At 50.6% G+C, this 216,119-nt stretch overlaps 1 protein-coding gene across 15 annotated transcripts; it reads left to right on the top strand.

The window, feature by feature from the left end:
- The first annotated feature begins 7,958 nt into the window (after positions 1–7,958).
- Positions 7,959–213,124, top strand: DYSF (dysferlin). 15 transcript variants are annotated; one of them, XM_088026195.1, is made up of 58 exons: positions 16,374–16,464; positions 29,516–29,571; positions 30,518–30,609; positions 46,339–46,444; positions 56,304–56,418; positions 57,661–57,753; positions 58,107–58,318; positions 60,198–60,326; positions 60,746–60,808; positions 61,568–61,618; positions 63,410–63,440; positions 64,024–64,139; positions 68,837–68,963; positions 71,430–71,533; positions 78,715–78,783; positions 78,914–78,957; positions 82,392–82,474; positions 89,576–89,617; positions 91,149–91,264; positions 91,760–91,873; positions 93,144–93,321; positions 93,912–94,036; positions 96,016–96,122; positions 101,207–101,399; positions 103,486–103,641; positions 107,055–107,186; positions 107,276–107,442; positions 108,282–108,396; positions 108,686–108,791; positions 109,061–109,203; positions 111,050–111,223; positions 125,770–125,863; positions 126,398–126,475; positions 134,416–134,597; positions 137,492–137,632; positions 138,482–138,511; positions 139,906–139,935; positions 145,931–145,972; positions 148,547–148,648; positions 148,781–148,942; positions 149,955–150,120; positions 150,579–150,655; positions 156,899–156,961; positions 180,192–180,290; positions 187,629–187,757; positions 188,058–188,213; positions 189,762–189,853; positions 192,336–192,506; positions 193,155–193,297; positions 195,019–195,158; positions 196,371–196,459; positions 196,725–196,820; positions 197,310–197,451; positions 201,590–201,689; positions 206,218–206,396; positions 207,810–207,919; positions 209,241–209,388; positions 213,045–213,124. In XM_088026195.1, the coding sequence occupies exons 1-58, from the start codon at positions 16,374–16,376 to the stop codon at positions 213,081–213,083; spliced, it is 6,450 nt and encodes a 2,149-aa protein (XP_087882321.1). In that variant the 3' UTR covers positions 213,084–213,124. The 15 variants fall into 15 exon arrangements, with proteins under 15 accessions (XP_027972055.1, XP_027972050.1, XP_027972053.1 ...); XM_028116254.2 differs by lacking the exons at positions 16,374–16,464; positions 57,661–57,753; positions 145,931–145,972 and adding an exon at positions 7,959–8,046; XM_028116249.2 differs by lacking the exons at positions 16,374–16,464; positions 89,576–89,617; positions 145,931–145,972 and adding an exon at positions 7,959–8,046.
- Positions 213,125–216,119: the final 2,995 nt, after the last annotated feature.

The raw sequence follows: 216,119 nt of genomic DNA, 5'->3' as shown, positions 1-216,119 counted from the left end.
CAACTATCAGAATGGATAAAATGAAAAATAGTGATAACACCAAATGCTGACAAGGGTGCAGAGAAACTGAGTTACTCAAATGTTGCTGATGGGAATGTAAAATGGCACAACCACTTTAGGAAACTGGTTGACAGATTCTTTCAAAAGTAAAAATGGACTTAACCCTATGACCCGACACTTGCACTCGGACATTTATCCCAGAGAAATGAAGACTGATTTTTAAACAAGAATTGTACATGAATATTCATAGCAGCTTTATTTATAGTAGTCCCAAACTGGAAACTATCCAAATATCCTTCAATGGGTGAATGGTTAAACAAACTGTGGTACATACATACTATGAAATACTACTCAGCAATAAAAAAGAAACTACTAATTCACACAATAATTTAGATGAAACTTGAAGAAATTATGCTAAGCAAAAAAAAAAAGCCTATCAAAAAGATATGCGTGCCGCATGATTCCATTTATGTAACAGTCATGAAATAACAGTTACAAAGATGGAGAACCAATTAGTTATTGACAGGGATTGAGAATGGGAGAGAGGATGGGTGTAGGTATAAACGGGTTAACAGGAAGGAGTCTTGTGATAGCATGGCTGAGTATCTTGATCACGGTGTTGGTTAAGCAAGGCTACACAACAACATTACATAGTGTGTATACATTCATAAATGAAGGTACAGATCACTGGTGAAACTTTAAAAGCTTTATAGGTTATACCAATGCTATTTGTTGATTTTGATATAATTTTATAGTTGTTTAAAATACTAACATGGGGGAATTAAGGGAAGGGTGTACAGGACTTCCCTATACATTCTTTGCAACTTCCTGTGGATCTGTAACTATTTCAAAATCAATAGTTTTAAAAATTAGATTCTGGGGTTGCATATGAATTTTGGGGTCCCTTCTTTCTCAGTTCATCTCCTGAGAGATGGAATTGTCCCTAAAATAAGACATTACCAGATGCGTATCTGAGTTAGTGTAACTTCCCCAAATATTCGGAGAGTGGAAGTCTCTCCCTTAGCACCTCAGCTTGTCCTTGCACTAGAATCATCATCTCTATTAATCATGTTCTCCCCTCTCCTTTAATCCTCACCTAGAGCCTTTCTTGCATGAATGTTGGTGAGGATTTCCATGCAGGGGTACATCTTCTTGATCTGCAGGACTCTCTCTCGCCTTCTGGTATTTAGGCTTCTTTGAACTAAGAGTATCTTACATGCCTTTGTTGGGTTTATGTAAGTACCTCTACTGTTAAAACCTCAAATGCTTCTGCTGTGGTCTGAATGTTTGTGCCCCCCAAATTCATATGTTGAAATCCTAACCCTTAAAGGTTAGGGATTGGTAGGAGGGGCCTTTGGGAAGTGCTTAAATCATGCATGTGAAACCCTCATGAATGGGATTAATGCCTAAAAAGAGGCCCCAGGGAGATGCCTAGCCCTCTGCCTCTATGTGAAGATACAATGAGAAGTCTGCAACCTGGAAAAGAGTCCTCCCCTGACCATGCTGGCACCCTGCTCTCTACTTCTGGCCTCCAGCATTGTGAGAAATACGTTTCTGTTGTTTATAAACCATCCAGTCTATGGTATTTTGTTATAGCAGCCCAAATGGACTAAGAGAGCTTACATTTTTATAGATGTCTGAGGCCATAAATATTGACTTCATTTCCAAAGTTTTTTTTTAAGATCTTATCTTTAAGTAATCTCTACGCCCAATGTAGGACTCAAACTTACAACCCTGGCCTCAAGAGCCAAGTGCTCTATCAACTGAGCCAGCCAGGCGCCCCACATTTCTAAAGTTTTAATCTTATGAAATACTAGTTACACATTCCAATAATAATAAGAGCTAACATTTATTGAATGTTCACTATGCACCAGGCAATGCAAAGCACTGTATTAGAATTCTCCAGAGAAACAGAGCCAATAATATATATAAAGAGATTTTGTATATTAATATATAAAGAAATTTATTATGAAGGATTGGCTCCTGTGGTTTTGGTGGCTGAGAAGTCCCATGATATGCTGTCTATAAGCTGGAGGCCCAGAAAAGCCGGTGGTGTAGTATGGGTCCCAACCCAAAGGCCTGAGAACTAGGGGAGCCAATGGTGTAAGTCCCAGACCAAGTCAAAGGTGGGAGACCAGGAGGGCCAGCCGATGTCTGAGGACAGAAAAAGGTGGATGTCCCAGCTCAGGTAGAGAGCCCTTCCTTTGCCTTTCTTCTATTCAGTCTATTCAGGCCCTTACTGGATTGGATGATGTCCCCCCACATTCGTGGGGACGATCTTTTCTCAGTGTACTGATTCAAATGCTAATGTCTTACGGGAACAGCCTCAACAGACACAACCAGAAATAATGGTTTACCAGCTATCCCGGCATCCCTCAGCCCAGTCAAGCTGACACATAAAATTAACCATCACAAGCACTTATCCCATGAGGCAGATATTCTTAGCGTTCCCATGTTATAGATAAAGAAACCAAGGTTCAGGAAAGTAAGGTAACTTGCCTAAGAGCATCAGTTAGTAAGGAGAGCTAATATTTGAGTCCAGGTAGTCTGACCCCAGAGTCATCCTTTGACTCTGCTGCCATTGTTCTTTTTCTTGTCCTCCTGGTTTTGCAGTTTTTAGCTGCATATTATCTCCCTCACCTACCTCCTCTTCCCAATGCTCTCTTTTTCCACTTAAAGCCAATCTCCAAACATAGGCTTCTCAGTGCTTGTGAAAATCTGGATTCGAGAGGGCATTCTTCTGGCATTTTAGGTTATGATCCAAAGAGCCAAAGCCTTTTCTTTGATCCTACCCAGGTCAGTGGTTCCAGGGCTTTGGTCTGCAAAAGAGTAAGTGGAGAGCTTTTAAAAGCCCAAATCCTTGGCCATTTGCAGAGCTTTTGACGCAATAGATCTAGGAGTACAGAGGGACCCAGGTGTCTCCATTTTTTACAAGAAGATTCTGATACGGGAGACCTTCAGAGTGACCACACTTGAAACAGCGACAAGTCAGATACTCACTTCTCTTGGTGTCCTTTCTTTCCCCAAAGTCCCAACCTTCAGCCAAGGAAGAAACACTGAGAATGCAACCAGTTTGTTGCCCTCTTAACTCCTAGGAGTGTTCTTTAGGCCTTGTGGTGCATCTCTCCATGAATGAATAGGAATTCTTTGTCGTGGAGCTTCAGAAATGGCTAATCTCTGCCCTGAGACACACAGCACGGGCCCTTCGCACTTGCTCCCCCTCATCTGCATCAGCTCTGCGTGTGCCCTCATTCTGCACCTTAGCAGGGAACCAGCCATCACCAGCACCTGACTCTTCCCCCTGCTGGGGCCTGGAACAAGTTTCTTCACATTTGCTGAGGCTGGTGCATCCTGGGATGTTGTGGCCTCTTCCACAAGAGGAGATAACCTCACTCTAGAAAAAGTTTAATTCCTATTCCATCCCACAACCGCTTCCTCAGAAGCTCTCTCTGTCTCTCCTTCCCTCACCCTTTCCCTCCCTCCCTCTATCCCAGTGTGTGTGTGTGTGTGTGTGTGTGTGTGTGTGTGTGTGTGTGTGTGTGTGTGTAGGCTTTCTTTCATCCAGTCTAGAGACTCCTCACCCTCTGAAGTAAATTCAAAAGGAGGGCTGTGCACACAGATGGACCTACTCACGCAGTCCCAGAGCTGTGTTCTGTACACTTCAGCAGACAAGCTGCTTTCTACTCCCTGCCCGAGGGGAGAGCTTTCAGGGGGAATTTCAGACCAGATGAACCCTACCATTCTTTCTGAATACACTCCTTTCAGGCTAGACCAGCACCCACGCCTGAATGGATAATAATAGTTTCTATTTATCGAGTGTTTACTAAGTGTTTATTATGGGAGATTCTCAGGAAGGTCCCTCTCATGGGAGATTGAAACGCTCTGAAACTACCATGAGTTTTTCTTCTCAGATAAAATGACCAGAGTGTGACCAGGGTCTGTGGTTCTCAGGGAGCTTTGCAAAGATCTGAGTGGCAGAGAACATAGAAATCATGTACATTTTCCAAATTACCTCTTTGGTTAAAAATCTGCTTTTTTTCGTTCCATTTTCTACTGGGAAAGAATATCAAACTTGCTCCTTGGTTTCTCAGGGAGGGTGGGGGATTGACCTTCCTTTATTTGCCCCAAAACAATAAGCAGTGGAAGTGCTCTGAATGCCTGTCCTTTTCAACAATGATTGGATTGCCTTGTCAGAAGCTCCACGTACTCATGTCCGGTGGCTGCTGCTCTTACCAGTTGTCACAACTGTGGTGGTTTCAACAGCAAATTTATTCTTTCATAGTTCTAGGGGCCAGAAGTCCAAGTTCAAGCTCTGTCTTTTTTTCCCAGCTGCAGATTTTTCTCCACTTTTCCATGCATGTGGCTTCTTCTGAGACTCCAGTTTTATTCAGCTCGATTCCAGCCGCACATAGAGGCTAGCATCTCTCAGTCTCAATTACAAATTCTTGGGAAGAGATCATCCGATCGGTTCAGCGTTGAATCAGGTGTCTTTCTCTTTGCCAGGGGATGGTCTCAAAGAATGTGGCTCTTTGAAATACAGAAGATACCGCAAACATGTCCTACACATTGAAAAATAAAGTTGAGGTGCGTTCTTACTAGGAATTTCTTTCTGTACAGACTGGCCTGTACATGACAAGTTTGAAGAGAGGGGTGGCTGGCTGGCTCAGTCAGTAAAGCATTCAAGTCTTGATCTCAGGGTCACGAGTTTGAGCCCCACGCTGGGGGGAGAGTTTACTTAAAAAGTTTGAAGAGAACCTGCTGCATGAATAAATAATGTAGAGAAGTTGCAAGGGAGATGTTTAACCCATAAAGAAAACTGGTTCTGGTCAAATCACTTTAGTCACACCATATTTGCAAGCAGCTAGGTGCTTCTGAGATCCAATTTTAGCTCTGCCTTAGAGCAGCTTCATGTTACTTTCTACATCTGAATAGAGCCAAACTGTACTTCTTTAAAAATAGATCCTAATTTGGGCTTTCCCTATATCAACAGGGCCTCTTGCCCTTCTTCCCAATGAAATTAAATTTTATTCCCTACTTAGTACCCTTCTCTAAAACCTGAATCTGGCAAATTCCTGCCACATGCAAGGCACCCTATAAATAAATGTTGGTTAAAGGAATGAATGAACGAGTCAATTACTTCATCCAAGCCAAGGTTTTTTTTCTCCAGCAACATATAACGGCCAAGGTTAGCAGCAAGAAATCTGATCTACTCCACTTGCTTTACTTCCTCCTACTTCCTCCCAGCTTCGCTTTAATTCTTTCCAACCCCACTTTCTCCACCTTGGGCCAAGTCACCATCATCTCTCACCTTGACCCTCTGCTGAAGCTTCTAACTGATCTCTTTGCCTTCAGTCTGGCCCCTTGCACTTTGTTCTCCAAAAAAACAATCAGAGGGTGCTTTTGAAAAGTAAATCAGATCCTATCATTCCTCTGGACTTCCGCAGGCCCTGTGTGGTTCTCTCAGCCTCACCTTCTCCATGCCTCCCCACCCCCCACCCCCTGCTCTCCAGTCGCAGTAATCTTTCTCCCCACCCTCTTGCCCCCTCCCCAGGGCCTTGACCAAGAGCATCCCTTACTGCTCTCTAGAACACCCTTTTCCTCTTCCCTGACCTCAGTCTTGTCCAGTGAACTCCTAATTGGCCTTCAGATCTCATCCCAGATAGCTCTCATTGTCCCTAGGATTACATGAGGGCCCCATTTTCTGTCCTATTTTGCACTAACAGATTTGTAGTAGTGTATGATTGGCTTGATTATTTCATAAGTGTCAGTTGCCTCCACTACGGCGGAAAGAAACTCTTTGAAGAGAGAGAGGGAGAAGTAGGCTCCCAGGGAGCCCGATGCGGGGCTCAATCCCAGGACCCTGGGATCATGACCTGAGCAGAAGGCAGACGCTTAACCTACTGAGCCACCCAAGTGTCCCAAGTGTCTCAGACTGGGTGTCTTAATAGAAATTTATTTTCTCACAGTTCTAGAGGCTAGAAATCCAAGATCAAGTTATTGATTGGCAAATTTGGTTTCTTCTGAGGCCTTTCTCCTTGGCTTTCAGAGGGCCACCTTCTCACCGGGTGCTCGTGTGGTCTTTCCTCTGTGTGCATACATCCCTGGTGTCTCTGCGTCCAGATTTCCTCTTGTCAGATTGGATTAGAACTCACCCACAGTCTTGTTTTATTTTTTTTTAAGATTTTATTTATTTGAGAGAGAGAATGAGAGAGAGAGAGAGAGCATGAGGGGGGGAGGGTCAGAGGGAGAAGCAGACTCCCTGCTGAACAGGGAGCCCAATGCGGGACTCGATCCCGGGACTTCAGGATCATGACCTGAGCCGAAGGCAGTCACTTAACCAACTGAGCCACCCAGGCGCCCCTAGAACCCACCCACAGTCTTGTTTTAACTTAATCACCTCTGTAAAGGCCCTAACTCCAAATACAGTCACATTCCTAACTGGGGGGTTAGGTCATATGGATTAACGTATGGGTTTTCAACTTACGGATTTGGGGGGATGGGACACAATTCAGCCCATAACAGGAACCAAGCCACTTCTGCTCATCATTGTGTCCCCATCACCCAGGACAGTATTGGCATGTTGTAGGACTTGATACATGCCTGTTAAATGAACAACTGGGAGTCTTGTTCCCACCTAGTTTGGGCTATGGGACAAAATAGCTTCCTATTCTGGCCGTGGGTGTGTGTGCTACCTCCATGCGTTGCTGGGGAAGAAGTTTGGCTGATGACTGCACACCCATCCAAGTTGCCCTCTTTAGAAGGTGAGTCACCCAACTTCTGGGAGTGTGGATCTATACAGCTCCCAGAAAGCAATTTAGCAATAGGTACTAGGACCTAAAAAAAGGCATGTCCTGCAACTTTATCATTCCAAGGCTGAGAATCCAACCTAAGGAACTAGCAGAAGGGGCCCAAGATGGGCCTATATCCCAGTTTTTATATAAAAAAGTATGTCTCACTATTATAATAGTGATGTTTAACAATGGGAAAAAGCTTGGTAAGTCTAGTACATTCATATGATACAAAATGATGTAGTTATTGAAAAATTTATAATGATGCAAGAAAATATTACATAAAAACGCAGGACTCAGAACTGCATATACTTTGATCTCAGAAATGTGATAAATAGTGTAATTTACACACACAGACACACACTCAGAGGAAAAAGCCTGGATTGGTAAATATCCAAATGTTAATACTATTTTTTTTCAGACTGAGATTTCTTTCCTTTATGCTTTTTGTGTTAAAAGTAACAGGTACTGCTTTTACAGCAGAAAAAAGGGGGACAGAGTTTTTAAGGCAGCCAGACGAGGCCGGTCAATGAGATTCCTTAGCTCCGGGCTTCTCGGGAAAGCGCGGTCCGTGCGCCCGCCCCCCACCTGGTCCTCAGAGCAGCCGGCAGACGCCTGACTCCGACCGAGAGTGCTCGAATCCTCGCGGCGGGAGGAGGTGACCGGCTTGGCGAGGCACGCGGCCGGGGTGGGTGGAAGGTCGGGGGAGGGACTGAGCCTTTCTCCTGTCGGGAGCGAGATCTGGACTGCGCTGGGCGTCCGGAGCCCTGGGCCAGCCCCCCGCCATCGCGGCCGCCGCCCGGTCCGGCGTTCGCCGGCCAGGTGCAAAACGCCTTGTCATTGGGAGAGTCTGCGGCCGGAGCATTGAATTACAGCTCAGCCGAGCCCGGGTAGGGCGGCGGGGGTGGAAGATGAGCAGAAGCCCCTGTGTTCTGAGCGCCTGCTGACACGCTGGGTAAACGCGGCTGGGGCGGGGACCGAGTGCAGCCCACTGGAGCAGCCCGGGGCTGGCCTGTTTCTCTTCAACAGCAGAAGATCTGAGCCAGGAGCCAGTGATCCCAGCCGGCTTCCCTCGTCCAGCCTTCTCCATTGAGGAGACTCGCTCCTCCCCGACCTTCCCTAGCCCTCTCCGCGCGCCCTGGGCGCACGGGGCCCTAACTCGTGCCAGTCATGCTGAGGGTCTTCATCCTCTATGCCGAGAATGTCCACACCCCGGACACCGACATCAGCGATGCCTACTGCTCTGCGGTGTTTGCAGGTAGGAGGGGCCGGCATCTCCGCAGGGCGGGGAGGGTGCGGGTCGGAGAAGGGGACTCCTGGACCTCCACACACAGAGCTCCGGGGTGGGAGAGAAGAGACTCCACGACCCGGGCCAGACTGACTTTGGGTGTCGCAGAGACCCGCATACTCGGAAAGGGACGACCCAGAGGGAAACAGGCAAGGAGAGAGGTGGCTGAACTGCACTGCTCTGGGGCCTGGAAGCTGAGTCCAGGTTGGAGCTATGGGCGGGGAGGCCGGGGCCAGCATCTCTCCTCTCACTCTTCTGGACCTCTTAAAAGAGGTCTTTCCACACTGTACTGCAGGCATCCCGGAGGGCTGGGTCTCAGGCCTATGTATAGCCCAGCTCTCTCCCCGGGCCTGGGCCTGGCGGCTCTCCTAGGCCCCAGCTCTCTATCACACGCTGGGTTGGCAGGCCCCGGCCACTGGGGGCAGAGGCGCCGAGGTCCTACTCCTGCTTTGGGCACAGGATGGAAGAAATTTAGTAGCTGGCACAGCTGACACCAGCACCAACCTCCAGGAACGTTCCCCCTCTCCTCTCCCCTCCCCTCCCCACCAGAGGGAACTTGTAGGGGAGTGGTATCTGGGAAGTGCTATCTTCATCATCCTCGAACAAAGGAGCCTGCTCCCCTATCCCATTGGGACCTCCCACAGTACAGTTTTCCTATGGTCATGAGTGGACTTTTGCTCCAGGAGGTGAGGGCCAGCACCGGTCTATTTACCTGGAACCCCCGCAGGGCCAAGTCACAGCTGTGGTCTACCCAGCTGGGTCTTTGGGTTTGGAGCCATACTGGGGGAGAAGGACCAGAGTATGAGAGTCCACTCCCCACCAGCCCAGTGGGTTTGCTCTTTGTCTCCATGACTTGTCACTTTCCTTCTCTTCAAAGACCTGGCTTCATGCCAGGCCCCCAGAAATCGTAGCAATGACTGGTCCCTGGCCATTCAGCAGAGCTGTGTTTTCGAGCTCTTGGATCTTCCTGTTCCCAGCCGCCCATGTGCACATGTACTCCCAGACACATATCCACCCAGGAGCGCATGTGACATCCCCGGTGTTTCAAGGGGTAGAGGTTCAGAGAACCAAGGCATGTGTCCACAATAGCACACACAGATGTGTTCTACCAGGGACATAGGCACACACACTCCTGGATGTGAAATTTGGGGTTTCTCGGGGCCCTGTGGCCTGGGAAACAGCCTGAGCCAAGAGGAGAGACAGAGGGGGGAGTGGGAGGTGACACGCCAGCTGGGCTTTCCTGCTAACATTCTGCTTTGACCTGTTCTCGACCAGTTTCCCACAGTTGCCTCCGGAAATGAACTTTATCCAGGTGTTTCCAGGGGGAAGACAAAGGCATGAATGGGGGGCCTCCACACTTCCACTACATCCTCGGCACTGGGCAGGCCAGGCCAGCAGCCTCACGGAGGGCCCTGGGCTCCTCGTCTCAACTCTGGGGAGCGCCATTCCCACTGTGAATATCCCCCTGGCTGAGGGGAAGGAGGGTCGTGTCACCTGGGAGGGAGGGGAAAACCCTGTGCTTTGAATATTTGCCTCTTGCCCCAGCACCCCTTCCCCGGCGAAATGCCCTAGCCCAAGGGCTGAGCGGGCTTTGTGAATGGCACCCTCTAGACCTGTCCAGTGCATAAAAGAACCTGAAGGAGGGTAGGGCACTGTGTAACCCTGCCTGTGTTCTCAGGGCTCTTGTCTCCTCTGGTGCCCATTCAGTCTGAACCAGATTTTCCTTCCCTGATCACAACCCCCATCTCCCAACCCCCCCACCCAATACCCACAGATTTGCTTCATGCTATGAAGTCCCTCTACCCAGGCCAGGCTCTGAACCCTAGCAGGAGAAAGGAAAGAATGAATAATGTATGGGGAAGCACTTTCTAACCCCTCAAGTGCTTTGCCCACAGGAGTGTGGCTGGTGTGACAGCCCCTGCCCCCATCTCCCTGATGTCAGTCCGCACTTTTGCCCTTTGCCTGCAGCCTGACTTCTCTGGGTGGGCTCCCACTTCCCCAGGGAGAAAGGAAGTAGTTGTCTGTGCTGCCTGTGAGTGCTCCCCAGAGGGGGCTGGCTGGAGCCCCCCACTCCCAGTCAGTCGTGGCTGTCACTGCCAGGCAGTCACGGGGAATGCAGTCCCTCCCTTCCCCAGCCCTGGACACATTCCACCTCCGGCACTGGCCAAGCTCTTAACCCATGTCCAAATTTGGCCTCCCCACAGCATTCAGGCCTGCTCAGCCTCCTCTCAGCCAGGGCCAGATTGGTGAATGATTACACAGAAGAGATTACACAGAAAGATTACACAGGGAGCCCGGCTCTGGCCTTCCCTGGCCCTTAGGTTTGTGGTTGTGATCAGGTTGTGATCCTTTGGCTGCCTGAATATAATATCCCATAAGGACACCCACTCTGTGCATGCACAAATTCATTCCATGCTCACAGCAGCTTTATGAGGCCAAAGGGCAGGGATAGTATTCCCCCTGAGAGATGAGCAAATAGGCCCAGAGAAGTGCAGGAGCCTGGCCAAGGTCACACAGGGGTCAAAGTACCTCCCCTCCTCACCACACCTCCCTCTTCACTGCCCTCTGTTGTTCTCAGCACCCATGGCTCATGAAGAAGAAAGTGCTTTGGAAAGCATACCATGTGCTTCCCACAGCCAGGGCGACCTGGACCTGAGCCAGCAACTGGGAGTGGGGGGCAGTGTTTGGGGTATCCAGCATGGGGCTGAGTCAAAGTGGGGGGGGAATACAAGGCTGCAGGGAGTGCACTATAAGACAAATGACCAAAACATGGGGGATTCTGATTTTAAAAATGTGTATTCATCCCAAGAAGAGAGAATGGGCATTCATTAAGCACAAACAATGTGCCATTTTCTGATGCTGTTTCTTTAAAACCCCACAACAACCCTTTGAAAGAGACATATTTAACTGATACCCAGCTTACTAGGTGCTAGGCACTGTTCTACATAGAACTCATTTACCATGAGCTATTTCAAGTTCCAGCTATAATTTGTACCAGGCACTTGTATGTAGACATTTAACCCTCCTCGTAACCGTATATGATAGCAACTATTATCACCCCCACTTTATAGACGAGAAAACTGTGGCACAAAGAGGTTAAGTTATACACTTGTAAGTCATGGAGTTGGGAATCAAGTGCATGTGATCTGGCTGCGGAGCCCCGTCTTTAACCACTTCACGATCTCCTTTGGGTCTTAGCTTTGATTTTCAAGAGACAAGCAGTAAAATGGAGGGGCAGGATTTGAACCCAGGTCTGCTCACACCCTGGAGCCCCATCTCTTTGAATACTGCTTGGCACTCAATTATATATAATTATTATTATATATGATTATGCATATATTTATTCTAATTATTATTATAGTTGATATGTATTGTACAGGTACTAAGAAATCACTTCACACACCCAAGTAGACTATCACTACCTCTTTTACCTGGTCATTCCACTCATCAGTTGTTTGTCCAGCTACGGTCCTTCCAGACTGGGCACAATGGGCTCAGTGGCGAGCAGCCATCTCCTCTGCCTCAAGGGACCCTGGTCTTGTCTCCTCTGGCTGACCCTCCTGGAGCAGCCCCTTCGGAGCTGGAAGGCCATGTCACATGCTTCAGGGCACACAGCTACCAAAGTGGGGGCTGGGATGGAAGCCCAGGGCCGCCTGATTCTTCCCACTGCAAGATGGGTCATCCCAGGTAGTCCCACCATCATGGCCGTAGCCAGAGTCACTACTCCCTGTGCTTTCTACACCCTTGGTGGACACACACGTGCCCCTTTGATCCCAGCTTTGGATTGGGATACCCATGGAACACAGACTCTTCAATGAATGTGAGGGGAAGGGGCACAAGGATGCCTTGGACCAGTCATACTCTTGGAAGTTTTGGGGCTTTGGCACATGTGCCCCTAAAGGAGTCCTATAAACTCACAGGCAGAGCATTCCTCTCAAGGTTGATGTCATTGAGCAGAGAGGCAAGGTTTGTTTGCTTCCTGGTCACCCCCTCATCAGGCCTTGGTAAAAACAGAGACCCGAGCTAGAGGAGGCCAGCTGGCCCAACTCCAGCAGCGAGAAGAGGCCGTGTAAGAAGCACCTCTTCTCCCACGGGGGCAGGGAGGTAGGATCCCTAATAGGTGACAGAAGAGGGCAGGGGTCAAACACTCCCAGGCCAGTGGGAGCCAGAGGGAAAAGCACGCGCATGTCGGGTGAGTGGTGGTGAGTAGGGTGAGCTGAGAGTGTGCATGCCCTGGTCACCGGGGCCAGATAATCAGTGTCAGGCAGAGATTTGGAGCCCATGTGCCAGGTACTCGGAGTTTTCAGGAGAAGCTATCCATCCAGATTCGCATGAGAAATCTCCTAACATTGAATTAAGGTATGATTTTGTTATAAAACATTGTGTTGCTCAAAGATAATAAGTCTCTAGGCCGGATGCATCCCCAGGGGACACCAGTGACAGCATCTGAAGCACAGTGTTTTATTCTGTCTTGGAGAATTTAGTCCTGGGCTCTTGGGACAACAGACAGGCAGTCTCCTCTCACTTGGGATTCTCAGTAAGCACCTATCCCTGACTACACCGATGGGGTGATGGGGCAAATTGGAGAGCGCTCCCCCTATCCTCTATCAGCCCTGAAATGTTGTTGCAGTTAACACATCTTAAGTAAAGATGCCGTGAACACGAGAGTCTCTCTCACTCACCTAACGGTTGATGTGTGGGGAGTCCTGGCCCATACGGTTCTGACCCACAAGGCTGTCCGGGACCCCAGATCCTTCTGTTTTATTGCTCTGCTATCCCCAGGGGTCCCCTTGACAACATGGTTGGTGATGGCTCACCAGCTAACCCTAACCATAACCCTAACTTGGTCTCATGACCGTATCTAGCTGTGAGGGAGGCTGGGAAATGTAGCCTTTCTGTTTGGCTGGCCCTGTGTCCAGGTAAAATGATGCAAAATTTCCGTGGAAGAAGGGGAGAACACAGAAGGAGGGGGACAAGTTGAGGTCCCAGCATACTGTCCATGAGAACTGCTTTCCTGATACAAGTCCCCTTGGGAGGAAGCCCCCTTTAGGCCTTGGCTGCGCTAGGGCGTCTCCAAGGAACAGTCAGCCATCTCATCAGGGAGAAGTGAACGGAAGCCAGCCTGGGAGGCTGGAGATTGGGGATGGCAAAGAGGCCTCAGGAAGTGTCCCGGGCTCAGGCCACCAGCTGCTGATTTTCTGGTTTACAGAGCAGACGTGTGGAGCCCCTGTTCCTTGGACACAAGCCAAATGTTTGTACAAGTCCCTTGGAATATTCCTCTGGAAATATTAGATATGCTCCCTACAGATTTCCTGTGCTGCCCCTGACAGATCAGAGCAGGAGGTGGTGGCAGGGCTGGGGGGCTGGGGGGAAGGGACACAGCCTGGAATCACTGTGACAGCAAAAAAAAAAAAAAAAATATCCCAAATCATCATATCCAGAAATCCCCCAGGGGGCAGTACTGCCCTCCTGGAGAACCATCGGCTTAGCCTCATCATGGGACCGAAGGGCCACTGGGGAGCCAAGTCCATGGTCCGCTTCCCAAGCCGGCGCTTAATGTGCACAGGGAGCACCTGGCCAACTGAAACAGCCTTGGTCTTTCCCCTCATTGACTCCGCCATCTAGCTAGACCTCAAACAGGTGATTATAGCTAGTGATTCCTTACAATTGCTGTGAGTGCCAAGAAGGAAAAGTGCGGCTGTCCGATTGTTTGCCAGATGGACCCAGTCTAGACCCAATCTAGACCAGGATGTCAGACACGGCTTCCCCAGAGAAGCGATCTGTAAGCTGAGGCCCAAGGATGAATGGGGGTGGCTCTGGAAAGAGAGCGGGGAAGGCATTTGTGTGCAGAGGGGACAGCAGAGCTCCCAAGTTGGAAGAGAGCTCAGCATGTTCCCCAAACTGAGAAGCCACTGAAGCGGGGACTCCGAGCGAGGGGTGGAGTGGTCTTTCCCAGCGGGTGGAGGTAAGGGGTCTGGGCTCTATCCCAAGAACAAGGGAGGCCTTTGAGCCTAATCATATTTGTTTTAGGATCAATAATGGGCCAGAAGTGACCAGCTAGAAGGCCCCTGCCGTGGCGCAGGCGGGAGAGGGTAGTAGAGGAAATGCCTCAGGGGAGGCATCTGGATGCTGTGGGTACACCGATGCTACCGAAGTCAGGGGTATCAGCATGGAAGATTGAGGCTTCTAGTAAGTGAAGTCTTGCCTCAAGTAGACTTTAATAATAAACAGCCTTAAAGTGATCTTCATTCCCAATACTTGCCCCCTTGGGAAGGAACTCCCATTGAGTACTGGGCCCCGGCATGATCCAGAGACGTGATCCAGAGACATGGCGGGCTCTGAGCATATATAGCATACAGTTCCACAGTCACCCTGGACCCATTTTTCTCTCTGGTCTGCTGTCATTGGCATCTGCTCCATCCTAGAGCTCATGGGCAACTGGATCCACATGCTTCCTTATTCTCAAGAGGATAAGCCCGTCCCTACTGGAGAAGACTCAGGACATTAGCAATAGCTATTGTGAGGAGATGGGCTCTGATAGAGCAGGATCTACTTGGAGCAGGTAGAAGGAGGTCTGAATGTTGGAGAGGAAGCAAGTGTCCACCTCATTATGAGGATAGGTGGGGTCACCCAGAGAGAGTGGGAGAGTCAGGAGGCCGAGGTCCCCAGCCAGCGAGAAAAAGTATAGCCTTTAAGTTTGGGGAGAAGACAGCCTCAGACTTGTCACTGAAGGAATGAGAAGGGTAGGGTCTAGTGCCCACATGGCCAGCTGGTCTTAGGAGTATAGATGCTTCATTCATAAAAATGGGAGAGAAGGCAAAGGATTTTGGGCGCAGATGCTGATGGGGGTTAGGAGGCTGGGAACCGGGGGCAGTTCTCTACTCATTAAATAGGAAGCAAACAGAGTAAGGATGGCAATAGCATGTTGTAGGTTTGGGGAGAGAAACGTATGAAACGGTGGTTTCTAAAGAGATTGTGGAAAGATTGCTTGCTGGGCAGCAGGAAGGGTCCACCTGACCACTGAGTCACGGGTCATGAAGATCAAGTGTCGGGGACAGGTTAGCTGTGTGATTCTCCAACACCTCTAGTCATTAGGGTGGCGTAGGCCGAGTCGGGTTTCACCAGGTCATGGTTTAGCTGCATGAAAATGCTGGATCCTCTAAATAAGGGAGGGGACAGCGAGTCGAAAGGTTACAAAGCAAAATGATGACTAATCGTTGAGTTTAGGCTAAGGACTAGTGCGGAGGTGGAGAAGGGACAGGGCCCTGCCCCGTGCTAGGTGCCGGTGATGTAGGGGTATAGAGAGGAGAAGCCCAGGCTCCTGTGGTCCAGAAGTCCATCAGCTGGAAAGGAGCCTGACAGAACACGGAAAACGTGCTCGGGGCTGTCTCCACTCCAGGCTAAACGCAATTCCTCCCCCTGTGGGGGTGCGGGGCCTGGAGGGTGCTGTCGGGATTGTGGCAGGGGACCGAGTGCTCCAGAGAACGCAGTATCCTTTAGACAGAGACCTCCGCGGTCTCTGTCGGACAACGAACGACAACGACCCCAGACTGCTTGGGGAAGTTGAGAGGCGAGTTCGCGAGGGCTCGGGCCCGGGAGTCTTTCCAGAACTGCCGCCTGAGCACCGAGGGCAGGTAATGGGGCTCAGGGTGCAGCGTGTCGCATCGCCCCTCCGCACGCTCCTCCAGCGCTTGCTCCAACTAGTCGTTTGCCACAGACAGACACTCGCGTTCCTGCGGCCGGATGTCCCCTCCTCCGGCCTTCGCTCATTCCTCCTTCGCCCCAGTGTCGCAGCGCCCCGGGAGTGCGGGACCCGGCTGGGCGCAGCGGGGGTCAGAGCCGCGGCCGCCCGCCAGGTCCGCACTGGTGCGCTCGGGGCTCGGGCGAGCGGGGCGGCGGGCGCCGAGTCGCCGCGTCCTGGCCCAGCCGTGCGCCCCACGTCAGCGGCGCTTCCGTTCCCGGCCCCGGGCGGGGAGCCGCCGAGGGGGACCGGCGCCCCAACCCGCGCGCTTCTGACCCCGGCCGGGTCCTGCCCACCAGCCGCAGGGCGGGGCGGGGCGGGGCGGGGTCCGTCGGTGTTGGGGGGGGTAGGGTCCGCCCAGCGGGTGTCCGGTGTCCTCCCCGCGGCCGCGGCCAGGCGCGGGGACTTCTCCGCGGAAGCACAGCGAAGGCGACAGCTCCCCTCTGGCACCGGCGCCGCGGAGCCGGGCGCTCGCTCGCTGGCTTCTGGGCCCTCTGCTCCCGCTCCCGCTCGCGTCCTGCCCGCGCGCCCCTGCGCGCCCCTGCGCGCCCGAACCATGCTGTGCTGCCTGCTGGTGAGGGCCAGCAACCTCCCCAGTGTGAAGAAGGACCGGCGCAGTGACCCGGTCGCCAGCCTGACTTTCCGAGGTGAGAGCCCCGTGGCCGCCGCGCCCGCGCCACCCGACTCTTGGCGCGCGCGGCCGGGTCTGCGGCCACCGCTCCGGCACTAACCCTAGCCCCACGGCACAGGGACAGAAATCTCAGCCCTGCTGGGAGGACGAGGAGGATGAAACCGAGCGTGATGAATACCATAGTGCTCTGAAATTTTGGAAAACGGAAAGGGCCATAGTTTGTCAACAGTTACTACTTTTTTTAAGACCTATACCGAGAGGTAATAAAGTTCAAGCCCTTACCGGGCAGTGGGGATAGAAGTGGGAAAAGAAAGATAGGTGCACAGTAGAGGGAGGAATCAGGATCACTTAGAAACTGGGCGTGTAGATGGTGTGTTTTTGAAACTGTGTCTTGATTTCATTCATTCACTCATTCATTCGCCCATCTTTATTGAACACTGGCCATATTGAACCCGCCATGTCTCAAATGAGGTGCTTAGACAAGGGAGGGTCTCTCTCTCTCTCTCTGGAGCAACAAAGGACTCGAAACTCCCCTTCTCACCGGGCATCTCTAACCCATCCTCTTTGAGGGAAACATTCCCATGGGGGGAAGTGTCTCAGGAGGGGCAAAGGGAAGAGGAAGGATATGTTAAAATTAAGAGAAGGAACAATGGCTGTGAGTCAGGAGCCCAGTGCTGCAAAGAATGATACATAAGGAGCGGAGAAGGGGTTTCTCTCTTACCAGGAGTCATATCCTGTGGTTTTGTGGAATTAAAAAATACGTGCATCACAAAGGATGGTCAAAAGTAGAGGGAAAAGTGGCTGGTGTTTTCATGAGATTTGAAAACAGTGAGGGCAATAGGGGGCTCTTTAGCTCTGACCCATGATCTCCATCTCGTCCCCAAGCTCCCCAGGTTAATAATGATCATAGATGGTAGACACAATTTGGCAAAATGAGAACTACTTGCTTTTATTCTCTGTAATGGGACAATTTACATTTTATCTCTCTTTTGAAAAGTGTGAGTCAAAACATTTTAGAAAACATTGCTATTTGCATTAACTGGTGACAGTCCTGGGTGCCTATTATGAAATGCCACTTCATGACAAGGTCGCTAGCTCATCTGCCTAAGCCATTCATTCCCTTATAGAAACTGTGGGTCCACCCTTGGCGGGAAAAGAAGTTCTGTAAGGATCTTGAGACCAGGGGCTTACAGCAGCCTAGGTCTCTTGGATGCTTTGGGATCTGTTCACAGCTCTCTTGCCCTGGTTCTGGAATAGTCTTGTGGTAGCTCCCAGTCTCTCCATTCTGCAGATAAGGAAATGGAAACCTGGACAAGTTATATGTGTCCAGGTCAGTGGACACGGCAGGGAGTGCTTGGAGTGAGCAATGCCCTTGAGTCTGGAAGGTGGCCAAATCTGTTGAGACCCCTCTTAGCTGTTGCCCTGGCCCGGGTACCCCATGCAGCTGCTGTCCACCCAGTGTCTGCGTTCCCCACCCTTTATTATTTTTTGGTAATTGATAAGCTCCTAGCAAAACTGAAACACATGGAATGTAACATCTCCAACCATTCAAAGTCTGTTGTTTTTCAAGGTTGGGCTGCAATGCCACCTTCTCCGAGAAGGCACTCAGGATTCCTCTGACATTCCTTAGTCTCTTCTCTCTCTATGTACAACACATTGCTCGGCCTGCTGGAGCACTCACCACAGCCAGCCCGTGCTCAGCGCTCAGATCCCCGCTCAAGGCGCCTGACTCCTCAGGAGCAGCATGAGCTCTGTGCTCTGCAGTGTTTGCGTTCTTTCTGGCCCAGGCTCTGGCCATCCTTCAGAGGTACCTGGAAGCCTTATGCAGTCCGGGGTGATAGTCCTCATACATTCCTGTGCCTGAGCATCCTCTGGAGAGTGTGCTTGCAAGACAGATTCCTGGCTTCTGATCCAGCAGGTCCAAGTGACCTGAGACTCAGCACTTCACATCTACTCCATGCAGAACATTTTGGAACCACACCTTGAGAGAAATTGACGTGAGAGTTGGTGAAATGTGAAATTAATGCCATTCCTTCCTCCACTCCCACCCCAGAGGCTGTTCATGCTGCAGTCTGGGGCTGAGCTGATGGTTAGGGAGAGAGGCCATTAGAATCAGACCCAGAACTTATGGATCATTTCAGCTGGGGTGCTCAGCCCTGGCTGCACATCAGAATCTTGGGGAGAGCTTTAAAAAAGACCATGGCCAACCTCCTTAGCCCTCCTCTCTTGAATCGCTGGAGGGGTTTCTAAAAATTCTCCAACGTTTCAGATGTGCAGTCAGGGGCGAGAAGTCTTGAGCCCCATCGCGTCCTGGCACGGAGGGGCTGTGGCCTGCTTGCAGAGAAACCAGCCTGTGCTGTGTGCTTGGCTTCCACCTGCAGCCCGAAATGCATGTGCCCAGGCGGCCTCACTTTCCCTGCAGTTGGTCCCAGGGCATTCCAGGCGCGGATGTAATTTCAGGACCCACCTCCCAAAATAGACTATGAGCTCTGGGAGCTGGACTCCGAGGGCACTTTCTGGATTCCCTCTCTCAAGTGTTCGGGGTGGGGGCTATTAATGAATACTTATCATTCCTCTGTTCTTGTATTAATTAAATAACTAGTTAACTAGAACTCCTATGAGTACCTGGGCTGTGGCAGATAGTTTTGACCGATTATCTACGTGAACGAGCAGCTTCATTTCCTATAGCATTTAACCATCTGTACCTCTCTTCTGCCCTGCCCGTTTTCCACCAGCTAATGTGATTATTTATGTCCCTCCATTCATGCATTTAGTTCACCGAACAAATATTTATTGAGCACCTACTATGTGCTGAATGCTGTTTGAGGTGCTGGGGATCCATGCAAGAATAAAACCAGATCCTCCTTCCCTTGGAGCTCAGACATCTTATTTCTTTGAGGGTGCGATCTCCTGTGAGCTGGCTTGGTGAATTTCTACAGAACCTGCTTCATCCAGGCTCACCAGCGAGAAAATGGACTCGTTACTGCTCCTTCCCTTCCCTCAACCTGTCGGGGTCTCTCTTCCTCCCCCTGTCTCTCTAGTTGGCCCCTCCCTCTTAGCCCTCCTCCCCTCCCTTCTGTCTCTTGGGGGATCTCGAGGCTTCGGGCAGGAGCCTGAGGGGTCTTATAGAACCCTCGGAAGGTGAAAGCACTCCTGAGGGGCAGATGTGACTCACCTGTAGAGGGAAGGTGGGCTGCAGGGCACTGTACCCTCTGAATCTGGCCTTTTAAACATTGAAAGTGACTTTAAAGCATTGAAAATAACATTCTACTTTCTTTTTTGTGAACATAATACGTACTCAATGTGAAAAGGGGTCTATTACAGAAAGGTATGATGTAAAGAGTAAAGAATGGCCCCAAATCCTGGTACTTCGAATTAACTTAGCGGTTTGATATATTTCCTCCAAGATTCTTTTTTTCTCTTTTTCAAAAAGACAATTTTAGTCGTGAAATTTAACACCCGAGTAAAGTACACCCTATATAAATATATGCTTTACTGCACTGACTCTCAGCCATTTTGGGGTGTTGCCACTGGGTGGGGTAGGGGTCGGGGTCTGCTATGGGCGTCTAGTGGGTGGGGGCCAGAAATGCCTCTAGACATCAACAGCGAACAGGACTGCCCTGCAACACCCACAACAAAGGATTATCCAGCCTCAAGTGTTCACAGTGCCAGGGTTGAGACACCAGCTCTAATGAGTAAATGAAGAGGGGGCTATCCATGTATGTTACCCAGGACAAGGACTGGAACCTGACCAGTCTCACCCTTCCACCAGAAGTCCCAGACTCCTTGCCTTCCTCCGTAGAGATAATCCCATCCCAGATACCTTTTTTCAAATGTTTGAATATTTACATTTTCACTCAACAATAAACCAGGGGCATCTTTCTATGTTGATATATATTCTTTTACATACCTTTTAAAATGTCTGCATAGTATTTTAATATATGGCTGCACCCAAATTCAGTGGACCAATCCCCTACTAATGTATACTTAGATTATATCAAATTTTTTATACTTATGGCCATCGCTCAAGTGATACTCTCACCGTAAGAAATATCCTGGTGATGAAGTCTTTATCTGCATATTTAACAATTTTCTTTGGGTAAATACTGAAAGTGGCATTGCCGTGTCACAGGTTAAAGATGTGTGTAAGGATTTGCTGCATTTCCCAAATTGCTTTCCTGAAAATCTGTACCAGCTTTACCCTCTCATTTGCAGAGTATGAAGGTTTATTTTCCTATAATCCTGCTAACATAAAACATGATCATACTTTAACAATCTTCTTTAACAATATCTTAGGTTCAAGTAGTATTTGTGATATTTCAAATGTCATTATCTACTTGCATTTATTTCTTACTGAATTGCTTTTTAATTTGCCGTTTTTGGGGGGTTGTCTTTTTCTTAATTAGTTGTGCTCTTTATATATTAAGGATGTTAACATTTTGTCATAGATATTTCAAATCTCTTCCCCAGTTCTAATTGGCCTTTTGAGTTCAAAGACTACCCCTCTCGGGGCACCTGGGTGGCTCAGTCGTTAAGTGTCTGCCTTCGGCTCAGGTTATGATCCCGGGGTCCTGGGATCGAGCCCTGCATCGGGCTCCCTGCTCCGCGGGAAGCCTGCTTCTCCCTCTTCCACTCCCCCTGCTTGTGTTCCCTCTCTCACTGTCTCTCTGTCTGTCAAATAAATAAATAAAATCTTTAAAGACTACCCCTCTCAGAGTAGATTCCATCACATCTGGTCTATCCAGCTGCCACCACACCTTCCTGGCTAGCTGTTTCCTGGAAAGGGTGGTTTCAGTTAGGATTTAGAAAGATGAATATTAGGGTGAGGGTGAGAAGAACAGGAGGGTGAGGTTCTTGAAGTGAGAAGAGCAGGACTCTGCTGGGGATGTCGGGGGGAGAGACAGTTGCCCAGTTCTTGGGGTGTGCAGGCTTGAGTCAGGGTGCAGATGGTGGGCAAGGATCAGAGTCTCCCGCTCCTTTTTGTTGCAGGGTGTCTGTGCCGAGAATTACAGCAGACCTTCCTTCAGCAGAAGCCATGGACATATTCCTCTTTCGGTTGCCATTGCCTTTTAGTTTTGTGCTGATACTTCGAATTTTTATCATATTCTTTGTCCGGTGGCTATTCTAATGAAGTGTCAACAGAATGCCCCAAACAGAGCAATCCCTCAGCCCATATTTGTGGAGTTAATCAAGGCTGTCTGCAGGATCTTTTTTATTTTTCTTAAGATTTTATTTATTTATTTGACAGAGAGAGACACAGCGAGAGAGGGAACACAAGCAGGGGGAGTGGGAGAGGGAGAAGCCGACTCCCCGCCGAGCAGGGAGCCCGATGGGGGGCTCGATCCCAGGACCCTGGGATCATGACCTGAGCCGAATGCAGACGCTTAACGACTGAGCCACCCAGGCGTCCCAGGCCTGCAGGATCTTAAGGTGCCGCACACTTCTTACAGTAGGTCTTGTCTCCTGACTTGTGGGCAGAAACAACCTTTCTCTCTCTCTGGGAGTCCGGAACACCCCATCTCCTCTCCTCTCTGCTCCGTCTTGAAGTGAATGGCACCACCAGCCACGCCTGCATCCCTGTCAGAACCTGAGACATGTTCTGCTCTCTCCTCCCTTCCCTCTTCCCCACCCAGGCTGGTCAGCGTGCCCCAGACCCACAGTCTGTGTCCTCACCATCTCACACCTGGGCTTCTAACGAAAATGTGGTAAAATACACATAACACAAAATTTGCCATCGTAGTCATCTTTAAGTGTACACTTCGGTGGTATTGAGTACATTCATAGTATCATGTAACCATCACCACCATCCGTCCCCAGAACTCTTTCATCGTCCGCAGCTGAAATCTCTACCCGTTAAATAACTCCCTATGTCTCTGGGAACTGGCCACTTTCACTTAGTGTAATGTCCTCGAGGTTCATGCATGATGTAGTCTGGTCAGAACTCCCTTCCCTTTTAAGGCTGAATCATATTCTGTTGTATGTGTACCCCACATTTTGCTTGTCCATGTATCTGTCAGTGGACATTTCGGCTGCCTACCCATTTTAACTACTGTGAGTCATGCTGCTATGCATATGGGTGTACACATACCTCTCTGAGACCCTCTCGAACTTTTATGAGAGCTTGTGACTGTCACCGTCTTTACTCCTGCTACCCGCCAGCCGGGGTGCTGGGACTCTTGGGCTTCTCTTTCTCTCTGTGTAGCCTCGGGACCTTCCCCCTTCACAAAGCCTCTAGCGTGATCCCTCCCGTAGAGTGGCTGGACTTCTTACGTGGCCACTCAGGGCTCCCAAAGGCACGAAAGCAGAAACTGCAGGTCCTACTTTGAGCCACAGGGCCAGCTCAGGTCAGTGTGGAGGGGCCCCATACAAGGACGTGAGCGCTGGGATGCTGGTTCATGGGACCATCTTTGAAGGCTACCACACCAGACCATCTTCCCTGCATCTTTAGTTCCAGGAAGCAGTTACTGCTTCTTTCTCCATTTGACCATGACAACAGTATGGCTGTGGTTTACTGCAACCCCTTTAATTGATCCTGTTCCCGACACAGTGCCAGGCACATGACAGGTATCGGTAAATATCTAGACACCTTTGTTTCTATCATTCCCCTACATGGGAGTCAATGTTCCCCGTGTAATAGGGATAGCAACTGACTCTTAGTGTTGAGATGTTTCACTTTTTTGTGATTAAATTTTTTTCTTATTCTGATAAAATATATATAACGTGACATTTACCATTTAAACCATTTGTAGATGTACAGTTCAGTGACATTAACACATTCACATTGTTGTGCAACCATCACCACCATCCCTCCCCAAACTGAAGCTCCTTGCCCATTAAACAGTACCTGCCCATTCCTCCTCCCCTCGGCACCTGGAAACCTCGGTTCCACTTTCTGTCTCTATGAATTTGACTATTCTAGGTACCTCATGTAAGTGGTATCATATAATATTGTCCTTTTGTGTCTGCCTTATTTCATTTAGCATAATGTTTTCAAGGTTCTTTTATGTTGTAGCACGTGTCAGAATTTCGTTCCTTTTTAAGGCTGAGTCATGTCTCATTGTTTGTATATCCCACATTTTGTTTATCCATTCATCTGTTGATGGACATGTGGGCCTTGGTGTCTGTGAGGTGTGTTGGGAAATGAATCAGCATCCCTCAGCTTTTCTTTGAACCCTCCTTGGACAGGCATAAAAAGGGCCCACGTTACAGACTGAGTGCGCACCTCAGTGAAAACCCCTGCTTTACAGCTTGTCTTCTCTATGATCCCACCAGCCCCAAAGATTCCATTGTCATCAAGTGTCGTGAAAACAAGCATTCCGTCTGCTTCCTGTGACCTTGTAACTGTGTTGTGGGGACGTGGGGCTACTGGGGGGTTGCCAGGTGGCTCTACCAGAGCTCAGGGTGCTCCCTTCCACACTGTAAGCACTGTGGGTGTGCACGGCCCTGGGGCTACCCAGCATCCTGGGCCACTGAAAGGAGCCTCTCCCTACAAGAAGGGGCTGGAGGTATGCGTGAGGCCTGGGGCCCAGACAGCACCCTGGAGAAACAGCACTCTGGCCATTGACAGGTGAGCTTCACCAGGTGATGAGCAGAAGGGTAGGGATGGGGCTCCTCACGTGAGGCTGTGGTTATGTCTGACGCTGGGGTGTCAGCAGATGTGGGGCTCCCCTCAGGGGACCCTGCTTAGCCAGGTGGCCCCAGGGGCTGGATGGGGCAGGATGGGCTGTCTTCTTACCTTTGTTCTGCTCCTGTCTCTGAGGCCCCTCCTCAGCCTCCTGCCCACAGCCGTGGTCTTCATCAGAGTTGGCCCAGTGGGGGACCAGGACCAGGATGGTGTGCTCCATCATTCTTGTCACATCCCTTGGCTGTCGGCGCTCAAGGGCCAAGATGGTGATTTCTTTGTTCTTCAGTTCTTCTCTGACAACTTTCATTTAAGGCATGATTGTCAAACATTTTGGATTGTTATCCACCACAAGAAATATATTCTATATCAAGACATCGTGCACACATGAATATGTATATGAAAATACAACCTAAAGTTTCAACTAATGGTAATTTTGCAGTGAAAGACATACTCTGATACTTTCTTCTTTATTCTGTCTTTAAAAAGACATATTGGTCATCTCACTCAGTTGATGTCATGGCCTACTAATGGGTCCCAGTGGGCAGTTTGAAAAACACCACCATCCAGCAATGAGAGACTCTGGTCTGGGGTAGAGTCAGGGTAGGTCAGCCTGGGGAAACAAGTGAAGGATTTCTATGGGGGACAGAAGAGTCCTTGCATGGTAGGTTCATTCTTCCTCCCTGAGTCATTCAGTCTGGAGGAACACCCCGGGGGCTACAGCATGATTCTCACGGAGGCCTGCTGGCCCCTAATTCTTCAGAGCAATCTGGGGAGAGGACATGGTCCTCTGTCCCCAACCCCAGCATGACCTGTGGGCTCTCCTGTATCTTTAACTATTGAGTCTGTTAAATTATACACATCAAGCCACATCTCTCAAGGCCAAAATTAATGATCAAGGACAGGACAGGTCTAAACCCATGACAAGGAAGGAACTGTTTTCTTAACTGTTTCCTAATTAGCAGCATGCCTTCCCTTTCCTTGGCGTCTGTAGGTCATGTGATGTGCCAGGTTAATGTTTCACTTCTTTCCTGCACCTCTTTGGGGCTGTAGCACCCCTCAGTGACCCCTCCCTTAATGTCACTCAGAGGGTCTCAGAGTCGGTCCTTCTAGCCAGACTTAGTGAAATCTCCCTGAGGGCCTTTGTTCGCCTCATCTTTAAGAAAGGCAGAAAGTGGGAAATGCTTGAAAGACACTTTGTATAGGGCTTGGCCCCCACTGTTCAATTCATACCCTCCAGGAGCACCAGGAATGCTTCCCAGGGGTCACCTCAAGAGCCAGTGCAGATGGGATTTTCCACGTTACTCTTGTAGGTCATGGGGAGTTGATAGGGGAGGGGAAGTTGACACTTAGACTGAATCTTGTATCTCCTCAAAACCCTATGACATAAGAATTTTCTTATTATCCATTTACCACCAAGGGAGCTAAGGCCTAGAGAGATGATAAGCCCTCCCTAAGGTCACACAGCAGGAGCTATTATTTGAACGACTCCAACACTGTGTCTGTCTCCACTGCTGGAGACACACCATCATGGCCCACAAGAATGGTTCAGCCAGGGCAGGCCTGGACCAACTTTGAGAAGATGACTTTTGCCCCTCCCAGAACATCTCCTTCTCATTGTGACTCCTCTCATTCCCTCTGTCCACCAACACACTCCCCTACTGTTAATGCAGTGTGATGGCATTCCTTGAGAAGAGTGGTTCTATCCCCCTGGTGACAAAGTGACCTTGTAGCCAACTTGGGAAAGGAAAGACCCATTCACTGAGCATTCCATTACTGGGCACCTTGCTATATGTTATGGTTACTGATATGAGTAAGGCATGGTGTCTGCCCTCTGAAGACCATAGTCCAGTTGTGGAGAAAGACACAGAAGCACATAGTTATCCTGCGTTCTGATATGTGGTCAACCACCTCTGTCTGGGAGAGGCAGGGGAGGCTTATCAGAGTGGAGACAATTGAGCCGGGTATTGACGAATCTGTAGGAGTTCTCTAGATGCATCTGAGTGGTGCGGGGCGGGGAGGGGAAGTAAAATGAACTCACATTTCATGAGTCAGACTATCTTGTTTAATTTTCACAAAACCCCATGTAGAGGTATCATTAGGACCTTATAGATGAGGAACCAGAGGCTGAGATGTGCAGTGAATTTCCCGAGAGTTTTGTCAGGTGTGTCACGGGGACTCCTGGGGGGAATCCCCAAGACTCTTTGAGCCAGTCAGCAAGGTTATAACGATTTTCAGAATAACCTCAAGATGCTATGTGCCTTTTCAGTGTGTCAACGTTTGCACTGATGGTACAACAGTGATGGAAGGTAAAACTGCTGACATCTTAGTACTAGGGAGGCCTTGGTGCCAAGTTGTACTTGGCATCCTATTCTTCACACTCATGTATTTGCAGTTTAAAAAAAACCAGCCGGTTTAGTTGAGGAATGTCCTTGATAAAGCGGTACAATGATTAATTTTATTAATCTTTTTTTAAAAAAAGATTTTACTTATTTGAGAGAGAGAGAGCACGCACAAGCAGGGGGCAGGAGCCGAGGAAGAAGCAGGCTCCCCACTGAGCAGGGAGCCTGATGCAGGACTCGATCCCAGGACCCTGGGATCACGACCTGAGCCGAAGGCAGATGCTTAACTCACTGAGCCACCCAGACACTCTAATTTTATTAATCTTGATTCTCAAGTACATGTGTTATTGATATTTTGAGTGTTGGGACAGAAGTTTGCATAGAGCACGTCTGCTCCACACTGAAAAATGCTGATGGTTGCAAGAAGAAGCACATGTATGGCTGCTTGAGTTGCAAGCTGAACCAGCCAATTTTTTTTTTCATGGAATATTGTTTTTACTTGAGAGAATGACTGACAAACTGAGCCTATTCAAACTTGGGCATTTGACTGACATTTTCTTGGAAATGAAAGAGTGAGCGTTCCACCTCAAGCAGACATTTATTATTTGTTGCCAATTATAAAATTTGAGCTTTCAAACCAGAATTGGAATTGTAGAAAATTGTATCTTTCAGCTTTTCCGTATTTAATGACTTTGCTGATGAGATTGATGGTAATATTAATGAATGTGATTTTTTTGCATTATGCAATCAAATGTGTCAACCTTTGGAAGGTCTACATAACTCAATTAGTAAAAACTTTCCCAGTAACAAGAATTATGTCTGGGTAAGATATTCATTCAAAGTGCAAGACAGAGCCATGGACTTGAATGTAACAGAGTACAAAATGTTCATCTACCTGCTTTCAGGAAATACTACTTGTTGAGTTTTTTGGTGTAGTATCAAAGAAGGATGTCCACAGTTACCTGCAAATTTATTAAAATATGCCTCTCTTTCCAGGTATATATCTCATTGGTTTTTGCTTCCTTGAAGTCACCCAGAACAAGACGGCTCAATAGACTGAATATAGAAGTAGATATGATAATCCAGCTAGGCATGAAAGAGATTTGCAAAATATAAACCGTGGTACTTTTCTTTTTCCTTCATTTCGGAAGTTATAGTTACTTTTCAGAAAAATATGTCACTTATGTTAACATGGATGTGGTTTATACTGATTTAATTACTAAATAAATATTTTTAACTTTTAAAACATTTTACTTATTTTAAGTAAGCTCCACATCCAATGTGGGGCTTGAACTCATGACCCTGAGATCAAGAGTCCCAGGCTCTACCCACTGAGCCAGCCAGACGCCCCTAAATAAATATTTGTAAATGCCTCAGTTGTTATTTCCAATCTGGTAAAGGTCATTAGATACAAGCCATCTAAATAAAGGCTCTTTGGGCTCCTTCGTAAATTTGAAGAGTTATGTCCTGTGATCAAAATGTTTGAGAACCTCTGCCCTGAGGCTTCATGGGAAATAAGTGTTCTGTGGTGGTCTGTGATTTGCAGCCGGCCATGAGAGGGGGTTGGGAGTTCACCCTGCCCCACTTCAGGGGAGTTTTATCCAAATCTCCGAAAGGACCCCCCTCCCCGGGGGCTGGGAACATAATTGCCTTGGCGTCTACCAAGCTCTGCTCTGCCTCTCTCCCTCAGATGTCTCTTTCTCCACAATTTTCCTTTGCTTTCTCTTTCTCTCCTGTTTCTCTCCTTCAAATCTTCCCCCAAGCCCTGCTTACATCCTTAACCCCACTCTGCTTTTCTTTTCTTCCTGCTCTGAAACTGGCCAGAGGGGGGCTGAGCCCGCAGGAGGTCCTTGGCAGTGCTCAGCTTTGGAGGAGGACTTGGAGGTCCTGGGAGATGTTTCCAGGGGCTTGCGGGGCTTTCATGGTCCAGACTCTGTAAAAGTTGAGTGGTCCAGGTGAGACCAGAGGCTTCTCACTAAAGAGTCTTGCACAGGTGGGGTGGAACCGGGTGATCTTTAGGATCCAAGCCAAATGTAAGTTCTGTGTCTGACGGAGCACTTTTAATCATCCACTGGACACTGAATCATTTCTGTTCTGATGCTTAGCGGGAGGGTGGAACATGGTTAGGCTTTTCTGTGCCTCACATCCACTCCTCCATTGCCCAAGGCGCCAGAGGAGGTGCTCTGGCTGGCTGTCGTCTGGGGCATGGTGGGTCCCACCTCAGCCATGACTCTGTCAGTTCTTCTTCTTGTCTACCCCAAACCATTCTGCCTTCCACTGGCCCAGCCATTGCGAGCCTTGGGACAGCCTGCTTCAGACAGACCCCTACAAGGCAAACGTGTGTGTGTGTGTGTGGGGGGGGGGGGGCTGTTCTTTAATTGAGGTAAAATTCACATACCCTAAAATTCATCATTTTAACCATTTAAAAGCACACAATTTTGATGGTTTTTAGTATACTCACCAGGATGTGCAATCATCATCATTGTAATTCCAGAACACGTCATCACCTCAAAAAGAAACCTCCATGCAGCATCGCTCCCCATTCCCATCTTCCCCCCAGCCGCTGGAAACTACCAATCTATTTCTGTCTCTGAAATAGACTCTTCTGGCGGGGTGTCGTAGAAATGGAATCATAGGATAGGTGCAGGTACATATTTTTAAAAAGAAAAACATTTTCCAAGAAGATCATTCATTCTTAGAGTCAGAAAATTTACAGTTAAACAACTTTATTTAGAAAGTCCTAACTTCCTAACAACCGAATTTGTTATTGTTATGTTGTATAATAACATTATCATAACAGTAACAAAGTCATTAAGCAGAGACAGGCTGGGGATTTTCCTTTAAAAACATGCTTGTGGGGGTGCTGCTCTTTCTCAGTCCCAGCGCTGAGAGAGAGAAGTCTGGTGACTGGCATCAGCCCCTCCTTGCCGCCCGGTGGGAGCCTCAGGAATCCCTTGGTTTGGCGAGGTGTCCTCTGGCCGGTGGGTGTCCTCTGGCCGGTGAGGGGCTTTGGTGAGGCTCTCAGCTCTCAGAAGCCGACCCTCAGTCGGTGGGAGGTGCAGGGTGGCAAACGTCTCTCCACTCTCCCTTTGTGTCTCTCGCAGGAGTGAAGAAGAGAACCAAAGTCATCAAGAACAGCGTGAACCCCGTGTGGAATGAGGTAGGCAAGCTCTCCTTTCTCCCTCCTTTTCGCTCTGCTGCCGCTGTCTCTGCAGGGACAAGTCAGGGGCTGGTGCAGGAGGTGGCTTTCGCAGTGGCGTTGTCAAGGAGGCGGGAGGGGCTGCTGGTCCAGTGTGTCAGCTGAGTCCGCCTGGTGCTGGGAACCTGGGAGCAGGGGTGGGGTGGTGGCCTGGCCTGCCTGGTAAACAGAAGCATGTCCTCTGATGTGGGTGTGGCTCGGGGAGGAGTGAGATATCTTTTGTTCTCTTCCTCTCAGCTCTCCTCAGCCGGGTAGAACTACCAGCCAGGTCATTTAGGGGCTCTCTGGCCTGCCCGGACTCTCTTACACAGGCTGTTCTTCCTGCCCAAAGCCCACCTCCTCCGCTCAGTCCTCCCTGATTAACCAGATCCTCAGCCAGCTCCCTGCATATGGCCCCCTGGTGGTCCGTGGAAGCTCAGGATGCCTTGTGCGGATACGGTTGGGATGCACAGGATTACCTTTGCTCTGAGGAGAGTGGCAGGGCCTCTGGATAGGCATACCTAGTGTGGCACTGATTCACGCTGCCCACCACGGGCCTGGCTTCTGCACGAGCACATTGGTCTCCGTCCCTGAGGACCCTGTGGGATCACCATGCGTTTTCCCCAGCTGTGCTCCTGGCCTGGCTTCCCAGTGATCGGTGGAATTGAGTTAGGGGGAGGGGGCCATGGGAGCCTGACCTCCTTCTTTCTTCTGCTGCCTTTGGTTTTACTGTCTCTTCTGAGGCTCTGGAACCCTGCTAGTCTTGTATTCATTCATTCATTCATTCACTCACTCGTTCATCCATCCACCCACCAGCATTGTTCGTGGATAGCGGTTCAGTGCCCTGAGGGAGACCAAGGTGAACCAGACACAGTTTCCTCTCCTAGGGGGCCACCAGTTAAGATGTGTTTTCTCTTTTTTCTTCCAGGGCTTTGAGTGGGACCTCAAGGGCATCCCCTTGGACCAGAGCTCCGAGCTCCATGTGGTGGTCAAAGACCATGAGACAATGGGGAGGAACAGGTGAGGTGGACGAGGGGGGCTCCGAGGCCTGAAGGTACATGGAGGGTCGTGGTGGACATAGACTCCAGCATCTGAGCCCTGGAGAGCTGGTGTTTCAACTCAGTGTTTTTTGGAGACTTGCCTCTCGTGGGCCTGGCCTAGTGGTAGATGTTGGGGAGCGGCCTGCCTGTAGCTTCAAGAACTCAGCCACGGGTAAATCTGAGAGCTTTCCAGGCTGCAGGGAAGGGAGATGGGCTCGAATCAGGTGTGCACGTGTTCGCATGGACAGACCGTGCCCCGGGGAGCAGGGAGGAAAAGGCTCCCTGTGTCCTGCTCCAGCCCAGGGGAGCCTGGGCGCGGCCACCTCTCCCCACCCGGTCCAGGCTGGTGAGGGCAGCGGCACAGTCCAGAAGCGGGCTGGCAAAATGAAGCTGCAACTAGCAGGGAGCTCTTGAGGAAGGCTTCACGGGAGGGGAGGGACTTGAGGTAAGATTCGTGGTTTAGCAGTGGGAAGGTAATCAAGGGTTGCAGTGACTGCCCACGTCCCTGTGGCAGGCCTTTCTCTTGTTTCATGTATGAAGTGCAGAAGGTTTCCAGGCAGGGGCAAAAGCAGGCTCTTTATAGGCAGGCAGTGGGTCCTTTCTCCTGTCATTGAGCTGCGGGCCTTGTATGTGCCGGTGGTAGTGTGGGGGGTGGTGGGCAGGACCAACCAGGCTTGCAGATTGATGGCCCTGCTTGTTGTGGGGTCAGGTGGTCTGGGAGAACAGCCTGGGAGGCCCCGGGGCCTTGAACATGAGGGCAGGGTCCAGCCTCCCTGCTGGGCATGGCAGGGTAGGGCTGTGTTAGGTGCCGCTGGGGGTGGGTTCCTGCTCTTGGTGCCATTTACTGAGGCATGGGCTTGCTGTTTTGTGATCTACTCACAGGGGTGCCTTTGTCTGGGAACTGGGTCAGCCAGCGTCTGAGGACCGGCAGGCCTGGCTGTGCTACCCTGGGGTGGGAGAGGAGAGAGAGGGAAGAAGGGAGGAGTCAAAGGCCTAGAGAAGGCCAACAGGGGTCTCAGGCTGTGGAACACCTGGAGAGTTTGAAATCCCAAAAGGCTTGGAAGAAAATTCCAACTGCCACGGTCTCTCTGTGACTCTGCTGGTCATGGGTGCAGGGCAGGGTGTGTGTGGGGAGGGTGGGGGCACTTTCACTGGGACCTCCGCCCCACCTGCACAGGGGGCAGGGGCTGGAATCCCTTCACACTAATCTACCCCAACACAGACATCTTGTGGAAAAAAGGCAGCCTCTAATAAGCATGAATGGTGGAGCCGCAGGTGAGGGAGGGAGCGACGATGGGCACAGGACAGTCCTGGCAGGCTTCCTGGAGGAGGGCCACACCGACTGACTCCAAGGCTTTGGAGGGTGAGGAAGGAAGGGCATTCCAGCATTCGGGTGTGGTGTGCAGCAGAGCTAAGGCCCTACAGGTGGGACTCACACATGTAGCCCAGTGAGGAGGGAGCCGTGGGACCAGATTGGGAGGGGTTCTCTGATAACAGGCTGAGGATAATAATAGCAAAACCGCAACAGCTGATGTTGACCAAGGGCTTAGCTGAGTGTCTGGCGCTGTGCTGAGTCTTTATAATACAAGATCTTTTTTAATCAGCTGGGTACTGCTGTTATAGTCGTTCATCCTTTTGGGTTCTGAGAGATGGGGTGCTTTTTTCAGAGGTTGGTGATGGCAGAGTTATCCTTGAAGGCAGGTCTGTAGCACACTCATAATCACCGAGTCCCTGTGCCTCTCAGAGGCTCCTGGAAGGCCCGGGGGGTGCTGGACCCTTCAGGAGAGTTCTGTTCCCTTATGATGCTGGACTTGAGAGGGCTTCAGGAAGTAAAGGTGGGACAGTCTGGTTGCTGCAAGGCACATGGGCTTCATTTTCATTATCATATTCAGCATTTCACAGGCCCTGTGGGGAGATTTCTAAAATCATGAAGGAGACCTGAGAGCAGGGGCTGGGAAGATATTTTTGATCAATTCAAGGGCCAGGCTGGTCCTCAGGGTGACAGCAGGTCAGTGCCACACATGGGGGCTGGGCTGCCCTGTACCTTGGGGCCTTCTCGTTGGCCCCTGTGGGTGTCCTCTAGCTCCTGGGGGGAAGCCATCTCCCTGAACACCAGTTCACTGCAGCGTCAGCGCTGGAAATCAGTTCCTCAAACTTCAATTTACAGAGTTGCTAATTCTTAAAACTCCCCAATTTACTAGAAACTTCTTTCTTATAACTACTTGCATGTAGGTTTTGAGTTTTCCAAACATTTCTTAATTTTGCATTTCTAGTGGGGCACCTGGGTGGCTCAGTCAGTTAAGCGTCTGCCTTCCACTCAGGTCACGACCCCGGGGTCCTGGGATGGAGTCCCCACATCGGACTCCCTGCTCCAAGAGGGGCCTGCTTCTCCCTCTCCCACTCCCCCTGCTTGTGTTCCCTCTCTCACTGTGTCTCTGTCAAACAAATAAATAAATTCTTAAATTTTTTTTTGCATTTCTAGCAATTAAAAATTAAATTTGCATTAAACTAAATTTAAATTTAAACTTATAGTCATAAATATCTGAAGAATTTCCGAGGTTGCCCAGACCACGCTGGCATGTGTGGGAATAATGGAGTTGTGGCTTCATTATGGCAGCCCGTGGGGTATGCAGCCTCCGAGGCAGTTTGCTTGACTGTAGGGGCCTGAGGGGGAAGCTGCTGGAGCGAGGGTGGGGAGGCAGGTTACGCAAGGCCACGCCGTGTGCCCCCACGGTCAGACCTCGTGGGACTTCCATCCTACACATGATGGTGAGAAGAGAATCCGAGATTAAAAGTGCTAACAATTCCAAAGCGGTAAAAGTAAGAAATATACCAGGAAGTGACATTTTACATTTTGAAAGAGAAAGGGGAAAAAATTCAGTGATTTCAGTTTAACGAAAAATTTAAATAGGACATCTACTCTCTGGGGGCACCTGGGTGGCACAGTCGGTTGAGCATCCAACTCTTGGTTTCTGCTCAGGTCGTGAGCTCAGGGTCATGAGATCGAGCCCCGCGCTCAGCGTGGAGTCTGCTTAAGACTCTCTCCCTCTCCCTCTATCCCTCCCCCACCCAAATAAATAAATAAATCTTAAAAAAAAAAAAAGGGAAGAACACCTACTTTCTGCTTTCACATTGTCACTGTGGTCAGGAAGCCGAGAAGGAAAATGACAGGTGTGACAGTGACTGGTGTCGTCTGACCTCAGGATTTCAGTGAGGACCTACAGGGTCATCACGAAGCCCTCCGTCCTTTCTGGGGCTCCTGGGCCTGTGTGCTGTGAGCTCACAAAGGGTCCTCCTTGGGCTTCTTCCAACTGAGGTGGACCAGAGCCTCCACTGCCGTTAGTTCTTGGTCTAGCTCTGTCTTGCCTCCTCTCCCTCCACCTAACCTCCTCGCTCTGCCTCCATCTGTTTCTCCAGGTCCCCAGAGCTCCCTCGTTCCTCACCGCTCCTCCCTCAGCACCTCTGTCTCATAAGTCTGGCACTTTGCTTCTCCTCCCTCCTCCCTCCCTTCTTTGTCCCCTCCAGCTCTTCTCTACCCCCACTCTCCTCTCTGTCCCCAAGGCCTCTGTGGCATTTGACTCTGCTGGTGTTTCCCCTGATGACCATTGGCAGTTTGGAGCGGCCTCAGTGTACCATACTGGTCTGCTGGCCCTGAGTGGGAGCTTGGGGAGCCCTCCATGCCAGAGGAGGGGAACAGGGGCTGGGGACTGCCTCCTGGCCGCTTAGCACCCACCCACCCTAAGCCCGAGGGACCCCAGAGCCAACTGCCGGGCTGGGCCAACTTTGTGTGGACAAAACCAGGTTTGAAATGCACGGAATAAGGAAACTCCACTCCTATGGGTGGGAGACACTGTGGAAAGCCCGGCGGGAGGTCCTGGACTCCTGTCTCAGGCCGCACGGAACAACTCCCTGTTTACTCTGGGCTGCTCAGAGCAAGGCTGCAGGGGTGCTGATGCTGACCCCTTACCAGCTGTTTCGACCACTGGGACATTCCACCGAGAGGTTCCTCATCCAGGCCACACGACAGCATCACCTGCAGCTTTTACCAATCCCAGTGACTGGCGGGTGTCCTGACAAACTCCTGGTTATTAGGGATTTCTACTGGGCAGCCCAGGGTGAGAGCCACTCATCTCGGTCCAGACCTGGGCCTCCAGATAGAACTTTCTGAGATGACGGAAATGTTGTGTGTTGGCTGGTATAACTGAGGAGCTGAATCTTAAATTTTATTTAATTTTAATCAATTTAAATTTAAATAGCTAACGTGCCTAGTGGCTACTGTGTTGGAAAGCATAGCTCTAGATTTTACAACGGTGTTCCAACCCTGGCTGCATATTAGAATGACGTGGGAGCTGTTTTCTCTCTCTCTCTTTTTTTAAGATTTTATTTATTTATTTGAGAGAGAGGAAGAGAGCACGAGTGGGGTGTAGGGGCAGAGGGAGAGAAAGAAGACTCTCCACTGAGCAGGAAGCCCGACGCAGGGCTCAATCCCAGGACCCTGAGATCACGACCTGAGCTGAAGTCAGACGCTTAACTGACTGAGACACCCAGGCGCCTCCCACTTTTATTTAAAGATTTATTTATTTATTTTAGAGAGAGAGAGAGAGAGAGAGAAAGAGAGAGAGAGAGTGAGCGGGGAGGGCCAGAGGGAAAGGGAGCGAATCCTCAAGCGGACTCCCCGATGAGCAGGGAGCCCGATGAAGGCTCCCTTCCAGGACCCTGAGATCATGACCTGAACTGAAACCAAGAGCCTGAACCACCCAGGTGCCCCCTGATGTGGGAGCTTTAAAAGAGATCAGTGTCTGGGTTGCACAGCAAATTGATTAAACAAGAAACTCTGGAGTGGGGTGCAGACATCACTGGGGGTGGCCAGTGTGCACCCAAGGTCGAACACACCCACTGCAAGGAAGTGCTCTCAATTTTTTTCATGGATTAGCTAGGAGATAAATATAAACTGTCACTCTTGTAATAGTGCACATGTGTGATTCCTCGTGGACATGACCACCACGAAATAATCATGGCTAAAACCTCACATGGTAGAATCATGAAGGAAATGAAAAAGGGAATGAGGAATCTTGTTGGTAATTGTAAACACTGACCTAGGGAAAATTGGACTTAATAGAAATAATTCCATAAGAGAAAACTCAAAATTGAAAGGAGCTATATTTGCTAGAGCTGATAGGAACCAAAACCAGGGAGAAAAAAAAAAATCTTTGAGCCAAATCTGTGTTGGGAAATTTAAACAGAAAATAGTTGTTACCAATGACAGTAATTTCTGTCAAATACAAATGAAGACTGAAGAAAAAAGAAATAGTTAATTGCACTGTATAGAAAGTATGTCAACAAATTAAATGTGGTTAATTTAATTTGTTCCAGAGAATGCCTTTTCCATGGGAATTAATTAATGTAGGTGTATTTTTTATTTAAATATTTGGTAAACATACACATGGAAGCAAAAATCTCCATCGAGTCAGAAAATCTACCTGTCCAAAAAACACCAGGGTCAAAATGTTCCTCCCTGGCTCCAGGCCAGGCCTGGGGTAGGGTGGCCAGATTCAACAAAGAAACATTCGGGACACCCAGTTAAGTTTGTCCCAAATATTGCATGGGACATGCTCATAATAAAAAATTATTCGTTGTTTATCTGAAATGTAAACCTAATAGGGGATTCTGTATTTGATCTCTCTAAGGGTGACCGTGCACCCCATCTCCCTTTAATTTATTTATTATTTTTATTTATTTTAAAGATTTTATTTATTTGTCAGAGACAGAGAGAGCGCACAAGCAGGGGGAGAGGCAGAGGGAGAGGGAGAAGGAGGCTCCCTGCTGAGCAAGGAGCCCGATGTGGGACTCGATCCCAGGACCCTGGGGTCATGACCCGAGCTGAAGGCAGATGCTTAACCGACTGAGCCACCCAGGCGTCCCCCCATCTCCCTTTAAACAAGAAGTATAGAAGGACCCCGAACTTTACACCAGGAATTGGTCAGGAGGCATGTTGCCTTAAAAAAGCCTGTTCACAGTAGTTCATGTTTGTGGTGGTGATTTCTTTGGAATACTTGGAACCTCTTAGTGACCTGGTGACTCTCTAAGGTGCAGCATTAAGGAGTCCCTCAACCTCACCCAGAGTCCTGCCTGCCCTTGCTTTCCTGTGATGCGGGTCATTCATCATGGTACCTACAACTGGCTGGGGGCCCAGGAGGCAGTTTGGGAAACTCTCTGAATGCCTGCTCCTTCTTCTTCCTCTTTTTTTTTTTTAAGTTTTATTTACTTATTTATTTTAAAGAGGGAGAGCCCATGCTAGTTGAGGGAGGGGTTGAGGGAGAGAATCTCAAGCAGATGGATGGCGGGGGGGCTCGATCCCACAACCCCGAAATCATGATCCAAGATCACAACCCGAGCCGAACGCTCATTCCACTGAGCCATCCAGGCGTCTCCTCCTTCCTCTTGCAGCTGTCACACAGGGCTTGACAACCTGCCCCCGTGGAATGAGTGTGGACTTCGGGGGGCACCGGGGCCTAGTCTCAGCGAAGCTCCCTGAGCCTCTGTTTCTTCCTCCTCGGGGGAGCGTTGCATCAGTTGCACAAGGGCATCTCAGGGAACTGCCATGGAGAGGCTGCTCCGTGAATGGCAGTTCCTTTTGGTACATTCTCTTTCCAGATCTCTCTTGGGCTGCTCTCCTGCGGCTCCACTTGCTTCGTTTCCCACTGACTCAGCCTTTTCCCAGCACAGCCCTCTCTCAGCCAGCGATGGTTTGAAAAGGGACTAATTCATACTGAAGTGTTGATGGCAGCCGATGGCTTAATATTTTGCCCTTCTAGGAGCCTGGGGGACCATGCTGTCGATGCCAGACTCTGTTTAGACCACCAAGGGAATGTGAATGGTGAGCGGCAGACACCATGATAGGCTTTGAGGAGATATTTTGGGGATGGTGGTCTTCCTTTCCTGACTTCAGTGAGGATCGCTTGTAGGGCTGCCTCTGAGCTGGGAGTAGGCATTGGTGCCCTCAGGGTGGGGGTGGGGGTATCCTGGTGCCTCCTGGGACAACAGGCTTAATGTATTGAGGAATGTGGGGCTTTCTCAGAAGGAGCTGAGCCAGAGTCTTCGTCCTTAACAAGGGGAGCCCTGCGCAGGAATGCACAGGCCCAGGCAGAGGTGCCTAGGGGAGGGGCCTGGCCGGATGGTGTTGGGGGTATGTTGGTGTGGTCCAGGGGTTCCATCCCGGCGGGAGCGGGTGGCCTCAGTTCTCCAGCTGTCTACAGAGCCGAGAGGGCAGGGATGGTGGCACGGGAATGAGGGTCAAAGGCTGCTTTCAGGGATCCCCCCTCTCAGAAGTGAGCCTCATCCTGATGCTGCAACCTGGATTTCTCTGAACCCGTTTCCCCATCTGGATAATGGCCATAACAGAACCTACGTTGCATGGTTGTCATGAAGCTTGTGTGAGATAATGTGTGGGTGTCAGACGCCTACTCAGTGCTTGGCACATTGAAGGTGTTTAGTACGTAGGGACTGTTGGATCCATAGAGACACACATACACAAATCACACCAACTGTGAGCATAGCACCACACGCCCCATGTGGGCACATGACCGTACTGGAATGTGCAACAACAAGCCGCACACCTATGTGCACACACATTCTTTTATTTAAAAAACTAAAAAAAAAAAAACAAAAACAAACCATAAGAATATACAAGTTATAAGTGTTTTTTTAACAAGGAAAAGTAACCTCCATTCTTAAAAAGTTATAAAGGAGGAAGTGCAGGTTTTCCCACCCTTTCCTCATCTGCTGCTTCCTTTCCTTTCCCTCCAGTGTGTCCATTGTTGACAATTTGGTGCGTATCTTTCTCAAGTTTTCCTCAGTCTGTGCATGCAAGCATCTGCTTACAAAATGTGTATGCGTGCACTTAAGCAAAACTGGAATCGTGCTGTACATAGTCTATACCATCATGGACCCTTTCTGAGGTTAGTGTGGATTGATCAGCCCCCCTATTAATTAATTAATTAATTAATGGTTTAATTTTTTTTTTTATTTGCGAGAGAGAGAGAGGACACAAGCAGGGGGAGAGGCAGAGGGAGAAGCATACTCCCCGCTGAGCAGGGAACCTGATGAGGGATTCGATCCCTGGACCCCGAAATCATGACCTGAGCCAAACATAGACACTTAACTGAGGCACCCAGGCGCCTGGATCAACCCCATTTTAAATGGTTGTGCGGTATTTCACAGGGTGGGTGCCCCATAATTTATCCCAACTTGCCCCTACTGACTGGGATTCAATTTCTATCTAATTTCTTTTTGGCCCCTTCAGCGAATATCTTTTTTTTTTTTTTAAAGATTTTACTTATTTATTTGACAGAGAGACACAGCGAGAGCAGGAACACAAGCAGGGGGAGAGGGAGAGGGAGAAGCAGGTCTCCAGCTGAGCAGGGAGCCTGATGTGGGACTCGATCCCAGGACCCTGGGATCATGACCTAAGCCGAAGGCAGACGCTTAACGACTGAGCCACCCAGGCGCCCTCAGCGAATATCTTTATCCAAATGTTTTCATGTCCTTATACTATTTTTTTTCTTTAAAATAGGTCCATAGAAGTGTGATTATTAGATCAAAGGATATGAGCATATAACATTTTCATAGATTCTGCCAAATTACTTTTCAGAAACGTGTCCTAATATTTGTCCACCAACAGTGTAAAAAGGTGCCTGTCAATTTTTTATTTTTCTTAGTGTCATGGTGGGGGGAGAAGAGTATCTTATAAACCATGTTTTCTTTTTTCAAAAGATTTTATTTTTATTTATTTGAGACAGTGAGTGAGAGAGAGCCTGAGTGGAGGGAGGGGCAGAGGGAGAGGGAGAAGCAGGTTCCCCTCTGAGCAGGGAGCCCGATGCGGGGCTCGATCCCAGGACCCTGGGATCATTGCCTGAGCCGAAGGCAGACGCTTAACGACTGAGCCACCCAGGTTGCCCCTTTAAGATTTTATTTTTAAGTAATCTCTCCACCCAACGTGGGGCTCAGACTTACAACCCGGAGATCAGGAATGCGTGCTCTACTGACCGGGCCAGTCAGGTGCCCCTCAACTGTGTTTTCTTGACTACTTGTGAAGTTGGGCATCTTTTTGTGTGTTTTATTGCGCATTTGTATTTCTTCTTTTGTCAATTGCCTATCCCTATATTTTGAGTTGCTTGTTTTTTTCTTACTAATTCATAGCAGTTTGTATGTTTGGTTCTTTTTTTTTTTTAAGATTTTATTTATTTATTTGACAGAGAGAGGCACAGCGAGAGAGGGAACACAAGCAGGGGGAGTGGGGGAGGGAGAAGCAGGCTTCCCGCCGAGCAGGGAGCCCGATGTGGGGCTTGATCCCAGGACCCTGGGACCGTGACCTGAGCCGAAGGCAGACGCTTAACGACTGAGCCACCCAGGCGCCCCAGTTTGTGTGTTTGGGATCCTATCAGGAATATGAACTCTCAGTCTGTTTTATGTGTGAAGGATATTTTCTCTCTGCTGACAAATGTTATTCCCACATAGGAATAGACACTCACCCAGCTGTGTGTGTGTGCACTTAGACATTTAAAAAGACAGAGTGGGAGCACCTGGGTGGCTCAGTCGTTAAGCGTCTGCCTTTGGCTCAGGTCATGATCCCAGGGTCCTGGGATCGAGACCCGCATTGGGCTCCCTGCCCCGCGGGAAGCCTGCTTCTCCTTCTTCCACTCCCCCTGCTCGTGTTCCCTCTCTTGCTGTCTCTTTCTCTGTCAAAAAATAAATAAAATCTTTAAAAAGGCAGAGTGATTGTTTGCTGTTGCTAGAAGTTGGGGCAAGTAGGCCTAAGTTCAGCTTCTGGGTTTCAGTAGGCCAGTTTGCAGGCCCCCCCCCCCCTTTCTGGAATATTTGGGAGGCAGGAATATTTACAGTTCACCATCTCATTGTTCTCAGCATGCGCGGAAGTGTTGACCGTACCCTGATTTTCCAAGGATTTTTCTATTTTGTCCTGAATTCTCTCCAGGACACCCCTGGGTTTCAGAATAGTTTTTCTTTTGTCTTTCTCTGGATTGAAGTGGAAAACTGTTTAGTTACCCTTGGGCAGCCCCTGGGGAATCAGATACGGGCCCGGGAAGGCTGCCAGAGGCCAGGCGGGCTCAGGGGGTGGGAATGTCCGGCTGTCCCTCATTTCCTGCCCCTCACTGCCAGGCACACATGGCTGAGGGCTTGGGGGTGCCACAGCTCATGGCTGTCTCCTCCCAGGGATCTTAAATCTTCCCTGAGTGCACACAAGTGTGTGTGTGTGTGTGTGTGTGTGTGTGTGTGTGTGTGTCCTGCCAGCCAGGGGCTCGCTGACTTTCCCATCATGCCTGATTCATTGACTCGAGTGAGGGGAAGGTACTGCTGAGTCAGTGATGAATGGGTTTGCGTTGTCATATACGTATTTTTAGTTGACATGTCCTTGTCTTAGTTTAGAAGGTAAAGAAGGAGAAACTGACGCATGGAAATACTTCTGGAGCTTTTTAAAGAAATAATTTCGAACTTACAGAAAAGTTGCCAAAATAGAACAAAGAACATTCCTTACACTCTTTACTCACAATCACTGATTAACATTCTACCACATTTGCTTTATATTAGTTCCTCTCCTCTCCCTCCTTCCCCTTTTCTTCCTTCTTTCCCCCTCTCTCCTATTTGAGGGTAAGTTATAGTTGTCATGGCCTTTTATCCCTAAATACTTATTTAGGAAAAATCCCTAAATATTTCCTAAGAATAGGGATAGTCTTTTGCATAATCACAGTGTCATTATCAACTTCAGTAAACTTAACACGGCTGCCAGACTTCCACCTAATTCACCATTCGTATTCTGTCCTATCAAGTTGACCAAATAGTATCTTTTTTAAAAGATTTTATTTATTTATTTAGAGAGCAAGTGAGCACTCTTTTTTTTTTTTTAAGATTTTATTTATTTTTTTGAAAGAGACAGAGAGAGAGGAGAGAGCACAAGCAGGGGGAGTAGCAGGCAGAGGGAGAGGGAGAAACAGACTCCCCACTGAGGGACACGGGGCTCGATCCCAGGACCCTGGGATCATGACCTGAGCCGAAGGCAGACATTTACCCGACTGAGCCACCAGGGCGAGGGCGCCTGTGTATACACTCTTGTACTCTGTTTTATCACTGCACAGCGTATCTTGAAGCTTTTCCATATATAAGTCTAGGGTGTACTCCCCATTATTTGCATAGTTGTGCACTATTCCATCATATGGCTGTTCTGTCCGTTATTCACGCACCTTCTAGGGTGGACATTTGGGTTTGCCTCCTGTATTTTGTTCTTATAAACAATATTGTAAAAAAGTCCCAATGTTTTGAAATAAAATTGTTTAGATTTCTTTGTGCTTCATTAAAATAAACTTCCTTGGCCACTTTCATTTATAGCCTCCCACTTATGGCTCAGATTTGGAGGCCGCTACCCCAGAGCATTTCTCCCATCTCTGAAAGGACAGTAGCCCTACTGGGTGATGAGTCTGGGAGCCAGATCTTTATCCCTGGAGGAAAAATGTGTGCCTTGTCAATGTGTGAACTGGACCTCTCTTCCCTCCTCCACACCAACTCCTGACCTCCCTCTCAGTCTGTGGGATGGCAGCTGGGATTTCAGCTTCAACATTTCCCCTGCGCCCACGTTCCAGTGGTCCAGAACACAACGCTGCCGATAGGGGTGGCTGGTCTGGGAAGGCTGGGGAAGCAGTGACATTTTCCTACTGTAGGCTGCAGGGGGTGGGGCCAAGGCCCACGTGGGGGGGGGCGGTTCCTTCTCGCCTGCCAGGCTCTGCAAACACTCAGAGCCAGCGCTGACCCGGCCTGTGCAGGACCCCCAGGCCCCTCCTTTGACCCTTACTGAATCCTGCCTGCCACAAGTGGCCACTGGTTGGTGCCACCCACTGCCACTGAGCGTGGGGCATCGCTGGTTCGTGTAGGCCCCTGGGCCCTAGGGTCTGTGCCTTCCTCTTGATCTCTGGATGCGGTGGGTCTCCCTGAATGTCTGGGCCCTCCCCCTCCGAGGCTGCCTGAATAACGCCACCTCTCCTCCATCCACCCTGAAAGAATGAATGAAGAGTGGCCATGGGGTTTCCTGTAATCAAGCGTCAGGCCCATCCCACCTCCCCAGAGAGCCGGGCCAACCCAGTCTAGCCTCCCAGAGCAATTCTGTGGGCCCACTCTGGGGCTGCCTGCTCCTTAGGCTTCGGGACAGCCAGCCTGCTGTGCGGCCTCCAGCCTCTCCCCTAGGGGCGTGGGGGCTTGTGACGGCCACCCAGCTCCTCCAAAGGACTGGTCCCAAGGCCTGTGGCAGGGGTGGGAGGTAGGGGCATTTCAAGGTCCCGCAAGGCAAGACGTTAAGGGAGGAAATAACAAGCGGTCCCTCCTGGCCCAGGTCTCCCAGCCTCCGGAGGTGCCTGGGCTGACAGGGGTGGGGCCGACCTTCCCGCTGCATTTCCTCCCATTGTTCCCGCCCCACTTCCGGGAATTCTCCGGGGGCGAAGGGCCCGCGGCCCTGGGCCAGAAAGCGGGGCCGCAGAGGGCAGCGTCCCTGCTCCCGAGCTGGAGCGCCAGCAGTATGACTGCACCACCCCCCCCCCGTCTCAGCTCCTACTGCCCGCTCTGCCTTCCGCTCCCCCGGGGAATAGGAGTCCCCGAGTTCGAGGGCAGGAGGGCAGGCTCTGTCGTCCGCCTGCTGGAGCCAGTCCCTCTGCTTTGCCGCCCCACTTTTCCCCTTAAGGACGGGGGACTCCGATTGTCAATGTCGCACGGATTCACGGGTCTTTTACACCGACGGTCTTGTCTTTTTGGCGATGCCTGGGTCCTGATGTAACCCCAACTCACTAACATGAGTTTGCTCCTCGGTGAGTCACAGATAGAAACTACCCCAGCTGGAGCTGTTACACGAAGGAAACTTTATTTGCCGCAAGTAAGATCGCGGGGAATAACTTCCAAAGCCGTGACTCCCCTAGCAAGGGGTGAATGGGTTCCTTTTATTTAAAATATTTAGGTAGGGGAGGCTTGTCATCTATGTGGAGAGGGGCATGAGGTCGGTCGTGCGCCTTAAGGAAACATGCCTAACATTGTATGTTAGGTAGATGAGGCTTGTGTTCCGACTTGGGCGGGGATTTAATATTAGCGTGAGGTAAAGGTAACTGTCCGTCACTCCATGGGTCCCTCCGTGGTCCGTCTGCGCAGGTGTCAATGGGAGTGAAGCTCGAACTGCACCGCGGGGTCTGGATGGTCTGGGCTGCCAGAGCTCTTCACCAGGGCAGTCATTAGGGTTTGAGGGGCAGTTTTGGTTTCCCTCTGGAGATGCTATGCTAGTGGGGTCTTTTTCCTGAGTGAAGAGATAAGCTGGAAAGAAGAGCTAATGGGAAAACATGGAACAAAGGTCGGTGGGTACAAGCAGCTGAGCAGTAAAGGTCAGGTCTTGGGAGCTACCTGGTGACACTGAGGACACTTCAGTCAACACACTGGTGGCAGGTGCCTTCCCCACGCTGGCCCTGGGACGGAGATCCTCCAGGAGCCCCTGCTTAGTAAGCTGTGCTACAAGCCTGCTCCATGCCGCAAAGGAATATAGCACACACCAGTCCAAATTCTAGAAGATGTGGAATTTTCTAGCATCATGAGGCATGAATGTGAGTGAAAGTCTCTCGCTTTAGCCCTTTCTTTAAAGAAATGTTAGAAAAATGTTACGAAATTCAGCACACACCAGGCTACTGCCTCGCTAGCAAGGGAACCTGTAAGGTGACCAAGAGTCCACCGGTTCCAAGAAGAATGGAGCTCAAGTGATTTTACTGAGTGGCTATTAATAATTAATTAATAATTAATAAGCAGCTATTAATTGGTTGTTTTTATCGTGGTAAAATATACATAACAAAACTTACCATTTCAACTATTCTAAATGTACAGCTCAGTGGCATTAAGCACATTCACACTGTTGTGCAACCATCACCACCGTCCATCCCCAGAACTTTTTCATCTTCCCAAACTGAAACTCTGTACCTACTAAATAATAACTCCCCATTTCCCCTACCCCCAGACCCTGGTAACCTCTGTTTTACTTTCTTCATGAACTTGCTTATTTTAGGAACCTCATATACATGGAATCATACAGTATTCGTCCTTTTGTGTCTGTCTTATTTCACTCAGCATCATGTCTCCAAGGTTCATCCATGTTGTAGCATGTGTCAGAACTTCATTCTTTTTTAAGGCTAAGTAATATTTCATTGTATGCATGTTTTTATTTAATTTATTTTAATTAATTTTTATTTTAATTTTTTATTGCATTTTATTTATCCATTCATTTGTTTATTATCCATTCATCTGTTGATAGACACTTGTGTTGCTTTTATTTTTTGGTGATTGTGAATAATGCTGTTATGAACGGGGGTGTACAAATATCTCTTCAAGTCTCTGGTTTCAATTCTTTTTTTTTTTTTTTTAAGGTTGTATTTATTTATTTGACAGAGAGAGACACAGCGAGAGAGGGAACACAAGCAGGGGGAGTGGGAGAGGGAGAAGCAGGCTTCCCGCAGAGCAGGGAGCCCCATGAGGGGCTCAATCCCAGGGCCCTGGGATCATGACCTGAGCTGAAGGCAGACGCTTAATGACTGAGCCACCCAGGTGCCCCAGTTCTTTTGAGTATATACCCAGAAGTGGAACTGCTAGATTATATGGTTTGATCCATTTTTGCATTCCCTTTTTTCCATGCCCGTCAACAGAGCACAAGGATTCCAATTTCTCCACATCCTTAACCAACTTTTTTGTTTTCTGTTTTTTGGCTAGTAGCCATCCTCACGAATGTGAGGTGATCTCTCATTGTGAGCAGCCAGTGTTAAAATCAGCTATTTAGGGGCACATCTGGGTGGCTCAGTTGGTTAACTGTTCGACTCTTGGTTTCGGCTCAGGTAGTGATCATGAGATCATGCTCCACATCGGATGCAATTTGCCCATTTCTTAGCAGGGACCACAAACTTTTTCCTTGGCACTCTTTGGAAGGGTCCCTTAACTGGTCATCACTCAGTGACCTACTCTTCCCTAAGAGCCCGTTCGTTTATGGGGCCCCACTCCTCACTCGGAGATTCTGCCTTATGTGTATGTGCTGTGATAGTCCCTGACCTCTCTTGGGAGTGGGGCATGTCTGCCCTTCCCCAGTTTGCTTTTTTCCCTGTCCCTGAAGACAAGAAAGACTGTTTTTTATTTATGACCATTGCTGGCCGAGCCTTGGGAACCCAGGATAGACGGCCTGTGTCGACGTGGGTCAGATGGGTTACTGCAGCTGCAGAGCAAGCAGATGTGGTGGTGGGGTCCCCCTGCAGGGGTCCCCCTGCTTTCAGGAGACCAGTGGATTGCTGAGGTCTGATGGGCAAGGCAGGCCTTCTATGGGAGTATCCAGGCGGATGGGGGTGGTGGGGCTGGGCCTCTGGGGAGAGGCAGAAATCTGACCTTGGGAGAAGGGAAGGTGTCTCTCATCCTTGTGCAGGGAGGGGGGAGCCTGGCCCTCCAGGGATGATGCATGGGGTGACTGGGGGCAGGGGGCTAGGGAGCCTTGAGAGGTTCTAAGGGACTGTGGTGTTCGAGGCGGATCAGTTTTGTCTGCAGGGTGTTTGTATGGTAAGTTGGTGGTGGTGGGGGGGTGGTATGTTGGAAGAAGAGCCAGGCACATTAGGCTAGTTCTCTACATTCTACTTTTCTCTCCACTTAGGTTCTTGGGGGAAGCCCAAGTCCCACTCCGGGAGGTTCTTGCCACCCCCAGTCTGTCTGCCAGCTTCAATGCCCCCCTGCTGGACACCAAGAAGCAGCCCACGGGGGTAAGTGCCCACTGGGCCTTTGCATCAGGCTAGTGTCTGGTCTGAGGCCTTGCCTTTCTGATGCCAGTGGCGTGTCATAGTCCATCTGCCAGCGACCAGGCCTGGCCCCCCGTGGCCAGAGCTCAGGGTGCCAGGGAGAGGGATTGGCATGAAAGGGACGGGAAGGGGACAGGAGGGAGCCCTGGCCCTTCTTGTGGGGCTCAAGTCAGCCTTGCCTCTCACACCAGCTTGGCCTGCCGCTGGGTCCCCTCCTGCCCTGGAGGGAGGCATGGTCACCTCCAGGGATTGGTTCTTTTTTTTTTTTTTTTTTTAAGATTTTATTTATTTATTTGACAGAGAGAGACAGCGAGAGAGGGAACACAAGCAGGGGGAGTGGGAGAGGCAGAAGCAGGCTTCCCGCAGAGCAGGGAGCCCGATGCGGGGCTCGATCCCAGGACCCCGGGATCATGACCTGAGCCGAAGGCAGACGCTTAACGACTGAGCCACCCAGGCGCCCCCAGGGATTGGTTCTTTACTGGAAACCTGATGACTCCCCAAGCTTCCTGGGCAGCTTTGGTGATGGCTCCCCCAATCTCCTCGGTAGCCCTCCCTTACCTCCCCGCCCCATCTCCAGATCTGGAATATCTGAGTCATCTGGGTGGCAGATCACAAGGGAAGGGAGACAGACATCCCCCTCCCCTGCCCACCAGAACATGTCAGACCCTCTTCCTTTCCTCCATTGTCCTTCCTGCCCCTCCCCCAGCCTTTCCAGTGCTCTTCCAGTCCTCGCAGACAATTCCCAGCCCTCATCTCTGGCTTCCCGTTATTTTTAGGGAGCTAAATATACCCTGCAGGGTTCTTTCTTCCTGGTCAGTAGAACTCCTGATGTTCCCTCTGGGTCAGCTCCACCTCCCAGGAGGCACTGGGGGACTATCCATTTGGAAATACTTCCTCCTGGTGGGGCCCTGGGGATTCTGGGCTGGGGTCTCTTTGAGTGGGGCTACCTTGTGTGTGTGTATGTGTGTGTGAGGGTGTACAACCTTGGCTGGCTTGATGAGTCAGGAAGTGGCAAATCTGGCAGAACTCTGAAAGGAACCATGACTGGGTACTGAGAGCTGGAGAAAGAGAGTGACTGACTGAAGTCACACAGTGAATCCATGTCCAAATGGGGACAAGTCGGAGGGTGGCACATCTCCTAAACTCTCAGTGGTGGGAGTGACTTGGACTCCTGGTCCACTGCCTTTCTCATGCTGGAATTTCCTCCTGAGGCATCTTAGGCTAGTGGTGGCTGGATGCTTCCCTGATGGAGAGAGGTTACTTCCCAGGAGAATCCATCCCTTTCTCAGACGGTGCTCACTGGCAGAACATTCTGGTTTAGTGTGGTGATCACTTGTGAGTTTGTAAGTTCTTCAGGGGCTTCCCAGGTGAAATCTGGAACCAGTGCCCTGACATGGAAGGCAGGGAGAGACCCAAGAAAGAGGCAAGCCACTCCAGACTGGGAGGTGGCAGGGTTAGTAAGCTAGGGGACTTACTTATGAGGCATGTCTGGGGTGGCAGCAAGATGAGTAGATCTCTGCACCCATCTACCACATCTTAAAAGTTTATATAGAGCGCTTAACTGGGTTCAGTCACGTATACCATCCAGATAGTCTCAACACCATGTCACTAGCTCAAGACTCTGCCTGGAGCAACCTCTGGGAGCAAGGAGGCCAAGCAGAACTTACATTCCTTGGAGAGTGGAGGGGATGAAGAGCCTCTGATTGCCTGGGTTTATCATGGGTCAGCTGGTGGGCGGGTCCTCTCCGTGACCTCCAGCATCCCTGAGCCTGTCTCCATCACCTTCTGAACCCCCCTTGTCCTCCCCCTCAGTTCTCCAGCCTACTCATGCAATCTAAGGGTTCTAGCACCAATTTCCAATTTTGCCCCCCACACCACCAAGCAATTCTCTGACCCCAGCTGGGCATCCTATAACTCAACTCAATTCTGACACTGCCTATCCAGGGACAGCTCTGGGTTAAGGGCTCAGTCCTACAAGACCAAATATAGTTTGGTCACCTGAATGACCAAATATGTGTTTCTTATAGATCATTAAATCACAGCCCCCTCCCCTTCCTCTTCCCCTTCCGATGCCAGTCCCAAGTCCAGGTTCTCCTGTGCTTCTGACCAACCGGCTCTAGATCGGATGTTCCTGTGACCCCCTCCTTGGGTTTGATTAACTTGCTAGAGTGGCTCACAGGACTCAGAAAAACATTCTACTTACCAGATTACTGGTTATTATCCAACGCGGAAGCTCTCCAATCCCTGTCCTTTGGGGATTTATGGAGGCTTCATTGGCAATTGAACTCCATCTCCAGCCCGGATCTCCTCCCTGGAGGTGGTGGGGGCTGAAAGTTCTACAACCCTTTAACCTCAAGGTTGGCTCCACTAGCAACCAGATGCCATCCTTAGGTGATTTCCGAAGTCACCTCATTAGCACAACAAAAGACACCTTGATAGCTCTTACCACTTAGGAGATACTTTGTCAGGGATCTGAGAAACACTTACTAACATTTACCAGTTTATTAAAAAGATATAATAAAGCATATGAATCAACAGCCAGAGGAAGAGATACATAGGGCAAGGTCCTGAACAAAGGAACTTCTGTCCTTGTGGAGCTTGGGGCCCTGTTCAGTGGCACATGGAAGCATTCTAGTTCCCTCAGCATGGAAACTCTCTGAAAAAAGAGACCCAAAAACATGAGTTTTTAATGGAGACTTCATTATAGTCATGATTGACTAAGTCATTGGCCATTGGCTGATGCAACCTCCAGCCCCTCTCTCTTCCCCAGAGGTTGGGAGGGATGGGATTGAAAGTTCCAACCCTCTAATCACATGGTTGGTCCTCCTGGCAACCAGCTCCTACCCTTCCGTGGGGTCCAAGAGTCACCTTCGTTAATAACAAGACACCCATTTTACCTTTATGGCACTGAAGTGTTTTCAGGAACTGTGGAAGAAGACCCAATATTTCTGAGAAATATAGTTTGGTCACCTGAATGACCAAATATGTGTTTCTTATAAATCATTAAATCACAGCCCCCAGTGCCTTCGACCAGGGTTTCTAGCTTCTGGCTTAGCTGCACAAACATCTCTCCACTCTTTTTTTTAATTTAATTTATTTTTTTTATTATGTTATGTTAATCACCATACATTACGTCATTAGTTTTTGATGTAGTGTTCCATGATTCATTGTTTACATATAACACCCAGTGCCCCATGCAGTACGTGCCCTCTTTAATACCCATCACCAGGCTAACCCATCCCCCACCCCCCCTCCCCTCTAGAACCCTCAGTTTGTTTCTCAGTGTCCATAGTCTCTCTTGGTTCGTCTCCGCCTCTGATTCCCCCCCTTCGTTCTTCCCCTCCTGCTATCTTCTTCTTCTTCTTCTTTTTTTTTTTAACATATAATGTATTATTTGTTTTAGAGGTACAGATCTGTGATTCAAGAGTCTTGCACAATTCACAGTGCTCACCAAAGCACATACCCTCCCCAATGTCTATCACCCAGCCACCCCATCCCTCCCACCCCACCCCCACTCCAGCAACCCTCAGTTTGTTTCCTGAGATTAAGAATTCCTCATACCAGTGCATCTCTCCACTCTTGCCCTCTGGGCATCCATGACTGGTGTTTCTTGCAAGTTCTCCTGCACTTGGGCCCCTCCAAGCTCAGATGCCTGTCCAGCCCCTGAGACACAGCTTTTCACACCTGGTCCCTGTCCACGTGGTTGAGCCAGGTTGGTGACCATCCCTGAATGCCTCACCTTTCCTCCTCTGGCTCCTTGTTCCCACACTCTGTGCTTCATGCTCACCAGCTGGGAACCTGCTACCTTCTCCTTTCTGGGCTAGGACCCCTGCCTGTCTGCAGAGATTGCCAATCCTTCACAGACCATGTCTCCAAGAAGGGGGTATAAAAGCCAGAAGGGATGGATGGGAGAGGAGGGCTAAGCCCTGCTTGGGTGAGCCCCCAGCTGAGCACAGCCTGCGGGAGGTGAGGCTGGGATACAGCTCCGGCCTGTGGAGAGTGTCTGGGTCCATCTTCTAGTGCCTGTGATAGCACCGAGTCACAGAGCAGCCCCAGGTCCCAAGGCCCCCTGAGCCCTCTGAGCTGGGGCTTCCCACCTGGGACCTGGGGCTGATTGCTCTGGAGTGGGGGGCACAGAGAACTGAGGTTGTACCAGAAGGAACAGAGTGCTTGTCTGAAGTGCAGGATCCTCACTGGCTGTTCACTGAGGCCGACTTCCGGGCTGGGCCCTATGGGCAGAGCATGCCAGGCGTACCCAACTGAGTTTAGCTCAGACTGTCAAAGAAGACAGGGCCTGTGGGATCCTTGGAAAACCCTGGAAGGACTGAGAGGAGGAAGAAGGCTGGGGGAGGCCATGCTGTACGAGTCCTGCTGTAGGCTGGCCTGTGGACTCCATTGGCCTGGCCCTGAGTATTCTCACCCACGTCCCTTTAGAGCTCTGTACCACGAGAAGATGCCAAATCCATCCTCAGATTCTAGACTGAAGGGGACAGTGCTGTCCCTGTCCCCGGGGGAGCCTCCAGGCCTGTGGGGGTGCTGGACACCCATGGAGGAGAGAAGCCACATACTCCCAAATGTATCTGGAGAGCAGCTGGTTCGTGACGGTGTGGACAGCAAGCAAACTGTCCGTACGACCTCAGTCCTAACAGCCAGAGGCAGATCAGAAGTGAGACCTGCCGGGTCACAAGAAAACATGAGCCCCCGTGGTGTGGTGGGTTGGGGAGCTAGCAGGGCACTGTGTGTTGGGAGCAGGGACTGGTGGAGGGCAGACCCAGAGCTCTGGTGAATCCCTGAGTTTCTCTCAAGCGGTTTGCAGGTGCGGCCAACCACCCCTGCCTCAACTCAGGGCCACATCTCACCCTCCTCCAGCTTCTTGGTGTTGTCGGGGGGCAGGGTAATGAAGAAGACTCAGATTCATGTGGGGCTTCCCTGTCCACTCATGCCGTGTCTGTCGGGGGAGTGGGGAGTGGGCTGGTCGGGGGTTTGGTCATGCTAGGCTCAGTGTTGGAGAGCTGTGGCCGAGGAAGCAGGTAGTAAGCGATGGGGCTGAGCATGGTGGGGTGGGTGAAGGACCCCAGAGCTTGGCCCCATGACCTGTAGGAGGATCTGATGAGGTTGTCCTCTGTCTCTCTCTTTGGTTTCTTAGGCCCTTCTAGCCTGGGGGCCAGAGAGGACCCTCCAGAGTTCTGTGCTATTGTTGACTGTGGGCCCCAAGATGGCAGACACGGGTGACAGGCTCCCTGCTCCAGGGCAGCGTGTCCTGGTGGACACATGACTGACTGATAATGGTCATGGGACAGGATGACTGCATGGCGGTGCCAGGGCTGGAGACTTGAGGAATGGGGCTCTCAGGTGGCGCACCTTGATGTGGTTGGCCTCAGAGGGACTCTAGGCCAAGGTCATGTGGTTTGGGAGAACATGGAGCTCACAGATGTCCCATAGGAAGAAAATCTCAGCTTTGGTTATGTCTGGAGAAGGGGACAGGCACTGAGGTATGACATCATGGTGAAGGTGGCAGATCCTGACCCTGGGTGGGGTCAGGACCATAGACACGCCCCCCCTAGAGATCCCCGGGAGAGCTAAAGGCCTCTAGTATTAATCACCTGTGGTCCCGAAGCAGTGGTCCCCAGAGCCTGTTCTAGGCCCCGGGCTTTAGATCTTCTGAAGCTACCAGGGATGTCCCTGTGGCTCCTTGATGGGTAAATAAAAGATGGAGCTGGCTCTGTGCCGGAAGTCTCATTCAAGTGCCTGGACCCACCAGGATGTCGCCATTTCCTCAGGAGGTTGGTGTGGGGCTCTCAGTATGGGGGTAGCTGATACTCAGGAAACCCTGGGAAGGGCTGCCTGGGTGGTCTTCAGATTCTGGGGTGGTAGCTCCTTCCTGCTTCTCCTGCAGGGCTGCTCCTGAGCTCCCAAGCTAAGGTGCTGGCCCCCAGGCCATGGAGGGGAGCGGTCATTCTCCTGTGGGTCCACGTCTGCACTGAGTGCAGAGATGGTGTGCAAAGTCCCTGAGGCTGTGGAGGGGCTGGGTGGGCAGGGCACGCTGCGAGAAATAAGAAGGGGTGTTCTCCAAGGGGATCTGGTCCTAGGGCCAGGGGACCTCAGGCACCAAGGGTTAGAAGAACGGGGAGGGGTGAAAGGCAGCCAAGCTGTGTCCCCTCCAAGGTTTGGCTGCTCTCTCCTCACCTCAGTGGGGTCCACTCAGACCCCTGGATTTAACACTGCCACCCCTCCTGCTCCCTTTGCTCTGGTCGACTTTTCTTTCTTTAAATTTTTTTATTGTTATGTTAATCACCATACATTACATCATTAGTTTTTGATGTAGCGACTTTTCTTTCTAACGTAACGTACTTTAGTAAGTTAAGTTATCTATTTCATTTTTTATTTATTGTCTGTCCCCTCTGCCAGGATGTCAGCTCCATGGGGACGGGAGGTTTCACTTTGTTCATGGAAGTATCCCACGATCTTGAAGTGCTTGGCCCTTGGCAGGTGCTCCATATATATTTGTACAGGGAATGAATAAGCAAATTAATGAGTGAATGGGTCCGGCCAGATATGTCAGGTGGGGCGCTGTCCGACTTTTCAGATGCCTGCCCAGCTCAGGCTGAGCCAAGCAATCAGCCCACAGAGGGCTGGCCTTATGGGCAGCTAGGCCCTGCACTTGGTTTAATTCTTTGCTGTTGCCATCTTTTTAAAATGCCATACATTTTTAACAAGGGACCATATTTTCATTTTGCACTTTGCCTCACGCTACTTCTGGAGAGTGGGAATCAGCATGAATGGGGCAGGGGCTTTATTTGTCTCTCTGAGTGAGATTCCTATGATTATAGCAGAAGCAGTTTTCTCAGATTTTTAACCTCTTATTTTAAAATAATAAAGTTTTAGAGAGAAATTGCAAGAATAGTACAAAGTACTGTTTAGAACAAAATACTTTGTATTTTGAGACTAAGTCACCAACCTCCTGGCCCATCACCCTGAATTTAGTGTGTGTTTTCTCCGATTAAGGACCTTTTCCTATGGAGCCTACAACCTTCAGAAACTGAGGGAATGAGTGTTGATACAGTGCTACCATCCAGACCACAGACCCCCCCCATTCGAGTTCATCAGTTTTTTCAGCAGTGTCCTTTGTAGCAAAAAGATCCAATTCAGGATTATATGTTGTGTTAGTTGTTTGTCTTCAGTCTCCTTCCGTCTGGGAGAATTCCTCAGTCTTTCTTTGACTTTTACAACCTTGGGACCTTGACGCTTTGGGGAATGCAGGCCAGTTCTCCCGTAGAATGTCTCCCAGTTTGGGTCAGTCTGAGGCTTCCTTGTGCTTAGATTTAGGCTGAGCATCTTTGGCAGGAAGACGGCACAGTGAACATGTGCTGCTGTCATTGTATCCAGATGACTGCGTTCTTAACCCTGAGCATTTGATGAATGTCGCCTTTGCTGGCTTTCTCCACGGATCACCAATTCATCCCCTTTTCTAATAGGTAGGAACCTTGTGACTCTAAATACTCTGTTCCTCATCCAACTTTTACCCAGCAGTTTTCACATCCACTGTTGTTTCCTTGGTTGGATTAATTCTTGTTTTGATGGTTGTCAAGTGGTGATGTCCTAAGCCAATTATTTTTTTCTGCCTTCATCAGTTGGTATTTCACTGTAAGGAGAAGCTTTCTTCTGTTCTATTTATTTATGTGTAGATTAATGTATTCCTATTTTATTCAGTGGTTTAATCTGCTACTATATTTATTTTCATATTTAAATTGTCCCAGATTTGGCCAGTGGGAGTCCGTGAAAATAGGTTTCTGTGTCCTTTGGACATGTTTCTATCATTCTTTGGGTATTGCCTTGCTTTCTGGCACAAAAGGGTCCAGGGTCATCTTCTTTCGCTGGACTAGCCCTAGAATTAGTTATTTTTCCAAAGAGCCCAACTTGCCTTTTGATGAAGTGGGGGAAAGCCCCAGGACGGTTGTTAAAAGTACAGATGCCCAGGTCCACCCCAGACCTGCTGTCTGGAATCTCCAGGAGTTCAGGGTGGTGATGAGCGTGTCTGGGCATCGCGGTGGGGCCCCAGAAGCTGTTCTTTCCTCTTTGGGCTGCAGGAGCTTAGGGTGCAGGGCTCGCGGCCTGCTCAAGTGGCGACACCTGCTGGTGATTCTCAAACCTGCATGGCAGGCAGCGAGGGCAGAGCCTTGGTTCCAGGACAGAAAGGGTCTCATTGCCTACCTGGCCTTTCCCTGGGTCTCTTGGGACGCTGAGCTGGCGCTGGCTTCCTTCCTTGGCGCTCTGAGCCCCACCCTTCCACGGGTCCTGCCCTCCCTTAGCCTGGCTGCCCCTGCCCAGGCCCCAGTCTGGGGGTTCAAGCCCCAGACCTGGAGCCATCCAGTACCTATGGCCCTTTCTGTCTCAGGACCAGGATTCGCCCCAGGAGTTTTTGGAATCCTTAATATTACTCAGTAGAGGTGTCTAGTGAATTATGCTGAGCTGCTCAGGGGATATTATGCATTCTTAACAATTATGTTTATACAGGATTTGTCAAAGCCTGGGAAATGCTTACTGTCTAACATAAGGAAAAAAGAAAAGCATTTTATATACAATAGGGCTGTTCAGTATTTGTTTAAAAAGATTGGAGAGAATTAGATCAAAATGTGAATAAAGGTGGACTTAAGGCAGTTTGTTTTCTCTTGCATTTTCTTTTCTTTTTTCTCTTTCTTTTTTAAGATTTATTTATTTGAGAGAGAGAGGGAGAGTGGGAGCGTGAATGGGAGGAGGGAAGAGGGAGAGAATCTCAAGCAGACTCCCCGCTGAGTGTTGACCCCCCCCCTTGCCCCCCAGTGCGGGGCTTGATCTCAAGACCCATGAGATCATGACCTGAGCTGAAACCAGGAGTTGGATGCTTGACCAACCAACTGTGCCACCCAGGTGCCCCACATTATTTTTTTTTCTTTAAGGTTTCTGTACTCTCTAAACTTTCTTCCATAGAGCATTTATTATTTTGATCCACAAAAAGGCTGCCCCAGGAGGCCTGCTGGACCTATGGTACCAGGGAAGGCTGGGCCAGGCCCCCACTGGCCTAGGGAGCTGTAAGGCTGGAGAGCCTGCTGAGGCTGTTTCTTTGAACAGTGCAGGTCTTGTTTCAGGGGAGACACAGTGTGTCCGTGGGGTGAAAACACAGGGCAGGCTTTCCTGGCCCATGAGAATGGGGTGACTAGTCCCTCTCCCCTCAGCTGGTCAAAGCTGGAATAGCTAAGGTCGAGTTGAGGGACAGGGGTGCTTCTTGGAGGGAAGAGGGCTCAGAAAGGTGAGCAGCACCCTGAGACTCTCAGAGCCAGCTGGGGCCTGAGCAGAGCGAGGCTGAGCCACCTGTGGAGAAACAGGGGAGGGCCCTCAGTTAAGCAGAGTGGCCAAGGGGGCTTTTTCCTGAAGATGGGCCTAGGCTGAGAATTGAAAAATCCTGCAGGAGAGGTTGACTTGCTGATTCATTTATAGAAGCTTATGACGTGCTCTGTCAGCTCATTTCATCCCCATTTGACCCTACAAGGAAGGTACGATTGTTGGTAGTACCCTCATTTTACAGATGAGGGAAGTGAGGTTCTAGATCTTGACCAAGACCGCACAGCTTCTGAGTGGTAGAAGCTGACTCTGGATTCTGTGCTTGGGACCACTTGACCATGCCAATGGGCCCCTGAGGTGGCTTTGCCCCAGCCTCCTGCAAACCTGACCCCCATCAGAGCCATTATCCTTGGCGAAGGGGTAAAAGGAACAGGAAGGATGCTGGCTGGTGGTGGTCCGAGGCCAATGCACTAACCTGCTGCTCTCCTACCCCCATCTCTTCCAGGCCTCACTGGTCCTGCAGGTGTCCTACACGCCACTCCCTGGAGCCGCGCCCCTGTTCCCACCCTCTGCGTCTCTGGAACCCTCCCCGACTCTGCCTGACGTGGATATGGTAGCTGGTGAGGAGCCCACCCTGGCAGGGCCCCTGGGAAGAAGCCTCGCAGCAGTGCTGGAGCCTGGGGGTGGGAGGCCAGAGTGAGGCTTCAGCCAGCCTCTGCGGCCTTCCCCAAGTTGGGGGCAGCCCAGGTCCAGAGAAGAGAGGACACCAGCAGGTGGGGAGTTCTGAGAGCTGCCTTCTGCCACGCAGAGAAAGTGCCACTAGGATTAGTGTGAGGAAGCCCTCTTGGGGAGGGGCTGTGCCTGGGCAGCTCTCAGCTGGGTGGGAGCATGGGAGGGCATGCCTGTGCTAGGATGGGGTCTGCCCCAGATGGTACCCGGGGCCACACCCGCTCCCCAGAGGGGAATGCTTCCCTGCTCTGGCACTTCATAGGCCTTTGGCAATGGCGTCGTAATGACAGAGCTGGGGTTTCCTTGAAAGAGCCCTGGGCTGATGTCAGGGGACATGAGTTCCTTTCTTGACTTTGGCACCAAGTAGCTGTGTGACTTTGGGCTGGCCACTCTCCCTCTCTGGGCCTATGGTTTATCATTTATGAAACGAGCAGACTGAGTTGGCAAGTTCTGAGGTTGCCTCAGGTCTCTTCACTTGCCTCTGTGAGCCTTGTCACAGGAGGATCCAGCCCAGGGTGCTTGGCTTGCCTGCGCGGGGCTGGTGAGGCCTCCATGTGGCCTACCCTGCTGGAATGTGCAGGAAGCTACACCGATGGGCCAGGTGGGGACTTGGCCATGGGAAAGAGCCTGCAGTTTCTCTCCTGGTGAAGGGGGCTCGAGGCACACGTGGCATTAAAACCCGAGCAGCCTCTGGTGGGGGTGTGCCCTAAGCCTGTCCTGCCCAGCCACGTTGTTGGAGCTCCACACCATCTGAGCTTGGAGATAGGGACATCAATCTGGACTGGGGCATAGGTTGCTGGGGAGGGTGGGCGGTGGGCAGGAAGAAGGGGTGCTCCTGGTGACAGAGTGGGGAGGGTGAAGGGCTCGAGTGTTCTGGGACCACCTTGGAGGTGGGTCTGACAGAGTTAGGGTTCGGGCCACTTAGGGAAAGTTCCCAAAGGTGACAAATTCCCAGTCCTGCCTGGAAGGTGGTGAGAAGGGACAGTGTCCAGAAGACATGGGAACTGTTTCTGAGCTTTGTGCCAGGCTGGGGCAGCCAGGGAGATTGGGCTTGGGGTGGGGGTGCCCTAGGTTGGCTCCCCTCACCCAGCTCCCTCCTCACCTCCTGGGGCTGTGCCTTGCCCCTATGCCAGGTGGGGGACAGAGCCGGGCTGAGACTTGGTCCCTGCTCAGTGACAGCACCGTGGACACGAGATACTCTGGAAAGAAGTGGCTGGCCCCCACGGGTGAGACTCGGGTCAGGCTATCCCGATCCTGATCCTACCACCCGTAACCAGCTCTTTGCTGCCACCTGTCAGCTCACCAGAGTGGGACGTGGGACGAGGTGGTCAGAGGGGCTGACCCTGCAGGACATGGTGGGGAGGGCTAGGGCCATTCTGTTTCCTTCCTGTTGACTAACTGGCCTGACTGCCCTCACGTTTCCGCTGTTGGAAGCACTCCTTCTGTCTCCCTCATCCATCCTGGCTCACTGACAGGAGGGGAGGTGGTTGGTGGGTCTTCGCGCCCAAGCCCTTTGGCTCCTCCATTGGCTGGACGGGGTCAGAGGGGACCAGCCCTTATTAGCACCCTCTCCGCCCAGACACAGGAGGAGAGGAGGACACCGAGGACCAGGGGCTCACGGGAGATGAGGCAGAGCCTTTACTGGATCAGAGCAGCGCCCCAGGCCCCGGGGCCCCCACCACCCCGAGGAAGCCACCCCCCCATCCACCCACCTACCACCTTGGGAGCAAGAGGAAAAGAAGTGCTCCCACGGCCAGAAAGCTGCTGTCGGACAAACCGCAGGACTTCCAGGTAATGGGCTGACTCTCTGACCACAGTCTCCTTTTCTCGCTAATGTCTGTCCAGCCTGGGGCAGGTCCTAAGGGCTCTCCTAGGCAGGAGTCTGGGGTTTCCCCGGGTCCCTGGCAGGTGCGGAATGAACAGTTCATGTGTTATTGTGGCCTCAGAACACAGCCTCTGGTTTTGTTCTTTGAAAAAGAGGGTGGGGAGCACGGCAGAGATTCAGCCTATCTTTACATTTTTATGTGTTTTCCAACCAGGGTTCATCTGGCTAGCTAGCTTTTGGCTCCTTATAGTGTGGTCCTTGGGCTGCAGCAGGGGCAGCAGGTGGAAGCTGGCTGGAAATGCAGACCGCCAGCCCTGCTGAATCAGAATCTGCATTTTAACAAGATCCCCAAACTAAGAAGCTCTGTCTAGTGCTCTGTTTTCTCTCTTGATCCATGCCCTTCCTTATAGCCATGGATTCTTTGGAAGGCCATGCAGAATTTGAGCTTGTTCAAGCTCTTCACAGAATAAAACTATTAATATTAACTCGGGCATATTTAATTTTATTTATTTTTTTAAAACATTTATTTGTTTATTAGAGAGAGAGTGCGTGCACACAAACACACACACACACACGCACACACACACAAGCACGTGAAGCAGGGGGAGGGACAGAGGGAGAGGAGAGACAGAATCTCAAGCAGATGCCACGCTGAGCGTGGAGCTCGACTCGGGGCTCGATTGCATGACCCCGAGATCATGACCTGAGCCAAAACCGATAGTCAGATGCTTAGCCCACCCAGGTGCCCCAACCCTTTGGCATATTTTAATCCAAAAATCCACCCCATCTTATTTGCATTTTAATTTTGGTCCCTTGCTTATTCTTTTTCTTTTGTACGAAATTTCCCATATTGATATAGTTGCATTTAGTGATACTGAGCTCTTCAGAACTACTTTTAAAGTGAAAAACAGGAAACTTAGCTCTTTGCTAAGTGCAACAAATTGTAAAAATACATTTTACTTCTAAATCGTGGTAATTTAAGCGAAAGTACTAGCTGTAACCTCTGTGTATTTGCCTGAGAGACAAAATTCTGACATTATTATTATTTTTATTCCCAAGTCATGTACTTATTGCCTTTTTCTCCTTCGAAAATTAATGTATGTTTATTGTAGAAAATTTAGAAGATACAGGAAAATGAAGAGAATAAAAATCATGGATCCACCTTCCCATTGTTATTAATAATATATTCTTCTATAGTACGGCTTAAAATCCAAAAGCGTTGGTCAATCCATCGATAAATAACTGCTGATTAAAACTTAAAACCAGTAAACATCTTGTTCTTCCATGAAAATTTGTTCTAGTATTTTAAAAGTTCATCTTTTCAAATATTTTGCCTAAATTTGGAAGCACAGATATTCCTGAAACCTTTCTTTACTTAAAATTCAATGGAGAAAACTCTTAAATAATTTCTCAGAACATGAGAAAATGTTGTATCTTATAAAGAATAAAGTGGGGTCACTTCACTGTGTCAGCTCAGCCTCCCGAGGGAGCTGTTAGTGAAGAATGTTCAGGCCACTTAGATGCGCCGGCGTCAAGGGGTCTGAGGAAGGGCTGTGCCGACGGCTGTGTGAAATGAGCTGGGGTCTGGGTCCTTGGCCCGGCCCTGGAATTTAGTGCTGGGAGCTTTCTTGGGGGCAGCTTGGCAGCTCTTGTGCAGAACTATGGGATTTTATAGATGCAAGGGACCTTGGTAGGAAAATACGACTGTTCTTATAATGCTCTTCCTGATACCTTTTAATACCCTTCCCGAGAAGCCTGCAGTGAGAACGGTCCCAGAGATTTCGACTCTCTTGGGGCCTGAGTACTTCCGTCTTCCTCCTGCTCATGCCTCCTCTTGGCTTTCAGATCAGGGTGCAAGTGATCGAGGGTCGCCAGCTGCCAGGGATGAATATCAAGCCTGTGGTCAAGGTCACGGCTGCCGGGCAGACCAAGAGGACACGGATCCACAAGGGAAACAGCCCACTCTTCAACGAGGTGGGAGATGCTGGATATCAGGATGAAAACCACAGTAGCCCTTCCGAATTGGGAATGCATAGCAGACACCTGACAATCCATTCGGTTTTTGTATCGAGAGATATGCCGGGTCCCCAGTAGGTTATTGGATAAACTGGAGGGAGGGTTCTGGCTCTTATTCCCGCCTTGGGCTCCCAGTGCTCCATGTCTCTGACACGCTGTAGGGCTGGCCCCCGCCCTGTCCCTGAGATGACAACCTCTATGAGGTCAAGGGTGAGATACCCCAGAACTTGTGGGATCCCCAGAGCTCGTTGTTGGGCTGAGCTCAGTCCACACTTCTAGGTGGACCAGACCTGAAGGCTGTGGGCAGTGGCCGACCCTATCCTCAGCCCCCCGGGTCAGCAGGCACTCATTTGTTTTCCTTTTGCCCCGAACCTCAGACTCTCTTCTTCAATGTGTTTGACTCTCCCTCGGAGCTGTTTGATGAGCCCATCTTTATCACGGTACGTCCCAGCAATCAGTGTTTCTCTGTGGGTTACGTGTACACTCGCGGGCACACCATCATGCACGTGTGTATGTGTGGATCAGCGTGCATGTGTGTGTGTGCCTGTTGGTGTGAGTGTGAGCTAGTGTGAGGAAGAAGCATGTGGCCCAGGGCACGGGTGAGGGGAGCGACTCACTGCCAAGCTCTGCTGGTCACAGAAATGCCTTCGGCAGCTCAGATGGAGGCAGCAGCTGAGTGGGGAACCCCCACTGCCCAGCACCCCCACAGGGGTGGCAGGTCAGGGTTCTGAAATCATTCTCGCAGTGGACCCTGATTCTCATTTTATTTTGTTTGCCCATGTGCCTGTTTCTGGCCAGGATCTTCTTTCTTTGGGTCTTGGCTTTTTTTTTTTTTCCCCCTTTTTTGGGGGTTTTCTTCTGAAAGGCCGGGTAGTTTAGTTGTTGAAGGTGTGGGCTCTGGAGCCACCATCTGGGTTCTGGTCCTGACTCTGCCGTTTAGGGGTTGTGTGATGCTCTACAAGTCCTGTAGTCTCTCTGTGCCTCTGTTCCTTCATCTGTAAAATGGGCATAATAATAGTACCTACTCAGGGGGTTCACGTGAGTGTTAAACATTGCTCAGAACAGTCTCTGGAACAGAGCAAGTGCTCTACCTAATTGGCTGTTACTGTTTGGGAGGGAAGAGCTGTTGTGTTGGGTCCTGTGTGAGCCAACGTTTTACTTGTAAATAAGAGTTTTAATTTATCTTCCCCCCCCACCAGGTGGTAGATTCCCGTTCTCTCCGGACAGATGCTCTCATTGGGGAATTCCGGGTAATTATGTATTTTCTTTGAAAGCAGTTAGTTGTCACTAGTTCACATTAGTGGAGGCTCTGTACATAATGTGCAGAGGCTGGTGCCTCGGGGGTCCTGTTCCTCTCAGTCTGTGTTGGGGAAATACAGTTAAAAACAAAACAAAACAAAACAAAATCTTCTTCAAACTCAGAAATCCTCTCCACAAAGGTCGTAGAGAAAGAATAGACTTTTATTATTGAAAAAGTATCAATCCAGAAGGTGATGCGCATGACAGGCAATCCACTAGGAGATGGTAAAGGCAGCAAGAAATCCTTTACACCGCTGAGCAGATACAGCCCATCCGGTACTTATTCTCAGCATAACTAGTCCTCAAGGCAAACGACTGACAGCGCCCTCGGCGACACACAGTTCATCCTCACCACCTGGTAATTGGGTTGACCATCTGTGTTGGCTAACTGACTTTCTCCAGAGGAAAAAAACAGAAAAACTTGCATTTTTGTGATGAGAGTTGTTTTACAACTTGGACCCAGGCCTGTGTCGAAGGCAGGCCCCTCCCTTCCCACAGAAAAAGCGGAGAAAATACTTACATTTACAAGGTTTCTAAGGTAAATTATCTGACAGAAAGGGCGGAGAGGGAAATCTCTTCCCTTATGTCCAACAGGGGGAATTTGGCTTCTTGCTTCTGATTCATATTTGTCCTTACATCTGGGAAGGCAGCTTGAAATTGGTGGTTAGACGACCCTCCTCCTAATTTTGACTTGGGCCAGTGTGACACCGGTGCTCTGTGCCCTGCGTGCACCCTTGCTCTGGCTTAGGAGTGGGGCCCAGATGTGGAGTCCAGGGGGAACAGGGTGGGACACAGGAGCGACGGGGGAGCCTGCCCCCCCTCCCCATTTGTCCCAGACAGTGCAGAAATGAGGAGTACACTGTGGAGAACCAAGGACTGACTAGGACTCAGCTCACAGGGAGGCATCAACAGGTCTCAGAAAGCAAAGGCAACTAGCAATGGAGACCTTCACGAATGGTGTTTTAAGGCAGTTCTCACTGATTTTCTCATTTTCAAATCTTCAGGCATTTATCAAATGGAAAGAAGGCATACAGACTTCTTTTAACCTCCCCTTGCTATCCAAATAAAATATGGCCTCTTCTCTGGGAAGTAGTCACAAGATAGAAAACAAAGCCAATTTTCCTGGAGAAGGCAGTTTTAAAAAGAACAGGATCGAACCTGGGTCATTCTGTAATAAATGGGGTTCTATGTCTATGTCTCTAATCTTTGAAGCATATTCTTGGTCTGAGAACCCAGAGTTTAAGGTAAACAAGTATTTTCTTTTTTTCTGATTATAAAAGTAATCCATGATCAGAAAAATTTTTAGAGCAGTTTTAGGTTCATAGCCAACTAGAGTGGAAAGTACAGAGTTCTCATGTCCCTCCGGCTGCCCCCAGGCACAACCTGCCTGACCATCAGTGTCCCACTGATCTATGAATTTTTATAGAAAATTATAAAATATAGGAAAGGAAAAAATAAAAAAATGAAATAAATCTACCACCTAAATCTACCAGCCAGAGACAGCACAGTTACCATTTTGTTGTGTTTCTTTTGCTTTCTTTCCCGTGCATAGATAAACCTTACCAAACTTTGATCAACATGTATTCTGCTCTTTTTTCCATGTAATGTCAGCTGATGAACATTTCCCTATGTCTCCAAATGATCTTCAAAGCATGATTTTTAATGTGATGGCATAATGTGCCATATTTCATTTAATGCTCCAAGGGCAAGAGTTTGACTTGTGTTTCTTGGTTTGATTTCAGATGGATGTGGGTACCATCTACAGAGAGCCCCGTGAGTCACGTCCTCAACACCTTGACCATATATATCCTTGCATTTTGGTTCTGGAGGCTGTTGGGGACAGCCATTTGGGACAATCACCTTTTTTCGTTGGGGGTTTTAGAATTCAGAGGTAGCGTCTGACTGCGGAGATGAGAGCTGCAGGAATGAAGAGAAGGCAGGCTTCCATCTTCCAAGAAAACCAGGCCCTCAGGGAGATCAAACCTTCATGTGGGTCTTGGCTGGCCCAGTCAGGGATGCTAAATCTGGAAGGCCCCAAGCAAGGCTTGTTGGAGACGAGGTCCCCTCTGACAGGGACGGGCCATTTTGATAACAAGTCTAGCATTTCTCCACACCTTGGCTTCTGTTCTGGTCTGGTCACTTTCTGAGAGGGAGGCAAATGGCCAGGGGTCTGGCTTTGCCAACCTCTTCTAGGTGTTTCTGTTGACATTTCTGACTTGGACCCACGTGAATACTCAAAGTCTGGCCCCCATGTCCCTGTGAATAAATCTCTCACCCAAATGTTGGCCCCAGGCTCCTGGTTGCAGACTTGGGTCCTTCCAATTCTGCCATCACTGATGGATGTTGTCTCTCTTAGGACATGCCTATCTGAGGAAGTGGTTGCTCCTCTCGGACCCTGATGATTTCTCTGCTGGGGCCAGAGGTTACCTGAAAGCAAGCCTTTGTGTGCTGGGGCCTGGAGATGAAGCGCCCGTGAGTATAGTGCCTGCCTCCTTCTCACAGCTCCTCCACCTGGCAGGAGAGGTACCGAACAAACAAACAAAAACACAACTTTAGTTTTTCTGATTTTAAAAAATACGTGATAAGTTTAAGAAATGGAGAACGCATGCAAAAGTATTAATAAAAAGTGAATCACTCATAATTCTACCACTCAGAGACAGCTGTGATTCATATTTTGTTGCATATCCTGCCAGAAGGATGTACACGTGCATTTTTCTATTTTTAAAAAAAAAATATTTATTTATTTTAGAGTGAAAGAGAGCGGACACACGAGTGGGAGGGGCAGGGGGAAGGGAGAAAGAGTCTCAAGCAGACTTGGCGTGAGCACGGAGCCCGATGCAGGGCTCGGTCTCAAAACCCTGAGATCACGACCTGAGCCAAAACCAAGAGTCAGACGCATAACCACCTGAGCCACCCAGGCGCCCCATCTATTTTTTTTATTGCTTTTTAAAATTGAGATATAATTGACATATAACATTATATTAGTTTCAGGCATAAAACATAACGATTCATCATTTGTATACATTGTGAAATGATCATCACAGTAAGTCTAGTTAACATGTAGTTTAACAAGTCTAGTTATGTAGTTCCAAACGTTTACGATCTATTCTCTCAGTAACTTTCAAACATGCAATAGAGTATTATTAACTAGAGTCTCCGTGCTGTGCATTACATCCTCGTGACTTACTTATCTGATCACTGGAAGTTTGTACATGTTCACCCCCTTCCTCTGCCCCCCTCTCCCCCACCTCTGGCAACTGCAGATCTGTTGTATATTTTTCTTTTTTTGCAAAAGTGAGATCATTCTCTATATTCTACTTCAGCCTGAATTTTATCCCTGAGAATATACCATTATTATCATCTTTACACACCAGTAAGTCAAGTTCAAGTTGGAGGTGGGAAGAATGAGAAAGGCGTGCAGACCTGGGGAGGTATCAGCATCTTTGTATGTTTGGCAAGAAGAGAGAAGGTTGGGAATAGCCGTGGGAGAGGAATGAAGGGTTAATTCCAGGTAAGCGGAAGGATTTCTGAGCAGACACAAGAGTGCCTACTCTGGGTTGGCAGCTTTGTGGTAGAGTCTCATTATACCCAGTGGCCTGGAAGCAGACTGGTGGATAGCAGAGGTGTTGGGCATGGGGAGGGCAGGACTAGCGGAAGCACAGGGCTGAGGTAGCCTGGGCATCGGGACATGGCTGGTGGTGCTGGGTGGGGAGGGTGCAAGAGTGCAAGGCTTAGAGCTGGTGAAGGGGATAGAGAATAGGGAAGGGCTAGGGAATGCACATTTATTGAGCTCCTGCTGTGTGCCAGGCTATGTTGGGAGCCCCGCTCTGTGTGAGTGGGAGGTTGGAGGAGGCAGATAGATTGCAAGCTGTCTTTGGAGAAGGGTTTCAACGGTCAAGGTTCTGCTAGAGGAATGGTTCTGAATGGCTGGAGCTTCCAGATGTGGCCATGCCTCTAGCAGCTGAAGGGGAGGGGAGATTAAGGAGCTGATGGTGGAGGAAGGGAACCGTGCTGGCGAATGACTTGACCACATGGATGTTGATTATCTTATGGGAGAATTGGAAATCAAACAGGCAAGTGGTGAGGCAGGTGCTGAAGTCATGAAGGAAGGGTGAGCATGTGCCCTCGGCTTGGTGGATGGTATCAGTGAGAACCAGGGGAGAGAGTGGCACATATGGGTGATGGGGACTAACAGATAAAAGACATGGTGGAGTGATGGTGGGTGCAGGTGCAAGGTGTGGCCTTCTCTTCCCAGCCTGAGATGGCCAGGAGAGGGAGAGGCAAAAGTAGGGAAACTGAGGGGGAAGAGCGGTGGGAGGCAGAGGGCAAGTTCTGTGATGGTGACGGGAATAGGAGTTGGCTGATGACAAGGGCCCGGGAAGCCACAGTGGAGAGCGTTAGGGGATGGAGAGCCCAGGGTTCTGTGTTGTGCAGGGGGCTGATGGAGCGCCACTAGACAAGCCCCACCCAAAGGCACCTGTCCCTCTCTCCCGTCCCGTGTAGTCCTGTCCCGTCCTTCTGTAGCATGTCTTTCCAGACATGGCGCCATCTTGCTCCTTCTCGTGGCATCTCTGAGTCTATTACCCTTTTCTAAAACATTTCTTCCTCTTCTTCCTCTTAATTGGAACATTGCTTTTTCCTGACGAAGCCACTTCTTTTGAAACCAACTGAGACAGAAGCCCCTACTTTCTTCCCCGACTCCCCGTGGGTTCTGGAATGGGAGGAGCAGCTTCCCACTGCAGCCTCCTGGCCGTCAGCTCTTCCCAACTTCAGCGCTGCCTCCTTTAAAGGCCGCTTTGCTGGTTGTTTCTCCCTCTTCTGGGCTGTTGTTACCTACCCCTGCCTCAGGCGGAGCTGGTCCAGGGGCGGCCCTGCTTGCAGATTCTGATCTTCGCCATTGTCCTGAGATGTGACCCATCAGCCACCGACATCTGATTTCATTTCCTTTGAGACCCTGAGCTCAGAAATCCCTCTCTCTACCACTCTCTGCCTTTTTCCTCCCTCGCCCCTGCTGAATGACAGTCCTTCCTCCCTGGCATTACAGCCCCCCCCACCCCCCGTTGGTTTCCGCGATCCAGTAGTGCCCTCCTGCCATGCTCTCCCCTCCTCCAGCCTAGACCCCATCCTCCATCACAGCTCTCACCATGTGCTTACTGGTTCCATAGCAGGCGTCTCCTGCCACACCTCATGACCCCCCCACCCCCACCCCCACTGTCTACACTGCTCCTTGGTCAGTTTCGGAGGCAGAAGTCACCTGGAGGTGCTGGCTAGATGAACATGGGTGCTATCAACCTCTTCTTTTCCTTGGGTGTGGTTTACTCCTTTTCCCATTCACCACAGTGGCTGTTTCCAGACTTTGCTGTCTTTCCTAAGCCTCAACCTCTGCCGCCTGAGACAGGCAGAGCTGCACAGTGGTGAACGATGTGAGCTCCTGAAGCTCCTTTGGTCCTCATTCCTGACTTCGTCTGTCTTCCCTCCCTTCCCCATCTTCCTGCCTCCTTTGCCTTGTGCTCCAGTCCTCCACCATCTTGTTCTCCCTGCTCTTCCTGGTGTCTTCTCTTCGGCCCTTAAGTCTGTACCAGGCTCAAGATTTCCCTACCTTCAAATACCCTCACCCACTTTACTCATTCCTCCCCACTCCTCTTCTCCAAGCTACTTGCAGCTTGCTCCCGGGCATGACCAACTTTGTCAGGGAGCACATCGGGTTGCCCTTCTCTACTCCTCTACTGGCTGCTCATTCCTCCTCTTCACGAGGATTCCTGCCACCTTCCTTCCCTGGAACCACGTGCTGGAGGGTCACCATTGCCAACCTCCAGGGGCTCTTCTGTCTTCTCCATCCTCTCTGTTCCTCCACAGCCTTTGATTCCAGAGCCCATGGCTTATTTCAAACTCTCTTCTCCCTTAGCTTTGGTGATTCTCCTGATTCTTTCTCCTTTTTTAAAAAATATGGATCCTTCAAATTCAGTGGCTCAATAAAATTCCCTTGCTTGCCTCTATGCTGCATCCTTGACCCTCACTTTCGAGGAGCCCATCTCTGTCCACCTGAGACTCCTAAATTGCTCATCTCCAGCTTGGATTGTCAGGGCTCCAGACACTCAGTTTCAGTTGCTTTGTAATAAAGCCACATGAACATGTCCCTTAGGCCCCTCTAACTTAACATATGAAAACCTAGGATCATCCGCTGCCCGCTCCTCACAGCTTCTCCCATCTTGTGGTAGGTGACATCTTAGGAAATGACACTGTCATCCACTCAATCTCCCGAGCAAGAGGCCTAATTTCATTCCTCATCCCTCAGTCCCACATCTCTCAGTCCACATGCAAGTGGTTGGTCAGTCTTGTTGGCATGACCACCTCAGAGCATGCTTCTGTCTCTATCCCAAGATCAGAGTTCGAGGTCGCTCTCCCCTCACATCTCCCTTGGGCCCCTGTGTGAATTAAGATATAGGTTCAGCTGCTCTAACAAAGATGCCCTGAATAATAAGCGTTAAGGAGGATAGAAGTATGTTTCTCTCCCTCATAAATCCCTGGGGAGGCAGTCCAGAGCCTGCACCATTCTCCCACAATGACCAGAGACCCAGGCTCCTGGTCTTCGCCCCTCTGTCTTCATCATGCGGCTTCCATCTCATGGGTCAAGATGGTTGCTGCCGTAACTACCTTCGGGTCTGTGTTGCAGCCAGTGGAATGGCAGAATACGAGCTTGCTTAAAGGTGGGCTTTCGCTGTGAGACAGTGAGCTCTGTGGGGGCAGGACGTCTGTCTACCTTGTTCACTGCTGCATCCCTCCCCCTTCAGCATAACCCAGTCGCCACTCACTGACACTGAACACTTGTCGAGTGAATGAACACATGTTATTGAAGACATGTCACTTCTGCACGCTTGTTAATGGGGGAGCAGGGAGAAGACCAGGATTCTTGAATGCCTGCCATATGCATTTGTACATTATTGAAGTTGATTTGCCCAGCAGTCTGCAAGGTTGGTGTTACTCTTTCCATTGTCCAGATCAGGAAGCAGAGTCTCAGGGAGAGGGACCTGCCTGAGATCACACCTTAGTAAGCAGCAGGGCGAGATCTACCTTTCTTCAAAATGCACCATTTAAGGGGTCTTGGTTGAAGAAGGGAAGATAATTGTGCTAATGAACTCTTTAAGGAATCATATTTGGTTGCATTGTAGCTGGAGAGAAAGGACCCCTCTGAAGACAAGGAGGACATTGAGAACAATCTGCTCAGGCCAACTGGCGTGGCACTTCGGGGAGCCCACTTCTGCCTGAAGGTCTTCAGAGCTGAGGATCTACCGCAGAGTGAGTCTGGTGTCCTCCCTGGGTTGGAGGCCCAAGATTGAGCTTGGGAGCGGGGCCCCTGGGCTGGGAAATAAGTCACTAGATGGTGGAAGGGCTCAGTGTCTCCACAGATGAAAAACATCCATCCGCTTGGTGAGCCATCATGCCAGTTTGCCTGGGACTGTCCCGGTTTCAACACCACAAGCCCCCCATCCTGGGAGACCCCTCCATCCCTGACCAGCTGGGGCAGTGGGTCACTCTTGCTGTGGCCATGTCCTCATTTTCCCAAGAGAGACAGGGTGGCCCCTGCCTGGTTTCTCCCAGTGACTGGCCCTGCACTGGCCCCATCCTGTGGGTTCAGTAAATGCTGGAGGAATTATGCTGAATATTTTAGAGCTGTGGGTCTCAATCTGGGCTGCACATTAGAACCACCTGGGGACCTTTAAAGGTGTACAGATGCCGGGGCCCCTCCCCCAGTGTTTCACATTTGACTGGGTTTGGAATAGGGCTCATACACGTTTTTAAAGGGTGAGCCCCTGTTTTGAAGCACGTATTAGCTTAATCAAGTGTTTCTGTTCATAGCAGAGTCAGTGAGAGCATTTGCAACTTAGGTCCCTGTTTATAAGTTTTGCATAAGGCTAATTATTTGAGGTTTTGCTCACCCCTTTGACTAATGACTCAAAAAGAAATGCCTTCCTTCTGTGCAAGCTTAATTGTACCCAAATCATGGGGGAAAACCCTTGAGAAAGTAATGGTTATTAAATGGACATTAAAATACATGCTTAATAACATTCTTAATTTATTGGTTGAAACTATGCAGAAGGGAGGTTGGTGAGCTCCCACAGGGGGCTGGGGAAATAGAAATGTTTGCTTTGTTCAAGGTGAATGTGCTTGATATTTAATTCTCTACAATAAATGAAATAGGTGGGTAAATAGGACACAAATATTTGCTAATTGTTGTTATCTTTGTATTCATGGGGGCAGCAGCTGGTATATAATCTGTAACTGTCCCCTCCCCTCTTTCATATACACACAGGTATCTATACGTGCCATAAATACACGTATGCACACATCCATCTGTCTGTATATACATTTACACATAATATGGCTAATTCAGGAAGATATTGATTTGGAGCAGCATAGGCTAAAAATTCTTTTTTTAAAAAAAGATTTTATTTATTCATTTGACAGAGAGAGAGAGAGAGAGAGAGAGAGAGAGCATAAGCAGGGGGACTGGGAGAGGGAGAAGCAGGCTCCCTGCTGGACAGGGAGCCCGATGCGGGGCTGGATCCCAGGACCCTGGGATCATGACCTGAGCCGAAGGCAGACGTTTAACCAACTGAGTCACCCAGCTGCCCCTAAAAATAAAAAAAAAAAACAACCAAACAAACAAGTGGAGGAGGGTGGGAGGGATGGGGTGGCTGGGTGATGGACATTGGGGAGAGTATGTACGATGGTGAGCGCTGTGAATTGTCTAAGACTGATGAATCACAGACCTGGACCCCTGAAACAAATAATAAACATTATATGTTAATAAAAAAATTAAAAAAAATTTTTTCACAGGGCACCTGGCTGGCTCAGTCAGTAGAGCACGTGACTCTTGATCTTAGGGTTGGGAGTTCGAGTCCCATGTTGGGTGTGGAGATTGCTTAAAAATAGAATATTTAAAAAATATATATATACTTTTTCCTCAAAGTTTCTCATTTTATTTTTGACTTATCTTGGGATTTTAATGAATGTACTAACTGTAACTGGCATCCTATATATATATATATTTTTTTTTTAATTTTTTTAAGCTCCACCAGTCATGTGCCCTACTGACTGAGCCAGCCAGGTGTCCCCGAACCTATATATTTTACATTTATGTAAAATGCCAACTTAAATGCAACACAAAGAATTGTAAAATCATACTTGAAAGCCAAATCAAAATTTATATCATAATATTTTTTACTCTAATATTATACATCTGGGATATATTGGACTATTGGTTTTTTTTCCCCTAGATTTCTAAATATCTAATCCTAATATATATATTTTTTGTAGAAAAAAATAAAACAAAAACAAAAACCCAAACAAACCAGAATTGACTTATTGGTTTACATCAGGTCAGTCACTGTGCTAATGGACATAAAGGAAATGTCAAATAGGCATCAATAATGGGATATTATTATAACACCTTCCAATCCTTTCCTGGATTGTTAACTGCCCTTAGTGATGTAGATTGCTAATCAAATCCATCAATCCGTCAGTCATCTGGTGGATCTGTTCTGAAACCCATTGAGAGCAGGGGTCAGTGAACAAAGCTGTTTGGGCAGGGCAAAGGAGCAGGGCATGCCCTCAGGGGCTCTGTTCTGGGAGTCCCCAGGCTGAGGGGATGCCACAGCGTCTCTCTCAGGGAGTCCCAAGACTCTCTGGAGACAGGTAGGTGGAAAGTGAGGTTTTGGAGGTTGGACAGCCGGCGAGCACTGACCAGCGTGTTCTCCCTAGTGGATGATGCCGTGATGGACAATGTGAAGCAGATCTTTGGCTTTGACAGTAACAAGAAGAACTTGGTGGATCCCTTCATGGAAGTCAGCTTTGCAGGGAAAATGGTAAGGAGTAAGGAAGCAGGAGGATTCTCTCGGGAGGGTGACTGCTGGGTGTCCCCGTGGATGGGTGCTGAGCGGAGTAAAGGACAATGTGAGGCGCACACAGGCTACCCTTGGTGCGGCCTATCAGAAGGTGCACGGGGTGGGGGCTGGTTGGGGGACGCACAGTGAGACACTCACCCAGGCCTGGCTATCCAGGTCGGCTTGGGGTATCTGGGACAGACACATAGGTGAGAGACACAGGGAGGACAGACAGACAGTGGATAGAAAGAAGAGTGGGGGAAAATTAAGCACTAGCATGGAAACCAGATGTGAAGGCATAAAGATAGGGAAACTTAAAAAAAGCGATAGAAACATAATGATTATTTTTAAAAAAGTTGTGGCAGGAGTTGAGTGGGGAAAGTCCACTCCGTGGGAGCCCTGGGGATGACTCATACCTCTCTTCCTTGCAGCCCCCCTTTCTGCCCAGAGGGAGGGCTGTTGCTGTGGCTTCTGTGGGCCCCCTCCCTCCAGCCCCCCAGGCAGGCAGGCCCTCCCCAGCCTCCTCTGCCTGCCCAACAGGCTCTCTCTGGCTTCAGGCTTCAGCCTTACCTCTTCGCAGAGGACTCCCACAGCTGTTTCACTCCCAACCCCCTTCAGCCCCAGACCTCCCCCCCCCCCCCCCCCCCCGCCTCCGTGCATCTGTCTGCTGCCCCTTGGGCCCCGTAGTAGACTCATCTGCCCCACTGCCCCACTTCCAGGAACCTCCATCCTAACCAGGTGCCACAGTCAAAGGCAGAAAACGCGGGCCTGCTTCGATTCTTCCCTCTTTTTACCTCCTTACATCAAACATGCCACCTCTGCTTTTGATTTCAAGCATGTCCCAAGGCCCTCCCCTCCCCTCTGCCCACTGTCATCTCTTCCCAAGAGCACACAGCAGCCTTGGGTTCATTCTCTTCTCTGGGTTGTCCCCATAAAAGGTCCCAGAATAATTAGCCTAAAACAACTCTGTACAATGAAGTTCAAACCACATAATCCGGCCGAAGTCAGCGCTTAGGAATTTGTGCGAGAAAATGGCGCCCCCTGCCTGGGACACGCAGCTCTGCAGCCCCGGCTCGGAGCGCTGGGTTGGGCGGGGTTTCAGCCGCGGGGGCTCCCTCCCCGCACCCCTGTGTGCGTAGAAACTGCACAGCTCACAGGGCAGCCTTGTGTCCTCTCGTCTGCCCTGCCTCTTCTTTCCCTTCGCGGTCACCCCTCCAGCCTTTGCCCGTGCCTGTGCCCTTCCTGCCCCCTCCCCGAAGAGTCCAGCATCTTTCGGTGTCCAGCTTGCCTATCCCCGCGGGCCTGAGGCACTAGTGTAGTCCTCGGCCCTCCACCGTGACCTAGGCCCTCTTTTAGCCGGTTTTCCATTCCATTCCGGTACTTGTTAGCATCTGTTTCTCCGACTTGTGGGCAAGAACCCCGTCTTATTTAGTCCATAACCTCAAAGCAGAGACTGTGGTGGAAATGGTGGGAAAATGACAGATCAGGTGGGCGCAGACTGGCCCCCCTTCCTGCCGCTCCCAGAACCCCCTGGGGAGGGGGTGCCTCTTAGATGTGTCTGACCGCAGGGAGTTGCCAAAGGTGGGGTCAGGGCCCCCTGAGGTTGTGCCAACCTTGCGGAGAGTGCCACCTGCCACAGAACCGGGGCTGGGAGAGTTGAGTCAGATGGCTTGGAGGTTGACAGGAAAATTGGAACTGGGCAGGGCAGAAGGGCTGAGAATCTGAGCTGGGTGGCCGGAGGGTGGGCGTCCCCGGCTCCCCCTTCGCTCCCCAGGCAGAGGTAGGGAGGGGGAAGACAACCCACAGGTGTTACAGGACAACTGGAGAGAAGTTTTAAAAATTTGCAATAAACACTAAAAGCTGAGGGTGTGGTGGAGGTGGTGTGGGTTCCCATTCATATAGCTTTTTGCAATTTTCCTTTCACTTAATCTTTTCTTAGATTCATTTTGAAAAGGAGGGGCGTCTACCAGCCCATCCCACCAAGGGAGGTAGGCCCAGGGTTGGGGGTGGGGTAGGGGGAGAGCGGGGTATCCTCTCTGATGCCCAGACTCACTCCCCACCTTTTTTTTTTTTTTTTTTGCTTCTTTTATTACTGATGCACATCAGTATGGCAAAATGGCTTTTACTAAGCCATTTTGAAAATTACAGAAAAAAGTAAATAAAATTACCCGTAAAGCATCATACCAAGTTCGTTTTTTGGTGCCTGTCTTTCCAGTTTTTCCCCGATGTACAGGTAATAGACATTTTTTATGACTCTTCATTTTGAATATTTTAAAATATCAAGAAAAGTTAGAAGAGTTTTTCAATGAACACCCCACCCACTGGTATGACCTCCACTTAGATGAAGTGCAACTGCTAACATTTTATTGCATTTACTTTCTATATATAGATACTTTTTTTTTCCTGCCTGAATCATTTGAAACCTAGTTGCAGACTTTATTCCTAAAGGCTTCAACAAAAATCCCAAGAAGAAGAAAATTCTTTGCAACTGCAGTAACATTATCACATCTATGAGATTAACAGTCATTCCCTAATATTAGCAGATTCTGGCTCATATAAATTTTCTCTGACTATCCCCAAAATGTCCTTTGGAGATGGCTTAATTTTGTGCTGATCTAAGACCCAACTAGAATTCATGCTGTGCATTTGGTCCTTAGGCCTCTTTAGTCTCTTCTGTAACAGCCCCTCCTGACCTTCCCCACCCACCCCAACAATTGTTCTCACCCCTTGACTTTTTGAAGAGCCCAGACCATTTGTCCATGTTCTGGATTTGTTGGATTCCTTCTGGTGTTGTTTACCTTGCTTCTCTAGTCCCCGCATTTCCTATAAACTGGAAATTAGTTCTTGAGACTAGATTCCCTTCAGATTCAGTATTTCAGCAAGAATGTGTTGTATGTGATGTTGTGTGCGCCATATTTGCATCACAACAGGAAACGGAGTGAGATTGTCCCATCACTGGTGATGACTATCTGATCATTTGCTTAAGATGGTGTCTCCAGATCTCTCTCTTGTCAAACTGCATGCTCCCTTTTGTACTTTGCAAGGCATCTGTGGGCAATACCTTGGCACTGTGTGTATATCCTATTATATACACTGTGTGTATATCAACAACTTCTTAACCTAATGGTCTATGCAGCCAGTGACCTCCTTGCCTGAATAAATCATTTACTTGGGGTTGCAAGGTGGTGATTTTCTCATTATCATTCCTTCTCTCTTTATAAGTTGGTGTTTTTCTGGAAAGAAGAGCTTTCCTCTCCCTTAGTGCCTTTGAGTATTACTATGGAACTCAATACTTTTTATTAATTCCATGTGTTAAAAATCAGTCATTACTGTGTTGGCTGTATGAACTGTCCCGACGTTGGCCATTGGGAGCCTCTTCAAGCTGGCTCCTCCCTCCCAGGGTCTCAGTGAAAATGTATGTGGTAGAGGTAACTTGGATCTTAAACTCTCTCACACTGAGGTGTAAATGCTCACTGTGGGTCCTCACCCAAGTGCAGGTCCTCACCCACATGTGAGGTCCTTACCCAAGTGCAGTGTTAGTTTGGGCTTGGGCTTGGGGTCTGATGCCCTGTATCTAGCCTCAGGAGGGATTGTAACGAAGGAATGAAGGTAAGAAGGATGTGGGAAGGTGTGGCTGGACAGGCTTATGGGACACTTCCTCCAAAGACTGGGATTAATTTCCCAATTTGACAGGTAGGGAAAGTCATGTCTCAAGATTGTTTTCATTTTTTTATTGCACATTCCCCAAAATGGTAGGGTGCTTTGATGGTGGGGAGAACCAACACGGACCTGCCTTCAAATTTAATGGCTTTTCTGGGAGCCGAGTTTCAGAGCTCCGGCACTGCTGGCTGCTCCTGGGTCCTTGAAGGCACCTTGATCTCCCAAGGTCTTCTGTTCTGAGCTGCCCTTGGCTGGCCCCAGGGGTTTTTCTAGGTAGGTCAAAATGTCTGTGGGAGGTGATGGAGTTAGGGGACCTGGCCAAAGCAAAGGACTATATAAAGCTGATTGGTGACTGGGCTTCTGCAAGAAGCTACACCCCCCTACTTTCCCTTCTGAAAGCTTCAGCCTGTTGGACTTCCCTGATGGTCCCCGGATCTTTGTGTCACGCTCTCTCTCCTCCAGCTACCCTTACTGCCTGTCTCATTCTGCCTCTCCCTCTCCCTCAGCCTGCCCGCGTGTCACTTTTTCTCATTACAACCTAATCTGGAGTCCTGGGGTTTTGTCCTCTGTGTTCCCATTCACACTAGCCTGGCCCTCATTGCACTTCCTCCCATGGACACTTGGTGGCACTGTTATCCAAGATGTGAACCATACGTGATTTTACACACACACACACACACACACACACACACACACACACACACCCACCCACCCACCTTGGTGAGAAGGAAAGGAGAGGTGCTTGGGGAGCAGGGTGAGAGACTTTGAAACAACTTTCTTTCTGAATGAAAGAAGGAAACCTATTGATTATAAAAAAATAGAAAAAAGAGAAAATCAAGGAAAATTAAAAAAAAACTAACCGTATTTCTGTACCCCACATCACTCTGGAGATAACCACTGTTAACATTTGTGTGTATTTCTTAGTAGTGTGTTTTTCTCTCTACTGCTTTCACTTCCAACCCTTCCTTCTCCCCCACTGGAAAAAAAATTAGATTCAGATTAAGTTGGTTTTCATTATTCGTGGATTCCATATTTGCAAATTCACCTACTCGCTAAAATTTATTTGTAATCCTAAAATTAATGCCCATGGGGCTTTCATGATGATTTGCGGACTGTGCGGAATGACTGACGCACGTTGCCACTGAGTTGGAATAGCGTGAATCTGCCTTTTTGTTTCAGTTGTCATCCTGTAAAGATGTGTCCTTTTCTTGGTCTACCTGGTGTCATGTTCGTCACATTTTGGTGCTTTTTATGTGATATTGTTGTTCAAAATGCCCCCCTAGAGTGTGCTAAAGGGCTGTCCGGTGTTCCTCTGTGCAAAAAGGCTGGGTTGTGCCTTAGGAGAAGATATGTTAGATAAGCTTCACTCAGGCATGAGTTATAGTACTGCTAACCAAGAGTTCAGTGTTAGTGAATCAACAGTATATATTAAATAAGATATCCTTGAAGAGAAACACACATGACACAAGGTTATGTGTTGATTAGTTGATGAAAATGTTGTGACAGAGGCTGGTAGGAACCTAACCCTGAAATTCCCCCAGAGCAATGGTTTAATATTCAGGAATTCAGTGTTCTTGGTGATTTATAGAATGTGTAACTACCATCAAGAATCAACTGTACCTCTTCAGCTTGGTAAACCGTTTTTATAGGCCCATATTTTCATAGGTTATTGAGCAGCCTTTGAAATAAATTTTTGAGGTACAGCATGATGACTTGACTTACAGATTGCCAAATGATTATAAGTTTAGTTAACATTCATCATCTCATATAGATAAAAAAAGGAAGAAAAAATGTTTTGTCCTTGTGATGAGAACTCTTAGGAGCTACTGTCTTAACAGCCTTCAAATATACCTTACATACTCTACCATATAGTCATCATGTGTACATTTCATCCCCAGGACTTACCTTTTTCAATTAATAATATAACTCGGAAACTGTTTCCTATCCTAGAGCAGTCCTCATTCTTTTTAGAGCTGCATTGTGTGGATGGACCATCATTTATTCAATCTGTCCTCCATTGGTGGACACGTGGGTTGTTCCATAGCCTTGATAGTTCAAGCTGCGCTGCATGTTACATGTCATTCTGCACAGATGAGAGTATTTCTGTAGGATAAATGTCTAGAGGTGGAACTGGTGGGCCAAAGGGTTTTTGCATTTGCAATTTGGAGAGAGAGTGGCCAGTTGCTGTCTGGAGGGTCGAGCTATTTTTTTCTCCCACCAGCAAAATATGAGCATGCAGTTTTGCCCTAGTCTTGCCAGCAGAGGGCTGTCAGATTTTAGAGAATTTTATGAATCTGATGGGTGAGAAATGGTATCTTGGTTTTATTTGTGTTTCTTTTCTTATGAGGGAGGTTGAGCATCTTTTTATGTGCCTTCAACCCTTTGAATTTTCATTCACTCTCTGCCCATTGTCCCTCTCTTCTGTCCTTACTTCTTTCTTTGCTGGCACAAGGAGCAAATCCTGGCATCCTTCCTTGCCCCCAGGCTTTGCCTGGGCTCTTCTCACAGGGAGGTGGGGAGGGTGGGGACAGGGGCTGGCATTGGGTGGACCAGGGATGGAGACAAAGTCCTGGCCCTCCATGGAGCCTGCACCCTCATTTGATGGAGTAACTGAAGTCCCTGATCAGATGCTCATTAAATGAGATAATGCACGTAAATGCTGAGCACAATGCAGGACTCATAGTACATGCTCTGAAAAAGGCTGCAGGATGTGCAAACCTACCATCTATGAATCTGAAATAGAGTCTTTACCTGCTGTTCCTGTGAGGGTACAGGATGCCCTGGAGCTGGCTAAGGGGCATGGTGCCTCCCTGGGGATTCCGAGCATAGGTAGGGCACATAAGCCACTGGTTTAGATCTAGTTTCCACCTCTGCTGGGTTTCTTGATTGTGGAAAGCCCAGTCTTAAGAGCAGGGCTGATCTGAGGCAGACTGTGATGGGGTTTGTATATTCACTGAGTTCCCCTCTCATTCTCAGATGCTGGTGGCTAGCCTCCAAGCCCTGGCCCTCCCGCTACCATTTCCCCTTCTCCTCCCCCCACCTCTAATCTCCTAGGGCTCACAGTCTTCCAAAGGGGCAGGTGGTCTGGGCTGACTTGTAGAGGTTAGTGCCTCAGGCTGTAGGACCCCTGGGAAAGCCAGTCTGGACTCAGGGCCCCCACACTAAAGTCTGTCCATATGGGAGGTGAAGGGGGAGGATTTCCAGCCAGAGGTAGGAGATAAGGGTAGAAGGGCTGTGGAATTCAGGCAGTCTATCCTCCCCCACACCCCCCATTCCCCCCCCCCTTGCTGCCCCACCCCATACCCTCCAGCTCTGGGTCTGATTTACCATTGAGCTTTGTCTCTGCAGTCCCCTGTGTCTGAGCCTTCAAGGCCCCCAGGCTCTTCTGCCCAGCCAGAAGGGTGGCCAACATGGCAGAGAACAGCCTCCAGCTGGTGAGGTGGTCCCCAAGGGAGTCCATAGTCCGCTCGGAGCTCCATCCACCTGTCCCTTGTGTCTTCTAGCTCTGCAGCAAGATCCTGGAGAAGACAGCCAACCCTCAGTGGAACCAGAGCATCACGCTGCCTGCCATGGTGAGCCTTGCCCCCTTGGGCCCATTCCAGGAGGCCCTGGGCTCCTGGCTTCCCCAGCATCCTGCCCATTTCCTGGACTTCCCCTTCTTTGAAAGGACCCTACCCCAACATGTCTCTCTTCCCTCTTCAGTTTCCCTCCATGTGTGAGAAAATGAGGATTCGCGTCATGGACTGGTGAGTGCTGAGTCTTGGAGTCTTTGGAGGCGGCTATCTTTAGGGGTCACTGGGTTCTTCAGTTCTCCTCAGTTCAGAGCATGTAGTGGGAGAGTCTGTTTCAGGTGAGGGAGTATCCTCTGCTGGGAGGCCAGAGAAAGAGAGGGCGTGGGCCATTCTTGGGAAGCTTACTCACAGCCCTGCTCCAAGGCACAGGAGGGCAGCCAGCTGGGTACCTGAGATACCTTAGGGCGGGGGGTGCCAGGAAGGCTTCCTGGAGGAGGTGGGGTTTTGATAAGTCCAGGGTGAGGCCACTCCAGTGAGGAGAGGCTCATAAGCAAAGGCAAGGAAGCTGGAAAGAGTAGAGCTTCTGGGAGAATGGGCTGTGACCGCCCGTTGGGTTGCTAGCATGAAATGGTGTGGGGCCACTGCAGGCTTGCAACAGGTGAGGGCAAGAGCCACATGGACATCTTAGAAAAGTGTTCTAACACTTGCTGAGCACCTACTGTGTGCCAGGCCCCGTGCCCAGAAAGTATTTCACAAGTGTGACGTCACGTGACCCTCAACGTGACTCCTGGCTACTTTATAGATGAGGGAGTGATCTGTCTGAGGGGGCAACTGGGAAGCAGCTGAGGCCAGGATCGAACCCAAGCCTGCTGCTCCCAGAGCCTGTGTTCTTCACCACTGGGCTGTCCGCTTCCCACTACGTGAACGTGTGTGATCTCTCTCACACCTGGAGGGCTGTTAGGGCTCCCACGCATGAGCTCTAGGACCTTCCATACATCAGGCTTTCCAAAAAGAGAGTTGTCCTTTCTCTGCCCCCAAAAAGTCTTGGCCTTGCGGTTCCCAGCGTGTTCTCCTTTGGTCTCTGGCCATGGCACCCCCAGCCAGGAGGGTAATGAGAGACCAGGGAAAACCCCCAGGCCACAGAGCCATTAAAGTGTGCGCCAGCTCCCCCGGCCGAGAGAAAACAGATTGTGGGAATTAGAGAGGAAAGCTGCAGCCAGGAGGGAGAGGCCTCTAGGGCCCTGACCGCAGGTATGCTCCGTGGGCCAGTGGGCTGGGGGAGAGCCTGCGTCCCCAGAACCCCTCTGCATCTCAGCTCTCAGGGTGTGTGTGCACCTGAGTGCGCCGCGTGGATGGGGGCTGATTGGCTGTCGGCGAGTCTGTGTCCGTGTGTGTGGACTCCTGGGTGTGCACGTGCACACGGGTGCAGTTGTCTTGCGTGTGGTGGCTGGGCCTTGCCCGGGGCCGTGTGAGCTGTGTCAAAGGCATCAGCATACTGTACAATCCGAACACATTACGGAATCTGGTGGTTGCCTCTCTGGTTTGGGTTGAAGTGGCATTTTTATTGTGAGTCTATTTTCAGACTTGCTGTATTTTCCAAAAGCAACCCCAAGCCCCAAAACCCAACTCTTGGCCAAAAAAGCGTTCTGCTGCTGCAAATGCCCATCCAGAAAAGTGCTTTCCCCGCCCCCCCCCCCAAGAAAACTCAGATAAACGTTTGTTATTACCTGAATCCTGGAAATACGATATGGTCCACATGGCCTTTTCCCTGTAACTTAATCTTCCCTTCGATTCTTTAATACTTGCTTTTTTGTTAAAAAACAGAAACCCAAAAAGCTACTCCCACCCGCATGAAAACAGAATCTCTCTCCTCCCTTTTTCTTGCCTTTCTCACAAGGTTCAGATGAGACCAGAGGTGAGAAGTTCCATTCTTTTCCAAGTGCCACTCTTTTCTGGAGGTGGGGCGTAAAGGTAGCTTCCCAGTGCCGTCAGCTGCCAGTTATCTGGTGTTGATGAGCTCACTGTTGAGTGTTTCAGGAAATTTTTATTTTCCAGAGCTTCTTAACATCATTCAACAGGAAAATGGATGAAAATCTCTGCTGACAATGCACTCTTCCTAGTTAGTCCCTGCCCCGATGAAACACTTTAAAATCAGAGCTTAATCACCTCCCTGGGAAGTACAGACAGGAAGGGAGGAAGCTGCAGAGATCAGGCATCTAATGGGTATAGGATTGAAGAGGAAAACAAAGCAACCTTGCCCAAGTGTGTCTTTCACAATGGGGCTTGGGTGTGTTGTCGCCCGAAGCATGCCTGTGACCAGGGTACTCAGAGGAGGGACAGAGAGCCTACAGGGCTCCGAGGAAGATGGACCTGGGGAAATTTCAAGGAAGGAGATGGGTCTGGCCCAGTCCAGCGTTTCTCAGCTTAGCCCTATGACATTTTGGGCCAGAGAATTCTTTGCTGGGGGTGACTGTCCTGTTCATTGTAGGATGTTTAGTAGCAACCGTGGCTTCTCTCAACTGCCCCCCACCCCCCCTTCAAAACTGTCTCCAGACATTGCCAAAAGTCCCTGGGGGTCGAAATCGCTGGATTGAGAACTTCTGCTCTAGCCTGACAGGAAGCAGCGATTGAAGCTGTTTCCCGTGTCAGGCGTAGCTGGCTCAAACCCTGGTTTTGCCATCTCATCATTTGAAATGAGGCCAATGGTAGTACCTGCCTCACAGGGCCGAAGGAGGGTTAGAGCTAATTCATGTGATGATCTTAGCACATCGCTTGGCTTTCAGTAGGTGCTCAATAAATGCCAGCTATTCTCTTTATTATTGACACAGAGGGAGGGGCTGCGTGGGACACTGTTGGCTAATGGGCTCATCAATGATAGTCAGTCTGCTCGAACTCCTACCCACAGTCCCCTATGCTGGTTGGGGAGAGGAGAAGCCTTCCTCCTGGGAAGCCTGACGGGGACAGGCCCCTGTGTCGTATACAGGAACAGCACGTGCCATGGCAGGAGCACTGGACCAGGAGTCAGGACACCAGAGTTTCAGTTCTGGCTCTGCCTTGGGCAAGGACCTTCCATTTCTGAGCCTCAACTTGCTCATTTGTGGAATGGAGAGGTTAATAAAAGTGACCATTCCTCAAGGCTCCTGAGAGGGTCCTTGGAGATAAAGGAGGTTACAAGTGCTTCGTCACATACAAAGTCAGATACAAGGCATAATTTTGCGTTAGCTAATATAAGCTAATTTAAGACTGTGGCCTTAGACATAGTTTCTTCCCGGTTGCCTTGTTTTCTCCTGGTCTGGATATTTCTTGAGATTCTGGAACTTGGCTCTGCGTGGGTCTGGGAGTCTGGCTCTCTGAGCAGCCTCCTGTTCCCTCACCCGGCCTCCTGCCCCTGGCCTCTTTCCTTTCAACCTGCCGATGTCTCCCCAGACATCCAGGCTGGCAGCCCCATGTTGGTTGGCTGATGGGATGCTGGTGGTTGGCCAGATGGATGAGTTCCCTCTAGAGGAGTCTTGGGCAATGCTTTTTTTCCAGTCTCTTCTTCCCTCAGTAACATACCCAGTGTGAAGAGCGGCACCCCTAAAGATGTATAACTGAGGCCCTCTCCTTCCTGAGTGGGCTGTGGCCTGCAGTCCTTCTGTGTTCAGGCCCCCTCTGCCCCCTTATTCTAGGGACCGCCTCACCCACAATGACATCGTGGCCACCACCTACCTGAGTATGTCAAAAATCTCTGCCCCTGGAGGAGAAATAGAAGGTAAGTTTCCCCCCTTTGTTCTGTCCTCTGGTCCTCCCCCCCACCCCGTGCTCTCCCCTGACGCACCCCTACCTGTCTTTCATCCCTAGTTTTGAGAGTTCAGAAAAGGGAATATTAATTATAAGGCCTTTGCAGCCCATTTTCCATGAAGAAGGGCTATGGCCAATTTGAAAAATGGGCTTACAGACATTTCGGATTCTCTACACCTTGGCTGGGGGGATACACCACTGACTGGTATAGAGAGGATCATTCAGTCCTGCAGATAACATCAGTGGCTCTACCAGGTTCTATGCTATGGTCAACTGTGCTCCAGCAGCTTCTATTTTGAAATAGCTTTCATTGGTCAGTTAAAAAGTAGGCCATGAGCATTTTGTAAAATTTTAAAGATACTGAAGAAGAATATAAAACTTACCCATAAAAAATTCCTCATCTGCTTACCCCCCCAGACAAGAGCTGATAATTAATATTCCGGGAGTTTTTTGTGTGTATGTATGTATATGTACGCTTACACATGTGTGTGCATTAAAAAGTATTCTGAAACAATTGTTTTGAAAATTGCTTTTTGTCAGTCGGCGATACAACAGAGAGGTTCATTCATGTTATTGAATATTCTTCTACAATATAATTTTAAATGAATACACATATTCCATTGTGTGAATGTACCATAATCCACGTTAGCCAGTTAATGATGAATACTTGGGTGCTTTCTAATTTTTCTACGTTATACAGAACTAACTTTTAAGGACTATTTTTGTAGCTGAATCTTTATACAATTCATGATTTTTTTTGAATGAATACTTAGAAGTGGAATTGCTGTATCAAAGGATTTGTACATTTTAAAGCGATTTGTATATATCAAAATCACCCTTTGAAAAGATTGGACTAATGTACACTCTGGTCACTCACATGAGCTTCTTTTGCTGTACCTTCACCAACACAGGGTAAAATAATATTAAAAAGAACTTTGTTAATTTCATGGGTGAATTTCATTGTTGCCTTAATTTTCATTTCATCAGTAGCTGCTAAAGTTGATGAATGCAAGTTTAAAAATATTTTAAGAATTAATTTATATTTACATATTATATATTTATATACTTTATACTTATTCTGTTATAAATTGCCTGTTCATTGTCTTGGCCCATATTTCTGATCATATGTTTGTCTTTTTCTCATTGTTTTGCAAGAGTTCTGTGTATATATATGGATGTTAACTTTCCCCCGTCATATAAGTGGTAAATAATTCTTGTCTGTTTTATTTTACCATTTAATAGAATTTGGTGTATAGAAATTTAAAATTTTTATGTAGCCAAATCTGTTAACCTTTTCCTTAGCCAATAAGGCAAGGATCTAACATTACTTTATTCACAGTTGTTCTTTGTGAATAACACCAACAGTGTATATTGAATGATCTTTCCCCTATATTTTGAAATGCCACCTTTATCCCCTACTGAATTCCTAAATGTGTTCTTGGGCCTGTTTCTTGATTTTCTATTATCTTTAATTGGTATGTCTGGTTGCTATTTCTTAGGTTTTGGTATTTGGGTAATGCTGGCTCTGTAAAATTAATTGGAAAGATTTAAAGTCTTTTCTAACATCTGGAGCAGTTTATATAACATAAGAACATAGTCTTTTGAGGGTTTGAAAGAATTCACCCATAAAACCAGATGGGCTGGGTGCCCTTTTTAGTGGGTATAGCACTAACTCTTTAAAAACTTTTCAGTTTCTCCTGTGATCACTGTTATTTTTAGTTTGTTACTTTTATGAATAGTCAATTTTAATAATTTATATCTTCCTAGAAGAGTATTCACTATGCTGAGCTCCTCTAATTTATTTACATAGTTGTTGTAGAGAGCTGTCTTTTATAATTTAAACAATTCTCTCTACCTGTGGTATTTTCCCCCTTTCTTATTTTTAATGGTATGTGTTTGAGTTTTCTTTCTTTTTTCTCTTGATTAGCCTTGTTACAAGCCCCCCCACCCCCCAGCGCCACCACACACACACTTTGTTGGACTTTTCAAAGAATCAACTTTTGGATTTATTTATCAATTCCAATATTTTTTTCTTAATTTTCTAATTTTTTCTTTTCTTATTTTTTGTTCTGTCATCTTTTTACTCCTATCTTTAACTCTTTTCAACTTATTTTGTTGTCTCCTTATAAGAGTTTCTAATTAACTTCTTGTGCTTATTTTCAAAATCTCTTATCTAAACAATGATATGGTTTCTGCCCTATAGGTCAGGCTTTTGGCCTTCAGCAAACCCCAGGGTTATATTTAACTCTCTTTTTAATTTTTTTTTACATTTAAATATTTAGTCTATTTTGAATTTATGTAGGTGCACTTTCCTAAAGCAGATTTGATTTTTTTGTACGTAGTCTACCTTTTTCTAACTAGATGCTGCTTGTAGGAATGCATTTCTTTTTTTCTTATGGTTAAATTACTTTGATGTATCTAGGGGCAGGACTCTTTTCATTGAATTTTGAGACATGGCGAATTCTTTAAATCTGAGTTGAGGAATAGTTTATTCTAACATGGGAACATGAACAGCTGAAGGCAGGGTGGGGTAGGGATAAGAGGAGCTCTGGAAGCAGGCAGCTTGGGTCCCAATTCTGCTTCTTTGTAGCTGAGTGAGTCACTTCTCTCCTCTCACCAGTCCTGGGGCCTCATAAGGTTGTTGTAAAGATCCAGTGAGATTTTAAATGTAACATTCTTAGAGTGTCTGGTACGCATGAAACCCTAAAGTAAAGTAATGTTTGCTGTGTAGTATCATTATTATTGGCTTTCTGCATCACTAATCTGATTTTTTTTCCTGTACTAGTTCTCCTGACTGCTTTCCATGTGGTTTAAAATTGGCCATTGCATTTTTAGTTTCTCGTCCTGTCTTCTTTTCCCTCTGTCATTCCTTTGATACTTCCATTTTCTTTCTTGTCTGTTCTCTCCCAGAAGTTTTACTTTGTTCCACAAAAGCTATGTCTTCTTGCACTCTGTTGAGAATTCCAAATCACTTCCTGAGACTTTCAGGTAAATGTTCTCTGGAGTCGTACAGATGCTGCTACACCATTTTGGTTGGCACTCTGTGAATCTTCCTTTCTCCTTTATTCACTCTCTAGCGAGGCCTGGTCGGTGTTGGTGTCTTTCTACAGACAGGTGCATTGTTCTCTGTCCATCCATCTTGACAAATCTTTACCTGCAGCACAGGGGAATGTGCCCAGTTTCTGGAAAACTCCACCTCGTGCTCTTGAAGTTGAGCAATCCCTTCTTCTAGGTTCTCTGAAACATTAAAAAACCCCGCCTTTTAATTATAGAAAATTGAGACACACATGAAAATACAGAATTGTGCAGGGGAATTCCAGGTGTCCTCACTCAGCTTTAATATCTCGCTGCGCTCGGCTGTTCTGACTTCATCATTGATACTTTTAATTGGTGGAATACACAGAAACTGCCTTCCGTAGGGCACTGCTAGGAGGGCCCCTCCTGCCCCTGCCCCTCCCCCCCCAACTGGGAACAATTGTCCCAGGATGCAGTCCCCCGTCTCTGGTGCTGTTCAGATAATTTCTGGGAATGGCTATTTTGGATGGACAGGGAGAAAGATTTGAGGTGGGGGGCAGTGCGTCATGAGGATGGGGTGGGAGAGAGGGCATTCTGGACCCCTTGCAGATCAAAACTCCTGGTATGGAAGGAACCGTCTCCAGTTTTCCCATTGGTGCTGTCCCCCACCCTTAGAATCCAGGGGCGGACCCTGGTAGAAGCACAGAGTGCCCTTCTGACTGTTCTCCGACGGCTGCTATTTCATGAGGCTACCACTGTGCCTGCCATCAGCGGTCAGAGGGAGAGTTTAGATCCCTGTCTCCCCATCAGTCTTCATTACTGTTGGTGATGTTGGCCTGCATCTTTTTCAGGATCCCTGTGAAGGTTTTAATGGGAATGTGAGGAAGATGTTTATTTGGCCACTAGATGGCGCTCAGGTCATGGGCAACCCCGCATGGTTCAGGGAGGCCTTGGAAGGTGGCTTCCTCCTCTCCCACAGATTGTTTCGGGAATAAAGGAGAATCTTCTTGCAGCTGTGGCCAGTCAATTTTAAATGTGTTGTTAAATAGCTTGATCTCTGAAACAATACAAGAGTGTAACTTCTTGCTCAAAATAGAGCCGGGCTTCATGACGCCTCTGACATGCATCCCCTTCTGAGACGCTGCAGGGTAGTGTTTGCCTCGCTCCCTGCTCAGCTTCTCCCATTTGTCCCAAGGCCATCTCAGGACGGGTCACTCCGACTTTCCTTTCAACTGTTAGCATTTTTGCTTCACATGAGGGGGATCCAGCCCACCTGGGCAACGCATGACACTGTTTTCCCACGGCTCCCAAAAGCCCCAACTCGACCAAACTGTGAAAATCAGTTGTTTTTCTATATTCCCCCCACCTTCTGGTCCACCAGAATATTTGGCCCAACCAGGAGTTTTTGTTTTCATGTTTTTGTTTTTCTTTCCAGCGAGGACGGGACCTAACAGTAGCCTCTTAAGCATGTCTGCCCACAAGTTTGCCTGGGCACACTTAAGTATTCCTTGGACCCTGTACCCCAAAGCATTTAGTAAAAATTTTGTTTTCTAAAAAGGAGTGATTTCCTTAGAAGCTGCAGTTCTTTCAAAAGGTAACGGGCACAATGAGACCCATGAAATGACACAGATTCTTTTATAACTCTATACATATGGAAATCATACTGCAAAGATGGCACTGGTAGCCTACGGTTTCTTCTAAGAAACCCAAAGTTTTTTGTTTTTGTGTATGTGTGTGTGATTTCCCAGCAGTTCTCGGCCTCTCCTCCTGCCTGGCACCAGCTTGTGTCAGGCCGCCAAGCTGTGAGCATGGGAGATGTGCCGAGGGAGGGAGCTGGTGGAGCTGATGGCAGGTAACGGCCTCAGCTTCTCCAGGAAGAGACGCGGGTGTCTGTGGACACTGCAGGGCTGTGATGTGTGGCTCACGGGGCCGGGAGACCCTGCTCCTGGTCTTCTCTGGCTTTCCCCCAGGGGAGGGAGTTAGGTTTGTTGGCTCAGGCCACAAAACTGGGAATATTCCTCCATGTTCTGGGGCTTCTACAGCCATGGTTCTCTGGGCTTGGGGAAAACACAGCAGGACACTTGCGTTTTGGCAGAGGGTGATGAGGACTGAATGGTGGCTTTGTGTGAGGTGGCTTCACCGGTCACTTTGCCCTTGACTTTATGAGCTGTCTGCAGACGCAGAGGAGAGAACCTGGGATGATCCTTAGTACCCCGGAGACCTGTGACCCTGTCCCCAAATTAGGAATCATTGGTCAAAGCTGTCAGCAGGTCCATGTCTTACTCAGTGCCCAGCACTGTGCCTGAAGGAGCAAACAGATGAATGAAGAAATGAAGGAATTCATGAGAGGCGTCCCTGGGAAGTAGGCCAGTCAGCAGCCACCCGCTCGGTCCTCCTGGACCCCAGAGGCATGTGTTGGTCAGATGGCTGGCGGGGTTCGGGGGACATCTGTGTCTAGGCTGGGCACCGGTTTACAGCCAGGATTCGGAGTTGGGCTCTGCAAGAAGCACATGGTGGTCAGAGCTGTGACCTTGGCCTCATTAGCCTGCGATAACTGGCCAGGTCTGTTTGTAATCATTTGGAAGGAGCTTAAAATGGAATCTGTTTCCTTCCGGTGGGCCCTGGTTGCTGCTCTCCTCGGCACTGCAGCTGTGCCCGTCGGTCCTCTCCCTATGGCTAAAAGCTCCCCTGTGACCAGAGGCCTGGCTCCCCGACTGATGAAAACCTAGTCCTGTGGATATGAAAACGGCCATGAATTATGGTTTCTGCAGCTCTGACTTCTGCTAGCCGCATTCCTCCCTGAGGCCTGGCTGCGGAGAGCTGTGGGGCTGGGTCCCAGGGCCTGGGCCCCCTGCAGCTGGGCCTTTGCCCTCCTGCTGCCTCCTGAACTAGTGGGGTCAGCCCTGGCCTCGTATCTGGACTTCCACATTTCCCTTCTCTCTCGTCTTCATTCTCTCTCTGTGTCTCTTACTCAGTCTTCCTTCACACTGTTTTGCTCAACTCTTGGCTCTTAATTATAGTCATGGAGCTATGGGGAAATAGGCATAGATATATATTTTTGGGGATGAGACAAGTAGATAAAGATGACCAATGAATGAAAAGAATCAAAGATTTTACCAGCCATATTGACAGGCTGGGTCATGATCCCAGACCTGGGTACACTCAGCTGGTTGGAGGAGGAGACAGGGAGGGTCAGAATGCAGGAAGAGGCTGAAATCAGAGAGGACCATGAAGGAGAGTGAAGGGTGCCCACTCCCTGCGGGCTCTTTTAGATCTGCCTGGAAGTGAGGGATGGATTCCAAGAACCCAGAAGGGTGCTAGAGCATCTCCTTCCTTGCTTCTCTCATTTCCAGACATCCCTTACCAGCATTTAGGGGCACGTCCAAGGGTGTAGAATCTTCAGCTAATGGGCAGTGTCTGGCACTGTGCTTCCCTTGAAGTGGCAGCTGCCTGAAGCCAGATCCCAGTGCCTGCCGTTGTGAAAATGCAACATGGTGTCCTCAGGGGCAATCCTGAAAGTAGCCACTAGATGGAGATGTTGTACCTTGCAGTGCCCTTGCTCTGTGAGCTTGGTCCCAAGTGTCAACCTGCTTGTTGGGTGGAGTGCTGGGTGTGCCTCGCTGCATGTTCCTGTTTCCCCCACCCTTTCTTTGTGTCTGTTCGCCTCACTTATTTGGCTATACTATAGAAAAGAAAGCACAATTTCTTTTCTGCGTTATTACTTGAATGCACTGAGTCAAGTTTCAGGTCCCATTTTCAGTTGGCAAGCAGAGCACAGACGTAGGTGGGCAGACAGCGGTGGGGAGGGGCCTCAGGGCTCACCTGGCGCGAAGGGCTGTGTCTGGCTGGGGGGGGGAGGTGGCACGGTGGTAACTTTGTGATAAATTCACAGCTGGGCTGGGGGTGGGGCCTCGGGCCACATCTGTTTCCCCCATGGGGGCTGTCTGTCTTTCCATCTGTCTGTCTGCCAGTTCTCCGTCCACATGCCTGTTCACGTAACCAGTCCTCTTGTCAGTCATGTCCATCCTAACCCCTTTTCCATTTCTTTACGCTTCAGAGGAGCCTGCAGGTGTGGCCAAGCCTTCTCCCGCCATGGACCGTATGTGCTTTCCCCCCAGGGATGGCAAGGGGGGGCGGGCCTTGGGCTTTTTGCCAGAGGGGAGAGGGTGCTCGTTTCTGGGAAGTTTTTGATTTGGTCCGAGGTGGGGCTGAGATTCACCACCTCGGTCCCTGAGCTTACCTTTGGCTGTTACCTCTCCATGCAGGTTGAATATGAAAGTCTCTTGGAATGCTTTAAAGACAGTTCCCCTCCCGGCCCCCCCTCCCTGCCCCTTCCCTCCCCCCAACCCTTTCCTGAACCTGCTGGGCTCCAGCTCAGGCTCAAATGAGTCCACTCTCTCCGGGAGGGAGCGGTGGTGGGGTGGGGGCCTGGGCAAGGCATCTTGGGGATCAGGAGGAGGCCAGGGTGAGTGGAAAACTCTTGAAGGTCACAAGGTAAATCATAATGGAGATGATTGGTACAAATAATTAGTAAAGCCCATGTTAGTTTCCTCTGCCTGGGCCTCCCACCTCTGTCCCAAATGCCAGAGCCCTGTGTGTGCTGCGGACTAGGGGGAGAGCCTGGACGGTGGCTGGGCGGCCGGCCCCGTGGGGAGGCATGCTCCTAGGCTCTGGTTGGCAGTATCTATTTCTCCAGCCCTGTCCCTGCCCACCCCGCATCACCCCAGGGTCTTGGCACGCGGCGGGTCTCGGGGTCCACAGCTCCTGTCCTGAGGTCTGGCTCAAGCATTTCCTTGCCAAGGCCATTTATTCTGTGCCTACCTTGCCCCATCCTTGGTCCTATGGATTGGATCATCCCAGATGATTTCTGCTCGTGGGCCCACTTCCTATTTGTGGCATTCTGGAAACAGCCTCTCCCCCTACTTCCTCTGGAAGAGACACCCTGGCTTTTTGGGGTTCTCGGTGTATGTCCAGTGAAGTCCTGTCCTAGGAAACTTGGCCATTGGCTGGAAAATCATGACATAACAACAGAGGGCCTCTGAAAAGGAGGGAAGTAATGTAGAGAGAAGATGTCCCTCATCATTGGTGGGGTTCTCCTTTCCACTCTCCTCCAACCTGTTCCACTGAAAGGTGGTTCTTTGTACAATGTGGGGAGGGAGACAGAATGTTGGCATGAGTCAGGGCTGTTAGGTAACTTGTCTCGACTTCATAACGACATGGGGGAAGGGGGACATGTGTCCAGGGGGTGGGGGGTTTGCCTTGTGGGTTGGGACATCTAACCAGGTCCCTGCCCTGGCTCCCCGGGGGGTGGCTTTGAGGTCAGAGCATTTTGGGTGATGCCACTTTGTAGTGAGGTGTTCCTTTGCATCTCTGAGCCTCAGTTTTCTCATCTGTAAAATGAGAGAATAAAAGTAATAAGCATCTCCATGTCCCGGCAGAGTGGTGAGGATTACGGGGCCTATGGGAGACAATGGTCAGTGTCACCATTCTTTATGCCCTTGCGGGCGCTGCATCCCATGCACGTTCAGGGAACTGAGGGTCAGTGATGGGCTCAGGCCTGAAGCTGGCTGGGTTGAGCACTAGAAGGCTCCACGGAGCTGGCTCCTCTGACCCCCACCTGTGTCTCCCAGTGGACGACCACCTGGGCTTCCTCCCCACCTTCGGGCCCTGCTATGTCAACCTCTACGGCAGCCCCAGGGAGTTCACCGGCTTCCCGGACCCCTACGCGGAACTCAACACAGGCAAGGTGAGCCCACCAGCATCCCCACACACCCAGATCCCCGGGCCTGTGCGCAGGGGCCCTTCCAGCCTGGGCAGCATCTGCTCCGGTCCAGACTCCAAGGGCCTGATGGAGCTTGAGTGGTCCCAGGGCCAGATAGCCCCCACCTCAGAGAAACCCTCCTTCCGCCTGCCCCTCTCCTGGCCCCTTCTTCCTTTCTCACTCCCCTCCCCTTTGCTTCTCCTTCAGGGCCAGCCTGACCCCCTTGCCCCCTCATTTTCCCCAGGCCTCATCTGTGTCAGGTTTCATCTCTTCTCTGGCTGGGTTGGAGTCTGATATTGATCATCTGGGTGGCTTGTCATGTCCCCCGAACTCTCTGGGCCACTGTCCTTATCTGCTGAGTGATGGGGGTAGACCAGGGCCCTCCTGGTTGCCTGGGGGAGGAGCAACTTCAGGACCAGATCAGGTCCCTTTCCTCCCCTCCATTCCCTCTGCTCCTGGTGACCCAACCTCCCCTCTTAGGGAGAAGGCGTGGCCTACCGAGGTCGGCTTCTGCTCTCCCTCGAGACCAAGCTGGTGGAGCACAGTGAGCAAAAGGTGGAGGACCTTCCTGCGGATGACATCCTTCGGGTGGAGGTGAGGGGTGTGGCTCTGGAAGGGGTGAAGGAGGTAGCAGCCAAACGGGGCTGGTTCCTAGTGTCATGGTGGAGGAGGGCTCAGCTCCCCCCATGGTCTGTGCCTTCACCCTTCTGGGCCTCAGTGCCTCGGCTGTGACATACCAGTAACCCCACAGCTGTCCTGTCTCCCTGAGGAATGTTCAGAGGCTCAAAGAAAATAAATGAAATTATTTTACAAGCCTAGAACTTGATGCAGAGTAAGAGGTCTATTTAATAACAATAATGTAGGAACAGTTCACACTTATCAATCACTCACCATATGTCAGATGCCGTGCTAGTGACACTTGATGTCATGGAGTCCTTCCAGCACCTGTGAGGTGGTTGCTTTTAGTATCTCCTTTTTACAGATGAGGACACTGAGGCTCAAATGTACCAGAGCAGCAAGCGGGAGAGCCGAGCCTTGTGCCCAGGAGGTGGCTGGATGGGGTCTGTGTGGTGGGTTAAGCTCTCAGACTCTAGCCAGAAAGTGCTGGTTTGAATCCTGGCTTGACCACTTACCAGCTCTAGCACTTTCCTTATCAATGAAGCAGGGGTAGTAAGTATACTTACCTCCTAGGGTTGTTGTGAGAGTTACATTAATTCAAAGCTTATGCAATGAGCAGTCAATAAGCGCTAGCTGTTATTACTATTTTACATCATTCCACAACCCGGTCGTGTAACCCTTTTCTCTCTGCCTTCCATGAAGGGGATCGCAAAGTCATCTCGATTCAGACCCGGCTGTGTGATTGAGAGCCTGCCATGTCCTCAGCTGTGTGCCCGATGCCCAGAGGGGACATTCCTCCCCCCGCACGTGGCAGCCTGTGTCTACCGCAGAGCTGGGTGGCGTGCTGGGGACCCCGAGTGGCACGGGGTGGGAACTCTGGGCAGCGGCATGGCCGTTTAGAGCCTTCGGCTCCCTTTGAATGGCAGATGCAGGAGACCAGGCTTCCCTGGGGGGGGTGGGGGGGGCGGTGCCATGGCTGCTGGTTTGGATTAAGGAGCAGCATGACCTTGGAGGAGCAGACCTTATTAGAGGAACATGGCCAAACACACAGGCCTGGAATGAGTTTGCTCAGTTAGTAACCAAATCTGGGCACTGTTGCTTCGCTGGACCATTCACCACCCATCCGTCCAGCCAGGATTTACTGGGCGCCAGTCACGGCCGGGGCCTGCCAGACATGTGACCCCTCCCCACCCCAGTGTCTTCCTTCCTCCTCCCGTGACCCAGCAGCTGCCCTTTCTGCCCCCAGAAGTATCTCCGGAGGCGCAAGTACTCCCTCTTTGCCGCCTTCTACTCGGCCTCCATGCTCCAGGATGTGGACGATGCCATCCAGTTCGAGGTCAGCATTGGGAACTACGGCAACAAGTTCGACACGACGTGCCTGCCGCTGGCTTCCACCACCCAGTACAGCCGGGCAGTCTTTGATGGTGAGGCTGGGGGCTGTGCGCCTGGCTGGGACCCGGACCACAGAGCAGGGGCCTGACCTGGAATCCTGCTACTCTTGCAGAGCTAGCTGCCGGAGGCCCACCCGAAGGCCCTCCTGGCCCAGGAAAACCTGTTTGGCCTGACTCCCTGCTCTGTGCCCCCCTCCCCCTGCCCCTGTGCCGCCCCCCACTCCCCGCTCCCCTCCAGATGGGTCTCTGCTTCCAGGACCACAGATTGGGCTCCCCAGATGGGCTGTGGTCGGGTCTGATCCTGACCTAGGGCCATAGTTGATTTCATGGTGGCTATTTGGAGTCGCGTAGAGATTTTGGAGAGCTGGGTTTCCCAGGGTCCTTCTAGCAATCCCCCTGTTTGCATGTGCTCAGGAGCCCTCATGAGAGCACCAGCTGTTCTTTCAACAGACGGAGGGAGCTCGGGCACCCTGTTTGGACACTGGGGAATATGGGCCGTTCGTGTATGTCCCAGGGGGTTCTTAGCGGGAGGGAGCAGGTGCCTGGATCTGTCCCGCCCTTGGTCCCCTTCCCACCCACCCCTGCACTCCTGGCTCAGGACCAGGCCCTTCGTGTCCTTTCAGGGTGCCACTACTATTACTTGCCCTGGGGCAACGTGAAGCCCGTGGTGGTACTGTCATCCTACTGGGAGGACATCAGCCACAGAGTTGAGGCTCAGAACCAGCTGCTCAGGATCGCAGACCGGCTGGTGAGTGGAAGCTGCCTCACCCCTGCACACCCCCTGTGCCGCACCCTGCCCCCAGAGGTGTCCGTGGACCAGGCCCCCAGGAGTGCACGCACTTACACATAGCTATGCCTGAAGATTCTCACGGTGCCTGGGGTCCTTTGTGTCCTGACTGTGGCTTGCTGGGCTGGCGATCTTGTCCTGCTAGCGGGACGGGAGGAGAGGGAGTGCGAATGATCTGGGGGCCCAGTGAGGCCGGAGATAGTGCAGAGAAGGAGCTGCAAGGAACCACGCTGGAGCTGCGGGACAGAGCCTTGCACCCATTCATGCATGCATGCGTTCGTTCATCAGATGCCTTTGCCTCCTACCACATGCCAGGGTTTGTGCTGGAGCCTTATAGCCCCAAGGGAGACTTGGACAAGGAGCTGCCCTGCCTTTAGGAGTCAGTTTAGTGAAGGCAAACGCAGGTTCACCCACACCTCTCACACAGGGGTTCCAAACCCGAGTGCAGGTGACACTCCCGGAGTGCCACGAGGAAGGATGGGCACTCAGAGGAGGGAGAGGGCCAAGGAGCGTCAGGAGGGCATCGTGGAGGCAGCGAGGAGATGGGAGGCAGGAGCCCTGTTAGGGTGCCATGGCAGTGGTCTGGGAGCAGTGACAAGCCCTGGGCAGGAGGGGACCTCAGGGACAAAGCTGCAGGGCTGGGGCTAGGAGGACTTGGTGGCTGAGGAGTTGGGAAGGCAGGGAGAAGCAGAGTGTATGAGGTCCCCCAGGCAGGGAGTTGTGCTTTGGAGGTGACCAGGGGGTCCCCTGGGGGTTCCCCATGGATGCTGAGAGCTGGGGGCCTGGCGCTCAGCCAGAGAGTGGAGGAGAACAAAGTGGACAGGGGTGTAGAGACCAAGGGTGGGTAGCTGGTGATCCTCGGGGTGACCCCGGGCTGTGTCTGTGTGTTTCTGACACGGAACCTGGGGGAGGCAGGTGTGGCCGTGCTGTGGGAGCAAGCCAGGAGCAGTGGGGTGGCAGGAAGATGTTGCGGAGGCTCAGGTGTGTGTTGGTGCGTGCGGAGGTGAGCACAGCCAGCAGCACGGGGGAGGGGAAGGGGAGGACAGTGGTTTTGGAGGGGCGGGGAGGGGATGCCGGCCTGTGCGAAGGCGTGGTGGACAGCCTTCCTGAGACTGGCAGCTCTTGGGGAGAGCAGCCAGCACCCAGGTTCTGGAGGACTTGGAGTCCTTGCTGTGCAAGTCCAGACTCGGGCTTCTGGGGTGACCATTCTCTGACAGGATGCTCCCTGAGGGCCGGGAACTGTGTGTTCTTCCCAAGGCCTGTCATCAGAATGGCACATGCTCAGGGGGGGCCGATGGGTGGGGAGGGGACCTGAGGGGCCTGAGCCGGCAAGCCCTTGACCGGACAGGTTTTCTGTGAGGGCTCCCCCCCAGCTCAGGGCTGAGCTCAGGAGATGGCTTCTGAGGAGCTCCAGCAGGAGACAGATGTGACCTGGGAGTGACTGGGCCATGAGCTTGGAGAGGGAACTCTCTGTTATTGGAGATGGTCTGAGTATTCCTGAAGGAAGGAGGGGATCGAGCCTGCTTGGGCAGGATGATTTGGGAGGTATAGAACATTCCAGGTGGGGACTGGTGTGGGCTCAGATGGTCCCTCACCTGTGAGATGGCAGACGTGTTGGAGGGGCCCTGGGAGGAGTGCAGAATGCAACAGAGTTGTGTAGGAGCCTGCACACAGCATCACGTCCTTGTGACTAGGCCTGCGGTTGGAGTCCCAGGCTTGGGAATTTGGATCTGTTTGGGGTGGGGAGCCCTGGAAGGTTCTCAAGGTGAGACAGATCTTGGTCTGTTGCATCTGGGCTCTGCCTTCTCTGTTCTCACTGTTCTCTCCTTTGGTTCAGGGCGTCAGGTTCAGATTTCGGTGACAGGGCCTAGGGGTTGGGAGTCTGGCGTATGCCTTCAACCCCGCAGGGATGGTCCAACCCTTGCCTGCCTGTTCCACAGGAAGCTGGCCTGGAGCAAGTCCACTTGGCCATGAAGGCCCAGTGCAACCCCGAGGACGTGGACTCCCTGGTGGCTCAGCTGATGGATGAGCTCATCTCAGACTGCAGGTAGGGGGTGCCTGGCACCCACATGCCCTCCGCTCCTGGCTCGGCGAGGCCCTTTCCCTGGGAGTGTTTGTGTGTGGCAGTGAGCGGCGGCACGTCTCCCCAGCCACGCTTGGCCAGCAGTCCAGCCCGTGCTGAGTCCAAAGGTGGTGGAGCCAGCGAGGGGAGTTGAAAAGGTGACATTTAGAGCAGGTCATAAATCTCCCTGCAGCAGCGGCAGCTGTGGGCCTGGGGCGGCCCGGCTCACCTGAATGGGGAGCATTGTGTCTCTGATCCCCAACCTCTTAGTTCCCTGATGGAATCTCCAGGAGGGGCTGGCTGGTGGGGGTGACGGTGCCCCTCCTCCCCAAGGCCATGTCGGGGACCATGGCTTCCACTTAGCCTTCTATCAACTTCAGGAAAAGAGGGCTCTGGGGGTGATGGGGAATGGGGGTGCTCAGAGGCCCAGTGGAAGGGGAGGCATCTCGGCATCTCCTCGCCTGCTGGGCGATTTGGGGCTCACCACCCACCTGCTCTGAGCCTTGCTTTCCTCATCTTCAACCTCACGTTAAGAATAACTGCTTCTGATAGTTAGCACATGAGCGAAATGCTTGGCCCTTTAGGAAGTATGTAATAGAGGGTGACTATAATTACTATTAGGAAGAAATGTCAGGAGACTTAGGTTCTTGTCCCTTCAGCCAGCATTGTGGCTTTGGGCAGCTTCCCTTCTCTGGATCTCAGTTTTCTCAGCTGTGAAATGGAATAGTTGCTTTTCTCCTGTCTGTGGATTAAGGGTAAAGGTATGAACGCGTGCTCTAGGCTGCCCCCAGTCTTACATCCCACCTTCTGCTGAGTGTCCGAGAAGTGCCTTCACACTCCGCCTGATGCAGAGCCCCTTCTTGTCCTTTGTCCCCCAGCTGGGAAGTGCATCTTTATCAAACAAAACATTACCCCAAAGAGCCCTACCCTCAGGGGTGGAATTCCAGGCAGGTCATTCACACATTCCCCAAACCTTCCTGGAGATTAAAGCATATTGACAAGGCTGCAGCTTCAGCCCCTCTAGAGGTGACAGACGCAAAAGTGAGCAAGGTGTGTTGGGGAGTTAGAGGGGTGTGCTGCAGGAGCTCAGAGCAGATGCATCACGCTCAGACTCGATTCAGGGGAGCTTCCTGGAGTGGGGGATGCTTCCTATGTGAACTCTGAAGGAGGAGTAGGAACCAGCCTTTGTAGAGGGGACTGCCCAGGCAGAGGTGCGAAGCCTGAAATGGCTGCCACCTCTGTGGGTTGGCAGGGGAAGAGGAAGCCCAAATGGGACAGATAGGCCTGAGGGGTCCGCTAAGGTGAGCTCTGCCCTGGGAGGCTTGGCGGGGGGCATGGGGATCCCCATGGTTCGGATGCTTGTCCTGGTTGCAGAGTGAGGGAGGGGTTGGTGGTGCTGGTGGTGAGGGGATTTTGACAAAGGTGTCACCTAAGCCAGGGACATGGGGAGGGCTGGGGGCCGAGAGAGGCAGAGGGCAGTCAGGACTCTTTAGGGGGCATCATAATGACCACAGTCTCATAACGAACACTTCCTGTGTGAGATGCTACTTATGAGCACTTTACATGTATGAACTAATCATAAGCACCTTATGAGCTAGGAAATAGAGAGATCCACATTTTATAGATGAGAAAACCGAGGCACGGAGAGGTTAATGAACTTGCTCAGATTCACTCTTCTATAAGTGGCTGAGTCCATTGGCTGTATCACTCTCTAATGAACAGGACTGGCTGGTGGGTTGGATGGGGGCACCCAAGGAAGGTACAGAATGATCCTCCAGTTCTGGCAGGAGCAGCTGGGTGGCTAGCAGGGCCATTCTCAGGGGATCAGAGGGAGAAGAGCAGCTTTGGGGGAAGACGAGGAGCTTAGGACTGGCCGTGTTGGTGGGAGGTACCTGAGGGCATCTGTGGTCTGGAGGCTGGAGGACAGAGTGAGGCTGGAGGGGCACACAGGGGTGCAGTCAACGTGGGGAGGGCCTCAGAGTGACTTGCCATGTACCACTGGCCTGGCCTGAAAGCCCGGGTATGGAGGGTGGGTTATAACCACAGCACCGCTCATGACTCATGTGTTGTGTGGACCTTGGCAGGTAGTCAGGTGCCTGAAGCATCTGAGACGGGTGGGACCCAAGTCCTGGGCTGCCCTCACGGCCCCTCTCAGGGCTCTGTTCTCAGAGGATTCAGCTAAACACACTTCTGCTAAAGCCTGGTCCCCTTTGAGTCACTCTGCTGGGGATAGAAGGTGCCTGGGGTGGTCCCAGGTCAAGTGGGGGGGTGGGGAGGGAAGCTTCCCATCTTCTTGGAAGGCACAAATGGCTCTCCAGGGAGGAATACCAAACATCAGGACCGATTCCTTCAGGCACCACTTGAGGCCCCCAGTAGCCCTGGGGCAGCAGTGAGAGGGCTGCCCTCACCTCCAGCTCTGGGCTGTCAAGCAGGGCAGCCAGGCATTGAGGCCCCAAGCCAGTGGGTCACAGCTGACCACTAGCTGTTCCCCATTCCTTCAGCCAGCCCCCGTCCCACCTCCCAAATCAGTGTCTTTCCTTCTACAGCCTCTCTTTTCCTGGCTTCTCTCCTTCCTAGCCCCTCTCCCCCTGCCAGGGGCCCCCTCTGCTCCTCCAGCCCAGCCTTCTCCTCTCATCCTTAGACCTGCAGACCCATCTGCCCACTATACCTCTCTACCTGGATGTCTGCCAGCATGTCCCGTTCCTTCTCTGGGGTCTTCTTCCTAAAACCGGGCCATGCCGCCTCGGCTTCAGCCCTCAGCGCCTCCCACCACCTTCAAGGAAAAGTCCCAGCTCTCATCCAGGTAGACGGGCCTCTTGGGCCCCACTCCCTCGCTGCCTCACGGACCCCAGCAGTCCTACCCTCTGGCCCTTTGGAGCCTCTGTGCTGGCTTGTCCAGCTCTCGGGACCCCACGCGTGCTCCCTCCTGCCTCTGAGCCTTTGTCTTATGCACATTCTGTTCCTTCGGCCAGAACACCATCTGGCTCTTCTTGGCCCGACTCGCTTCCTCCAGGAAGTACTGCTGACTCTGAGGCTGCTCAGTGGGGATCTAACCTGTTTGCCTCTCTGTTCTGGGTGCTCCGGATCCAGCGCTATTGGGACCCACAGAGCTGTTGTTCATGAGGAATGAAATAAGTGACCCCTGGACCGGTTCATCTTTCAGGCTGGACACTGCGCCTTTTGGGCGGCTGTCCCTGATAAAGACACCCATGTCCCCGCAGGGGTTGGCAGCAACTTTGTGAGCCATCCAGCTCCACTCTCAGCCTGCGCTGAGCTGCCCCGGGCCTGTCCACCTTTTCCAAGTCGGCCAGGGTTGGCAGGGTGACCGCCCGTGTTTGGGGTGGGGCTAACAGTGTCATCTGACCTCTTCCCAGTCTCCCTTTCGTTCAGTCCCCGCTGCCTTGGGCTTTCCTGGGGCAGGAAAGGGCCAAGACATCTTGTTGGTGGCAGTCACGGGTCCCGGCTGGTTCGGGGGAGTCTTGGCTGGGCTGGTGGCCTCCATGAAAATCTCCCTTTGGTGGTCTGTATGGCAGTCCCTCCCAGCTCCCGACCCAGGCTGGGAACATAAATCACCCCGGTTGGCTCAGCTCTGCAGATCCAACTCCAGATCTGCCTGCCCCCGCCCTCAGGCCCACTCAGGCCTCCTTCCCAGGCAGGCCCCAGCCCAAGACTCTGGCCCAGGCCCCCCTTTACCCACCCGGCATGCCCCTCCGCCACGAATCGAGTGGGCTGGGGATGGAGGCCGCCCTTCTCCTGGCCTGGGGCAGCCCCATCCGCGGCACCCTCGGGGCAGTAAATATTATATTACTACAGGGTGTGCAGTACGTGACCTGAGACAGGCCCCGGGGCTTAAGTTTCCCGAGATGGAGTTTGCGTACTGCTCCCCCCACCCTAAAAATTCAATTAAAAAAAATAACAGGAAAAATGTAGTGCGCCGAGGGCCTGCCAGAGTGGTGTATCTGGCGGCGGCGGTGCCGCTCCGCTCCGGCGGTAATTGGTTCTGCATAGCTCGGGGAAATTGGCAGAAAAATAAATCAGCCGGGAGCCGGAGTCGAGACACTGCAGGGAGGGGAGTGTGAGGTGGGGGGGCTGCAAGTGGTGGGGGCAGAACTGGTGGAGCGGGTTTGACTGATGTCCTGTTTGGGAGTCAAGGGCTCAGTGGGGGTGGGGCGTGGGGCCTGGAGCAGCCCCCCCACTCTGGCCCCCCCCAGCAGGGATCATCTAGAGGGCTCCTGCATGCTGAGGGAGAGCACAGACGCCCCCCCCCAAACCTCCCCGCCTGACCTTGCCTGTGTATTGACTGACCCCAGAGGCTCGGTATGGTGAGGAAGAGCCATATGAAGGAGGACATCTGGGGAGCCAGTGGGATTGGGGGGGAGTCAGAGTTCTGTGCCTCCAGAACGGGATGGAGTTTAAACCCAACCCCCCACATGGGGCCTAGGGCTGGATTTCTGGGACGATATGTACCCCCTACCTCCTCTCCAAAGGCTTCCCAAACAGAGGGTTCTGGGAGGGGTGTCCCGGGGCTGCCCCAGGTCGACACATCTGTATTGCTGGCTGCCGGCCTCCCCACAGCGTCTGCAGTGGCTTGTCAGGGGTCCATAAATTTCCTTCCTGAAGAACGTGTGCGTACAACAGAACGGATTCATTTCAGCCCAGGGCAACTTAGCACTCCGGCCTCTGCTCTAGGAGGATACAGGGAGCACAGAGGGACCTGTTGGGCCCTCGGAGGGCTTGCGGTCGTTTGGGCAGAGGGGGACACATGTGCAAAAGAACTCCTAAGTTCCAAACAGGCAGCTCCAGAATAGAGGGCTGAGGGACTTCAGAGCAGGAGGCACGTGCACCAGTGTAGTTAGGGAGGGCTTCCTGGAGGAGATGAGGATGGAGCAGGTCACATGGAGATGGGTCAGGCTGGAGAAGGCACCTAGGGCACATGGGGCACCTGGCAGGCAGGCTGAGGGTGTAGGGTTTGTTGGAGGGGGTGTCTATGCACAGGCGTGTGTACAGCATGTGTGCCTGGACCTGGGTGTGTGAGTGCCAGGCTCATCCCATATGTCCGTCCCTCGCAGCCAGCCCCTAGGCAACGTCCACGAGATACCCTCTGCTACTCACCTGGACCAGTACCTGTACAGGCTGCGCAGCCGTCACCTAAGCCAGATTACTGAGGCAGCGCTGGCCCTGAAGCTTGGGCACAGCGGGCTCCCGGCCGCCCTGGAGCAGGCTGAAGACTGGCTCCTACGTCTCCGTGCCCTGGCTGAGGAGGTAGGAAACCCTGGAAGGTGTCTTCCGTCCTGCCTGCAGACACCAGAACTGGGAGGGACATGGGGACTGTCTGGGCCATGATCCAACTCTGGCTTCATTGCTGGGTGAGCTTGGACAGATGACTCAATTTTTCTGAGCCTCAGTGTCCCCTATTTGCAGCAGGAAGAGACAGGATGCAACTGGACACTGGGTGTTATGGGGCCTAGCTGAGAGCCTGGTGTGCAGTAGATGTTCAGTCAATGCCCCCAAATATGTTCAAGACGTGTGCTCCATCAGTGTCCCCAAAGTATGTCAGAGACGGAGCTCGGACCAGCATCCCGAGGCACTGGGCTCCGAGTGAGGTGCTGGGGCCTGCTTCCCCAGGGACCCGACTCCTCCCTACCAACCAGGACCTGTCCGCCCCTGGCCTCAAACCTGCCTCTCCGGGGGCCCTGTATTTCTTGCTCTCCTGGTTGCCTCCTAGCCCCAGGCCTGAGGAGGCTGTGTTTGCAGGAACTGTGAACTTTGTAGTATCTAATCAGAGAGAAGTGGCTGCTGTTTGTCCCCACCTGCATACCACCCCCCTCCTTGCCCCAGGTCAGATGTACCCCCACACTCACCCCAGTTCCCAGGGCAAGCAAGCAGTCCACAGATTTGTCCAGAACGAGGACAAGGTTCTGCTCATATGTCACGGGCAGACCAGCTGCTGCCCACTCCGACCAGAGGTGTGTGGTCCGCCTACAGAGGCGGTGGGGCTGGTGAGGAAGGATCTCCCCAGAAGGAGTGTGGAAAAGGGCAGGGCCTGAGAGGGGCTTCTGAAGGAGCGAGTCATTGAAGAGGAGAGAGGGGTCCGGGAGGTGGGAGGCTGCTCAGAAGGGGAACACAGCCTAAAAAGTTGGTCCCTGAGAGTCAGCCTTGGACTCATCCCTGAGCAGGGCTTTGGGAATGTGGCCGGCTACCTGGGGGAAACACTGTGTTGCCCAGCCACAGGCTGATCCCATGCAGTGGCTACAGACCGTCCTCTTGGGCTGGAAGGGCTGCCTTCCATCATCTTGGACCAGATGGCCGCTGGAACTCTCAGCACAGATTGTGCCACAGCTGGGAGGGGTGAAGGTCAAATGGAGGCTCCTGACTGCAAGGGACCCCAGAGAGAGTCTTTCTCAAATTTGAATGCGCATCAGAATCCCCTGAAGGGCTTGTTAAAACAGGTTACAAGCCCTGGCTGACCCTGCATGTCTCAGGTAGAGCCTGAGAATTTGCATTTCTAGCGTGTTCCCAGGAGCTGCTGCTCGGGGGACCACACTGGTATCATGGTTAGGAACCACTATCTGGAGGCAGAAAAACCTGGTTGGCTCCTTACCCTCTTTGAGCTTAAGTTTCCTCACTGGCAAATGGGGCTGCCTGTCCTTGCTGCAGGGAGTAAGTGAAACCATGACATGCTCTCAGCCGTGGCCCTGGTTTGAGACCTAGTGCGCCACCTCACTGAGTACACTTTGCTCACCGACCTTGGAAGCAGGTGGGCTGTACCCAACAGTTCTCACTCAGAGTTACTGGCTCCGAGGGGCTCAGGCCTTGCGGTTTTGTTCTGGGCTGGTCACCATCTTCAGAGCCCAATGTCACTACGCCTGGAAAAGGACCAGACCCCACAAGTCCCTGCTATTGGGGGGTGGGGAGTGTCCTTTGGGAAAGGGCACATCTGGGGATTCGCTGCTACTCTCAGGGGTGAGGAAGAAGGGTAGCATCTGAAGTGTGATGTCATCTCTCGGGTCAAATCAAATCCTCCAATCTCTGTGCCCCCGGGAGCATCTCTCTGCCCAGTGGAGGGGATCTAAGAAGATAAGCTCTGGGCTCCAGGCCGGAGTGTCTCTTCCCAGAAAATGTGAACTCAGCTCAGTGAATTTTTGGCAGGCTCCTCATGTGAGCGGAGGCAGCCTCATGCCCCGTGCTTGGGGGCTCCTAGCCGCGGAAGACAGAGGTGCCCAGCCAGCCGGAGGGGGGGTCAAGGAGGCTCTTGGGGGTGGGCGGCGGGGGAGCTGGAAGTGGGAGGAGAGGTGGCTCATGGTGGGGCTGTGGGCCTTCCCCGCCCTGACCGCCACCCTCTCTCCAGCCCCAGAACAGCCTGCCTGACATCATCATCTGGATGCTGCAGGGAGACAAGCGAGTGGCGTACCAGCGGCTGCCCGCGCAGGAGGTCCTCTTCTCCCGCCGGGGCACCAGCTACTGTGGCAAGAATTGTGGGAAGCTGCAGACCATCTTTCTCAAAGTGGGTTCCTTTTCCTCAAGTCATGGTCATATTTTCTCCTAGGTAGTTCCCTCCCCCTTTCTTGTCTCCTCCCGGTCTCCATCCCACTGAGAGTCTGTAGGCTCTCAGAAGGGGTGGCGGGCTTTGTGTAAAACCATTTCCCTTCTCCCCTGCCAAGTTCCTAGACCCCACACACCTGGGCTAGAAAGTTGGCAGGTGAGAGCTGAAATCACGGGGTGCTGGAAATGAACGGGGCAGGGTCTATGTCCCCTGCTCCCCACCTCCTCCTGCCCCCCAGGCTGTCTGGGAGGGACTGACTGCTGAGGCTGTTCTCGACCTCATAGCCAGGTCTCTGGTAGGGGGGTTCAGCGCTCAGCCCCCACCCCAGCCTCTACGAGCCCTGGTACGGACCTCCTTGCCCTGCCCGCGTGCTTTTACTCTAGCTGGAGTCATGCTCAGGTTCAGGTTCTTCCCTGTGGGAGGGCTGGTGTTTGGGCACTGAGGGTGCCTGAGGGTGTCTGGCCCATCCGGGAGCTGGGGGCAAGTAATCCAGGGCCCCTCATGTTGTCCTGCCCACATCTCTTCTCCCCTTTCTCCTCCAACCCCCACCCTTGCTCTCCGTCCATCTTCTTTCATGGTACTGGCCAGCCTCAGTCTGGGTGACAGGGATGTGAGCCGGTGCTTGAGCACCCCCTCTCCTCCTCTCTGGGTTAATGTGGGGACATAGAGCCAAGGCTGTTTTGGTGGGGGTACTGTGGCCTGGTGGCCAGGACACGATTCAGCAAAACCCCTTCCTGGGCTGTGACCACCCGGGACCCTAGGGGAGGGTCCCTGTTTGGAGGGCTGTCGCTGAAGCTGTCCTGCTGGAGGAGGAGTGGCCCTGGGAGGCAGGCCGGCCCCTTGCCACTCACCGCTGACTCCAGATGGCTCTGTTGGCGTTATAAGCCGCTGGCCTTCAGCCTAGCTGGCCCGTCTGCCCCCGCCCCTTGCTCTCAGCCTTCCCTTCCTGGCCCCTCCTTCCATCCACACCAGGGACCAGCACCGGCCTCTCCTCTTCCAGGAAGTCATTGTTGGCTAGCCCTAGCCTCGAACCCCTGAGTGCCTGTCGGTCAACCCATTCATATATTGGCCAGTCTTTCTTGTTGTGTCCTGGGCTGGGTGGAGAGGGCAGATTTCAACAGTACAGTGTGTGTGGACAGGTGGCAGGGTTGGCTGGAAGCCTGTGTGGCCTTGAGTTGGTTGCCTAACCTCTCTGAACTGCTGGCTGTCTTCTCACCTATAACATGAGCATCAGGCTGCCCACTTCACAGGTTTTGAGGGTTGAACTAGGTGACACAGGTCATGGATCTTGCCTAAACGAGGTGATCAATGAATATCAGTTTCTCTCCCTTCTTGTTCCCTTTTTCTTTTGGGGTGCTCCCTTGCTCCCTGGGGAGAGGAGGCTCCATCAGCACAACTAGAGGCAGAGGTGAGCAGATACCCAGACTCAGGGTCATTGGACAGGCCAGCTTTGCTTAGAAAGAGGGTGGGGATGTGTCAGGCAGTGGGCTGCCCCCCGCCTGCCTACATGCCACCTGGGGCATGTCCCCTGTGCTTTCCTCACCTCCTAGCATCCTGCCTTTCTATCTCCTCAGCCAGCTCCTCGCCAAGCAGGGCAGAAGGGAAAGGAAGTCAAGGAGCTACCACATCACAGTGGGGTTCACCAGTGAAGGCTGGCTGGCTAGAGCACAGGTGGGGATGCACTTGAGTGGGATGAGCTTCAGACTCTGACCCCTAGGCCCTGCATCCTTGGGGAAACACAAACTGAAAATTTTTCCCCGATTCCAAGCAAAAAAAAAAAGATATTGAATTGTTTCTCGAAGTCTTGCCCACTGAGTTTATGAGCCCCGCCAGTAGCTCCTGAGCAAGCTCTACAAAAATGTTGGCAGCAAGCAGAGACCAAGAAAACATTGGTGTTTCTTAACTTAAACCAAAGTTGGAAAAAATGAGCACCAGTAGAGAGGGAGAGGAGCCCCAAACTAGACATTTCTTTATTTGCTGTTGCTATTTTGGGTCCGGCAGGCTGGCCCCGTCTGGGGGAGGGCAGGGGAGAGACTGGGGGTGGAGGGGGAAAGGGGGGTCAGGCATTCCTGCCATCTCCCTGGGGCTGGTGGTTTGGAGGGAAAAGGCCACTCACCACCCCAGGGAGGGGACAGCTGAAGTGAACAGTCATGGGAGCTTGCCAGGGGATGACATGCAGGGTCAGGGCCTCCTCCAGGCTTCACCGAGGATGAACCAAAAGCAGAGAGGCTGGGTGCAGGGGGAGACTGCCATTGCCTTGGTAGACCCCATACCCCTTCCTTTTCCCCTTACCTGGCCTGGGCTCTCCTTCCAGGGATCCGGGCCTCCCCAGCCTGTTGGCAACCTCTTACTTCAGTCCCCCCTTTCCGCTTCTGAAGCCATCAGAGTTCCTTTCTCCTCTCATTCAGCCCCCTGTTGCAAAGGAGGTGCCCCTCTAGGCCCGTGCTCACAAAACCTAGAGGCTTAATGTGCTACTTCCTTGAAGGGACAGTGTGTTGTTCTGAGAGTGAGGAGCTCCTGCTCCTCAGGCCACATCCGACCATTGATTTCAATCCAACGGTGAAGTAGTTGTGGAGAATAAATGTTTTATGTTGGGTTGTTGTGGTTATTGCATTTTGGCAGAGCTTCTGAAAGTTTCAAGGTAATAAGCAATGGAGGACCAGTGACTAGTGGTTAACATGCTGATAAGTTCTTGAAAGGATAGCGATATCAGATGGCACACTAACATCTAGCCAAGACAAAAATAACAAAAACACCCCCCCCAAAACAAACCAAACTGAAAATTAAGGAAGAGGCCTTAACCTCTTCCCCTTCCAGACCTGGATCATTGTATCTCCTTCAGAGATATGTTCTAGAACTGCACTGTCCAATATGGCCACCATAAGGGGCTATTTAAATTTAAATTCACTAAAATGAAATAAAACTAAAAATTCAGTTCCTTAGTCACTCTAGCTGCATTTCAAGTGCTCAATCACCACATGGGGCTAGCGCTACCAGATTGGACTGTGCGGTGTTAAACCGTTTTGTAGCAGAAAATTCCACTGGGCAGGGTCATTCTAGAAGAGAACAGAAATGGGGATGTGGTGGGAGAGGGGAGAATGGGGGACTCTGGTCTAGGCCTGGCGCGGCTTCGCAGCGAGCACCTAGGTGGGGATGATGCAGTCTTTGGAGAGAAGGAATCTTGGCAGGTGTGGAGAAGCCTTCTTGATTATACATTCCCGTTCCGTGAAATTCTGGTAAGTCCTCCAACAGGACACATATCTAAGGGTGTCAGGCTGCTATGCCCAGGCCCTGGAGGACCCCCCGGCCCGCCTCAGTGGGGACATCCTGATCTTAAAGGGGACTGTTGGTTTCTGTCTTTCTCTGGTGCCCAGTATCCCATGGAGGGGGTACCCGGAGCCCGGATGCCAGTGCAGATACGGGTGAAGCTCTGGTTTGGGCTTTCTGTGGATGAGAAGGAGTTCAACCAGTTTGCTGAGGGAAAGCTGTCCGTCTTTGCTGAAACCGTGAGTGCCTGCTAGCCTGCCCTTGCCTGCCCCCTGCCCCCTAAGCTGCGTTGGGCCCTACTCACTTCTCTTTATTGCTTGCTCTCCAGTATGAGAACCAGACCAAACTGGCCCTTGTTGGGAACTGGGGCACGACAGGCCTCACCTACCCCAAGTTTTCTGATGTCACGGGCAAGATCAAGCTCCCCAAGGATAGCTTCCGCCCCTCGGCCGGCTGGACCTGGGCTGGAGACTGGTTCGTGTGTCCAGAGAAGACGTGAGTCCTGGGCAGGGAGGCTGGGGGTCCCCCTCTGCCCCGGGCCTTTCTCTGAAAGACCACAGTCCTATTAATCGCTCTCCTTGCTCCTCCTGCCCCTGGGCTGGTCACAGGGGCTCCCATTTGAACTTTTCCAGGGCTGGGGGCTTGCTAAGTGGCATTGTTTCTGGAAGGGCTCTAACAATGGGAAAGTCCTTTACTATTAAACTAAAGTTGGCCTTCATTTGACTTGCATCCTTTCGTTGCCACCTTCTTCTCCCAGAGACCATAGCCTGGTTCCTCCTCTCCGTGTTAACCCTTCCTGTGCCTGAGGCTTCTCTCTCTCTGTACCTCTCAGAACAAGGCCGTCCAGCTGCAGCACTGTCCCTACCCCTTTCTCCTCTCTCATTTCCTGTTTGGTTGACATTCAACTGGGTTTCTTTCCTTTTCTTTGTTTAAATTGAAGTATAACATATATCAAGTACGCAGATCTTAAGTGTACAAGCTTGATCACATTTTACATTTCAACAACTGTCCACCTGTTGAGCTTCAGTGACCCACCGGGCTTTTGGTGTCTTCGGTTTCCTTTCTCTTTTTGGTGTCTTTCTCTTTCTTTATCTTGGGTGCTGGTATATTCTTCTGTCTGGGAGTGTCTCTAGGTCCCCCTGGGTCTCCTTTCACTCTCCACCCTTGACCCTCTGCCCCTCCTTTCCCTCTCCTCTCCACCCTCTTGTTGTTGGTGGGGGTGAGGCTGATGCTGGAAGCTTGGCTGAGGCCCCGGGGTGCTCTGCTGGAGGCGGTGGGTGTGGGGGGGATCTCTTCAGCAGAGGTTCTGGCCCCCCTACCCCCTCCACCTCCAGGCTGCTCCATGACACTGACGCGGGCCACCTGAGTTTTGTGGAGGAGGTGTTTGAGAACCAGACCCGGCTCCCTGGAGGCCAGTGGATCTATATGAGTGACAACTACACGGATGTGGTAAGTGGGTGCTCCAGTGACAGTTGGGCTTTGCTTTCCTGGGGTCCTGGACCTTGGGGCTCAGGAGGGGCCCGTGCCTCAGAGAAGATGGGATGTTTTCTCCCCTGCTCCCATGTTCCCATCTTCATGCTCTGGTTTCCAGAGGGATGTGTAAGGTCCAGGGCAGATAGGACACTGATCTGGAGTCCCACCTGGGGCTTCCAGGATGTAGTTTGTCAAGTTGCATCTTTTCTGCTTCCCTGATGACATCTGTCTCTTCTCAACGCTTGCCTGTCCTGTGTTGCCCTAGAATGGGGAGAAGGTGCTTCCCAAGGATGACATTGAGTGCCCACTGGGCTGGAAGTGGGAAGACGAAGAGTGGTCCACGGACCTCAATCGGGCTGTTGATGAGCAAGGTGGGCAGCACATGGAGCCTGGTGAGACCCACCCCCAGCAAGCTCAAGAGGCGTGCTGGTGGGACAGCTGAGTGCAGGCCTCGTGCCCTGGGGCACTGGCCTTCACTGGGCTTCTTCCTCTGGGGGACTTTCTGGATTGGCCCTCACTTACAGCTACAAATTAAGTCAATTATCACTCATGAGCCTGTGACTGTGCCTGGGAAGGAGAGATAGCCTCTGGAGAGAAGGGGAATGGCTTGGGCAGTGACCGACAGGCACCCTTCCCCCAGGCTGGGAGTACAGTATCACCATCCCCCCGGATCGGAAGCCAAAGCACTGGGTTCCTGCTGAGAAGATGTATTACACTCACCGCCGGCGGCGCTGGGTCCGCCTGCGCAGGAGGGACCTGAGCCAGATGGAGGCCCTGAAGAGGGTGAGTCCAGCAGATGGTAGTGGGGGGGGTGAGGCGCTGGTTGGGGGAGGCCAGCTGGGCACAGGTGCACACCTGTGTGCACAGACACATGCATGTGTGCTCAGGACGTGTAAGGCACGTGGGCTCCCTCGAGATGCTCACACATCACACCCAGCACATGCACAGCTGCTCACAGGTCACAGCACCCATGCAGATCATACCAGTACACATCCGGATGCCCACGCCCAGATGCCCGTGACTGTGCAAGGAGACAGTACTTGGGATCACATACAGACCCGGAAGGTGCCAAGACACATGGATGACTGAGTCTGTGGCCTGGGGTCCTGGAGGCAGAGTCCGAGACAGGGGTTTGGCTGCATGGAGCTTATTGAAGCAGGGTGCTTGGGAGTGCGGGGAGCCAGGATTGGGGCTCAGGCCAAGTCAGTTACAGCCTGAGCTGTGGCTTGGGGAGGGGTGCACCCTGGAGACCACAGAATCATCCTCACCTGGAGGCAAGGGACCTGGGGTTTGTACCCTCTTGGTTGTGTCATTGGCTGCGGTTACTGGGAGTAGGCTGAGGCCCGTCTCCTCCCCATGGAGCCTGCTCCCTTCAGCCTGGGCAAGTCCCTGCTGGAGCTAGCAGGAGAAGATGTAGGCACCAGGCTGCTGAGGATGTATGCGCCATGTTGCCGGCTGGTGCCTCGGTGGCCTCCGTCAGCATTTACCAGAGGATGTGTCCGCAGTGCAAGCACACATGCCCACGGGCATGCCCAGATACCTACAGGACAGAGGCGTGGAGTGGGCACATATGAGTGAACACAACGCACGCACCTGCTCTTGGAGTCCCTCAGATGCCCATGTCCTGCACAGCCTCAGTGCCTGCCTCCCCAGTCCCTCTTGTGTCCTGTTCTTCCTTCCTAAGGAGGCATTTGAATTTTGGTCCAAGAGCCAGGCCTCCCCCAATCCAGGAGTAGCCTTTGGCATGACCCAAATTTCTTCCTTTCTCTTTGGGCACAGATAATCTAGAGAGGGATGTCACTGGGTCCAAGGAGAAGCAAGGTTTTGGGGCAACAGACTGTTCGTGGTGCCTTGAACCGGACAGACTCCACTTTCCTTGTAAGGGCACCCAGGGGATGGAAGCGGACCTTGTCAGACAGGGGGCCTCGCCCACTCCATCACCCCTGACACCCCTCCCAGAGAGAGATGTGGCTGCCCTCCAGGACTGGCTCTTGTTGCTTAGTTCATGGCTGGAGCCCGAGGGGCACCTGAGGACTGTCAGGTCATCAGCTGGATAGGAAGGGGTTTCCAGGCCTCACTCCAGGCCTGGGAAAGGGTCCCCTCGAGGAAATACCGGGGGTGGGGGGTGGGTGGGGGTGGGGCGCGCCCTCCATAGCTGACCTAGGCCTAGCCTCAGGGAGAAATAGCCTGGGGTCGGGAAACAGAATCTTCATTGACCCACTTCTATTTTTATAAGCTGGGATGTGAAGAAGAAAAGGGAAATGACAAGAAAACCTTGGATTCATGAAATCCACCCATAATCCAAGTAAACAAACAAACCCAAAGCCCAGGGTTTTCATTGCTGCTTTAGTCTACCTGCCCTCTCTGGCTCCTCGGATCCCCACAGCCCAGGGAGCCTCTTCTCCCCCTGATTTTCCGACCTGGACTCCTGTCATTGCAGAAGCGGCTCAGGGACCCCTCCTCCAGGTGGCCTTCCCAGCTGTTCCCACCTGGAGGGTGCTGGTGTGGAGTGGGTGGGGAATCGTGGAGGGCAGGCCAGAGAGGGGAGAGGTGCCGCAGGAGCCCAGCCGGGGGTCTCCCCGCGGGGCCACCAAGCAGGGACTGAGTCTGTCCTGTTGTCTTCATGCAGCACAGGCAGGCGGAGGCCGAGGGCGAGGGCTGGGAGTACGCCTCGCTCTTCGGCTGGAAATTCCACCTGGAGTACCGCAAGACGGATGCGTTCCGCCGTCGCCGTTGGCGCCGCCGCATGGAGCCGCTGGAGAAGACTGGGCCTGCCGCCGTGTTTGCCCTCGAGGGGGCTCTGGTATGTCCCTGGGCCTGTGGTGGGTCAGTGAGGTGCAGCTTGCTTCCCCAGGGCTCTTCACGGCTGAAGCGGGAGGCCCCAGGGTAGGACTTTGGAGGGAACATCGGCTGGTCACCTTGGCTTTAGTTCCTTTGGGGTTGCCTGTGGGGAAAGTGGATGGTAGTCTGGGTGTCCTCCCAATATAAAACAGCTCCTTCTTGGCACTGGGAGACCTGCTGCTTCTTTGTGTGGCCAAGAGGGAAGCAGGCAGAGAGGGTCTTGGTCAGACCGAGGTCACAGGTCTGACCTCTGACTGGAGCCAAGGGACCTGGTTCTCCTCGAAGAGGCTGGCTGCCACAGGGTGGGTCTGAGAGGCTTTGGCCTAGCCCCTGGGAGTAGCCAGAGAGGTCTGACAACCCCTGAAATGTCCTTGGTTGGACATGAGTCCTCCTTGGTTGGACTGAAGCTATCTCATGGCATCCCTGAGATTTTGGGGGAGAGATGTACCTCAGAAACTGAACCTCAGGCTGGTGGTCTTGACTTAGAGTACACTTTCTGGAGCCAGTAAAGTTGGGGTCAGCTCCAGGTTACCAGGGTCTGGCTGATGTGTTCCCCCAAAAGATGAGCAGGCCCTTCCTGGACAGTCTTAGTAGGGTCATTCTCTACTCTGTTTTGGTCTGGGGATTCCTGGAGGTGGGAGAGATGCCCAGCATGAGGCCCTTCCTCTGAAATCCAGCCAGGACTGCCCAGCCCCTGGGGTTTTGGACTGTGACTCAGAGAGCAGGTTCCACCAGCTTTGATAGCTGATGGGATCTGAGTGTGTCCATGTGCACCAGTTTTGTGTGTGTGTGTGTGTGTGTGCGTGTGTGTGCGTGTGTGTGAGGATTTGGTCGGAGGGAGGAGCCGTGGGGCTTTGCCCTGAGCCAGGGGTACAGAGGACAGGCCCAGGATCTGACAGGATGGATATGGGGAAGGGAGTTGAGACTGGCGGTGGTCTGAGGGCCTTGATGGTGGACCAGGTCCAGGGGTGGCAGTATGGGAGAGGAAACCCCCTGGGGGCCAGATAATGCCAGATGTCTGATGATGTCTTGGGGCCAAGTTGTGAGGTGGCTGGAAGGAGATGGCAGAGCTCCAGGCTGCTGGGCTTGTGCTCAGGCTAAGGCGGGAGGAAGTTGCTGTCCCGGCTGGAGCAGCCCCAGCTGGAGGTCTCATGGGGCAAGGCTGGTATGTGTTGACCCCCTTTGTCCTGTCAGAAAGGGCCTGGCCTGGGTACAAGGCAGGGCCTGGGGGTGGGCTTGTGGCTCCAGCTGAGGGGTGGGGGGGTAAAGGCCTTGGCAGACCTCAGAGTCAGGGTCTGAGAAGCCTGGCTAGGTACCCTAAGGAATAGAAACTCAGTGAAATGGGCTACAGAGAGAAAGGAGTTTAAGGGCTCAGATGGACAGGAGAGCCCAAGGGGCGAAGCAGGCATTAAGTCTGGCAGGAAATGGGTGTTCGCAAAGTATCCCTGGGACTCTGCCTCTGACTCGCTCCTCTGTCTTGGCCTCATTCTCACACTGGCTCACTCTGGGTGGTAACAAAAATGGCGCCGACATCAACTTTGCAGACAGTAAAGCCCTGCTAGGTGAAATAGCACAGCCCACCTGGCATCCTCTGTTTCCCTCACAGCTGGAGACCACAGAGGGGAGAGTGCTGTTTTCTCCATAATGCTGTTACAGTCTTGGGTGTGACTGACTGGCTCTCGTGGCCATGTGCCCATGCCAGCCTGAGGGTGAGGAATGGAATGTTCTGATTGGCCATGCCGGGTCATGCCCCTTTTCTGTAGTTGACAGCACCATCAGGATGTGGAGGAGAGTGTCTGGAAAGGAAAAAAAACCAAAAAACCCTGCAAACAGTGCTGGGCAAAGAGCTACTGATGATGGCCACAGGACTCTGTTCAATGAACAATAGGGAGCCAGTGTGGGTTGTTGAGCAGAGGAGTGCTCTGGTCAGAGCCGGGCTTCAGGGCTGTTGGTCAACTAGCCATGGAGGCTGGTTAGGGTGGAGGAGTGGAAACCATCAGGAGACCATCAGGAATCTTGGTTAGTGATCTGGGATGAGGTGACCATCTGGGGTGCGAGCTGGGGGCTGGAGTATAGGGAAGTACAGAGTTTGGGGAGGGTCAGATGGGCCCAGAGGCTCTGCTGGGTGCATGGTAGGGCTTCTCCCATCGCCGGGCCACAGGGTGGGTGGGGTGGGCCTGGGGCCGTGATGAGTTCATGGTTGGCTCTGGCAAGTCTGACACACATGGTTAAGTGCTGTGTGAAGGAGGCGGATCTGGCAGTTGCTTGCCAGGCCGCCCAGGGCAGGGAGGCCAGGGCCGTGGGAGAGAGGACGCGAGGCCAGAGGTAGCCAGAGACACATGGACAGCAGTGTGGATGGGTTCTGGGGCTGGCCAGGATCTGGGGGAAGAAGATGAGCAAGGCTGGGGCTCCACTGCCAAGCTTTCATGCCTCGGTGACCGGGAGAATGAAGGGGGGCACTTCCCAGAAACAGAAACCAATTCGTTTATTCTTTATGTGGGAGAAAATGTCGTGAGGGAGCATTGAAATCAAATGTCAAGTCAACAGACATGGGGAGGTGGTTGATTGTGAAGCAGATGTGCCTCGCCTGTGATATGCAGCAGAAACCAACATGGTGAAGCCCTCTGAGTCCTGGGGGAACTTGGCTGACATAGAGAACCAGGGGCAGACAGTGGTTGGAGAGGCTGGATCCCACAGACCTGGGGTTGGAGGACACAGTTTTGGAAAGTCTTTAGGTGTGGCCAGCATTTGGATAGGGCCACTGGCCCATTTGACAGTAAATGTCTGGACCACTCTGTACTTCAGTGACTCGAACCTCCATCAGCACCAACATACACACACACACACATACACACACACCCTCTCCTTCATGGTCACCTAGATGTGCTCCTGTCCCTGAATCTGCTGTCCTTCATCCTGGGAGGTACTGATGGAACTGAGGCTAATGTCCAGCCTGCATCATGGGAGCAGATGGTAGGGTTCTCTGGGTGCCCGGACCCCGCTACTGTCTTGGGTGCTGGCCTTGTCCACTGGTCACTGACGTCTGCTGATTCTCTTGGCTGGAGCATGGTGGGATAGGCAAGGCTTCAGAGTAGAGCAGGTTTGGTCTGAATTCTGCTTCCTTTCTTTCCTAGCTGCGGACAGGTCACTTACTCTTTTAGCAACTCTGTTACCTTGTCTGTGAAAGTCACCGCATCCTAGAGTCATTGTAAGGGGGACCCACGTGACTCATGGAAGGAAGTGCTTCTCAGGCTGAGTGAACGTAGGAGCGATATGGGGGTCTTGTTAAAATGTGCACTCGGGATTCTGTATCTGGGTGAACCCTAGAGTTTGCATTTCTAAGAGGACTCCAGTGATGTCAATGCTGCTAGTCCAAGGACCACCTTCGAGCGGTGAGGATGTGAGGCACGTCGGGCATGAGGAAGATGAGGGAGGTGGTCACATTGCCCTGCTCCCCCCGACTTGGATGCCTTTCTGAGAGAGGTGGGGCATATCCATGACTGGGTGAAGGTGTGTGGCCAGGGTCCTAGAGAGGGGAGCAGGGAACAATGACGTGTTCTCCTTGCTTCCTGGTAAGAGAACAATGATCTTTGCTTCTAATGATCCCCTGATCTGATGGTGGAGGCCTGGCCTGTGGGGAACTGTTGTCTGATGAGGAAGAGAGGCATTCCCATGTGAGGACAAATGAACCCAGTAGGATCTGCATCTTTGAGGTGCTGGAGGGCAGAATAAGGATCTGCCATGAATGCTCCGGCCAAGAATGACGGTGTCTAATGAGGGAGGCTTCTTGGAGGAGGACGTTGGGAGGCAGACCTTGAAGGAGTCTAGGGAAGCACCGTGGGTGGTGACCAGGTGGTCTTCCTGGTAATCTGACATTTCTGGATGTCTGGACCCGAGGACCAGGCCTATGGTAACCCTTGCCTCCTTCCACCCCACTTCTGGCCTTCGGGTCCACCAGCAGGCTGCGCCTTGCTTGCCAGTTTCCCTCCTGAAGACATCTTGCTGGAAGGCAGGCCCTGTCTGCTCATTAGCACGGGCAGTCTTTCCCTGAAACCTTCTGCTGGGGCCAAGCCTGGCTCCCTCTGTGGAGCAGGAGGCCCTGGCTCCGTCTGCTAATCGTCTGCTGTCTCCATCCCGAGCATTATTTTATTTTCGTATTATTCTTTTTCCAGCTAATATCCTGGCATTCCCAAAGACACCGGTTTCATAATCTTCCTGGCGTTCCCAGGGAGCTGGGAAGCAGAGCACAAAGCTGCTATTATAGCGCGTTCCATCCAGCCTCCCTCTCCTCGCCCCACACCCCTTGCTGCCGCCACCGCCGGCTCCCACCCAGGCACCCCTTCCCGACGCCACCAGCCTCTCTGGGAACTCTGGTGACGGCTGCTGGGATGAGCTCACAGAATCCATCCTGTCGCCCTTGCCCTGGGCCTGCCCTCCATGCGCAAGGATTTTTCCAGAACCCTGCCTCTGTGCTTGGCCCTGAGTGTTAGGAAGGGTTTTCTGAGATGCCTGAGCCTGGGCAGGAGGGAAGGAGACAGAGTCTCGGCAACATGTGCTCAGAGCCTTGGAGATTTTTAGAGCTGGAAGGAACTTTCATGTTCGAAAGGCGCTCTCCACCTGGCTTTGGATCCCCTTGAAATTGGATGCATAGTTGTGGGTGTGCGGGTGTGATCCGTGTATGCAGGTGTGTCTGATGTGTAATCACATGGATGATGTGTGCGCACACACAGTATGTGTGCAACATGCCTGTGTGTGTGATATGTATGTGCACATGTGTATGAACGAGTACGATGTGTGCACATGTGGGATACGTGCGTATGTGCACTGTGGGCATGTGTATCTATGATGTGTAAATTCTGGCTTAAGGTCTGTGGTTTTCTCCAATTCTCAAGGGAATTTGGGAGCCCAAAGAGGAGAAGAATTACTGAAATCCATTTTACCATGTGCCAAAGATCAGGCTGAAAGCTTTTGTGCATGGTCTCTTTTTATCCTCAAAGTGACCCCAGAAGACTGAATTCTATTATTATACCCATTTTACAGTTGGGGAGACTACTGAGGTCCCATAACTGCACTGTCTAACACAGTAACCACTAGCTGCATGAGAGTATTTCAATTTATATTTAAAGTTATTAAAATAAGACAGTTTAGTTCCTCAGTCATACCAACCACATTTCAAGTGCTCAAGAACCACACCAGGTTCATGGCTACCATATTGGACCATGAAGCTATAGAACAGTTTCATCATTGCAGAAAGTTCTGTTGGACAGTGCTATTCTAGAACAACTCTGAGCCCCTAATATTACTCCAGAAGAAACTGAGGCCTGAGAAGGGGTTTGCCCAGTAGGACAGTATGAGTCAGTTTTAGAACCAAGACCAGACAATGGGCTCTTCTGTCTTCTGTCCCCCAGTTCATATTCCCCATATTCCCACTCCCATTAGGGCATAATGTCCCCCTAGAGAAGGCCCTCGAGTGGGGTCCTAGGGAGGGTGCTGGGCAGTTGGCTGGAACCCTCGGCTGTTGGCATCACTTTTCCCATGCAGCCGTGTGGCTTGGCTTCCCTGGAGCAGTAGGGCTGCTAGAGAGGAGCTGGCACCACGACCCCCATGCTGAGAAGCCTCTGGTTGGTCATTTGAGGTCTGAGTCCTGACCAGAAGTGGAGAGGATCTACGGAGACAGGCCTACCAAGCCCCAGCCTAAGAGCAGAGATGGGCAGCTGGGAATCGGAAGTGCTGGGAGGGGGGTCAGGGAAAGGCTGGTGCCAGTGAGGAGTAATTTGGGATTTGAGCTGCCTGAAAAGGAGGTCAGATGTGGGTGAGGAGGGGAGGGGCCGTCTCTGCACCTGGATGAAGCCCTGCTGTATGCAGAGTACCCGGGCCTAGTTCCCAGAGTGGGCACTTGGACCAAGGGCAGCATCCGGGAGGTGAGAGGGGTTTGCCTCATTAAGGAAACCAAATCCCTGCTGGGTCTGCTTAGGTGGGGGAGGTGATTCCATATTTCCCTGGATTCTGTTTCTTGAATATGCTAATCGAGCACCTGTTCTATACCTGGTTTTGTGCAAGCAGGAGCTAATTGAAGGCTGGCTGGCCTCTCAAGCAGGGGCCTCCCTGCCCCTCTTGCTGCTCCCCCCGTGGAAGGACCATTTGGGTAATTCCTTTAAATTGGTGAACCCCAGGATCTGTTTCACTCCAGACTTGGATGCTGAAGTCTGGAGGGTCCAACTGTGTGTCTGTGTACCTGAGACAAAATGCCAGCACATGGGGGTGCACGGGTGCCAAGGAGTATGTGTGTCACATCTGGGCAGACGCGGTGGGGGCCCCCTGTGTGTTATTGTACATGCACTGGGGTCTGCATCCACAATTGCTAGGGTGACCCTATAACTTATTGTCCCAATCATGCTGGGAAACAGGCGTAAGCTGGGGCCGTCCCAGACAAAGTGGGATGTACGGTCGTCCTGAGTACGGAGGCGCTCTGGCATGAATCTGCTTGAGCGTTCTCTGCAACCTCCACCTTTGGACACGCGGAAAGTCAAGAGGGGCATATGTGCACGCACACACTCGCATACACACAGACGCCTGCGCCAGCCCACACGTGGCACCGCGGATTCTCCAGGTTTCCTGATTCCATTCCCAAGCTCCCCGGGGGCTGGCCGGTAGTTTTGCAAGGATTTTTGCAGCTGCTTCCAAGCCCCGGCTCCAGCTGTAAATTAAATGGGGTTGCACCGTTGCCTGCTATTCTACTTAAAGTTGCAATCAGCCCTGATTAGGAAGGGAGGTCTGTGTTCCCGAGTTCCCTCTTTTTAAAGTGTTCTCCTTCGGCCTGGCCTGCTAGCCTGTGTGGGGTTTCCCTGGAAGTTGAGGCTGGGCGGCCAGGGCAGTGACGTGGGCCTTGGGCTCCCCAAAGCCCTGACTTGGCGCTCAGCCCTGTCCCGCCCCGGAGCCCGGCTCAGGTGCTGAGTTCTGATGGGGAAGCCGAAGCTGGGAAGAGCCTGGAGGGGCTGTTGCGGGGCCCCTGGCTCTGTCAGTTAATTTTGCTATGTGACCCTAGGGAAGGCAGTGACCTCTCCGGGCCCCAGTTTTTTCACTTTCAGGATAGGGCTGATAACAACACAGCAAAAACAATAACCTCCCCTTCCAGAGCAGGGGTCGGCAAGTCTTAGCCTACAAGCCTAGTCCGTCCTTGGCCGTTTTGCGTAGACAGGGCTTTATTGGCACGTGCCCGGGCTCATTCGTGTCTGCATTCTGTGGCTACTGTCCTGCTGCAGGGGCAGCTGCCCTGCAAAGGTGAATGGATTTACTCCCTGGCCTTCTCTGAACAGCGTTTACCAGCCATTCTATAGAGCATGTGCCTGGGCCAGGCATTACCTCTGCCCTGTTTGTGTATTGTCTCTTTTCATGCCCCCAGCAGTCCTAGGAGATGGGGTTTATCACTACTCCCAGTTCACAGATGAGCAAACGGAGGTACAGAGAAGGCAGGTCATAATGATTCTAGGGATGTTTCCTCACAAGAGTGTTAAGAAAAATTCTATGGATAACGGTGGGGTGATTCAGAGTTTATAGCATACTACCCTACGTGGCTGTTGGTTATTTGGTTGTCCCAGCAAAGCCAGTAGTGAGGAAGAGGTCCTGGCAGTTCACCCTAGGGCATGCTGGTCAGTGTTTAATAACTGGCTCTCCAGAAAATTAAAAAAAAAAAATCCAAAAAACAAACCCAGTCTGGTTTGTAGTACTTGCTGGTTTCTGTGGTGTAAATATCCCCGCTGTGGCCGATTTTGAGCTAGCAATGTGACATCGCTGAGTGGAGGTGGGAGGAGATGAGCAATAGCGGGTGGTTATATAGCATTTCCAGCCCACAGATATATTAGATGTAAATAACCTCAGGAGCGGAACAATAGTCAAAAGTCGTAAAATAATTAAGAAGTGATGAGTCTGAGTATTTATCACCTTTTTAAAAAAGATTTATTTATTTAAGAGGGTGGGGGGAGGGGCAGAGGGAGAGGGAGAGAGGGAATCCCAAGCAGGCGCCACGCCCAGCACAGAGCCCAAAACGGGGCTTGATCCCATGACCCCGAGATCACGACCTGAGCCGAAATCATGAGTCAGACGCATAACTGATTGAGCCACCCAGGCGCCCTTATCACCTCTGTTTTTAAAAAAAATTTCCATAATTATAAGTTTATATGATTCAATTGTTACAAATATTCGTGTTTAACAGCCAGCTTGCAATACGCCTGAAAGCTTACTACTCTGCTCTTCTGAGCCATGCGGGCCAGCTCCAGCCCTAACTGCTCTGGGGGCCCCTGGTCCTATTTACATAAGCGATAGTAGCAGCAGAGTGGTACAGTGCATTCTTCCCAACAGCTCTGTCCCCTGTGCTCTCTGGCTCCATCAGGCACTGGAACTGAGCCCTTCCCGGGAAGCCTGGAGGGCGGCTGGCCCCTGAGACCCACCTGCTTGACTCTGATGGGATGGAAGGTGTCCCGATAGCCCCCTGAGATACTGCCGAGGCTCTGTTGTTTCCTTCCTGACCATCATGGTCTGGCTGCGGGGGCTCTGTCCTCTGCCTGCTCAGCCCCAGGGACCCTCTGCTCAGCCTGTCTTCTTGCTGCATCCACCACTGGTCTTGCCCCTTCATCCTCTGTCCTGCCTCCGGGTTGTAGATCCTCAGCCAGATCTCTGGGCCCCGTATGGATGAGGTGTTGCACCACTGCCAAAGGGAGGAGGTGTGTATGTGACCGACAACCAGTGGGACAGGAGGAATTTCAGACACGATAGCGGTCTGGTGCTTGGTCTTGGACCCAATTTAGGTGGGCTGTGGGGTCCCCTTACCTTGGTAGGCTGCTGCTTTTCCCAGAACCTGCCCACCTCCTCCTGGTGTGGTGGCCACACCAAGGCCCCGGGGCAGGAGTCCTCAGCAGATAAGGTGGGTTTGGCCACTGGCTCTGGGGACCCCTGGGGGCAGCCCTGCACCATCTGGGAGGGAGAGAATTCCTCGCACTCCTAAGCTCAGGCTCTTCCCGGGAGCCATGGCTGCCAGCCGGGCAGCGGCGGGTTGGATGCTGCCCAGTCCCCTGGGCGACCGGCAGGATCCCTTACACAGCTAGCCCCAAGATGGAGTGTGTGGCCACAGACCACAGTCTGGGAGTCGCATCGGCATGAGCTATGGAGGCAGGAATGTGGCTGTGGGAAACCCAATGCCCGGGGGCCTGGTGGGGCTGGGGAAGAGTGAGTGCGTGGAGTTGTGGGGGGGGGAGGGGCAGAAAGCAAGGCATCAGCTGCCCTTGCAGCCTGGCTCTCTCTGCCCAGGGCTCTGAGCGAGAGCAGAAGCAAGCCAGCCTCCCTCTCCTAGCTTGCCCTGCCCCAACTTGGCCCCTCTCGCTGAGTCTTCCCCTGAGCGCTCCTCTTATGCCAACACTCTTCTCTTTCCCCTCCTCCAGGAAGCTTTCCCGAGTGGGACCTTCCGAGGGTCCACCCCATTCTGTTCCACCCCAGAGATGGCCCCACGGGGGCGGATGAGGGGACTGAAACCATATCCCTTGCTCTTTCTGTAGTAATATCTTACTCTGAGCCCCCTGAGGGAAGGAGGGTGCTGTTTGATGTGCATTTTTCTGGCCCTTCCCCTGAGACCCGAGGCCTGAACGCTGCCCACGTGGCCGAGGGCAGGGAATGCTGGTGATTCATTTTCTGTGACAAATCTTCATTGGATGACTACTAAGTGCCTGATGCTGGGCCGGGTGCAGGGGAGAGAGGAGCGTGTGTGCCTTGCCCACACATATGGAGAGATGGATGCAGGAGAGAGCTAGGAGAGGCTGAGCAGGGGCTGCTGCTGAAGGCATGGCAGCCACAGTGGTATCCAGGCCTCAGTGGTGACTGAGCTGAGGGAAGAGCTCGAGTTAGCTCATCTGGGAGGGCATTCAAGGTGGTGAGAACAGCCTGTGCAAAGGCCCTGAGGCAGAAAGAAGGGGATGGGTTCTAAATTTAAAGAAAAAAGAGATTAAAGGGGGAAGGTATTGTTTTAGCATGAGAATGGAGAATTGAAAGATTGAAACTGACACCACTATTACCTCTTACTGAGTGCTGCTTATGTGCTAGGAACCTGCCAAGGGTGGGGCGGGGGTGCCTCATTGCATTCGGTTTTTACCAGTGGGTTTCCACTGGGGGCAATTTCTATCCCCCACCCCATCCCTCAGGGGACATTTGACAATGTCTAAAGATATTTTTGGTGGTCACAGTTGAAGGGTCAGGAAGCTATGGGGATCTAATGGGTCGAGACCAGAGATGCTGCTAAACATCCAACAATGCACAACATAGAGGGAAGGACTGACAGGAAGCAGGGACCTTCCAGAAGCTCCCAAACCAGATTTTCAAGGGGCTTCATTCTTTGCTTTGAGAGAAATTCTGGAGTGTGACCCTTGTATGTCTACACTTGAAAACCAAAATGTACCTCAGAGTGAAGGAAGTGTGACACGGGATTATCTGTTATTGTACAGACTGATCCCCGGACCTGGGCGACAGGCTGGCCTTCTTCACTAGCTCTCCCCCTGGCTCACACTGTTGCTGTCTCCTGAGGTGACCTCCTTCTTTCGTTCACCTGCTCTCCAGGTGTGTCCTGAGCACCTGCTGTGTGTGGGGGTGCAGCTGGGCGTATGACAGAAACCTCCCAGAGCTCTCAGTGGGAGGGCACAGATGGGTCAATGGTGGGGGGGTGCTGGATGTGATAAGAAGAGGTTCAGGGCACTGTGGAAGCACCTGGGACCGGGGCTTCCTCATCTTTGCACAGAGACCTTGAGGAAGAGGCTAGACGCCTAGGAAGAAGAAGGGAAAGAAAGGGGCAGAGAGACCAACGTGCAAGAGGCCTGGGGGGCAAGAAAGGGGTCCCCAGAGGGTTTCAGCTGGGTTGAGCATGAAAGTCACCAGGGATGGGGGTGTTTGGGGGTGTCCAGACTGCTGGAGACTCAACTCAGAGGCCACAGCTGGGCTGGGAGGGAGAGCTGACCTCCCCATCTGCTCCCAGGGTCTGAAGAGGAAGCATGCAGAGCCCAGCTTCCCCTGCGAAGGGGTCAGTGGGCCGGAGGATAGGAAGACATCGGCCAATGGTGTGGGTAGAATTCTGCCCAGGCTGGGAACCAGGGCGGTTACAGGACCAGGGCTCCGCTGGGAGGGACTGAACTTAGTGGGTGTCCCTCAGCAGGGCTCCTGGTTCTCCCAGCTTCTTCTCAGCAATCCCCATCTGTCATTTTGAACTGGGAGAGAAGGGAAGGAGGAGGCAGGTCCATACCTGGGGGGCAGGTTGGGGGCTGGCGGGTGCAGAGAGCCCTGTGGATCCCCCATTCTGGAGGCAGGACAGGTGGAAAAGCCTAGGCAGTGTGAGGGGCCTTCCCCAAGGGGACACTGGTTCCTCCCTCTGAAGGACATTATTTCTCAGGGCCAGGGCCTGCTGTGGGCCAAGCACTGAGCTAGGCCTGAGATACCTGGCGCCTGCCTTCATGGAAATCCCAGGGAGGGGGACACCTTTTCTGATCACAGGAGGGCAGACTGCCCTTGGACAGAGACCCAGAAATTGCTGCCAAAGCCCGAGACAGAGGCGTTTTGGTGGGAGTGGTGCTTCTGGGAGGCGGCTAGGGGAGGCCATCTGGAGGAGGTGTGAGGTGAGTGGAAATGTGCACTGGCAGCCATCAGCAAGCACGGAGGTCCCTGCAGGTACTGGGAGGGGGCAAAGGCATTATGGGGCACAGCTTCCTTCCCTTCACTCACCTTAGCACCCGACTCATGGGGGCATGAGTGTGTTGTCAGGCTGAGGTGGAGGGGCCACAGGGTCCCAGGCCTTCCGCCCTGCCTCCAGCTGGACCCCCTCCCCCCCAACCAAGGTGCACTGGGCTGCACGTGCTACGGGCTGTTGCACGGAGGGCTGGCCAAGCCCTGTTTCCAGTGTTGTGATCTGCTTTCCTTGGCGTCCTACACCTCACTCCTGGGGTGGCCTGCTGGGCCCCCCAGGTCCAGCCCTATGTGTGGCTTGCAGATCCTGAAACTGGGAGCCGTTAGCTGCTGGACGTGGTGCATGTTCTGGCAGGATGCCAGTGTAGCATGGCCGGGCCAAATGCCTTTTCTAGGGGGAACCCAGGATGCCTGGGGCCACACCTGCTCAGAGTTCAGGTGTGGTGGCTTTTGGGTCTTTCCCTGTCTATAGTATGACACCCCTCCCTCTTATCCTGCTTTCGTGTGTGTGTGTGTGTGTGTGTGTGTGTGTGTGTGTGTGTGTGTGTGTGTGTTGACAGACTGATTGCTTGATTGATTGCTTTTGATTTCTGCCCAGGGCTGTGGCTCCTGAAATGTCCACTTTTCCAGCTTCTGGAATAATTTTGAACAAATATGAGGTATATGAATACCACCCCTGAGAATAATTGCAAGCTTTATAGTTTATGACCTACTCTGCCCCTGCTCCACCTGTGCCTTATTTCTCTCATAAGATCATTACTAGCAAACATTTACTGAGCATTTATTATGTGCCAGGGGGTGTGCTAAGAACAACATGTAATGCATCTCCTTAACAATCACAGCAACTCTCTGAGATAGATACTGTAGAATTCCAAATTTACAGAGACTGGTTCAGAGAGGTTAAGCAAGCTGCCCAAAGTCACACAGCCAATAAATGGCAGGACCAGAATTGGAGCCCCAGCAATCTGGTTCTAGAGCTTGTGTTGAAGTTGTTGTCAGAGGAAGGGGGTCCCTGTGGGGGTGTCCTGTGGTGGGAGCCAGAGACTACCTGGTTGAAGCTGGACCTTGGTGCGTCTGCTGGAAGAGCAGATGAACACATCTTTCCTGCATGTGTGCTTTATGAGCCCTTTTGCAGGAATGGAGCAGAGGAAGACCTGGCCCACCTTTAGGATGCATTTCTACGCTAACCCAGAGTGACCAGGGCAGGCTTTCCCTGGGTGTCCTAAGATACCTTGAAGATGGGGGTGATTGGGATGATCAATGGCACTTCTGGCTAGGGAACAGCAAGAGTTTGTGATGGAGCAGATGTGAGTCTTGGCCAGCTTCAAGGAGCATGGCCTGCCTAAAGCTGAGGGCTGGGTTTGTGGGAGGGAAGCCCTGGTGTTGAATGGGAAAATGGGGCAGGTCACCTGAGGTCTGATCAGGACCCCTCAGGTATTGAGGGCCAGCAAAGGATTTGGGCTCTGGGTAGCGATGCTGGTTCTGGCTCTGGGTGTGGGCAGATCAACAATGGGAAGGCAGGCACCCAGGGAGGCTTCTCTGATGAGGGGTCTGGGACTGGGCCCTGAGGGTGGGCGTGGCTTGGAGAGGAGGATGCAGAAGTGGCCATGCGTCTTCTATTTGGAGGCACTAGGCCTGTAGGAGAGATTGAGATTCCTGGGAGATGGTTGTGGCCAGGTGGCAGGGTGGAAAGTCCTGGCAAGTGGCCACCCTGGGTGGGCCCGGGCCAGATGAACAGGCCATTGGTGGTGAGGCCAGAGTTTCCATTCACATACAAGGGTGTGTGTGCTTGGTGTGTTGGGAACAGGAACTGGGCAAGGGAGTGGGGCAGGTGACAGTGGGTGAGAGAGAGGCAAGTGACCTGGAGAAATCTCTCAGACTGGCTTCAGAGGGAGTGGACAGCATGGGAACACTGCCCAGCTCTCCCAGTCCCTCTGCTGGGCTCTGGGCCATAGCATGTTGGTGGGCTTGCCAGGAAAGCCAAGTCTGGAGGCTGGGCTGTGAAATAACCAGCACATTTCCTATTCTTGTGGGGGCCTTGATCCCTGCTGGGTCCCTGAGCCTCCCTAAACCGTGCAGGATGCCAATGAGGGGCAGAGGTGGCACTGGATACACCTGGGAGGTAGGCATCTGGCCCAAGGAAGCTGGAGTATTGCCCAGTGGTTAGAACCCAGTGCAGATGAAGACCAAATGAGGGGACTTACTGGCTAGTTTGATGAGCAGTACACTGACACACTGGCTTCTGAGCCCAAGGGCACACCTGCCTTGCCTCTTGCTTCTGTCCCTGTTCTGGCCACAGCAAGCACCCTCTTCCACCCTCAGCTCAGTGGGGACTGGTGAGAGGTGGCGATGATACAGTGTAGCTTTTCCCAGAGCTAGGACCCAGTGTCCAGATGCGCAGGGCGTGGACAGAGATGGTGGCCTGGGGCCTCCAGATTTGGCTTCTCTTAACTCATCCCAGCGGGAAAATCCCCATTGGATTCTCTCCCCTAGAGTCCTTCCTTCTATCAGGCTCTAACCTCTTGGGCCAGAATCACTCAGAATTCCATTCTGGTGTGTCTGGTCTCCACGAGAGAGGGGAACAATTTCCCTGTGGACTTGACAGTGGAGCCTGGGGATGCTGTAGGGGGATGTGCCACCCTAGAGTAAAATTAGAGGCTGATGGCCCAGCTCTCAGCAGCTGAGGAGTGTTGTCTAGAGGTCTCCTGACCCGGGCACCTAACTCTCTGCGCCCGTCTCCCCGGCGCCCCCCGGCTCTGAGGTCAGGATGGGTCATGACCAGCTCTGTGTCTCTAGGGCGGCGTGGTAGATGACAGGAGTGAAGATTCCATGTCCGTGTCCACCTTGAACTTTGGCGTGAACAGACCCACGATTTCCTGCATCTTTGATTGTAAGTGATGCTTGGAGGTGTCTATAAGGGTGATGTGAACGGGTGTATAACCTTATGCTTGTTTGTATGGGGTTATATGGTCAGGTGTCTATGGGGGGCTAGGGAGAATTGAGTCTACGTGCTTTGTGGTGGGTCAGTGTCTTTTGTAGGGGTGTGTATGTGCACACATGCATTTGTGTGCACATGCACACATCCATCTATGTGAGGCGTATGCATCAATTCTCTGCTTCTGATCAGGCGTTCAAGGCCCTGTGCATTCTGGCCGCCCCCATCATTTATTTGGCTTCTCCTCCATCCCTTTCTCCCCAGCTTTCACCAGGCCCAAGGACACGACACTCAGGTGTCTACCTTTGAGCTGTGGTCTGTTCTGATCCTGTGAGCGGCTCACTCCTACAGAGTGTGACACGTGCCATTTCTATGGCTCAGACCCTTCATCTATTGCCCTTGCTAGGGTAGACTCTCCCCTCGCCCCAGCGGCAGCTCTTAGCCACTCCGAACCCCTCACTTGGCGTCTCTGTTTCTTCCTTGGTGCAGATGGGAACCGTTACCACCTACGCTGCTATATGTACCAGGCTCGGGACCTGCCCTCGATGGACAAGGACTCTTTTTCTGGTAGGTGGGAGGGGAGTCAGAGACCAGGGATTGAGAGCTGGCTGCTGAGCCAACAGTCCTTCGGGAACGTGGCCCAGGCTTCTCCTGTGGTGGGAGCTGTGGCTGTGTTTGTGGGATTTGTGGAGGTGGCTGGCTTTGCCAGGGTCACTGTGCTTTCTGGTTCTCAGGTGGCCTGCTTGACCCTTCTGCAGGGTCTGGCTTTGTTGACCATCATCTCCTTCTGAAAGCCCCTCTGGCCTTGACCCCCAGGATACTTCTCTCTCTGGGGTCTCCTGCAGCCTCCTGCTCCGGCTCGGGGGTCCCCAGCCCTCTAAGTCAGATGGTCCTGATGGTCTGTCTGTGTCCCCTTCTCCGGGCACTGAGGTGCCCTCACCTACCCTGGCTCCATGGACCACCCATGTCAGAGAAGCTTCCAGGCCTTTAGTTCATGGAGCCCCTCAAGTCCAGCCATGTTTTAGGCATCTCCCCCTGGATGCCTCACCGACTCCTCAGTTCCTCCTGTCCAAAAGGAACTCCTTGTGTCCCTCCTCCCCCGACCCAGGCCTCCCCTCCTTGCCTACCTTGGTCCTGGCGTCTCATTAGCAGGTGTCTATTGTCTCTCAGTTTGGAAACTATCAGTCATCCAGTCCTGTGGATTCTGGCTTCTGAATCTCTCTTGGAGATGTTCCTGAGAACTGGCCTCGCCCCTTCTCATGTCCTGGCCCCCCTCACCTTCCGTACTGCCTCAGAGAGATCTGGCCATGTCACTACTCTGATTTCCAAAGTAGACCCTGGGAGAGAAATCCCCAGCTCTCAGCCTGGCAGACAGCTCCTTTGTGGATCGGAGGTCCTCCTGTGGACCTTGCCAGGTGCATCTTTCCCTAGTTCGCCTCTAACCACTAGTTCTGGCCTCACCAACTTTTGTCAATGTTTGTGGAGCTCTTCCTGGCCTTTGTACTCAGTGTTCTCTCTGCCTAGAATGCATTCCCTCCCTATTTTTAACCCAGCAAACTCCTACTCATTCTTTAAGACCCAGCCCAGATGCTCCGACTCCGCCCCAAGCCCAGATGGTTGGTCCTTCCTTGACACTTGGCCAGCGCCCCACCAACACCTCTCTCAGAGCCCTGACCACTGCGCAGATCAATTGCTATCTGTCTTTCCCACTATGACTGTGAGCTCCTCCAGGAAGGGGCTTTGTTTTGCCCTTGAACCTGCACTTGGTCTAAAGAACGAACACTGACTGAGTGCTCACTCTGAGCCCGGGCATTTTACTGGCCTTGGTGCATGTGACCCTTATATCTCTCCTGTGAGGTAGGAGCTTCACGTCCACATTTTACAGGTGAGGAGACGGAGACACAGATAGCTTAACTAAATTGCTTGAGGCCCAATAGCTGACAAGTGACATACCACCCTCCAAGTGCTTGCTACTTACTTGAGTAGAAGTGAATTCTTCTGTGACAGTGACCTTCTGTTCCTAGGATGGCACTGTAGGTCATAGCCACCTGCCTGTCCTCCTCTGGGCCCTGCTCCTCCCCAACATGGGGGACCACCCTCATGCCTCACCCCCAGCAGCTGTGTTTCCCCTGCATTCTCTCCTCCCAGTGACCTGTTTTCCAGCCCTGGGCGGCCAGGCACACGGTAGATGGAGCAATTTCTCTTCTGTGCTTTGGGTCCTGACAGCACCCTCTGAAAAGCATATGCAAAACCCACACGCAGGGATTGGTGGGCCAGGGGTGGAAATGTGCACCTGGCCCTTGCTGGGAACCTGTCAGAATGCTTGCTGACCATTGGAATGTATGCCCAGAGACAAGAGGTGGACTCATCCACAGCCTTGCTTCTTCCTTGGTGGGGCATGAGAGGTAGGGGTGCAGGCGGCGGGCTTGTGTGGGCACGTGGTGAGGAGTGGGGGTCCTTTGTCCTCCTTGGGCTGGGCTGGCCGAGGATGCTGCAGGGAGAGAGCCCCCCCTAAGGAACCCATGCTGGGAGGCGGCACGCACCCCCGGGGACCACAGGCAGGGTCAGCCTGGCACTGGCCTGCGGGAGATGTCACACTTTCCATCCCAGCCCCACCCCCTCCCCCAGATAAACATCCCTTGAGCTTTGAGGGCACTGCCCAGGGCTTCCTCAGAGGCCGCTGGCTTCTGAATGAAAGGCCTGATTGACCAGCTGCCAACATGGGTGAACCTATAAAACCCAGAGTGTTTATTTTCACTCCCAAACCCTAAACCAAAGCAATTTCTCCCCTGGCACTGACCCTGGGGCGGCTGGCGGCTGGAGCCTGTGCGTGGCCACCGGCTGGCACTTTTCAGAGGAAACTCATGTGTGAATGCGGAATGTCTGGGGCCAGGGGAGGGTCTAGCACGGCGTCTGTTGCTGGTATCATCCTCCAGCCTGCCTGCTGAGTGTCTGGGGCAGGGAGGGCTCTCTTCCAGAAGGTGCTCCTTTGACTCTGACCTGTGATGCTCTGGGCCTTTCCTGCAGCGGTGGGCTCCCATGGCCCCGAGCTGTGCTCCTCACTTGTCCCCTGAGGGGTGGGTCTTGGGGCTGCCCAAAGGCTGGGGCCATGTCTGCTTCCTTCTCTCTGGCCAAGGGTTTGGGGGGGGGGGGCGGGACACACAAGACCTGCCTAGGAAACACTTGTTGAATAATATTAAACTCAGGCAGGAAAGGGAGGCTTGTGGAGATGTTCTGTCCAGGCTGCCTGAGGGCTCTGCCTCAGGTGCGGTTTGAATATATAGCCAGCCTCAATTCTCCAGACACTGGAAGGATGTGTGTGGCTTGTGGTTGTGAGGCTGCGTGGCCTGGGTAGCAATTAGGCATTACAAAATGTAAATTGATGCTTGATTCAAATGACTTCTCTTTGATACTGGGTTGGGGTTGCCCCTACTCGGTGAGCATCCATAGTATGCACTGAATTCCGTTTGAATGGAAAAGATATGATGCTGGAGGACTTAGAAATCACTGTATGTCCTCCACACTGTATCTAATGGGCAGCGTCGATTCCTCAAACCACAGTCTGAGCTGAGCCGCTCTTTATTGGAGACTGATATTTCTTAAAGGAAATCAGGAAGGAACCTGTCTGCTTTGCCAAACCGTTCCCCAGGGCATTCTGCTTTGCTCCCTCCTCTAGCTGGGCGCCAGAGCTGTGGTTTGAGGGAAACACAGGCTCTGCTTACAGAGCTCCCATTAAGACGGACAACCCGTGGGCAGCTCTGTTGTGAGGTTGCTACATATGGGAAGACGGCCCTTAGCTTGGGGGAGTCAGAAACTCCTCTTGGAGGGTCCCACAGGTCAGTGGGCTCAGGGGGCCTGCCTTGGTTAACCAAGTAAATGAGAGGCGGTAAGTAGACTAGATGCCAAGTTACTAATTTACCAGAGTGGGGTATCTGTTAAGACAGCAGAAGGTCCTGTGCCCTCTTCATTGCCTTCATGGTTCCTGGGAGATCAAAGATGTGTGCCAGGAAGGTGGCCCTGAGAGGTGTTACTCCAGGGCAGGCCACAGTGAGGTCACCTCAGTGGGGAGAGTGCTTTAGTTTTCACCCCGATCCAGACTCTGTCTTGGGTGGGGCTGGGGAGCTCTTGCTTTGGGGCTTACTACGTCTGGACTCTAGTTGTGGCCCACTCCCTCTTGAAGCATGCCTTTCTATTAAGGTTGGCTCTGGCTGGGGGGAATTCTCCCGTTGAGCTCATGGATATGTTTTCCAAAGTGCATTGGAGGCTTGTGAAATGCTCCACTTGAACAGGGTTCCTGAGCACGGGAGACTGGGGAACACTGCACGCTTCCAGATTTACAATGCACAATGGCATTGAGAGGCTTTGGAATGGCTACAGGAAAGGAGCCTGTTTGACTTGTTTAAGCACTCACTAGCTCCCCAGAGAACTCACGTTTACTAAGCACACATTTTGGGCAACACTGATCTGTAGGATTCAGTCCAGATTGCTCAGCTCGGATCTGGGACTTTTGTGAGCTGCCCTATCTCCTCCTCCCTCTTTCATCCCCACTGCCCTGGGTGCTCCCTTCTTTCCCTCAGCCAGACCAACTACTTGCTGTTTCCCAAAAGCCCATGCTCTTTGGTGTCTTTGTGCATGCCGTGCTAGATGTCTAGCGTGCCCCCTTTCCCTTGGTGTGCCTTGGTTACTCCTCATTCTGGAGACTCAGGGTAGGAGACCTCCTTTGGGATGACTGACTTGATACCGCCAGGCTCCGTGGGGTATCCCCCACCCCCAGCACCTTATTCATTCCCTGAGTAGGTTGCACATCACCTTGGATTATAACTGCCCTATAGTTACCATTTCCAACCAGTGGTCATGATCTTAAGAGCCTAGATTGCATCTTCTTCATTTTCATATCCCTAGTGCTGTGATTACCCATCACGTGCTGGTCAGTCAGTAATTACAGAGTGAATGAATGCTGGATTACAAATAATGCTGGAGTGAACATCTCTGCACATATAGCTTTTTGGCTAATTTGGATGATTCCCAGGAATATAGGAAGCAAGGTATAAACATTTTTATGTTTTTTTAGGGCATACTGCCCAGTTGCTTTCCTGAATTGCTTCCAACAATAAAGGAGAGTACCTATTTCATCAAATATTTGCCAACACTGGGTTTTATAATTCCAAACAATTTTTCTTACTTTAATAGGAAAAATTGCTATATTATAGTTTTCATTTGCACTACTCCCCTCTCTCTTAAGGGTTCTTTCCCAAAGAGCATGGCATGGTGGAAGGAGCACTAGACTGGGAGTCAGGGGGGGTCTAGCCCTGGTCACATGTGAGCATGGGCTAGTAACTTTGTCTTCATGGGGCACAGCTCTTTCTTCTGATGAGTGGGATGATGCTACCTGCCCTGTCTCCTATCCCGGTGGTCTGAGCTGAGAAGGTGGGAGGGCCTAGGAGGAGGGCTTAGTGTATTGTTAAGATCTGGGAAGGCTCTAGGAAGGTCTGAGCAGCACAGCTCAGGTGCAGGGCTCTAGGTCCAGCAAAAGAACCACCTGCCTGGGGCCTCTCGAGGTGATGGCATCCCATAGAACCATGTGTGTTCACAGCTGGAGCTGCCTAGGGCCGCTAATGGTCCTCAGAGAGCTCCAGTCCAGCCACTTTCCACTTCAGCTCTGTGTGGCTTGGTGGGTGAGGCTCAAAGGCCAGTGCTGCCCCTCTTCTATGAGAGTGGCCCTGGGAAGAGTGCTAGGCTGGAGTGGACAGAGAAGAACCAGCCCCTTACCTTCCCCTCCACCTCTCCTTGGGATCGGCTTCTCCCTCCTTGTGGCTTTCCTGGAAGAGGGATGTGTCTGTGCGTTTGTCTGGCTTTCCCTCATCTGACCACCTTGCTTCAGCAACACCCCCGCCCCCCTTGTTTCTTTTTTTTTTGGAGGGGCTGGGCCCTGTGGGGGGAGAAGCCGGGCCCCAGCACACAGTAGCCCAGTGTCTGAGGCCCCAGGCCTCCAGGCCTGCTCTTTACAATGCCTTTGTTGTGTGTTTTTTCCTCCCATGGGCGGGCGGGGCGCGTGTGTGGGTCTGGGTGATTTTTGTTTGAAAGCCACCCCCTCCCCGTTCCCCCAGCGCTGAGCTCATTGCTTGGGCTGCTGGGGCTGCTGGAAGGAGTCGGCTTGGGGTGGGGGCAGCGTGGGGGGTGCTGCCAACACCAATACAGCGTGCGCGGCCGCTACAATGTGCAATTGTGATCTTTGTGTAAACGCGCTCGGTCTGGGGCCCTTGCGCTTATAAAAATAAAGCGTTGGGAAGCATGGGGGGTTGGAACAAAAGGGGCTTTTTCGCCGGCTCTCTAATATGGTTTTATTTATCGGAACGCGCCCTCTTTCCCTTACTGGAACCAGGGAGAGGTTCTCTGCCGAGCTTGGAGCTGATGGTATCACAGCCAGACAGTTTCATTAAATGCACAGACGCCGTTGGGCCCTGCCAGGGGCAAGAGGGGAAGTGCTTGGGGCCAGCCCTACCAGGGCTGGTAAATGGAAGGGGGAGCCCCGTGTCAGGGAGGTTTCCACCAGGTGGGGGTGGCAAGACGGGTGGGCATGTCTCCTCTGCCCCTTTCCCTGTCAAGGGCCTTGCATTGCCCTCTTCCTACCCCCCGAGTCAGGTTCCGAATCGGATTCCTTCAGGAAGCCCTCCAGGATTGACTGTACTGTGGCTTTTGTGCCCGAAGGCTGGTTCCATGCTGGTGGCTACCTCCTGTTAGCCAAACCCAACATTATTCAGCCATTGAGTGCCCATAGCATCTGCCTCCTAGCTTAGATCTCCCCCACCCTTAAAATTAGCCATTGGCCAACAATCAGAATCTTGGACCCTACTCACCCCATCTCTTGATGGGAATCCTCCCCAACCTTCCTGCCTCTTCTAGGGTCACTCTCCATCACCTCCTGTACAATGGCCGTAGTGTGCTATTTGGTCTCCTTTAGGCCAAAGAACCATCCCGCTCCCCTCCCTTTGTGAGGAAGTGCTGTCTCCCCATCCCAGTCCCAGGATTACAGTTGGACATCCTAGCACCGGACCTCTAGCGCTGAGGGTCTAGGGTCTAGGGTCCAATGGGGGTTAGGGCACAGCTGGGGCTAAACTGAGAGGCTGGAGGAGGCAGGGTGCTGCAGGCTGGAGCGGAGGCCAAAGGTGGAGGGCATGTGTGAGGGCAGTTGGGCTCAGCCCTCCCAGACATCTAGCATCCAGCCGCCAGCTTCCTGCATCTCCGGACTTGCTTGTCCTTTAGCATCTGGCACTGTGAGTCTTACAAAATGACAGCAAACTGGACCCTGCCCCCACTCTGATATCCTCTTGGCAAAGTTAGAGGAGCCCCTCCTCTAAGCCCTTTGCCCCTGTCCCAGATTACATGCACTCAGTTCCATAGGCCTTTCTCCTGCACTGGTTCCCCAAGTGTGGCCCTGGAGGACAGCTCCCGTGCCGTCTGGGAACTTGTTAGAAATGCAAATTCTCAGGCCCCACCCCAGACCTGATGAACACGTCTCTGGGGGTGGGGCCCCGCAGTCTGGGTAAGCCTTCCAGGTGATTCTGCTGCATGCTCACATTTGAGAGCCACGGCCCTCGAATCTCCTCTAGTGACACTAACTTCCCTTTGGGAGCAGGTGGGGGGAATGACTAGTGGGTGGGCTCCCCCCCTCCCCCCAGGCGTGGCTGGGGCAGGCAGGCTGCACAACGGTTTGGGGCAGCAAGGAGCTGTGGGGATCTTGGGAATCCTGTCACATGACCCACTGCTGAACAGTCTGGAGTCCGTGGGCTTCCCTCTGGTGCCCTCGACCATCCGAGCACCACCATTTCCACCAGAATCCCTGGAGAGGCCTCAGAACTGGTCCTGCTCCCTCTGGGCTGTTTGTTGTCCCTGTGGCTGCCGGTGTGGGCTTGCTGAAAGGCAGGCCCAGGCATCCCAGTCTGAGCGCACAGCACCTCTGCTGTACTCGCCCTTCCTCAAGGAAGATAGACCCCCCTCTCACATGCCACTGCGACTTAGTCACTCTTCAAAGCACTGATCACAATTGTAGTTTTATGGTTGCTTGTACGGACTAGGGTGTTGCTCCAATTGTATTCTCAGCCCCTAGCACCTAGCTCTTGGCCTGGCATGCAGAAAGCACTCAATTAATGCTTGCTGGGTGAATGAATGAACGCACCATCTGGGCACCCACTTCGTCTAGCAGGACCTGGCCCCCAGTGGCCAGCCCAGGAAGTAGCCCAGAGCCTGCTCTCCTGGGCCTCAGTTCTTTGGAGATCTTTGGATCTCTGGGCCCACTCTCCGGGGCCTCGGCTCCATTTCTCCACTGTGGCCCACCAGCTGGCCTTAGAGAGGGCTGGGGCTGGGTGGGAGGGGGGCACTGGGGAAACGGGCTCCGACCTGTAGATTGTTGCTCCAGAGCAGGAGCCACGGCTCTGCTCCAGCTCTGTGGCCCACATGACTCCTGAGCAGACAACTCTCATGGTCTCTGCTGTGTCCTGCCCCCCCAGACCCCTATGCCATAGTGTCCTTCCTGCACCAGAGCCAGAAGACGGTGGTGGTGAAGAACACTCTGAACCCCACCTGGGACCAGACGCTCATCTTCTATGAGATTGAGATCTTCGGGGAGCCAGCCAGCATCGCCGAGCATCCGCCCAGCATTGTGGTGGAGCTGTATGACCATGACACCTACGTGAGTCAGCCTGCCTTCCTCCCTCGGCCCCTGGCGGCCCACGCCCTCCAAGAGCCGGGGCGTGGCGGGTTGGGGGGAGCCCCACGGGGAGGGCCTGGCCTCTCCCCTGACCCCACAGGCTACGGAGCCTTTAAAACTATTCTAGAGCAATTAAAAAGGGATTGCTCACACATGTGCTGTGCTTGCGGCAGGGAGAGGGGATGGAGCTGTGGGTCAGGGTTTCTCTGCCTCTAACTTGCTTCTGAGACCCCAGGCCAGGAGCCCTCTCTCCCCATCTGAGAGCTGCATCAAATCCACAGTGATCGAGTGCTCATGTGCTGGGCGGAGTGGCTGGCACTTGGCATTCCCCGTGCAGATGGGAGCCGAAAAGGCCCCGCCGAGCAGAGACCCCTCTGGCTGCACAGGCAGGGCCCTCGTCCAGAGCTGTCCAGCAGAACCTCCAGTCGTGCCAGCCAAGCTCCGTTGCTGTGCTGTTCAGAATGGGAGCCACCCACCACAGGTGGCCGTCGAGCAGCTGAAAAGTGGCTGGTGCAACCAAGAAACTCCATTTTCATTTTTAGTCTTTTTTTTAATGTTTTTTTTTATTTATTTATTCATGAGAGTCAGAGAGAGAGAGAGAGAGACAGAGGCAGAGGTAGAAGCAGGCTCCCCGCCTAGGGGGGAGCCCGATGCGGGACTCGATCCCAGGACCCTGGGATCATGACCTGAGCCGAAGGCAGACGCTTAACCATCTGAGCCACCCAGGTGCCCCATTTTTAGTCTTGATTAATTAAATTTTATATGTGAATGGCCTCAGGTACTGGACAGCACAGCTCTAGAAGATGGCCAGGAGGGAGAGATATCCCGGGGCTGGCACTTGGGGGAAGACTGTGGGGAAGACCCAGGCCCTGAAGGAAACATGATTGGGGTGTTAGGGCCAGGCAGAGGGGTGTTCCAGCACAGCATGGGGCAGGGGGAGACTGAGGAGAGCCGAGGGCAGGCTGGGAAGGAGGAGAAAGGGGTACAAGGCCAGGGGAGAAGGGGAGTAGGGGATCGAGCAACATTTTGAAAAGAAGAGAGAAGGGAGAGACTGGGTTGGCTGACAGATGTTTGGCAGAGCGGCCCGGCCTGGGTTGGGTGGGGTGGCAGTGGATAAAAGGGGAGGAGCAGGGTTTGGAAGATGTTTCCAGAAAGAGTTGCCATGGCTGGGTGGCAGGTGCTCTGGGAAGGTGTGGTAACTAGGGGGTAGGGCAAAGTGATGCTATTTAGGGTGTCCCACCAGGTGGAGGGGGCCAGCTGGCGGTGGGCAATGGCAGGCCTGAGCCGGAGAGGCCCACCTAAGAGCTCCTCCCTTGGCTCTGGGAGGGGTATGAGTACTTGCAGCAAGAGTCTATTTGGGACTGTCTGGGGAAGAGCACAGGGCCTGGCACATTTGGGGCAGGAAGAAGAGGGAGGCAGGAGGACTAGAATGTGCTGGGCCAGGGGACTAGGCAGGGGAGCAGGTGCAAGTGCTAATACTGGGGGTTGGGGGCAGGAGGCTGGCAAGCACACCGTCTTTCTTCCAGGAGCATCCCACCTCCTCTTTTGCAAGTGTTGCTCTGACCCTGTCTCTCTCCAGCAGGCCAGGGTCTAAGAGGGATCCCAGGGGGAGAAGAGCCATGGCTTCTTCTGAGTTGTTGAGCTCCAGGGTCCTGGGGGAGAGCAGAGGCGGTGTGCATTGTTAACCTAGTCAGATGACTCTGTACCTATTGGCAAACACCCATTGCTTTGAGCTCCTCCTGCTGGCCTGGCTGCCCAGGCTCCCTTCCCCACCACCTCTCCATGACCCGCAACTAATGGGGCAATACCCGGGCCAGAGGGGCGTCCGGGACCTCTCCCAGCACCATTCTGCTGTCCACACTGAGTGGTTGATGCTGGACTCTCACCTGCTGTGTAGGCATTCATGCAGGAGCTGCTGGCCACTGTGGAGTGGCCCTTGGGGACATCCCCAGCAGTGGCGTGACGCAGACACTGGTCCCTTCCAGTTCTGCCCAGGTCTCTCCAGATGAGGGCCTTGGGTAACGCACCGGGGCTTGGAAGGCCTGCAGCACCATCTGGCCGAGACCCCGGTCCTGCCGCTGCCCCCTTGGGGAAGCTAATCACAAGGCTGGAGTCGCAGGCCAGTGAGGTCACGGGGCCCATGCCAAAGGGCCACACTTGGGCAGGGCTGTGGGGGATGGCAGAGATGGGCAGAGGGCAGGGCGGCTGGGGGAAGTGGCCCATGTGAGGGCCAGGGACTGAAAGGGCAGCAGAGGCCAGCCGACTGGAGTAGGGGCTGTGCGGAGAGAATGAAGCAGGGCAGGAGAGGCCAGCGGGCGCCAGGGAGGGGACTTCCATGCCAGAGGAGATGTGGGCTCTATCCTCCAGGGAGTGGGAGCCATGGAAGGTGCCTGAGCAGAGGAATGATAAAATCAAAACATCATTTTAACAAGACTCATTGAATTTGATGAGTGATCACATTTTCCCCAGCTAGAAAGTTGGAGGATTTAAAGGAGACGCAAAACCCTTGGAAACCTCAAACACCTCCTGTGCTGAGGGGGTTTAGGGAAATGCTAGGGGGCTATCACTGTGGTCTCAAAGAAGCTCAGAGCCTGATTAAATTCAATCAAGGTGAAGGCTAGTTAGACATACAGAGGGATTTTTGACCACGATGGGAATTCAAATCTAGCAATGGTGGTCGGAGGTCACTTGCATGTTGTCCCCACATTCTTCTAAGGGGGGGGTGCAGAGTGCAGCATTCTGCCCCAGGGGGCTGCCCTGACTCCTGAGTCCCTTTCTAGTTCAGATGGCCAGATATAGTTCTGGTGATTACTCTGAGGCCACCCGGAGCCCTGGACCAGGAGATGCTGACTCTTCTTTCTCCATGCCTGGTCTAGGGTGCAGATGAGTTTATGGGACGCTGCATATGTCAGCCCAGTCTGGAACGGATACCCCAGCTGGCCTGGTTCCCGCTGATTAGGGGCAGTCAGCCGGCAGGCGAGCTGCTGGCCTCTTTTGAGCTCATCCAGAGAGAGAAGGTGAGGCTGGTTCATATCCAGATCCAGGAGGCCTAGGCAGGGAGTACATCCATAGTGGGGGGAAAATGGGGGGCACAGGGAGGGGATGCCCCAGTGGAGGAGAAGGGACTGCAATATATCCTTCTTCCCTGACTGGGGGTCTGCAGTCAGTGGGGAACACTGAACAGCTACCCACTGTCAGGCCTCCTGCTGAGGGTTGGCTTTGCCCATCTTTTCTGAACCCCAAATCATAACACGCTCTCGCTATTAAGGAGAGTGTTGGAATCTGGACTGTGCTAGAATGCCTGAATCCTTCTGGTCATTGGCTATATTTTTCCCTGGGTCATACCTTGAAGTGGTTTCTGGAAGTCAGACCTCTGTGATCTGGTTTGGGGGGGCTTAAGTGTGGTAGGGGCATCTCCACGGACAGGTACAGGCAGGACCTCTGTTCTAGTCCTGCCTCTGCCATGGCCTAGCTGCGTGACCCAGGGCCAGCCACTTCCCTGCTCTGAAATAGGGCATTTGGGTTTACAGCCATCTCTCCAAACTTGCTCTTACTGTGGTGTGAACCTCCATAGGTAGGCCAGATAGAAATGGGGCTACTCCGGGTGAGGTGTCTGGAGTGGGGCATCACATACCACCAACTCGGCTTCCCTTTGCAGTCGCCCACCACCTCCAGTTTCCTCTGAAGAGTCCCTAGGCCTCCAGGGAATAGAGTCTGCAAACCCCTGCACTGTCTGATCACTGATGCATTCCATGAGTGTCATTTTATGGTGGGAAATGTGTTTGCCTGGCCAGGGCAGAAAGCAGGGATGCTGGGGCTTTGGGTGACAGGCACCTGACCAAAGCTCTCTTTTTTCTGCACCCTAGCCGGCCATTCACCATATTCCTGGTTTTGAGGTAAGTCTTTCTCTTACCTTTTCTTCTTTAACTGATTGCCGTCCTCCTGGCTTGCAGCACCCCCACCCTACCCCGGACTAGGAAGGGTGATCAGGCATACACCATCACCATCCTGCCTTCAAGCAGAGGAAGGACCATGGGGCAGAGTGAACAGGGGCTGGGGTCCCTGTGCAGCTCTGGCCTTTCCTGCCCTTCTTCCCTGAGAAGTCCAAGAATCACAGGCTCTCAGAATGAAATGACATCATGGCCGCCCAGACCAGCGTCCCTCAGCAGGGTGGCCTATTAGAATCCCTTGGGCAGCTTGAGAAATCACTAGTGCTCAGGCTGCACCACAGACCAAACAAAATACCACCTCTTTGGGGAGTGACCCAGGCCCTGGTGGCCTTCGATGCTGCCCCGGGGATTTTAAGGTGCAGCTGGGACTGAAAACTGCTGGCGTGTGGTAGGAAATGCTGCGTCTTGGGCCCCACTTCAAACCAAATGAAGCTCACCCTGAGGGCACCAGGCAGCCCCCCCCCCCCGGGTATGCATGAGCCCTCCAGGGTCTCGGAGGCATGCTCAGTCCCCAAGTTCTTCTCCAGCTCCTGGTTTCCACCGTGACCTGGTTTTCCTCCCTCTGCTAGTGGTGGGGACTTCATTCCCTGCTCCCTGTTCCCCTTTCTTCTCGTGGGGGTAGAAAATGCAGACCCTTTCCTGGCACCCCTGCTAATTTGATTCAGGAAGTACCCTTCTCCGTCAGGCTCAGCTGCAGCTTGAAGTGGTCATTCAGGCTGTGTTTAGATGCCTTCCCCCTTACGAGGCAGCCTGCACAATTTCCAGAGGCCCTCCTTTGCTCCCGGCCCCCCACTCCACCCTCTGCTTCTCCCCCGCTCCCAGCCCTGGCTTGTCTCCCCCTCTCTCTCCTGTCCAGTCCAAGCTCCTGCTCTCGGGCCTGCCAGCCTCTGGGGATCCGGGTTGTTTCTCCTTGCCCTTCCCAGGTCCATGTGCTCCAGCAGAAACAGCAGCTTGGGCGGGGGCGGGGGTTCAGGCCTGGCTGCTTCCTGGGGCTGCTGTGCAGGGTCTAGGACCCTTCCCACCACCTGTCACTTCCCTTTCTCCCGTCCCCTCCAGAGACGCCTGGGCTCTAGGTTTATGCTTTGGCCTCTCCCACCAGCCTCCGCATCGACACCCCATCATACGTTCCTTCTCAGGAGCCATGTGGAAGGCCTGGCTGGAAGCACCTCGCCCTGACCCTTGATGGGAGGCGGTTTCTGTTGGCTTCTCTGAGGGTGACATTTGGTGTGCTGATCTCTGCCCCAGCCTAGTGCTCCTTGTCACTAATGCTAAACTTTTACCCCCCCCCCCCCCGCCCCCGCCGATCTCCTGGACATGGAACATCCCATGGTGCGCCCTAGGTGCAGGATACATCGGGAATCCTGGACGAGGTGAGCTGAACCCTTGTAGCTGTGACCTGTGGCTGGGGATGCGTGGGCAGGGACAGAGGGAAGGAGAAGGCCCGCCTCTGGGCAAGTGCCCCAGAGCCATCTGGATTCCTGGTGCCCCAATGGGCATCTGCCATTTAGGGACCTGACTGGATTTCATTCCCCACACTCTGTGCAGACCCAGGGCTGCCTGGGGTATATCCTGGCGTGATTCTGGCCCCAGACGGCTTGCTGCCCTGTTGGAGGCCGGATTCACCCAGACCTCCTGGCAGAAATAGAGCCTCGTCTGGCTGAGTACCAGGTGGTGTGTTTTCAAGAATAAAATGTTCTTAAGGGGCCAGAGTAGTCAAGGAAGGCTTTCTGGTGAAGGTAGCATTAGCCAGACACTGTTGTAGGAATATGGGGAACGTGCCTTTGGCTGAGGGGGCCAAGCACCAGTTTAGGGCCTGGCTGCTTTAGGGGCCGGTGGGGTTGGGGATTCCTAGGTTCTGGAAGAAGATTAGGGTTTGCTTCCAGAGGAAGTAAGGCTATATCCTTTGCCATGAGGGATGAGGAGCACGTTCCCCTATGGCCTTCTGCACATCTCTGAGCAGGTCCTCAGAAGGGAGCAGGGGCTGAGGCCTGGGCAGGGAGACAGGAAGGAGAACCCTGGTCAGATGGGTTGGGAAAAGGGCAGCCACTTCCTGCCATCAGGGAATCCCCAGGCTGGGAGTGGACACCATTTGACATTTTCAGTGCAATTTGGACTTGAAGTGCAGGGTCAGGATGTGGGATCCACAGGCCCCGCGCCCCTTACCTCACTTCCTTTTGCTCCCAGACCGAGGTGGGGTCCGCCAAGTGAGCTGGCCATAATTGCGCCTGACAGGCAGCCTCCTGCTTCTGGCCACAGTTGCGAAAGACTGCCGATTTGGAAAGGGGAGCAGAGTCCTGTCCAGGGAAGCAGCGCGGAGCCCTTTCTCTTGATTGAGAGCACTTTGTGGCCAAAACCCACAGCCTGCTCTGAAGAAGACCCAGCCTAGGGATGAGTTATTAAAAAAAGTTAAAGTCCTTAATAACTGGATTTGTAATATGTAGCAGTGAAGGTTCAGATTCCGAGAGCAGGGATCTGGCTGTGGTCTCATTGTCAGGAAGCAAATCAAAATTTGCCGCTTTGGGGCCAGACCCCGTAGAGGGCCAAGTGTCCTGCTGCAGAGCCAGCCAAGCCACAAACTGAGGTGGGGTATGGGTCTGCAGGGCCAGAGGAGAGCACTTCTTGGGGGTCTGCTGGGCACGGGGCGGGGCTGAGTCAGCAGGTTCAAAGCGTCCGAGGCCCAGCAGGAATGAATGGAGTAACAGCCGGTCTAGGGAATGACCCCAAAAGATGATCTTGTGGACCCCTTCATTCTCAGGGGCCCCGAACCCAGACCTGGGGCTCCATGGCTGGGCCACTTTCCGTGTACTTGAAGGCTAAGCCTCATGCTGAGGCCGGGGTCCTATGTCGTTTCCAGAATCCCCAGGGACAGGTCAGTCCAGCTGCCCTGTGGGGCCTGCAGGAAGCCCGAGGCCTTAGCAGGAGTCTTCCGTCTTTGCTGTGGCCAAGCTCCTGCCTCGTATCTCCCCCCGCCCCCGCTTGGCCCCCTCCAGGCTCCTAGCCCGGTTCCCGTGAAGAGTGCACAAGCTCTCCCTGAGGGCTGTGAGAAGGCACGCTGGCAGCTTCGATTCTGGGCCGCTGGCCACGGGAGCCTTCAAAAGTCTGGGAGCAGACAGGGCAGATGGGTTTGTTAGGAAGCTGTGTGGCCGCTGGCGGGTGTGGGTGGGAGTGCTAGGGGCAGGTAAGAGGCTTCTGTGACTCTAAAGGATGGTTTAGGGGTGGCCTTTCTGGTGGGGAGTGCCGAGTGCCTCTGGCCAGTGTATCCCATGCCTGTGTGGGAGACAGAGTGTCCGGGAATAACATCTGCCCTTGCTGTGCTGATGGCTCCCAGAGCGGATGGAGGACCGTGGGGATGGCTTCCCGGAAGAGGTGACACTGAGCTAGCATCTGAAGGCGGGAATGGCAGAAGGGGCTGCGGGGGGGGGGGGGGCACTAGGTGGCAGTGTCTTGGGCTGGGACCAGTTTGTTGGGTGACATGATTTCCCCTCCCCCCAGGCTTTATGCCCGTCTGGGGCAGTCCTCTCTGGGAGCTCCGGTGGGGGGAATCGGGACTCTTGCCTTGTGTCTTTGAGGCTTTGGTGACGTCTGGGAGACCTGGGTCCTTTCCGAGAGCATGGATGAGGGGAGGACTTCCTTCCCCAGCTGCCCAGCCTGTCTTTCTGTCAGGGTAGAGGAAGAATCTCCCCCCTTCCTGAGCCTTGTTCTCCTTCTCCTCTTCCGCTCTCCCTTCCTGTTTCCCTCTTCCTCGGTTTGCTCCTTGGCCTCCGGCTCCTTCTCTCCCTCCTTCTCCCCGCCTCTTCTGAGCCCTCCGTCTCGTTTCTTTTCCTTTTTGTCTGGAGAACAAAGGCGGTCCGTGCTGCCAAGGGGAAGGAGTTCAAAGAAATTGCAATTTTAGATTTCCTGAGAAACTGGAGAGTGTGCACATGCACGTGTGAGTGTGTGCGAGTGTGCACACGCGCAAGAACACACACACATGCGTGCACACGCACACACCCACACACCCACACCCACACCCACAAGGGCAGCAGAAGGAGCGATGGCTGTTTCCTTAACAACTGGGGGCCCCTGAAGATGTGGAGCATGTGCAGAAGGAGATCCCACCTGGGGACCTGGGGACGCTGTAGGCAGGAGCTGGGGCTTGCAGACCTGACCATTGAAGGGGGCGTGGTTCGGGGCATTACCCTTGGTTCTGCTGCTTCTGTCTTGCTGCAGGGCAGGCAGGGGTTGCCCTGGCGGAAGGGACTGCAGCTCCACGGCTGTTTTTGCGGAGGGCTCAGGGGGCCAACCAGATGTCACTCTATCCCCTTCCAAATCCAGGGTATGGCTCTTAGTCTGAGGTGTACACAAGGTACTCTCCCGCACCCCCAGATCCACTAGAAGGAAAATTTTGGTGTTTTGCAATCAGGAAAATAAACCCAGTGGTCCCCCCATCCCCCTTTCCCTCCCCCAAGGCCTTAATTTAAAACACTGTTTTTCCTGGGAAGTGTAATTAGAGCAACATGTTGTTCCTAACGAGCTGGGTGGGGCAGGCAGACAATGGAGCCCTCCCAGCACGCCTGGCTGCCCCCGCCTGCAGCTCCTCAAGGAGCCAGGATCTGAAGGTCCAGAGGGTCCTCTGATTGTACCCTGCTGGGGGAGGTGGGGGTCTGTGGGGCTACTGGTAACAGGACTACTTAGGTGGCTGGGGGAGCTCAACCCTTCCCCCAGCCCTGCCCTGGGAATGAACATCTGTCTGGTGTGGTGGCCCTGGGACCTAGGGGAGGAAGTCTCCCTCATGGCTTGTCCTCGGCTCTCTGTACTGAGCTGGCCTGCTGGACAGATAGACTGAAGGGGGCATAAGGGTAGATTTCTCTCTGCTGGGGGAGAGAGCCTCATCTATCCTTGGGCCCCTTGTCCTCTTGATCGGAGGCAGTTCAGTAAACGCCCTGCCCACCTGTAGGACCCATCAGTGGAGCAGCCCCACGTCTGCCTTGCACTCAGGGTGGGTGGGGAGGGCGAGCAAGGGAGGCATCGGTCAAGCGTGGCTTCATCTAATTAGACTTATATTGTATGGCTGCCTTTGAGGTCTGTGGTCCTCAGAGTCCTCGCCTCACATAGGACAGTGAATTAGGATGTCCTGGTGACACTTCAGGTCTATACCTCCCCCCTGCCTGGCAGTGCTGATAGGCTGCAGCCCACCCCCACCAAGAATCACTGGCCTGGAAGGGGGTGTTGAGCCCCTCAGGTTGGCTGGACCAGAAGTTGAGCAGCTCAGGAGCCGGCCATCTGGCCAGGGCCATAGTACTCTCCCAGTGAGGTGTCCGAGACCAGTCAGGCCCTTGGGAAACGGGGCCACAGGGTCACTTAGAGGTCAAAGAAACCAGAGAATAGGGCAGTAAGAAGTTTCTGGGGTGGTTGGGAGATTTTCTGGAAGATGGAGAGCTTGAAGGAGGCACTGAGAGATGTGTTAGATTCCGGAAGGTGTACGGGAGGACCATTCAGACCGAGGGAGCAATGAGCAGGCATGGAGCAGGCTGGCACAGACAGGAGTGCTGGGAAGGAGGGGAGGGGACGCTGGCGTCGGTTCTTCATTCAACCATCCACCCACCCATTCATCCCATCACCATCTCTCCCTCCCCTCGATTACCCATTCATCATCCTGTAGTTATTGGACAGAGATTTTAGCTATGGTCCCTGCCTACAGAGTTGCTGGTTTAACACGCACAGAGAGTACGGGGTGGCGTGTCCTTCAGTGGGAGTGAGTCCACTTGCTGTAGAAGCCAGGGGGCTGCTTAGCTTAAGCTCAAGACCCCAGGGAAGATTTTAATGGAGATCTGAAGTCTGAGTGGGAGGTAGCCAGATGAAGTGGGCAGAAGAGGATTTCAGACAGAGGGACCAGCCACTCCAAGCCTCAAAGGTAAAGAGAGGGTGCTGCCTCCTGCAACCTGCTAGTGTTCAGAAGGGCCAGTGTTGAGCGCGTGTGGGGAGGTGGCTCATTACTTATCTGGGACCCCGGAAGGGAGGGTTATCTAGTGAGAGGCAAGACCAGAGAAGTCAGAAGGAACTAGAAGATGAGGGGCCTTGGAGGCCATGTTAAGGAGTTTGGACTTCATCCTGAGTGGCTGTGGAATGTTTGATGGGTTTTAAACAGAATGACATTCTAGAAAGTTCCCCCTTGGCTGCAGAATACAGCATGCATTGGCTCTTGGGAAGGGATTTGCAAAACCAGATGCAAGGAGACCACTTAGGGGGATGCTGGTGAATCCAGGTGAGAGAGGGTGAGGGCGTGAACCGAGGGAAGGAGACAGGTGGATGGGCATGCGAGAAGTTTAGGAGACAGAATCATGAAGGCCAGGTGGTCCACTGGACACGGTGATGAGGGGGAGGAGAGCCAGGGGTGGCGTGGGGCTTTTTGGCTTGATTGTCAAGGTGGATGATGGGGCTGGTTTCTGAGATGACATTGGGAGAGAGCAGGTTTTGAGGGGAAACTTAGAGAATCCAGTTTTGGACCAGTTCAGTGTTAGAGGCCAGTAGGGCACATGGGTGAACTGAGCAGTAAGAGGTTGGCAATGTGGGTCTGGGGCTTAGGGGAGATGCCTGGAGGCAGAAAGCCCAGGAGAGGGCTGGGCAGAGGAGGATACTTAGCCAGCAGAGGGTGGAGAGGGGGAAAGGGCAGCGGAGAGGAACCAGAGGGATGGTTTGAGGAAGGAGGCAGAGGTCAGTTGGCAGGAGGCTGCTGAGGGAGTGGGAGAGGTGCGAGCCTGCCAGTGGCCTTTGGGCTGAGCTACAAGCAGGTTGTTGTTGACTTTGGACAGAGAAGTTTCCGGGGCAGGGGTGCTGGGGGCAGAGCTGAGTGCATTGGGCAGAGGGCCTCGAGGAAGCGAAAGAGAGGCAGTGGATAGAGGCAGACCTTTTTAGGGAGAGAGGGAAGGCGGAGGGAGGCTGCTGGAAGACACAGAGAGCAGGGCGGGGATGGATCCAAGAGACCATCTTTAAATGGGGAAGGAAATGATCCAGCAGATAGTGTGAAGAATTGGGGAGGACGGGACGGGACGGGACAGGGTTGGGGAACAAGAGAGGCAGCGATAACTCCATGGGGCTGGATGGGCAGTGCAGTGGGCACAGCGGGGAGGGGGGCGGAGGGCTGTGGTGGCAGCTCGAAGGCCAGGTGGGGGGTGGGGGTGGGCTGCAGGGGCAGGGATCCTGGTGACAAATGGCAGGGAGCAAAGGTGTGCCTGGACCCCTGGGGACAGTGAGGTGGACAGAGATGGCTTTGGGATGAGAATGGTGGCCTCACGCCGTGCCAAGGAAGCTGCCGGCGGACATACCTCTAACCACTGTCTCTGCTTGTTTCTTCCTCCTGCTTCCGCCGGGCCTGGCGTTCCACAGCTGTGTGCACCTGCCTTCTTCCTCCAGGGCCTCCTCCAAACGGTACTGGAGCCTAGCCTTCTCGAGGTTCTTGTTTCTGTCCTCCTCATAAACAGGTTCCTGAAAATGGGGAGCCTGGTCCTCAGCCTGTAGAGAGGAACATCATCACCATGGAGCTCAACAAAGCCGGGAGGAAAGACGGAACGTGGAAATGAGGGAGAAACAGGAATCAAAGGGACGTGGCCCAGAGTTTGGGGGCCTGGAGAAAAATGTTCTGGGTGGGCGAACTATAGTAATGAGTTTTCCTGGTGGTTCAGGAGAATGGTATAAGCATGTGAGAAAGGTTTGATCTTTCTGCCTCTCTGATCCCTTCTTTGTGCTCCTTTTGGTCTTGGATGTTTGGCCCTGGCCTGCACCCCACCCCCCCACAATGGGCTGGGCATCAGCCTTAAGCAGGCCACGAACAGACCATGAACTTCAAGCAAAACCCTTCTTTTAAAGAGCCCTGCCTCCACTCTCCAGGCCACTGCTTAGGGGAACTGTGATGTGCACAGCGCCCCCTGGAGTTGTGCCCTGGGGCAGCTCGGCACATGGCCCCTCCTCCTGACAGCACCTGTCTCCTAGCCAGTCTGAAAATGCAGCAGCTTCCAATCCCATGTCACCTGCATTGAAGGTGTGGAGGTAGATTAGGAATTCCTTTGCTTTGTGCCCGCGGGACACGGGAATCGTTAATTACAAAGCCAGTGTTGTTCTGAGAGATGCTTCTGGTGGCTGGGTTCTCCTCAATTCACCCTGGGAGAGCGACGACGCTAATGGTAAAAGCAATGGGACCGACAGCAATCAGGTCATCCCTGCTGTTGCTACAGTTTCCTAAAGCAGCTCCTGGGTGCCAGACCCTTTCTGTTTGTTCTCTCACTGACTGTTGGAGCGGGCTCGTGAGGGTATTGTTATCCTGGATCTTCATATGAGGGTAATGAGTCACAGACGTTGAGTAATTTGCCCAAGGTCAAACAGCTAGAAAGCAGCAGGGCTGGAACTAGAACTGAGGTCTGTCTGATTCTAGAAATGAGCTTCTTACCGCTGCAGGTCAGGGAAGTGTGGTGTCATCAGTGTGTCGCTGGGCAAGAGTGACAGCTGGGTTTGATTGTGAAGTGATTCATGGAGGCAGGAGGAAGCCAATGTGTGTCAGTGCTCCAGCTGCTCCCGCCATCTACGTCAGAGCATTTGTACATGGATGCACCATCCTTTGAGAAGGAGCCCAAAGCAAGTCCGTTGGAGAATTAATCCACTGATTCCATTGTTTATTAAATGAGATTACACGAGGCAAGCTCTGTAAAGTATCCAGCATAGCCCTTTTATTTACAGTCAACATTTCCCGAGTGTCAGGGCCTGCTTGTATGGATGTGTGGGTTGTGCACTGCACAAGGGCTCTGTGTCTAAGGGGAAGAAGCAATTACCAGAGCAGACATCATGTATTTGTTTTTATTAGAACAATTTTCCAGTAGGTGGCAGTAAAGTGTCTTATTCTAAGAAAATGGTAAAATATGATGATTTTCTGATGTGGAAGTAAAGAGTCTTCAGGAAGGGACGTCTTTCTTTAATTGCCATAAAGGTGCCACGTGGGCTAGTAGAGCTGTTGTGGCAGGCATTCTTGCTGAACCAGGCATTCTTCTGAGTGTTAGTGTCAACTTCTTCAAGCCACACACTAATCTTGAGAGGTTGGCAACTTTGAATAACCATTTTATAGGTGAAAAAACTGAGCCACCAGGAGATGAAATAACTTACCTAACTCAGCAGCTGGTGGAGTGGAGCCTGTGCTCCTAACCACTGTGAGACTTGGTAGTTGCTTGAGCCACAGCGGCACCTGCCTGCCTTGCTCCAGCTGCTTCCCTGCATGTTTCCTCGTGATAGCTGGAGGTTCTTGCCCCGGTCTTTCTGGCAGACCCTCAGTAGGCAGTTGATACACGCTGCTCTCATCTTTGGTGTGTGGTGGTGAAGGAGCCTCCCCAGCAGCTCCCTTTAGTGCCTACGGACGATGGGCACTTACATCCTCTTCTCCTATTTGTACATTTTCTTTCTGGCTCACAGAGCAGGTGTTCTGTCTTCATGGTGGACAGATGTGAGAGGTGGGGGTTTGGGGCTGGCAGGTGCCTGGGCGTGGTGTAGGGGATGGAGATGGGGCACCAGGGTGGATGGTAGGTCGGGAGGGTCTGAACTTGGAGGCAGGAGAACCAGGCTGGGGAGGGTACGTGGTCTTCTCTGGGACCAAGCGGGGCTGGAGTGGGCATGGTAGGATGCAAGTGGGCAGTGTGTGTATGTGTCTGTGTGGGGGAGGGGGATGGGGAGACCCTGAGCAGCTCATTGGTGCCTGAGAGCCTGTATTTGGAGGAGGGGTTCATGTGAAACAAGGTGACCTGAGTCCCAGGCCAAGGTGCTCAGATGGTGATGCTGGACAAGATGGTGCCTGGCAGAAACTGACTTCGTTTTCTCATTTTTGCCTGCCTGCCCACTTGTGTGCCTTTGCCTCTCTGTTTCCTTCTCTCCACGCATGTCCTTCTTTCTGCCCCAACTTTTTCATCTCTCTGCCTTGGTCTTCCTGCCACCGTTGTCTCTGTCCTGCCTGTCACGCCCCTGCAGTCGGAGGACACAGACCTGCCCTACCCACCGCCTCAGAGGGAGGCCAACATCTACATGGTTCCCCAGAACATCAAGCCGGTTCTCCAGCGTACTGCCATAGAGGTGAGCCTGGCTCTGGGGTGGGGTGGGGGGCGGTGGGGAGGCGGCCTGGCCCTTCCCGTTCCTGGCCCCGGCTTTTCCTGGGGCCTGGGGCCTGGGGCCTTCCCAGCCCCTTGCCTCACTCTGTGTCCCTAGATCCTGGCGTGGGGCCTGCGGAACATGAAGAGTTACCAGCTGGCCAGCATCTCCTCCCCCAGCCTCGTGGTGGAATGCGGGGGCCAGACAGTGCAGTCCTGTGTCATCAAGAACCTCCGGAAGAACCCCAACTTCGACATCTGCACCCTTTTCATGGAAGTGGTAAGCCTGACCTCCCTGCTGTCCCCTTCCAGGCTCTCTGTGCCTAGAATGTCCTCAGGGCTCTGAGCAGCTCCCTGTGGGATCCTGTCTAGGTCATGGCATCTTTCCCACCTCATTTGTCTGTGGAAGAGTGGAAACCTGTGAGCAGCACAAATGGGGTCAGCTTGCTCCTTCCTACCCAGATACCTGGTGCAAGAAGTCCCAAGGACCCACCCTTCCCTACCAGGGCAGTTCTCAGCCCCCTGGAGCTTTCCCCAGGGGCCTGCCAGGGCTCTGACCTTCTGCAGTTCCTCCAAACCTTCCCTGACTGGGTCCTCCTCCAGCCTCGCTGTGGGCTCACCCCCAGGGCCCACAGGCCCCCAGCCCTCTGCAGCTCCCTGGGCTGCCTGGGCCTAGTGGCCGGAGTAAGGCAAGTCTGAGGAAAGGAAAATGGTTTGCAAGATGAAAGCGCTATAGAAATTTCAGGCCCAGTGGCTGTCAACAGGAGCCTCCTCTTGGCTGAGCCAAAGCCGCCACCGAAGGAGAGCATATAAATTATTTCAAGTTGTGTTCAAAGTGCTTTTGGGGCTGGGGTTGGGAGGAGAAGAATCTGGTCTGTAAGCCAACTCTTGAGTATCCGCTTGGGGGGCACTGTCTGCAAGAAATGTTGAGACCTGGGCCAACTTTTCCCTTCTTCCCCTCCCCAACCAGTGAGAGTTCAGGGAAAGTAGACTTGTTTTAGCTTCAGGCTGAGCTGGATATGTTTGGAAGGTAAAGCCGTGGGGGGAAAAGTCAGCCTCTGCATACAGTATTCGAGAGGCAGACTGAAAAGGTGTGTGTCTTCTCCTCCCCCGGCCAGCGCCGGGGTTCAGCCAACCACCACTTTGGATTTATGGCTTTTGGGGATTATGTGTAGGTTTATAGTCATTCTTCGCTCCTTGAACTTGTTCTGTGAAGGAGAGCCCCCCCACCCCGAAGCCTCCCAGAGATGGGTTCAGGCCACTGCCCAGAACTCCCCTCCCACTCTGCCCAGATGCTGCCCAGGGAGGAGCTCTACTGTCCCCCCATCGTGATCAAGGTCATCGATAACCGCCAGTTTGGCCGTCGGCCCGTGGTGGGCCAGTGTACCATCCGCTCCCTGGAGAGATTCATGTGTGACCTGTACTCCGAGGAGAGTCCGTCCCCACAGGGCGGCCCAGGTAGGGGGTGGGGCTGTTGAGGGAGAGGGCCAGGGCAGAGGGGCTGAGGCAGCTGGGGCTTCCCAGGTGAAATGTGCCCGGAAGGCTTCCTCTTACCAGAACCTGAGCGAGAAGTGGTTTCTGCTCAACTGACCAGGACCAGGAGGGCGGGAATCTTGCCTTCCTCAGGGCATCACCCCGCTTGGGGCTACTGAGAAGCCAGGGCTGCTGTGGGAGGATGTGGGGGAAGAGCTGAGGGAGAGAGAAAGGCAGGGATTCCATGGGATGAGTAGGGAGAGAGAGAACTGGGGAGACAGGGAATATGAGAAAAAGATGGGAGAGACAGACGGAGAGGGAAGAAGGAGGTGGGAAGAGAAGGGCACAGACTGAGAAGTGTGCAAGGCCGAGGGCCTCTTGTCTCGGTATCCTTGCTGAGTCTTGTGGCTGGAGACGGGGCGAGATACCGCTCTTCCCTACAGATGATGTGAGTTTACTCAGTCCTGGGGAAGATGTGCTCATTGACATCGATGACAAGGAACCCCTCATCCCCGTGCAGGTAAGACGAGCACCGGGTCCCTGCGAGAGACTCGGGCTCTGCTGGCCTTGGCTGCCCCTCCCGCTTCCCCGTCTCTCCCACCCCTCCTCCCTTCCCTTCCTCACCCCAGGGCCTCTATGAGACATCTCCCTCGTACCCTGGGGGCTGGATACCGTCTAGGTGGAGGGACCCAGATGGGAGCTTTCAATCTGGTCACGAGTGGGGTGGAGGGGTTGGGGGAAGGCTGTGTGTGGTCTCCTGTGCAAGACCCAATCATGTTCCCCAAAGCATGTGAAAAAAAAAAAAGGGCCCTCTGCTTAGGGGGCTGTGTTGAAGACTCCCCCTGACAATTACTCAGGAAATCATGGTGGGGGCTGCAAACAAGAGAGAAGGAAGACAGGGGAGAGAGTGAGCAGGCGGTCTTGGGGGTGCTCTAGCCCCATTGCCTTACCCCAGCCAGAACCCTGCTTAGGGGTAGATTCATCTATAGGCTCATGTGTGGGGGTACCTTGGAAGCAGCTGAAAGGAGAGATCTGTGTCCAAGCCAATAGTCCCTCTTGCCACATTCCCTCTGCCTCCAGGAAAAGAAAGGGTGAGGGGCAGGAGGGGGATCTTATTCCAAGGGAACCCAACCCTGCAGACAGATAAGAGGCATCCCTTTGCTATGTACTCGGCAACTGAAGACCAGCTGCTGACCCAGACTCCAATGCCGAAAAGCATGGCAGGGGGTCTGTGACATCTCTTAGTGAGCAGGGAGCACTGTCCCCACCTTGGGCCCTAGGCTGCTCTAGTTCCTGTAGGGCCAAGATCACCCAGGCCCTCCCTCGGTGGAGATGGCCTCACAGTGAGCACCAGCCTCGACCTGCTGTCTCTTCTAGGTTGTCACCCTCCTCTCGGCTTTGTATGATGCCGGTCACTGGTCACACCCCTGGCACCTGGGGCTCCCAGAGCTTCCCTGCTGCCCAGAGGCAGAGCCTCCAGCCAGTGTAGACAATGCGTGTGTCCTTAGGCTCTTGGCCTCTTTATTGACCCAGGGATGGTGTCCCACTTCAGGAGGTTCTGTTTTCTTTAAACCACCAAACAAATACCGGCCTCGGGAGCAAGAGAACACACTGGGGTGCTAAGTTGGGCTCGGGATCCTCAAAGCTGTCCTGGAGATGTGTTTACAGGGCTTCCCTCTAACATTTAAGACTGACTTCAGCTTCTTTTTTGCTTGTGCATCTTTCACCTTTGTGCCACTTCCAAGGGAACATCTCTGGTGTGGGCCTAGCTGCTGCTGAGACAAGAGGCTTGCTCTGTAGTTTCTCTGATGCTAAGAGTCCTCAGAAGCCCCATGCTCTTCGTCTCTCCCACCTCTGTGACTCTCTGAGGTTCTGTCCACCATCTTTTTTGCTGGGGACACCTTCTGGTCTATTCCTGGTCATTCTTTAAGACTCGGCTTAGCTGTGGTCACCTCCTTCCGGGATTTGTCCCTGGCTCCCTCCCTTCTTCTGCAAGTCCTGTCTATATCTTGATCACTGCCCTTGCTTTAGGTCCTGAATGTCTCTGCAAATGTCAGCCACCTTCCCCAGACCAGGCTCAGGACAGTCACTGGGTGCATTCCTTTTGTGTCCTCAATGCCCAACACAGGACTGGTTTAAAGGAGGTGTTCAGTGAAGTCTATCTGGATGGATGGATGTGTGGGTGGTGGACAGATGGGTGGATGATGGATGGATGGATGGATGGATGGATGGACAGATGGATGGATGGATGACCTGCCTACTCTCTGTATGGGTCTAAGAAGGAGCTTCTCTAGACTGGGAAAATCCAAGTGGAGATTCTGGATGGTCCTACCCAGGATTCAGCTATGTTCAATACTAGTGCCTTCTGGCCTGGGTGGGTGTTTGTAGCTGAATTAGGCAGATAATTAGCCCCAAACTCCAGTCTGCCCAATCCTGGCTCCTGTTTCCCACCCCCTCAGTGGGCTGTCTGAGTCTATGAAGGGAAGTGCAGGGCTTGCCCAGCAGGATTTCCGTTCTCTGTGTGTGCTGCCCTCAAAATGTCTACAGACTCAGATGGAGGGTGTGTGTGGGGGGGTACTATTTTGAGTCCTGCTGGCTACAAGCACAGCCAGAGGCAGACGGTGAGGAGGCCCGGTCTGGACACCCTCCCGGCGCTGACATGAGTGAACCGGGGCTGGGGTCTGAGCCAGTGCAGGGTCTGCGCTCTTTGTGGGAGCACATGGCCACTCGGGCTAGAGCTGCTGGCCAGCCCAAAGGGTGAGGAGCTGGGATCTGGGCTCCTGGTGGTGTGGCCACATGTGGAGGGCCTGGGCTCACAGGGCCTCAGAGGTGGGCCAGGAGAAGGAGGAAGTGAGATCTGCCTGCTCTGATGGAGGAGGCTTGGACCCTGCCCTCATGGAGCTCCCTGTCTGATTGAGGAGACGGAGCCCTTCTCCCAAGGAACCCCGAGGCCAGCAGGGAGCCCAGGGCTGGTCTCCGGGAAGCCCTGGCCTGATGGTGTCTGATGGGGAGCTTGGGGAAAACCAGTTTTGTATTGTGTTTTCCTCTGAGATCCAGCGATCATATTTGGTTGGTCAGGAAATCTTTTGCTCCCTCTGTCTCTCCTGCACACCACTTAGCACTTGGGAGGACCAGGCATTCTGAGGCAGATCCCAGAGGCAATGGGCAGCAGTTCCAAATGGTTTGCCAGATAATTCTGGCTGGGCTCATAGCCCTTCTCCCCTCCCCCAGCTAAAGTAGAAGTCCCTGCCCTCTGGAGACTGGAGGGACGGGAAGTCTGGCAGAATCTGGATTTTGCCTGCCTCCTGTTTGTCCACCCGGTGTTTCTCAGCAGCCTGTTTCATGCTCATGGTGATGTGGTCCCCCCTGCTGAGCTCACTAGGTCCTGGCTGCAGACCCAGCTGAGGACTCCTCCCTAGCCTCAAACATGCTCTTGCCAGATCTGGCTTTGGTCTTAGTCCCTCCTGTCTCCTTCCTCAGTGGTACTTCTCTGCTGATGAACTTCCTACCATCACTGGCTCAGTTCCTGGGAGGAGTCTGCCACACATTAGAAATGTCATCTCAGACTCTTTGCCAATGTTGTCATTGGGCTGACACGGCAGAGAGTTTTTCAGGTTTCTAGAAATGTTTGGTTTCTCTCAGGAGCAGCTAATTCTAGAGATGGTCCAAAATGCATGTATAAGCAGATCTGTCCACTCAGCCTTGTTGGGCTTCTAGGTAGGCAGCCATGTTGGGGTGAGGAGACCCCATGGGAGTGGGTGCCTGGCCTCTTGAACTCTTTTCTGGTGATCAGGGCCTGGAGGAGATAGGCTGACATGAATTAACTCCACAGTTTATTCTTGGTCTGTGCGGCTCTCCTTTGTGTAGATTTTAGACCCGTAGCCTGGGGGTGGGGTGGTGTGTATGCGTGTACAGAGTGTGTGTGAGAGGTGGGGGAGCTGGGGGGCAGGTGTGTGGGCAAGCTCCCAAGGGTGTGTCTAGACTCAGTAGGTGGTGGTGTAGGAATCATGGCCTTGACTTTTAACATTCTGAGGGCAGGCCTGGGTATATCCTCAAAGAGGGGGCACAGAGCTTATTTCATTCCATTTAATGCTCTGCTCTAAAAAAGGATATATTAATTTTTCTCTGGCTATAAATACATGTTAATTATATAAAATTTGGAAGATGTAGGATAATTATGACAAATAGGCATCACCTCCAACCAAGGACACAATCGGAATGAGCTGCTACCAACATACCCTTCTCTGTCTTTTCCTCCACCCCCCTCCTGGGCTTCTCTTTCTGACCCCTAGTCAGACTCCATTTCTCTCTTTAAAATAAAGTTGGGGTCTCTGTTTACTAATCTGCATCTTCATTGAGCTGGTTCTTCATGTTCTGATTATGAAGCGGTGGAGAGAAAGAGTGTGCAGGACACACACAGAGCTTACTCCCCCCCATCTCCTACTGAGGGTCCAGAAGCTCAGGGTAGAGGTGGTGCCCCTGCCCACCCTGCCCATCTCCCACTGTGCAGGCACTGAGATGCCCCTGGAGTCACCTGGTCACGAGTGACTCTTGCCTATCATTCTGCGAGCCCACCCTGGGTAGGGAGGCTCTCCTGTAAGTCTCCAGAGAAGGAGAATGTCTGGGGGTGGGGACCATATGCATGGTGAAGAGAGATAAAGAGGAGAACACCTTGAAATTTTCACCCTGGTTGGGAGAGATGAGAGGTGTGTCGCTGATCTTACAGGAGATGCTTTACCAGCCAGGGGCAAAGATCAGGGACTCTCTTGGCCTGTGTGGGTCAGAATGGGCTAAGTGATCAGGAAGGCTTCTTGGGGGGTGGCTGGCCTCAAAGGCCAGTGGGGTCAGAACAGCAGAGGGAAGAGGAGGGCTTTCGTGGTGGGCGAAGGAGTGGGAGCATGGGCTTGGCAGTAGGACCGCGTGTGTGAGTGTGTGTGCATGCGCGTGAGGAGGGCGGGTACTGGGGAAATGCAGGCTGGCAGGGAGAGGACATCAGGAGGCGTGAAGCCCATTCCCCACACTGTGGGGGGGGGGCGGTGCTGAGGCCGGCCGCCCCCCGGCTCCCCGGCTGGGGCTCATTTGGAGCCCGCTGCCCCACTTCTAGTCTCTGGGACGCCGTGAAGGTGGCAACGTGCTCCCAGAACTGGAGCAGCAAATTATGCCCGCATCCCAAAGGGGAACGTGTAATTTCAGAAGCCGGACCAGATCTTTGGAGCACTGTGTTTAGCTTTATTTTTTCTCCCTTTTGCTCTGGTGAACTGCCGGTTTCCCTCTCACCTTTCTAAAAACAAACTGTATTAAAAATAACAAGAAGGCTTCTGTGAGGTTCAGGATGAGAGCGGGAGGGGCAGAGGTGGCCGGGGGTGGGGTTGTGTGGAGTTCATCCAGTCTCTGCTAGGGGTCACACCACATCCACCAACACATGTGGCCAGCCCCCCGGCACCATCCAGTGGCCTGGCCTGCTGCCCACTGGCCGTTGCCCGTGCTTTTGGCTCTGAGCAGCCGTAAGGCTGGCCTGGGGGTGGTTAGGATCTCCTCAGTGACTCCCCCTTCACAGGGCAGGGCTGGGTCTGTGGGTTCCAAGACTCCCCTCCGGGTCCCAGCAGACTGCCTCCTGCCCTTCCTGAGCCCTTTCTGACCCCCAGGTAAGTGTGTCTCCCAGGTTCTTCCTGTCAAGGAGAGGACAGCCACCTGTGGAGTCTTCCAGAGCCCCCTACTCAGGGTTCAACGGCAGACAGGGTCTAACCCTGGGGGCCTGTGTCCTGGCAAGTGTCCTCAGCCCTCCAGTCTTATTTACCTGCTGCCCAATGCCTGCCTTCCCGAGCTGAGCCATTTGCTTTCTCGGCTGTGCCACATTTTATTCCTCTACTCCTTTGCACTTGTTATCTCCTCTGCCTGGAATGCATTTCCTGGCTTTGTCTGCCTAGACGGGTACTCATCCACCCAGAGCACTGTTACCTTCTCTGGGACCATTATAGTGGTCTCTGAAAAAGTCACCTGTCTCCAGTCCTGACTCCTGAAGCTCTCTGGACCGTGCAGCCCAGGGATTCACCCTATAAAGTACTGAGTCACAGGACCAGAAGATGGCAGGCAAGGATCTGATGCCAGAAAAGGATGCCGGAAGTTTTGTCTAGGACAGCAAAGGCGTGTTGGGCTCTCACACTCTCACAGTCCCCCCTTTTACAGACTCGGGGGGAAGCCGTAGGATGCCCTGGTTCTTGTCTTTGAGGAGAAAAGGCTCAGAAACCAGACTTAGGAACCGTGCCCAAGCAGGGGTTGGTGTGGCCCAGCTGTTAGAAGAAACCACCAGGGATGATGGGGAGCTTGGAGTACATCTGAGATGGGGAGGTCTGAGTAGGGAGGGCGTGTGAGCATGGCATTGAGCGAGTGGTGCCAAGGGCAGTGCGAAAGTGGGCAAGAGGGAGTGTTGGCCAAGCCTGTTCCATGTGCCTCAGCTGTGCTATAGCTGTGCGTGGCCTTCATCTCCTCCATACTCACTGTTGCCCTGGAAACCAGGCTTTGTACCTGTTTTCTGGATGGGGATGCTGACTCTGAGAGGTCAGGGGGCTTGACCAAGGTGACACAGCTAGCTGATAGAGTAGTGGGGCCAGGATTTAGACCAGTCTTATCTAACTCCAAAACACATGCTCCTCCCACAGCTTCTACAGCCTCCCTGGCTGGAGCTCTCCCTCCTCGGGGCTGTCCAGTCTTCCCTGAAGTGGTTTCTCTAATCCTGTTGCTAACCAGCGTGTTTAATTTGTAGCTTGCAGACGGTCTGTTGGGCTCTGCCCCCACTAACATGGCATCTTCTCCATCCAGTCTTCATGTATGTATTGTTTACCTATTTGTGGGCTCTTTGATTTCCCTGGGGGGCTGGGGGTGGGGGTAGGGAGTTAAGGAAGAGAACGGAGGAAGGGGAGTGGGAGGGGAAGAAAGGAAGTACATTTGACCCTAGAACATGGGGGTTAGGGGCACCAGCCCCAGCACGATAGTAAATTCACAGATGACTTTTGACTCCTTAAAACCTTGACTACTAATAGCCTACTGTTGACAGGAAGCCTTACTGATAACATAAATAGTCAATAAACACGTATTTTGTATGTTTTGTGTATTACATACTGTATTCTTACAATAAAGTCAGCTAGAGAAAGGAAAATGCTGTTAGGAAAATGATCAGGAAGAGAAAATACATTTACAACACTGTATTGTATTTATTGGAAAAATCTGTGTCTTGGTGGACCCATGCTGCTTGAACCCATGTTGTTTGGGATCAACAGTATTTCCTGAGATCCAGCAGAAAACAGTGACCTGTCCTGTGTCTTGGAGGAGGGGTGGGGAGCCAGCTAGGGGAAGATTCTCAGAAATAGACAGCACTGAGTCATCTCTTAGTGTATCTTGCGGGTTTTACCTAATCCTGGGATTTACCTTAATCCTGTTTACTGGCATGAGGACCAGAGGGTTGGTTGGGGTTGCATGGGCCAGTGGAAACAGGGAAGTCTCTAGATTAGACCTGGACCGCTGGGTTGTGGGACCCAAGAACTTCTGTGGGCAATGGCAGGTTGATTTTCTCTGTCCCTCCCAGAGGCATGAAAAGTGTGTTGACTGAGGAACCTTGGTAGTCTTGAGCAGATTCTGGGAGGTTTGCCAGGGCCCATAGTCTGCAACTGGGCTGATTTTCTTGGTGTTATCTTTTAGTGGGTCCCTCAGGGAAGATGACTTGGTGTTTAGCCTTCACCATGTCCTCGTGAAGTCCCACATTGAGAGCCCTTGAGCTGCTGGGGGAGCCCTAAGAGATAGGACCTGCCAACAGTTAAATTCTGTTAATGGTGCCGGAGAGGCATTGCTGTATTGGCATCTTACGGATTTCTAGGAAGAGGCAATGTATAGTTTTAATTTTTTCTGATTTATCCGTTGTAGAAAATATAGAAAACACAACACAGGGTAAAGCAGAAGGTGAAAACCACCTGTATTCCTACCAGTTGGAGATAAGCACTGTTAAGATTTTGATGTGCTTTACATTTTTAGATATATTTTATGCATGTGTGCATCCTTTTGTTTAAAAACAAAATTGGAATCATATTGTACTTTTTTATAATCTGTATTTTCCTTTATTTAAATGTATTTTGTGGATGTTTTTCCATATCTTTATATTCTTTAAAAATGTGGTTGCATGTCATTCCATTATATGAACATCCATAAAGTTTTAACTACTCCCCTATCATTGGACATTAATGATACTAATTTCCACTAGTGTCTTTTATTTTCTTTCTTAGAGGAGTTATTTTTGTTTACCTTAAATAGGTCCAGCCCATTTAATGTTTAGTCCTAGGCATTTTATAGCCTTTGCTGCTATCTACATGGAATATCTTTTTTTTTTTTTTTTGGTGATTTGGTCTAATTGCTTATTGTTAGAATATAGGGAAACAATATTTTGTATATTTACTTTGAAACAGACTCTTTAGTAAGCTCCTTTATTAGTTCTGAGAGTTGTTCATTGATTCTGTTGGGTTTTCCAGGTAAGTAAGATGGTTTTCTTCAAACAGTAATATATATGTCACTATCTTTCTAATAATTATACCTTATTCCTTTTTCCAGAATAACATTTGATAATTGACCTGCTAGTGAGCATACATGTTTAGTTACTGATTCTAATGAAAAGCTTCTACCATTTACCCATTAATTGTGATAATTATTGGTAGTTTCAGATAGATGTTCTTGATTTTGTCAAGGTTGTGTCTTTTATTATTAGTTTATTAATAGCTTAAAAATAAGGTATAGGAATTTAATTTTATCCACTGCCATTTGGCATTTCTCAAGATGATTATTTTGTTTTCTGTTGTTTTATTTATACAATGTACAATTGTCTTGCATTCCTGGGGTAAACCCAAATTGGTCAATTGGTCATGGTATTATAATTTACTATAATTGAAGTCCTCTTATCCAATGCAATCAAGACAGGTAGTTGGTTGGCTAATTGAAAACGTTGATTGAATGGGGACTGATTAAAAGCCATGCATACACACCGTAAACATTTTATTTCTAACCCTGTCTATGTATCTTCCTATGCCAATTATTTGATGTTGCCAAGGCCTCTTTAAATTTGGATCTGCTATTAGAGTGTCACGTCATCCTTCTGGTATAAGCCACATCCAAAATGTATTATCTATGATTTTTCCTTTAGGTTTATAAAGTTTGATGAGATCTTAATGATACCTGCAGAAAAATCAGACTGTGGAGTCCTTTTAAAAATTTACGATTCCTCCCTCCCATACCCTTCCTTTAAAAAAATCTCACTCATGATTCAACATTTCCATACAACACTTGGTGCTCATCAAACAAGTGCGCTCCTTAATCCCCATCATCTATTTGAATTCACCTGTTGAATGACTGTATTGTGATTCACCTGAAACTAATATTATGCTGTATGTTCACTAACTGGAATTTGAATAAAAACTTAAAAATCTCATTCTTAATTTTCATCGGTTAAAAAAATCATTAAATCCATTTTCTAGATAAGATGTCCTTTCTTTTTAAATTCAGTTTGTATATATTTTTGTGATATTGACTTATTGATCTAATTACCATGTTAGTACAACTGGCATAAACAGGTTTGGAAACCAACACAGTGACTCTTGTAAGCTTGCAGGTCCTCTATGGGAGCTCTAGTGGTATACCAGCTTTTAGCTGACTCCGTGCCTTAGATTGTTAGCGGAGAAAATGAATAGTATTTGTTGATTCTGGTGAAGGGCAAATTTGTGAGAACTTCTAGTCTAGATCATGAGTTGGAGTTGCTCTTACTTACCTAGGATTTTTGTATCTCTATTAATAAGTATCACTTTTAAGTTGTCTCTGTTAGGTTTTGATATCAGAATTATAATAGTTTCATAAAATATTTTTTTGAGGTATTCTTTCTTTTGCTGTGCTCTTGAACAGTCTCTACCGCATGAGAATTACTGTTTCTTAGAGGTTTGAAAATACACTAAAGCCACTCTGAATCTGAATTACACACATTGGAAATTGCACTAAATAAACGGTTAATAGAAAAAAATTAATAATCTTGCTTTATGTATAAAATGTATAGTAATATGAATCAACCTAAATTTGAAAAATGATTAACAATCATGTAACTTAAAAGGTGGTGGCCAAGTGAATTGTGTTTATGGTTTAGCTGATAAATAGGATACTTACCATTTTTTTTTGAAAATGATGCTATGTGGGGTGCCTGGGTGGGTTGGTCTGTTAAGTGTCACACTCTCGATTTAGACTCAGGTCATGATCTCAGGGTCATGAGATCAAGCCCTCCATCAGGCTCCATGCTCAGCAGGAGTCTGCTTGAAATTCTCTCTCCCTCTCCCCACTCATGCGCACGCACGCCCTCTCTCTCTCTCAAATAAATAATCTTAAAAACAAAAGAAAATGGTGCTATGTTATGTGAATTTTGAATTTTAGATTTTCAGGAAGGCATAGCTTGTATAATTGTATAAGATACATCTACCTTGTCTTTTTTTTGGTGAAAAGTGGGCCCAGGATCTATTTTGGAAGGGAATTTTTTGTTCACTCTCTACTTCTGTCGATTTGGTAGCTTAGATATTCCCAGATATTGCTTATTACATTAGTATGAATTTGTATATATCACTACAATGAAAGAAAACATTTCTGTATCTGTTCTGTTTTTATCCTCATTCCTAATTTTGTGATTTATGTTATCATTTTTACTTTTATGGTTGTTTTTCATCCAAGGAATCAGCTCTTCGAAAATTCTGTTATTAGGTTAGTTTCCTTAATTTCTAGTCATTTTTAAGCCCTCTTCCTCTAAAATTCCTGTTATATATATTTTGGATCTCTTAGGCTCTCACTTCATATCTCTCTTTCTCTGCCCCCCATCTTTGCATTGTTTAAAAAATTTTTTAAACGGGATATTAATCTACATTTTTTCCTCAAAATTCTAAAATTCTAAAATCTTTTTTCATACTTAAGTCCTTATTCCATCTGGAATTGATTTGTGTTGTGTGCAAAATGTGAGATAGAGATTAGATTTCTTTTTATTTTTTCCCATGTAGATAGCCAGTGAATTCTTATCATCATAGAATGACCTATCCTTTCTTGATCTATATGTGTGGGTTGGTTTGTGGCTCTCTATTCTGTTCCATTGGTCTTTCCTGTACTAATACTGTACTGTCTAATTTACTATAGCTTTATAATAAACCTTCATATCTGATAAAGGAAATATCCTACCTTGTTCATCTTTAGAAGTGTCATTGCTATTCTTGTCTTTTGCTTTTCCATCTCAATTTTAGAATTAGCTTGTCAACTTCTTTAGAAAAACTGTTGTGATTTGTGATCGAGTGAATTGCTGGATCAATTTGGGGAGAACATTTTTATAATATTGCCTTTTAAACACGGACATGATAAATATCTCCATTTATTTAGCTATTCTTTAATGTTTTTCAATAGACACATAATTTTCTCCAAAAAAGTCTGGTACAACTTTTATTAGATTTAGTTCTAGCTATTTTGTACTTCATTGTTATTTTTACTTGGATTTTTAAAGGTACATTTTCTAATTATTTTTTGCTTGTATGTAAATGGAATTTATTCTCATATACTAATATTATATTCAGAAGCTTTGCTAAACCCTTATTAATTCCACTGATTTGATGATTTTTCTGTTTTTTTTCTGTGTAGTCTATCATATAATTTGTGATTAATCACAGTTTTGATTCTTCTGTGTACTTCTAATTTCTTTTTCTTTTTTATTATTTCCTTTTCCTATCTTATTGCATCGCCTAGGACCTTCAGTTTAATGTTCTATGTAACTGATAAGAGTATTCTTATCTGCTCTAATTTAAAAGTGAATATTTTTATGTTACACCACTGGTGCATCAGGCAAATGATTACTAGTTAGCAAAGAGTTTTTATCATGAATGATATGGAATTTTATTGAATGTTTTTAATGTATCTGTTGAGGTGATCATATAATTTGTTTAATCTGTTAATGTGGTGAATTACATTAAGAGATTTTTTTTTTTTTAAATGCTAAAGCAACTTTGCATTTCTGAAACACTCTATCCTGGTCATGATATATTATTATTATTATTTTCTTTCTGCATTGCTAGATTCAGTTTGCAAATATTTAGTTTAGGAATTTTTTTTTTTTTGCATCAATTACTGTGAGTGGTGATTGCTTGAAGTTTCTTTTTCTGATACTGTTTTCTTCAGGTTTTGGTATTTAGATAATACTAATCTTATAAAATGACTTGGGGCATACATACTCTTTCTAATCTCTGAATGAATGAAAAAAGATTTACATTATCTCTTGCCTGAATGTTTGGTAGATTCATTTCTAAAACCGTCTAGACTTAGTATTTTTCTTGGGGATATTTTAAACTGCTAATACAATTTGAAAAACTGTCTATAGGACCTTTGAGGTTTTCTTTTTCTATGTGAGTCACTTTTGGTGATTTATATTTTATAGGAATTTATCCATTTATTCCTAAAAATTATGGATGTAGCATTTCTCACAATAACCTCTTACTTTTTCAATTTTTTCTTCTTTCATTTATGTTCCTTTTAATTCCTAATGTTATATTTTATTATTTTTGCCAGAATTTGTCAGATTTTTTTTGTCTTTTCAAAGAGACAGTTTTTAGCTCTGTTGATATTTTATTGTTTCCTTGTTTTCTGGTTTATTAATTTCTTTATCATTTCCTTCCTTCTGTTTTTGGGGAGGATTATTATATTTTTAACCTCTTAAGGGCTATGCTTAGTTCATTAATTTTCAAACTTTCTTCTTTTCTCATATAAGCATTTAATGCTATAAAATTCCCTCTAAGTACTGCTTTATGCATCCCACAGGTTTTGATGACTGTTTTTTGTTGTTGTTGTTGTTGTTATTTTCCAGTTCTAAGTACTTACTGATTTTTGCTATATTTCTTTTTTATACCTGAATTGCTTAAAAATAGGTTTTAAAAGTTCCTAGCTTAGGTTTTAAGTTATCTTTTTGCTACTGGTTTCAGCTTAACTGTGCTGTGGTTCAGAGAATGTGGTCTATATGTCATGGTTCTTGACACTTGCTTTATGACCTATTACATGATGAATTTTTGCAACTGTCCTGTGTTTGCTTGGAAAGAATGTCTAGTCTCCAAATGGGTTTTACATATAACATATCCATTTAGATCAGACTTGTTAATTGTGTTATTTAAATCTATTTTTATTCTGATTTTTGTATGTGTCATTCATTAATTTCTGAGAGGGTATATTAGAACATCCTGCTTTGATTTGCTATTTGTCATTTTTCTCCTTATGATACTTTTCCTTTACATATTTGATCCTGTGTTATTAGCCATGAACACTTTTAAAATTCTCATATCTTCCTAGAAAATTGAATCCTTTAATGATATGTAGTGAACCTCTGCCCCTTTGCCTTTTAAAATATCTACTTTTAAATTTAAAATATCTAATGAGACTGTTTTGTCTGTCTTGTCTCATGTTAATATAGCTACACCAGCTTCTTTTGGCCAGTATTTTCCTAGTATACCTTTTTCTATTGTTTTACTTTCAACTTTTTTGTGACTTTGTTTTAGGTGTTTCTTTGGTGAACAGCAAATAGATGGATTCTGTTTTTTCTTTTATGTGTTCTGGCAATATTATTTTCTTAAACTAGAGGGTTGAAGAGTCCAGTTATTAACTGTGGTTACTGATATATTTGGATTTATTTCTTCCATCATATTTTTTGTCTTTATTCATCCTGCCCTTTTTTCTGCTTTTTTTTTTTTTTTCGGATTGAAAGATTACCTCCTCATTCCTTCTTCCCTTTTCAGTTTCAAAACTATACATTGTTTCTATTCCTTCAGTGATTAGTATAGAAACTTTATCATGCATATTCAACTTAGCAAAGTCTAAGTCTAATTAATATTTATAGCCTCCTCCAGAATAAGTTCCAGATGGAAATTAGAATACTTTAATTCCAATCACATACCAATTTACAAACTTCTGTTCAATATTTTAGTTATACCTTTATAAATAAGTGACATTTAAAAAGCAGTATCATTTTTTAAAGTAATCCATTTTCCATTAGCTATGCCAGCATTTACTATTTTGTTTTTTATGCCAGTCTTCTTTCTCCTGGGTTATCTTCTTTCTTCCTGAAATAGAGCTTATAGAAATTCCTATGATTAGAATCAATTCATTGTAAACTTTCTCACTTTTTAATTATTTCTTGAAAATATTTTTATTTCACACTTATTTTCTATCAGCACTTTGAAGGGACTGTTTTACTATCTTCTGGCTTCCATTGTGCTGTTGTCTTCCTAAATCTGAGAACTGTTTTTTTTTTTTTCTTCTTTTAATTAGTTCTGGGTAGTTCTCAACCACTATCTCTTTAAACATTACATATTCCCCATTCTCTGTATCTTTTCCTTCTGGAACTCTGATTAGATCTATGATGGACATTCTCTCTTCTCCATGTTAGTTCAACTTTCTTTCATATTATTGTTATTATTGTTTCTTTGTGTTGCAACTCTGGCTAATTTCTGAAGATAGATCTCCTAGTTCATTAAGTCTTTCCTTGTTTCTTTTTTTCTTTCTTTCTTTCTTTCCTTGTTTCTAAAGGCTATTTGACCCCATCTATTGAATTTTGTCTTAAGTATTATATTTTTATCTTGAAAAGTTCTTCCCTCCCCACCCCCTGCAATCAGCTTATTTATTTTTGAAAGTGTCTTGCTCCTTTGCCATAATTTTTAATGTCTTTTATATTTTTAAACAGTTTTTTTAAAAAGGCCTATTTCTGACAATTCTGTTTCCTGTTGTCTTAACAGGTCTGATATGTAGTTGGTATTTCTAGCTGACTCTTGCTCATGGTGCCTTGTTCCTTATGTCTTACACTATTTTTGATTGTGAACTCATGTTCCTTGGAAATTTATCTGAGAGTTCTTTGAGGCCCGGATGAAAGTTACATTCTTTCATAGAGGATATGTGTTTACTTGACCAGATGCCTGGAAATGCTACAAACCCAGATTCACTGAAATTAAATGTCCGACTTGGGCTTTTTGGGCCCCACAGTTAGTTTGCATTTTGGCTCCTTATTTCTCCGGATTTTTGCTTTCTCATTTGCCCCCAAGGATTTTCTTTACATTCCCATCAGCTCAAGCATGCGTTTAAAAAGGATTTTAAAGACATCTTGTCTGTTAATTTAGGTGTTCTTGGAGACTTTCTCCGGCCCTCTTGTTTGTCATTTTGCTAGAAATTGATGTCTTTATTATAGTTTTGCATTTGACAGTCATATTTGTCTTCATGCAGGTTATATGTCCTTCAGGACTGCATACTCTAACTTCTTGTATCCTCTTAAGACTTTCTACGAACATAAAGTAGTCATTTTTCTTCTGTCTTTTACTCAGTTCTTTAACATAACACTTGTCTTAGTCCTCATATTGCTCCCCTTCTTTTAGACCTTATTCTCTTCTTTTTTTTTAAAAGATTTTATTTAAAATTATTTGACACAGAGAGAGAGAGAGATAGTGAGAGAGAGAGAGCACAAGCAGGGTGAGCAGCAGGCAGAGGGAGAGGGAGAAGCAGGCTCTCTGCTGAGCAGGGAGCCCGACGTGGGACTCGATCCCAGGACACTGGGATCATGACCTGAGTCGAAGGCAGCCACTTAACCGACTGAGCCACCCAGGCGCCCGACCTTATTCTCTTCTTTCTATCTGTCCTTACAGAGGGAAGTCCTTGCTTGTCAAGTACTGAGAGCTCAGAGGGCTCTGTCCATTTAGTGCTGGGGACCACTTCTAATCTCGAGCTTTTATAAAAGGAAGAAGAAAACAGTCTGAGATTGCTCTGTCTTTACCTTGCTCAGTTAGGAATCAGCAGGGTAGGAGAGGTAAGAAGGAAAGCAGGATCAGAGTTCTTTTCCATGGGACTGAAGGGCTTGTTTTCTGTTTGTTGTGGCAGCCAGGTGTTAGCTAACTAGGTCAGGGCCAAGGTCCTTGCCTATTGACTCCTATGTAAGGAGTTTCTGAAGTAAAGGAGAGCTGACTCTCTCCCACCAGGCCCACGAGGCAGGGGTGTTTTTTGGGGGAAGTTTCTCTAGTATTGTGGGTGGATCTTCATCCTTGTGGGTTCAGACACCTGATGAGTTTAGGGCTAGATACTCATTATTCAAGTCTCAAACTGAGGTTGACAGTTTATGAGTTTACAGTGAGAAATACTTCTGCCCAGGGGACATGACCTCGGGTTATGGCTCAGCCCATGGTATCTTGCAGATTCAGCGATTGGGAAGCCCAGTTGTGATCGTACATGAGTAAAGAATCGGAATGAGGAGAGATAGTTCTGTTACTTGAAATTTAGTGGCAGCTGACCAAGATGGACAGATCCATCCAACTCCAAAGGTCTGGACCATCGTGAGGGTACTGATGTGCGCAACTGTCAACAGCCAACCCTCCCTTCTCTTGTATTTGTGGGACTGGTCAATTCCTTTTTTTCACTGACATATTCTTTCTCTAGATGTATTAATACAACCTACCCATTTAGGGTTAAGGCTTAGTGTAAGAGCCACTCTTCTGCTTTGAGGTGATTTTGCCTGTCCTTGCTCTGAACCACTCTGCATTGATTTCACGGTCTAATTCTCTGAGGGCAGCCCTATTTCCCTTAATTCCAAGTTTTGGGGGAATGCCTCATTGCAGCTCATGAATACTGACAACAGTTTATCCCAAGACTTTGAAGCAAAGGTTTTTTGAGCAAAGGAATCAATTACAGGGTGTGGCTCCCAAGTGAGGAAGCATTTCCAGAAGGCATCCAAGGTAGTTTGTCTCAGAACTTCACGGTTGCACCTCTGAACTTGAGCGTTTGAGGGGGAGTATTTTAACTTTAATAACATGAAGGGTTTTACCTGTACTTTGGTATCTAGCAGATGTGCTTATTAAGAAGATACCTATCTTCTCCCTAAAGTAGGTTTCCTAAGGACATATATTTGGCAATATTGGTTTAGCAAGAATTACTGTATGTGCTCAAAAGTACAAAACTGTACTTCTTTAAAAATATCTCTGGTTCAGATGTGTTGCCAGTGCAGCCTGGCCTCCCCCCACTCCCATTAGTTCTGATGAGGGAGGTTTGATGCCTGTCACTGCATGTAATCTGGTCCTTCCTTTGTGAGTCATTCCTTCTCTCATTTTCTCAGAGCAAATACAAATCGCCCATCAAATGACAAGTGAAGGCACAGGGGAGGCAAGGGGAGGGAAATCAGAGCCGAAATCTGTTAGCTATTTGGAGTAATTGGTTATTTGCTGTGTTTGCTGGTTGGGAAGCAGAGCACATACTTTACGGTCTCTCCTGTTACGGGGGCTGGAGTCACCCGCCGATATTGGATCCTCGTTGCCGGAGCCCTTGGCTCCGGGCGCCTTTCCCCTGCTTGGCATTCCTGTGGTCTCCTCGGGGGTGCACCCCTCCTCCCTCGATGCACACTGCAGGGGGGACAGCCCGGGGTGAAACTTGTCTGGCAAACTCCAGGGCCTCATCAGGCAGGAGGAGGCCCCAGCCCCCTTCAACCAGCCCTCCTTGTGTCTGCCTCCACCCGCCATATACTCCCCTCTTCCCAAAAGATCTTTCCCTGGTCTGCGAGGGACCTGTTTTCCCATCCAGAGAAAAAAGGTTCATCTCTTCTCAGCGAAAAAATGCTCAGCTTTCTGTGGAAATCTGCAGGACAAGAAGTTCTCTCTGAGGTCTCATTGCGTGCCCTCCTACCCCTAACTGCCCTGTCCCTGCTGCCCCTGCCCTGTAGCCTGGGTCAGGACAGTGCTTGGAACTCGGTGCAGTGCTCATGGCTGAGTAAACATCACCCCCGCCACGCGCCCCCCGCCGAGGATGCTCACTGAAGCTTATTAACCAAGCCAGTACCTTTAACACCTCTCTGACATTAACTGAAGGGCGGGGAAGCCAGACCGAAGTAGCAGCAAGTTCAAAATAGAAAATATTTGAAAAGTAATGTGATTTTGTGTATGAAAATGCGCACAGTAACTAGAAAGTAGGTTGGCTTTGGCACATAGTAGGCTCCCCCAAAATACTTTTAAAATTGAATTGAAGATAGCTGAGTGTCTCTAGTTTGACGAATGCTTCAGCAGTCCCGGGAAAGCCTTCAAAAATAGTTTTTCTCTTAAGTAGATTGTTGGAACTCTAGCTAAGCAAAACTGTCTACATAAGCAGAATGAAGAAGGTAAGGAAAGCTTTTGCCCAGGCCCTGTTGGACCATCACAAATTCTGAATTTGTGATGTCTCGTTGCTTTCTTAATAGGTGAGAAGACTCTGATGGGCTTTTCTTTCATTCACCCTACTGGATAGATCCCATTCCTCTGGACTTTCTGCATGGGTGTATGTGGTCGTGCTGTCCTCAGAGGACCAAGTCATGAGCTCACGCATCTTACCTACCTTAGGCTCCAGAGCGGGGAGAGGGCTAGTAAGCTGGCATTCCCCAGAGGTTCCCCACCCCACTTGGGTCTCCCATCTGGAACAGGCCAGTAGTCAAATTATCAGGTCTTGACCCTTCTCTGCTTACCATCTGCTTGACTTTGCTAGATTTCAGGCACACTTACTCACTGGGCCTTTTGGAAGCAATTCAGCATTTTGGTTAAATGTCTTCCCTTCCCTCCCACCTCTGCTGGTCCAGCTGAAGTCGGAGTAAGCAGAGTCATGATCTCTACAGCAGACATAGAGGCAGGACTATAGGGAGTGTCAACAAAAGGTTGAAAGCCCAGTGTTCCACTTGTGGAAATAATTAAGTGATTTTTGTTATGAGTATGTAGAGTTCTGCTGAATCAACATGGTAGCTGGCTGTGGGCCCATGTTTGTGTGGATTTGGGGGGCATGAGAGGTTTTGTATGAATGGAGTGGGGCAGGTTGGAAATTGGGGTGCTTGTGTGTTTGGGGGTTTGGTCTACATGTAGGCATAAGTACTCATATGTTATGTCTGCATTTGCATTTGTGCGTGCATGAGCAAATAGTCTCTGTTGCTTAAAACTGAGGGCATTAATTAAAAAATGAGAGGCATCATATCATTATTCTAGTTATGCAGGTGTTGAGTTTCAGGACATTGGTATTAGGGATCAAACTGATGATGTTGGCAGTATCAACAAGGATATTTATCACAGTAAACTTTACAGGTCATAAAGTCTCTTTGTAGACATCAGCCCATAGCCTCACCATAAACCCAGTGTTGGGTTATATTATTACCATCTTGATGATAATGATTTGTGCTATGAGAGAAATCACTCAGCACAGTCTAGGGTACTTACCTCTGGGTTGACATAGGTAATGAAGGCCTGCTTAAAATTATTTAAAAAAAATAGACTTTTTATATGGAACTACTAAGTAGTTCCATATAGCGACCCAAGCAAAGTTTAACATTGTAACTTTGGTGACAAATGAATTTGACCGGGAACTTTTCTCTTTGATTCAAGTGGTCATCCTGGGAGAGAACACAAGTGAGACCTCCTCCCCACTCTCAACTTTCCTCACTGCACAGAAAGTCAGGCTTAGAATTATTGTTGTCAATTTTTCTGTCTATATTCATGAAATGTGTTAGGCCCACTGAATGAAAATGGGAGATTAACTGTTCAGTGTGTGCTGTGCTGATTTGGGTCTTCAGAGGGATTAGGGTGCCCATTACACTGGATCAAGCCCAGAGAAGCATGTCTTTGTTACATGGCTCTGGTTGCTCAGGAACTGAAGGCTGGCTATTAGCTGAAATTGGAGAGGCTGCCAGTCCGTGCCTTGATCAGACTTACTTGCTTGGCTGGCTGAACGATGAGGGGCCTTGAACTTTGGGCAGGGGGATATAAAGTTTTAATGGCCAGACTTCTTGCTAAAGCCTGAGATGATACTTAGCAAACAAGCCTTTTGCTTGTTTCTCCTCTTTGCTATGTTCCAAGACTAGATGCTTGGCTATTGCAAAATGAGGTCAAGAGCACACTTGGAATTTGAGAACATATGACCATAACTCTTCTAGAGTTTTGGATGATGGGATTCCACTGACATCGGGGGTGTGGGGGTGGTGGTGCTGGCTTTGACACACCAGGGTTAAGACTGGAAGGGCTGTCCTGTTTCTGTGGGGCTCATTCTTCTGGGTGTGCTAACTTATTCTTGGACTTCCTGAGGAAGAGAAGGAAGAAGTGGGCTTGAAATAACTCTATCAGAAGCCAAATTAGTAAACTAGCAGGAATGGTATTTTCAAGTCACATCTGTGAGTGTGTTAAAAACATAACTTTATTTTCCTGTAATTCAACTTAATCTCCTTTTCGAGCTCATATTTTTCCTGATGGCAGAAAAGCCCTGGTATCCTTCAGTAGTTCAGGTTTAAGCTGAGTCACTTTTGGGCTTTTCCTCCTTGTCCTTACCCCTGGGAGGCTAGCTAAATTCTGGGCTGGGCTTCCAGAATGTCATGACCTCCATAGGCAGAGACCCCTGGTCACCAGTATGTGTCTGTTCTTTGTCTGTAGGCCTGCTGATTTCTGGGCCCATGGACCACATAGACAATAGCTTGTTATCTCAGCCACAAAACTCTTTCAGGTCCCCTGGCTCTCTCTCGACTAATTTTCAAGCACTTCTGGGAAACATGGTACAATTTGGCCACTCTTTCATGACACTCTGGGGTCTATAGGAAATGCAGAAGGCTCCATGGCTCTCTCTCCCATGATACCCATGCAGCCATCTCTGCCAAGTGCCCCATGTCCCCATTCCTCTGGCAACTTCTGGGCCACTGTTTACTAGATCCCCAGAGCTATGGAGGGGTCTTTTCCATATAAACTTTGGAGCTAACCTGGGGGCCAGGGTGTGGGTGTGCCTCATCAAAACCATCACAAAGCTCTAGTTCTTTCTTCCTCTCCCCCTCTACACTTTCATCTCCTCTGGAAGAGTGGGAAAACTGGCTGGACAAAACATCCTCTTAAACCTATTTTTTTAGATAGCAATGATATCTGCCTTTGGAAATTTAAAAGCCAAATATCCCCCTTCATCCCCACTGTTTAGGCATTTATATATCCATCGAATACTTGCTGAACTCCAAATATGTGCCAGGCTGTGTTCAAAGTACTGGGGATAGACTATTAAAAAAGATAGAGATCTCTGCCCTCATGGGGAAGGAGACACAACAAACAAATACCTAAGTAAAATACATGGCATGTCAGATGGTGATAATTGCTAGGGAGAAAAAGCAAGGAAGAGGGGATAGATTTGCTGGGGGGAGGAGGCATGATTTAAAATCTGGCGAAGAAAGAGGGGTAAAGCAGATTGCATTTGAGTCAAGACTAGAAGGAGGTTAAGAAGTGACCTACGGGTCTACGGGAGGAATAGAGCTCCTGGCAACAGCATGGGGGTGCTGGAAGTGCTCAAGGACCAAGCAGGCCATTGTGGCTGATGAGAATGAGGAGGAAAGACAAAGGGCATGAGATCAGGGAGGTGAGGGGACCACATCACAAGAGGCTTTAGCTTTATTCTGAGTTGAGTTGGCAAATCACTGGAGGGATTGCACCAAGGGCTGGCGTGCTCCATCCTGTGGGGCCGTTGTGTTGAGGATAGATTTGGGGGCAAGGTTGAAAGCAGGGAGGCCAGTTGGGAGACTGGTGCAATATTCCAGGTGATGGGGAACAGGGGGGTAGTGATTTGGGAGAAGTTGTCTGATTCTGAATATGTACTGAAGGTGGCACTGACAAGATTTGCCGATGGGCTGAACATGGGGCATGAGGAAAGGACTCAAAGGTGACTGCAGGGTTTTGGGATTGAGCATCTGGAAGAAAAGCATTACCATTTACTTACACGAGGGAGACTGGAAGGAGCAGGTGGGTGGAGGATGGTCAGGAGCTGGATTCTGGACATAGTACATTTGGGATGCTTAATGTCCAGTGGGAGATGTGAAATGGGGCGCTGGAGTCCAGAGGAGTCACCCAGGCTGGAGAGAGCTCAGCATGGGATTCATCAGCATTGGTGCCATTTAAAGATGTAAGTCTCAAGGAGAACTCTGGGGAGTGAGAGTGGATGAAGAAGAAAAGAGGTCTGAGCCCAGAGCCCTGGGGCACTCAGATGACCAAAGGGTGAGTGACCAGGAGGAATCAGCAGAGATGGAGAAGGGTTGGCCAGTGATGGGGGAAGATGTCACCCTGCTCCTCTGTAAGGCAAGGGGGATGTTTCAAGGAGAGAGGAGCAACTGCCCATATCACATACTGCTGCTAGATTGATTGTTGAAGTCACTGGTGATCTTGACAAGCTTTGGTTGAACAGAGACAATGGAAAAACAAGAATTAGATGCAAGTGTAGCTAACTCTTTGTAGAAATTTTTCTGTAAAGGGGAGAAAGGAATTAGCTGGGAGCCAAAGGAGAAAGTCAGAGAGTTTTCTTTAAGTGACAGGGTACTAGTGTCACCTGTTTGAATGCCAGTGGAGTGACCCAGTAGAGATGCGTGTCGGATGGCCTGGGCGAGGGTGAGGAGGATCATGGAGTGGTGTCCTTGAATAATCCAGGGACACGGGACCTAGGGCACGAGTGCAGGGGTTGGCCTTGGGTCAGGTGCAAGCCGAGCACACCTGGTGACAGGAGGGAAGGCAGGATGTGGTGCAGGTGCTGGTGAGTGCTTGCGGAAGGTCTCTTCTGATTGCTTCTGCTTTCCAAGAGAAGGAGGAAGCGGGGTCACTGGCCAAGAGTGAGCAGAGGGAGGAGGTGGCGGAGGTCTGGGGAGAAAGCAGAAGGTGCAGGATGGTGGTGTTAAGAGATGGGAGGACTGGGAAATTGAGGTGGGGCGGATGGACAGTACTGGGAGCCACTTGAGGCTGTGATGTGAACTTGGAGTGAGAACAGCAACTCCTCTGCTCTTCACCTCTGGCCACATCTGGTTGTGTAGGGAGGATGTGCAGTAGAGTTAAAACCAGGTTGGTTTGGCTGGAAGTATGACAGTTTCCAGAGAGGGGCAAGGGAGTAGAAGCAGGGAAGATCAAAGGGATAAGCAGAGGAATGTAGAGGCAAAAAATAAACTAGTTAATATACAAATTATGATTCTGCTGCACGTATCGTGTCTGCCAAGGGGGTGGAATTAGAAGACGTTAGCCTGAGGGATGCAGGAAGAAGAGGGGGACAGGAGCCACTGAGCGGCAGGCCAGCTGGTGTAACCTGGAGTTAGGAAGGCCACCCACCACCTGTGCTCCTCACCAGCCACTGGACCCTGCCTGGAACTTTGAGGGATGAGGAAATTACAGCTGAGAGAGGTTCTCGAGGAAAATTGGGTATGCTAAGATTTAGGTTTTTTTGGTGACCATTCGATTATTCTTATGAAAAAAAATTAACTCTTATTTCCTTAGAATACATACTTCAGATTCCTGCTTTTAGAGGTCATAAACTTGTATTGATCATTTGTTCTTTTTTATTTTAACAGCTCTATTGAGATAACCCAGATAATACAAGTTCCTATTTTGTGAACAATTCAGTGTTCTTTAGCATATTAACAGAGTTGTGCAGCCATCACCATAATCAATTTTCGAACATTTTTATCACTCCAAAGAGACTCTGTACCAAGAGCAGTCACCTGCCAGTTCCTAGGCAACCATTCATTCACTTTTGGTCTCAGAGCTGCCTATTCTGGACTTTTCATATAAATGGAATCATATAATATGTGGTCTTTTGTGATTGACTTCTTTCACTCAGCTACTGTTTTCAAGGTTCATCCATGTTGTAATGTGCATCAATTCTTCACTTTTATTGCCAAATGCATGGATATATCACATTTTCTTTATCCATTCATCAGTTGATGGACATTTGGATTCTATGCCTTGGCTGTTATGAATGATACTGCTCCGAACATTCCTGCACAAGTTTTGGTGTAGATGTAAGTTTTCATTTCTCTTGGTTATATAACTAGGAGTAGAATTGCTGAGTCACATGATAACTCTCTGTTGAACCTTTTGAAGAACGGCCAGATTGTTTTCCAAAATGACTGTACGCTTTTATGTTCTCATCAGTAACGTTCCAGTTTCTCTGCGTCTTCACCAACACTTGTTATTATCAGACTTTTCATGATAGCCATCCTGGTGGGTATGTGGTGTTTTCTCACAGTGGTTTTGATTTGCATTTCCCTGTTGGCTAACGACGAGCACCTTTTCCTGTGCTTATTATCCATTTGTTGATCTTCTTTAGAGGAATGTCTGTTTAAATGCACTGCTCCTTTTTGGTTGGGTTATTTGTCTTTTTATTATTGAGTTGTGTGAGTTCTCCATGTATTCTGGTTACAAATTCCTTTTCAGATACATCATTTGTAAATATTTTCTCCTGTTCTGTGAATTATCTTTTCATTTTCCTGGTGATGTTTTTCTTCGAAGCATCCTGCGATTGTCCTTTATTTTAAAAATCTTTAATTTTTAAAATTATGTAAGGAATACATGCACATCAGGAAAAATTAGAAAATTTTGAGTGATACACAAAAATAAAAGGAATAAACAAAACATTTATAATGCTGTCATTTGGAGGTAATTGCTGTGAACATGTGGGGTTTGGTCCTTTTACTTAAAATGAAATCACACTATTCATCTAGTAACCTTTTATTAATCTCATCAGTTGTGAATAGCTTTCTGTGTCAATAAATCTTTTTCAATTGTGTCATTTCTTATGTTGCATAACTTAATCATGTGGATGTTCAGTTTACCCAAACAGTTCATTATTGTTGGATACTTAAGTTGTTTCCAATTTTTCACTATTATAAATGAAGTTAAATCTTTATGCATATCTACAATTACTTTCTTTAGATAGATTTCTAGGACAGGTTGATGGGTCAAAGTGTATGTACACTTTTTAAAAAAATTTTATTATGTTATGTTAGTCACCATACAATACATCATTAGTTTTTGATGTGGTGATCCATGATCCATTGTTTTCGTATAACACCCAGTGCTCCATGCAGTACATGCCCTCCTTAATACCCATCACCAGGCTAACCCATCCCCCTTCCCCCTCCCCTCTAAAACCCTGTTTGTTTCTCAGAGTCCATAGTCTCTCATGGTTCATCTCTCCCTCTGATTTCCCCCCCTTCATTTTTCCCTTCCTTCTCCTAGTGTCCTCCATGCTATTCTTTATGTTCCACAAATAAGTGAAACCATATGATAATTGACTTTCTCTGCTGGACTTATTTCACTTAGCGTAATCTCCTCCAGTCCCATCCATGTTGATGTAAAAGTTGGGTATTCATCCTTTCTGATGGCTGAGTAATATTCCATTGTATGTATGGACCACATCTTCTTTATCCATTCGTCTGTTGAAGGGCATCTCAGCTCTTTCCACAGTTTGGCTATTGCAGACATTGCTGCTATGAACATTGGGGTGCATATGGCCCTTCTTTTCACTACATCTGTGTCTTTGGGATAAATACCCAGGAGTGCAATTGCTCAGTCATAGGGTAGCTCTATTTTTAACTTTTTGAGGAACCTCCACACTGTTTTCCAAAGTGGTTGTACCAACTTGCATTCCCACCAACGGTGTAAGAGGGTTCCCCTTTCTCCACAACCTCTCCAACATTTGTTGTTTCTTTCCCTGTCCATTTTTGCCATTCTAACTTGTGTAAGGTGGTATCTCAATGTGGTTTTGATTTGAATTTTCCTGATGGCTAATGATGATGAACATTTTTTCATGTGTCTGTTAGCCATTTGTATGTCTTCTTCAGAGAAGTGTCTTTTCATATCTTCTGCCCACTTTTTGGCTTATTTGTTTTTTGGGTGTTGAGTTTGAGAAGTTCTTTATAGATCTTGGATACCAGCCCTTTATCTGTAGTGTCATTTGCAAATATCTTCTCCCATTCTGTGGGTTGCCTCTTTGTTTTGTTGACTGTTTCCTTTGCTGTGCAGAAGCTTTTTATCTTGATGAAGTCCCAAAAGTTCATTTTTGCTTTTGTCTCACTAGCTTTTGGAGATGTATCTTGAAAGAAGTTGCTGTGGCCGATGTCAAAGAGGTTACTGCCTATGTTCTCCTCTAGGATTTTGATGGATTCCTGTCTCACACTGAGGTCTTTCATCCATTTTGAGTTTATCTTTATGTATGGTTGTTAGAGAATGGTCGAGTTTCATTCTTCTGCATGTGCCTGTCCAGTTTTCCCAGCACCATTTATTGAAGAGGCTGTCTTTTTTCCATTGCATGTTTTTTCCTGCTTTGTCAAAGATTATTTGACCATAGAGTTGAGGGTCCATATCTGGGTTCTCTATTCTGTTCCATTGGTCTATATGTCTGTTTTTGTGCCAGTACCATGCTGTCTTGGTGATCACAGCTTTGTCATATAGCTTGAAATCGGGCAACGTGATGCCCCCAGCTTTGTTTTTCTTTTTTAACATTTCCTTGGTGATTCGGGGTCTTTTCTGATTCCATACAAATTTTAGGATGGTTTGTTCCAGCACTTTGAAAAATGTCATTGGAATTTTGATTGGGATGTCATTGAAGGTATAGATTGCTCTGGGTAGCATAGACATTTTAACAATGTTTATTCTTTTGATCCATGAGCATGGAATATTTTTCCATCTTTTTGTGTCTTCTTCAATTTCTTTCATGAGTGTTCTGTAGTTCCTAGAGTATAGATCCTTTACCTCTTTGGTTAGGTTTATTCCGAGGTATCTTATGGTTTTTGGTGCTATTGTAAATGGAATTGTTTCTCTAATTTCTCTTTCTATAGTTGCGTTGTTAGTGTATAAGAAAGCAACTGATTTCTGTGCATTGAGTTTGTATCCTGCCACATTACTGAATTGCTGTATGAGTTCTAGTAATTTGGGAGTGGAGTCTTTTGGGTTTTCCACATAAAGTATCATGTCATCTGCGAAAAGAGGGAGTTTGACTTCTTCTTTGCCAATTTGAATACCTTTTATTTCTTTTTGTTGTCTGATTGCTGTTGCTAGGACTTCTAGTACTATGTTGAACACTTTTAAGGCTGAGGAAACATGCAGCCAAATGGCCTTCTGGAAAAGACTATGGCCAGCTATGCAACCACTGGCAGTTTGTGAGAGAGCCAGCCCTTGGCCAAGAAGCTAACCTGGTCCATATCAAAAAAACAACAATACCATGATCACTGATATCAGTAAATACTGACACTGCACTTATGTGCTAGGCACTGTTCTAAGCTCTTTATACCTATTGACTCATTTATTTCTCACCATAATTCTATCAAATTGGTACTATTATTTGTTCATTTTATAGATTATTAAGGCACAGTGAGGTTAAGTAGTTATCCACAGTCACACAGCTAGGAGGGGCAGGATTTGAACTCTGCTAGTCTGGCTCCCAAGTCGTAGCTCCCAACCACCCTGATTTATTGCCTTTTTATATCCACATCACATGAAAATTATTGGCAGAGGCAGCCCTATGTACAAAAGCATCGGACTCTTGGTTTTGGCTCAGGTTGTGATCTCAGGGTCATGAGATAGAGTCCTGGTGTCTCCCCAACCTTTTAATCAATCAATCAATCAATCAATCAATCTTTTTAAAAAAGGGCCAGAGAGTAAATATATTAGGTTTGGGGGACCTAAGGTCTCCACCTCAATTACTCAACTCTGCTGTTGTAGCTGAGAAGCCACCACAGACTGTTTTTAAATTACAAAAGCAGGTGGCCGGCCAGTGAGCAATAGTTTTCAGATTTCTGTTATGGATGATCATGTGGGTTTTCTGTCCTTAATCAGTATGTTGAGCCACTCCTGCATTCTGGAATAATCCAGCTGGACCATGGCACATCTACTGCTGTAATCTATTAGTATCTTAATGTCTCTATTCAGGAATGGGATTAATGTGTGTGTGTGTGTGTGTGTGTGTGTGTGTGTAGTAAAGAATGGTTTATTCTTTGAAAGACTGATAGAACTTTGTTCCAAAGGAACCATCCTGACTGATGTCTGTTTTGGAGGTACTTTCTTTGAGAACTCTTTCACTTTTAGGGTTAGTGATCTCTTTATGTTTTCTATTACTTTGGAATCAATTTTGGGAATTTGTACTCTTCTAGAAGATTTCCCGCTTCATCTACATTTTCCGTTTTGTCACTGATTTGGTGGTAATAAATCTCTTAATATTTTCTTTTTTTTTTTAAAGATTTTATTTATTTATTTGACAGAGAGAGAGGGAACACAAGCAGGGGGAGTGGGAGAGGGAGAAACAGGCTTCCCGCTGAGCAGGGAGCCTGATGTGGGGCTCAATCCCAGGACCCTGGGATCATGACCTGAGCCAAAGGCAGACGCTTAACGACTGAGCCACCCAGATGCCCCAATCTCTTAATATTTTCATTCTCCCCATAATATCTTTCTGTTTGATCTTTCTCATTCCTAATGGTGTATCTGCTTCTAGACATTAGATTTGATAAATGTTTATTTCATTGGTCTTTTGAAAGTTTGCTCTGAGATTTAATTATCATTTAGAATACACTTCTCCTTTCTAATATATTGATTTCTACTTATCATTGTCAAATTTTGGTCTTCCTGATTTTTATTTTTTAATTTCTTGAGCTATCAGATGATTTATTTTCATTCTTCTTGTATAAAAGCAAGAGCACTTGAGACTGATTTTTTCTTTGAGGACAGATTTGCTCTAACCCACAAATTTGGGAGCAGAGCCCTCTCACTGTTGGTATCAGCTCAGTATCTGTGATTTTAGTTTGGTTTTCTCTTTGACCCAGGAGGGTTTAAAAAGTGGGCCTTTAAATTTCTAAAAGGTTGAGATTTTTTAATTCTTAAATTTCTCATTAGTTTCTAGTTTTACTGCATTATGGTCAGAGAATGTGACTGATATGGGTTTATCTTGGACTTTATTGAGATTTGCTTGTGGCTTTTAATTTTTTCTAAGTGTTCCAATGGTGCTGGAAAAGAAGGTGTATTTTCTGTCATTAGAGCACATGTTTGTCTACTTAACTGACATTGTTAGTGGTACTATTCAGATTCTCTGTCTTCATATTCCTTTTTTTTCTTTTAATTTACTTGGTTTTTCAAGATTGTGGGAAGTGTGACAAGTCTCCCACAACTAGTGTGCTTCTGTTATTTCTTTGGACAGAACATACTGTTTGGTTGCCTATTTGTGCCTGACTCTGAGCCTGAATCATAAACTCAAATCTCTAAGTATCTGGGCTGGGGAAGAGAAGAAAGACTTAGGAGGGAGTAGCTAAACTGGTTTCCAGTCTAGCCATTTCAACCTGTGTGCACATATGTGCCTGTGTGTTAGTGTGTGTGCTTTTGTGGGGTATATGTGCATTGCAGTGTAAACATCTCTCTTGGGCATGTCTGTGTAAATATATTTTTCTGTGTTATGCGTTTGATATATATGCTTGCATATGTTTATTCACCCATGGCATCTTTTTCTTTAAATTGATCTTAAAATATTAGGGCTAGGGTCAGCCTTGCTCTATGCTGGCTTTTTCTAGAGTGGTTACAAGCCAGGAAGCTCTGCTACGCTGTATATTAACCCATCTGAATGGCTTTTCCTCTCCTCTAGCTGCTGAAGAACCTCCTGGTAAGTTGGTCCGACAATGACTGTAGACTCAGCCTTACTCTGGGACCCGTGCTCTGTGCTGTGTGTCTGGGGATCACATTCTGGCCACACAGTGGGTGTTAGGGCCACACTACCAGGATGGGTGGAGACTCTGAGAGCCTCATCCTACGCTCTCCCCATTGTGTTTGTTCAGGCACCCTTGGCCTGGTTCCAGCTGCTCCTCACCCTTAATAAGCCCGAACTCAAAGGACTGAGCATTAGTTTAAAGGGAGCCACCAGCATTTCCAGAAACTCAGTGATAGACATTCAGTTGACTTTATAGTATCAGAGCAGATTTTGGGAGATCTCCTAGCACACCCCCTCATACAGAGGAGCCTCTGCCTCTCAGTGTCAAGCAGGTGTTCAAACCTTTCTTCTGGTCTGGTCTGCGCAGCCTGCCCCTGAGCGGTGGGGAGTTCCAGCTGTCTGCTGCCTTGAACTCACCCGACAGGAGAGCTCTGAAGTCCAGGCCGGCACATCGGCCTTGCTAGGTGCCTGGTCCAGAAGGATCTCGCTTGGCATGTTCTGTTTCTGAGGTGATCTCTTTCTTTCTACCCACTCAGGAGGAGGAGTTCATCGACTGGTGGAGCAAATTCTTCGCCTCCACAGGGGAGAGGGAGAAGTGCGGCTCGTACTTGGAGAAGGGCTTTGACACTCTAAAGGTGAGGCCTTTCCCCAGTGTGCTCTTCGGTCTCACAGCCCCTGGGCACACACGAAAGACAGCGGGGGTGCCACAGGAAGACAAAACGTGTACACATGTGTCACCTTTGAATATATGTGTGTATCTCCTCATTCGGTGCCTGAGGGCTGATGAATCCTGATGAGCTAACCGAGGCGAGAAAGGTCACCCACCGATTTAGAGCAAGAAGTCAGTGTGGGCTGGGGTAACCAAGAAAGTATTTTGGGAAGAATGTTGAAAAATACTGAAGTATTTATGGGTGAAATCATGCCTGGCCTGGGAGTTGTTTTAAAATGCTAAAAAAGAAAAGAAGGAAAGGAAAGAAGAAGAAACAGGAAGATAGATGACGTGAGTAACCCTCTGATAGATTTTCAAAATATTAAAAATTATGAGAATTGCAAAATATTGAAAATTGTTAAAGCTTGGAGGTAGTACTTAGGGATTTGTTATACTATTTTGTTTCTTTTAAAGTTATTTGAACTTTTCTATAATAAAAAATTTGTGTTAAAATAAAAAGGAAAGTCAGTTTGAGAATGTAGCTCTGATTCCTTCACCCCTACAATTGGGACAGAAATTGCCTGGCAAATATAAAAATATGGCAAGCTTTGTTTCCGTGAAAAAAGAAAAGAAACCCCCCAACCCCCCAAAGCCAACCAAACAAACAAAAACAAAGCCAGGGATGAGTCAGCCAAATTCTGGTATTTTGAGGAAATTCCACAAATACAATTATGCTTTTTAAAAGTAGACTGCTTTTTAAAAAGATAACCAGAGGTGACTCAAAGTTACACCCCAAAGGAATTGTAGAGGGGCCTGGAGAGGGTTGCCAAATACATTCAGGATGTATCGAATTGCAGATAAACAAGGAATAATATTTTAGTAGAAGTATCTTATGTAATTGTTAGATAAGTATGTCTTAGGCCTCAGATATTGCATGAGACTTACCTAATGAAATTGTTTGTTATTTATTTGAAATTCAAATTTGAGTGGGTGTCCTGTGTTTTGCCTTGCTTTATCTGGCAAGCCTGCTTAGAGAAGGTATGCAAAGGCTGTTAGATGCAGGGGAGGGGCCCAAGGAGCACCCCAAAGGGGACCAGCTGAATGGGATTTGAGGCCAGTGGGAGTGGTGGGTGGTCTGGGCTTTCGGGTTATTCTGCTGGCTGAAAGCCCTGGGTGGCCACTCTGGAGGGTGATTCTACAAGGTGGCTAAGAGTTGTCTCTGATGCACTGGGGGCCTCTGGGTGAGTTGTGTCTGGAGGCCTGGATGTGCAGAGACAAGAAGAGCAGTGGCCCCGAAGGCACAGGCCTCCTTAGGCAGCAAGTTCTTCGTTGACTTGCAGTTGGGTGTGTGAGGTTGGGCAAAGAGACTGAACTATTTGTGTACCAGGAAGAAGGTCCGACACATTAGGTCTGGCATGTGGTACTGTGGATATGCCAGAAAATGAGAGAAACCAAGAATGAGGACTCCTGCCAGCGAGGCCCATGGCCCTGGCCCCCCTCCTTGCTGCTCCCTCAGATGCCGGACATGGAACTGGCATCCTGCCCTCCAGCCTGACCTCTCCGAGGAGATCTCTGACATTGTCCAAGTGAACATGGACCGTTCAAAACAAGATGCATTCAACCTGTTTCTGGGGGAAAAACCAGACCTGGAAGGAACACTGGTCCTTTAAGGATAAGGAAATAGAAGAAAACCACCACCACCACCATGAGTTTTTGAAAAATAGCCTGTAGCATTATGGAGAGAATGGAGAACACGATGGATAGAGGGAAAAAACATATTTGGAAATTACTAGCCTGGGGGAAATATACAGCTCACAGTGTCAGTAGCAAAACATAGAAAAACAAATGATACAAACAAGAAAGCATAAAAAACAGAAATCATAGTAAAACACCACAGGAAGAGAATAATACCTACTTGTTTTCCTAAAAAATAAAAATGTATTAAGCTTCTCTATTGAGTGATAAGGACCTTTAGACTATATAAAATTCAAAATTCATTAGACTGTCCTTAAGAGGTAGGTCTAAAACAGTACAGTGTAGAATATCTAAAAAATAAATATTTTGGCACACAAAATAAGGCAAGTGCCAATAAAAGAGAAACAGATAATTTAAAGTAAAAAGCAAAGGAAACAAAATGGGATGTTTTATATGAATAAAAGATACATGTCTCAATGAGAAAATGCCCAAATAGTCCTGTACAGGACAATAAAGCTTAGAAATATTTAAAGCAAAAATGGGAGGAAGATGTAAACTCATGCCTCACCCAAATAAAAGCAAGAAATGAGAGAAATTAAAGTTGCAGTAGGGATTTTAATTCACCTCTCTCCTAGGCCAGTGAAGCAGAAAGTAAATAAATAAGGAAATAAGAGGTCTGAATAATGAGGTAAAATATTTTTTAAGTTACATCAAAAATAACTTTAAAATAGAGAATAAAAATAATTAAAAAAAATAGAGAATACATTTTTCCTAATGCTCAGAGAATATTTACCAAATTTGATCACATATTAGTTTAGCAGTAAATTACGAAAAGCAGAAATCATACAAGACAGATTAAAATGCAATAAAATGAGAAATTAATAACAAAAGTTTAAACAAAAAGGCCAACCACTTGGAAATTTAAAAAGTATTTTATTGAGACTTCCAGTATGAACATGGCTGCATAAGTCAGCATATTTCCCCTTTTCTTCTGGAAATCATTCAAACCCACAAACTCCATTTTCAGTAAAAGTTGGAAACAAATAAAACCCGCAGACTCCAAAATACATGTAAGGGCTGTCCAAAGGCAACCGAGATTGGGTAGAAGCCACTCGGCAGTAAATGAAGAGAAAATGATGAAAGGTCATAGTGGTAGCTGATCTCAGAAAACCCTATCCTTCCTAATAGAAGAATGTTGAGAATTATTGAAGACAGGTTATAGGCACATGGGTGCTTATTATCTATTACCTTTCCTTTTGTGTGTGTGCTTGGAAACTTCCACAATAAGTAGTTAAAAAATAGTTCCTGAAGTTGAGTTTCACCATGAAATATAGAAGTGATCTGCCTCGTTCACAACAGTGGATATGGGAACTTTGGAGTCAGGTTCAGGCTGGCAACAAATGCTTCTCAGACTTGGTCTGGTTCAGAGAAGTGGAGAAGGTAAAGCCACACGAGAATCACATAGATGAGCCATATTTGCAGGAAGCAGTCTGCCTCTGTGGTTGGAACAAAGGAAGTTACAGAGCTAGGATAATCCAACCCATTTAGTGACAGGGCATTAATTCAAAAATACCATGAAAAAAACTATCAGGGCATTAATTCAAAAGTACCATGAAAAAAAGAAAATGTAAATCAAAACTTAGCCAACAGAAGAGGATATATATACCCACCAGAAAAATTTTGCCAAGGAGCAGATGAAATGAAATACTTTGCTGTGAGCTTTTCAGAGGTGGGACAGTCAGAATCAAGGCAGAAATGGAAGAACTCAAGGGATAATGAGATAAGAAGAGATGAACTGTGAACTCGTAGTATTCAGGAAAGGAGAAGATCACAAGAAAATGGAAGAAGCGCAGGGCAGAATGGCCACTTTGGAAAACACAGGAAGGGGACAGAGGACAGAAATGATGAAAGTCTGCAAAATGCTATGGAAATAAAAAACCAGAGGTATAAAACGGTAAAGAGAAAATGACAAACCTAGGAGTCAGGGAAAGGAGATCCAACACCTGCATAATTGGAGTCTCTAAGAAAGACAACCAAAATGATGAACTACAACAAATAGACATTGAAGAGTTTAATGGAATGTCACCAGCCTTGTCAGAAAAATACCTGAGTATACATACTACAAGGTCCACTGGGTGTCAGGGAAAATCAACCCAGATTGGTCAACCCTGAGACATACCCTAGTATATGTTATTGGACTTTAGAGCTAAAGAATTTTTGTGGTAGTCATACTTTCTTCTCCTACAAAACATTAAGTTCTTTAAAATAGGAAATAAGACAAGGTGGCTTCAGTTTCTCCACAACATTTCATACCCAAAGACAGTAAAGCACCATGTGTAAGATCATCAAGGAGAGAAAAGGGGGCCCGGGGTTTATGTTCAGCCCAGCTGCCCCTCAGGCACGAGAGCTATACACACACACGGTGCATATTCAGGAAGTGGGGGTATGGGTGCCATGCCCCCATCTTGAGGAGCTCTGAGGCAATGAACTTGGTCAATTAGGAGATAACTGGGAAGACCAGAATGAAGGGACTGATTGTGATCGTATTTTACCTTAGACTTCCAATGAAAATAAATGGAAGGATTAGGGTAACAGGACAGAATATAAATATATACAGTGAAAATGTGGAAGTGACAAAACTGGCAAAAATTAGGCACAGGGGCGCCTGGGTGGCTCAGTCGGTTAAGCGGCTGCCTTCAGCTCAGGTCATGATGCCAGGGTCCTGGGATCGAGCCCCGCATCGGGCTCCCCTGCTGGACTGGGAGGCTGCTTCTCCCTCTGACCCTCTTCCCTCTCATGCTCTCTCTCTCTCATTCTCTCTCTCTCTCAAATAAATAAATAAAATCTTTAAAAAAATTAGGCCCAGAAGGAGGAAAAATGACGGGACACAGAGTAAGGACATGGATTGCCATATTATGGAACAGATAGAGTTGACAGTATTTAAAATCAGCAAATCAAACAAGAGGAGTATAAGCAAATTATAAGTAAATAGTACAGATTAACTATTAAGGAAGACAATGCTGTCTAAAACTGAGTGAGGGAGAGGGAGCGGGAGGGAGATAAGATTCCACCATTTTATCATTGCTATAGTAGGGAACTTTCAAATACTGTCCCTAAAGACATACAGGACTTAGAGTATTATTTGTATATATAAATTTATAATAACATTAGAATGTGAACTCAGCTCATCAGAAACACACACACAAACAGAAAACAGACCATGCAGGAAAAGATGTAAAAAAAAAAAAAAAATCAATGAAATTAGAAAATGTAACATAAATGTATTATATGACTATGTAGATATAATATAAATATAAACCCAGATCAAACATATGGGTCATATCAATGCATGTCATATCAATCACTCACTAATTACAAAACTTAAATCAGATCTCCAAGCAAAATCTAACTCCAAAATAAAGAGATTCATGAAGGTTGAAAATGAAAGATTGTGAAAATGTGTGCCCAGCAAATGCAAATGAAAAGAAAGTAGAAGTCACCGTCTTTTTATTAGATGAGAGTGGACTCAGGTCCCCCAAATTATTTAAATGAGACAAAGAATGACACTTTACCACATTAAACCGTGCAATTCCACTTAAACCGTGCAATTCCATGAGATAACACCTATGTTATGAGAAGACCTATGTTATGAGAATACGTATATGCTGAATAATACAACATCAATATTTACAAAACAGAAATTATAGGAGATACAGGAAAGAAATAGTAGGTAGGGGGAGATTATCTTTCTGTCCTCTTGGTTCATGTCAGGGTCGAGGGAACACAAACATTAAGAAGATAGAGAAAAGCAGCATAGTTATTCACCTGACTGAACCCTGTAGCCTGAAAACAGAGGCACAGTTCCAGAGACGGACCATGTAACAGATCCTGTAGAGAACTTTAATACAATTCAAAAAGTGGCCAACTACTGACAATGTTTTTTGATTATAATGCCATAAAATGAGAACTTAATAACAAGATCAAAAGTCCAAAAGTTCTCTCCTATCTAGAAAATTAAAAAAACCAACAACACAAAAAACAACAAACCTCTCTTTTCACAGTTCTTGGCAAAAGAAAAAACACAAACTCAAATTGCAGAATATCTGGGAAATAGGGAAAAAATGCTACATATTAGAACTCACTAGTTATAGCTAAAGCAGCATTCAGAGGAAGTTTATAGCCTTAAAAGCTTACCTTAATTAAAACAAAAGAATGAAAAACAAGCATCTAGCTCTTGGATCAAAGAATAAAAATAAAACTGTAATTGTGCCATGCCAAGAGAATGAATATGAAAACGTTACAATCAAAACAAATGGGATGTGCCAAGGCAGTAGTAGGCGGGACGATTTCATAGCAATAAGCGTTTTCCTTATCAGAATAGAGGGAGCAAAGTAAATAAAGCTTCAACTGAAGAAGTTATAAAGAATAATTAAAAAAAAAAAGACCCTTGAGGCAGTGGGAAGAACAAAATAATAAAAATAAAAGCAGAAATAAGGACCTGGAACAGAGGAAATGGTCAAATTGACAAATGAAGGAACTGTCCTTTGAAATGATTAAACTGTATAAACAGATCAAGAACATACTCAAAAAAACAAAACAAAACAAAAAAGAATATACTCAAAATGGTAATATAAACCAAATATATGGTAATATAAATCAAATATAAACCAAATAACTAGTTGTTATTTTTGAGAATCAAAATGCAAGACAATAATAACATTTTCTTTATATTTACTCATATTTTCTAATTTTTAATAACGAACCTGCCTCGCTTGCATCATTAATTGTTTCTTGGAAGGGACAGAACTGGGGCTAGGCCTAAATGAGGAATAACACTTAGCAGTATGACAAGGGAACTGACCTGGAGCATCCTGGCTGTCAGTTTCAGGTGTAACCAACTTAGCATGTGTATTAAGTTTTAAATAGCGCTATTAGGTACATTTTATCACCTAATAATAGACACCTGCTGCTTTGGTTAAGCCTAAGCAATTCCAAAGCACACCTCTAACAAAGAGAAGTCAGTGGGTTTTTGAGAGGAAAGGGAATAGACACATTGAGTTCGCAAATTTAAAGTAGTGCTCAGAAAGCAGCCGCGGCCCAGTGTTTGGTACCGCGGGTCGCCTGGCTGTCCTGGACAGGGAGCATTTGTGGCTTGAAACACAGACCTATAAATTTTCCAGAGTTCTGTCTTGATCTTCAAATAAAATGTCAATTAACGTTTCATTTGTTTGTTTGGTTTTATTCTCTTAAAAAATACACCAGCCGGGTACGTGATGACTCCTAGATACCTAGAACGTTGGATTCACCAGAAAACTGTTCCCTATGGTGCTGAAACATGTCTTCCCCTCTTCCTCCCTCTCCTGCCCCTCCTGTCCCCCACCTTCCTCTCCCTTTCCTCTCCACTCTTTGCGTCCTTTTAATCTCCGCCTGCGTCCTTCCCCCTCTGTCCTCGGCCGCTCTCCGCGGCGACCTGCCTTTGCCCCTCTAATTTGCACACGGCCTTTCCCCTCCTTTTCTTCTCTGTGCCTCGTCCGTCTTCACTTGAATACTGTCTTGTTTCCTCTTCCTTGGCTGGCCCTCTCCTTTCTCTCTTTCCCTCCTCCCCTTTCCTCGGTCCCACGTGTGGCAGGTCTACGACACGCAACTGGAGAACGTGGAGGCCTTTGAGGGCCTGTCTGACTTTTGTAACACCTTCAAGCTCTACCGGGGCAAGACTCAGGAGGAGACGGAGGACCCATCTGTTATCGGGGAGTTTAAGGTACGTCCTTGAGGACGTGTCCCTACCCGGGAGGCCTGAGACTGTGAGGTGGCAGCCATAAGTGAAGGGGGCGGGAGCAGGGCTCCTGTGGTAACTACGGTAATAAGCGTGGTGTTGATGTTGGCACATGGTGACTGTGTGGGTGACGCCGTCAATGCAGAATCTGATGGTGGTGAAGAGATGGCAGTGGGCTTGGTGGTCTCAGGTGTGATGACTCTGACAGAGATGATGGTAATGGTCATGATGGTGGTGGTGGTGGTGATGATGATGGTGAACGCGTTGGCCCCTCATTCTTTTCAGGGCCTCTTCAAAATCTACCCCCTCCCAGAAGACCCGGCTGTCCCCATGCCCCCGAGACAGTTCCACCAGCTGGCTGCCCAGGGGCCTCAGGAGTGCCTGGTCCGCATCTATATCATCCGAGCATTTGACCTGCAGCCCAAGGACCCCAATGGGAAGGTAACATTCCTGGAGCTCTCAGCTCTCCCAGAACGGCAGGCTGGGGCACAAACGGGCTGCAGAATCTGGACACAGCTCTCCCCCAGGGGGTTCACAGTAAGCCCCGGAAACCAGCCAAACACACCCGGCACTGAGAGGAGTGACTGGAGGCAGTTCGGTCAGGGGCCAAGTGCTCTAGGAGGTCAGAGAAGGCCGGGCAGGGCAAGACTGGGCAATCATGAGAAAGGCTTCACGGAAGGAATAGGATTCTCAAGGATCGATGGAGTTCTGGTAGGCTAGGAGGGAGAAGAAAATAGTATTTTAGGATGGGCCAAAAAAACGTGGCAAGAGTTTGTGAGAAGACTGTTAGGCACGAGGAGGAGACGCAAGAGGAAGCGACGTGAAAGGTGTAGACCGGGCTTGGCCGACGTCGGGCCTCAGCTGGTGCGGGCGTGGGTGGGAGGGAAGGGGCTCGGTAATGGTGCTGTGCCCCTAGCCGCGCTGGAGCCTGCGGCAGAAGGGAAAAGCCGTAATTCTGATCCTGTCCTTGTTTAAAATTTAGCATTTTGTTCATCAGGACCTGTTGGCATTGACTTTAATTTTTTAAATATTGCATTAAAATTTGTTTATCTTCATTACTGAGTTTTGGGGGCACTCCCTCAAATATTTTGTGCCTGAGGCAAATACCTCATCGCCTCACTCTGGTCCTGGCTCTGAGGCAAAGAGGGAACTTGCCGGAGGGCTGGAGTCTGGAGCTCTGGGGAGATGGCTGGGGAGGGGCAGAGAAAACTTGGAAAGAGAGAAAGAGGAAAGAAGAGGGACAGGCGGCGTTGACTGGAGTTCAGAGGTCCGGGGCTGGGTCCTCTCTCATCCCCTGAGATGGGTACAGGCCTAGCATGTGTCCTTGAGGCTGTGGTGGGTGAAGGTCTACTGTCCTATCCCTGGAGCCTGCTTTTCAGCATGAGAAGTCATAGCTGGCCTTGCCCTGCTGGGAAGTCAAAGGGCAGAAAAGAGCCATCCCCAGCCCAGGCACCATGATGGCCTCTAAGATGTGGTGTGGCCAATGGTCTGTTCATGCACTTCAGGATTGCTTTATGCTGTGACTGGCCCTGAGCACTCTCTGATCCCAGCTGCTCCTGGAGGCATGTGGGGAAGGCCAGCCTGGGCTGGGTTAGGCTGATGAAGTCTGGCCATCTCTCTCCCTTCGATCTGTAGAAGCAGGGGTCACAGAGAGGACCCTAGCTGGCTCAGTCACATATGTAATACAAGCTGTAGTGTTTCTGAGGATGTGAGCCTTGCCCTCACCCACCTTCTCCCAATGGGGCAGTGCTTTGGGAGTATGGAGGACTCAGGTTCCCCATTTCCACTGCTGGACTGTGACCAGAAGTCCACGTCAGGGCCAACTGGTGTGGTGGTGTGCAGGATGGGGCCCTTGGCCTGGCACCATGGCAGGATGGCAACTTCTTGATGGCTGGCCTCCTAGCCTCATGGGGAGGCAGAGGACCGAAGAAGCCTCGGAGATGTGTTGGGAAAGTGAATTCATTTAAGTCTTCCTGTCTCTTCCCTCAGTGTGATCCTTACATCAAGATCTCCATAGGGAAGAAATCTATGAGTGACCAGGATAACTACATTCCCTGTACCCTGGAGCCTGTGTTTGGAAAGTAAGTTGGGGACAGCTTGGGTCTGGGGGGTGGAGGTACCAATCTGGATAACCCCCAGCCCCAGGCTGGGAGATGTGGCTGCCACTGGGAAGTGCCCAGTTCCTGAGGCAAAGCTGTAGTCCCTAATCTTGCACGTCTGTAGGGGCGTAACCTCGGCTCGCTCTTCATGATGTGCTGAAGGCTGGAGTCCTGGCCGAAGCTCCTACTTAATCTCATAAACAGTTACCTCAAAGAGCAGAAATCTAAATGGAAACTCAGAGCATGTATTTGCTAATTATTCTTTTTTTTTTTTTAAGATTAACTTTTACTTTAGAATAGTTTTAGATTTACAGAACAGCTGCAAAGAAAGCACAATTTTCGTATATCCTTCACACTCCATTTCCCTCTTACCTACCCATGGTTCACTTTGTCAAAACTAAAACATCAATAGTGGTGCGTTACTATTTCCTACACTCTAGACTTTATTAGGATTTGGCTACTTTTCCCACTGATGTCTTTTTACCGTTCCAGGATCTCATCCAGGATCCCATGTTGCATTTAGTCATTGTCATCTGTCATTGTTGCGTGTTCGTCTCTCGCAGGTAGACAGAGGAAGAGAGTAAAATGCTTCTTGAAATCTAAGAACAAGGGGAGGAAGAATCCGGGCCCCTTGCATGGGCATAGCTCCCAGGCATCCTGAATTGCTTGCTGTCTGGATGTGAGCGTATTTAGGCTGGAGAAGGGAGAATCACAGAGGGAAGTTGGTGGCTGTTTCTCTAGCACCGGTGGGAGAAGGTGCGTTGTTGTGATACTGTCAGGTGACCCCTTGAATTCTTAAACCGGTGTCTGTAGAGTTGGTTGTGGGCACTCAGGCCTGCAGCAAGGAGCCGGTCAGCCTGGAGAATTGCCTGCCCTCCTGCCAGGGATGAGCCCCCCGCAAGCTGGAATGGGAGGGAAGTAGGTGGGGAGGGGCTCCCTTTGGAGAGTTCCGGTAGCCGGTGGCCGGCCTGAGGCCCCAGGCTCATGGTGACCAGGCAGTAGATTGGGCCTGTTTGGAGTGGATGTGTGTGTCAGGCCCCAGGGCAAGGTGGGGGGAGTGAGTGCAGAAACTCTTTCTTTGTATAACTCATGTGCTGAACAAGCCCAGCTCAGGGAACGTAATGAGAACACAAATTTGTTTTTGTCTGCCTATATCCTGTAGACATTTCTTTGGTGGGGGTTACCGCCCTCATTTCTTGAGTGGAAACTGTGGCAGACAGGTGACTTTTCTGCTTACTTTTAGACAGTCTGCTTTGTCCTAAACCCAGTCTCAAGGTGCTAACCGGAACGCCCGTTCGTGTGTACTCATGAACCTGACAGGCTCCATCTAGGATAGTCACCCCTTTCCCAGCTGGGTCCACTTTGGGTGTAGCTGCGCACGGCGTGTGGATGTGTGTGCAGGGAAGGAGGGGGCTTTGCCTCCCTCCCTTTCCTATCTAATGTCTCCCACCACCCCCCGACTAGCCATGAAGTTTCTGGATCGTGCATGGCCAGGACTAGGGGACTAAGAGAGGAGAGCCCCATGTGCTCACTGCCTCTGTGTTTTCTGGGCACTCTCTGGGTGGGAAATGTTGAAAGCTGATTTATTGTCTTGTGAGTGCTTTCCAGAAAGCCCCTTTGAGCCCACCCACTGAAGCTCCAGGGAAGTGGTGGATGCCACGGCCCTTTACTGATGGTCCTTTTCAGATGGGCCTCTCCACAGTCTTACGGCTGGAGCCCCAGGTCCCATGGGGTCGGATTCCAAGTGGCTCCCGTTTGGCCTCACGGCGGCCCAGCCAGGACGGGAGCGGTGCCGTCTCTCTCTCCACCTCTCTGCGGCCAGCTGCCTTCTCTTCCTTGAGTAGGAGTCAGGTGCCAGGCTTGTGCCTCCCACCTGCAGGGAACTCTTTCAGGGGAAAGGGGGCTATCCCTCCACACTTGACCTCAGAGTGGGGATGGGGGGTGTCTCAGAGCACAGCAGGAGCTCCCTCCAAAGAAATCTCTTCCCAAATCCTCCTTCCCACTCTGCAAGTGGGTGTAAAGCCCAAAGTGTCCCCAGAGTGGGTCCCAGGTCACCCCCTTGGTCAATTCCAGCGCTCTGGCACCTTCACATCTCTTGCCTCCCGGTGTCCTGGTAGAAGCTTCAGTTGTGACTTTCTGTTCCAATTCATCTGTTCATTCTGTGGTTCAACAGGCAGGTAGCTACTCTATGCTCAGCGCAGATTATTTGGGGACGTGTGACATACACGTGTGTACGTGCCACACGTACACACACACACAGACAGAAAAGTCCAGTACCAGTAGAGTGCTGGGATTAATACTTTAAGATGTACAGAGGCCCGAGGAGGTGGACTCCAGGGCCACTCTTGGAAGGGGAGGAGCGGGCCAGGGAAGGCTTTCAGGCCTCCCTCCCTTGAGCACCCACTGGGTCCGACAGCATCAGGGAGCCCGCAGCACCCTGACATCTGCCCTGGGCCCCCTGCAGGATGTTCGAGCTGACCTGTACTCTGCCTCTGGAGAAGGACCTGAAGATCACACTCTATGACTATGACCTCCTCTCCAAAGATGAAAAGATCGGGGAGACAGTCATCGACCTGGAGAATAGGCTGCTGTCCAAGTTTGGGGCTCGCTGCGGACTCCCACAGACCTACTGTGTGTAGGTGCAAGGGGCTGGTTGCTCTTCTGCCCCCCGAATCCTGAGCACACTTACTGTGTGCCAGCCCTGGGCTTAGCACTGGATAGGTGCTCTCTCGCTCAGTCTTGTCCCCACTGTACGGAGCCTGAGGCCCAGAGATGTTATGGTTTGTAAGTGGTGGGATTCAGATTTGAACCTGTTTGACTCTAAGAAACTGGCTCGTCATCATGTGGTTGTAACCCAACTCTCCTTAAGATACTGCCGAGCCCCTGTAGAGGGAAGAATGAGGAAGGAGGGAGAGGAGAAGGGAGGCAGACCATGGGTCACACGGGCCCCAGTGGAGCGTCTGGGGATCTGTGTCAGGTGAACTCATGTGTGGACAGCCCCTGCTCCGTTCTTGCCAGTTTGGGTCTCATTTGGGTCTGATTCAATCTGGAAATTGAAAATATCTAGGTTCCATCTCAGTATGCATTTAAACACGTCCTGTTGTCTCTGGGCCTCAATTTCCCTGTGTGTCAGGCGGCCAACCCCCACCCCCCTGTCATGGTGGGTGAGGGTGCCCACTGTAAAAGTGAAGGGTGGGGGGCTGTGCAGGTGGGTGCACAGGCTCCCGCGCACCCCTTGGCAGCACCCTGAAGGGTCTCTTCTTTGATTGTGTTTGGGCCTCAGCTCTGGACCCAACCAGTGGAGAGACCAGCTCCGTCCTTCCCAGCTTCTCCACCTCTTCTGCCAGCAACGCGGACTCAAGGCTCCTGTGTACCTCACAGGCCGTGTGCTCTTTCAGGATAAAGAATATACCATTGAAGAAATAGGTGAGCTGCCACATGACCCCAGAACCATGGCAGGCTCTCCGTCACCTCAGGAGTCAGGGGTGAGCGTGAAGCCAGGGTCAAGGTCATGGTTAGGATGTTTGCTTCTGGCTTTGGGTGCTCAGACTTTAATTGGAATTTGGGGTCCAGATGACCTCTGAGACCGTTTTCTACTTGAATTGCACTAGCTTGCCAGCTTGGCCTTCCGGGTATCTTCTGAGCCGCCATCCCCGCCTCGACCGCCCCCCCCCCACACCCCTGACTCCCAGCTCCTGTACCTAAAACATCCACAGGGCAGGCAGGAAGCCCTGCGGCCTCCACACTTGCCCCTGGATCTGCCCAGCGCTCCCGCCTGAGAGTTCTGCCGCATGCCCCCCTGTGTGTCTGAGATGTCCACAGGCCTACATTGCCGCCCAGGAGCCGCTCAGACTCCCTGGAGGTGTTTACAGGCCCGGGGCGGGGCTCACTTCCTGCTGGTTTCAGAGCTGTTTGACGTCAGAGCTGGTGCCGAAGTTATACAAGGGAACGGTGGCTCTGATTCCCCATCCCCAACCCCTCCTCCTCCTTCGCTGGTCTGTGAGCCCCTGTAGCACGGGGACCAGGGCTCACGGTCATACATTCATAAGAAAGGAAAGCCAGAAGCTATTGATGGTGAGGTCCCGCATCTGCCTATTTTTGCAGATGAGGCCATGGAGGCCAAGAGTACCTAACGACCTGCCCAAAGTCACGCAGCCAGTTAGGAGCAGAGCCAGACCCCTGGCCCGGGGGTCCTGCTGCAATGCTGTGCCACTTCCTTTGTGGCACCCGTTAGAGTGGGCAGAGCAGGTTTGTTAGATGAACTTGTGTGTGTGTGTGTGTGTGTGTGTGTGTGTACGAAAATCTGTGCTCTTGAACACGGGCACACCTGAGTGCACATACCGGTGTGTGTCCTTGTGTGTTTGGACACACGTGGACTCTCCTCCCCCAAGTCAAAGTTTTTGTCGTGGGGGCTCCAGGTTCCTGTGGCTGGCCGGTTGGCCAGGCTTGTCTGGATCAGAACCACCCTTGTGTCCTCATCCCATCCACGGCACCAATCCTTGACCCACTCCCTAGCACGTAGGAGCTGTCCCTGGAAAACACAAGGTGGAAGGGAAGGGTGCTCATGGCCGGTCCCGTGCCTTTCCTAAACGAGGGTGTCATCTCGGCTGCCCTGCTGACCAATGGTGTCACTGCTCTGTGCTTCATTTCTGTCTTCTGTGAAACGGGCATGATAACAGCACTTACCTTCCAGGGTTATTATGAGGCTAGAACCTGTTAAGATTTATGAAGACCCGTGCCTGGTTTGTGCTTTATAAGTGTTTGCTATTATTTTAGCTATTGCTCCTTGTAGAACAGATTGTGTGAACAGGAGAACAGTAGTACTGAAAGCATTTAGATGCCTGATCTGGAAGTAGAGGTTGCTGAGGCTCAGAGTTTCGAGCAGTCAGGGAGGGCTTCCTGGAAGGGGTGAGCTTTTGGTGGAAAAAAAGAGCTTTATAGAAGAGGCTTGGTAGCAATGATGGCAATGAGGAATCTGGATTTTAAAGCTGGAGCCAGTGGATGGTGAGGCTTCCCTTGCAGAGTAAGACCTGAGGGTTAGAAGTGTGTCTTGGCTGGGGGTGAGGGGCTTCCCGAGGCCTCCAGGCAGCCCCACTATCCCTTGCTCATTCATCCCTGGCAACTTTTTTGTCTTTTCTCTGGAGCAGAGTCTGCCAGCGTCTTGAACCCACACCTGGGCCCTGTGGAAGAGCGCCTGGCCTTGCATGTCCTCCGGCAGCTGGGCCTGGTCCCTGAGCATGTGGAGTCCCGGCCCCTCTACAGCCCCCTGCAGCCAGACATTGAGCAGGTAGGACAGGGCCCCTGAACCCTGATCCCCAGCCAGCCCCGACCCCCAAGGACACCCATGGGGAACTCAGGATTTGACCAATCCCTCCTTGACATGTTTTCCCGTAGTCTGAGTGGTGACCACTGTTGGCCTACAAGAGGACCCCTTGGGCCTGGCCTCCCCTGGCTTCCTGTAGATCTCAGGACCTGGGGAATGAGCCTGAGCCATGGATAGGCCTCTGACTTCCCATGAGTCATTCACAAGCCTCACTGTTTCAGCTTGGCCTCAGGATGCCCCCCCTACTACCCGCCGGTGACATCCAGGTGGCTGGCATGGGGCTGGGCTGCTGTGGGGGATTCAGACAGGGCGACTGGCACCCTATGACAGAATGGCAGAGCTGTCACTGAGAGTGATCATCAGGAGGGTCAAGGGCATCCTCCATGCAGAGGGAGGGTGAGCAGAGGGACAGCTGGCCCAGGACTGAGGCTGGGAGGCTTTCCTGGAGGAGGTGAGCTCAGGGCTGGGTTTTGGAGGAGGAAGAGAGATAAAGCAACAGGCAGAGAAGGGCTGAGGCAGCAGTGAAGGTGCCTTTGTAGACATGCAGGGGACATGGTCTCTGCTTTTCGGACTGAGCTCTCTTGCCCTTGGTGGGTGGCTGCCAGCACCCCAAAGTGGCACAGCAGGTGTTGATGTGAGCTTTCAGTCTCCAGCTATGTGCCCTGGAGAAGTGACTTCAGTCCCTGCTTTCTCTGTGAGATGGGGACAGAAATAGTATGGAGCTTACGGAGAGGGAGGGAGCCGAGGGGTAGCAGGTGGAGTACTTCCCTGTTGTGGAAATCCTCTGAAGCTCCTCTCAATAAACCGTGTTCTCTGACCCTCCAAAACCTTGTACGTGCCATTCTCTCAGCTGGAAAAGCCCTTCTCCCCTTGTCCATCTGGCACACTGAGACTCAGCTCAAATATCATCATCTCTGAGAAGCCTGCCCTGACCCCCACCCCCCAGGCCTGGGCTCAAGTCATCAGCCTGTGGGCAGTGGGCTCACTGCTGCAGTTGGCCCTGGAGTTCCCTGTAGGGCACCTGCTCTCGGGGGGGGTGGGCGGGGGAGGTGGCTCTCTGGGGCAAGGCCTGGGTGTTCTTCGTCCTGGGCCCCACCTTTGTGGCACAGAGCAGGTGGTTGGTAGGTGTTGGTGGAATGAAAAAGGTGGGGAGAGAACAGGGTTATGTCTCCCCAGGGGAAGCTGCAGATGTGGATCGACTTATTTCCCAAGGCCCTGGGGCGGCCTGGACCTCCCTTCAACATCACCCCACGGAGAGCCAGAAGGTGATTTACCCCAGTCAGAGGCTTGGAGCTGAGCAGAGTGGCGGGTTGGTTGCGGCTCGCTGTGGGTGGGACCTGGAGGTCGCTCTTGGGCCACTCGTTGGGCCACTCGGGCCAGAGGGCATCGCTCTTGTGTGGGCCTGGCTAAGTGCCCAGCCAGGCAAGCACTGGGGTCTTGTTGGGTGAGCCAGCCTCTTGGCTTCTCAGTCAAAGATGGCCCACCCTTTGCTGGAAAATCCATGTAGACTTGAGCCCTTCCTCTCCACAGGTTTTTCCTGCGGTGTATTATCTGGAACACAAAGGACGTGATCCTGGACGACCTCAGCATCACGGGGGAGAAGATGAGTGATATTTACGTGAAAGGGTAGGGAGGCATCCGCCTTCTCACCTGTTCCAGCCCCATGGTGTTGCCCTGCTCCCTCCTTCCTGGTGGCGCTGCACCTGCCCCTGGGGAGAGCCCCCAGAGCACAGGGAGGCCTCAGAGCTGGCCTGGCTGGAGGCAGAGAGCGCCGCTGGGGTGGTGGAAAGGGGGGGCTCCAGTGTAGGGAAGGGAGGGAGGGAGAAAGGAAGGAGGGCCTTATGGGGGTGGTCCCTGCCTTTGGTGAGTCCTTCTCCCACTGATTTCTTCTACACAAGTCTTTGGGTTGAACTTAGGTTTGCAGATAGCCCTCAAGAGAGAAGTTAGTCTGTTTTAAAATTAAAACATTGGTACTTTGTAGAGATTTCTGGCGGATTATTTTTGCTTTATCCTTTACCGAGTGCATTTACCTTCTTAACTCCTCATTTGCCTAATTGGGGGGTGCGTATTGTGGTGGAAGCCTTAATTAGACATGTTCTCTAAAATGTTGTCTAGCTGGATGGTTGGCTTTGAAGAGCACAAGCAAAAGACGGATGTGCATTATCGGTCCCTGGGAGGCGAAGGCAACTTTAACTGGAGGTTCATTTTCCCCTTTGACTACCTGCCTGCTGAGCAAGTCTGCACTGTCTCTAAAAAGGTGAGCGCGTGCCATCCCCAGTGGCCTAGTCCCAGGGCTTTCTGTTGTGGGTATCATTGCCCTGCCATTGTCACCCCTCACCAGTGCCCCCGGATGTTGGAATCCCCATGGCCATAGCCCCGTTACCTGTCTCCCCGCCTCCACGTCTGCCAACTCTACCATTACTGCTGTCATAGCATCGCTGCCCCCCCAACTCCCCCCCCCCCGGTGCCACAACCACCATCTGTAGCTTGGTGCAGATCCTAACTACTGCCTTCTTCCCAACCCCAGACAAACCAAGCGGCAGGAAGGGTCGCAGGGTCAGAGTGGGAAGAACATTCCTAGGGACACCGAGCATGGCTGTGGAAGGGGCAGTGGGGCCAGACCCCATAGGGAGAGCTTCTCCAAAGGGCTGGCCTCACCTGTAGGTGGGTTGTCCGCAGGATTGGGGTTGCTCAGCTAAGTCCCTCGTGTGACATCGTTCCCCACATTTCTGTGTCTGGTGCCTGTGGTCACTGTCCAAGTTGGACACTTACTGGGCACAGCTCAGGCCTTCCAGGCCGGAAGCCGTTGCCCTCCTCCCTCCCTCCCCTCACTGCAAGCTGCAGGCCCCTGGGGGACCCGGTGCATGAGCCAGAGGGTGGAGGCGGGTCCCGGGACCTCAGCTCTCTGTGTTTCAGCAGCTCCTCACTGAGGTCTCATCTGGATGGTAAATTCTTTTCTCCTGCCGTCGGCAGAGCCTGAGGCAGGTAGCCTCCTTCCTGGTGGCGCTGCACCTGCCCTTGGAGAGAGCCCCCGGAGCACAGGGAGGCCTCAGAGCCGGCCTGGCTGGAGGCAGAGAGCGCCTCTCTTGGAGCTTCTGACCACCTGCATCCCACCCAGAGGTGCTCTCTACTGGACAAAGTGAATGCCTCTCTGGCATTTCGGTTCCACTGCTCCGATTTCCTTCCTGAGGTGGCACAAGGCTGAAAGCCGCCAAGCTTCTGCGACACCTTTTCTGAATGGTTGAGTGGCTTCAAGAAGGGAAATGTAGAACGTACTTCCTGGGTGCTGCCGAGGTCTTCTTGGCTCTCCTCATTTCATCCTTCCCTCATGACCCTTGCCCAGCCCAACACATAGGATCCTTTGCATTTCAGAGAAACCAGAACATTCCAGTGAACAGTCTAAAACCATCAAACGAAAGAAAATAGGGTTAAACAAGGTTAAATGCATGCTTTCACCCAGGGATTGCCGCATAGTGCCTGCCAGAAGGCAGAATTTAGCAACAGCCTTGGGTTCTGTGCAGTCAAGGAAAGCCTAGCCTCTTTGTAGGTTTAATCTTGTTTGCATTTGCCCAGTGTGTTTGTCTATCACGGGTTGTTTCCATAACAAAGCAAATGTTGCATTTGTTGGGGAAGAGCTCCAAATCAAACACGCACCACATCTCTTTGCTGTGGCCAGAGGGGGGGTGGGGGCAGGGAATGGGGCCGGGAGGGCTCAGGCATCCTGTCTCCTGTGCTTGGCATGCCGGACAAGGATGGGAAACCGAGGCTGAGAGATGCCGAGGGCCCTGCTTAAATGGGAGGTGGGACTACCCTCTTCCCTGTGACACATGGGGATGTGGGCGAGGAGGCACAGGACGCAGAGCAGAGGCTCTGTTTTTTCTACAAAGTAGGAAGAGAGAATCTCCTGGCACTGTGGCAGGTGAATTGAGACAAATGGAAAAGGCTGGAAGAAGCCATTATGCTGAGTGAGGGAGCGAAGGGGGAGAGAGTGGGAGAAAAAGTCACAGGGGGAGGGAGAGAGCCAATCGTGATGCTGAGGTCAGCTGAGATGCTGGAACTGCTGAGGACCCAGCTGGAGCTGCTGGTTAACAATTTGAGGTGTTTCCATTCTAGCAGTGGAGGAGTTCCATCTCTCCATCATAAGCACTGGCAAGGAAGAAGAGAATCAGGCTGGCCCACCGCGGCATAGCCCATAGGCTGGGGCTAGCCTGGGAAGAATGAGAAGCCCAGCAGGGCTGTGGGGGTGGGGGGGGCCAAGGCAGAGGAGTCAGGGAGTCCAGGAAAGGCTCCCCCTGCCCCCCGGGAGGGGCAGGGGCAGTGGAATACGGTGGGGTGCCATGCTCCAGGAGAAGGTGGCTGAAGGGGGGGGGGTGGAGGAGGTCAGAAGACGAGGAGGAGGCTCTGAAGTCAACCAGGGGAGTGAGGGGGGACCTGGCTTGAGCCAGGAAGAGCCAGGGGGGTCCCTCTGTGGGAGAAGGGGCCTAGGAGGCAGGTGAAGCTGTGCCCACAGTGGGGCACCAATGAGCTGGTCTGGGCCAAAGGACTGAGTCTGGGAGTGAGATGGTGTGGGGGTACCGCACAGCCTCTGGGCTCCCCCAGTCCTGCCCGCAGAGCCAGCCTTCTGCCGAGGGGTTCGGGGCCTCTGGCAGGCAGGCCCTCCGGGGACCCCATTAACCAGACGAGACTGTCATAAAGCACAAGGGTCTCCTTTCATCCGGCTGCTTTGAACCACCGCTGGTTGCCCCGGCCTGGCTCCCCACCTGGAGCCCAGCACACCCACTGGGGCCTGCCTGCACGTCAGGCACCCACCCTGCAAATAAACAGCTAGTAAAAGGGCCCAGACCGGGAGCGTAATGAGCGCCTGGGACCTGGGGGGCCATTCCCCAGGCTGGAGCCCCAGCGCAGCTGCTCCCACCAGGGGCCGTTTGAACCTCTGGCTCATTACTGAGCCCATAAACCGGGCTGGCCAGAGGAATGGAGGATGCTGGCGGCCTGTGCAGGCGGGCCTGCGGAGCTGGCCATAAAAGCCCCGCCAGAGAAGGGAGGCACCTGCAGGAGGGCTGGGGCCCGGAAGAGGGGAGGCACCAGATGGGGGCCAGCTGGGGGCCCGAGCCCCTCGCTAAATCAGGCAGTGGTCCAGGCTGCAGTGGTGTGTGCTTTGCAAGGTGACCGTTCCTCACAGGGCATGGTTTTTGGTCCAGGAGCTCTGTGGGCCTGCGTGACTGGTGGTGGCCAGACAGGAGGCGCAGTCCCGGCTGGGCAGCAAGGCTGTGGGCACAGGGCACCCAGGCACAGGCAAACCCTCTGTGATCAGCAGTTCTCCCGGACTCCCCATAGAGTCTGTCCCCTGAGACTCGTTCCGGGCCCCTGCTGTGACCTGGCACACTCAGGATCTGGCCCCCAGGGTCTGCAGGATCGTCATAATGGTTCCCGTCCTTGCCACTCACTCAGGAAAAGCTACAACTGAGGGCAGAGAACAAGCATGAGTGGAAAAGCCCCACGGACAGTCCTTTGGGTGGAGCGTGCCTGGCTTTGGGGTGAACCCCGGCCGCAGCATGCCTGTCCGTATCCCTCAGCTGCTCTAGGAGGCTTCTGTGGGAAGAGCCCATGATAATGCTGGTCCAGGCCGAGTGGTCTCAGGGAGGCGGGGTAGGGAGAGCAGGAGGGTAGAGAACTTCCCAGCACTGGGAGCTTTTGATTTGCCCCAGGGCAAGCTCTTGGAGCTAAAGATGGGGTGGGTGGCCGTGGCAAGGAAGGAGCTGGGGTTACTGTCGCCCCTTACTGCAGTGTGTCAGGGGGATCCTTCTGGTGACAGCTCGGGTGGGGTGGGGGCCCCCAGGTTCCCAGCCAGCCTACCCGTTCCACAAGAGCACAGGGGCAAAGCAGGATTTAGAAGTGAGAGCAGGGCTCTGGAACCTGATGGCCTGCCTGGGTTTGAACCCCAGCTCGCCACTTCTCAGCAGTCTGACTCAGACAAGTTCCTTGCTCTGGCATCCTCAGCTCTAAGGACAACATCTCCCTTACAGGTTGTTGGAAGGATAAATGAGCTCAGAGTGGCAAAGGGCTAGAACATAGGAAGTGCAGATTAATATTATTATTATTAGCTGCCCGATCTTGGGCAAATTCTTAACTTCTCCAAGTCTCTGCTTCATCATCTGTACAATGGGAATGAAACCTCCGCCCATGGCACTGGGAGGCTTCAAGGAGCCACGTCACATGAAGTCAGCCTGCAGGGTTCCTTCCTGGGTCCTCGAACACTGTCCGTTGGTATCTTAGCAATCTTCCTGCCAAGACCTGGTGCTGGCAAAGTCCTAAGAGATGTCCCATTCATTGCCTCCTCCGGGCAGCCTTCCAGCCTCTCTAATCTTGCTTCCCTGCTTCCTCTCCTGGGCCAGGATGCTTTCTGGAGGCTGGACAAGACTGAGAGCAAAATCCCAGCCCGAGTGGTATTTCAGATCTGGGACAACGACAAGTTCTCCTTTGATGACTTTCTGGGTGAGCACTGTTTCTGGCGCCCTGGGAGTTGACCCAGAGGCCCCCCCCCCCCCCCCGCCTTGTGTGCGTGTGTGCATGTGCAGCTTTTAGGAAGGCTGGCAGGAGGAGTGGTCCTACTCTCCGATCTCAGGGAGCTCAGGGTCACTGCTCCCTGGTGCTGAGTGCGGTCTGGGACACAGAGGGGTGCCTGAGGGCCTGTCAGTGGAGGTGGCATGGAATGCCAGGCTACGTGGATGGTAGCAGGCAGGTCAGGAAGAGGGGAAGGCACAGGTCAAAGGCGGGGCAAGCATGAGCTCAATGTCACCGACTGTCTGGCCTCACCCTCGACGGGATGCCCCCACCTGCACCCCTGTCTAGACTGGGAAGCCGGGCCCAGTAAGTTGAGGGGCTCTTGTCAGTCCTCATGCTTGTGCCTGAGTGATCAGTGAACGAGCCACCACCGTGGCTCCATCCTCCAGGCCCCCAGGGCAGGATTCTGGTGGGGGAGAAGTGTGCAGAAACCCGAGCTGGGAGCAGGGAGTGCTGGGCTGGAGGATGTGGTAAAGACAGGGTGAGATGTGGGGCGAGGAGGATGGTGGTACAGGGCCAGCAGGTAGGACTGTAACAGCCCTGTCACAACTCTGAGAGTTCCCCGGGAAGTGTGGTCTCGCCGTACGATTGAATATTATTCAGCCACAGAAAGAAAGGAAATACGGATCCATGCTACAACATGGACGAACCTTGGAAACATGCCAAGTGAAAGAAGCCAGTCACAAAAGGACTAAGCTTGTAGGCTTCCGTTCACCTGGATCATCAGCAGTAGGCAAATCCCAAGACAGAAGGTGGCCTGGTGGTTGCCAGGCTTTGGGAGGAGGGGAGTGAGAATGACTGCTCACGGGTATGGGGCTTCTTTGGGGAGTGATGACAATGTTCTGGAATTAGATGGGCACAACTCTGCATATACTAAAAGCCACTGAGTTTTGCACTTTAAAATGGTTAAATTGGTACATTTTATGGGATGAGAGTTTTAATTCAATTAAAAAAAAAAGTGGACTTCGTGAGAAAGGCAGCCTGGCAGGTCAGGAGTCCTGATTCTTGGCCCACTCTGCTATTTGGGAGCAGGGTGGCTCTGGATGGATCACCGGAGCCCTTCTTGGCTGGCCCTGGATTGCGGAAAGGTGAGCTGGTCTGTGCTGAGCCCTTCGGCCCCTGCAGGGGGCGTTCTGAGGAGCGGCTCCAGCAGGGATGAGGAGGAGGTCAGCCTGCCCCTGCAGCCCCCCGCCTGGTCACCCACATTCAGAGGATGGCACTGGAAAAGATGCAGGCTGTCAAAACCATGGCATCCGATTGGACTTTTGTTATTTTACTGATTCTCCTGCAAAACATAATTCCTGTAGAAAATTGGAAAATATAGATCAACAATGCCTCGCTTTGCTTATGTGTTAAAATTTCACTACCCAGAGATAACCTCCACTCCTATGTTCACACGTATAATTTCATATATAAGCAAACACATGTATGTTATGTGTGTATTTACACACATATATAATCATACCTACATATATGGCATATATATGGCAAAATGAACTTTATCATACATAATGTTTTATATCCTGATATTTGGGGAAAACTTAATATTTCAAGCACATCCTTTCTGTTGCTAGTTACCTGCCCACGTTTATATTTGCATCATAATACTTAACTCCTGCCTCTCACTGGGCCCTATTCTGCCTAACTAATCTTCTCTTGGTGGGTCCTCAGCTCATCTTTGGATCTTCCAATGTGAGTGATACCCTTAGGCACACATCTCTGAATCCTTTGTGCATATCTTTCCTGAACTGTAAGTAGATTTTTAGAGTCTTTGTACATTTTCTTGTACTTGCCCTTTTTGTATCACTTTTGCTACCAGTGTTACCTTTTTTTTTTTTAAATTGCCTGACACCTCATTTTAATTTTTGTTCGCATCTCTTCATTACTTGTGAGGTAGAACTTTGAAAATATACTTATTTCCGTATTATTGGTGGGATTTTATTTTCATGGTTTTGTTCATCTTGTTTGTCTTTGATTTTTTTTTTAAGATTTTATTTATTTATTCGAGAGAGAGAGAATGAGAGATAGAGAGCATGAGAGGGAAGAGGGTCAGAGGGAGAAGCAGACTCCCCGCCGAGCAGGGAGCCCGATGTGGGACTCGACCCCGGGACTCCAGGATCATGACCTGAGCCGAAGGCAGTTGCTTAACCAACTGAGCCACCCAGGCGTCCCCGTCTTTGATTTTTGATTTTCAGAGCTCTTTGCATAGTAAGGACACATTATAAATAATTCCTCCCATTTTTTCAACTGCTTTTTAATTTTTTTATGGAGTCTTTTTTTGCTTACAGACTTAACAGTTTTTTTTGGCATCATTCTATCAACCTTTTCTTTATGAGGTGAAACTTCAGAAAATTAATTTCAAAAAGAAAAACAAAGAAAGCTGCATTTTTACTGAATGAGAAAACTTCAAAAAAAAAGCAAAACGGGCTCGTCTTTTGTTTTTAAAAATAAAAATAAAACGATTAAAACTACTTTTAACTTCATAAAGTTTCTTTTTTCTTCTTCATAATGTGTTTTTAATGACATATTTTGCTTTTTAAAAATATTTATTATTTTTAAAAACGTAATAAATAAGATCTATCATCTTGCCAATCCAGAGATTATACAATGTTTCCTTACAGTCTTTTATGTAGATCATACTGGGATAATTTTATACACACACACACACACACACACACACACACGCACACACACACACACACGGTTTAATATCCTGATTTTTCTTAATGTTATATTAGGACCATATTTAAAATGGGAAATAAACACTCATCTACACTTGAGGGATGGAGAGACATGTGGGCAGGTGGATAGATAGATGAACGCTCATACAGAATTGAACAAATGGATGGATAGAATAATAGCCTGATTAATGGATAGGTGTAGCTCTCAACAAATGGCAGCTATGGAGGGACAGAGATAAATCACAGCAGATGGGTTGGTGGAGGAATAAGTGGATGAGTGGAAAGAAAGAAAACTGGAAAAATAGATCCCATTGGTGGATACTTACAGTAACTGAGCATTCCACACTGAAAAAAATCTAATCTCTTTTGCATGGTATTCAAGAATTTCTTTAATTTGGCCTCAGAAAACATTTTTTAGATTTATCTCTCTCATGTAATCCCTTCAGCAAGTTATGCTCCAATCCCATTGACTTCATCATGTTATTGTGATTGGATTAGGTGAAACCACATGAAATTGCTGTTTTTATAGGTCAAAGATAGTTGAATACCATTTTTATATAGTCCAACCATGTAGATGGAGCTATATTACAGGGAGATGATGGAGTAAATGGATGAGTAGATAAATGGTATAGAAAGATGGCTGCTTGGAGAACTAGGCGGGCAGATGAAAAAATGGCCGGATGAATCACATTGAGATACGACTTCACATGTACTAGGATGGCTCTAAGAAAAACAAAAGCAGAAAACAGAAAACAAGTGTTAGAGAGGATGTGGAGAAGTTGGAAGCCTCAGACATGCTGGTGTGAATGTAAAATGGTACAGCTGCTGTGGAAAACAGTTTGGCAGGTCCTCAAAAAAAAAAAAAAACCCAATACAGAAATTACCAGATGACCTAGCAGTTCTTTTCCTATACCCAAAAGAATTGAAAACTGAGACTGAGACACTTGCACACCAGTGTTCAGAGCAGCATGATTCCCATTAGTCAAAAGGTGGACACAACTCAAGTGTCCCATCAACAGATGACTGGATAAACAAAATGTGGTCTATCCATCCCATGGAATAGCATTCAGCTATAAAAAGGAATGAAGCACTAATATGTACTTCAACATGGATGAACCTGGGAAGCGTGCTACATGAAATAAGCCAGACACAAAAGGACAAATATTTTATGATGCCACCTCTACGAAATATCTAGAATAGGCAAATGTATTGAGACAGAAGGAGATTAGAGTATCTCAGGGACCGAGAGGAGGGGGAAAGGGGAGTTATTGCTTAATGGGTACAGAGTTTCTGTTTGGGGGGTTGAAAAGTTTTGGAAGTAGGTAGTGGTGATTGGTTGTATGATGTGAATGTAATTGACGCCATTTGATTATGCATTTAAAAATGGTTAAAGTGACAAATTTTATGTTATATATATTTTACCACAATAAAAGCAATTTAAAAAATGGATGGATGGAAGAATGGATGTAGACAATCGGTGAATGAATGGATTTGTACAACGTAAACTGAAGTTGAGTACGTGGGAAGCTCTGTGAAGGGTGAACCAGTAAGAGTAGATTATTGACCATATGGATGTGTGAGGAGTTGGATGGGCAGCTGTGTGGAACGAGAGGCGATGGGTGGGGGAAATGAAGAGTTAGTGGGATTTGACCCGTGGCTAAGCGCATAGATCCAAGAGGAGGGGGTGACAGTTTTTCTTGAAACCGTCCAGCCCCAGGGTAGCCCCAGGCTGGCAGGAATTGAAAAACCCTCAGCCAAAGAACCCCTCTCTGCTGCAGGCTCCTTGCAGTTGGATCTCAACCACATGCCCAAGCCTGCCAAGACAGCCGAGAAGTGCTCCTTGGACCAGCTGGATGACACTCTCCACCTGGAGTGGTTCGTGTCCCTTTTTGAACAGAAAACAGTGAAGGGCTGGTGGCCCTGCATGGCAGAAGAGGGTGAGAAGAAGATCCTGGCGGTAAGTAGGCTCCCCTGCAGCCTGGTGCAGGCACCAGACTAGCTTCTTCGTTAGAAATCACTGGGCACAAATCTGACGCCCTCCTTCTCTCCTGCCCTGCCTCTCCCTGTCTTCCAAGGTACTGTCATTGTTCTCTTCCAGTTCCCAGCCTTCTGGCTCCTTGAGGCTTGCATCCCAGGAATCCTATTTAAATGGAAAGATAGCCTTACGTCCCTCACGCCCTGTGTCATTTATGCTCTGCTATTTGGTCTCCAGGGATCTGTGTCCTGAGCTCCCGTCTGGGCAGGGCCTCCAGTGGAGGACCAGGGAGTGCCTCTCCCGCTGGAGCAGGATCTTTTCGGGGACCATCCTTTTACTACTGTCCTGGCTCAGAGGTCTGCTCAGGGGTACCATGACACTGTGGAGAACTGTCCTTCCTTCCTCTGGAGAGGAAATGAATCCCGGACAGCTTACTGAGAACCCGCAGGCGGCCGGCCAGCCCCTAAAGTGGACCTTGAAATAAAATACCCTTGTTGTAGAAGGAATTTTAACACTTATTAAGAAATACTAGCACCTCAAAAGAAAAACCAGCAAAGGACATGCATAGATAATACACAAAAGAAGTACAAATGGCCGTTAAACATTTAAAAAGGTTCATTCCCCCTAGTAATTAAAGGAATCATTTTAAATGTGGAAACATTTTTGCCTATTAAATTAGACATTAAAAAAAAAAAACCCTAAATGCTCATTGCTGGTGAAGACTCAGAGGCAGACCCCTCGTTTACTTCTGCTGGGAGGGCTAATGGTTTTACCGTTTAGGGAAGCAATTTAGTAATATATAGCCAGGGATTTAACAATATTTATGCCCTTGGACTCTGTCATCCTACTTTTAAAAAATCTCTCCTAAAGAAATAAACAGACACAATTAAAAATGTAGTCTCTGGGGTGTTTTTTTGCAGCATTATTTATAACATCAAAGAGTTGGAAACAACCTAAATGAACCAAAATAAGTGTTTTACTAAATAAATTATGGTCCACCATCCCATAGAACATTTTACAGCCATTAAAAAGCAAACTTTAAAGAATATATAATTGTATAGTGAAACATAAAATATTTCTAAGTGAAAGAAGCAAGCTCTAGAATGATATAGACACAGTGAGATATTGCATATACTTGCAGAGGTAAATAGCTCTAGTACATAAAAATATGAATGGTGCTCATCTCTACATAGTGGAAGTATGGCTGATGTTCTCCCTTAGACATTTCTGTAGCTTCTAAATGGTCTAAAAGGAGCAGTAGTGCTTTTGTGATCGAACAACCCTGTATCTTTAAAAAAAAATAAAGTGGCTCTCATGTCTGTTCTGGCCAGATTCCTCTCCAAGCCATGGGGCAGAGCCTTTGTGCACCTGACCAGGTCCCCTCTGTCCTCTCAGGGCAAGCTGGAAATGACCTTGGAGATCGTAGCAGAGAGTGAGCATGAGGAGCGGCCTGCTGGCCAGGGCCGGGACGAACCCAACATGAACCCCAAGCTCGAGGACCCAAGGTTAGTGCCCAGCCCTTGACCCCTGATGCCCAGGGGGCTGGGAGGGGTGGTCCAGGAGGCACCCACCGCATAGCCATGCAGAGGTCACAAGGCCCACATGACTCAGAGGGGGGCGTGACTTGTCCAAAGCCACATGGTAAGTTAGGGTCAGGTGACAAGCATCATGATGGGGAACACTCCTCAGCTAAATCTGAGAAGAAGGGGCTGTTGGGTCGGCGTTGGTTGTGTGCCGAGCGCATGGTCATGTGCCATATATATGTCATGGTATGGAACCTTCCCTGCTGGGTTGTTATTATCCCCGTTTTACAGATGAGGAAACAATGTCAGCAAAGTTAAATAAGGTCATTCCGCTGGGAAAGTGAAGCTGGAATTCTCACACCTGTTCTGATTGGCTCTGGAGCCCAGTGAAGGTTTTTACCTTGACCAAGCTGCCTTCTGTGGCTCACCTGTGGTGTCCATATGGCTTTCAAATGGCCTTCCGGCCGTAATTTGGCCATCCGTGAATCCCTGTCTTCCCTACCTCCTAGGCCCCTAAAAGATACAGACCAATCCAGTGGATGTTGAGGCCTTGAGGGCAGTTACTGGGGGCAGGAGGATGGCTGCGGGGGCAGCGATGAGAGCTGCGTTGTTTGCTGGGTCCCTCCCCACAGCCCGGCTCGGGTCAGACTTGGCACAGACGGGCCATTTATCTCAGTGAGATCCCCAGTGCCATGGGGCTGGCAGAGCTGTGAGAGGCGTCCCTGCCCAAGGATGTTGGAATCTGGGTGCAAAGACAAGAGAGACCCAGTACACCCAGTGACGTGCACTCCAGTGTTAAAACAGCCATTATTGAGACACGACACCCTGCACGCTCTTTGAGTTGGCAGATGAGCTAGGGGAAGATTTTGAGGTTCTCAGCTGTGAGTGAGAGACAGTCAGCTTTCTGGGTTCACTTCCCACCATCCTTCCCTGACCATGGAGCAGCCCTGTGCTTCTAGGCAGGTGGTTTGGCTTAGCTGGGGCTCAGGGGGCTGTAGCTCACCTCATATGGCAGCCGCTCGAGCCTCTCTGTCCAGTTCCCACATCTCTAGTCTGTGATTAAGTTCTGGGTCAGGAAGGGGAGCTGGTGGCTGAGAACTGGGTCTCGGAGGGTGCCTAGGGCTTGGTGGCACCGAGAGGAGGAAGGCAGCACGGGCAAGGCTCACACTGTGGCGGAGGCTCAGAGGACGAGGGCTGGGGCTCCTGGGGCTGACTGTGGAGGGCCAGGGCGGTTTGGGAGCAGGTTTGGAGAAGGCAGCCCGGGTAGGGGGTGCCCTGCTGAGCTCTGGGGTCTCGCTTCCAGGCGCCCTGACACCTCCTTCCTCTGGTTCACCTCTCCGTACAAGACTATGAAGTTCATCCTGTGGCGGCGGTTCCGGTGCGCCATCATCCTCTTCATCATTCTCTTCATCCTACTGCTGTTCTTGGGCATCTTCCTCTATTCCTTCCCGGTGAGTCTTGGAGGAGCCCCTGGTCTGATGAGGGAGATGGAGCCCCTACTCTGGAGAGTCCCCAGTCTCGTAGAGACAAAGCCCTGCCCTTGGGACGAAGTCCTACTCTTCGTCTGGGGGGTGGGGGCGGGTGGCTGAGTTTTTGCCTTCAACAGAGAGACCTAGCTGTCCTCAGCAAGCCCCTAGACTCTGCAATCCACGTTGGCAGAAGGTGAGGCCCCTTGGGCAGGGGTGGGCAGCGGAACCTTCTTGAAGGAGCATGTGGAAGTGGATCTGGAAGGGAAGGGTAGGTGTGGAGGGCAGAGCAGAGGGGAAGGCGCCCTGTTTATAAGAATGGCACCTGCTGAGGTCCAGAGGAAGGGAGGTCCTGGTGCTGGGAGAGGGTCTCTCAGTGATCGCCTGAGGACCTTGATGGGGTGTGTCCTGCCTCCTGCAGTGGGGTGGGTGTGGGGGAAAGTGTGGGCGGGCAGGAGGCGGGCCCAGGAGCATCTCACCAGGGCACGTTGGTGGTGCTGGTAGGAAGCCAGCTGACACCCGGGGAAGGAGCCTCGGAGGGCCACTCTATCGAGGGCTGCTTCAACTCCCCCATCCCTGCTCCACTGGGCCCCTCCCGGGGAGGAGTAACAGGGCCTCTGTTCCCTGTCTGTGCTTCCCCGGCCATCACAGCTCATCAGGGAGCCCCAACGATGCTCCAGCCCCCCACCCCACCATGTCTCTGGCACTTCAGGCCTTGAAATGTTCCCAGGCTGATTCCTGATTTTTAACGTTCTTTAAATTTTTAAAAAACTTTCTCATATGCAAATTTCAAGTTGATATAAAAGTAGAGAGAATGGCATGATCAACCCCATGTCACCTGGTTTCTAATGGCAAAGAAACGGACACTCAGTGAAGGGAAGGGGCTGGCTCAGGGTTGCACAGCAATCTGCACAGCTCCTGGTCCTGGGGTCCGGCCTCTGTGGGCCTCACTCCTGCTCAGCACTGGGCTGCCGGCCGAGAGCACAGTCCCCACAGTGGGCAGTCTGCTCTGGGAATTACAATTAATGGGTCTGTGTGCTCTTTGCTTTGTGAATCCTCCAGGAGGAGAAGGAGGATGGAGAGCTCTCTCCCACTGTGGCTGGCGAGGCCTTATATGAGCAGCACGCATCTCCTGCAGTTAAAACCCCAAAGCCCTCCCCTTCAGTCCCTCACATCATGGACTGTGAGGAATAGCAGGGAGACCGTCTGGCCGGTCCAGGCCGCAGCTACTCTCTGGACCCTAAGTGACAAAGGAGTGTCTAAGAGCCAGGATGGCTCATGTGTCCGGCTGCAGGCCAAGCCCTCTAAGCTGGCTGTGGTCACCTGGAACGCCATGCTGAAATGTGTTCTGGGAAGAGTCACGGCCAATTGGCTAACTCTGGCTGCGGGCTAGGGAGGGTCCAGGTGGTAGGGACCTACCTGAAACATGTGCAGCTTGGGGGGCTCTCTTGAAGCAAAGGAAGACAAAATCACCGATACGGGCCCACAGAAGGGCACGTGCCATGTGGCAGCCTGGGATCCAGACTCGGGCTCCGTGTCTCCCTGCACTGGGGCAGGCCTGGGTTGCCTAGTTGAGGAGGCATGGTTCCCCTCGCCGGCCTGTCCTCAGGCTCACGGCCTCTCATTTTGGGTATATCTGGCTGCCACTCAGTTCAGGCGAGGGCTTCATTAAGCACAGGGTATGTGTCTGGGAGGTGAGGGAGTGTGGTGGGGATGAGGGTGATGAGCTCTGTGCCACTGGGGAGCGTGGTTCCCGGGAGACACAGCGAAGCGGGTGAACGAGGGCCAGGGTACTGTTCAGTGCTCCGTCCCGAGGCCCGGGCCGGGGGAGTTTGGGGAGAGGAGAGCTGGCACAGACCCTTGCTCCTCAGGGAGGTGGTCTGCTGGGCAGCAGCAGGGGGCTGGTTAGAAATGCAGAGTCCTGGTCTGGCCCTAGGCCTGTGGAGGAGAATCTGCACTAGGCACATTGAGGTTTGCGAATCACCGCTATGCAGGACTGAGCTCTGTGCTGGGAGTCAGGTGTCGGCGAGGCTCGGGCCCTGCCAGTGACTTCCTCTGTGACCTTGGCGAGGCTCTCCCGCCCACATGAGGAGGGGGCTGGGACCCGCTGGGACTAGCACTGTGGTTAGGGGAGCTCTTTTGCCTTCCCTGCGGGTGCTGGACATCAAACCAACCTTCTCCTGAAGAGCCAAGGAGAGGGCAGCGGCGGGTCCCAAGTGTCACCACTGCCCATTCTGTGACTAGGTCCAGCCCCTGGCCAGCTGGGCCCTGCCCTGCTAGGCACTGGGGTAACAGGCCAGGCCTTCAGGGGCCTGGGGAAGGAGGGCCTGCTCCCTGGCCAGGAGAGGGAGGAGAAGATTTCCAGTCACTGCCAGCCAGCGGTCCTTCCTCCCCTCTGGGCAGCCTTAGCCCCAGGCCCTGTGGGCAGGAACAGAGGAACACTTAGACCAATAGCCCTGCTCAGAGCCCCTCCCCTGTCTTGCCCCCAGCTGTGGCATCACTCTCCTTGAGTCCTGCTGGAAATTGTCCTCTTTCAACTACCAGCTCTGCCTTCCCTCTCCCAGAGGTGCTGTGAGGGCCGGATCCTAGGTGAGGGGGCCAGGGCTGGAGGGGCTGCATAGGCCTGAGGCTGCAGACCTTGTTTGTTTATAGGTCTTTGCTACTACCTGGGCAAATCCTGCTCCCCTCCAGCCAAGTCGCCTATCACCTGGTGCGTCCTAGACCCTCACCTGGCTTTTAGACCTTGGGGGCCGAGGGTCTGAAAGAGAGGGGCCCAAAGCCAGGGCTGCTCCCCTCCAGTTGGCCTAACTTCCCACCCTCTTGGAAATTGCCCTGGGAGGGGGACACGGAGGGCAGCCTGTCTGATTCCTCCCAGCTCCCCCCGAGAGCCAGCCGGGAGCAGGGCCAGCGTGGGGAGGCAGGAGGCGATCTGGCGGGGAAGGAGCGGCGGCTTTGTTTCCAGAGTTGGCTTTCCCGGGCCGGCGCTGGGGAACATACTGTCCCAATTAGGAGCCTTGTGTTGTGTTGTATGTGTTTTCATGGTTTTTTTTTGGGGGGGGGGAAGGAGTGGGGAGGGGAGATTCCTGTCAGTCCTGCAGCAGGCAGGGCTTAATCTGGGGTGACCCATCTCTGGGGCTGACCTGCATGGTAGGTCATCCCCATACACCCCGCCCCTCAGCCCTCCTCTGTCTGTTGGCTGGATGGGAGTGTGGTGGCCAATGAACCCATGTGGGTTCCCATGTGGGGGTTTATGGGAGGGGCTGGGGAGAATCATGGCCATGCCTTCAGGCCACCTGTCTGATGGAAGAGGGCAGGACAGGCCTGCCTCTGACCAGGTCCTGGATGATCAGAGTCCTCTTGGCAGGTGGCTGGAGCACGGAAGTGGGCCTTGGGTTGGTAGGGGAGAAGACTGAGCCACTCGGGCACCGTGGCCTCAGGTTGGAGGGTGCAAGCAGAGTTTCAGGAGGGTGTGGGCTTATGTGATTGGCGAGAGCCCCAGGAAGTGGGGTGTTGAGCTGAGTGTGGCGTGGGGGGTGGTGAGGGTAAGGTAGAGGCAGGTGGTTGAGTAGGTGGGCCTCCTTTCCCAGCTCTCGCCCCGTGGCAGCTGTCATCATGTGTCCCTGCCTCTTCCCTCCCTCCAGAACTATGCTGCCATGAAGCTGGTGAAGCCCTTCAGCTGAGGACTCTGGCCCGCGACTGGCTGCCTTCTCCATCCGGCTTAGCCGAGCTCCTCCGGACCTCCAGGCCTCACCAGCCAGCAGACAGACTGGCACATGCTCCAAGAGCTGGTGACATCGAGTCCTGGGATCACCCTTGTTTCATCATTTCTTTTGCCCCCAACCCAACCCTTTTTGGATCAGCCCATATGTATTTCAGTATAAAACAGTTTGAACCACAGGGCCATGTTGGTGTGTGTGTGTCCCTCTAGTGCCTGAGTGAGGCGTGACCGTGTAGAGGACAGCCGTGTCTGGCTGGCTGGGGTGTGAGTCAGGCGGGGGGCCATCTCCGGCTCGGCGTTCTGAGTGGAACTTGATCCTTTGACAGGACCGGTCGGGGTGCGTGGGCTTTGAGGTTTGGTGTCTGGTCCTGGAGAACGTTCCCCTCCTCCCTCCCCCTCCTCACTTAGGCTTCTCCTCTTCCTTTTCCAGGCTGCGCTTTGCTGAGGCGGGTGGTTACTATACCTTCCGCTTTCTTTGACCACGCCCAGGAAGACGGTCCACTTTATCCAAGTGGAGCACCATGGAAAGGGTTGGGCCAGGAACTCTCCAGGCAGGGAGGGCTGTTGGACCTTTGGCTGTGACCTTATCCCCCACCCCACAATTTTGGGATTTCTTGTGACTCTGTCACTCTGCTTCCTTACCCTGCTTAAAGATCTGGTCTGGGCAAACACACGATTTTCTTGTGGTCTGAAGCTTAGCATTAGCTGTGGGTCTGTCTTCTTCTGCAGGAATCAGGCTTAATCTACGGGGGCAGCAGGAACGTACTTAGAGAAAAACCAAAGAGCGTGAAAACATCGTGTTTCCAAAACAGAGGCCTCTGCTTCTCTCTCGCCCGAGGGGCTGGAACTCTGGAGCGCAGCACTGGCCGCCTCCTCTCCTGTTCCCCAGGAGGGCTTCTCCTATTTCCCGCTGTGAGCCTGCTCCCCTGGCCCAGGTCCCAAGGCCTCAGCATGATCCTTCCAGGGCACTTGGGTCTTCACTGCACTCTGGGACCCAGACTGAGGCCCTGCCTTGTCTCACCTGATTGGCAGACTGGGGTGAATGGCACAGGGCTGATGTCCTGGATCCTTTAGGGTGAACTATGCTTCACAGAGTGATTTTCTCTTCGGGAGAGGTTCAGGCTGGAAGTGGCCCTCAATATCCAGCTGGGGAAGATCTGAAAGGCAGGGCAGGAGTCATTCCCTCATTAATTAATTCATGCTTTTCATTCCTTCATTCATTAAAGAAATGTGTGTGTGTGTGTGTACCAGGCAAAGTGCTAGGCTCTAGAGATCCAATGTTGATCAAGATAAACATTGGTTTTTATTTTTTTTAATTTTTTTAAAAGATTTTATTTATTTATTTGAGAGAGAGAAAATGAGAGATAGAGAGCACGAGAGGGAAGAGGGTCAGAGGGAGAAGCAGACTCCCTGCCGAGCAGGGGGCCCGATGTGGGACTCGATCCCGGGACTCCAGGATCATGGCCTGAGCCAAAGGCAGTCGCCCAACCAACTGAGCCACCCAGGCTCCCAAACATTGGTTTTTAAAGATGGTTCCTGCCCTCCCACATCTCTCCACTGAGTGGGGGAGCAAGACAGATAGATAGGCAATTACAATGCAGTGATGGATGAGTAGGGGTTCTAGGGTCAAGGGCAGAGAGTGGGAAAGAGAATAGAGGGAACAGAGTATGTGAAGACTGGCCGAAGCCAGAAAGGAGTTCAAATATCTATAAGAATTTCCGTGTGGGCCCCGCAGTGGTACTCAACCAGGAGCAGCTGTACCCCTCAAGGCCTGTTTGGCAGTGCCTGGAGATGTCTGATTGCCTTGGCTGGGGGCGGTGGGGTGGGTGGTGAGGGTGCTCCTGGCATCCAGCAGCTGCTAAACATCCTTCAAGGCATAGAACAGCCCCCGCCTTCCCCCAATTAACTATCTCATCCAAAACACTGTTCCTGTTGCTATTGAGAAACTCTGGCATAGAGATAGTGGATTCTAGAGATACTGCAAATTAGACTTGATGGGCCCCGGGGGAGCAACTGGCTAGGGCTGGGAGTGGGGTGGGGGTGCGATTGGAGGTACTTCCAACTGGGATAAATCTCGGTTGTCTGGCTTTCTGACTGCGGGTGCCATTCACGAAGTCAGTTTTAGACAAGAGAGTCCAGACAGATTCAGCGCACACTCACAGTACCCGTCCTGTCCTCCGTGTCTCCCGGGTGATGGTGTCTCTCCTCCCTTCACAAAGTTCTAGAAAGCATCATCTGCATTCGTGTCTCCCCATCCGCACCTCACCCTCACTGCTCCACCCACTGTGGGCTGACTCTGTGCCTGGGGCAGACTCTTCTCTCTTCCTCCTTGCTGAAAGGATCCTGAGGCTGTTCAGCTTTCACCGCGGCCAAGTGCCCGGAGAGAAGCCCCGCCTCCGCCCCAGCGGGAGATGTCTTCTTAGATTAAACCAATCACGGTGATGCCAGTGATTGGTTTAGGGAGAGGCAGGTGACTCGTTTATGATCGGTGAGACCTGAGGGGAAGGTGGTGGCGGTGGTGGTTACGTGGGGGTGGGAAGCAGCTGGGAAAGGTGCTAGGAAACTTCATGTCCAATAACAAAGGACACACAAGGAGGCACACCGTCATCTTCTGCCTTTGAATCTTGTTTGTGGAAACACGTAATGACCGGAGCTATGGCAGGCATCTTGTGATCATGAGGGGACAAGCTTGAGGAAGAAAGCCAGCACACAGAGAGGATGGCAAGGACCTGGTTCTCCATGAAGCTGTCGAGAAGGAACCCACTCTGGAGCTGTCCCAACTTCTGGTCGTCTTGTTACATGGGGTCATAAATTCCTTATTATTATTATTATTTTTTTTTATAAATTCCTTACTGTTTAAGCCATCTTTGATTGTGTAGTGCTACCCACAGCTCTCAGCGTGCTCACTGGTAAATTCTGTGCTCTGCTGAGCACTCTTTTACTGCACTGCCAATAACCAGGGCTCCCCTGTACAAGCACCACATCTAAGACGTCATGC

The sequence above is a fragment of the Eumetopias jubatus genome, unplaced genomic scaffold, assembly GCF_037043125.1.
Source record: "Eumetopias jubatus isolate StellerSeaLion01/CBP00866 unplaced genomic scaffold, mEumJub1_p1.0 scaffold_9, whole genome shotgun sequence".
Classification (NCBI taxonomy): Eukaryota; Metazoa; Chordata; class Mammalia; order Carnivora; family Otariidae; genus Eumetopias; species Eumetopias jubatus.
This window is presented reverse-complemented; position numbering and strand designations above follow the sequence as displayed.

Coding starts and splice junctions, on each gene's coding strand:
- DYSF (XM_088026195.1), top strand. CDS start 16,374: ATGCTGTGCTGCCTGCTGGTGAGGGCCAGCAACCTCCCCAGTGTGAAG. Junction 16,465..29,515: donor CGCCAGCCTGACTTTCCGAG/GTGAGAGCCCCG, acceptor TGTCTCTCGCAG/GAGTGAAGAAGAGAACCAAA. Junction 78,784..78,913: donor GCATCACGCTGCCTGCCATG/GTGAGCCTTGCC, acceptor TTCCCTCTTCAG/TTTCCCTCCATGTGTGAGAA.